At 30.2% G+C, this 236,412-nt stretch overlaps 5 protein-coding genes and 2 long non-coding RNA genes across 20 annotated transcripts; 3 read left to right on the top strand and 4 right to left on the bottom strand.

Annotated features, from left to right (window-relative positions):
• Window positions 1-3,435: 3,435 nt before the first annotated feature.
• On the bottom strand, window positions 3,436-43,204 carry LOC107436818 (dietary and metabolic glutamate transporter). 6 transcript variants are annotated; one of them, XM_087150254.1, is made up of 12 exons: window positions 42,921-43,204; window positions 39,366-39,403; window positions 30,793-30,903; window positions 22,326-22,525; window positions 17,806-18,051; window positions 12,868-13,051; window positions 9,798-9,928; window positions 7,245-7,394; window positions 7,020-7,152; window positions 5,595-5,750; window positions 4,903-4,988; window positions 3,436-3,716 (listed from the first exon to the last, which is right to left on the bottom strand). In XM_087150254.1, exons 3-12 carry the CDS (start codon window positions 30,857-30,859, stop codon window positions 3,507-3,509), a joined length of 1,563 nt encoding a protein of 520 aa, XP_087006380.1. In that variant the 5' UTR covers window positions 30,860-30,903; window positions 39,366-39,403; window positions 42,921-43,204; the 3' UTR covers window positions 3,436-3,506. The 6 variants fall into 6 exon arrangements, with proteins under 6 accessions (XP_087006380.1, XP_015904117.1, XP_071037526.1 ...); XM_016048631.4 differs by lacking the exon at window positions 42,921-43,204 and adding an exon at window positions 37,554-37,603 and having other exon boundaries at window positions 39,366-39,465; XM_071181425.1 differs by lacking the exon at window positions 42,921-43,204 and having other exon boundaries at window positions 39,366-39,618.
• LOC107436817 (Na(+)/citrate cotransporter) lies at window positions 35,770-61,214 on the top strand. Of its 3 annotated transcripts, none has more exons than XM_087150251.1 (13): window positions 35,770-35,891; window positions 39,070-39,219; window positions 41,467-41,582; window positions 44,317-44,474; window positions 47,391-47,460; window positions 48,849-48,980; window positions 50,430-50,549; window positions 52,112-52,192; window positions 54,900-55,007; window positions 56,717-56,894; window positions 57,422-57,583; window positions 59,782-59,919; window positions 60,989-61,214. In XM_087150251.1, the coding sequence occupies exons 1-13, from the start codon at window positions 35,883-35,885 to the stop codon at window positions 61,151-61,153; spliced, it is 1,587 nt and encodes a 528-aa protein (XP_087006377.1). In that variant the 5' UTR covers window positions 35,770-35,882; the 3' UTR covers window positions 61,154-61,214. The 3 variants fall into 3 exon arrangements, with proteins under 3 accessions (XP_087006377.1, XP_087006376.1, XP_087006379.1); XM_087150250.1 differs by lacking the exon at window positions 35,770-35,891 and adding an exon at window positions 37,359-37,591; XM_087150253.1 differs by lacking the exons at window positions 35,770-35,891; window positions 41,467-41,582 and adding an exon at window positions 37,373-37,591.
• A 1,377-nt stretch (window positions 61,215-62,591) lies between these two features.
• LOC107436814 (phospholipid scramblase 2) lies at window positions 62,592-164,817 on the bottom strand. Of its 3 annotated transcripts, none has more exons than XM_087150247.1 (9): window positions 164,492-164,803; window positions 161,947-162,075; window positions 159,295-159,399; window positions 158,219-158,296; window positions 154,513-154,652; window positions 151,236-151,400; window positions 67,256-67,417; window positions 65,282-65,345; window positions 62,592-62,785 (listed from the first exon to the last, which is right to left on the bottom strand). In XM_087150247.1, exons 2-8 carry the CDS (start codon window positions 161,999-162,001, stop codon window positions 65,289-65,291), a joined length of 762 nt encoding a protein of 253 aa, XP_087006373.1. In that variant the 5' UTR covers window positions 162,002-162,075; window positions 164,492-164,803; the 3' UTR covers window positions 62,592-62,785; window positions 65,282-65,288. The 3 variants fall into 3 exon arrangements, with proteins under 3 accessions (XP_087006373.1, XP_087006374.1, XP_087006375.1); XM_087150248.1 differs by having other exon boundaries at window positions 164,657-164,709; XM_087150249.1 differs by lacking the exon at window positions 158,219-158,296 and having other exon boundaries at window positions 164,492-164,817.
• Window positions 116,485-123,936, top strand: LOC139425709 (uncharacterized). The gene is made up of 3 exons (XR_011636861.2): window positions 116,485-116,610; window positions 117,544-117,564; window positions 123,908-123,936. It is a non-coding gene; the product is annotated as an uncharacterized LOC139425709 (long non-coding RNA).
• Window positions 131,364-140,441, top strand: LOC147806127 (uncharacterized). The gene is made up of 3 exons (XR_015428729.1): window positions 131,364-131,739; window positions 137,242-137,259; window positions 140,240-140,441. It is a non-coding gene; the product is annotated as an uncharacterized LOC147806127 (long non-coding RNA).
• A 3,027-nt stretch (window positions 164,818-167,844) lies between the features above and the next one.
• LOC107436821 (phospholipid scramblase 1) lies at window positions 167,845-195,294 on the bottom strand. Of its 5 annotated transcripts, XM_043046820.3 has the most exons (9): window positions 195,157-195,294; window positions 191,259-191,311; window positions 184,080-184,257; window positions 180,547-180,663; window positions 178,332-178,409; window positions 176,942-177,081; window positions 174,507-174,671; window positions 171,507-171,668; window positions 168,150-168,835 (listed from the first exon to the last, which is right to left on the bottom strand). In XM_043046820.3, exons 3-9 carry the CDS (start codon window positions 184,213-184,215, stop codon window positions 168,806-168,808), a joined length of 828 nt encoding a protein of 275 aa, XP_042902754.2. In that variant the 5' UTR covers window positions 184,216-184,257; window positions 191,259-191,311; window positions 195,157-195,294; the 3' UTR covers window positions 168,150-168,805. The 5 variants fall into 5 exon arrangements, with proteins under 5 accessions (XP_042902756.2, XP_042902755.2, XP_042902754.2 ...); XM_043046822.3 differs by lacking the exon at window positions 191,259-191,311 and having other exon boundaries at window positions 167,845-168,835; XM_043046821.3 differs by lacking the exons at window positions 191,259-191,311; window positions 195,157-195,294 and adding an exon at window positions 186,373-186,580 and having other exon boundaries at window positions 167,845-168,835.
• A 2,657-nt stretch (window positions 195,295-197,951) lies between these two features.
• LOC107436815 (arylsulfatase B) lies at window positions 197,952-224,679 on the bottom strand. The gene is made up of 10 exons (XM_087150244.1): window positions 224,545-224,679; window positions 217,959-218,091; window positions 213,860-214,019; window positions 211,830-211,942; window positions 209,269-209,403; window positions 207,350-207,472; window positions 206,045-206,171; window positions 204,879-205,175; window positions 201,781-202,235; window positions 197,952-199,904 (listed from the first exon to the last, which is right to left on the bottom strand). Exons 2-10 carry the CDS (start codon window positions 218,064-218,066, stop codon window positions 199,659-199,661), a joined length of 1,764 nt encoding a protein of 587 aa, XP_087006370.1. The 5' UTR covers window positions 218,067-218,091; window positions 224,545-224,679; the 3' UTR covers window positions 197,952-199,658.
• Window positions 224,680-236,412: the final 11,733 nt, after the last annotated feature.

Raw genomic sequence — 236,412 nt, 5'->3', positions numbered from 1 at the left:
GTGAGTAGCAGTAAAAACTGCTTGATAAATATAAAATGGTAAATATGTTTGGAACCAAGTTTTTGGCCTTTAATTTATAATAATAATCAAAATCAAATGGAAAAGATGAAATGAAGTTTCTTTAAATTAGGGATCAAAAAACTCTTTCATCGATAAATAATACTCGTATTTCTGCAGTATCCTTTAAAAAAAATCAAACCGAAAGTCTTGCAATTCTGTTCTGGATGGTGGTTAATGTAAATCAATGCATTGCTTTCATTCAGAAGAAGTTATAAATGCATAGCATTGTACTACAATCTGTTAATAACATAGAGAATCACCTTCATGAATAAAATGAATAAGCATTATTAATTTTAAGCAAATGGCAATCGAATAAACTGATCCTAAGTGAAAAAATTCAATGTTCTTTTCCATTAAATCTTCATTGATGGTAAATCACGAGCAAAGATGTCTTCTCATAGGCTATGCGATTTTTATAGCATAGTAAAACGTTTTTTTTTTCTTTTTTTTTTTGCAGATAGTTGATGAGATGATGAAGAGGATTTACGAATATCAATAAAAAACAAACGTTGAGCCCCAAAGTAAGCCAAGTGATCCTCGTGCAACTCCAGAATGCCATAATTTTCATTTTCAAAGATGGTTAGATCTTGAACATTACACTAGCTGTACTGAATATTCTTCCCAACAAGGGATTACTAAAATGGACAATTGTGCAAATTAAGTTGTTGTTAAGCTTAAAAAAAGTTTTGTTTTCTGTAATGTTTCGTAAATATTCAATTTATTTACTCTAAATTAAAAATTTTGTCAACTGATGGTCAGTGGCGTAGCGAGGGGGGAGCAAGGGGGGCATCATGCCCCGGGCGCTACTCACAAAGGGGCGCCAAATGGTCAACAAAACAAAATTGTTGGATAATTTTTATTTTTATTATAATTTATTTCTGGAAAATATATTTTAAATTTAGTGCCAGTGAAATATAATAAATATTAATTCGTAAATAAAAAGGAACACTAATCAAACTGTAATAATATATTAATAATAGAAATGACACGTCTTTTCTAATGGCAGGGCTGACTCGACCTGTGTCTGTCAGCACTTCCTTATGGCATCTACGCTGTGTGGTTACATATATTATCTCCAAATATTTGCAGGGTGCTCCAATTCTGTTGCGAAATATACTAACTTTTAGTTTCATAACTTCAGTTCATTTCTGATATGAAATCTTAAGGAGGAATGATCGTGTGCAGCTCAGATTACAAGATCTTAGAACGAATTTTAGAGAAGCGTTCCATGATCTTGAATCATTAGCGACTGAACTAGCCGAAATTCGAGACAAGCTCTGTGAAGAGGCAATAGAAAAAGTGAAGTCTCTTTGTGAAAAATGGGATATTGATGCAAAAATAGGTGTAAGAAGACGCCGCAAAATGCCCGGAGAATTGGCTAGAGATGTTAGTCTTTTCGCAGAAAGTGAAATTTCTCGCGTTATGAAAAGCGTTCTTGATCATCTCCAACAAGAAATATATACAGGATTTACACGATTAAGTGACCTTAATTTCAAATTTGGATTTCTACTAGACGTTGAAAATTTATTAAACAAGGATAATGTTGATAACGACCTTGAAAATTTTTTTTAAAAATTTGGGGGAATTTTATAATACAGATTTCAATGGAATAGAACTCTTTATCGAAGTATGTGACTGCAAAATGTTACTCCGCAGTAGAAAAGAAATTGAACTTAAAACTCCATTAGAATCTCTTACTTTTATAATCCCGTATGGAGAAGATGTTTTTCCAAACCTGAGAGTGGCACTTCAAATACTCCTGACTATCTCAGTATCAATTGCTAGCTGCGAATGGCCATTCAGCAAATTAAAATTAATTTTGACATATCTATGATCAACGATGGGACAAGATCGCCTAAGTGACTTAGCATTTTTAAGTGTGGAAAGAGAAAAATTTGAAATGATCAACTTTGATGATATTATTGATAAATTTGCTTCATCAAAAGCGGAAAATTTATACATAGTAATTAGTTTTATTAATGTATTATAATCATATTATTAAATATATGTATCTCCTTAGAGATAATAAATATTTACTTTTTTATTGTTTTAAAACTGCGTGTTTTTAAAATATTTCTTCATAAATATGTAAAATAAATAATGGGTATCTTTTGAACTAATTCTAGATGATCATATACATTTCAAAATCTAATTTTGTTTTCTCAACTACATTTTTTGTCTCAAATTTAATGCCTAGCTTGAGCCTATGACTTTATTTATTTTACTTAATTTATTTATTACTTTGCGAGTATATTTTACTTATAATATTAGATGGTTTTCGAGTGAGGGGGGGGGGGCGCTAAAAAGGTATTGTGCCCCGGGCGCGAGTTAAGCTCGCTACGGCACTGCTGATGGTAGTAAAGATTGTATAACTACGTTCTATTCTTCATACAGTATTTCAACTGAATATTTTTGCAATAAGGGTATATTAACGTTGTTTTCAGCTGGTTTTTTTGAAAACATAGCTTAATAGTTTTTTTTTAGTTTGTTGTGCTACTTTTGAATTTTCTATATCCAGTTTGGAATATTTAATGACAATAAGGTCTGTTTTTAAGACAACGCAGCAAACCGTACATTTTTATCATCTTGCATTTTTTTCATAAATTTTTATATACTTTCCGTCATTTCTGTAAGACCAGGAATTAAAGTAAAATTATTTCCTTACTAGCGACCATATATATCCAATATCCATCTACAAGATATCCAAAACCATGAAAATGATCAAACACCTCCAGCAATACACATGGGATAAAAAAAATCTAAAAATACACATGAGAAATATTTTCAAGAGTTGCAATGGGACTAAACAACTCTCTAACCGCTAGAATCTCTTTATCATCGGGCCGTAAGAGAAGGTTCAAATTTAATGTCATTAAATAGTTTTTCGAAATGACTATTTTTATTTTTGTGATTTGTCATGTATTTCCCATGATATCTCTATTTGGAACTATTTTCAGACATTTTCATTTTGCAATCACAACATTACCTATGACTGAAAAGGCAATAACCTACACGTTGAACTTTAATACTTTTTTTCTGGAAAACTCAAACCTTCAATAAAAAAATAGAGAATCCTATTTAAAATTTTTAAGTTGCACCTCAACTCCACCTCAGGGGGTGAGATTTAGGGTCCCGTTTGGTGTCATTAAATGCATCGTTTGAAAATATTCCATGTACTTTTAGATTTTCGATCACATGTGTACTTCCCGAGATATTTAAATGTTTCTCTGTTTGGATACTCTGCAATTGAATCATAAGAAACCTTAAATTGGTGGTTAATAAACATAAATTTATACACTTTCTTTCGTTGATTGCAATATATTTTCCAAACAATTCCCTTATGTGAATCGGTATTGAAAATAAGGCAAAAAATACTTAATGTAAAAAAGTAATATTTTATTAAAAAACATTTAATTTACAAACACATAATTTAATACCTATTATAGTTAAAGTTTTTCTTTATGATTAGCTTCTGATTTCTTTTCATTTTTTGAATCTTGCTCTTTTTGCTTCTCCTTCTCTTTGTTTTCTACTTCCTCCTCACATGTTCCCCATGTTTGAGGTTCTGATGTTCCAAATAGAACAAATATTAAAGTAGAAATGGCCACTACTCCTATAATTATGTAATAAACAAACCTCCACTGCGCTCTGGATCGCTACAAAAAATAATTTAAGTTCGAATAAATATTTCGGAACAAAATAAAAATGTAATAAAAAACATATTGAAACAAGCAAAATGAATATTTCAGATTCACCCTTGTGCTAAAAAATATTCTTAAATTTAATTTTTTAGAGTCAAAAATAGCATTATCCTTATAATTATTTTAATTATCCATTGTTTTCCCTTTAATTTTCTTCTCCATTTTTTTCATTCCATTCCATTTTCTTTTCATAAATGAGCTTCATTTTGAGTTAATGTGATTTCTTACACTATCTGAATTATGAATTTTAAAAAAAAATTCCAAACCATAATGTTAAAGAATTGAAAGAAAAAGTTTACTTTCCCTTACAAAAGTTTACTTTCCCTTAAAGTTTAGTTTACTTTCCTACAGCAATCAACTCATAGTAAGTTTCTCAAAAATCATTATTTATTAGCAAAAATTTTTCGAAAAAAAAAGTATGAAAAAATATGATATATATATATATATATATATATATATATATATATATATATATATATATATATATATATATATATATATATATATATATATATATATATATATATATATATACAGTCAAACCCCTCTATAGTGAACCTTTAAGGGACCAAAATTTCGGTTCACTATAACCGGGAGTTCACTATATCCGTTCTGCAAACAATTTTAACTAATGGTTCCGAAGTCCTTCTTTTTATTATACATTATTTAAATAAATGACCAATAAAATTAATTACAAAAATGACTGAAAAATAATGCGTAGTAGCAAAAAATGTGTTAACTTGCTTTAATTTATATTACTCTTCGTCTTGTGTACAAAAAAAATTAGTAATATTTAGCTGATGCAGGGAAAAATTTGTCCATACATTGTAGGTCTTTCCAATAGGCCTTTGTTTAGAGATGGAAAAGTGTGATAAAAGAAGCAAACAAGAAAAAATGCTTATCGCTACATTCCACTCTATAAATGGTTTTAAAAATCAGTATAAGTATTTATTTTGAAGTAGACATTTCAAAATTATTTTAAGAAAATGAAGAAAAAAACGACGGCAGAAAAAAGTTCATAATATACAACTTCCTCACTTTTTTAGTTCCGGGAGTTCACTGTAGCGGGGTTTGACTATATATATATTCAAAAAATTCAACTTAGTATTTAATACATATAGTATAACTTAAATTTTCTCACCTCGTGTGTGGTGAAAAATCCAACCAAAGCAGGTATAACAAAAAACGGTACAACTCCAATTATGTTTAAAACTGCAGACAAAGTACCTGTAAATAGAATCGATTAAGGTATAGCCTTTCTGAAGCATTAATATAATATTAAAATGCGTTTTTTGTGGACAATATTTTTGAAGACTTTATATCTTGGCTCTCGTAAATCAACCCGCACGAGTTAATTGATTTCCTAGATAAATGCAGTTATAAAGCACAATTTTGTATGCTAATTACTGCTAATTAGCATTATTTTACAGCAAATCTTGCGATTGAAAGAGATATTCAATAAATAAAATATCAGAGAACATCTATGCAAAGCATTCCAAGTTACTGGCATAGAAAAGAAAGCAATTTTGAAATCCGTATAATTTTTTTTAAAAATTTTGAATAGAATATGTCACTGTGGTGGGGTTTTGAAAAATCATGTAACTATTTTTTTAAAAATTTTCTGGGTATATTATTATCTGTTTAGGTGAAAAGAAGTACACTTAAGTGATTCTTACGATTCAATTACTTAACAATAAGCAAATGTGAGATTTTTTTTAGGATACAGATTTGTATATAAATGGCCCAAATGGCGGATAAATTAGCATCACATTGCGCAAACCCAATAAAATATTTATTATTACGAATGTTATAAGCATGAATGCATTAACGTACCTGATAAGTTTGGGGCAATGTCAACTCCAGCCATGCAAACTCCAAATGTTACAAAATCACCTAATAAACCACCCAAGGTGAAGAATACTGTATTCAGAATAGGATCACACCCTGCTACAATAATGGCTACAAATCCAAGGCAAGCAAACACGGAATCTTAAAAAAGGAAAACAATAACTCAGTTAATGAATACCAACTTCAAGAAGCAAAAAGTATCAGCGTTTAGAGTGTTAATATTTCGGTCAAAACGACAAAGTTAGAATTTTCTTACAAACTATTAAGAAAACATGAAATAATTTTGATAATAGTATACAATAATAGCCTGTTAATAAGTTTCTGTTAGATGTTTTGAAATGAAAGCTATTTTTATAGATTTGCGATACTTGTTAAAATATAAAATAACGAAAAATTCTGCACTTTAGATGCAGCCGATCAAGCTTCACTCATTTGAAAACCGATTATTTGAATTGTTTAATTAATCGAATCAATGAATTTTTTTTCTTGAGTCGCGAGGCTCAAGGGATAAAACGTTCGGCTCACATTGAGGTACAACAGGTTCGAATCCAAGAGGTAGATGGTTGATACGAATTCTTCTCATGGCTTGCACCAATTAGAGTGCTGACCTAAAATATTCTCAGTGATAGAAGGATCAGAAGTTAGAATCTCCCTGGTTAGAATCCATCAGGCTAACCGTGAAATTGTTTGGTGGTTTTCCTATCCCTGCAACGCAAAGTTACGGAGTTGAACATTTATAGTCATAAACTCAGAATTGTGATGGCTGTTCAATTCCGGTTAAAAAAAATTGATAATTTTTTTTTGGTTGTCTAGAAATTGAAATTACAATAATTGCCATGATATTGTTACTCAAAAATGAGATAGTTAAAAGACAGGAGAAATAAAACGAAACAGCAAGCTCTTGCATAAATTAATATTTAAGTGAGGAAGGACAAAAGCATATTTAATCTTGACCAATCACCAGCGAAATTAGTAAGAGCAAATAATGGAATAAATCCTTCCAAAACCAATTTATTTGAGAATAAAACTTTAAAGAGGATCCTAACAAAGAACAAATGAAATCCAGTCCTATTCACTCTCTATAGAAGCTAATTGTCTTGCTGATTAGGAATAATCTGAACGGTTCGCTAAACTTGGTTCTTCTCAAAAAGGTTAGGCTTAGCTAATACTTTTAACATTGATATCTCTATGCGTGATTTTAAAGCCGCCAAATCGTTTTAATTATAAAAACAACCGGTTATGATGAATTATTCTATCAAGTTTCAGAATGTTCATCACAGTTCAGAATGTTCAGTTTTACACCACAACGAATACTACTGAAATTCGAAATTATGCTGAATCACGCTGCATATTAATGGTGATAATTTCAGAACACAATGGATATATCAAAAGTAAAATTTTGTTATTTACTTATAGCAGTAGCTCCTTTTCTGAGAAATTCCTTGCTGACATAACGTCTTTTCAAAGCCCAATCTGCAGGATATCCACATAAGCAGGCAAATAAACCTCGTACCAAATGAGGCCAGCTAGACAATTCACCAGTCTAATTAAGTACATTTCTCGTAAACATTAATCATTGTTATGTTATACAATTACAAATATTACAAATAATTACACAAATGTGTTTATACATACCATTTTGCTATCTATATTTAGAATAGTTCCCATGTACAAAGCCTGGACCGAGCAGAAAAACCCTAAAATCCAAAATTGCCCAAAATACCCTATAGCCAAAGACCAGAAAGCTTTAGATTTTAAAATAGATTTCCATGGAATCTTTTTGATCTGAAAAAATTTGATTAAAAATGCTTTAAATAGTTTTTTTGGTGGCACTTTAATAAATGCATATTTAAATTATCTGTGCATTTTTGAAGAAAACTTTTCTGACACCACAGGATTAAATAAACTGCTATTGTATGTTTTCATTTATTAAAAAATATTAGATATGATACAAATGATAATAATAATATGATGCTAATGACAAAATATAAAATATGCACCATATGAAGGATGTAATTGTATGTGCAATGCGGGGAAAAAAACGAATAACCCCCAATAATTTTTATTCTAATGATCGGATCTTCACGTTCTAGGACTCAATCTTAATGGCTCGAGGGTGTGACTTCAAATATGCTAATTAATTATTGCTCATGATATTTTAATCCCAATTTGAACACAAAAACACACTTTCTCTGAATAAACATACCTTTTTTTTTGGACTGATTCAGTTACCTTACCTTTAAAATATAGGGGTTAGCCGCAATCTGGTATATATGGTCCCCATAGTTTGTATCCCTCGTAACCCACGATAGGTGTGCTCTCAGTATAATGTGTAGTTCTAGGTATTATCAAGACAACGACGACCTGTTACATCATTTAGTTATGGATTTGCCAAAAAAATTGACTTCATCATTAAATTTGGAGACTTTTTTTAAATAAAAAATAAGTCATGTTGCTTTTATTTAATAAGAATGTAACATTTTTAGTAAATAATTGTCAAATCTAAATTAAATTCAGAACTTAGATTTATTCAAATCCCTTAACGTATTTTTTTGAAGCTTTTAGGTAAGGAAAGTAAAAAAACTGTTCTACACTTAAATCAAAGCCATAGTTTTAAACTGTATATCTTGTGCGAAGAATTGTCTGAACTTTAAAACGGATAAATAACTTAAATATTTTAAAAGTTGCTAAACTTTTTTTAAAAATCTCCAGTTTGGTGACATTTTCTACCTAGGTGAAAATTCTCAAAATTAATGCCATATTCAATTTTTTTTTTTGCAAATTTTTTATTAGCCCGGATAATGCTGCAATTAGTAAGTTTTTAAATATTAAAAAGTTAGACCACAAACGCTTTTCATTTTCTCAAAACTGTGAATTTTCTCCATATTGATGTTTTACTCCGTTTTCAGAATAAACAGAGAGGTTGCGTGCTAACGATAGGTTAAACTTGACCTAAAAGTTATGAATAAATTTTGCAAACTTACAGTACTTATAAAAATTGTATATTGTTCGCAAAAAAGCTTAATTTCATACAACGATAGCCTTCTAAAAATAGCTTTAAAGTTGCACTTTCCAATTAAATGAGAAGTACATTTTTAAGAAACTTACACAATTCTAAAGCAAAAACTATAATTACTCTTCATAGCAGAATCATCATCATAAAAACATTGCAATGTATTTAAGTAATTCTAAAATGTACTTAAACTGAAGTAAGCAAAAAATAGATTATGTTCAAATTATCTTCAAGAATTCTCTCGCTCTCTTTGTCTTAACACATTCACGCCGGGGTACCCACCGGTGGGTCACGCTAGATTGTCTCATCTTGGCAGCGCACCGAAGTAAAAACTGGTAACAATAAATTTCATTTTTTAGTTTTTTTTCCGGGAATGATTAAAATCCATAACTACCAATTGTTTTTAACGGATGCAATTTTTATATTGAATTGCTTCTTTGCCGTGATAAATTTCCTTACAGTGAATTGTTATTGTTGAGAATAGATTAACTCCTCCCGAATATTATCTAATATTGAAATAGTTCTTCTACCAGTATTTTCTCTTCTCCCGTACCAGTATTTTCACTTTTCCCGGCGTGAACGTGTTAATGTACAAAATATTTACCAACATTTTAATCAAATTCAATACCTCAGTCACTCAAATACCATGCCAAGATATACGTAGCCAGATATGCGAACTTGCTCCGGACAGCAAATATATATTTTAAAGTGGTAGTTTATCAATTGTGATTCTTGGTTTCATAAATCCAATTTAGTAGATTTTCATCCACCACTATTTCTAAATCATTCGTAGGCTTATATAATTCACCGTTTTATAGTACTTATGTCATGCTATATCTTTTAAAAAGCAAGCAAAAATAGTCAAATATTTGCAAAATTTACTTTGTAGCTATTTACCGTTTTTTTAATCATTTTGACGTGCCCGGAGCAGTTGGCATCTCTGCGCAGCATAAAGCAGTAATGTTACTTGAAATAAAATTTTGTATTCCAAGTACCATTTATTATTTCTATAGATATTACTTTGAAAAATGCAATTCCTCTCGACATAATAAAGGTATTTTTAGTTTTATATTAAGAAAAAAATAGCTTCTTGGATGGTGTTTTTACGTATTTGAACGTATTGTTAATAAGTATATTATGAGATAATCAAATATTTTCGGCTTTAAATAGCTTACCTGTTTTTGTTCTGTTGGTCCTAAATTTCCTGCAATGTATTTTAGTTCTTTTTCAGTAATGTTAGGGTGATCTGTTGGCTCGCCATAAATTAAGAGGTAGCTCAGACTACACCATAAAAATCCACAAATACCTTTAATAATTTAAAACAAAATCACATCAAAAGATGAAGCACAGCATGTTTATAAATTCAATGGACAAAAATAAAAATTTCTTTCGTAAAAAACTATTTTTTGATATACATTCCAAGAAAAAATATTTATAACAATATACTTTTAAAATATTTAAACAAAGTCAGAACTCATGACTTTTTTTCTACAATTACATATTAAATATTTGGCACTATTAATTTGGAATCATAATCGTGCAACAACTCATCTAGACATTTTTAAGGACATTTTTAAGAACTTATGCCATTTTTATCTACTACTTGCTGTTTGTTTCAACTTAATAACCCTCGGTCCTTACAAGTCCCCATGAACTTGATTTTGTCATCTAGCATTTTAATTAATTTTTTACATTTTATTTTATAACCTTCATTGAACAGACGACCCAGTTTTTGGATTTACAACTAATAATGTTCAACTATGTAGCCTTATAATTTTGAACCCAATCCAGAAGACAAGGGAACTTCTGGATCAAGTAGTGGGAAAAATTTGCCTTCGTGAAGGAGTTTTTGATGGCACTAACCAGCATTTGCGTTATCTGGAGAGAAAGACCACTAGAACCTCCCACGGCTAGACTAGCCGCAAGGGGACTCTAACGCATGATCCGTCTTGCTTATCTTCATTCTGTCTGCTTGGTACAACCTTTGGATTATCTTTCTTTTTATCTGTTTCTATAACTGTTTTGTTTTTATAAATGAAAATCTTCCCGTTTGGCCCTATTCTTCATCTGCATTTCTCAGATCACATCTTAGCTCCATTCACCAAATACATCCATTAAAATCTTTCCCTCTCATACTCTCAACAGTTTATCATCACATTTTCTCACAGTCCGTGTCTCAAAACTATTAACAATTAACCTCTGTAACTACTTTATATTTTCGGAATTATATTATTAATTTATCAAATACTCATTTACTTATGTTCATGTCATTTTTTAATTACTCTGCTTCTAATTAGGGATGTTTCTCTTACCTGGATACTCTAATATTTACTCCAAAGTTTTAGGGTGTATTTAAAATATTTTAGTGTTATTTGTAAAATTATGGTAGTTTTGTCAAATGTGACCAGCTTTAAAAAAACAAAAAATCATTCAGACACTATTCATTACGATAACTTAGACATTAATAACTTTGTGATTCTCTTCTAAAAACTCTCACCCAGTGAGATTTTAAACTTTAAACTCTAGGTTAGCCGACTCTCAAGTGTGAAAAGTACTATTTTATCCCCAATCTTACGCATGCCTGCACATATTCCAAACACTTTTGATAGATTTTCTACTCGCATCGTGCCTTCAGTGACATGCAGTGAGAGGATGAGGCTATCAACGATTCTAGACATACAAAGTGGACATTAATTTGACCACTAAGGACATAAGATTTTAAGATTTTGTACTATTATGTTATCACGGAATATAATTTTTTAACAGATATTTAACTAATATTTTATGAAGAACAAACTATGATTTTGAAGCGAATTTAAAAATGAAATATTAGATCATTAAAAAAAACATTCACAGCGTTTAAGAAAACCTTAAGAATACTCTGGAAATAATAAATTTTCTACTATATAAGAATTTCCTCAAATATTTAAATCGAAATAATTTCAAATATGTATTTTCATTTTTGATCGTTCTAAATATTTCGCATTGCTTTTCTTTTTTATTCAAAAAAGCATCGACCATTACTCTTTTCAAAGGTATTTAATTAAAGAGTTGACCCCGGATATCCACATATACCTGCACGTCACTGCTTGCCTTGGATATATTTTCCTTATTTTTGTCAACAATGAAACTATTAAGAACTGCGCATTGCAGAAATGTCCAAAAACTATTTAAATTAAGTAAAAAGAAGCAATTAGATAAAATAAAGAAGGGAAGAATGATTGAAGGAACAGAAAGAAAGATGGCCGTTATCAAATTGGGTTGAATCATCCTTTACGTAACCTTATTGTGAAGACAAAGATCTAATTATCTTCATCAAAGTTACATTATCTATTCAATGAAATGATACTTAGTTCCCATTACTAGATTCGTTTTAATAATATAATTTTTATTTAATTAAATTAACGAGGCAAAAGCTTCTATCTGTTCTATCTGTCCTTCTATTGTTATTGGGGAGACAGTGATCCACTTGCATGGTGCCCACGATGAAGTGATCAACAATAGATGATTACACCAGTTAGGCACTATTAGGTGTGAAAAAATAGTAGATTAAAGAAATATTCTCTTTTTTTACTTTTGACGAAATTCATTTCCTTGAAGTCGTCACTTTGACGAAATGTTCGCTCTGAGCATATACCAGGAAACTTGAATTTTGAGTATCCATCCTTTTCAGAGCAGAAGGAGAAAGAAAAGTCTATGTCAAATTCCGATATTTATCGTCAATAATTTGGCTGTTTATCTGGAGAACTGTCTAGGACAAAGGGGGAAAATTTTTTGTAAGAAGTAGACATTAGTATAAGTTCTGCTAAGATTAGGAAAACAACTGCTGCTATGTAGAATGTATCCCTTGCTGCTGCAGACGAAATGATTCTATGTATTCGAAGAATTATGGCCTGTGACTTGCATGCAGCACTCTATACGAATAGTAAAGAAAACAATGCAATCATTTTCTTTAACTAAGAATCCTACTAATAAGCACTGTTTTATTCCGATTGCGTCTATTTCAATACAATGCCTCTATTTCACTCTATTTCACCACCAAATACACGCTGGTGAATAATTAATCAGTTATATGCAATATTGGTGCAATTTTCCTATCCCCCATCATAATCCAGAATGATGGCGCGCCTATGGCTGTTGCCCTTGTAACTGCACCGTGCGTGTAAGCTTTTAATTTAAGCAACCTTTACATAATACTTTAAAATGATAACCCACATAAATCTTCCAAAATATATTAACAATTACCTCCAAAGTAGAACACCGAAGGCCATCCACCTAGTATATCGGATGTGCATAGGAATCCAGCTGTTATAAATGAAACAAAGGTACCGACACCATATCCGGCGAGTAAGATTGATGCGCTTAAACTTCTCTCTGTTTCTGGAATCCATCGAGATAGGAGATAAAAAAGCACAGGAATTACAGGAGCCTAGATTATATCATTTCATATGATTAGTAATTTAATTTCAATATAACATGATTTTTAAATTCAATAATTTCTAGAAGAAATTTAGATATATTTCTTTTTTCTCTTATAACCAAAAAAATATGTATATGTAGTTTGAAATAATCCATGTTATATCTTTATATCTTTAATCAAATGATTTCATGAGATATCTAAATTTCTGTAATCATGATAAATTTTAAATTTTTTCTGTTCTGCTCTTTTTTTTCTTTTAAAAGTCTCAAATAAAGTCATTTAACGTGTATGCAATGTTTGCCAATTCTATTATTTTATAAAACTTTGGTAAGCTAGTTGAAACTGATGGCATAAAAAAGTTTTTGGTAAATATTTCGATCAAATACATTAATTATTATGTAAGTGCTTAACCATAGATAATTAAATTTTAATCCTTCTCTATGGCTTATAAACTACAAATAGGGTACATGGACTATATCATAGACTGCAAATCAAAAAATGCATATATTTTTTCAAATTTCCTTTGTTTATGCCAAACAAATTAGCATGCATAGTTTAAGATAAATGCTATCAAATTTTAATTAAGAAAAGTATAAGATAAATAAGGAAATTTAACGCTTGCAACCTAAGAAAATCTTAAATTCGCTTCACGAAACTGACAAATATATGAAAAATATTTGAGGAATGTTTAGTAAATTAGGATTCCCAATTTAAACTGTAGTAAAACTTTTTAACTGTCATATTTTTAATATAATAATATCATTTGGTTTAAAATACATTGAATTAGTGTTAGCATTGGTTAGTGTTGGCATTATTGTTAACTTTGGCTCTAAAAGCGCATACGGTAAAATAAGCGTTGCACGGTCCGTTTACTAACGTTGTGGCTTGCATCTGGGTACCAATTTGAACAAATGTTGCACTTTACTTGCTGCTTACTTTTTCCTTAGCAGTTTTCTCGATCTCCCCCCCCCCCCTATTCGTGAATGTTCATTATCTAGACGTACATATTGGTGTCCATATATTAGCACGTCAAACTCAGTATACTCTAGATTAAGGTAAATAGATTTATAAACCATAATTTAAGGACAAATCAGAGGAGTGCCTTCGGAATTTTGTGATTTGAGGATACCCATATATTTATGAAAAATATTAATTTGTACGTGCAACAAAGACTTTTTGAAAAAAAATTTGATAACAGATATTGGATGCAGAATTATAAGACAAGTGTGGCGTTTTCATCTGTTAGTTTAAGCATGGTGCTTTTGCACTTTTTGCTTGCGTTCTTTTCTAGAGAAAACTATCTTGTTTAATAAAAAATGAGCATTTTCCATTTTTTTTCTCTATTTGATTGCATATAAAAAATAATATGTTCCCATAAAATTTGGAAAGCATTTGAGGACATAAGTTGAAATTTGGAGATATTTTCTGTCCTCAAAGATGATTTTCAACACAATCAGGAAAATTTGAGGACAGACCACAAGACTTGAGGACGTCTAATCACCTTACTCACTAAAAGATGACGTTGATCAGTAAAATCCGAGTTTTCTGATGATTTCGGAAATTGAATGCTAGTCATAAACAGGTCGTCAGTCAGTACTCTCCACGCAACGCTCATTTTGTCGAATGGGAGTCGTTAACCTAGCACATTATTAACTGGCTATCATTAATTAAATGGAACTTTAGTGTAGTTGATGAAAGGGTAAAATTAAAGGCTTATCTTTAAAATTCTTTGCATTACACATTTTTCTTCTAGAGAGTTTTTTAAACTTCTTTTTACTCAAAACTGACTACTCGAAAAGTTCAAAGGTAAGTTTCAGCATTGAGTGACTCTATATTGCAGACCTTGAGTGGGCATAAAAAAGTGATGAGACATAAAATTTATTAGTATAGTAATTCTTCTCGTATTTTTCCTTCTCAAATGACTTACACGCTTGTTAAATGTGTTGCATAAACAAACGTTCCAACTAAAGATCACTGATAATTGTACTAAATATAATTTTTATTATCTATAATTTGCTGATATAATGTTTGATGAAATATTTTATTTTGTAACTTTTATATTCATTTCTTAGTAATTACTTATTGAAAGGATATTAGAAGTCATAATCACAAATAACTAACCGCGATACTCATTTCGTTGAAAGGATTTTACAAAACATTTTTATCTTCATTTTATCTCACTCTTTTTTATAATTTTTTTTTCATTTTGTTAATCCTTTTCATCACTTTGTCATTCTTGGTTGATTTTAATTATCGATTAGTTGTTTGCCTATAATGAACTTTCCAAACACTTTATAAAAATTGTTTAAAAATGTCTTAATTCAGCGATAATATCATAATTTTATATAATATGATTGATCAGTGACAAATTAGGTTTTAAACCTTATTTCCTCCGCTTATTTAACCGGATTATTTATTTTATTTATTCGATCATCGGAATCAGACTTCCTTTGATCTTCGGACTCCAATTTACAGAATCCATATAAAATGTATTCTCTCCTGAAACTGAATTTACTGTTTGATAGAACAATTGTATAAGTCAAGATAGAGCAATTAGATAGAACAATTTGTTAGAACAATTAGATGAACAATTACTTAAAACATCTTCAGGGAAGAAGTTTTGTGAAAATAGAGAAAATCTTTCTTCAAGGCACTGAAAATTCATTAAATATCATGAGAGGTAAGTTAAAATAAATATCATGAGTGGAAAAACATAAAAATTTCTTGCAAATAAGCGGCTTAAAACTCACGAGCTAATTTTTAACAGTTAAGTATGCTACAAAAAAATAAAGGATATATTTGTGTCGCATTACAATCTAGCAGCAGATGAAGGCATGCGTTTAAAATATCTATATTGAATCCATTTACGTTTGGTTATTTCTTTAATATTTGTCCAGACTTAGTGATAACTATGGAGCTAACCTAGAAAGTACTTTAGCAGATTAAACTTTAAATGCAAGAACTAATCTTATTTTATTTTATAACCGCGCATCTAATAGCTGACCTATTTTTTAATTTACGACCATCGTCGTTCAACTCCGTAGCCTAATGATTGAACTCAACCCAGAAAATGAGAGAGCTACCGAATAAAGCATTTTGACAAACAATAGGGAACCAAACTAGATTTCGTGAATGACTTTTTGGTGGAAGCCACATTAGCGTTGCGTCTAGAGGAAATCCACAAAAAACCTTACACGGTTAGCTTGATATTGGCGGCAATGGGATTTTAACTCATCCATCTACCACTGAGGATATTTTACGTCAGCACTGTGGTCGATGCGAGCCGGAAGCAGAATGATATCGACCAGTCACCACTGGAATTCGAGCCTGCGTCATCTCATCTGAATGCAAGCGCTTAATCTCCTAGGCCCCCCGTGGCTAATTGTAGATTAATTTTGTATTTTATTGAGAAGCTTATCTTATTTTAAGTGTGCGACTACCATTGTTTAACTATATAGCCATGTAATTTTGAACCCAATCCAGAACACAAGAAACCCCTGAATCAAGGACTAGGAGAAAATTGTCTACGTGGAAGAATTTTGATGGAACTGACCAGCATTTGCGTTACACGGAGAAAAAAGTCACGAAAACCTCATGCGGTTAGCCTGAAAAGTTTTTAGTACTTTTTAATTTCTTCCAAATATTTTTAAGCTTATTACAATAAGCCTAAATGACTTTAGGCTAATTAGAAAATGTGCGAGGAATAATTACACAAAATCCACTTTGGCTTGTTGCAAAAAAAAACCCTTTAATGAGACTATGCACAATAATAATTCATTAATCTGAGTGTATTTTTCTTTAAATTTTATTTATAACAGTCGTTGAACTGCTTTTTTATAATTGCCACTGATCAAGCACGTTCCCGGGGTTGAGGTTGGCTGGAATAATGGCCAGACGCGGATTATACAGGTAAGGGTTTTACTAACCTAGGTACGTATCCGCGTCTGGAAGGAAAGAAAGTAGTTGAACAGCCGACCCAATTTTTGGGTTTACGACTACGAATGTTCAACTCCATAACCTTGCAATTTTGAACCTAATCCAGAACACAAGGAAACTCCTGGATCAAGTATTGGGAGAAATTTACCTTCGTGAATTACTTTTTCATGGAACTAACCCGCATTTGCGTTACATGGAGAGGAAAACCACGAGAACCTCCCACGGTCAGCTGGACGGCAAGGGGACTCTAACCTATTAACCGTCTACCACTGAGGATATTTCACGTCAGTACTGTGGTCGGTTCAAGCCGGATGCGGAATTCGTATCGACCAGCCATTGCTAGAATCGATCCCGGTTCAGCTCACTCTAAAGCGAATGCTCTTTCCCTTGAGCCATCGCGGCTCAATTTGAGGGTATTGTAAAATGCTTGAAAAAAAAGTCAGTTGAGCAATAAATTATATATTTTCGAATTTTTATAAAGCTTAGTTGCCTTACTTCAATAAGCCTAAAATGTGCTACGCCGATTGAAATATACAAGTGAATTATGTAACTTGCATTACGCATTACAAAATGATGATTATTGTTTGTAAAGAGCCGGTTATTCTATTAGACATCGGAATTGTTCCTTTAAAATGCATTTAAACACTATTTTATTCCTTTTTTTATTTTATAGGTTAAAATTACGAGATTGTATTATTATTAATTCTACTTAAAACCATATTATTAATTCTAATTTTTCGGCTGTTTTATAGGGAAAAAAAAGTAGAACTCAATATATTTATTAAAAAATTACAATAAGTACTAAAACTTCAAATATTTTAACTCACCGTTCCAACACCAACTAGGAACCTGCATACCCCAAACAATATAATAGAAACACGTGCTGCAAAAGGGGCTACAAAAGTACACAAAGATGCTAGCAGTATGAATCCCATAATTGTTCTTTTGCCACCGTATAGTTCTGCCATCCGGCCGCCAGGAAGAACGCCAACTAATTGGCCATAATACAGACAGCCAATCAGCATACCTTCTGTTTCTGGACTCCATTTAAACTCACCCTGTTTACTAGAAGACTGAATAAAGGACAAATAATTATTCTTTCAGCAAAATTTTATGAGTCAGCTTTTAAGACATTTTAAATAAGTTGAAATTGTCAAATTTGAAATCGTGTTTTCTCAGCTACCAGAATTTTTGAAAATATTCTTCAGGTTCTTCAGTTACATTTGTCAAATAAGAAAAAAAGTGTAGTTCTCAAAAAAGTTTATAGTTTTAAATTTGAAAAACCTTTCGCTGAAAAGCACAACAATTATATTAATTGCGCTGAAATCGTAGTTTGAAGTTTTATAGATATCAAAGAAGAAAAAGGAAACGTATTTATATACAGGGTGTCCCAAAACGACCGCATAAACTCTGCACAGCTAGATTCCTCGTTGGGAGTACATAAAAACTGCCCAAAGAAGCGTTCCTGTACTATCCATAGTTTACGAGAAAAATACGAAAAACAAAGTATGACGTCACTGCCGGTGCACGAAAAAAACTTTATTGGACTTATCAACAACGGTAATTGCATATCTTTCCAGACGATAATGTTTAAAATGTTAAAATCTTACATCTGCTTTAAATTGTGCATAGTATACTGCTGTTGATATGTACAATAATGTGTTTCTTCTTGGAACCGGCAGTGACGTCATACTTTGTTTTTCGTATTTTTCTCGTAAACTATGGATCGTACAGGAACGCTTCTTTGGGCAGTTTTTATGTACTCCCAATGAGGAATCTGGCTATGCAGATTTCATGCAGTCGTTTGTATAATTTAAAAATATATCTTCTCAACTATCTAAAAATTATTGCGCAATCATTTAGACACTCCAAAATATAATAATATCGTAATTAGGTTACGACACTCGTTACTAGCAAATTAAAAATGTTGGTGCTTTTTTAATTGTATGTTTCAACACATGCAATTCAAAAATCCTATTTTTATTAAAGGAATATTTTTATTATTTTAAAAAAGACTAATTACTGTGTGTTTTCAAAATGCATTTATATTACATCATCCTCGGTATTTAACATTTTGATAATGTAGGAGACATTATTGAATAATATATATATATATATATATAAAAAAAAAAAAAAAAAAAAAAAATATATATATATATATATATATATATATATATATATATATATATATATATATATATATATATATATATATATATATATATATATATATATAAAATAATAATATAGTGAAACCTCCGTTAAGCGGACATTCATGGGACCAAAAAATTTGTCCGTTTATGAGAGTTGTCCGTTTACGGGAAGGGTACCCTAATAACGAAATTTAACACCGTAAATTGTTTTTAGAATATTCTCAAAGATGTAGAAATAATTAAATAATATCTACTAGGATACCGTAAATATCTACAAGAATATTTATTTAAACAACAAGAAAGATAAAAAAAGAATATATAAAGAAGTTTGATATTAATACATAATTCTGGATGTAGCTACAGATAAATAAATATAATTTTCCTATTAGCATGGATACTCAAGTTAGACATATGATACCAAATAGGAGCGTACTGTCCTCGTTCCGTTTCAATTATTAGGTTCACATCCCCTTACACCTACTTATCATTTGATAGTGAACATGGTTAATACCTTCTTGCAAAATAAACCTCCCATGACTCACAGAAAAAAAAGTAATGCATACCTGTAAGTCATGAGGACCTATGGAGATGATTATTCACAACTGATCAGCTATCAAGTGTCTGAATAAATGTTTCATTTATATGAACACCTCAAAGATTATACTTTTGCTCTCTTTTTTTACCCCAGTTGTGTTAAATACAGTCTTCAAATTGATAAGAAAATTAAAGAAATTTTCAATGGGGAAGAAGCATTGAGAGAAGTCATTTCAACTTGAGGGGTCTCATAACCTGTGTGGTCTAGATGAAAAGATCAAAAGATGCCGATGTCAGAATTATTTCAGGAGTGCAGTACCATTTTCTCTCCTTTCTTTACAAAGATAAGGCAAGGTGACAGGAGACAGATTGATTTTTCGGTGGTGAAATAGCTTAACAATATTTTTAGTTATGGATAAGGCAAAAATTTTTATTTACATGCTTTAAAAATGGTGTAAAGTTGCATTTTTTTAGCTAGCAATTTATTAAGAAAAAGTAGTGTCCGCGTCCGGTTACGGGAGTGTCCGCTTTGCGGAGAATGTACGTAATGGTTTATTCATAGAAGATTCCCGGGGAATTAAAAATATGTCCGTATTGAGAGGCGTCCGTTTTGCAGGAGTGTCCATAACAGGAGGTTTCACTATATATATATATATATATATATATATATATATATATATATATATATATATATATATATATATTTTTTTTTTTTCTTTTCTTTTGTATAATGATGTATTTGAAGCTTGATAACTAATGACGCAAATGTGAACGAAAATTTTTTTAAACAATTTTGATATCTTTATTATTGTGATTTAGAGAGGCTCGCTTTTAAAGATCCGAGCCAGAAGAGTTTTTATCCTATGTTACTTGAGCCCGAGGTACACAGAATTACTTTAGAGCCTATGTCCACTAAGAGGCTCTAATTAATACAAGATATGCTTCGGGTTAAGGCCAAATTTTACAGCCTCGCCACTTGGCTTTAGATGTCTATACAAGGAAATTAGTCATTAAAACCTTTGTTTTAATCAATAACCTGAAAAAAATGCGAAGAGAAAAATGCAAAAGGGAATGTGACACATTAACATTAATCCGAACCCGAAACCTTTTCTCAGTAAACGAGCCAGAGCCCACGTCGGGACAGTGCTTCTAGGCTTGGTCTAAAAGCGTCTCATTCCTATTATTTTCAATGTGATATATTGGTTTGAAAAACAAAATAGTACAGACCAGAAATTCCAAATTTTATAACTGACACTTAACTGTGAGATTTACATTAATTTTGTTTAGTGTTTGTTCCATCGCGAATTAATTCGTTGTTTTATAAATATACGTCAGCCCTATATCTTCTATAACTGACATTTGAAACTATTTAACATTATTAAATGCCGATAAATAAAATGTACTGAAAACTGATCAGGTTAAATTTTGATTAAGAATTAAGTATAATAGTGATTAGATTTTAATCGTACTTAATCATTTGCTCGATGTAAAATGATTATTTATACGTTGTTTAAAATAAATGAAAATTGTCCATGTTATGGTTTTGAATGAAATCATTTTTGGCTGTAGAAAAATTTTCATTCCTCGTGTGTGAAATAGAGATGAGATAGGTTCTTTCCAAACTCTGACTCGTTTACTGAAAAAAGGTATCCGGCTCTAACTCATGATACAATTTTTATAAACCTTTAAACAAACGTTTGGTTCAATAATAAAACTGTAAAATTTATAAGAAATAAAAAATTACAGTGTTCTCTTACGTCTTTTCGATGTTCTGCTTTGGGCAACTTAACTAACTGTCAAATAACTTTTATTTAGCATTAGTTTCTTCTTCTTCTTTTTGGGTGGCAAGGCCGCAAAATATGGCCTTTATCCGACACATATTTAGGCTTGGGTGGATATGGGCTCTAAGTAATTCCATATATCTCGTGCTTGGATGGGCTTGGATTCAAATTCATTGGGCTTCTAAAAGCCAGCCTGAACTAAGTTTAATGGTTCCCACTCTTATATCGTTCATGTGAAAATAAAAAGTGTTATGCACGTGAATTCGCAGTTACAATTAGCCAAGTGATTGCTTTTTACAATCGTCCAGTTAAATTTTTTTTTTGCCTCGTGATGACGGTGTTTCTAATTCCAAGTAACAGTCATAATTCAGCATTTCAGTAGCAAAGTGTCATGTTTTATGCTAACTGTTTTGACTTAAAATGTCATTTACTGAATTCGTAACAGTTCAGGAAATGTAGTAATATACTTTACATTATAATAATAAACACTTGTTTTGCACATTTCTTATTCTCTATTTATTTTTTAGCCATTTTTTTGGTTTAATATAGGGAGCTGGTGGTGATTCTGCTGTAGAGTGCCCATCACATGGAATCTATTCATAATAAACCAATCATGCTCTATAACTTTGTAATTGACTTTTTCGAATATCTCATACCGTTTTTTATATAGAAAGGCTAGTTCTTGCAGTTTTCAACCAGAACGCACCATAATATTGTAGCCCATAGCCAATTTACCCCACATATATACCCGTTTCATAACTATGCTCATTTTGTTCGAACTTAAGATGGAGATAACGAATTTTAAGGGATACCTTGTTGGACATAAGAGTTGATCTTAGACTTAATATTATATCTATTATATTAAAACTCTGGTCTCACTTTTGAGTTTAGAGAAATATTGGAAAAAGAGATTTCTTTAGGAAGGCACTCATTTGACGTCTGAATTTGAACACTGGATTCATTCGATCGATCCACCATTGCTACAATGGCTAGACTTAGATTTGTGTTTAATGATATTGATAAGGTAGTTGCCAAGAAACCAAGGAATACAAAAATGAAACGTTTAGGAATGTAGTATCCTAAAAGAAAAAAGAAAAACACAATTAATTACTCATGAGAAGCAAAAGTAAATAGTATACAAAAATAGCAAAATATTTGTTGGAAATACAATATTGTAAGTCCTTTTATTCACCCTTCTTTGGACATAGAAAAAAACGAAAAGTATAAAATGCAATTATGACACGGAGAAAAAAAATTCGGGTAAAATTATTGTACTGTATAATAATGATGTTTCTGATCTAAGAAACTATAATTTTGGGTTAAAAAAATATGCGGTATTTAAACCATTCTTTGGTAATGTTTCGTTCTCATGGAAACGGTTTACCAGAGTACTGGACTGTTCTAATGACATGACAGGAAAGTAAATTTAACCGAATAAATGTTTTTAATGCCAGCTCCAATGTATCATGATAAAACTATCGAGAAAGTGTTTGCCTATTTGATTTACGGTATGTGGTTGTTTCGAATTTCCTTTATTTTCCTTTTTACATCGTTATAAAAAATTTATAACTCTAAATAAAATTTTAAAACCATCTAAAGAAATAAAATATGTCTAAAAATTCTAGAATTGCAAGTAGACCGGTAGATTGTAAGTTGGTTTAAATCACAAATTAGATTGTGTGCAATAGTGTGTATTAGAAAAAAACGTATATTAGAAAGAAAATATGCCTCTTTCAATGGTAAATAGATTCTTTTTTTTTAATTATTTACTACAAAAACAGGAAAGAAATTCACGGTCCTAAATTTTTTTGAAGGTCTCAGATAAAACTCCGTTTATTTCTCATCAAATGTGGGCCAAAGTATTCAATAAAAAAATTAGACGAACTTGAACCGTTGAACCGAACGAGATAATATAACACTTTACAAACCTTGGTACTTGTTTTCATTTCTTCCTTTTTTACATAATTTTTTTTTCTGTTGGTAGAAAAAGTAAACAACTCTTGATAAATAAAAACAACGCTGACGTTATTACTTCAGTATTTATTTCCGGCTAATATTTCACACTCGAAGGAGAACTCAGTCTAAATAAATATCCAGCTAGACTACACATTTGGAGAATTCCTTGATTGTTTTATAGAATGTCTAACTGAATTAAATATATCAAGGATTTATATCAGTGTTCCTAACCTTCGTATATTCGTACTCTGGCAGATACCATTTGTCATCATTAAAATATTTTTTTTTTAAAAGTAATCAAAACGATACGAACCATTTTTTTTTGTAGTGCTAAGATTTTGTTTTTAGATAATGCGAACTCAAAGTAAAAAATAATAAAAATTGATATCTTTTGATTTTCTGTTCATTATGGTTAGTTTCTTACAGATAGATATATTAATATGCAGAAATTCATATCATTTGCTCACAATATAACTGTTGTTACGATAATTATTGAAGTTAAGCAGTTTATATTGTAGCAGTAAATATTGTCTTCAAAACTAAATATCACACAAACATTGCTTAATTTTTAGGTGTATTTTTTCCTACATTGTTCGTAGTGTTTTAATGATAATTGGTGATCAAGGTTCACTTTTGACCAGTGAACCGGTCAAAAGTGTTAGATGAATTTACGGACACACTGTACTAATGATCAAATTTATTGGTAGTTAATTAAAATCAATAATCATATCTCATATGATAACCAGAAACTTAAACAGTTTTTTGTGTCAAAGGATATTTTATACTCGCGTTTAAAGAAAAATTAAAATGAATCTTGTTTTCATAAAATAACAATAATTATGCTTGATAAATTTTTATTAATAAATGAAAGTGTAGATTTAATAGAATTTGTTTAATATAAATCTATAGCGGAAAAATTAATGATAAATTCTGCTAAGTGCAACGAAATGAAATTAAAAAAGCTAACATCAAATTTCAGTGAGGTTTTTTTCTCTTTTTTTTAATTAACGCGATGACAAAAAAGAAAAAAAAAACAGTTCGAAACTCGGTTGCGATTATAAACATGTAGCTTTCAAAAAACTATCCATAAACAGTTTATAATATTAACAATATTCCTTTTTATGCTTTTAGAGAAATATTATTCATGTTTCTTAGAGAAATAACAATCAATTTTACCAGAGATCAAGTGATTGCGTGAACTACTATATTGAGGTAAATTATAAATAGAAAGTATTTCTCCGCATGACAGATGCGATTTACGGAGAGATAAAAAGTTATATTTAAAACACGTAATTTAATTAGTTGCATTATAAATGCGATTTTAAAAAAATTACTCGCATAAATATAAGTTTTTACTGTCATGGAAGTAAACTGTGCAATAAATATTAGCTTGTTGGTCATTTTCTCTTTTTAATAAAATAGAGGCTTTTAAAATAAAAAAGTATACTAAATAAAGCCACGTTAAAAGAAGGGAAGCAAGTTATTAATATTTAATTATAACGTAGTATGATTTATTTAATGCAATGAGAAATTTTACAGACAATCGATTGTTGTCAATGAAAAATATAACAAAACGAGTCACAGTTCAATTACTGAAAAGCAAAACGTGAAATTACATAAAATAGAAAATAGAACCTTATATATAATCTTATTTCAGATCCGATTTTCAATTTCGAACCTTCTAAAAGAAAATTTAGATATTTATCATTTCAATAACATTAAAATTTTTGCAATACGTTATAATTAAATAGCAATATTCGTTTTATATTAAGTCAATTTCTCATACCCTTCCGTAATATTTTCACCCTTCCATATAATTTCTCATACCCTTCCGTATATGTAATGTATTTATCTTTCATTTATGTAAACAATTCAAACATTTTTATTTTTATTTTCAATGAACTGCACAATCGGTCTTGCCGATGAGCAGACCTAGTGCGTTCTCCAGAGGAGGTATCCACTTTTTCAGAACCACCACAATGGGTGAGATACCGTTGGCGATGTTAATTTGGACGTCTAGTTTCTGCCACACTAGATGGCAGCACCGAGACTCTATTTGGATGCTAAAGTGCACTAGGAATTTAGTTTTGCCGGAAATGCCAAGAGCCAATAAGGCACTCCGGGGATCTTTTACATGCCGCATAATCATACGACATGGCCGCTGAGGATTTTTTGCATCTCGAAAATCCGGTGTCTGGACCGGGGATCGAACCCGCAGACTTGGGCTCAGAAGGCCGACGACAAACTAACTGCTCTATCCAGCCACACAATTGAAACATAAATACAAAAAAAAAAAAAAAAAATTGGTGTCTCATGTGAGTCATTTAAGAGATTTTAAATTATTGCAAAAATAAAATAAAGAAGAACTTAAAGCACATTGTTTCTAAAATTATTTGAGGATCAACTTAAGAACCATTGAAAGAAATAAGACTATGATCATGCAGTCTTAAACTTAGTAGTTGTAGAAAGAATTCATTGGATTACAAAAATTTGCTAAAATTAAAATGCCTCAATTAAGGATCTTTGCGGGAAACCTAACTTAGCATTATATTAGTATTATTATTCTTTTAAACTTTTGTCAAAGCAAATTGCTCTTAAGAAAATTTTCAATTTTTAAATATAAAGTATTTTGTTTAAAAGATTAACGCAAAATTTATCTTTAAAAAAACTCATAAACTTTAGTCAATTTTTCTATTAGAACTAATATATATTTTTAAAACATGTTAAGTTTGCTGAATCTTGGATAGCAAATCTATAAAGATAGCTTAAATTTTTGAATTTTCAAGGAAAAGTTTTTTTACAATCTACTCTACTAAACTATTTTTTTTAAATGCTATTTTGGCAGTTATATTTTTGATGATTTTTTTTAAAAAAAAGTTAATGTGACAGTGATAACTAACAACCGATATATTGAAGAACGTTATATTTGTAGGCGCTATTATAAATTCTTGATACCTTTGATTGTATCTGTCACTCATCATGACTTTCGAAAATTTTTCATTACAGGGACATTTATTTAGATCTGAATTCTATTTAAAGATAAATCGTAGGAAAGATGTATGTAAAGATAAATCGTTGTTTTTATTTATCGGATGTTGTTTACAAATTTGTTTCGCAATAAAAAAAGATAAATAAATAAATATAAAAACAATATCAAGGTTTAGAGAATATGTCAGAAATCCGATTTTGCTCAAATTTTTAATGAATATTTCAGCCCAAATTGTAGAAGCAATAAATGGAGATCAAGACCTGTTATGGAAATTTGTATATCGTGGTAAATAATTTTACAAAACTTATACGTTAAGCATTGAAAGATTTGATACACAAGATATTTTGCTTTACAACATATAAAATAGCATAAATTTTAACTATGAAAAATGACCATAGTTCATAATTTTATGAAAATTAGTCTGCATTGAATACGAACATAGTTAAACACGTTGTTTTACGATTCTTTGAAGGATTCAAAAGACCATAGGGTTTAAAAGGTAGCGAAGTCTTTCAATAATTTTCATAATTTTCAGACTGAGAAAAAATATAATCAAAACTACCAGAATATGGAAAAATTTATCATGTTTTCTTAATTAATGGGAACGCCAAAAAGTACGGAAACGTTTGGTATATTTGACAAAAATATATACTTTTTTATCATGCTTTTTGGCAGTATATGCTGTAAAATTTGATATACAAATTCAGGCTTGTGTGATGATTTCCAAGTTTGGCTTATTTACTTTCAATAAATCTTAGGGGTCTATCTCGCCGTGTGGTATCGCCGTTCCGCTAACTACACTAAAGAGTGGATGTAGTGGGGTTGAATCCCGCTATTACACAATCTGTATATTCACGTAGTATTTTCTCAAGCTTGTGCTATCCGTTTTTTTCAAATTGAAAGGACTTTTTAAGACATTCAAAAAATTTGCAAAGAAACCCTCATATGTATATGAATAAACAAATAAATCCATTCCATGAAAGATGCATAAAGCAGACGCGATAGCATCATCTACATGAGTTTAGTATTTTCAAAAAATCTTAGGAACATTATTTAGGCTTATTTTCCTTATGTTATAATTAAGAAATAGATTAAGAAAATACATAATTGACCACAACCTAACTTCTATCAACCACCATTAAATAAGTAAACCACCATTTCAAATAAAGTATAAACAGATAATAATTTTTTATTTGGTAAAAGACATACACTTCAAACTATTAAAATTGCCAAATAAATGGTAAAATGAGCGATAGATCTGAAGAACATTTTTTTCCCTTCTTTTTTTGTAATCTTATAGTGATACTTTAGTTTAAAGCATGGCGCTAAACATGTGTAAACGAAATGAAAACCATTTATTCGGTTAAATTTACTTTTCAATTTTGTATATTTACAAAAAAATTGCCAAATAAATGGTAAAATGAGCGATAGATCTGAAGAACATTTTTTTCCTTCTTTTTTTTTGTAATCTTATAGTGACACTTTAGTTTAAAGCATGGCGCTAAACATGTGTAAACGAAATGAAAACCATTTATTCGGTTAAATTTACTTTTCAATTTTGTATATTTACTAAATACTTGGCATTAAGAACTATAATTTAGAAAACCAGAATTTTCGGTAAAAGGTTACCATAAAGAACAGAAAAAACTGCCTAACGAATGGTTTAAACACCATAAATTTTGGTTTAATTATCAAAATTATTATGGTTTTTTTCTTTTTATTACCAGAATTGTGTTTACTATATAAATATAGCAATTTTGATAGATGCTTTTTTCTCACTTGCAAGAGGGACTTATATTCCCTAAAGCATTTCTATAATATTTCAAAAGTATTATCTATAAATAGTGTTAAAAGTAACGTCTGTAATCGATAAGAACTATTCTAAGATAATTGACTGCAACTTAATTATAGATGAAAGCTGATTATAAATAATGATTAAACTGAAAAATAAATTACTTGCTACTGCAGCTGTTGATATTTGGTCTAAAATTACATTTGTTGAGAATAATTTGCGATAAATTATTAACTTTTCATTATTTGATAGTTATTTTTGTATTTTGCATTACGAAGAAGGGTCCCGTTAACGTTTTGTTTACTTGCCGTTTCGGGGTATTCTTTTTTCCCAGCTTTTGTGTTTAATCGATATTTTTGTCTGTCCTAGTATTGAAACGCTGATCAGAATTTCTTATAATTCCAGAATCTTATGAGCTAGGGTACTGAAATTCGGATATTGACTGCAAGCGATTTTTAAAATCGGGGGCAATTTTAGCCCCCGATTCTAAAAATCACTTACAAATTTCAATTTGTTGATTCAAGAGAGATATTTGAAAAATGAATTTTTGGTATTGGTTTAGCATCAGCCATTGTTGTAACTTCAACTGTAAGCGATTCTGTATGGGAGTTTATTGCACCTTTTTGAATGACTAAATATTCTTTACAAGCTCAATAATAATCAATGCAAATAGCGTGACTACGTCGCCGAATTAGTATTCCTAAAGTTATCTGAAATCACGTGTTTATTATGCTTATAGTTGTGATTTCCAAATGTGTTTTTATAAAATTAAATACATTAAAATTAACGGTAATTGAAGTAAAGAGAAAGTTATTCATACTGAAGTATAAAAGAGTGAAGTTAATGAAGAAAAAGTACTGATTACTTGAGCGCAACTGTAAAAAGAACTGCCAAAATATTATTGTCGCTAATGATGTATGATTAATTTTTCTAATTAGTACGACTGGTATTACGGTAATGGGTACTTTCTTTAATGGGTACCAAATATACTTTATATGTACTACTGCAGGCACTGTGGTAATAAAGGCTTTTTTAATGTGTACCAAAAGGAATAAGTACCGGAGAAATTTGGTCGATTGTGGACAGTTTTGCTCTCAAGTGCATCATGCTAAATGATTCTAATGTCCAAGTCCCATGTCCAAGAGTTCGTGGGTTCGATCCCCGCCGGCCAAAGACTCCCCATGAAGTAACTGGTGACTGATGCACGCTAAATTTGTCGAGTCACCAAGTCCTCCATGTTCCCATAACAAATCAATACTTCTGGGGGTACTGATCCAGGAGTTTCCTTGTCTTCTGGATTAGCTCAAAAATTACAAGGCTGCGGAGTTGAACATTAGTAGTCGTAAACCCGAAATTGGGTCGGCTGTTCAACGACGGTTATAAAAAAAAAATTAAATTTAAAAAAAAAAAAACGAATTGGAATAATAATTAAACGATAAGGGACAGGAACGGCAACGAGAACGAAATAGTTGGACCGAAGACTACCCAATTTCAAATATAATTATGCTAAATGGCATTAAAAGGCATTATTGAGGAAATAAAATATCGTATAGAATAAGATTAAAAAAAAGTAAACTAACCTAAGTTTTTATTAAAGCCAATTTTAAATCATTCAAGACACTTTTATTGATTACAATCATAATAATGAATACGAGACAATTATCAATACTCATAAATATTAAAAGAAAATTGCTAGTTAAATTTATATTTATTCCAAAATCGATTCTACTTGTAATGAATAATGTAAATCTTATTATTCGATAGTGTTTCAGATTTTGAAATGCGCCTTAAACTTTTAAAAACATTTTAATTCTTTCGAAAAAATTTTTTATATCAGCAAGATTTTTTTAGTTGATGTCACTTTAAGTAATATCAACTTACAAAATATAATCGAGGAATTGTACTATACTGTACGGTACCATACGGTAAAAATCCATACTGTAAATATCTGATATACCGTACTTTTTACAGTAATAATTACTTTAAAATAACTGAGTCACTCGAATTAAATGAATATTACTATAAAAAGTAGAGTAAAATATTTTACGGAAAATATGGATTTTGCAGTAAAATGGAATTTACGGATGATGCACTCAAAGTTATATCATAATTTGATCTAGCATTTTTAAGAAGTATGAGCTTTAAAAACATTTCTGAAATTGAATACTGATTACATAATAAATCTTAATAAGTGCTAATGATCATAAGCAATCAAAGAGAAAAATCATTTGCGAATTAATTCCTTTTTACATTTGATTTGGAATCGATTCCATAAGAATGTATTTCGTGATGAATCATTAAAATTTCATTTTTTAATTATTTTACATTCCAAAAATTTAGTAATGTTTAAACTTTTTCCCGACGAAGACAGAGAAAGAAATAATCTAGCTTTTCAGTTATTTTGAAGTGAATTTCATGATTTTTCTATTAATATATAAAATATTTTTTAAAGATTACGACATAAGGAGTGAGTTTGCGATTTTTTTTATCACCTAATCTATCGACTTTAAATTAACTCGCACTATCTTTAAAGATACATTTATTATTGAGAATTGATTTGATCATAATTATTGATGAAAATTAATCATCATTAGTGAAAAAATACTTACCAAAACATTCTTTGAAACATTTAGAATCATTTCTATGGGTAGCATCCTTTTTCTGCACAGCTTCCATAACAACTCAAATAAATTCCAATATTTTTCTTAATACCAATAATCCTTCGGTGAAAAAATCGAATGTTAAATATTTGATATTGATAATAAACAATTCATTTATATACATAAATTATTCAAAAAATTTCTAACAAAAAAATTTGGTTTTAGTTGTTTTTGTTTTATGTTTATCTGAGTGCATTAAGATGCGATTGAAAAAGAAAGGCTATCCGTCCAAGAATTTCTGTAGAAAAGGACTGCCCTTGAGAATTATCAAAACAAGGATCAATATGTAGCTTTATTTAATTTTTTATTTATTTTTTTATCAAAGCTGACAAGTATGAAGTAAAAATTGGATTCGGAAATAATAAAATAAGTAACGCCTGATATTATTTTTTTTTGTTGCTATTTTTTCAACATGTAGAGTGTTTTTCAAATGTTTTAAATCAGCTTTTTCCTACGTTCCGTCTGAAAAAGTTGAGTGTTTCGAAAGGATAAATGATTCTTTATAAAGTTCATAAGTTATTTTTATCAATTATTATCAGAAATTACAAAATGTTTTTTAATATAAGTGAAGAATTTATCTCGGAACTATAAATTATAAAGCAAATGATTAAAAACAATTAATGAGAATTTCTATAAGGATGAATGATTCGTTGTTAAGAGGATAAATCACTTATTTAAGAGTTTTTTTATTATTATTATCACAAATTACAAGATGTTATGATAAATGAAACATTTATTGAAGGTAAAATGATTACAAGAAAATGATTGCAACTGATCTCTTCAAAGGGATAAATTTCTTTATAAAGACGATTAATAAACTACACAAGAGGTTCATTATTTTTTTTTATCAGAAATTTAAGAGTGTTAGTGGACATTAATGAAATATTTATCGCTGATAAAAGTTAAGTGAGGGAAATGAAAAGGAAAATATCAGTACAGAAAGAAAAAAACACTACAAGAAAATATGTTTAATAGTTGAATTGATTTTAAATGAGGAAGTTCTGAATTATATAGATATTTTGCATTTTTATTAAATTTATTTTTATTAAATGATGAGTAAAAAATTTTATTTTACAACTTTTCTTCAATTTCTTTTAATCTTTTAAGTGTTTATGTCGCGCTTGATTTATGTTTTTTAAATTTTTTCAAGCGATAAAGTGAGAGTATCATTGATATCTATTATCAGCTAGCAATCTATTCAATTATAATGTAATTTTTACTTAATATTCTATTTTAAATAAGTGTGTTTTAAAAAATAAAAAAAGCGATTGAAAATTTTCAATTGAACTACTGAAATTTTTCTGTTTTGATTGAAAACTTAATTTTTGTTCCCATAAAAAATTAGTAAAATTTTAATTTCAATGCCAAAATTTCTATTCGTTTATTACCATTTTAAGCAGATTTTTATCATTAGACTCGAATATATATCGCCCATTGCTTTTATTTTTGAACAATTTAAAACATTTTGTCTTAATTTACCACTTTTACAAAAATTTCTATAAAAAAATAATGTTAAATTTAAAATCTTGCAATTAAGATTAATCTAATATGAAAAAATATATTTAATATTACAATTAAGGTTAATTCATTATTTGAAATTTTTAAAAATTATAACAATTATTATTTTTTATTGTATAAAGGTTAAATATATTTACTACTTACTTATTCAATTTTCCTTATAATTATTTGCACAATTTTCCTTATAATTACTTACACAATTTTCCTAATAATTATTTATAATTACTTATACAATACCTCAGAAATCACTCAGAAGAATAAATTTGATGAAGCATGCCAATAAATGTAATTTAATCAAGATTCTTTGAGTGTTGGAATCTTACAACATCAATCAATAAAAGGAAAGTCGTGTAAGTAAATGGCTTTTAGTCTGGCTTTTAATGTTTACAACAGGTGACCATTTAAATGTTGAAATTCTTAAATACGAATGTAATAGTTATTTTAAAATATACACGTGTATCTCTTTATATACTCGTATTTTGAAATATTTTACGTTTATGTTACTCAGCGTTTCTAACTGATATAGACCACTTTTAAAATCGTTTTCGTTTACTAAAATTGTTATTTTATTGCATTCTTTTTATTTTTTTAGTGCTTTGCATATTGCGTATAATGCTTCATATAATTTATTCAGAATCCTTATTAAAATTGAAGTAAGCAAAGTATAGACATTAATGAGTCGAAAATTAATATTTGAGGGAAGAAAAAACTCAAAATATATTAAATTCTCATGAATTACTACTGAAGAAGATTGAATTGTAAGCATCAAAGCTTGTTTAAATGCTTGGTGAAAGTCGGAGTAGGTTTTAATTATCGTCTTTCAAATCTGTTTCCCCGGAAATCAAACAATCGTTATTTTTACAACTTAATTTTCCTAAGCAGAAACTATATAGATTTCGATTGTGCTTTTTCTCCCTTTAATGATAATGTGAAACTCCTAACGTAGAAGTTTTTTTGGCTTCATTTTTGACAAGGATTCGCGAAAGATGTATAGTAAGAATGGTTATTGCGGAACATTTTGAATAAAGTCAAATTTCCTAACATTAAAAGCTTGGAAGGAATTTCATTTTTGACAAAGTTTTTAAAAATGTGTATATTAAAAGTGGTCATTGCAGAAAACTCTGTATACTCTCTAATTCCCTAACTTAGGATGTTTTGAATTTCATTAAACTTGGGAAGATCCATTTTCCTCAAAATTCTAAGAATGTGTATATTTAAGAGGTCATTACCGAACATTCTGAATGAAGTATAATTCCCTAACTTAAGACATTCTGAAAATGTGTATATTAAAAGTGGTCATTACGGAACACTCTATATACAGTTTAACTTCCTAACTTAAGATATTTTAAATTCCATTTCAACTAGAAACGAGCTTCTTTTTAGACCAGAATTCTAAAAGAATGTACATTAAAAGCGGCCCTTACGAAACAATCTGTGTACAATCTAATTCCCTATTTGAGGGCATTTTGAATTTCATTTAACTTGAGAGGACATTTTTTGACAAAAATTCTGAAAATATGTATATTAAAAGCGGTCCTTACGAAACAATCTGTATACAGTCTAATTCCCTAATTGAGGACATTTTTAATTTCATTTGACTTGAAAGGACATTTTTTGACAAAAATTCTGAAAAAATGCTTATTAAAAGAGGTCCTTATGAAACAATCTGTATAAAGTCGAATTCCCTAATTGAGGACATTTTGAATTTCATTTAACTTGAAAGGACATTTTTTGACAAAAATTCTGAAAATATGTATATTAAAAGCGGTCATTACGAAACAATCTGTATGCAGTCTAATTCTCTAATTGAGGACATTTTGAATTTCTTTTAACTTGAGAGAACATTTTTTGACAAAAATTCTGAAAATATGTATATTAAAAGCGGTCATTACGAAACATTCTGTAAAAAGTCTAATTCGCTAACGGGAAACATTTTGAATATTAACTTAAAAGTAACTTCTTTTTTGACAAAAATTCTGAAAATATGTATTTTAAAAGTGGTCATTACGGGACACGCTGTACACAGTCTAATTCCCTAACTGAAGGCATTTTGAATTTCTTTTAACTTAGAGAGATCGTCTTTTTAACAAGAAATCTGAAAATAGGTGTATTAAAAGTGGTCATTACGCTTAAGTTTAATTCCTTAACATTAGACATTTTGAATATACTTTCAACCCAAGCACTTTAATCAGTTATAAACATTAAGAGCATTTTAAAAAAATTAGGCTTTATAATGATAAGATCCAATCACTCTTAATAGATTCCAGCGTAATATCATTAAAAAATTTAAAGAATTCCACAAAACAATTTTTGATTCTATTGACAATGGAAATTACATCTTCTTAACGTTAAGACACTGACTTACTTTTTATGCAATAACTTTAAAAGCATAATTGCACTTAATGCTATTGCATGGAATTCATCTTTTTTGCCCTATTACTTTTATGAATATAAGCGAGGGTTCAGTTCGATCTTTTTCCTTAATAATCTTCTTTACAACTAATGGTATCCTGAAATATGGCTACTGGGAACAAGAATGAATAAGAGAGATCAATATTTCACTCAGATCGGTTCATTAGTTTATGAGAAATCGCTTTTTCTGATCTTTAAAGCAACCTTATATTTCGTATCCGACTGTTGTAACCTTCTAATGAAATAAGTTCTTAAAGGCTTTCTAAAAAGTTTTACTTGAATTAACACTACAAAGACTGAAACTTTGTGTATATCTGTATTGCCCAAAAGCAGTCAAAATGACTGCATTGCGAAAGAATAACTAATGTGTAAAAAAATTTTTAAATTAATTTTCAATATTTTTTTATATCATTTGCAGTTATATAACAAGTTATTAGTAAATATTAACAAAGAAAAAATTTACTTCACTTGAAAATACAATATTAATTTATGCATTATTATTTGTCAATTTTTTGCAAATGAAAAAAGCAGTTAAAAAGCAGTCAAAATGACTTCCTTTAAGCTACCTAGTGTTAACTGAGACTTTGGAGAAATATTCAGAAGCTATGAAAAAAATTTTTTTAATGAGTTTTTAAAATTTTTTCGACACATTTTACCACTTAAGAATTTAAACCCTTATCAACTATTGGAAAATGTAATGGCATTTATAACATTAGTAACCTTTTGGATTTTGACATCAAATCAATCTGCTGTTGTCTGTATAAATGCGCTTGACAGTCATATATTTACAATAATTCTTCTTTCAACTTCAAGAAAAATGTGAGCAATTATTTGATATGTGAGTAAAAAAAGAAGAAAGAAATTGACAATCTACTGACCTGCATCAATTGTAAATAAGAGCACACGGAGAACTTCGCGAGGTGTTAATAGATTGCTGAGAGACTTCCGCTCAAGGAATTTCCATACTGCCTGCCTTAAGAGTCATACGTTTTGTGTGAAAAAGACAAGCAGCTGGCTAAAGACCAAGAAGTTATTAATAGCGTGAGACTAATTAAGACTGATGTCTAAAAGGCGGTTACTTATTCTCAGCCAGTTACAGAACCATAATTATGCAACAAGTAATTGTTTTCTTTTTCTATCTAGAAGCTTAAATTCCTTCTTCATTTTTTTCTTTTGTAATTGTCAACTTTCTTTCTTTTTTTTTAATTTGGCTTTTTAACCATTAACCACGATGCGACGTCAGGGTTTCCCCGCGGCAGAAGCCCGTTCAAGAATATATAATAAGTTATTCAATTTTATTTATTATTTTTTTTAATGACATGCACTGTTAGAAATTTCGGAACACGTTCAACCATAATATCGTTGCAAATTGTTATAGTGCCAAATTCAACCATTACATCGTGCAAATCAATCCTTCGAAATCGTGATTAAATGATGTTATAGCCCAGTTTTAATAGATTTGTGGTTAATGTATAGTTTCTACTTACTGTCCATTGTATTATGATTCTATGCTTAACAGATTTTTATGATTGTCTTTACAGCATTTAATTCCTTCTGCTTACAATCCACTGTATTATGGTTCCATTTTGAGCCGATTTTTATTATTGTTTTTGCATCATTTAACTCCTTCTGCTTGCGGTACACTGTATTATGCCACTGTAAAGTTACTGTTCACTGTCAACTGTATTAGGGTTTCATGTTGAGCCGATTTTTATGATTGTTTTTGCATCATTTAATTTTTATTTTCAGGTAAATTATTTTTTAAAGATAATCCTTTATGTTGTTTCTACTGGAGTTCTTTCTGGAAAATTTTTAGGCTAAAAAGAAAAATATCTTGTAACAGGCTCCTGAAAAATTACGACAAAAAGTACCGGCACTCAGAGTGTCAGTACTTACTGCAAAATTTTATTGAATAAAAAAACTTATAAACCGTAAATTTTACAGCAATATTTCCTGAATCACTGTAATTCAGCAGATACTACTGTAATATATACGGTATAAAATCTCACGGCAAAAATGAATTTTTCGGAAAATAATTTTATATTTTACAAAAACATTTTACAAAATTACAGAAAAATTGTATATTTTACAAAAACATTTTACAAAATTACAAAAAAATTGTATATTTTACAAAAACATGTTACAAAATTACAAAAATGTTTTATATTTTACTAAAACATTTTACAAAATTACAAAAAAATTGTATATTTTACGAAAACATTTACATGCAACTTAATCTTTTCATATCTCTAATACTAGGACGTTGAACGGAGATAAGTTTCAATTTAGGTATTAAAGTTATCGCGAATTTCCTCTTTATTATAGTTCCATATTGAGCCAATTTCTCTATAGATTATTATTCTCTATTATTGCCTAATTTTCTCTATTATTTCCGATTTCTCTGTTATTTCTTAATACTTGTAATTGAAACATTTTAAGTTACAAAACAAAAGTTTTGTAGTTAAACATCCTTTTTATCCGTACTGCGTCCCGTTCATTTTCATCACTCTGATTTAAAAATCTTGGTTATCTGATTCAAAATAAAGAGTTATCTGATTTAAAATAAACAGGAAGATGGATTGCTTAAAAATATTTATTTATTTCTGTTTCAATCAACTAATTAGTGTTTTGTAAATGTACTTACTACATGGTCTAAAGATGTTTTAAGCACCATAAACATTAATTTGTAATGTTTTTATAGTTTAAAATGCCCAGCTGGATATCATTACGTAGGCATTTTAATTTAAAATTGTTTATTTACATTATTTGCCTTTGTTTACCTGTAATTTTATCTCCATTGGCTACTTCTTCTCAGAAGGTTAGTATTATTCTGAAATTAATAATTATACAAATAACAATTATTACAATTAATTATAATAATTACAAAAACATGGTCAAAACTACCAGAATATAATAAATTTTACCGTGTTTCTCGCTCTGTGGGAAAACGCAAAAATGCTAAGTAATTTTTAACGAAGCACTTTGGTAACAATTTTAGTGAGAGTAATAATAAAATATAATTTTATAATAAGTTATAAAATTTGATAAATGTTGTAAAATTTGTGAATTTTACCATGAAACCATTAAATGTTTAATGAAACCATTCAATCAGCTAAATTTACTTTTCAGTATTGTAATTTCTACTAAATGTGTAGTATTACGAACTGTAATTTTGAAAACGAAAATTTTTTTCAAACCGTCGCCATATGAACTGAAAAATTACCAAATAAGTGGTTTAAATACAGCATATCTCGTACAGTTTAAGAAATAATTTCATAAACCTTTTACTTGTATAATCGATTTTTACTTTTTTTTAAGAATTATTCTGTTCTTGTCGGAGAAAATTTATTTTTGAAAAAAGGGCGAAATGTGAGTTTAAGAAATTGACATAGTTACAAAATGTTCCTAAATTGAAAAGCTAGGCATTGGTCAAAGCTCAAAATATGTGTCAATTAAAATACCAAAATGCACATTGCTTAAACAGATTATTTAAAAATAAATAAAATAAAATGAGTTTAAAAAATGATTCCGTTTTTTTCTGTTAGACCCAGGGCATTTTAAAATAATTAATTACTTTGTATTTATATTTTTATCCTAAGTTTTATATTCAACTGACTTGCAAGATCTCCAATTTCTTAATTTTTTTATTGGTAAAGTTTCTACAAAGACAACATTATGCAATGATTATTTTTCCATTTAAAAAAGTCAAACTTTCGAAATGGTTTGTGTTGTTTGTTTTAGGTGTTGAAAAATGTTGGTTTAGTGTTAATAAATTTGAGTTCATAGTTTATTATTGAAAAAATTATTTGATGATTTGGGTATAGATTGATTTATATTATCACTTTTCCCACCATGTCCATCCAAAAAAGTGTTGTTAACAGGTATTTAATTAAAAATGAATCGATTTCAACTCAGTATTTAAAACTGTATTTTTTGAGTTACAAGGTATTCCGTAAATCTTGAATACATGTTTTTAGAATCTTTGCCAAAAATGAATTAAAAAAGAATGCACAAGGTTACATTTAAGCTCCGGGAAAAACAGTATTGTTATCAATATCTGATTGATATCTGACTAAGAATGTGGTTTTTAAATCATTAAAAACCCGTTTGACTCCCAGATAAAACTTAAAGGTATTTCAAACAATCACTGTTTACCATCTTTCAATTTTCTCCGTCAATTGAACAGGTTTTAGTTTTTTTCAATCTCGCCTTCCCAAATAGTGATTGTTAGATTTTGAAAACACATTCTATGATAGTTTTACGAAAATAACAATAATAACTTTATTTAAATTTCAGGAAGCAAGATGTTCCTACGTCATCCTGTTGGTAGCCACTTATTGGCTTTTAGAACCAGTACCAATATCCGCAACAGCCCTCCTACCTGTTGTATTGTTTCCAATTCTAGATGTTGTTGGCTCAGCTGATATCTGTTTGAATTATTTAAAGGTAACGTAATGAAATGTTAAAGTATTTTAACGATACAACAATTTTTTATAATGCCACAAATGTAATTTCACGCTACAAGAAAAATTTTAAACAAAACAAATCAAATAAATATTTAAGAACAAAAATATATCTTAAGTATAACTTACAATTGGCTGTATGAATCAATGCAACTTAGGTGCGAGGACTGAAATTAGAATCAAATTTTATTAATTATTAATTTCTACTATTGATCAAGAGATTAACATTAACATTTCAGTTAATAATTAGAATATAAATTTCAAAATCCTGTAATGGAAGCCATCATAATTTATGAGGAAGGGTTGTGAAATCAGTCAAGTATTGGCAAATTAAAGAATAATTTAAAGCACATGTTGTGATAAACGCAAATATGAAAAGGACAAATAATGTGAACTACAGTGCTTTTATACAAGTGAATGTTTTATTTATTTATTTATTTTTTGTTGCTGATGTCATTTAGAGTAATAACGAAAAATGTTTCCAGATTAATGTTAAAACTTTTCTATTTTTAAATCATCTTTTGTTTTTCGGATAAGTTTTATCTATTTTTGATTTTGTAATATGATATGCTCGAATAGCTGTTGCATATATAAAAAAAATTATAAAAATGACTAAGATTTTTGCATCCTTTACATGAATGACTGAAGTTTATCCTCTTAAACAAATACTTATGTAAGTAAAAATTTACACCCATTTTATATAATTACAGTCATGTTCTTGTCTAAACGTTTTTCAGATAATAAAGTGTTTGGATTATTCGCTTGACCTTCTAGCTCTTGATATGTATGCAGTGCACAAAAAAAACTCTAAATAACTTTTGATCCTAGTGATTGGATCTTCACGTACTAGTACTCACTATTAGTGGTTTAATAGGGGGTGATGAAGGTGAAAGCCGTACAATTTCGAGACAGGTTTTATGCACTCGTACTGGATGCTCATCGTTAGAATGACACCACACGTGAATGATGGAAATAAAAAAAGGTAGTTATTAATATGAAAAAGAGACAGTTGCAACTGAAAAAAAAAAACGAAAAGGAAATTAAGGGGAGAAAAAAAGGAATTGATGTGGTCGAGAGAGCGGTAGTCACTGGTAGAAGTTCTGCCCAATCAGTTCTGCCCAATCTAAATTGACTTGACTAAGGAAATAGTTGTAGCACTTTAATTACATCGCACTAGAGCTGCAAAATGGGCTCTTAGCGATGGTATGGGAAACATGCTTGAAGATAATGTGAATTCATGCCATTGCAAATTTGATCCTCTGCAGAAGGGATGGCTCCCCCACTTTCGTGGCCCGACGACCGGCATTTTACGATTGAACAGTTTTAAGTGGACCAATACAGCATATTCTCGGTCTGTTTGCTGGTTGATTAAAAAGGTCACCTACCCCCTCAGTGACAGCTGCCTATGATCTTTGGCTTCGATGATCTACTGAACACCGTGATCTATTACGATATGGGAGACAGAAATAACACCTTTTGCAATAAAATCTGCATATTTCCAGCTATGAGTCAGATGTCTTATTCATTTAATCACGAATACTCATGGAAATGTATATGATTGATGATTTACTTTTCTGTGGTTTCTTTCATTTCTACCCTATTAATTTTGATTTAAATTTTTTTGCAACTGTCTTTCTTCTTGTTCCTGGCCTAATTTGTCTTCATCATGTCCTAACGATGAACACCATGTTTGAGCACTTGATATTTGCCTTTTTTTTTAACTTTTCAAATATAAAGTAAAATGTTTTTTTTTATTTCGTTCTGTAAGTATGATTTTTACTTTGGTTTTGAAATCTAGTAGCTGAGGGATAGCGCTTTACACTCCCGTGCCACAGGTCCTGGTTTATATACTCGAACCAGGCACGGTTGGCTCAGCATTTCATCCAGTCAGTGGGTCGATAAAATGAGTACCAAGGTGCTTGAGGACTAAACTTGGGAACCAAACGTTCGGCTGACTGCCTAATCAGAACATATGCTCCTGCAACCCAGAGCCCAAAGACAAGAAAGCTGAAAGGGGTGCAGTAGGCCTTGCTCCTCCTTGGGCTGTCGTGCCACTGAGTTTCACTTAATTTTCACTTCGTTTTTCCTGTTCTCAATTCAGAACTTAAATATTTATACAATAGATGCTCCTGTAATTCAGTTTATGTGTACATAGTCTTAATTCTTTCACGAATTACTTTTGTTATAAGATTTATAAATTTAAAGTAGATTTTTCTTGTCTCTTGTAAAGGAGTCATTCATGATGTTTATTGGTGGACTACTTATGGCTATTTCTGTAGAAGAATGCAGGTTGCACGAAAGAATTTCTTTGAAGATATTGATGTTCATGGGGTCTGATATAAAATGGTATAAACATTAAGTCAATTAGAAATATTTATTAATGTAATACACTTAATATTGAATAGTTTTGGCAACGGTTGAATGCAAAATGATTGATAAAAAGCACTTAGATATTAATATTAACCTGACGGATGCCGTCCTTTTACCGAGCGAAGTAAAATAATTTATGATTTAATATGATTTTCATTTCATAAATATCACTACGATTGAATGATGCAAAAGCTTCATGAAGTTAAATACATATTTATTAGGCATAATTAGGTTAGTGGACTCCTTATGTATTGCCACACAGAAATAATTTTTGATATGATTGCTTTCCATTTAGCCTTTGTGATTACAATCGGCGATAAAAAGTTTAATGCAAGATGCAAAGTTATTAACCAGGACCTGAAAGGTGTCACCGTTGTGCTATGCCGTGTAAAGATACTTTTTTGATGTTATGTATTTTGTTCATTTCGTCACTATGATTTAGATCGAATACAAAAAGTCTAATACAAGATACAAAGTTATTCACCATGAACCTGAAGTGTTATGCCGCGTAAAGATACAAAGATACTGTCATTAAACAGGACCTGAAAGGCGTCGTCGTTACGCTGTGCAGCCAGAAAATAATTTTTGACATTTTATATTGTTTAGTCATTATAACTGCAATCGAAAGTAAATAATTATTGAAAATACAGCGGTTTTAATCATGACCTGGTAGATGATACAGAGATATCAAGAATTAATTAAGCGTGTTATATGCATAAAGGAAAAAATGTTTTTGATTTATACAAGAACATACAAACAAAAATTTTGTAATTAACTATATGGATATTAATGAAGTTATACAGAAAAAAATATTTATTCATCATTTAAATTTTTAATATTCTTTGAAGAAAAACAAATTTTAAAAAAAGAAAGAAAATAGAATACTTACTATTAGGAGGAAAAATTTAAAAAATAAATAACTGAACGCACTAACAAAAATCGATTGCACAAACAGTTTTTTTTAAAATATTTGCTAGAGAAATTCAAAATTGAATCTAATAACATAAATTACAATTATAATAAATTAAATCTAAATCTCTATTAAAATTTATTTTTAAAAATAAATTATTTCTTCAAAATATGAGAAAAACAAAACAAAAATAAAGAAGTCTGCCAGTTTCTTTATACTACATAAAAGACAATGTGTTTCTAATATTAAAAAATTTAACTACATTTCATGATTGTGTTGGATACGAGTATTTCGATAACGAAAGGCACAGTATTTGAGTCTAATTTATTTTTGAAACGAGTTTTAATGGGATCATAAAAATATGGAACAAATATATATTTTGAATGTAGAAACTTATTACTAACCTTAAATACATTTCCGGTTTCGGCTTCCTCTTTCTGTTGAATTTAAAATATGCATCACACAACCATTAAAGATCGTATGTCTCATACCAGATATGATTGAGCTGGCAATTTCTCGTTATTTAACTCTCGCTAACCTATGAATCGGATCCTTGATGACATCCAAGAATCAATTTCTCAAACTTTTAATGATGGATGTATATGTGCTTCAAACGACCACTCTATCAGCTGCTTCTTAGAATCAGTTAGCTGAGTCAAGAACTATTTTAATAAATTCGACCATTTATAGAAATTAAATCTGAAAAATCAAACTTCATAATGATGTTGGATACTAGGGATTCCATAATTAAAAGTGTTGTATTTAAATCTAACTAATTTATTTCTTCCAGGGGCAAATCTAGAAATTTTTCCTGGGGGGGGGGGTCATAGACTCAGACACAATAATTATTTTTCATAAAAAAAAATTTTTCTAAAAATTCCCCCCACAATAATTATTTTTCATAAAAAAAAATTTTCTACAATTTTTTTTGAAAAAAAAAAAGAAAAAAACTGGGGTTTTTAATGCTAGTCTTCTCATTTATTTTTTTTCATAATGAACAATAGAACAACAAATAAATAATTCAAGTATTCAACATCTTTAAATAATAAATGTAATGCGTTTTTTAGAAACTTTGGCGAATCTTGGCTTTGGTTTTGGAAAAAAAAATTGATTTTCCCGACCTACCTAGGTGCATATGACCCCTTAAATAATTTTTAAAATATTTTATTTCTTTTGTAAACTATTAAAAAAATTATTATTATTTTTTCTTTTTCAATTTTTGTGTGTGGGGGGGGGAGTCATGACTGCTATGACCCCCCCCCCGCTGGATCCGTCACTGATTTCCTCAATGATCTTCTTTCTTTCGAAAAATAATTTAGAGTTTAATGTAATCATATAAAACCTACCAATACGAAGCAGGGATGACTGAGCATTTGTTGAAAGTGTAACATCACTGACGATATTATAATGGAAAGGCATGCAATCCTTATTGCATGCCTTGCATTATATCATATCTCACACCGATTCATGCGTCCATATCCCACCACCGCAACACCATACGAGATATGATGAATCGTTGAACACTAATATCATTCAAATTTGCTGTAATCTAAATATGGTGTTAAGTTAAACCACAATATTTTATTTTTTAAACTTGGTTATGCAATACATATGGGTTAAATTAGTCACATGAAAAATCATTGCAGCATTCCTTAGGGGAAGATATTAATTACATTTAGCGTTGAACTGATTTTTCCGATTACAATGAGAAAAGTATAAAATCGGATTTTAATTATTGTTAACATGTTTTGTTTCAAAATTGTTTATATATATTTTTTCAATTTATTTATCATATTTTAGGCTCATGTTGGGCTTTATGATGACAACTGCGTTTTTATCCATGTGGATCAGCAACACGGCGACAACTGCAATGATGATCCCGATTGTTGAAGCAGTACACAAAAAGATCTCCATACCCATCAGCAATGACATTGCTTTAGAGGAAAATACAGAAGCATGTAAGTACATGCAACAATAAAGGTAATTCATATGCGCATCCGTCTTTAACAACAACCGATTGACTGACTGAGCTTTCACCTTGATATTTTTCGATGCATTTTACTTAAAACCATCTTCAAGATTTTAAACTGTTGGTTTTTAATATAAAAGAAAAAAATCTGTTTGACAAAATTTTCAATGGGTTTCAGAGCATTATCATTGGACAAGAAAATCAAGTAACTTTCCATTAATGTTTAGATATCATATAAACTATGGAATTATTGAATTTGTATAACCTTAAATAATCTTTACATTCCTTTTTATAACCATTGGTATAGAACAGGCGTCTCCAAACTTTTAGTTTTTTAAGGGCCAGATTGATTTCACCCTTAAGTTTCAAGGGCCATGACCAAGGCAAAAAATCTGTCTTTTGGGAGAGAACAATTGCTATTCCCTCCAAATTAAGAAAACAAATTAAGAAAAGACTTCTCATTTTTCTTCCTTTTTTCGTATGGACATTTTGAGCGTTTTCTCAAGTAGTCAGGTCTTCTTTTATCCCCTAAGCGTTAGTCTGATTTCCAAGTTTACGCCTAAGCCAATTCCCTATCAAAACCTTTTGACTATTTTGATTCATATGCCTTGAAGACTGAGTCCTCACACAATTCTTTATAGTTTTAAATTGCACACAAACTTTTGTTTCTGAATTGGCCAGCGAGTGGCGTAGCGAGTGACAGTTCATTGTTGAATGTAAGTTTATAATGAAATATTTCATGGTATTGTTTACAATTAAATTGTTCAATTCTAGGGTGTAAAAATATTATATATTTTAATTATTATTTTGTAAGACACATTAATATATATTATTTTGTAATATTGTTAATTTTAAAACGTTTTCAAAAACATACCGCATGGGATTCGGGGTGCTGGTTTTAGCTCAAGAGTTGCAAGTTTGAAGACACCTTGTATAGAAAATGGGGAAAAATATACTTGAGGGTGCTCCTTAGCGAAATTGGCGACTTATATTTGGCGCCTTTCCTGTTTCCGAACAAGAATGGCGGCCAAAACATAATGATATTTTAGTAAAACATTAGAAAATTTCAGCGATACATCGGCCAAAACTTGCAATGAACCCAATCTAAGCAAATTAATAAACCCAATAAAAATCATTTTGAATCGAAGCAAAAATTAATGATGATCCCGATTGTTGAAGCAGTACACAAAAAGATCTCCATACCCATCAGCAATGACATTGTTTTAGAGGAAAATACAGAAGCATGTAAGTACATGCAACAAAGGGATAAACAACAAAGGGAATAAACATACAAAGGGCATACAAAGGGAATAAACAACTCACTTCTAAGTTTGACTATTCTCAGATTTAGGTGCTCCGAATTCTCTAATAACAGTTAGATAATGTCTAAATTTATCATGAATAGAATCTGTGTACCTTCATCACCACATAAATTCGGCGAAATACTAATCGAAAATGGCGTCTGTGGTACCGGACTGGCGATGACATTTTTTTCCCTTTTTATGACTGCCCACATACCTTCGATCTTATTGACCAGAAGTAAAAGTAACCTTATCAGCCGATATCCAACGTCGAACTAACGGACCTCTAAAATTACATATACCGTTGAACATTTAAAAACAACGCTAAAATCTAAACCAATCAGAATCACGATTGGGTTTCAACATAGCTCAGCTTGGCGATCAACCGCGATCACAACTTTTCCAGAATCAAGGGGCACCCTCAAATATTGTCTACCCAGAAAATGAATGAAAATAGATATAATACTTCTATTTCTTTAATTTTCAAATTTATCAAGCAGGAAATTCGACTTCCTTTTAAGGAAATTGAGGATTAAAAATTATATCATAAAGCTAATTATGCAAGTTTAGCATAATAAATTCTTTTTTTAGCGCTTTTTGAAACAACAGAACTATATGTCTTGTAATGTAAAAAAATATAGAGGTATAACTTTCAAAATAAATTTGACTATATACCTTTCAGTTACAATAAGCTTGCTCTTTTTATTATCGTTATTATTATCATTATTATTTTGGTGGTGCATTACTATTTTGGTGGTATGGTTTTCCACACATAAAAATCTAAGTGTTTTTTACCTTATCCAATTTTTTAAATTCCTCTGTATCAAATAGGCTAAATCGTTGTAATCGCATAGGCATCCAATACTGTATGCACCTCTCTATTTAGTTACTGAATAATATTGAAAGTTAAACAAAAAATAAGTATCTTTATGAAATTCCAATCACTACGTGCTTTGATTTAAAATAATGAATGGAGCTTTAGTTCCAAGTTTAGTTCAGTTTCCTAAGTAGTAAGTTGAGTTTAGTAACTAAGTAGTTAATGAGAAAATTATATTCAGTAGAAATTTTAATACGCGAATTTTGAAGGTGAATCCAGCACTTTTCGCTTACGCACAGAATGAAAATACATAAGTATTCAATACTAATTAGATTTTAAATTAAAAAACTTAAATTTATTTGCTTTTTAAATCTATTTTTCTATTCAAATTTTAAAAATGAATGAGAACAGGATTTATTTTTCTTTGACTAAAATTAGTTACTTTTTCAAATAAAAAAATAATGAAAACCAATATTTTACTTTTGATCAAAATTGCTTTATAGCTTCTACACTTTGAAACACATAAATTGGGTACTTGCAACTCGAGAAGAGGTGAAGTGATTGCGCCTAACCATGTGATTTTAAATAAATCAAATTTAATTGAATACCTGTAAGCGACGTTACGCGCGTGTGTCTAACCTGATTGGCTTCTGAATCGATAAATGCCATGATTTACTTACGATGAATAATGAGTTAAGTTATTAGCACTTGCAAGTATCTAATTAAAAAGTAACCTTTGCAACAATATTAGTTTACAAATGTAAATATTTTTTTATTTCTATTTCAGATGTTTCAGAGGTATCAACTGAAAACAAAGAAGTGGAAAACGCGTCAAATGAGGAGATTCCAAATAATGAGTTAAGTATTAAATTTATTTTATAAACAGTTTAGCTGTTATACCTTGCATTGATTTTCATAGAAGAGGAAAGATATGATCTCATCTGCATCACCTGCTAAATAATTCTGAAGAAGAAGTGCACTACTTTCTTATTTTATCAATTAATCTATGACCTAAAAAGACATTTTAAAACGCGACAAAATTATTATTATTTCAATTCTTTTTGGACTTTTTTAAAAATATTTTTGTTTCATTAGTCACCCATTATGCTGGTTTAAGTTTCAAGTATTATGAAAAATCATTATTATCACTAATTTAAATTTGTTTAAATGAGTAATATGAACAAATAATAGTTTCAACGTAAAATTTTGTCATGAAAGTCATGAAGGATTTATAAACAAAATAATTGTCGAGTTCACATATAGACTTTCATTTATGAACTTTGAAAAATATTATCATCAATTATTTAATAGAAAAAGAAAGATTTGATAGTTAATCAAGCTTCCGTAGAAATGTCGTTATTGTCGTAAAAGGGAATTAATTCATGCCTTATATACAACAATCTTTTCAATATTTATTTCTTCTATAATAAACTCAATTTTTCTTTTAGAGTTTTCTCTATTTCCTTTTACCAAACAGCTCTTCAAATGTTTTTCTGGAATACCAAAAATCCAAAATCGCTAAAATACGTGGAATCGCTAAATTCATAGATTCAGAATCGTTAAATTACAGTGTTTGCAACCTGATCTTCTAGAAAAGTCATATTTCTGCTGATGCGAGTGGTGTCAGTTATCCAAATATGTAAACAGAATAAGTAACAAAGAGCTCTAGACATTAAACTCATAAATCAATAACAAACATGTTCATAATATGTCTAGCATCTAATGTGACACTTTTCCAGACAACATTTTCCTTAAGCAGACATTGCAAAACTTTATAGATTTTCCAGAAATGATGCAGATTTGTAATAAATGATAGATTTATAAAAGGATTCAACCAAATGAAAAATCTAGTGATAGTAATATGTAGTTCTGAAAAATAATAAAATTTTAAAGAATTTTTTAGTATTAGTCGATTTAATACTGTCTTCGACAGAAGTCGATGTCCTTAAATTTGTTTTTAAACATAATCGGAACTAGCGTTTGAACTTTATAATTACAGTAAAATGCAGTATTGTGTTGCTTTCGAAAAATTCAATTTGTTATGCATACATTATAGCTATAATCATACTACGAGCATTGATTAACAGTCATTCAGAGTTCTCTAAAATTAAATATCAAAATTAATACAAAAAATATTAAGTATTATTTATTTGTTGAAATTGAACATAATTATTTAAATAATGTCTATATTTCCTTTAAATAATAAAATATTTGTAATGCAAAAATAGATTTATTATGATTATAGGAATCTTCAACAAAGAAATTCTTCAATTAAAACTGTATTGCTGTTGTGCGTTTGTTACTCTGCAAATATTGGTGGAACAGGAAGTCTAACAGGAACGGGAACCAATTTAGTTATCAAAGTGTTAGTCGATGAGTAAGTGAATGTAATCTATACTGAAAGAAAACACAAATAATTAAGATCAAAAGGAAAAAACTTCTTTGAAAAAAACGCGCTAAAAAGCAGCAGAAATTTCAGAAAAAAGTATCAATACAAAACAAATGAAATAAAACAAAAATACGACCACCGAAGCCGACGTCTTCAGGGGGTACCGGCCCCGGTAGCCATTAAAAACAAAACCATCTTCAAATAGAAATGGTTTTGTTTTTAATGGCTACCGGGGCCGGTACCCCCTGAAGACGTCGGCTTCGGTGGTCGTATTTTTGTTTTATTTCATTTGTTTTGTATTGAATGTAATCTACTCACCTAAAAATTATAAATTTCTAAAAAGGGAGTTCTAAAAAGGGAGGTGGTTGCAAGGATATTCTTATTTTAATGAAACGTCATTCAATCGATAAAATTCAGAGATTTTGATTTGCTAAAAGGATAGCGCCGCTCTGACGCTGAGAAGTTTTTGGGACTATCTTAATGTGCACTTCCTCTACGAATTACTGCCCATTAACTTCAGAGAATAATCTTCTATCTGCCCGTATCTGGTTTATGTTGACTTTTTATGACTCTTTGTTAGAGACCGATTTCTATATCTTAAACTAGATAAGAAACATCTGTTTTAAGTTCATCACTTAATATAGAAAGAAACATGGGAGGAATTCTATATACATATATATATATATATATATATATATATATATATATATATATATATATATATATATATATATATATATATATATATATATATACAGTTTTCGGACTCGGCACTATAAGCTCGAAAATTTCTCTATTGAAGCTGAACACTGATGGTCGTAAACTTAGAATTGGGTTTACTCTACAACGCGATTATCGAGCAAAAATATGCTTATCATTGTTTATATAAGCAAATAAAAGCATTTGTTGTCGCTAAAATGAATGTCGAGGCTGACTCGAAGAATTAATGACTTGGTTTAATTTCACATAAGGAACTTATTTACAATTTCGTATCTTGTTATATAATTTGATCATTTTTGAGAAGTTAGAGTATGCGAAAAAGGGATAATTAATTATTATTTACTAATTTACTTTTAGTCATTAATTAATTAAGTAACAAGTAAGTTAAGTAACAAACTAAGTATTAATTAAGTAACTATGAATTATCATTTGCTAATTAATTACTATTAATTAACCACGTAACTATTAATCATTAATTAATTTATTATTATTTAGTTAATGATTTTTAATAATTAAAAATTTTTTAAGACTAAAAATATGTACCATGCATACTAAAAAAAAAGAGCGAAAATGAAATTGAAATACATTAAAAAAATAAGATATCTTATAGTGTGTCTTTGCTTTACATGTTATATTTCAAAAACTATGCTTTGTTATAATATTGTTTTGAAAATGTTTAAATGATGCAACTTTTTAATCCTTTTTCCTTTTACTTAGCTTGTATCCGGAAAGTGATGAAATAACATTCGGTTCTTGGATAGTTTATAGTTTACCTGGAGTAATCATTTGTGTTTCAATAGGTTGGTTTTATCTGTGGCTGATTTATTTTAAATGTTCGTAAGTTCTTTATTTTTATAAAATAATTTTCTAAATTTTCGCCGTCAACTACTGTAATAAAATTATAGCTTAATAAACATTTCATTTATTTTTCCACTGATTCTCTCATTCACTAATTTTATAATTTACTAATTACCCACTTGCTGATTTTCCAATTGGCTGCTTCATTTCATTTGCTTATGAATAGATTTCCTTATTTGCCCATTAGCTGTTTCATTAACTCACTTATTATTAACTTTTTGTTAAATTTCTTCCATTTTTTCTTCGTTTACTTATTCGTATGTTATCTTAAGAAACATAGAAAATAAAGATAGCTATAGCAATTTATTTATTTCAAAAATAAATAAATTGTATTATGTATAAGCTTAAAACAAATTAATCAGATGAATGTAATTAATATGAACAAAATTGATATAAAGGAGCAAATTACGAACTAGCATTTAAGAAAGGTATTACAGCAGCACTTTTCGCGCAATTTGTTTTTGCTCTAATCACTGTACATTTCTCTAATTAAGTTAAAATAAGAAACGTTTAGAGAATTTAAAAAATGTTTGAAGACTTAGAGAAAATATTATAGGGAGTAAACACTTTAAAATTTATTAGCTTTGTTATATTTTTATTTAATTTATTTTGTCATTTAATTTTCTCTGTCATGATTAAATCCTCTATGAGTAGAAAAAGTGAGATCTATATTTATTATTTAATTAAAAGCATTTAGAAAGAAACTGCAAATAATAAAATAAATCGTTATTCTTCTGTTAATTCAAATGAATTCATAGTGCATGTCAAGCATATAAGTATGTATGATATTCAACATTGAAATAAATTCAAGAACGAGAAAGATAAAAAGAGGCGTTAAAATACATCAATCAAATCATGATTTACGGTGAGTTTATCAACAAGCAAAAATACATTTTGCCTTCAATCTATATATTAAAAAATATCTGACCAGTTTATAAAATAAAATTTAAAAAAAGTGACCAAATGATTCGAATAAATTGAATAAATTTATTAAAAAATAATTAAGGAAAATTATACATTTGTTGAACAACTAGTTAAACTAAATATCTTAGTGGGGTACTGTGTTTATTAGGGAAAAAAGATTTGCCCTTTCCCACGTTTTTTTCTTAATTTGCTATTTTTTTACATGTTGCAGCATTAACGTAAACCTCTCTGTGGCTTAAGTATTAAAAAAAACCTACGATAACAATTTAAGGAGAAAAAAGCAAATACCGAAATATACTTAAATAATAGTTGCCGAAAATGTCAAGATTATCTTTCCCCAAAAATGACTGGATTTCAAAATTATAAAAAAAAAACGTACATATAATATGTGTAGAATGATTTAAGCGTTTGAACTAGGCTAGTTTTATAACCATTGAACACATTAAGAACATAGAAAACAGTCAAAACTCAGAATTCAATTAATTGTAAATAAAGAGATTTAGCTACAGAATAACTTCGAAGCGCTTTGTTTACTTCATTGATTGAAATTTTATCTTTGTCCAAAGATTTTTTTTAATTTAAAATTCATTTTTTCCCTCATTTGATAATTCTTTTAGGAAATCTTATCACAGAATAGCTTCCAAGCAAACAATACAAGATGTCATATCCAAAAAATATAAGGAGCTTGGATCTATTCGGTAAGTAGAACGAGAATGTTATTTTAAAAATAAAACAAAAAATTAATATTGAAATATTAAACAAATAATGAACCGAAACACGGATATAGATCTATTAAAGCAATGGTTATTAAACAAATATATACAGAATTAATAAATGAATAATAACAAAATGCATGAAGACTGAATCAATTACTAATGTTGAATAAAGATAGAAAATATAAATCAATAAATAAAGACAAAAGAATATTGAACAATAAATTAGTAATAAATCAAGCAATAAATAATAAATTAGTAATTACTAAATAATTAAGTGTAAGTTGAAAAAATAGATGACTACTTATTCAATAAATTAATAATTCGCATAATACATTATAAAATATTATTTACTCATATCTCAATAAAAAAAATTAAATCAATTAAAAAATAATTAATAAATAAATGAATACTGAACCAACAAAATAATAATGTATCAATAATCAATTACTGAAAAATGATACAACAAATGAACTTTGATTCAATAAATCAATAAATAAAGAATGAATCAATAAATGAGTAGAGAATTAAAAATACAATGGACAATGAATTAATAAATATATAAGGAATCTGCAAATTAATGTTAAAGAAAGAAAGAATAATGAATTAATAAACGAACGAGTCAGAAAATCAACGAAAACTAACGAATTTTGAATGAATAAATAAATAGTGGATAAATAAATAATAAAACATTAAATTTATTTTGTGTTACATAAATTTTTTAATCTGAAATATTTCTGATGTAGAAAAACTGTTATTTTTTAATCTTCTAATTTATTTTTAATTGAAACTAAATAATTTAAATTTTAATCTCCATTCCATATAGGCCATAAGAAGTTAGCCTGCATGTTAACTTGCAGGATTGTATCTGTCATGCAAGTTCCGTTTTCATTTGTAAAGATAGAAATTCTTTTTTTTTCTTCTTAAATTAGAAAAATAAAACATATTTAAGCGATATCATACTGAGTTTATTGTATAAAATGTCGCGATTTTTCATGGGTAAATGTTTATATTGTAACCAAGAAAAAGTAATTTACAGGGTGCTTTATTTAAATCTACAAAAGTTTATCAATTGCCTGCTAATGAATAACAAAACAAAGAAAATTCAAAATTTATGAATTGAACATGGAATTAAATTAATTAATGGTGGTAACAGTAAGGTTGTCTTAAGGTCTGGTTTCTTAGGACAAGCGCCTTATCTGGCCTAAGGCTCCTATACTATCAGAGCTGACCTATAAAGCAATATTGGAGCAAAAAAGTTTGCAAGTTAACGTTATGTTAGTATTGTGCTTATGTTAGTTCTTTGGAGCAAAAATAGATGATGAGTCGGCCTGTCTAATTCAGGGTCTCTACGGCACTAATGGCGTCAGCGGGACGTTCTTAGAGCTAGAGCCTTATCTGGGCGTCAGCGGAAAGTTGACGTAGAGCGGACGCCAAAAAAATACTTTTTTGTTAGCTCAGCGTGAGCAGTCGGTCCAACGCAGACATTATCTCTCATTGCGCATGCGTTAATAACGTAAACAAATATTTATTTTGAATTTGTATTGATTTTGTTATTGTCGACCAGTGTTTTAGAGAACAAATAATGACTTAGTCCAAGAAAAAATACATTATAGCTGAGCTAAATGAAGAGAGCTGTGTTTAATGAAGAAGCTATGTTTAATGTCAGAATCAAAATCTTGGCTGATTTCAATGTGCTGTTGGATGTAGTCCGCCATTGCTTCTGTGGTTAACGTCACGCTGTAATCCAACTGCAGTTGAGTTGGACGGCAGTTGTAGTTCAAGATGAGCGTTCGATGACGTATACTATCAAACTCAAAAATGGACCAATCAGAGGTTAGCGCTGATTTCCAGCTGACGGCGTCCCGTCCTAAGAAACCAGGCCTTTAGCTAGCACAATTTTGAAATGTTTGGTCTGATTTTTGAAAACAAAAGATCGGTGCAAGGTTCAGCATTTATACAGCTGCTGCAATTAGTATTGGTGGCAACACACATTTTTAAAAGATTCATGACAGTATTCCCTTACAATAAGTATCCAAAAAGAGCATAGTTTTCCTAAAAAGGGTAAGAAGTGCTAGTGTCAAAACAAAATCGACAAGTCCGTAATTGTAAATCATCTATTGCCGTACGTCGTTGGAGTCTTGGATACAAATTTAAGTTTGATAATACCGACATTTTTCCCACTCTAAAATTTGCCATCCCTGAGGCTCTGGAGTCCAAAAATAAGTTGCAAAAATAAAAATAAATGAGAAAAACATTAAAAACAATCATCTCAAAATAAAAAAACCCAACTTCACATCGGTTTCCTTGAAATCAATGATTTTCATTCAAAACCACAAAAACGAAAGTACTGTATAAACGATGAATAAAAGTTTTATTTTCATAAAATTACATTTTATTAGCTCCAGTTGATAAGTTTATTCAAAAATGAAACTCTTTTGAGAAAAATTAATTTTAAATTATATTTTTGCATTTTGTTTTCAAAAAACTCTTCCCCTTCTGCTTTAAATCTTAATTCTTCTAAAAAAAAGAAGTAATTAACCATTTAAGGAAAGTTAAGCAATCTAATATTTTGTTCCATACTGAAAAGCATCTTATTAAAGATCAGTTCAAAGCTGAGAATATGTTAAATATTAAATTATTTTGCTTGATTAAGGTCTATTTTGAAGCATGTTTTGTTAATTATTTCTAGGTTCCATGAGGCCGAAGTTATAGTGTTGTTCTTGTTGTTGGTACTGCTGTGGGTGTTTAGAGACCCTAAATTTGTATCAGGTTGGCAAAATCTGATTAGTTTTGATAAGTATGCTCCTTTAATTATTATTTGTTACTTAAGGACCTAATATTTGTTTCTCTCGGTGAATGTTTATGACTTTGAACCGTATGCATCAATTAAAAAAACGGATACTTATATTTTGATATACAAAATACAAATTACATTATTTAATGATTCGGTTAAGTAATAGCAACCTGGTGTTCTTTTCCCCACACTTTTGTGAAAAAAAGTATTGCTGTGTATTGGTTCTAATGACGTAAGGAGACCTATAAAAACAATGTTGTCGCCAAACCACAAATACACAGTATTGGAGATGCAGAATTGGAAATGGTAACAATCAGTATATTCAGCTGCCGGTTGCTCGCAAATATAATCTATTTGTTAAACCATCTTGAGACACTCTACGAATTTATCTTATAGTTAACATTTGCAATGAAATTTTCTTGATTAGCATACAACACCGTTAAACGAAATATCATAAGAAATGGGGAGCTTGTCGGATTCGTTCGCAATTTTATTTTTGGTGTTCTTTATGTAGCACCAGGGTAACTATTAAAAATGAGAGCGATATCTTGACAGTGATGTTTATACAAATAATGTACACGATTGTCAGCTATTTCACCAAAAGAGGCAAGTTGTTGTCAGACAACTATGTGTAGCAAATGTACCATCAACCACGACGTAGTGAGGCCCTCCAGATTCAGCATGTCCCAAATAAAAAGAAATCCAGCAAAAGAATGTGGACAAATAGAAAAGGAATGCTCATTTGAACACAAATTAAGAGAAATATTGAAAATGACTCCCATTAATGATTATCAAAGATTTTAATCAACATTTGCGAGGAAACGTTTATTGGTCTATTTTACCATTTTTCATCGTTTTAATCGACGATGAGTGTCAGGAATCTACGTATACAACTTTTTTCAAAATATCTCCATGCTAAATAATCTGATGGTGACAAGACGGAACTTCGGGAAGCCCTTTGGTGGTCCCGAAAAAACTCTTTAGGAAAAATATGGTTGACGCATATGTATGGCCAGTTGTTCCAAACTGTTCTAACGATGCCGTTTGAAAGCAAACTCAGAAGTTTAAGCGGCATTAATCCAATAAAAGATTATTGAAGATATTCTTTCCTTTTCTTTTTGTTATAAATAAACGATTTCGTATAGAATACAAATGTTTTGAAGATAAACTTTCTGATTTAATGCAAAATATTTTACAATGCTACCCGGACAATATTTTCGTCACTTTTTCATCAAAGTAAAAACTCATATAAATTATGCATTTAGATATTGAGAATTTGACTAGTACATTTTAAGGAAAACTATAAAACCGCATTCAGTAGGAATGTTCCCAAAATTCATAAAAATCATGAATTTTTCTTTAAGATTTTAACTTCTTATGGTAGTTTAAATTTATGAAAGAAATATCTAAAATATTGTTTAAGGAATTATTATTAAGTCGGGAATAGCAACCGTTAACTGTTAACGATAAGCCTCAAAAGTTCAAGGTATTTGATTTTGGCTTCAAAAACTCCGGGTCGCGGAATCTAAATATCTCTAAGTATTTTCTTCTACTAAAGTAATCTAATAACCCTTTAATCTTACTTTTAAAAGCCGATAGTTTCTAGTGTAATGCCGAATAAAATGTGAGTAAAAATTATCATTGGGATTGTTTCACCAAATCGCCATCAAATGGACGTTATTTAAACTAAAAGTAGGTTTTTTTTTCTTCAGGAAAATTGGAGATTCGGTACCTGCTATAGCTATTGCTTTTCTCCTGTTCTTTTTACCTTCCGATATCAGAAATTTAGATAGTCCTCGCATACTGGATTGGAGAAGAGCGCAATCAAAATTACCTTGGGGTGTTATAATACTATGTGGAGGAGGATTTGCTTTAGCTGATGCTGCTCAGGTAATAGATTATCATGAATAAACAATCTCGATTGTACAAAATACACTTTTCCATATTAATTTTATAATTTTTATATGCTCTTAATAATGTTATTACGATGTTATCTTGAAAATCGGATGCTTTTCTTGTAGTGCTTGAGACATTTTTCGAGAGTTCTCTTTGATACATTTCAAGTTAATGACAAATGATATCTGTCTGAGATTTGAGCATGGCAATTTTAGTGATTTTATAATTTCTGTATGATTTTATCGCTGTCATTAAGACTTTATCACGAAAATTGGATGATATTCTAGTAGTGCTTGAGACACATTTGGAGAGGTTTCTTCGATGTATTTCAAATTAATGGCTAATGATATCTTTTCCAGATTTATTTGAGAACGACTAACAATGTTAGTGATGTTATTATTATTATATGATTTCACTGTTATTTTGATGTAATATTGAAAATCGAACACCATTCTTGTTGTTCAAGAGACACATTGTTTTAATTTGTTTCTTATTTTATGCACATTTTAATACTTCCTTAGAGATCAGGATTATCAAAACTTGTCAGCACTCAACTATCTCCCCTTCAAGTACTACCTCCAATCGCCATTGTCACAGTAGTTTGTCTCATGTCTACAATGCTTACAGAAATTTTAATGAACACTACAACAGCCACAATCCTAATGCCTGTTTTCAACCAAATGGTAAGAAAGTTTTTTTTAAAAAAAAAACTTATTCTTGATAAGGGGAATCAGAGTTTTCTTTTTAGATTTCCATTTTAACTCAACTAAAAGTTTTCCTCCTTACAGTTTTTACCGTTTGATAAAGTGCTAGACGTAACACTTTTGTAGAAAGTTGGATAATACTATTACTTTTTGATAGATTGTTAGATGTTATGGTAATTTATTCACTAAATTCTAGCAGCTACGCTTATGTAAAAGAAAAATAAATATTACCGTTACTATTTCAAAGAAAGTTAAACATTATAGTATAGTTTAGTGAAAAGTTAGATACTGTTATAAATGCTTGGTATAAAGTTAGATACTATGGTAGGGCTCTTATTTGATGAAAAGTTAGATACTATGGCTTGGTTAATATTTGATGAAATGTTAGGTACTATTGTAAATCCTTGGTTGAAAGTTAGATACTATTTTCTAGTTAATATTTGATGAAAAATTAAATACTATTTGTAAATACTGGGATGAAAGTTAGATACCATGGTTAAGTTAATATTTCATGGAAAGTTAGATACTAATGTTAACTTGGGAGGTTAAACCCATTGTTTGCTACCACCCACCAACCCATATGATAGCTCCGCAATAATTGTTCTTGGCATAAAAATGTCTTTTCTAATAATTAACAAAATTACTCGTTTTAAATATATTTGCTAAATAATTTTAGCAAAATTACTCATTTAAAACATATGTACTAAAAAATTTTGTTTGCTTTGACTTGTGCCTCCACTTAACATTTGTCCAAGCATTTCCCTTATGATCTTATTAAGATAAATTAGTGAACTTAAATACTTTCGCTGAGTAATCATTTTTTAAATTAATATTTAAATGCAAAGGTATATCAATATAAAAATATTTAGTGATATCACAATCATAATTTTGCTTACCAAAAAGGCTGAAATAATGAATACAATTTTTTCATGAAGCCGACAATGTTCTTAATCATTTAACGAATAGTATATTAATGCAATTTGAACCAAGAATTAATAATCGTGAAACGCCCAATGAGTTTAGACAACGATATAAATAGGGTTTATTATAAAATGTAATGTAATAAAGTATCATGGAATTATGTCATAACAAAGAAACAACTCAATCAATTTAAAAAACAATCAAAATCAAAAACGTAATAATAGCAAAGTAAAAAGAAGAAAATGTTACAGGTTAAAATAGGGGCGCAAAAAAATTATAAGAGAACCATACGTTTATGATTATAATTAATTTATGCAGATGACAGCCAAAAATATGTGGAAACTAATTTGGAAAAATTGGATCCAATTAAAATATACCGCCAACAATTGGCAACTTGAAACTCAAGATAAAGTGAAGTGAATGTGTCTAAGCATGCAATTTAAACGGTTACCTGCAAATGACGCCACACGTGTGTGTCGAAACTGATTGGCTTCTAAATCAGCAAAATGCCACACGTCGCTTGCAGGTAACCAACTGGAAACTATGTAATAACAATATGTTTTTATGTTATATGGAGATACTATGGAAAGTTAGATACAGGGTGAGCCAGTCAAACCTGCATTTTTGAAAAGGGCGGGAGAGCCGTGAAAGTGGGCTTGAGCGAGTTACACAGGTTACCATTGTGTCCCCCACAACTAAGCATTTCAGTCGTCATGGAGCAGTGGTCTAAACAACAACGTTCGTTCGCTGTGAAAGCGTTTTACCAAAGTGATAAATGTGCAACCGCTCAGCGTTGTTTCCGGACTAATTTTCAGATTAATCGAAATAGGCCAGTGCCGTCAGTTAATTCAATCAATTGTGGGGGGAAAACTTTGAAGCAATTGGTGATCGAGAAAACTCTCTCAGCGTATGCTCCGTGATGTGATGGGCAGTTTCAGAAATCGCCTACAAGAATGTCTCGATTGGGAAGAACACCATCTTACTAGCTTTATTTTTAAACAGTGAATGTTGCTTCTTAAATACTTTTTAATGCAGATTAAGATAGTAACAATAAAATTTTGAAATATCCATTCGTTTATTTTTTACAGTCATTTCAAAAATGCAGGTTTGACTGGCTCACCCTGTACTATGGTAGAGTTAATGCCTAATTAAAAGTTCGATGCTATTATTAATACTTGATCGATACAATTGGTACTTTTTGCAAAGTCGTAGATAGCATCTTTGTTTTATATTGTAATTTTGTTTCAATCTTACAGGCTTTATCCATTCGAGTGAATCCCCTACTCATAATGTTACCCATGACATTTGCATGCTCCTATTCTTTTATGCTTCCTGTTGCAAGCCCGCCAAATGCAATCGTATTTGAAAGCGGTAATATGAAAACAATGGAAATGGTATGTTAAACTTAAAATTTATTGCGTCAATCCTGTTATCTTAAAGAAAGGAGTAGTGCACTTTTGCCATTTTCAGTTCAAATATTATCTATAACTCAGGTTCTTAATACTTACAAGGCACACAATTGAACAAATTTAGAAACCATAAATATCTTTATGGCGGCTCGCTCTCTTTACTAAAACCTACCAAATCTCTAAATTAACATCTGTGATGGTGCTGCCTTCTTTCTAAGGATGGCAGAATTAAGGATAGGATGAGATGTACATAACGTGCAGTGTTTAATGACTGTAGAACAGATTTTGAACAATTACAAAAATTTAAAACGTAAAAAACTTTGATAATACCGTGGACATGCTTTGAAAACAATTGAAATTGAAATCAACGTACTTCAGCGCGGGTAACAGTTAGATGGTAAAAATGTTTGATTTTTAGTACTAATTATGATTTTTCAACTGTTTAATACTAATTAAGGTGTTAGGAGGGATAAAATAATTAGAATATTTAAATACAGTTGCTTTGTGCATTCGCGTTGGTTACCATTCAAGTTTAAATATTGTACAAGATGATTTTGAAAGGAGATCAAGAAGGTTTATTAGGCTGCTAATATGCATTTAAAACTGGACAGTTGACGAATTGCCAATTTCTTCAAAACCGTTCAAGATTGAAGTTGCACATCAGGAATTGAACATCAGAAAAAGTCAAAAGAATTTACTATTTCAGAATAATCAAAGAAAATGAAAAAAATAATGACTTGAGACTACGACCGAACTCGAAAGTCTCTTCAGGTCTGCGAATAAACTGTTAAAAAGATTTAAGAAAAGCAGGAAACAAACTTACCGATATGGAGTAAAATAAAATAAAAGTGCTTTAACATTAGACATACTAATCTAACAGTTAACAAAAATCGCTAAGAAGAAAACATATTTAAATTTGCTTTCAGCTTATATCGTAAAGATTAATTGGTAAAAAATATACAGCAACTTATATTTTAATGATGTATTCTCTACGAAATACTAACATTTGGAAGCTTAACATTAAACGGAAACTAATAATTTTACTTTTTTTTAGGCTAAACCAGGTTTTGTTATGAACGTTGTGTGCTGTGCTGTCCAAATTTTTATGGTGCATACACTTGGAGTTGTTTTGTTTAATCTGAACACGTTTCCCAAGTGGGCAAATTCAACTGAACTGCTCGATTTTCAGAAAAATTTTAATTTAAATGTAACTTTTTAAACACTCTATTTTGACTAAAACTCATACTCTCAAAAATAAAACTCTTTTTTATGACAATTCATTAATCGATTGTTTCCTTATTTTTGACAGTCATTTCTGCTTAAAAGACGTAATTTAAAACGACACGTTTCATAAGTTTAATGAAACTGTTTCCTTTCTCGTGTGTAACTCTCGTAAGTTTAATTGCATAAATTTTTTCATTGCATTCTGGAATTCCATCAATATTTTTTTTATCGAAGTTTAGAACCATGTGCAATATATGACAGGATGATACAGGGGTTGGTGCACTCGTATATCACGTAGATTTTCTAGGTCAAATTTCAGGCAATGACAGAGTGCTTATTAGTTACTATGTATTTCTTATTCGAACTAAAACAGTGCTGCATTAATACTAATGCCTTCAAAATATCGCATTCTTAAACAAATGGGGATAATAATTTAATATAATTGACAAAATGTTAGCAGGTAGCATTTTCCAGCAAATAGTTTCGTCAATAACAAAAAAATATTAAATTTTGAAGTTCCTTTTTTATTGTGCAATATGTGGTTGTGAGTCTTAGAACATAATTCACTTAAATATTCTAGTGTCTTTATTGATACTATGAAGTTTTGAATACGAAAATTTAAAAATTAAAATAAATAGAATTACCAAATTCCAGGATTAATTAATTATATATTTAAAAAAAATAATATTTTTAAACTGTTATAAGACTTCTTGGATATTCTAATACTAATATTTTCTAAATTTCGAGTTTATAAAAAGATATAAAAATATTTTCTCCTTTAAAATTGATTCCTTTTTTTTGCAGTTATGAAAATAATAATTAATTGTGAGTTTTTAAACTAAACTTTTTGTATATAAATCAGATAATTTTAACAAAAGTTATTGAAATTTAGTGAACTTGGATGTTTTTGTTTGATTCGTTTGGCAGGGATAAAAAAAAGTTAGATGGAATTGTGCTAGTTATATTTGCAAGACATTCTGGAGATTTGGAATTCCGACGTTTTCGTTTGAGTTGTTTGGCCGAGATGATTCAAATGACTAAGAAAGTTAGCTGGAATTGCCTTAAGCTTAATGTTTGGGATGATTACGTATAATTCTTAAAGTTTTTGGTGTAACAGATGTTGAACATGAAATTTTAAAGGATAAATTTAATTTCCAAATTTTAAAAAATGATGTAAAATTTCAAAATATGAAATTATGAAATAATATTGTGGAAATTCGCTTATTATTTGTAAGTTGGAAATTGTTTTTTGAATATATTCCTAGTTTTACAAATGTATATGTAAAAGCTTTTTAAACACAATTCCTCAATTGTGCACTGTCAATTCTTTGTGGCTTTTTATTGTTCCACAAATAAGGAATTTACGATTTGATAGAAATTAATTATTTTGATTTCTTTCTTTTATGGCTTAAATATATCATTAAAACTTTAGGGTTAAAAATGTTTTATTTTGTTGTTAAGGAAATATTTACACATATCAAGTTATTTATTAAGTGAAGACATGCCAAGTCTTATGAAGGAACATGGAGCAGGAAAAATTGGACGTCATGAAAAATCAATACTGCAAATGACAAATAGTCACATCACAACAGAATTCAGAAAAATATCCTTCATAGTACATCAATTCCTAGAAGAGAAAAAAGAAACATGACATATTAAGAGAATAAGCAAAACATTATAAAATTATTGTATACAAAATTCATACAGAACGACAAGAAATAACTTGAACAGACAAAGATTAAAATTTAATTTTTTTTCCGCAACATATTGCTTTACTTCTTTGGAAACCAAAATTTAGCCTTTCGTTATGATTCTGATCGAGCACATTGACTACAAACACTCAAAAATGGTGAAGTGCACTGATTGTCTTACAGCCCAAGAATGACCACCCTATTCACCAGACTTTAATCCAATAAATAGAGTTGCCAAAGACTTGTATAAGGGGATGTGCTAAACCGTATCTCTCTGACGCAAATGGGACACCGGTGTCCTTTGTATATATGTTTGTTTCTGATGCTCTAATTACAAGTAAAATATATTGTGATATTTTTTAATTATAAAAACAATCTAAATGCAAGTAAAAAAATATGTTATCAGAATTATATTTGTACTAAAATATAAAATCATAAAATTGAATTTTTTTAATTCCTATTCAAAAATTTATCAATAATTGATTTCGCAAATTAAAAAAATTCAATGATGAATAATTGTTTCTCTGGGATCTAAATAATGGCGGAAAGGTGCAAATTTGAAAAAAAAATTTTTTTGATAGTGAGCCATGTTTGGAAGTGTATAAATAAGTGTGTAAACTTTAACGTATAAATGAACCGGTGTTTCTTGCTGTATTTCATGACCATATATTTTTAATATCCGCAAAATACAATCCTCAAACTGGAAAATATGGTCCTAATTGTTTGGTAAGAAACGCGGTTTAAATTTTGGGCCCCCTAATGTTAATATCACTCTTTGCATACTTTAAAATATCCTACTATCTTTTTAAGAAAACTGGAAAAGTTTTTGTCTACAATTATAAAATTTGTTTTTCCAAAGATAACTCCATACAAAAAATTACTTCTACTAAATATTGATTATTTTTTAATATTCATTTAATAATAGTAGAAAAAGTTTTGATTTATTAAGTAAATACATTTTTATAACATTTTTAAAGAATAAAATTTTTAATGACAAAATACAAAATTTGGGAAAAATCAGTGAATAAATCCTGCAATATCGAGTTTTAAAAATAATTTTTCGAAATTTGATTTCTCAGGAACTATTCTACCGATTTCGTCAATTTTTGTATTTTGTCGTTGTTTGGAAGTGAGCAAGGTTTGGAAATGTTTAACTTTAAGCCGTGCTTAACTTTAACTGGTTTAACTTCTATCTCATCTAATTATGTTAATGACCCTCGCCAAAATTTAAGTTTCTTGGGAAGAATCTCTTGTTGATCGATTGGGGCATTTTCATCAGACCAAAGAGAATTTTTAATATTTTTCTGTCCCTCCCCTAATGCAATTCACCATGGAATTTTCAAAGATGAATTTTATTTTCAACTTTCGAATATATTTTGGTAAATTTAATATTATGAAACACTAAAATTAACTTATCATCAAAGTAGGGAAATTTCACCTAGTTCAGCAATCACTTAAATGTTATAAATTTTTACACATCGTACAACTCTTTATATCTATTTGAATTGTCAAATCAATGAAGTGACCAGAAAGCTTCATTACTTTTTTTTAAAATACAAAATGTGTTTTATGGCAAAAGTTTATCTTCCACTATAATAGTTTTCAGTGAGCACTAGACGCCTTGTGATTATTGGGAAAACCTCCAAGTTTATTAAGGAAATTTTAATCGTTTCGAAATTTTTCATACCTTTTTATATTCTCGAGACAAGCATTATTGTATAAATGTCTTAATTTTCTATCTCCTTTAACTATGTTAATGATCCAAGCAAAAATTATAGTTTCTTGGGGAGAATCTCTGGTTGATCGATTGGGTCATTTTCACCAGACAACAAGACGAAAATGTGATAAATGTACAGTTTTGGTAAGCAAGAGAGACGTTTTAATACTTTTCTGCCCCTCTCCTAACGCAATTCACCAAAGAATTTTCAAAGATGAATTTTATTTTCAAGTTTTGAATATACTTTGTTAAATTTCATATTATGAAACAATAGCCATGGAATTTTCGAAGATTAAATTTTATTCTCCAGTTTCGAAAATTTCATGTCCAATTTTAAAATATGAAACAATGAAATTACATTATTAATTTTAACACTTGAAGATTTCAAAACGTCTCAATTTTAGAGTATGTTCCTAAGTTTTCGAATTTATATGTAAGTACTTGAAACGAAATTCCAATCAATTTTGATGTGGCTTGTAATTGTTGCACAAATAAGCAATCTAAAGGAAATCCTTTTACATTCATGATATTATGGAAAATAGTTCTTTTTACTTCATTTTTATGTTCTAAATTTTTAAACACTAAAAACATTCGGGTGAAACACATTTTTTTTTTGTAAAATAAAAATACACGCATATTAAGTTTTAATGTTGAACCATAACCAGTTAAATGACTATATGCACCGTTTAGAAGCATAACATATGAAAAGTAGTACCTCTATCTCAACAGATCACATCATTACAGGCTCTAGAAAAATAACTTTCATAGTACATAAAATCCTAGAGGAAAATAGAAGTATGATACATTAAGAGGGAAAAAAAACATTCCATATCACTTTATAGAGATACAGGCAACAAAAAATAGTTTGGTCAAAGATTTTAATCAAATGATTTTATTACGACATATCACGAACTCTTTTGGTAGATGCTTTACTTCTTTGTAAACAAAAATTTAGTTTACCAACAGGAATCTGCCCCAGACTACTGAGTTAAATCTACTCAAGAATGGTGAAAGTTATATTTTTTATTGCCTTAGAGCACAGGGATGGCCATCTTATTCTCCAGATTTGTATTCAACAGATTTTCCGCTTGGGCCATATTGAATACAAGGGATTGTGCTAACCCTGGTAAGAATTTGGCATCTCTGATAAATTCTTAAGCAAGGAAATGGATAAAAGTATCAGTGGGTGAGTTGAGTTGAAATTCCTCGCATAAAATTTTGAAACATGTTTGCAGCTTTCAGTAAAGGTTTACTTCATATCACTTTGCTGATTCAATTAGCATTCAAATTTGCATTGTAAATGCACAATTTATTTCTTGTCCTGTTGTATAATATAGTAGCTGCTATACACCGTATATTTCTAACCATGAAAAACAATTACAGATTTCCAACCCTAAAGAACATCATCGTGTTGTATAATATAGTAGCTGATACGCCATATATTTCCAAGCTTAAAAAACACTTACAGATTTAAACTTTTCTAGAATTTTTGAACCTACGCATTTTGAGTAAAAATATTACATAAAAGTCTCACGGTAACGGGATATGATCAAGCACTCGATAAGCCCTAAAAATAGCTGAGAAAAGTTTATAAAGTCTAATAAAATTCAGAAAGAAAATCGACTAAAATTTTTACTAACATTTTTGCTTTCACCCCTTATTAGAAATTCGATTGACACAAAGATAGTTTTGAGATTCATAAAGTTTCGAAATTCCGACGCATTTTTTAGAAAATAATGAAGGGGTTATGGCGCAGTTATGTTCCGAATTGCTTTTTTTTTCGGAATTGTTCATTTTTACTTGTTTCCTTTCTGATCATGGTATGTTCGCATTTCGGTAAGTATTTGACACCAGTGATGCTTAGTTAATTGTATAAAAAAAGTCCGAAATGACTCCAATCTATCAAACCGACGAAATGCTTTCTCTTTTAGTGAATTTTATTATCTCAATAATAAATAGAAGACAAAAAAATACATAAACTTTAAGAAAATATACCAAAAAATACATAAAAACTACGTTTCTCAAGTGGACTAAAAAGAAGAAAATATTTTTTTTTTCAGGCCTAAAACATAAAAGGCTAAATAACTTTTAAAAAAAGTAGGGAATTTTTTCGATAGTATTATTACGAAAGTATGAAGTTTATTACCAAGTATAGTGAAGTATAGTTATTACGAAAGTGGTGCGCCATTATTTTATGTTTGACAAAAAATGCTTTATTGAATTTTATTATCTCAACAATAAATGGAAAACAAACTAAAAGTAAAGGAAAAGAAAATACACTTAAAAACTACGTTTTTTAAGTCGGCTAAAAAGAAAATAATTTTTGTTTTCAGACCTAAAATATAAAAGGCTGTATGGCTACTAAAAAAACGCTAGGGGAATTTTTCGTTGATGATAGAAGAAGTTTATTACAAAGATGATGCGCCTTTATTTTATGTTTGATAAAAATGAAATTACTTTCTTTTTTTAGGCTGCTAAAATTGTGAACATATACATGTGAAACACAACTTACAATAAGAAAAAGTGATAAGAAAATTGTGAACATATGTATGAGAAACACTATACTTACAATAAGAAAAAGTGACATGAGAAAAATATGAACATATGCATGAGAAACACTATATACTATATCAATAAGAAAAAGTGACATAAAAAATGTGAACATATGCATGAAAAACAATATACTTACAATAAGAAAAAGTGCTCCCAAGAGCATCGCTTTCTGATTTACATCTAACTCTGTGAGAAAAGTTAAACCAAATTGACTGTCGTCAGAGAGGGCTTCATCCAACACCCCTGAACACTTTTTCGTTATTTTGCCAACATCGACACCGCTCTTAGCATCGAGCACCTAAATCGTCAAAATGTCATTAGCACAAGAGAAATAATAAGACATCTATACAAAAAAAGTACACAAATGGAAATCAGAGGAGTTACTTTAACCCTTTGGCACATGTGGGACACTGGTGTCCCATTTATATATTTTTTTCTAGCCATCTAATTATACATAAGTATATATTTTAATATTTTTAAAGTTTATGAAAAACAGTTTAATAATCACTAAAAAATAAACAAAAACAAAAGAGTAGTTTGAATACATTTTCCCATCCATAATCAAAATTTCAGCAACAATTGATCTTGTGAGTTAAAGCAATTTCAATGATGAATTACTGCTTCTCTTAAACCTGAATAACATCAGATTTAAGGGAATAATAAATACAGATATGAAAAATTATTGTTTGGAAGTGAGCCACTCAAACGCAACAGCGGAGTTAAAATTGGACGTGCTGAAAGAGCCATTTTTGTTCTGGAACTCAACGCAAACTTCGTTTTGAAATATCGAATTTTTTCTGAAGTTATTAAGAATTTGAATGTTATTTCGTCATTTTTTCCAGCTCTTTTTGCTTGACATTGTAACTATTTATCAATTGTTGTAAATAAGAAATTATTTTTTTGGGACGCGCTCGCGTTTGAGTAGATGTCAATCAAAATTAGCGAAAAAAAAGACGGAGAGAGAGAGAAACATTTCATGTTGCCAGACATAAATCTTTACATTTTTGTTGACATTTTCAAAAATAAAAAAAAACTCATGAAATAGCTACTAAAACTGTTTCCCATTTGAATTGTTTCCCATAACAAATCAATACCTCTGGGGGTACTGGATTGGAGATCGATCGTTCTCTGATTCAGGTCAAAATTACGATCTTTGGATGAATGAATGGGTTCACCCTAAAAACGGGTGTGGCGTATGGGTGTGGTAGAAGTCTAATTCTTAACCATAGATGGTGCCACTTGAAAACAAGAACAATTGCACCCGTCGGCCTAAACAGGCATACGTTAACAACATCTGAATTATTACAATTCTCGTCAACAAGTAAATTATTCTTAATTCATTTCATCTTATTAAGTCTCACGGTCTGTATTCCTTGATGGTTATTTCTCAAATATAGGTAATTATCTATTTCATTACGAATAACACGTAACAAAATGTTCTTGTATAAAGCTATAATAATCGTATATTTGAAAAGAAAGTGATCTGTGTTTTGCGAAAAATATCTACCTTATGAACAAAAAGAAGAAAAATAAGTAATATTAAAAAAAAAAGTCAATTCCTACTTTAGTCAACAAAGTAAATTTTTTTTGTTACTTTTTATTCACGTACACACTTTCCGTCTCCCTCATTAATTTATTCACATGTTTCATTTTCTATTTTGTTCCCTCCTTTACTCTGACTAGACTACAAAATGAAAAAAAAAATCTGAAAAAGAAATTTTTTTCCTGCCATGTATACGCTTCGCCACTGACGGTATTTATTCCTAAATTTATATCCTGTTAAATATCTAATATAAGATAAATTTTTTCTCCCATATGAAACTAAAATTAATTAATTCAATTTAATTAATGAATCAATATTAGAAAAACTGGATTAACATCAAATGTCACTACAAGTTTAAAAAAATGTGTTTGAACTTGAGTGGATAAACAAAAATCAATTATTAACGATTGGAAATTGGAATAAGATATATAAATAAGTATAGGGACAGTGTGTGAACTGATAGTAGGAATTGAAAAACAATGATGAATGAGAGGCAATTAAGATGGTTGGCGAGCTTAATAAGTAGGGGGCGGAAACTCCTCATGCATGTATTACCGACAAAATACGTACCGACATATTACCGACAAAATACGTATATACATAATATACCTAGGCATTCTATAGAATAACAAATGCTGTTCAGTATGAAAAATGATCCTGATCAGGTCATTATATAAATTATGCGTGTTCCCCAAAAATCGAAATATTATTTTGAAAAAATAATGATAGAGTCATTAAAATAAGTAAGAGTTGTGAGAAACGAAATGTATACCTTTTTTCTAAGAGAAACAATTTTAATTTAAAAAATAAGAAATTAAAATTAATCTACTTGTTCTAACATGGTTGGCTCGAATGACACTTCACTGCAATCGAAACGAATCGGAAACGTATTTCATACTTTTTCGATTTCTCATTTGGCATTCTACACAATACCGAGGAAATGCATGAAATATGAGTCGTTTCGTAGTTCACCGGCTAGTTTTAAGCATTCTGTAGAATGCCTAAGTATTCTATAGAATTTCTAACCATTCTACAGAATGCAACTTTCCAGATTTCAAACCTTGCCGGATAAACTTATATAATAAAAAAACTTGATATTGTTTATTTTAAACAAACGTTTCAGTCGTTGTTGGCATACACAAAAGAATTGTTTTTATTAAAGGAAATAAACCAGAATGAAATTACTATCTAAATCATTTTTTAAAATTTATTCTACAGTGCTCAGCCCCCTGCTTATATTATCAATCACCACCTAAAGATAAGGGCTTCTACTTTTGATTTAGTTTATTAGCTTTATCTTTTTTAGTATAATGCTATTTTAAATCAAGGACTAAATCTTATATTATAAGTATATTACTAAAACGATAGCTATAAAACACCTATTTGAAAGAAAAAAAACAATATTTTTTTGCCGTTTTTCTAAGAGTTATCTAGTTCTAACAACTACAAGAGTCACTTGTGCTTTGTCGAAGAGCTATCAAGTTATAACATTTCAAGGATATAACTAGGTAACTTAATACCAAAAAATGCATAATTCGAGATTTTAAAAAAATATTGAGTCGTTTAATTTTACAACCTTACCCATAATGTAACCGATACACAAATTTTGATTTACAGGACGCGAGAATTTTCTTTTGTAGATATTTCTATACTCCTTGTAAATAAAATAGGCGGCTCAAGGTTTCGCGATTTTCCCCAAAAAGTGGAAAGTGAAAAAATCACTTAGCCTTGAGACGCCTATCTATTTGCAAAGAACTTAATGGTATGAGATGATTCAACTAAAAAACCGAGATAGGTAATAATTGAGAGTTGCTCGAAACTTTTTAATTTTTTAAGATATTCAACACCGACTTTTTTCATTAGTTTCCAAATATAATTCACTACAAAATTAAGAAGAAAAATTTTTTTCCACGCATGTGCAGTATTACCTTAACTACTTTAATTACTCATATCTTAAATGAATTTTTCTAAAATTTTAAAGAAAAATTTTATAGTTAATAACTGTAACAAAAATGTTGTCTAATTTTATTGAGCATTTATAAAATTATAGCAAAAAAAAGTAAAACAACAAAAAATTAGTTTTTTTCCATAAAAATTTCCATATTTTCATAAATATTTAAGCCTACCTTTCAAAAGTTTGTTTAATTATTGCATATAATAACCATCATAACTGTCACAAGTTACAAATCCAGTGCTATAATTTTTGGCATAGGCTGTTCAAAAACATTCTTTTTGGTTTGTTATTTTATTGTTGGTCCCTCAAACCTGTAAAACTTTAAACTTCATTGATATGTATGATAAATCGCATAATCTAAATACTTTAGAACTTATAAAATAAAATAACTCGCTAAATATTTTTGGAGAAATATGAAAAAAATGTATTAGTATAGAAAAGAAATACAAATATATATATATATATATATATATATATATATATATATATATATATATATATATATATATATATATATATATATATATATATATATATATATATATATATATATATATATATATATATATATATATATATATATATGTAACCGTAAAAGTATATAATGCAGTTATTTCATGGAATTCCTAGTTATTCCATGAAATAACTAGGTATTCTATAAATTAACTAATGAGAGACAGTTAAAGTGTAAAATAAACAATTTATCTAAAATGAAATAAATAGGTATTCGATAAATAAACTAATGATAGACAATTAAAATGAAAAATAAGCAATTTATCTAATTTATGCAGCGTATAAATGGTATTTATGGAAGCGTACCATGAAATCATTTGTTACAACAAGGATTACTAAAATGACACTTGGAATTACAAAGAACATTATTTCTAAGACAAAAACATTTTTCATTGACACACTGGGTTTTACACGAACATTTTTTAAATCCCTGTGATATGTAATCATTTTACCCTGGCGATTTTACACTTTAACGGGCTGCAGATCGTTATTCTATGAAATAACTAGTTAAACCATGAAATACAAGAGAGTTTTACACTTTAACGGACACGATCAGTTATTTCATGGAATATCTAGGTATTCTATAAAATAACGGATTTCATACTTTAACGGTAGCATATGTAAATATTAGAGGGCTCCGCCCCCTGCTCGCTACCGCTCACCATCCCTCGATAACTGCTACGCAATTACATTTTTGATTAAATTAAAATCGTTTTCCTGGAGATTAGCTGGCAATTTTTCTGCACCAACATCACATAGAGAGAATATGATAGGATTGTAAAATCTCAGAGATGCTTATTATCAGCATTATATACTTATATAAAGCAAATTTTAATACAAACAGTAATATAAACTTATATAAAGCGAGGAGGCAATATTATTTAACAAACTACAATAGAGCATTAGCGGGAGATTATTCTCCGTATTCGAAGCACACGTGGCAGAGCCTAACTCGGGTTGACTATATTTGAGGGAGCCCCTTGATTCTCGCCAAGTTGTAATCGTGGTTGATCACCAAGCAGGTTGATGTTGAAAACAAATCGTGATTCTTATTGGTTTAGATTTTAGTGTTATTTTTAAATGCTCAACGGTATATGTGATTTCAGGCTTGGTGGCTGGGTGGCGCAGTTGGTTTGTCGTCGGCCTTCTGAGCCCAATTCTGCGGGTTCGATCCCCGGCCCAGACACCGGATTTTCGGGATGCAGAAAATCCTCAGCGGCCATGTAGTGTGATTATGCGGCATGTAAAAGATCCCTTGAGTGCCTCATTTGCTCTTGGCATTTCCGGCAAAATTAAATTCCTAGTGCACTTTAGCATCCAAATAGAGTCTCGGTGTTGCCATCTAGTGTGGCAGAAACTAGACGTCCAAATTAACATGACCAACGGTATCTCACCCATTGTGGTGGTCCTGAAAGAGTGGATACCACCTCTGGAGAACGCACTAGGTGTGCTCATCGGCAAGACCGATTGTGCAGCTCATTGGAAATAAAAATATGTGATTTTAGAGGTCCGTTAGTTCTAAGTTGGATACCGGCTGGGAAGGTTACTTTTTCTTCTGGTCAATAAGATCGAAGGTATGTGGGCAGTCATAGAATGGGACTTCAGAATAAAATGTCATCGCCAGTCCGGTACCACAGACGCCATCTTCGATTCGTATTTCGCCGAATTTATGTGGCGATGGAGGTACACAGATTCTATTCATGATAAATTTAGGCAGTATCTAACTAATAATAGAGAATTCGGTGCCCTTAAATCTGAGGATATTCAAGCTTAACGAAGAAGTGAGTTGTTATTTTCCTTTTCTTTCTGTACTTACTCCATTAATTTTTTGTTTCGATTCAAAATGCATTTTCTTGGGTTTATTAATTTTGCTCATATCGGGTTCATTGCAATTTTATAAAGTTTTGCCCAATGTTTTGTTGCAATTTTCCAATGTTTTATTGAAATATCATTATAGTTTGACAGCCATTCCTGTTACCACGGTGTTCCGCGCAAACAGAAATGGTGCCAAACATAAATCGCCAATTTCGCCAAGGAGCACCCTCAAGTACATTTTCACCCCTACAAACTCAAATCATTGTTGATCTTATAGGATGCCGGACGTTCCCTATATGATACTTCATCTCCCCCTCCCCAATAATTTAAATTTCAAACTGAAAACAATTAAAACTTAATAAAAAACCTTTAAAATATGGCAAACAAATTAAAACATGTAATATTAATAAATTGATGCTGAGTAATATTCCAAAAACAAAACCCATTGCAAGTAATTGCCCAATTAACTACAATACTGTCAACTGACAAAATATTTTAGTTTCAACCAGACAAAAAGCAAATTATATGATAGAAACATATGTAACTAAAATTCGACAAATTAAATTAAGCAATTGAATTTTTTTGTCACATTGAATACTAATAAAAAAACGCCCAGCTTGGTGATCATTCGCGACCACAACTTGGCGAGAATCAAGGGGCACCCTCAACTATAGTCTACCTAAAAAAACAAATGTAAAATGAAATAATTCTGTTATCAATGATCAATAAACAATTTTGTCGGCATTGTTATAAAAAAATAAGGTGAAAACAATAAAATTAAAAATTATTTACAATAGATCTCTGAATATTCTCAAAACCTAGCTATGTACATTTTTCATTGATTTTTCTTTACACATCAGTTTGTGTACCAATGATCTGCACTTTTATGCATTATTTCCGAAATATCTCAAACAAATATGAACTGTTAATTAATATTTCTAGCTGCACGATTTTTTGAAAGTATGTAAAAAACAATTAAAAGTAAGAAAAAACAATGATAAAATTAAAAATTATTTACAAAACCTCCTTATATACAACATTTTTTAATCAATTTCTTTTCCATATTATTCGTTTTCATTTAAACGTCTTGACTCTTCAACGTTTCTTCGCCCCGCATTTCGCTGTTGCGTATTGATAGTACTGCGATTATTTTCCCTGTAATTTTGTACTGCTAAATTTCAGCCTTATGTCGCTGTTGATATCTCCTAAGATATTCACGGCGATCCATTTTTTTATAAAAGACTAGCTGACCCGGCAAACGTTGTTTTGTCATATGAATTATTTCTAGAGTATGAAAATATAGAGAACTCTCATTTATGTACCTGTGTAAGGGGCCAACAGAAAAAAGCGCATAAGTGAAAGAGACGCATAAGTGAAAAACTTCAAAATTCTAAAGCGCTACGTAAATTACAGTGATAATATGACTAAATTTGTTTCTAAAGATAAAATGTTAATATTTATACTGTTTTGGTATTTACTATAATTGGGTATACTATAGCCTACGTCACAGGTTGTGTTATTCCTACTAAATTTAACCCATGAACGGCATTTTCTGCGAGCCTAACTTCAAGCCACAAATAAACAAACGGAGTGTTTGATCGTTTAAATAGCTGCTAGCCAGATTTTATTGCATTATAAAGAAAAGTAATTGATACTCGATTTTTGATTAATAATTGATTTATGTGGATAGTGGCATAGAATTTAGCATTGCGTCATGGTAAATGTTATTCCTACTAAGTGGAAGTAGTTGTGTTTTTTTTATATTATACCCAATTATGCAAAGAAGAAATTTAACATATCTAAAGACAATTTATTTTCTTACAAAATAATCTTAATACATGTTTGTATTTGTTTTTGCCGACGTATTTCAAAAACAGTTTTTTCCAGTTCATATAAATGGGATAAGGGAGTTTTAGAAGCAAAATTAAATTGTAAATAGTCAATAATAGCGTCTAAAGCTCCTAATACTTCTGTGTGATTAGGAGGAACTTTATCACCCTCATCAGTTTCATCCATCACGTTCTCATCGTCCACAAGTTAGATATAAATGAACAGTTCTTCACAAAAAAATTGAGTTTTTTGAGAGGGGGTGAAACATCACATGATAAATTTCAAAAAAAAGTACTTGACGTCATAATATGCTGCTCAATAAGTTGTTCGATTACTACCGTCATCAAAAAGGACTACCTCCTTTTATTTACTCATGATGCCCATCTGATTGCAAGTAAGTGATAGCGGTCTTTTTCATATTCCAGGTGTCCTTTTTTCCCCCCTAGAAAACAGCATGAGAGTAAAACTAACCTCTGGACAAGAGGAATGGTCATTTTCTTAGAGATGAATGGGCTTTAATTGTTGTTGGTGTAACAGATAAGACACCCTATTCAAAATTCTAGAAAGAATGTCTTTCCAGAAACAGCAAAATGGTCATAGGGGGAAGAAAATTCAAAAGGATCTAACTACATATTTCTTTTTATCTGTACCAAGGATTGTTTATTTGCTTCATTTTTTATTTAAAACCTTTTTTTAAAAGAAAAAATATTTGAAGGATAAAAAAATTAAAATGTTAGCCTTAAATTTCGGAGCATAATTGAAAAATGTATATTTAGAGCGACGCATAAACGAAGGATGTTAATCATTATTTTCCTACCTAATGTTCTGGGACCTATAAAAATCGTCGTATAAATGAAAAAGGTGCATAAAAGAGGTGGTGCGTAAGTGAGAGTTCACTGTATCTTATTTATTGTAAGTGCTGCAACCGTATGTGGTATATGAGTGGAAAAGGCATGGAGCGCTATGAACGATGACGGAAAGTGAAATTAACAACTCACCAAATAATATTTTTTTCAATTTATTGTATTTTTTTTAATAAATTATATATACAACGAATTCTGAAAATATTAGTCAACAATATTAATCTCTTAGTGCAAAAGAATGTACAGTCAGCAAAAAAAAAAAGATATCACCCTGAATAACTTTCGTTCTAATGATCGGATTTTCACGAACTAAGTGTTAATCTTAATGGTTCCTGGGGGTGACCTCAAATATACTAATTAATTAGTGCTAACTATTAATTAAGTTACGAAATCAGACACAAAAACGTACTTTCTCTGAATAAACATATATTTTTCTTACATATTTGGATTCTTAACCTTCAAAATATAGGGGGTAGCCGCAATCTGGGAAATATGGTCCCCATAGTTTGGTCAGGAGAGCGATCCAAAGTTCGTACCTCTTAATGTTAATTTCACTTTTTACGTTTTTAGTCATATTTTAAAAACTAATAAAGCAATTCGAAGAAAATTTCACCCAGTCATAAAACTCATTTACCCAAAGATAATTTCACGAAAAAAATAATTTTTAATAATTGTTAATTATTTTTCATTATTTAATTAAATTAAGGATGAAAAATTTTTGAATTATAAGGTATGAATTTTTTTATACCATATTAATCTACATATTTTTCAATTGAAAAATCTAAAGTTTCAACTGTTTTTATTTATTAGAAGCTGAGAAAAATTAAAATTAATTATTTTTAAAAAAATAATTTGGCGACAATGAAGAAATGATTAAATGGGGCGATTAATATTAAAATGTGTTAAACTTGCGAGAAACTTGACTTCGCGCGCTTAGCATAAAATTTCATTCATATTTTTTTCGCTAATAATCGTTTGCTTATCTTTTCATTTTTATTTTTTTAAGCTATAAAATACGATGTTTCTTTTTTAGTCGTCTAAAATTCTATTTGCAATTTAGTAAAGAAATTTGAATAAAACATTTTATTGAATAAAATACATTTTATTCAGTGAATGTTTTTCAATAAACGAGCAAATTGTAAATTTTGTGGCAGAGTACAAGACATTGACCACCTCATAAAATTTTGTCCCAAATTCCAGAGGATCCGTGGCAGAAAATGGGATCAATACACTCAACATCAACTTTATGCTGATATTGACTGCAGGGAGAAAATCATCGAAATTCTTAAATATACCCTCGATGATCTGCTTGCCCCTACGAGCACACCTGACTAATTTTATCTGGTTTTTTTTTTTTTAAACTTTCGGCTTTTAGGTTTTCTGGTTTTAAATTTCTGCTTTTAGGATTTTACTCCGGCACTTGCCGTTTCCATGACTTTATTCTCCCCTTAAACTGGCATCTTCCTTATACATAGGACATTCAAAATGAAATCTTGCTCTTGGTCAAGTTCAGCACCCTCTGTCTTACCTGGGGTCATCTTTGAGTGTTATCACCTCAGTGAAACTTTGGTTTACCTTAGAACATTTTAATCTTAGAGGCACTTAGCCTTGAAAGGGAGACACTTGAACTTTAAGTCGACTATTTTATTTATTCTATTGGGCTTATTTTAGTCCTTTTATTTTAATGTGATTTTTCATATTTTACCATTTGATGTTTTACTTGACCTTACTTTTATATGTTTTTACCTGTATTTTTGACACTTTTATTGTCGGTTGATTTTATCCACTTTGATGTTTTAAGCACTTTTAATCTTTATTCTGTTTTATTTTTATTTTACTTTTTCGATTTTGGGATTTATCCTATGTGTTTTAATCTTTTTAATTTAGTACTTTTACTTTTCTGTATTTTGGTAGTGTTTAGTCACGTGCAAACGGGTGAAACCCTTATCCGCAAACTCCTTCGGGGGTAGGTCGGTTACTATTGGTCTTATTCAGTGAATGTGGAGTTTTATAAAAGCATACTTCTGATAGAATATGATTATACAACAGATTGTGCTTCTTTAATGTGATTATTTTTTATTTTTTAGTTTTTTTTTCTCAATAACTGATAAAATTTCAATAATATACATACGAATGAATAAATTTGGAATAAAATATTCATCAATTTCTTGAATATATATTTTATGAATATTAATAAAAATACGTAGTCAACATTTTTAAGCATCTCTCACAACATCTCAAATTTCTCAAAATCTTATAGGGTAAACTAACCAGTGAAGGAATACTTAAGCTTAGCTTGTCTTTAAAAAAAAAAATCATAAAAATTTCAAAATTTGTAATTTTAGCTAAATGACGTATTTGTTATTAAATGCATGTCGACATATTCGTTATTAAATGCAAATTATGTAAAAAAAATTAGATAACTTACATAATATTGTTTTAAGCTTTTGATGGTTTAAATAATAACTGGTAAGATAACCAAGTGAAGGAACAGTTCTTAAATTGAATAAACACTAAATTTTCCAGTGAATGAACACTTAATTTTGAGAATGTTTGATGCTCGTTAGGAATCCTTAGGCCACACAGATATCTGTCGGCCTGTAGATGCCTGAATTGACGGCTGTTAACACAGGCGGGTATTAGGAAAAAAAAATCTTTTAAGTTTCCGTGCCCCCATTTCAGTATCTTAAGGGCCTTACGAGCTCTGTTTAAAAAGAGAGTATCATATCATATCATATATATATATATATATATATATATATATATATATATATATATATATATATATATATATATATATATATATATATATATATATATATATATATATATATATATATATATATATATATATATATATATATAAGAAAACAAAAATAATCATAGTAGCAGTATTTGGTGGTAAATGTAGCTTATCGTAATTGAAGAATATGCTGTGCGACATTTTATGGCTATGTATATAGCTATTATAAGTTACGTTAATTTGATTTTAGTATGAAATCCTCGAATAAACATAGCAAAAATAGCATAATCTAAATAATATCAGATAAAAAGTTCATGTATTTAAATTCTAAAAACTTATAAATCGATTCAAATTTTCTTTTCAAAGGAGATTAAAATAATTTTTTTTTTTTTTTTGCTTTTTGGACATAAATAAACTTAAAAATTGTCTATTGCCTGGAAACTTCGAGATGTCTTCTATTAACTATTAATTAAACCTCTCAGAGCAATCACAAAACATTATTTCAATTTTTTTACAGTCAGAAATTGGTTGCCTAGCAACCTAGTAAAATTAAGCGTTTCTCTTTTGAATCAGTCAATGGGTTATCTTAAAATATTTATTTGCGCAGGCGACTTTTTTTGGCGGTTTTCTGGACTATCGCCAAATACATAAACCTTTATTGCAACCCAATTTACGACCCAATTGTTTTAAAATTTAGTCTACCCCCCCTATTTCAAGTGTCTAGATTCCAAATATGTAAAAAAAAATATATGTTTATTCAGAGAAAGTACGTTTTTGTGTCTGATTTCGTAACTTAATTAATAGTTAGCACTAATTAATTAGCATATTTGAGGTCACCCCCAGGAACCATTAAGATTGACACTTAGTTCGGGAAAATCGGATCATTAGAACGAAAGTTACTCAGGGTGATATCTTTTTTTTTTTTGCGGTCTGTACAACATTTTTTGTCATTCCATCTTTAGCTAACACAAATAAACTGGCACATCTGTGGGTATAATAGGGATTCGTGGAAGTAATATACTTTCACTCCGGAATTTTTTTTTTAAATAATAACTTCGATAACGTTGCTCATAAATTTTTAACGACTAATTGCGTGCCGTTGCACAGCCATGGTGGGTTCAAATTACGAAGCAAAATATCCGGAGATCCAACTTTGAGTACTAAATTATGCGGTGGTATGCCTGGTAAATCCAATGAGTTTAAAAACTCTGTTGGAAAATTTGTAGCTTCAATGGGATCGCAAACTGCATCAACGGATTTATATGTCACCAAGTTACCTGGCAATAACTGCTGTATCAATTCGTTGACGTCCACATTTTTTGTTGCTAAGATCGCCCTTTCGGCCAGCCACTCATGATGAACGCATTACCTGTGTACAGTCCGCAAAAAAAAAAACGAATCACCCTGAATAACTTTCGTTCTAATGATCGGATTTTCACGAACTAAGTGTCAATCTTAATGGTTCCTGGGGGTGACTTCAAATATGTTAATTAATTAGTGCTAACTATTAATTAAGTTACGAAATCAGACACAAAAACGTACTTTCTCTGAATAAACATATAATTTTTTTTACGTATTTGGAATCTAGACACTTGAATTAGGGGGGGTAGACAAAATTTTAAAAAAATTGGGTGGTAAATTGGGCCGCAATAAAGGTTTATATATTTGGCGATAGTCCAGAAAACCGCCAAAAAAAGTCGCCTGCGCAAATAAATATTTTAAGATAACCCACTGACTAATTCAAAAGAGGAGTGCTTAATTTTACTAGGTTGCTACGCAACCAAATTCTGATAGTAAAAATATTGAAATAATGTTCAGTGATTGATCGGAGAGGTTTAATTTATTGTTAATAGAAAATATCTCGAAGTTTCTAGGCAATAAAAAATTTTTTAGGGGATTTCTGTCCAAAAAGCAAAAAAAAAATTATTTTAATCTCCTTTGAAAAGTAAATTTGAATCAATTTAAAAATTATTTATGATAGTTTTTAGAATTTAAATACATGAACTTTTTATCTGATATTATTTAGATTACACTGTTTTTACTATATTTATTCGAGGATTTTATACTAAAATCAAATGAACATAACTTATTATAGCTATATACAAAATTTTAGGGATAATCATTTTTACAGCTTTAATCGAGTTTTCTAGGCAAGAAAGTTTGAAGAAAAAACAAGTGCTTGAAAAATAAAATGTAGATTGTATAATAATTCTAATGCACATTCACAAGGTTTTCTATAATTCACGATATTTCTTTTTTCTATAACTCAAGGAATTGCTGAATGTTTAGTGGCATTTTAAAAAGATTGAAATATGTTATGTTTAAGAATAAGATATTGAAATAATATGTTGCATATTGTAGGATTCATTGCTTAAAAAATCGCTTCATTCTACTAGATATTTAGGTTACATCGTTTTCTTTGGATAAAGATGATTAGCAAATAGCATCCTCATGTTTCGATACATTCTGAAACTTATACGTTCGCAAATTCACCATAAAATGTCGCACAGCATATTCTTCAATTACGATAAACTACATTTACCACCAAATACTGCTACTATGGTTATTTTTGTTTTCTTATATATATCTGATGCTCTCTTTTTAAACAGAGCTCATAAGATCCTTAAGATACTGAAATGGGGGCACAAAAACTTAAAAGATAAAATATTTAATTTCATTAACTCAAAATATCTGGTTGCAAAATGTTAATTTTTAAGTTAAATATAACTTTTACAATATTGATGTTGTTTTTACAGACCACATGAATCCTGATAAAATATTAAAATGCATATGTTTACTTTAACGAGTGTAAAATCCTTATCAAAATAATGATCAAGACCCAAATGTAAAACAGTATAATTGACGATAAAAACTCAACTGGCTTCAAAACATATGAAGAGGGAAGTAAAAGTCGACATGTTTCGAGATTTCAAATATAATCGCCCATTCTCAAGACTTGTCAGGCTTGGATAACTTGTGACTTTTATTATTGGACGCTCAAAACATGTCTATTTTTATTATCATCTATTATTTTTTTAAATCAATGAAGTTTTTATATTTTCGATTCAGTTTCTTGGGCTTATCCATTTAGTTACACAACATATTAAATTATTTCACTCGATATTAAAATAAGTTTTACATATGTTATAGACACAGGTTCTTAGATTGAAAAAATAATAATTCACTACTTTGTAAAAAAATCAATGCAGTAAAAAAAAAATTTTTTTTTGCTGCAAGCCTTAACATTTTAATTTGAGGTCATAAAAAAATTCCATTTGCAATTGAAATTTCAAAAGTCGAATGTGAAAATGGAATGTCCCCTAGTACCAGGAATCGAAGGACAACTTTTTTAAACAAGTTAGCGTTTCAGTCCTACTCGAAGTTGTTTGAAAAGGTATTTTTTATATATCGATTCCAAAGTTTATTCTACATATATTTCAGGGTATACTTTCGGAGTATTTCGATCGAGTTTATTTTTACACCCTTATTTGCTTAAAATTATTAAATAATTTATTTAAAATAAATTATTCAAGCTACATGATTTAATGCAATTATAATATAATAATAAACGGAGCTTCCAACGCATATCCTTAACCTTAATACCGCTATCATTAAATAAATGGAATAAGCTTAGATAAATAATAAAAGTTAATTTTTCCCTTGTTTTAATTTTCAAGGAATAATATGCTTCGATCAAACTGATTTCATTCTGGAAATAGCGAAATTATTGAGTAGGTCCTTTGGAGCAATATCATTCTTATCCTCTTTTGACGAAATATAGGAAAAATTAGTTTTCACAGATTCTGTAAAAAGTATGTTAGCCTACTTGCCACGTTTTTTTTTAAAAATTTTTTTATTAAAATAAGTTCGGATATAGTGTATTTTTTATACCTTTTTTTCAAAAAATCAGATGACTCTAAAATTGGCACAGCTTCGGAATCAATTTTCAATTTTTCAATTTTTGGTATTTCCTGCTTAACAAAATAAGGCATTTTCCTGATAACAAATTATACTACAATAATATCTTGGAAATCATGCTAAAGTAAAAAATTAAACAAAATAGTTTAGTATATTATCAGAAAAAAAATCTACTTGGTATCATAAAGAGTAAAAGTTATAATGAAATAATTAGTAAATCACACGTGGTCAGATAATTAAAAATTTAATTTCACAACTAAGATAGTAGGACGACATTTAAGATACTGAGATATTTTAAGACACTAAAAAAATTGGCTACGTATTCCACAGCTTTTTATGTTCGGTATCTTTATACTCTTAGTAGTGACTTATACAACATCAACACTATTTTAGATAATCTAAGTTGAAGTCACAAGAAACAAAAAAAAAAGGACAATCAATAATTTATATTCTTTTTTCAAAAAAAAATAATATGCTAAGTAAATAATCAGCTGTTTTGCATTAAATAATTTTAAACAGCTGAATGTTTTTAATTTCTTAACAAGGTTTTATTCTTAGCTAGCAGACAATAATTCTTTAAAAAAAAACTTGACTATAATTTAAAAAGGAAACCTAAATTAAAGAAAATCTAAATTAAAGTTCTAAAAAAATTTATTAGTATATTAATGAAGAAATAATAAACGTAAAATGGTAAAGAATAAGATTTTTAAAATGTTAAAATTTAATTAAATAGTTGGTAAAATAGTTCTGCGATACACTTCCGGAAATTTCTTTTAAGATTAGGATGATATAGGGTAAACCAACAAATGAAGGAGCATTTCATAGATATTTCTTAGAAATAAGATTTTAAACGTTTTAATTTAGATTGATTGGTAACAGTAGCTTACTACCTAGCAATAGGAAGTCATCTAACAATGCATTTAGTTACCTGGTCTTTGAGTCTTCTCTGGAAAAAGTTTTGAATTTGTTAGTATCTGTTCAACGCCTTGTTTCTTTGACAAAATTATAAGGTCAGTGTTTGTTGTTATCCGTTTAAACTACAATTAATTGCATATAATAATGCTTTTTTTCTCATTGTGAAAAAAAGAATTCAAAATATGGTCATTGAAGTTACGTTTTATTTATTTTAAGCATCATAACATAAGCAAGTACTGAGATTGGGGGGTGTTTATTAACTGGATTACCGAACGATGAAAAACCAATGAATAAACAAGTGTTCCTTTACTGGGATTTTTTCAAGTTAATGAAAATAAAAGAAAATTTTTAATTTTCTTGTACCTTTTGTCATATTATAAATCAAAATTATGTTTAAAAAAAACAACAACAACTTCTAACCAGTGAAGGAACAGGCATGTTCCTTCACTGAGAATAGATTTCCCAGTGAATGAATAGTATGTGTGAAATATGATTTTACATGGATAATTAGTAGTTCAGAGACAGAGAGGACTCCTAAAATTCAGTTAAATGTTGTATGAATAGTTCCTATAACAATTTCATTCAAATATGCAAATTTAATTGCTAAATTTATTTAAAGAATTATAATAATAATTAATTTATTATTTATCTTTATAAATGTAGTGATTAGTTATTACATCATACCTTAGAAACCTTAATAAACTATGTTTATTAACTAAATATAACAACTAAATATAATAATAAAAGCTGGAATGGAACATTTCTTTGCAGGATTTTGTGCCAATAATTAGCTAAATTATTATCTTATTGCCGTCTTTAATGTCCTAACTGGAACTGGTAGGAAAAATCCATTTAAAGACAATTATCTAGGTGAAAAATGGGTGAAGTTTTTTTAAGGCGACATCCACCGATAACTCAGTGCAATGCGAAGATAATTTCAAAAGGCAAAACTTCCTTTAGAGAATAATATTCGAAATACTGGTTTTAAGAACTTCAGAAGAATCTTTAGGAGGGAAGTAGCCCTGGCATCGTTTTATAAAGTGATTGCATTTACAAGGCGAATGAAACAAGAGTTAAATACTGCCCTTAAACGGGAAAAATCTTCGGCCTTAAAAATTATAAGGATTTATATTCTAAAGTACCTAGGAAAGAAAAAGTACCTCCATTGGTAGTTTTTCCTTACAGAAGAATTCGTTGAGATATTACAGAATCAGTCCCTGCTACATATTTCATTGGAAAAAGCTATTCATAAAATGAAACGATGACCGCAGCAATATTTTACAAATATATTGCAAATGTTTCTACCCATGGCTAATTAAAATGCAATCAAATTCCATATTTTGCTTCTTCTGGATAGGTATGAATCTCATATCAATTTGTCACTGAGCAGGTTTTGTTCCTCAAAACAAATTTTCTGGTTTAGTTTTCTTACCTAATTCTTGGAAATCTCTAGTTAGATCTTGAAAACAAAAGAATTGTAAAACAATATGTCTAGAAAATTTTACATCCATTTTTAAATAAGTTTTGAGGCATCAACTGATGAAGTTAAAATGCTTTTATGAAATGCGATATTTTTCCATTCGATGTAGAAAACGTTGACTGTAACAAATGCATGCAAAACAGACACCAAGAGTTAATGAGCAAGACAACTTATCAACAAAACACATGCTTCGACAGTAACGATGCACTATTTCTTCAGAAGCTTGAGAAGGAAATCTCACAAGTTATGTTGCAATTTTTAAAGGAACATTGACAGAAAAGTTTAATCTCCCAAATATCCAATAATCTGCGCTTTTCTCAATATTGAAGAATTTATTTCAAAAAGAACAATTGTATAATCAAATTTTGGCTCTGAAGCTGAGACAACTAACATTAATAATGAAAGTATCTTGAAAACTGATTTTGAGATACGTCCTCTTAAGGCATTGTTAGTTGCAAAAACGATTGGTTTCATAAGTAACTACTAGATATAAGTCAATGAGAGATGGATTTTGCTCAAACTTCGAAACTCCTTTTTCTCATTTAGTATCCAGTGAGGAATTCTGGAAATGGAACAATAAAATCAAAAGAAATTTCGAAGATACATTTACATTGGCCAAAAATTTGGAAAAAAGAGGAAGGTTAAATCAAAAGAAAAAGAAATAAATTACTCATGACGAAGAGAAAAAAAATACTTAAAAAGATTTTTAAAAAAAAGCTTAATAAAATATGAGGAAAAGAGTAAACAAAAAAATGATCTAATTATAATAATAATAAAAACATCATCAGATTACACAATGATAAACATTCATAATTTAGAACGGACTATTAAACTGTGAGAAAAAAATGAAAAACATTTTTTTTAAAATTATGTATTCAAACATATTTTACTTTCCATTCCATGACTGAAAAAAAAGTAACATTTTCCACATTAACTATGGTTATATGTCGTAATTCCAAGAAAAATCTTGTTTTTAGACATTTGTGTGGCCTATGAATTCCTTACGAGCATCAAACGTTCTCAAAATTAAGTGTTCATTCTCTGGAAAATTTAGTGTTTATTCACTGGTAAGAACTGTTCCTTCACTTGGTCATCTTACTACTTATTATTTAAACCACCAAAAGCTTAAAACAATATTATGTAAGTTATCTAATTTTTTTTACATAATTTGCATTTAATAACAAATATGTCGACACCATCATTTAGCTAAAATTACAAATGTTGAAATTTTTATGAATTTTTTTTAAAGGCAAGCTAAGCTTAAGTGTTCCTTCATTGTTTAGGTTACCCTATAAGATGTTGAGAAATTTGCGATGTTGTGAGAGATGTTTAAAAATGTTGACTACGTATTTTTATTAATATTTATAAAATATATATTCAAGAAATTGATAAATATATTATTCCAAATCTATGCATACGTATGTATATTATTGAAATTGTATCAGTTATTGAAAAAAAAAATTAAAAAAAATAATCACATTAAATAAGCACAATCTGGTGCATTCTATCAGAAGCACGCTTTTTTAAAACTAGACATTTGTTGAATAAAGTGTTTTTTATTCAAAATTCTTTACTAAATTGGAAATAAATTATTAAATGACTAAAAAAGAAACATCGTATTTTATAGAGTGAAAGAAATAAAAAGAAAAAGATTAGCAAACGATTATTAGCGAAAAAAATATGAATGAAATTTTACGCTACGCGCGCGAAGTCAAGTTTCTCCCAAGTTTATCACATTTTAATATTAATCGCCCAAATTATTTATTTCTTTATTGTCGCCAAATTATTTTTTTAAAAATAATTAATTTTAATTTTTCTCAGCTTCTAATAAATAAAAACAGTTGAAACTTTAGATTATTCAATTGAAAAATATGTAGATTAATATGGTATAAAAAAATTCATACCTTATAATTCAATATTTTTTCATCCTCACTTTAATTAAATCATAAAAAATAATAAATAATAATTCAAAATTATTTTTTGCATGAAATTATCTTTGGGTAAATGAGTTTTATGAGTGGGTGCAATTTTTTTTTAATTGCTTTATTAGTTTTTAAAATATGACTAAAAACGTAAAAAGTGAAATTAACATTAAGGGGTACGAACTTTGAATCGCTCTCCTGACCAAACTATGGGGACCATATTTCTCAGATTGCGGCTACCCCCTATATTTTGAAGGTTAAGAATCCAAATATGTAAAAAAAAATGCATGTTTATTCAGAGAAAGTACGTTTTTGTGTCTGATTTCGTAACTTAATTAATAGTTAGCACTAATTAATTAGCATATTTGAGGTCACCCCCAGGAACCATTAAGATTGACACTTAGTTCGTGAAAATCCGATCATTAGAACGAAAGTTATTCAGGGTGATTCGTTTTTTTTTTTGCGGACTGTACATCGGGAAATATTAGGTTAAGAAGAGCATCTTGTGAATCAATGATTGTGCAGAAATCGTCCTGTAATTTTATGCATCCAGTTTCATCCTTAGTAACTTTTTCATCACCGATATCTAAAATTGTTTTGAGAATGTTTCAGCAGATGGACCTTGAAGCATTTGGACGCGCATATTTACTTTTAGTTGAACTTTTTCAACACTACGCCACAGTGGAGATGAGTTCAAGCAAGCATTGATCTCATCAGCGTACGTTGAACGCGAAATGACGCGAAGTGCTTGTCTGAAATCACCTGAAAGGAGTGACAGAGTGCCGCCAAATAATTTGTCATTGTTTTTTATATCTTTCAATGTCCTGTTCAACACCTCAAGCGAATGTTTGTGTGCCATAGTGCATTCATCCCAGATGATGATTTTACAGTGTTTCAACACTGTGGCCATAGGCGATTGTTTTTTTATGTTGCACCCTGAATCTGGGTTGTTTTGAATATTTAGTGGAAAATTAAATACTGAATGAGCTGTTCTGCCTCCATCCAATAAAGTTGCCACAATGCCAGATGATGCAGCGGCCAACGCGATGCCATCATTTGATCTTATTTCAGCGAGAATTAGCGAAATAATAAATGTTTTGCCAGTTCTACCTGGTGCATCTAAAAAAAATCCACCTTGTCCTGCCGAAACTGTGAGCACAATGCGGTCATAAATGTTCCTTTGTTCCTCATTCATTAGTAGAACATTGCGAGTAACAATCGCTGCCATTTTTATCGTATAGTATTGAAGTTCATGATTCATGTCGGTGTTTAATAAATCAGAGGCACTTCGATTTGGCGAAGGCATACCGAAATGACTGAGTGGCAAGTTGGCAATAATAATGCAAAGATCCTCAATAGCAATCAGTGTTTCATTGTACATAGCATCGCTGAATGCTATCGTTAGATCGTTGCAACGTGTGCGATGTTGATACCGTTTATCATCAGTCATCGAATCTTTGTGATCATCCCATAACGTCTCTATACGGGCCGGGAAACATGTAGTTAATACTATAGCGAATAGGAGACGAATTCGCTTTGCAGTACAGTTCAATGCTGCTTCAGCAAGCATACATTCCCACTGGTTGTCGTCTTCCAGCAAGCCGAGTGCAAGGCATACATCTTTATACGTTAGATGCTGATGTCCATCGACTTTACGCATATTTTGAAATAACAATGAGCGGTGACATTAACCAACAACAGTAGAAAATAAAAGCACTCAGTCTGCCTTGGATTGACTGTAAATACTCTCCCCAAGGCGTTTGATTTGAATAAACCGGGACATGCATCAACCGGTGTTCCTTGCTTGTGGGGTGTCCATTTTATTTGTTTGAGCCCATGTGAAATAGTGTGGTACTTCTGAGTAGAGTAATGGCAGTGCAAAGGCACAAAAAGCATCCGCACGATTACGCAATTCAAAAAAATTCGGTGAGTGTAGTTTTTGGTGCATTTATAGCTCGGTCAGTCACTGTCTCGTTCGTGAAATATACGCTCTGACCGTTTTCAAGATGGACGGCTAAATGAATAACGGTTGGATCATGAATTGGGAATCCAAAGTTACGCCAAACAGCTTCATTGGAGCTGATGTACCGGGCAATTTGCAACAGCGTTATTTCGTTGTTGTTATTCACTGGAAGAGCAGTCGCATTGGTATTTTCAACTCGAAATACTGCCATATTATATACTGCCTTTATTCACATACTTGCAAATATATTTGATGCTCTTCTTTTAAGGGCGAGCATAAGTATTAAAGTTTAATATGACTTGTTGCAACGTGCGTGAATATTGCTTTTGACTAATTGGGTTTACTATAGCCTACGTCACAGGTTGTGTTACCTACTAAATTTAACCCATGAACGGCATTTTCTGCGAGCCTAACTTCAAGCCACAAATAAACAAACGAAGTGTTTGATCGTTTAAGTAGCTGCTCGCCAGATTTTATTGCATTATAAAGAAAAGTAATTGATATTCGATCTTTGATTAATAATTGATTTATGTGGATAGTGGCATTTATGTGGATAGTGGCATAGAATTTAGCATTGCGTCATGGTAAATGTTATTCCTACTAAGTGGAAGTAGTTGTGTTTTTTTTTATATTATACCCAATTATGTTTGACTAATTATGTAATTGTCTAGTTTGGATCCGAATGCGATTAAATAAGGATATATTTAAAATATGCGTTAAATCTGTCCAAAAAACGAGAAAAAAAATTAGTTACAAACCTATTCTCAGACCTACTGAATATACATATTAAATTTCATCAAAATCTGTCGAGCCACTTAGGAGGTGTTTAACCACTAAAACTGTGACAAGAGATTTTTATATATATATTTATATAAGTATTTTAAGGTAAACTCTGTTCAATCGCAACAAGATTTAGCTGGTAAGTTTAGTTGTAACATTTCTGCAGACAGCATTATTAAAAATTATTACCTTAACACTCACAAGCGTTCTCAATTTTGATTGGCTGTTTTGTGCGTTACCAACCAGAAGTCTTCTGTGATTGGCTATGTGTTATCATTCGACTCTCTTCGTATAAAGATATATATATATGAAAGGGTAGCAGTCATGGTGAGTGTTGTTGAGCCACCACGCAGATAGCAGTTGGAAGGCAAAAAGTATTTTAATAGCTTCACATAGTATATTCAAAACATTTTCTTATCAATGGCGGAGCTCAAATTCACACTCCAAAACTGTGTGCTTAAGTTTTTATCCTAAGGAAAGTAGCAAATGAATTTCCCTCCATTTTGTCATATTTTAAGGAAAAAGGGAAATCTTAGTAATTAGAAATGGTGGAAGATCATAAAGTAGAGAAACAGGAGACGGAAATGGAGGATCACACAAAAGAGTATGAAGTTTTGAAAAATAGGAGACGGAAATGGGGGAGGATCAGGAAGTTGAGGAACAGGAAGTTGAGGAACAGGAAATAGAAATAGTGGATTAGGATCAGGAAGTGGAGAAACAGGAGTGATGGATCAGCAGGATTAGGAAGAAAAGGACGGGGCTAAGGAAGAATACGAGTGAGGAATGGCAAAAGTAGATCGTTAAATGAGATATTAGAAACTTAGGACATAATTGGAGTACGCTAGCTAGTTTCTTGATTCATAGTTTATTTTTATCATACATATTAGTAATAAGAAGGTAACAAAGAATTTGCGAAGAGGGAGTTTAGGAATCCATGATTAGGTTAGCAACATTTATAATTTATTCCCAAAGTTATAGTTCTCTTTTTATCTAACTAAAATGAGTAGTCGCTGGAAAAATAATGACTAAGGCCCGGATTTTGATGGCATTTGCATTTTTTTGCATTTTTGGACATTTTTTGTCTTTTAGAGCATTTTTTTAGATTTATAGGGCATTTTTCTTTAAATTTTGGGGCGTATTTTGCATTTTAATGCATTTTTTAAAGTTTTCGATTAATTTTTTCCAATTTTTATTATTTTTTTTATCAATTTTCATTATTACACTGGCTTCCAAACAATGAAGAAAATCTATAGAATATTAACAGGTGAAGCAAAATCTTTTCAAATTGAAGAAGAATTGTCAGTAAGTGAGACCGTCTTTTTCAAGTACGTACACACCTATAACATCAGTAGACGTTGATAGAAGCTTCTGCAGGAATGAAAATTTACTTTCAGACAAGGGACGCTCGTTTACATTTCAAATTATCAACAACAAAAAATTAATAATCCAATGTAATTCTGATATTTAGTAATATTATGAGATGGGAGTTGTTATATCCCTCAAAGTTTCTCTACAAAAGAAAAATATTTTGGTGTCAATATATTTTCCTTTATTTGTTATTTTAGGATATAAAACATATTTTTCAAACTTTATTGAACGTAGAACAAGTATTGCATTTCTTTATATTTTTTAAATGACTCATAATAATTTTAAAGAGCAAAACATTTTTTTAATTCAATATTTTTACTTTATTTTAGGCATTTTTTGCGCAATTTTTGAATTTTTAAGGGCATTAGTTGAGATTTTTTAGGTCATCAAAATCCGGGCTTTAATAATGACTATTTTATAAAAATTGTAGAAAATTTATTATGGTTATTGACCGCTGATTGATTTTATTACCCGCTTATTGATTTTTATTTGTATTCAACGTTTAATTGCATTGATTGTAACATACACATATTTTGAAATCTTTGTTAAAAATAAAATATAAAAAGTATGCATATAAAGGGTAGCAAATTAATATTTATGTAACGTAAAATTAAAAATGTTTTTGAAATTAGACGATTTACAACTAGGGAAGATGGGACTAAAAGCATTAAAACATCTCAGATTTCTAGATAAATCATAAATGTGATTATTAGTAACACTTTAAATTTTTCATGAAATTCAAAATGCCTTTGGTGTTTTAAGTTTTGCCTTTCACTGTAATTCAAATTGCTGAATTTCGATCGATTTTTTTTATCATTTGAATCTGAATTTGTGATCATAACTATTTCGATCATTTTAAAACTAATGTTTTGTCAAGAGCCAAAAAAAAACATAAGTGTTTTATTAAGAATTTCCTGTATATTTTTTATTTAAATTCCAAACCTTATCCAGATTTTTTATAACAATTAATGGTGTAGCAGAAAACTAAAATTAAAATAAACATCTCCATCTATCCAATGTTCCTTTGTTTTACTAAAAAAAATTCAGTTTTGATTAATTAGTTTCATAAAATAAATAAATATTTTTTTAAAAATTTTTGTTAAGAATATTCAGAAAATAAGATATAGGATAGATAAGATGATTATCCATTAACTGTGATTTGTTTAGTTATATGTTGTCCTTGTAACAAGTACGAAGTTGTTATCAATGTTCGTTTAAACATTTTTAATATGTTTCATCTCCAAAATTATATTTCGCAATCACCCTATTTAAAAGCTCTTCAAAACATTACCTCTATCATTATTTTTTATTTTTGGTTACATAAATTATAGATTATATTTCAAAAAAATAAATTTTGTACATCACGATTTAAATCAGTAAATTCAATAACTTAATACAAATAGCCATACAAAGTAGTAACGAATTTAATGAAATTTCAGTCAAATTAATCAATCTATCAAAAATCAATATTTGTGACAGACGTCTTTTTAGATACGCAAATAAAGTATAAAATTAATTTAGCCTCTGAAGTTATTACGTTAAAAATACCAGAAACTACAATTATTTTTTTTAATGCGTTGTTGCCAAAATAGGCATCCCGCAGACGAGGAGCCCTTGCAATAAGACCAATTCCAAAACTTCAATGTTTGTATTTTAAAAGACTAAAACTAAAAGATTTCCTTTAAAAATTCCATCGCTTTAGGTTACCAGTTTCAGAAATTTGAGAGTATTTTTCAAAGTAACAATTTGTTGCAGAATAAGAATTAAATTCTTCGACGCGCAGAATTTTTATTAAACATATTTTTCGATTTTTTTTTATTAATTAGGTCAAAAATTAATGAAAAATAATATATTTAGCATTTTAATTTATGGTTATGAATTATAATTATAACATGAAACACTGGTGTATTTCTCTGCTTTAAATGCTAAATAATTCATACACGGCTTACTTCCGAACAATATTTTTTAAATTTGTGTTTTTTTAGGTCTATGAAAAACAATTATTTAATTATTGAAATTTCTTTAATTTGCAATTATTAATTGATTTTTGACTATCACAAACTACGTTTTTGTGGATTTTATATTTTAGTGCAAATAAAATTCCGATAATCTAAGATATTTTTTTACTATTTATTAGACAGTTTTTGTATTTAAAAAATATCAAAATATATTTTTTCTGGTAAATAGAGCACTAGGAAAAATATATTAAACAGAAACCGGTGTCCCATTTGTGTCAAAGGGTTATAGGACAAATTTCTTAAATTTTATTTTAGCATCTTTTAAATGTTATTCTTTTAAAATGTAATTAGTATAACGTTTCTGTTGAAATATTCCCAATTCTTTCCGATTAATTTTGGCAACTTAAATGTTTGCATCGATTTTAGTAACTATTAAATTATTTTTTAACATTAAAAAATGCTTTTTGCTTGTAATTAGAGATTCAGAAAAACTATATAAAGGGGACGCCAGTTACTCATCTGTGTCAAAGGGGTATCAGAGAAATCAATTTTTATAACGTTTTCGATTATATGTTCTCAATTCCTTGCAAATAATTTTCAACTTAAAAGTTTGCAAATGTCTTATCAACCAAAAGCCAAATCGTTCATTATTTAATGTGTACTATTTCAAAATAAAATAAAATAAATGTATAGAGTACTTGGTTTGTTCTTAAAACTTATAACACGCTTTAATTCTCTGTTTTACATTAATTTATGATGTCTCCAATCATAAAAATCATTTTAAATTAGAGTTTTATAGTGAATTCAAGCATAAAATTAGCCCTCAAAGTTACACCAAGTCTCTTAAATGATATCTCCTTGAGAAACTAGTACAAAATTTAACAAACTGGTATAGGTTAGTAAAAGTAATAATTGATTAAAAGTTTACTAATTCTAAAAAGATAAGGAATTTTATCTTTAAATTAATTGCTAATGAAACGTAACAACACTGTTATATTAGTTAAAACGTAGTATTATCTTTTAAAATCCTTTTTAGCAGATACTCCTGAGCAATTGGTCTGAAAAAAATAATAATGTTCTGTAATATATTGAATTAAAATGAAGTCTGAAACTAAGCTCATTTTTTTATTTTAAAAATGATACCTTTTCAGCGAGAAATAGTTGGAATAGTTTATATTTAATAAATATCTGAAATCATTTTTTTTTATCTTAAAACATTTAGATACGTTCATATTTTAAGAAAGAAATTAGACTTCTTCTTCCTTTTTAAAAGCAAGATATTTTTGAGGATTTATGTTACCAAAAACACATCTGAATAAACTTTCGCTCCTACAGATAAGTTTCTTAAAGATCTGAAAAATAAAATTCCCTTGACACGTATTCAAAAGAATCGTTTTTTAAATATCTTTCACAATCAACATGAGTATTAAGACGAAAAATATGTCTAAAAAGATAAGGTATTCTAATACCTTATGTCATACTGTGTCATAGGATTTACATTATATTTTCACATGTGTAGATATATTGAAAGGCGTTATATCTGGTCATGATAATAAAAAAAATCTTTAAAATAATATAAATAGAAGTAACTCTTTCATTGCAGCTCATTTTATCATAGATTGTAGCATAATTCCACATTGTAAAAATGCCATCTATCAAAATTCAAACAGGGTTTCTGATTGGTATTGTCGTATGCTTACTTTCTGGTATGTGATCATTTAAATTTATATTTGAAAAAGCATATGACTTGCAACATGTATAATAAATTATGTTTCATATTTTCTATTATATTTTCTATTTCCTGTTTTATATTGCATGAAATATTTCTGTGTATTGAAAATTATGTCGGGTTGAGTTTACAGATTTATTTTAGATTCAATAAATTTTAATAATATGTAGAGTAAGGGTGGACACAGGAATATAAAGGTTCCTTGCCCTGAAAGACTTGATGATTTAAAATTTATTTTTTGGTTAAAATATTTTACCTTCACATGCTAACCCGGGTGAGCAAAAATTGAACCAGAAATACCTTTTCATTATTTTGCCGATATTACGTAACATTTGAGATAGATTTTTTTGTCGAGAGCAATTAAGAGCACTCTTCATTTACTCCATCTTGAAAAATAACCACTGAGCAATGCAAAAAGAAAAACTCGTTTAATACATATTTGATAATATTAGATAAGATTTATCTTTAAAATAAAAGTGGTGAAATAGAAATGATTCTGGAATCAAAGTATATTTGTGACAAACTAACAATAGATTCATTTATTAGTTTTCATTAATATGTAATATTTCGCCTCTATACATACAAACCCGGGGAAGCAAAAATTGAACCAGAAATATTTTTTTTAGGATTTTGACGATAAAATGTAATTTTTCTGATAGATATTTCGTCAATAGTAATTTAGCAGGCTTCATTACATACTTACATTCATTATTACTTCACTATTTCTTCTATAAAAATAACTAATGAGCAATGCGAGCTACTGAAAACTAATAACTGCCTATAAACAAAAAAAAATAATTAAAAAGTGTTATGAGTAAAATTAGAAATCTAAATAAATCAATAAGTGATTTGCTTTTGCAGGTAAATTCAATCATCAATTAATTTTTTTTTCAGAATAAAAAACAAAATAGGTCTTCCAAAAATAATTATAAAATCAAATAAATAAATGAAAGTTATTGGATTTGTTTGAGTATGGGTAACAGAAAAGTAACAATATATGAAAAAAATTATGTGCACCATAAAAACTATGTATTCTTAGCTTATATTGGCACATTTATTTTTTAGAGGCATAAAAATAGCAAAATATTACAAACATTGCCTTATTTACTCTACTGGACAGTAATTTCCTAGGCATTTTATAGATTAAATTGCATTCGTAATTGTTAAAAGATTACGCGAGTTTAAAGCAAAGTTTTTTTTTTCATAGTTATATTCGATTCACCACATCTACAATAACCTTAGTTTCGGAAATTGTATAAAAATTATTCTATTTTAAACAATATGAATATTTAATATAAGGTGTTTTGCAATTACTGTCCTTAATACAAAAATATATAATTTCATAATTATGTCATAACAGGGACATATGCCTTTGAGGGAATTTTTTTATATTTAGGTGCAAAAAAAACGAGTTACAAAACAAAAACGAAATAACTGATACCATTGTATACTCTTTACAGCTCCTTCTGACAAAAAACTACTATTCTCGATTTTAATTCCAATGTTTTCGGAAATGATCGTTGGAATTTAAAGGAACCTTTTTATCACATGAATAAAAATTCATTTCCTTCATTTATATAGATTATGCTAAGCAGAGCCGGATTATACCTTTCGTAGGCCCTAGGCACAGAGCCGGATTATACCTTTCGTAGGCCCTAGGCATAGCCGTTTTTGGGCCCTCCCCTTTTTTCCCCACTCCTCCCCTCTTTTCAAAATATAAGCTAAAATTTTCTTGCATATTTTTTTTTTTATTTTTTTAATATGGATTTTAATTTACGAATTTGTTTATTGAACTTTATCTGCAATACCGACATACTGCCGATATTGCAGTTGATATAGATAATACCATTATGATTAGTTCGATCGATAACTATGTAAACACTTCACGTCAACAATACAACAACAAACCAGCAAAGAAAACAGTGAAATTGATAGTGAGATTAATTACAAGAAATATTTATACAGTAGAGAACCAATTATCTGGGATGCTCGGGACCATCGTTACCCCGGATGTCTGAATTTCCCAGTTTTCTGGATCGACCAAAAAGTGTCGTTAATCGATGTTTTATCGAACCCGAATTACAAGGAAATTACATAAAAATTTGTCAGAATCTGAGATTAAACTAAAAGTGCAAAATTTGGTGAAAATTTACTCATCCGATTTAGAGAAAAACTTTGTAGATGAATTTTTACTATTTTCAAATTTATATGAACATAAATCTGCACAAGAAATGTTGAAGGCTCAAATTAAAGATAAACTTGTGAATACTTTTCCTAACGTTCACATTGCATTAAGAATATATTTGTCGATTCTTGGATCAAATGCAGAAGGAGAAAGATCTTTCTCCAGATTAAAATTGATAAAAAATTATTTGCGTTCAACAATGAATCAAGATCGTTTGGCATCGCTCGCACTAATACGACATTTTGCGTAGTTTGGAATTCGACAGCATAATACAAGATTTTGTTGAATCCAAAAATCACATGAAAGTAATATATTTGATCATAAGATTCTGCAAAATAATTTATTACCGAAAAATATTATATTTTTATTTGTATCTTCATAATTTTGTGCAAAATACACTTGTTGTTTTTAAAGCTAAATTATTTTTGTCAACAAATATTTTTCTCCCAAGTTTTTCACAGGCCCCTGAATTTCGTAGGCCCTAGGCAAGTGCCTAGTGTGCCTATAGGTTAATCCGGCCCTGATGCTAAGTATTATATATTTCATTACTTATGTACCCTTATTTATATTCTTCATATTTAAACAAATGTATATACTAATTTAGAATCGTAAATTCTGAGCAGTTACAATTACAGTCAATGTTACAGTTACGATATCAGGAGAATGTCGACTTTCACCGGTGAATCTTAAGAATCACATAGCTGCTTTGGAGAATGTCCAAAACTTTTGTTATATCCGATTTGCTGTTAATTTATTCGTTGATATTAATTATATTTATACGATATTTTAATACCTGCTGAGGATGGATTAGGAGAAACATCAGTGTTCGGAGTACCGGGCAAATGCATACTGGGCAGTGGCACTTGACCTTACAATAAACAGTGATGTAGGTCATGCCGGGCAAATGGATTCAGGGCAATGGCACATAACTAGACCTAGTACATATTTCGAACATTTAATCAAATTGACTATGTGTTACCAATATCCATCGGTAGAAGGCAACAATCACCAATTTCGGAGTCGCGATGGCTCAGGGGATAGAGCGTTCGCTTTCCAATGAGGTGAATCGCGGGTTCGAATCCCGGCGTTGGCTGGTCGATATGAATACCGTATCCTGTTTGCACCGACCACAGTGCTGACGTGAAATATCCTCAGAGGTAGACGGATCATGAGTTAGGCACTTTGAAGTCAGGCTAACCGTGAGAGGTTCTCACGGTCGTCCTCTTCATGTAACGCAAATAAGGGTTAGCTCCATCAAAAAGTCCTCCCCGATGGCAAATTTCTCCCAATACTTGATCCCTTGTCTTACTGATTGGGTTCGAAATTACAAGGCTACGGAGTTGAACATTGGAAGTCGTAAGCCCAAAAGTTGGATCTGCTACTCAAAAAATCACAAATTTTAGTCATTCATTGTGACATAATAATAAATCGTGATTTTTTTTTCTAATATACTTTAGCATAGCTACCAACCGTTGCTGCGAAGAGTTTTTTTCTAGTAATAGTAAAATGTGTATAGTATTATTTATGCTTTGATTAATAAATACGAGTATCAACTCTTAGTTACCCAAATATTAAAACCCTTCCAAAACTTTTGGTCCTCAGAAAAGATGATGGAAAAGTATCTGAAAAGGGGCTCATAGAATATTTATTACAAGATCAACTATCCTGGTTTTTGTTTCACAGCATGGGATTTGGCACCGACTGGTTAGAAAAGATGTTAACGAATGGAATAATGATCCCCGATGGCCAAGAATCTAAGATATATGTTCCCTCATGTCAAACTAGTGAATGATTTCTCAAAAAGAGCTGTGAAGCTAATTCACAAGACTTCTTAAAATGCAAAAACAGTTTTTAGTGCAAGTGGTCGATTGTTATCATAAAATAATCTCCATTTTTTAAAAAATTAAATTTTCAATAATTGTGATTATTAATTAGATGTATAATGTACTGTCTAAACTGAGTCAAATGTTTGAGTTACTGCTTATTGTTACCTTGTTAAGAAAAACTAGATTCTATTAGAAAATATTTTTGACCTTCTTTTAGTACGCATGAAAACTATATGGCTTAAAGATTATATCAGTAAATCGTGTTGAGCAAGGATCGAAAAATCGATAACTGACAAGGAAATTTGTAAACATTCATATTTTTCTTGTCAGAATGTCATAGGGTAGGTGCTCCTTCGATTTTTTTAAAGTATTATTTTCTCTTACATGGTAGACAGATAATGTGTTAGAGTCCCCTTTCCTTCTAGCTAACCATGGGAGGTTTTTGTGGTTTACCTCTCCATGTTACGCAAATGCAGGTTAGCTCCATAAAAAAGTCCGCCACGAAAGCAAGTTTCTTTCAATACTTGATCCAGTAGTTCCCTTGTCTTTTGAGCAGGGTTCAAAATTACAAGGCTATGGAGTTGAACATTAGTAGCAGTAAACCCTCCAAAAAATTGGGTCCGCTGCTTAATGACGCTTATAAAATAAAATAAGATTCAACTAAATTTTGCTAAACAAGTGATCAACTTGCCTTGCACCACTAAATCTCTCAGACCTCATTCATAAAGCTGAAACTCCTATTCATACAGCTGAAACTTCAATTTGTAAGACTGAAGCTCCTATTTATAAAGCTGAATATTTTCTTCCACGGAGAATAATAAGGTAAAACAAATAATACTGACAATTTCTACAAAGTCCGAGATTTCTCAGGCTAACCATTAATAGCAGTATGTATGAACCCGGAATAACTGTACATACTTCGATATCAGGTTAAAATTTATCCTTATTTTTGGTCTCGAAATCTAAAAAATCTAATAGAGATTCGTTCGATTCATCTCCACATCCTCCAAAAAATTTCCCAAGCATACAATGTTTACGAATGCCAAAGCCTTTATAATTTAAATTCAGAATTAAAGAGTATTTCGAACGATGACTTTAATATCTGTATCTGAAACTTTCATAGGAGAGTACGCAATAGTGTTACATCAGGTAGAGACTACACGGAAACACGTTAAATGGATACCTAAATCCGTTAGAAACTAAAAAGTCAGGAAGAGATTCATTCGAAGACTATGGTGAATAATTTATTCCAATAACCACTGAAGAAAAGTTAAGAGAGCAAGGTTTCAGAAAGTCGAAGTCATTGAAATAACAGCGTAAGATTTATGCAAATTCGGAACAAAGATTTAAATTTTTTGTTTTGTTTTTGAAACTTATATAATTAGCTGGGTGAGAAGCGTATTCCGTCCGGAAGAGGTTAAATAGAACATATTAATTGGATATGTAACTCACATTACATTTTGAGTTCGTTGCTCAGCCCTACACACTCATCAGCCCTAGCTAAAAACCACACTCTGTAGTTTTCACAATTTCCTGAAGAAAACGAATGAAGTGTATTGATTTATATTTGTTTTCCATAATGATTACGTGAATCAATTATATTTTGAATTTTTTGACATTTAACACTAAATTGCAAAGCTTTGTTTTTAATTCTTAAATAAAGTATTAAACAAAAAAATTTCCCTGGCGGAAAAAAAATAATTTCATAGTTCTTTTTGGTATTCGAACATTTAATAACCAAAAAGAAATTCTAATTGAAAAAAAACATGAAGTTTTGTTGATTAATGAATTAGAAATTAAAATTACGCAGCACTTGCAGAACTTTGAAATGTTTAAATTTAAGCATTTCTTTCGGATCTGTGAATTTTTCCAATGGTGTTTAATTCAGACCATTAAAACAGTGCACAGATCCAGAAAAAAAAATTCACCATCCATTATTCCATTCCTTCTTTATTTAAAAAGTCTTGCACATTGTATATATAAAAATAAAAATATAAACTTAATGTATTGTACATTTTATAGCTAATCTGTCGTCGGCTGGTAAGTTAATCTCTTTCTTTTATATAAAAATCATTCAATGAGCATTTTTATAATTATTCACTCCACCTTAAATACATTTCAAGTAGGTGGAATCATAAAAAAACTTCCTTTGCAGTTAAGTAGATCGCCACTAGTAAAATTATACTACTAAATAATTCAGGGTTTATAAGCTATACTCGGTTGCAAATTACGAAATTACTACTGCTGTATAGGATATAAGTAATCATCCGCGATAGCATATAGTTCCATTATCAAATTATACAAATATGCTTTCAGGGCAAGATAAAAAGCTTTTAAAAGTTAAACATGTCAGTCAGAAACTTAATTCGTGCTATCGTGTACGATATACATCATAAAATTATTAAAAATATGTTATAGTTTTGTAGTCTTACTGGATTTCTGGACTTGGCGATATATTTTAGTAACGAAGGAGAACATTCGTTCTCTTCAAAAAGAAACAACTATATGACGTAGCAAGAGCATTGAATTTGATTGGCTCACTGAAAAGGGCGAGTCTTTTGCCGACATGCTTATTAAATGCGGGATAAAGAATTTTTACTTTTATTACGCTGTAGAGGAAAATCGACTGCCAGAAATAATATTTATTATTCTTTCTTCGGTTTCTTTAAATGCGAATAGAAAGATATATATTTGTTACGAATTTCAGATTATTAACTCTGCTTACTTGCTAATTGATTACTGTTGTTAATAAAGAGGCAAACAAAATGAAGCTGTGCAATGTCGTTTCAAGAATTGACGATATTGATATACCTTTGCTCTGGAAGCTTGGCATCCATTGAACGTGCACATGCAAACATGCTCTCTTACAAATCAACAAACGTGACTTAAGAGCGTGTGAGCCTTCGGATCTTAAAACTAATTTGGTATTGATTTGTAGCGTATCTACCACTACAAAATTACAACTACAATTCACTAGTATATAAGACATGTTAACTCGACTCTATGTCGGGGTACCTTTTCATAGATGAAGGTTGACATGGTCTGTAACTACTCTCCCCACAGATTTAAAGAGGGAAAGTAGGAATGTAAGTTAAAGTAGTTAGCATAGAACCCAGAAATCTCTCAAAAATGTCCAAACGAAATCATAGTCATCAGTATCAATAATCAGTTTAAAAGTATTCACAAGTAGTAACTAATTTGAGCTAACGCAAGTATAATAATTATTTCATACACTACTTTTAAGGCCAACTTCAACTCTTTTTTAATATAAACCTTTTTATCAAGAAGCATATCAACTGCATCAATTTAAAAATAAAAGCTAATATTTTACAACCGGAAAAACATCTAGAAAAATCGCTTTACCTGACATTGACAGGTAAAAAGTTAAAAAAAGGACTTAGTTAGGTACTTTTTGTAACAGTGAAGAGGCTGTAACTAAAGCAAAACACAGAAACCACCAGTTTGAAATTAAATTTGAAGTTAGCTCACCTATACTAAAACCGTACCAGAAAAAGTCAATTCTGATAAAGTGACTTATTCCTAATTTATGAAGGAAAGGAATGCATACATTTAAATTAAATTTCTAGAACACATACTAGGACGAGCATTAAATAAAATTAAAAAAATAATAATTAATGAATGAATAAAAAACAAGTCTTTGGTCAAAAGGTTATTCATAAGTACGCTAAACTTGCATAACATCATATTAAGTTTAATCATTAAGTTTGAGTTTAATCATTTTTTCGTATTTGTTCTTGAAGGGTTTCTTTATTCAGGTCATAAGAGCCAATCCACAAACAGAAGCAAATGATTTCCCATTACCCCATTTATTTTAAACCAATATTACTTGCACATTGAAAATTTAAAAAAAATAATAAAATTAATGCATTGTCTATTTTATTATAAGTATGCTTAAGTTAATATTTATTTTATGCACAAAACTTTCATTGAATATTTAATATTGTAATAATGTTTTATTTTAATACATTTACACTAATATTGTATAATGCATTACATTATTATATAATATTAATTGTAATACATTTCATTTTCATGCATTACATACATTAATTGATAAAAAAAAAACTATTTCTTTGCAATTGTATTTATTTTAACAGTTTTGTTAGTGAAATATATCTGCGGTATCGATTAAGTAAAAATATATATTATATATTATATTTGATAGATATTATATATTATACAAAAATATATAACCGGACATGAATTGAAACTAAAGAGTTTTAATTCTTCTAACACTAGGTTGCCTCAAGGAAGTCATTTTGACTGCTTTTTAACTGATTTTTTCTTTTGCAAAAAATGGATAAATAATAATGCATAAATTAATATTGTCTTTTCAAGTGAAGTAAATGTTTTCATTGTTAATATTTACTAACAGCTTGTTACATAACTGTAAATAATATATAAAATGAAAATTAATTAAACAAATTTTTCTACACGTTAGTTATTCTTTCACAATGCAGTCATTTAGACTGCTTTTGCGCAATATAGGTATATACAAAGTTTCAGTCTTTCTAGTGTTAACAGTAAAAGGAAATATAAAACTGATTCTAAGAAATTTTCAAGCTAATGACACATGTGAATACCAAGCCTTAAGATTAATTGCACTGATCAATGTTTTTTTAATTGTAATTATAAAAGTAGAGTGCATAACATAAATACACGCATATTTAAGCAAAGTTCCCAAAGCAAATACTTTAACCAGTGTTAAATAGCACTAAAACATAATAAAACATAAACATAAAAACATAATAAACATAAAACATAATAAGACAAAAAAAAATCTTCCAGACCAAAAGGTTTTTTATAATTTACACTTGCAGAAGATAGCAGGTTTTGAATTTAATTCTTTTTTTCTGATTTGTGAATTGTTCCAAGGGCTATTCAGACCATTAGAACAATTCGCAGATCTAAAAAAAAAAAAAAAAAAAAAAAAAAAAAAAAAAAAAAAAAAAATAGGGAAGAGAACAATAATTTTCCATTACTCCATTTCTTCATTTTGAAACAAAATTGTTCGTATATTGTATATTTCAAAATAAATCTTTAAAATTAATATTTTGTTCTTATTATAGTTGATATGAGAAAGTTAATGTTTCTTTAACGTACAAAACCTTCAATGTAGAGCATTATTATTATTATAATGAAGCTTTATTTAAATTACCAAAACTTTAAGACTTTTAGGTAGTTGAAATTTATTTCTCAACAACTATATTTTTCAAACATTTATAAATATTTATTTAGAGAAATATTCGGTTTTTCGGAAATATATACAGGTTTATGAATGGAATTTATAAAAGTAGAGTGCTATAGACAAACATATATTTGAGAAAAGTTTCTAAAACTAGTGCGCGAAACACCTTAAAAATTTAAAAAAAAAGATAACGAAACAGCTTCAGATACAAAAGGTTATTCATAATTGTGCAGAAAATTGTAACATATGTATTAAGCCTTTTTTGGATCTGTAAATTGTTAAAATGGTTTCTCTATTCACCCCATGGAAACAATCTACACATCAAAAATTCAATAATATTCTCCTAGTAGTTTCGTTGATTCACTAACTGCTATATTTTATTGTTTTAATATTATTTTATCTTATTAATAGCAATTTCATTTTCAGGTTTATCTTTGAGCGTAGATAGTGAGTAATATGCATTATTTGTAAATGGTGTAATGAACTGCTCTAAAATGGGGATATTTTGTGACAAGTGACTTGTGTGACAGGCTACTATATGATATTCACGTTTTCAAGAGTTATTGATCCCCAGTGATAGAAAATGTTTTCAGAACTTCTTGCGAGGGTCTTAGAAACAGTATTAGATTTTGAATCAGGTGTTATTTCTGTGATAGCTGATACTTGTTGATCTACGAAAAATCCTTTCATAGAGTTTATTTTTTCTACCTGCGATGTGAATTAAATCTCCTCTGAGATACATATTGGTGGTTTTGTTGTCAATAAGCTAAATTAATATTCAGATTTCTTGTTCAACGAACGCATTCGATTTTTAATTAGGAAACTTTATGGTTTTAAGTTTCGGCTTTTAGTGCATGGCTTTTTTATATATGTTTAGTATGCGTATGTGCATGTAAATTCTTTTATAGTATCTGCATAAGTATTAGTATATGTTATAGTATGTGTGTCTTAATTGGCATGTATATGCAAACCCTTTAAAGTTTATTTATCTACCTGCGATTTGCCTTAAATCCCCTCTAAAATACATATTTTTGTTCTTTTTTGTCAATAAGCTAAATTGATATTCAGATTTCTTGTTCGCTGAACGAATTCTATTTTTCATTAGGAAAATTTATGGCTGTTAGTTTAGGCTTTGAGAGTGTGGCTTTTTTACATATGTTTAGTATGTGAATATTAAATCCTATTATAGAATGTGTATTAGTACTAGAATGTGTATTAGTTTGTGTGTATTAATTCGTATACGTATATAAATACTTTTATAAAGTTTATTTTTCTACCTGCGATTCTATTTTTTAATTTGAAAACTTTACGACTTTTAGTGTATGACTTTTTCTTACATGTTTAGCATGTGTACGTGTTTAGTACTGCTGTTAGATTTTTTAGTGGAAACTTAGTGGCAATTTTTAGATATGAGTAGATCAATAATAAATGCACTAATTGCAACAGTGAAAAGAAACTGATCTCGACAATTCTTGATGTGACATGGCAATACAAGTGGAAGGTGTGCAGATAAAGAATTATCATAAGCCCATGACAAAACACATTCATAAAAAATATTCATTATGTTTCACTAAGTAGTTTATCTTTGCTAAAACTTTAACCTTAAAGAAGGCTTGCATTAGACTTTGCAAAAGTAGACAAAATAAGGTTTATTTGTACATCCTGATCTTGTTTGATAACACTAGAAACTAAATGAAGAAAGTTCTCATATCCAAACGAGACTGCTAATAATTTGCCTCATGTTGAATTGAAAATTTAGTTTAAATTATAAGTTCGTAATTAATAATAATTAGAATAATAAATAAAATAATAATACTAAAAGAGTTTTTAACTACAGTAAAATTAATAACATTAATGGAAATAATTACAGCAGTATTCATAACTATAAAAAAAAACTTTTATTTCAATTTTTTTGTTTTCACTGAAATATTAAAAAGTATATAAAGTTTTTTAGACGTATTGGGAGTACAGATAAGTTTCCTAGCAGTTTATTGGGAAATAAACGGTACATTATATTTTATTCAAAGTATTCTTCTTTATTAGACACTATTTTTTCCCATCTTCCTGGGAGCATTCGGATGCCACGTCAGAACAACTCTTCATCTTTCGAGGATATTCACGAAACGACTCATTTCGTAGATTCTTCAAATGATGTAAATTTCTGCTCCGACAGACCATGTGCCATCGACCGGAATAGGTGATAATCTAAAGGGGCAAGGTCTGGCGAATACGGTGGGTGGGCTAAAACTTCCCGTTTAAGTGTTTCCAAATAGAATAATCAATTTTCATGCAAATTCGACTCTCAATGTCTCTCGGTTCAGTTCGAATGGAACCCAGTTTCCTTTTTTTGGGATCATTCCCAATGATTTTAAACGATGTGAAATTGCTTAATGAGTCACTTGTAAAGTAAGAACAAGTTCTTTTATCTACTGGGAATAATCTTGCTCCAACAATTCTTCCAATTCCTTGTCTTCGTGCACTTTTGGTATTCCACTGAGTTCTTTGCTTACCGAGTCAAACTCAACGTTTTAAAACTTCTGAAACCACTCACGACAACTTCTCTCACTTAGAGAAAACTCACCATATGCTTCTTCAAGAAATTGATGTGCCTCAGCAGCAGATTTCTTTAAATTAAGGAAGTAAATCAAAAGTTCTCGCAATTGACGCTTATTTGGCACAAAGCTTGATACTTTTGCACGAAAACAATTACGTATGACTAATACGGAATCACTAATACTTTAAGGCTATGTTGTTACTAGATGAACAAACTTAAAATAATTACACCAGGCAATTTCTACATAACCTTCTGGTTGTGCCATCTTGTGACGAACGGCGAAAATTTATTTGTACTCCCAATATTCTTAAACCTTTGTGACTGTTTTTATTATCAAGTTTTACTATTTGATAGAATTGCATTTTTGTCCATTTTGAGGCGATAAATTACGTATTACCCACTGGTGAGACTTTGTGACATAGAATATTTTATTTACATTAAGATTACTTATTACAAAGATTTTCAAATATACTTTGTAAACAGAGCTCTATATTGCAATTTAAACTATGTATCCAAGAAAAAAATTCGAAAAGAGTCCAAAAGTTACCCCACTTTTCCTTACATGAAATTCTTGAAATACACAAAATTTGCTGTGCGATTCCGTTGTATCACTGGTTTATTTAAAATTCTGTTGTAATTTAGATTCATTTTATGATCAAATATTTTATTTTCAAGTGGTTAGGAAGCATGTTAGGGGTAGAGGACAATGAATAAATTTTAATGCTAGTAAATTATGCTTTGAACCATGTAAAAGTAGCTCTTTAATTCAAAAAGGTTTTCCACATTCCTAAAACTTAATATCAAGTATTACGATTTGATAGAATTATATTTCAGACAATTTGGAATCGATGAATTACGTACGATTTAAGTATGATGTACGATAAATTACGTACGATTTAAGTATGATGTACGATAAATTACGTATGACATCTTTCCTTATATGAAATTCTTGAAATACACAAGATTCGCTATGCAATTCCGTTGTATCACTGATTTATTTAAAATACTAATGTCATTTCGGTTTTAGTTTTTTAATTCAAAAATGTATTCCAATTTCTAAAAGCAATTTTTATGCTCTAATTGATACTATGAAAAAGTAGGAAAATTTTTTGAAATATAAATATTTTGGAGAACATTTTAGTAATTTTGGAGTACATTTTGAAAATTTTCGTACCGGTATAGAATGCTGGAATGAGAAGTTTTTTAGTTAATCAATGAAGAATATTTTTTCTAATTCCTTATGCAGTTTTATTTTATCCCTGATTTGAATAAATTACTGTTGTTATTTCGATTTAATTTATCTTGAAATATTTTATTTTTATGTGGTGTAGGAGACATATTAGATCTTGGTGGGTAAATTTTAAATTTTGTAAGTGGTATGATGAACCATGTGAAACCAAATATAAATTCTAATTCTTAAGTCAAAATTATTAAACAGGAGGTAGGAAAAAATAACCATTACTACACTAATTCATGAAACTCAAAAATATATTCCAAATTTTTAAAACGATTTTTATGCTCTAATTTATGAAATTAAATAGAATATAAATATTTTCAGAACTTTTTAGAAATGAAAGTTCTTTTACGACAGATATTGAATGTTGAAAAATGAAGACGATAAATATTTAAAACTTCGTATGCAGTTTTATTGTATAAACTACTGTTGTTATTTAGAATTAATTATTTTTTAATTATTTTATTTTTAGATGTTTCACATGATTTAGGACTAACATCAGGTGGTGGTGAGTAAATTTTAAATTTTGTAAGTGATGTGATGAACCATGTGAAAGTAATTCTTGAAACTCAAAAATATATTCTAAACTTTTAAAATGATTTTTATGCTGTAATTTATAAAATTAAATGGAACATAAATGTTTTAAGAATATGTTAGAAATGAAACTTCCTTCACGACAGATATTGAAATGACGAAGATAAATATTTGAAATTTCGTATTCAGTTTCATTGTATCCTTGATTTACATAAATTACTATTGAATGTTGGAAAATGAAGTTCTTAAAAATTCAATTATTAGCGTTCAATTATCTATTTAAGTGGTGGTGGTGGTGCAAGAGGTCTCTTCAGAAAGAGTAAGAAAATTTGAAACTTTTAAAAATTGCACACAGAATTTTCCGTATGACCGCCATTAATCGATATTTAACGACACCTTGTCAAAAATAGAGTGATCAAAACATTCATATAGGAAATTAAAAATTAATAATTATGTTTTAAAAAAATTAAAAATGGTATCGAATTCTTACGGATAAGGCATCAAAACCAGTTTGATAACCTGATGAGTATTGGAATTGTTTCTTATATTTTCATTTTCAATACATTTAAAAAAATTTCAAACAGGTTTGGATTTTTTTCATATCCGCATTCAACTGTAAATAAATTCCAAATCCTGCAATGAAATTTTAACTAAAATGAGCGGGAAAACATTGCATGAAACTTTGATATTAATTCTTAAAGAGTAACCACTTCATTTATTATTTTGTCTCATACAGGTAGGAAATCTTAAATTTGAGCAACATGGGAAAATTTTACATTCATTACATTCGAAGTAATAAACGTTTGATAACTCTGAAGAATTGTGATTAAACCTCAACTTTAGCATCAGATGTTTAATTATATGCATTATAGGGACAAAATAATGATGGAATATACAATAATATGCAATTACTCGTAATTTTTCGTGTTATTCCGTTTTTCATCAATATCAAATTAATATGCAATAGTATAATGTATTGTTATCTTTACTTTAAATGTCACAAGTTAAAAAAATATTCTGCTTGCATTTATTTCTAATTCGTGTCTCTGAGAACTGTCTACATTAAACTCACGGGAACGTAAAGTAAAAATTCTCAAATTTGGCGGTTTAAAAAAGAACGCGCCATAAGTGGTTGTCGAACAGCATTTTCACCTAATGACTCTTCGCACAATGGTGGAATACTAACTCCAATAAATCTTAAACATTAAATTATCATATTTGAAGAAAATAAAAAGAAAACTTCTTAATTCGTTAGTTTCTATACCATCAATAAAGTACAAACCTTGAAAAGAAATTAGCTAAAACGGATACTAAGCAGGGCGTAATACACAAAAATTAATTTTTACAGAATAAACATTTCATTCAACATTTTCTTTAGATATATCTTTGGTTTGGGTTAATAGAGACTAAGTTCAGAAATCCTGAACTCTAAATTTAAAATTATAATGTAGTTAAAAAAATGTAAGAAAATGCGATCGTTGAAATACTTGATTTAATGTAAGCTTTTCGATTTATTTCATTGTTAATTTTTTTTTCTTTTAGTGGGTGAAATGTTAAATAGCGCTGGGTATTTCTTTTAATATTTAAAAGATTCCAACATATTTTGATTTGCTTTTGTTTTTTTAGTTCAACACAACACAGAATTTTAGCAATGACGTCATTCAACTTAAAGATATTTTAAAAAGTTGAAATGCAAGATACAAAATAAATATTTAAATGTAACTTAAATATCAAATGTCAACTTAATCAAATATTTTTGTTAAACGAATCGAAAAAAATACTATAGAATTTTAAAGATCGAGTATCTAATACGTTTTTATTAAATTAATTACGATTATATTTTAGGTGCCTATTTGATCTACACACTAAAACTCTGAAATTTGCCAGACTGGTTCTTGGTTAATAGCATTTAATCAAGTGTTAACATCCAAACCAAAAGACTGAAAAGCTTATTAATGTAACACTAATGCAACGTTAACAACCAAATCAACGCAGTCAAAAATCTGTAAATGTGATCAAAATCACCCCACCAAAACACAATAGTACTATTCGGTATAGAGCAATTCCACAAGAAATAAAGCAAAATGTTGAAGTTTCAAACTTTAGCAAACTTGACATGTTTTAGATCAGCTGAGAGTGTTATTTTTATTGTAGTGCAACTTGGCATTGATAAGTATTTAATTACCATTTCATTTCAAACTGAAAACTTTAGTTTCAACTTTCTTTTATAAAATATCTGAATTAAGTGATTAAAAAAAAACACTATTTTAATATTTCAAAAAGCATGTTCAGCTCTTATTGCAATTAGCATATTTTTAACCACATAATACTACAGTTTTGTGAAGAAGGACTACTTTTTTTGAAAAAGAAGGTTTTGGCCTTTGAAGAATTTCAAATTACCAATTTCTTACGTCCGTAACAGAAAGTAAGTTAAAGTTCACGTACGTAGTATATCTTACGTCAGAAACAGATCGAGAATTCGAATTTAAAATAAATTGAATGATATTAATGCATATAAATGCATTTCAAAGATAACAAATAATATTTTTCATGTCGCTTCAATAATCCCAGAATTCAATTTTATATTATTTAGAATTTCAATTTTAAATTCAAATATTTTCAGATGACCTTAACAAGATGGATTTCTTAGAAAAAAAGCAATTTATGTGGTGACAACTGAAAAGCTTTCAAATGACAAGAAAATGCGGATGAACTTATAGTAAAATTTAAGATTAATTTCAATGAATAATTTATTTATTCCAAACTTTTTAATTCATACGTACATACATATTTCCTTTCACACCAAATTGGAGCATAGGACTTCTATCATAGCTTTTCATTCCACTCTATTTGTAGCCAGATATTTTGCCTCTCTCTACGTCTTTCCTATTGTTTTCAATTCCCTTACAATCGTCCTGTGACAAGTATTTTTAGGTCTTCCTCTTTTTATATTACCATAAGGGTTCCAATCAAAAACTTGCTACTCTGAATTTTTCATGTTAGCGCACAACATGACCAATCCATTTCCCTTTATGCTTATGTTTTTCTTTTCTAAGGATTCCTGCATTGCAAATTTTATGGAACCACTTGATACGTATGATTCTATTTAAACAGTTGTTAATGAATACTTGAAGTTTTTTCATGTCATTTTTATTCCAGTGCCATATTTCTAATCCGTTTAGTTGGACAGATTTACCATTAGTGCTAAAAATTCAAAATTTTTGCTGAATTTGATATGTTTTTGTTTTTCCAAAATTTACTGAGAATAGCGTAACTGCTTCGGGATTTGTTTAATCTATTGAGTATATTTTAATCAGTTTCTCCTTTGTTTAATCTATTTAGTATATCTTAATTAATTCCTCCTCTGTTTAATCTATTCAGTACATCCTCATCAGTTCCACCTTTGTTTAATCTATTTAGTACATCTTCATCAGTTCATCCTTTGTTGTTAATTATACTTCCAAAATACGTAGCACTGCTTACTTCCTCTAGTTTATTATTTTCTAAGAATATGTCATTTTATAACAAGCCACATTTTCATTGTCTCCAAGCTTAAAATTTTACTGTTTGTTTGCATGTGTTCAAAGGTGTTGGTCATTCAAGTCGTCTGCATAATAAAGATCAGAATGGTCTTCAGAAAAAAATCCATCTTACACCTTAATAATCCAGTCAATAGCAATAAAAAAAGATTGTTAGAGAAAGTATACAACCCTACCTATCACCGGAATCAACTTTGAAAGATTCTGATTGTCAACCGGCATAGATAACTAGTAAATTGTAATTCTTATATATATATTTCCGATAATGCTTACGAAACATTCAAGAATTCCACAGTACTTCAACAGCTTCCAGAGTGCTCCTCTGTTAACCTTTTCAAAATCTATGAAATTTAAATGAATTGTTGATTACCATGCAATTGATAGTTCCACTATAATCTTTAAGGTCGCAATGTGGTAGACGCATGATCTATTAAACTTGTTTCCTTTGATCGCAGGTTTTTGTCAATTGCAATTGCATTTTTTCATTTTTTCCAGCACTATTTTAGTGAAAATTTTGCTGCATACATTTAAAAAAGTGACATCCTCACCAAAACATCTTTCCTCGTGAAATTTGAACTCATGAAATTCAGATTTAATTTGAACAGTGATGACTTTTGTATACGATTGGGGAGATTCCTTGTTGAACGCCTCAATCTTGTCTATACTGTATAAAAGCACACCGTTTCTGCGCCTGATTTGATGGTATAAGGTGCCATAGTAAACGACACATGGCCATCCTTAACATTGATCCACGACATCGTGACAGCACAGTTCATGATAAATTTCAGCTACACGTGTTTCTCCAGAGATCCCAGTAGCAATTCTTTAAGAAGACAATGCTCAGCCACGCGCAGGAAAAGGATGCCACAAGAATGCCACCACCACATAAGCACATTCCGCTGCCTTGCTCTATCCCCAGAATATTGCATTTGAGCTTGAGGTGGCCCAAGAGGGAGCTAAAACTTCAACTCAAATACATTTTTTCCAGTAATAAATTATCACTTTGCTTTGATTTTTTAATCACATAATTATATCAGCGTTGTTCTTTCGTACATAAAATTTCGTTTCGTTTTGACAAATCTGTTTTGGTGAGTTAATTTTTACGGCAATTAGCGTATATAGGGACAGATGACGTAACTTTTGACATGGAAACCCATGGGTCAAACAATCTTGGAGAGGTAGAAGGACAACTTCTTGTACATGCTCAGTGTAAATTAAACTCGGTAGATGTATGTGAGGGTATGAAGTTCTTTTTCTGACGAAATCAGTTTTTTTTGCCTATTTTAAAAGGGACTGGCACTAATATAGAGCATTGGTGTTCTGTCAGACTTTGCTTCAGATCTGGCCAACTACAACTTTTTCAAAATTCCAGAAGGCCTACGAAAATACTGTTTTCTCAATGGTTTTTTCGTATCTTAAGCATTTTTAACAAGAGTTTCAACAAGAAGAAAGTTCATCGAAGATGAATCAAACTGAGAAAATCCTTCATCTATAAGAATCAATGGAAATGCTGACAGAATTCTGGATATCGAGCTATCAGATTTGGTTTACGTTCAAAATAATCAGGAAAGAGTTGAACTTCTATCACAACATCGATTTTGAATAATAGATTGATTTTGAACTAAGATTCCCAATACTTGATTCAGTATTTCCTTTGTCTTCTGGATTGGGTTCAAGTTTACAAGGCTACGGATTCGAACATTAGTAGTCGTAAACCCAAAAAATTGGGTCGACTGTTCAACGACGGCTATAAAATAAAATACTTTGTCTGACTTCACAATACAAGAGGAAATGGTACAGATAAATGAATTATACTGAGCCAATGATGATACACCCATACAAAAAATGTACCTAATGTTTTACTATGTTATTGTTCAGTGTTTCAGAAAACTTCACCATTACATTAGACTTTGTATATGCCAAACACTTGTGCAATATGTGCACCCTGATTTTGTCTAGTACAAGAAAAATGGTATTAAAAAAGATCTCACATCCAAACGAAGTTTATTACATCTTGTTTAATGCTGATTTGAAAGTATAGTTCTTAATTATAATAGCGTAGTAAATATACTAATCAAAATCTTAATATTATCCAAATTATCAATTACAATAAAATTGATAATTCTATGGAAATAATAAAAATTATGGAATTATTCATAGCAATAAAAGAATTAAAGACTTTGAATTAGATTTGCTCCATTATAAATTTTAAAAAAATATATAAGATAAATTATATGTATCCTCAAATTTTTTCTTCGATGTTATAAATTACTATTTTCTAGAATAATATTTCAGCCGATTTGAAGATTATGAGCTAAGCGTCCCAAATAAACATCGTCTAAGTTGATGACCTAGTGAAAAGAAACAATTTTTTTTAAATTTCTCATGCTATTTCAAGCAGCGTTTCACACTTACAATATTAGAAAAGGTTTTTAAAACAAAAATCGCCAAATATTCAAATTTCTACTTAGTAATTTAAACTGAAGATCCATAGGGAAAAAATTTTTAGAAGTGTCTCAAACTAACCCCACTTTGTGGTACATTATATTTAAAATTAAGTGGTGATTATATTTAAAATTAAGTATGCAATTTTTTTTACCACTGATTTACAAAAGTTATTGTCACTATTTTGATTTGATTTATGCTTAAATATTTTATTTTTAGGTGGTTCAGGAGGTGGTGAGTAAATTTTAAATTTTGTAAGTGATGTGATGAACCAACCCTAGCAACAATTATATCTTGGCCCCCGTTGGGCTCGGAATTGGCTCAACATGGCTCCTATTGAAATATGCTCTGATGGACCAATATTGGGATGTCTAGAATTTTTAATATTGGTCCTATGTAATGTCAATATTGGTCTATATAATGTTATATTGGTCCTATGCAATGTTATATTGGCTGAATAATGATTCTAAAATATCAAGTGAATCCGACAATTCTATATAGGGTTGATGTTGGTTATAAAACGGCAGTAAAATATCGAGTGAATCGGTCAATTCTATATAGGACCCATATCAGAAAAATAGAACCTTTGAACCTTTATTGAGCCAAGATTAGTCAATATTGGTTCAATGTGGTGCAAAGTGATTTTGCTGTTAGGAAGTGAGAATATTTCTTGAACTCAAAAATATATTCCAAATTCTTATATGATTTTTATGGTCTAATTTATAAAATTAAATGGTAGGATAGTATTTTCTTAAAAATAAGTGTTTAAGAACATTTCATAAGTAAAAATGTTTTAGGACAGATATACAATGTTGGAAAATGAAATTAATGACTGGAATGGCATTTCTTTGCAACATCTTATGGCAATAAATATATACATGGATTTGCTGGACAGAATGCTCAGACCACTTGTTCACAGAAAACAAATTACCAACTTATCGCTCTTTGCCGTGGCAGGTGCTGGGAGTATAGCACATTTCTCGTTGCCTGATGAGTAACTTGTGACCAATGTCACAGAGGCGAGCAACGCAACTCTCGCCACACTGACGCAGATAACCGTTCTTAGTATGGGCCAGATTCACGCATGTCACACAAGAGAGTACTGAAAACAGAGAGAAACATCCATGCCCTGAGTGGGACTCGAATCCACAGCCATTGATTTCGCAATCAGGAACGCTACCGCTCTGCCACCTAGCCGGCAAATGACCGAACTACCATATACACAGCAATACAAGGAATATATTCATATGCAAAGATCTCAGATAAATAAAATTAGATGACTCCGGTAACAAAATTGCTGCATATATCGTTGCTTTGAAACTAAAACGTGGAAACTCAAAAAAGCAAGTTTCTCAGGAGAGCGATTTCTAACTTTTCAGGAACTTCCACCGCACGTTGACTCGAAGTTATGGCGATTATTGCAAAATAGTTTAAATTAAAAAAACCTGTTTCTTTGCATTTTTCAATGAACCAGGCCTGATTCTTGTAGCATTTCTAATCTTGTGGTAATTTCGAAATAAGTTAAGGTACTTTGAGTTGCAACACTTTTCTCTAAAACATTTATTTAAAGTGAAGAGTTATTTCAAAATACAGCGATGTTCTTCAAAATATCCTCCCGAATATTACATATTTCATTTCAAATTTTGACATACAACAGTGTAGGAAAAAAATCGCTCTCCTGAAAAACTTGCTTTTTTGAGTTACCACGGTTTAGTTTCAAAGCGTCGTTATCTCTTCCAAGGTTTTGTTGCAACTGGCACACTGCTACATTATTCCCTAAAACCAAGATAGCGAATCGCGCCAATGAGATAACGATTTATCTGCTCTCTAAATTAATTTTATGGAACTATGAAGATAACACGTTGCTTCTCTATCAGGGTAATTTTTTTTACACAAAATGACCCAAATATCTCATTTTTCAATTTTTTTGAGTTACTACGATTTAGTTTCAAAGCGACGATATATTAAATGACAATTATTTTAATGCTTCTTGAATATTTGAATACTTCTTGAGTCTCCTTACGGTAGAGATTTTGCATGTTGGTGCAGCAAATCATTTAAAAAGTACACATTGTTTTTCGGCATTACAAGACAAATAAAAATATGAAAACTTGTATCGAAATTGGAATTTCTTTGCAACATCTCATGACCATAATACTTTACATGAAATTGCTAGACAGAATGCTCGAACCACATATTCACGAAAAAATCCACACTTGAGGAGTTTTTACTAAGGATTTTTCAAAGATACTCTAGGAATTTCTAGTCATCCAAATATAATTTTTATGAAAGTTCTGGACTTTGGTATTAGGTAAACTAATTACTCATGATGTGCATTGGACCAGAATTGGAGATATAAATGTTATCGACTTTAAAAAATTAGCTCTTTCTATATTCTAATTAAAGATTTAAAAAAATTAAGATAACAGACAATAGATATAAAACCAATCCCCGACGAGGAAAAAATACTTTCAAATAATAGAACTGTCACTTTTGTGATAACTTATTATCTATGTCCTTCCTTATAGTGAAATTCCTTATAGTGAACTAAAGAATTTAGGATTTGCTATGTAATTTCGCTGAATCACTGATTAATATCTCTTGATATTAATTTACTTTATAAACAAAAATTGTATTTTTTTAGATGTTGTAACACAAATACTTGATGGGGGTGAGTAATATTTATTATTAATTAAATAATGCAAGGAGCTAATCTAAAAGGGAATAATTTTGTGACAGATAAAGCTACTTTTGGGTCACTAATGGCAAAATGTTGTCAATAGTGACAGGCACAATACGAGTGGAAAATATGCAAATATGAGCCGATAATGAAACATGCGCAAAATGTTTTACTATGATGTTGTTTAGTGTTTCCGCAAATTTTAACCTTGAATTAAACTTGCATTAAACTTTTTAAGGGCCAAACAAATGGTAATATGCACATTTTGATTTAGTCTGGTACAAGGTAAATAAAAATAGAAACATATCACACCTAGACGAAAGTGCTAATAATTTGCTTACATAGTATTATTACATAGCCTTATTTTTTGTGGATATAGTGAATCTAAAGACGAGAGGAAATAGGATATTATAAACTTTTTTTCTGTCTTTGACTTTTTTTTTCTTCCTTTTTTTGGTAATTTCAAAATTTCTACATCAAATACATGTACCGTTTTTTAAAACCATCTTAAGTGTGGAATGTAGCTATAAGCATTTTTTCTTGTTTACTTCTTCTATCTCAGTTTCTCATCTCGAAATAAAAGCCATTTTTGTACGCCAGACGAAGTGCAATAAAAAATAAAAGTTAGAGCAATTTTTGTTACTACATATCGTTTTTCAATCATTTTTGTATTTCTTTTTATTGGTTTTTTTACTTAAATAATGTGTAATAAAACGGAGCAGTTGGGAAAAACTAGTTAAAATTGTTTGCAGTATGGATATAGTGAACTCCCGATTATAGTGAACCGAAATTTCGGTCCCTTGAAGGCTCACTATAGCGGGATTTGACTGTATTTAAAAAAATGTAAGAAAAACCGATTTGTGATATGCTTGATTTAATGTTAATAATTTGAATTACTTAATTATTAAATATTTCTCCATTTAGTGATGGGCATGGTAAATGAAGGTGAGTAGTTTTTAATATTTAAAAGATTTCGACACATTGATTCGCCGTCTACGTTTATCTTACGACACAACTCGGAATTACAGACAATGGCGTCATTCAACTTAATTAAACTTCAAAATCATTTTTACGTCCGCAATAAATCAAGAGTTTGAATTTAAAAGAAAGACAATACTGCAAATAGCACTAATAGATATGAATATATTTTAGAGATATCATATAATAATATTCTTGTTATTAAGTTCTCGTAAACTATCCCAGAATACAATTTCATATCATTTAGAAATATGGAGTTGAATTTTAAGCAAAATTAAAGGGTAATTAGATTAAAAAAGTTATATATTCTAAAATTTTTACCCAATTTCTAGAGTACAAGAAATGTAAGAAAAAAACTATATTAATCGCATGTATAATTGTTTTAATTAGTTCTAAATTTAATTTAAAATTTTAACATGCACTCAATTTAAACATTCATTCGATAAAAGATGTAACGTCACCATTATGCAACAAGATGAGATATGAAGGGTAGACTGGGTAAATAACCAATGTGTGTTATTTATGATTTAGTGGAATGATTCACAAACGATTCAACTTGGTTAAATAAATAATATATTAAGCAAAGAAATTTCACATTACATACTGCGATACATTTCACCGTTCTATAAAAAACAAACGACAACAAAAGAACTGTTGCCACACGGAAATGTAATCATACAAATAATAAATAATTATAACACCCCCCCTTGATTAGATTTTCCTTAGTCCTATACCAAGTTTTTGGTTGTGGAAAGACTTTCTTTGCACACTTTTGGTGAACATGTCTGCAACATTTGACCCAGAATGTACATAAATAAACGCCAATAGTTTTTCCTCAACCTTTTCACGAAGAAAAAAATGTCTAAGCTCTATGTGCTTATTTCGCTCAGAAGTTACATGGTTCTTGGCTAAAGAAATAGCGCCCTGATTGTCAACATGTACATTCTGTGGAAAGCTTAGGAACTGTTCATTTACTATTTCTTGCAAGAATTTTTGGAACCACAATACCTCCTTTGCAGCATGGCACATTGAGAAATATTCGGCTTCAACAGTTGACAGAGCAGTTGTCCTCTGTTTCTTGATGCTCCATGAAACAGCTCCACCTGCGAGCAATACCACATAGCCACTGAATGAACGTCTGTCAATCTTATCATTAGCCCAGTCTGAATCACAAAATACCTCTAAGTTCTTTCCAGTCTTTTGGAAAGTCAGTTTCAAATCTTTCGTCTGCTTCAGGTAACGCAATATATGCTGCACACCAGCCCAATGTTCTTTACTTGGGCAGCTATTGAATTGGCTCATATATGTTGTGGCAAAAGCTAAATCAGGTCTTGTTCCCCCTGCCAAGTACAAGAGGCCTCCAATAACCTGCCTATATTTTAAAGCTCCTTCTGCATTCACCATATTGTCTTCGGTTGCCTGTCTATATTTCGTGCCTGGGTCTAATGGTGTAGAAGCTCCCTTGGCATTTAACATGCCAGTTGTCTCTAGTAGTATTTTGGTCTAGAGTCATGGAACCATATTCATTTCTGGTTATTCTGATAGATAGTAGATGGTGTATTTCACCCAAGTCCTTAACTTCAAAAACAGATTTTATGTCTTCTTTAAACTTTTGAATTGTAGAATTTCTACTAGATACAATAATTAAATCGTCCACATAAACCCCAACTATCAATTCTATTTCCTTATTGAAGTAAACACATGGATCTGCTCTTGATCTTGTTAAGTTGACTGATTTCAAGAAACCATCTAGACATAGGTTCCACTCTCTACCAGACTGGTGGAGACCATACAAACTTTTCTTCAGCAAACAAACTTCTTCGTATGATCTTTCATTTAGATTTAGCTGCGGCTGCTCCATGAAAATTGTCTCATCCAATTTTCCATTTAAGTAGGCAGCTGTAACGTCTAGTTGGTGGACTTGCCAATCTTGCTCAACTGAAAATGCCAATAATGTCCTAATAGACTTTGATTTTATTACTGGACAAAAGGTATAGTCTATTCCTTCTACTTGGGTATATCCACGAGCAACTAGTCTTGCTTTGTATCTTTCCACTTGTCCATCCTTATCAAATTTTCTTTTGAAGACCCATTTGCATTTTACTATTTTTCTTCCCTTTGGCTTAGGTACTATGTCCCATGTTTCATTTCTTTTTAAGTTTTCTAGCTCTTCTTTCATAGCTTGCTTCCATTCTTCTGCATCTGAACTAGTTAAAGCTTCTTCCAAGGTTTCTGGATCACTTTGAAGAGCTTTCTTGGACACATTCTTTAATTGTCAACTGGATTCTTCTTTACTTGTCACTCTGTTTATTTCTGGAGAAGTTTCTTCAAACATCTCAGAACCTTCCATAACATAATCTTTAGTCCATTTAGGAGCTGTAATTTGTCTTCTAGATCTATTTCCTGTCTGCTCTGTCTTTTCTACCTTATCTTGTGGATTTTCATCTACGAATTTCTTCTCTTCATGTTCAGGTATATCTTCAACTTGTTCAGGAGGCAATGTTATTATATGTTCTGTCATGGAGGGTTTTTCTTCAAATACAACATCTCTAGAACAAATAACTATCTTCTTTTCTTTGATATAGATGCGGTACCTCTCGTTTCCATCATATCCAACAAGGTAGCCCTTTGTTGCCTTCCTGTCCATTTTTCTTCTCTTTTGAGCTGGGATGTGAGCATAGCAGACGGATCCTATGATGCGCATATGTTTTATTCTTGGTTTCTTGTTCATCCACAATTCATAAGGACTTGTATTAGGTACTGATGATTTTCCTGTTCTGTTCAATATGTAAATTGAAGCCTTTATGAACTCTGCCCATAAAGATGCTGGAAATTTTACATCTTCATTTGAATATTTTAAAGTTCTAGCCATCTCAACAATGGTCCGGTTCTCTCGTTCGGCACTGCCATTTTGTTGAGGTGTATATGGAGCAGATAATCTTTGAGTTATCCCATATTTCTTCAAAATTTTCCTGACTGCTTCACTATCGAATTCCCCTCCATTATCACTGATTATTTCTTTAATGTCATGGCCTAGATTTTTAGCATGTACTATAAAATCTTCAAGAATATCTTTTATTTCTGACTTTTGCTTCAAGAAGAAACCGTACCTAAATTTAGTAAAGTCATCCTTGAAGACAGCAAAGTATCTAAATTTTTGGAATGATTCATCAAATGGACCACATATGTCTGTTGAGATCAAATCTCCTGCTTTTGTAGGTTTCTTCCTCCTGCCGAATTTTAAACGATGAGCTTTGCCATAGACACAAGCTTCACATAGTTTTGTATCAGCCTTGACTTTGACATTTAATTCTCTTTCAATGATTGATTTTATATGTTGTTTATCTTGATGGCCATATCTTTCATGATAAAGTTGAAGAATTGAATCATTACTTACAGTCATGTTCACATCAACTTGGGTTTCTGGAACTAAACTTTTCATGACTGCCTTGAAGAGACCACCTCCAACATTTCGTATACCATGTAGTACTATTTCACCATTAATCTTTAAATAACAATTTTTGAATGTAGATTCAAATACACTGTTCTGATTTCTATCTTGAGTTGCAAGAACAGAAAATAAGTTTTTGCTAATTTCTGGTACGTACCAAACATTTTCTAAGTTTCTGACTTGATTCTTCCCATTCACAGTTGTCATTATTTTAATGGTTCCTTCACCAATGGCTGGTAAACTTTTTCCATTTGCTACTGTAATACTATGAGGAATTTCAAAGTTTTGAAAATCAATAAAACAGCACTTGTTATTTGTTACATGTCTTGAAGCTCCATTATCAATGAACCAGTCTTCAGTACTTATTTCAGCAGAAAATACTTCATCATCTACAGCCAAAAGTGTCATGTTTACAGCATTGTTATTATTACCTTTACTGATATTTGGATGGCTTGGTTTGGGAGGTCTTCCATCTGCTATCCATTTCTTGCATGATTTTACCCAATGCCCTCTTTGATGACAATAATTGCACTTACTGCTGCTTTTCTTGCCCGAAAATGACTTGTACTTTAGATCTGAGCTGGCTGCTAGAGCTTCTTGATCCTTAATTTCTGTAACTCTTGGATCTTTCTTTAATTCTCTTTCATGTGTGCATAGTTGCGTTGTTAATTCATCTAATGTTCGTTTTTTATCACTTAATAGTAACCAACTTGACTTGAAATGGCGATAATTCAGAGGAAGAGTGTCCAAAGTTTTGCAAATTAGCAACATTTCTGGTAGCCGGTTTTCATTTTTACTCTGAAGACCACTATTCAAATCATTCCATAAATTTTTGAGCTTTGATAAATGAGCTGACATATCATCATCCGACCAACTAAATTTAAAGAATTTAAGACAAATGTTATAAAGCTGGTTGTCAGAAGAATCTTCAAAAATTTTCTGAAGTTCCAGCCAAACTTCTCTTGCGCTATTAAATCTCATTACCTTTTAATGTGTCTTCTGTCATTGAGTTGGTTAACACCACCATTGCACAGTTATTTGCCTTATTAAAATCTCTGAGATCATCCTTATATTTATTTTTGATAGTTTCAGAAGCTGTTGGCTCAGGCAGTTCTGGCTTGTACATCTTTCCTTCAACAACTTCCAGAGCATCTGCATGATAATTCAAAACATACTTAATTCTGTATTTCCAGATTGCCCAATCACTTTTACCACTTAATGGTTTCACTTGGATTTTTCCTTGATCCATTACTTAAACTAACTGCAATTGCTGACTTTCGGAATATGAATTAACTTAGCACTAACACTTCCGCTTAACTATCGCCAAACTCAATTATTTCATAATTTTAACTTCGCATAAATAGCTTGCTGGAGCCCATAACCTGTTATTTATGATTTAGTGGAATGATTCACAAACGATTCAACTTGGTTAAATAAATAATATATTAAGCAAAGAAATTTCACATTACATACTGCGATACATTTCGCCGTTCTATAAAAAACAAACGACAACAAAAGAACTGTTGCCACACGGAAATGTAATCATACAAATAATAAATAATTATAACAATGTGCCTTTCAGTGACCGATCTTAGAGGGGAGCAACATTACCCTCGCCACGCTGACACATATACTCGTTCTTAGTATGGGCCACATTCACACATCACACACAACAGAGTACAAAAAACAGAGAGAAACATCCATGTCCTGAGTGAGATTCGAATCTACATCCTGATTTCGCAATCAAGAACGCTACCGCTCTGCCACCTAGCCGGCAAAATGACTGAACTATCATATACACAGCAGTACAAGGAATATATTCATATGCAAAGATCTCAGATAAATGAAATCAGATGACTCCGGTAACAAAATTGCTGCATATATATTTAATGACAATTATTTTAATACTTCTTGAGATACTTCTTACTTAATACTTCTTAATATTTGAATACTTCGTGAGTCTCCTTATGGTAGAGACTCTGCATGGTGTGCAGCAAATCATTTAAAAAAATACAAATTTTTTTCGGCATAACAAAAGAAATAAAAATATGAAAACTTGTATCTAATGTAATTTAGTGTTTCAGCGAATTTTAACCTTGAATTAGAGTTGTATTAAGCTTTTTACGGGCCAAACAAATGGTAATATGCACACCTTGATTTAGTCTGGTACAAGATAAATCAAATTTTAAAAAAATGTATCACACCTAGACAAAACAGCTAATAATTTGCCTCATTGAAATAATCTAAATCAAAATACTATCAGAATTATTAATTTCAACAAAATTACTGGCATGAAGGAAAATAATAATGATTCTATAATTATTGATATCTATAAAAAAAGAGAGAACTTTTATTTCGATTTCAATTGTTAACCCTTAAAAAATCAAAAAAATTATACTATAAATTTTTAGATGTATTTTTAAATATTGTGTCTATATTCGATATCAAGTTTTATTACTTTCTAGAAATTTTTTTTTGTCGAATGAAAGGTTTCGCTTCGAATTCAATAGATTTGAATGAATTTAGATATCTTAAAGTTAAGCTTTTCCAATTGATGTCTTTGGGTGGAGAATACATTTTTTAAAAATTTCCTATTAACTTTTGGAATAACGTTTTATTTCCCACTTTAAAATAGTTTGGAAAATATTAATTGTAAAATATTCAAAACTTTACATTGAATTGAACATCTATGCCTTGAGTTTTAAATTGCGTATACGAAGGGAAATAACTTCAAAAGACACTCAAAGTAACAGAAGGAAAATGTAAGAAAACAATTTTCAAAAATACGATTTTTGAATTACTTGATTTATTTATTTTTTGAACGTGAATTATTTAATCATTAGATTTTTCTTCATTTAGTGAATGAAGCGATTAAAAATAGTAAGTATATCTTATAATAGTAAGTATAATAGTTTTGTATATCTATAAACTTTGGAGACTTTTATTTGCGTTCTGTATCTGAGTTACAGCAAAACTTGAAATTTTAGACAATGACGTCAACATAAATATCTATAATTATGATCGAAGAAAAACAAATGTACAAAAGACAAAAGAGCCCATAATTGTAGTTCTAATCCAATGTAAACAAAGTCAATGCAGTAAAAAAATTGTAAACGTGTTCTCTCCTCTAAGGGTCAGTGCAAGCCGGGTGGGGAATTCGAATCGATCAGTCGTTGGTGGGATTCGACCCCTGTTCACCTATTTGGAAGGCAAACGCTCTCGTCTGATACATCGCATTTTTATTTAGAATGGAAACATAAAGCTACAATTATAAGAAGAATTTTTTTTTTCCTTTTAAATCAAAATTTTTGCATTTGTAGAATTCTAAATTTTCAAGTTTTTGTTACTTCCTCAAGGAAAGAACAGAAAAAGTTAATACTTTTCCAGAACAAAGCAATATTTTTTAAAAAAAACTTTTCTGGTTCTTTTACCATTGTAGTAATAAATCTACTGTGCAAATTAATTGGGACAAACAAATTTTTTCAGAAAATTGTTTTTTTTCTCGGAGATTTCCAGCCCAAACCGATTTGAACTGCATTTTCTTAAAGCACGGAGTTGCTTTTGGCTGGTTTAAGCCGGTTTAACAAAGTGATCATCTTGTGTCGAAAATTTACTCCTTCATCCGCGCTTCAGTTGCTGTCAGGAGCGGTGGATTGTGTGAATTGTTTGTTTCTGACGTGCATTAAAAAAATGGATATCAGTCCAGGAAAAGAATTTGAATTGTTACGCTTAGTCAGCATACATCTATGACTGTAAGGGATATTGCTGCAACAGTTGGAGTTGAAAAATCGAGTGTTTCGAGGATTATTCATATGCAAAAGAATTTGGGTACAGTGTCTCCGAAACGAAACAGTAAATGTGGACGCAAACGCAAGACGTCACCTCGAACAGACCAATTTCTATTACGAAATAGTAAAATGCATCCTCGCAAAACAAGTACAGACCTTCAGAGAGCATCAGCTACTGGTTTGAGCATCGATACATCGACAGTCCGACGAAGGCTTAATGAAACTGGGAGAATTGCAAGAAAACCAATAAAAAAAAGAGCTATTAACACCTGTAATGAAGAGAAAATGTTTGATTTGGGCCTGGAAATATAAATCCTGGACTGCACAAGACTGGAAAAAAGTTTTATTCAGCGACGAAACGCAATATTTGGTGCAAGGGTTTCGACCAAGATTTGTCAGACGAAGAGCTGGAGAATCCATAAGGGAACAACATATTATTCAGACAGTTAAGCACCCCCAAAAGCAGAGGTTTTGGGGTTGTTTTACCCCTGGAGGACCTGGCAGCTTAGTACTGTCTGAACTCTTAAAAGTATACATTCCAATAATAGAAAAAAAAGTTGTGCCTTTGATGCAAACGTTCGCTGGGGGTGTCAGCGTCGTTCAACAAGATCTCGATCCTTGCCACGATTCTAAGATGACAAAGAAATTTTTTCAAGAACAGAAATTAACGGTTTTGGATTGGCCAGGTCATTCTCCTGATCTCAATCGCATCGAAAATTTGTGGAGTATAGTGAAGAGACGTGTGAGTCAAATGGACTGCTCAATTAAGAAATCAATGATTGAGAATGTTATAAAAGTTTGGTTTCACGATGACGAGATCAAAAATTTATGTTCGAATTTAGTAGAAAGCATGCCAAACCGAGTACAGGATCTATATCGAGCTAAAGGGGACATATTTCATATTAGATGGCTATACCATGCATGTAAGTTAACTTATAGTGATTAAACAACATTTGTGAAAAATGTTGAGCTTGTCCCAACTAATTTGCACACACACACACACACACACATATATATATATATATATATATATATATATATATATATATATATATATATATATATATATATATATATATATATATATATATATATATATATATATATATATATATATAATTTTTTTTTATATATATATATAGGGTAAACTAACCAGTGAAGGAACACTTAAGCTTCGCTTGCCTTTTAAAAAGTCATATTAATTTCAAAATTCGTAATTTCAGTTAAATGACAGTGTCAACATATTTGTTACTAATTGCAAACTATGCAAAAAAATTGTAGAGAACTTACATAATATTGTTTTAAAGTTTTGGAGGTTCAAATAACAAGTAGCAAGAAGACCCAGTGAAGGAACAGCTCTTACCAGTGAAGGAACACAAAATTGCCCAGTGAAGGAACACTTAATTTTGGTTATTTTTTAATGCTCTTTATGAATTTTTCAGCCATACAAATATATAAAAACAAGAATATTTGTGAAATTATAACAGACAAGTACTTGTAAAATGCTAACTTTTTTCTGTAATCATGAACTAGAAATTAAAGTGATGTTAAATAAAAAAATAAATAAATAAAATCATTCTTTCTTATAATTTGACAGTCAAATCTAAATCATTGTGTCATCCGATGCTGTTTATTATCATTATTATTTTATCACCTTTTTGTTTACTCTTTTTCCGCTTATTTCTTAAAGCTTTCTTTCTTTTTTAAGTATTTTTTCTTTCTTTTCCACTTTCTCTTGTTTTAACTTCTTTTAGATCTTTCAGCCTCTTGAAATTTTTGCCATTTCTCTGAAGTTAGTGCAAAAGGTAATTTATTCGTTTTTCTTCTTATTTGACCTTTCCTTTTATCATCAATTATTTGGCCAATGTAAATTGTTCTTCCAAACTTCTTCTGATTTTTCAGCAACATTTCTAGAATACCTTTCTCGAAAATAGACGGGGGAAAGGTGTCTTGAAGTTTGAGGCAAATCCATCTCTTGTTGACTTATATCTAGAGGATCTTTAGAAGTACTGATTTTACTTATAGAATCATTTCTTTTTTCTACTAAGAGAGGATCAGCATGCGGACTCATTTCAAATTCGATATCTAAGATGAATTCATTATCAATACTAGCTTCAGTTCCTAAGTTGACTTAACCAAGTGGTCTTCTTTTAATACGTACTTCTTTCATATTGAAAAAAGTACAGGCTCTTGGATATTTTCGATATTAGACTCTTCAGTCAATGCTGCGTTAAAAATTTGCAACATGCCTTGAGGGATTTTCTTCTCAAGCTTCAGAAGAAATTGAGTATCGTTTCTGTTTAACCCTGTTCTTTGTTGAGGAGCTTGCTTTTAAATTCTAACATTGTAAAGTAGTTCTTATAAATTATATAATCACGTTGTTATCCTATAATGTCTATAATCCTAAAAGCCAGCGAAAAAATTTTCTATTCAAATTTTTATGATTATATTTAATTAGTTTTCGATTTGTAAACATAGTTTATTTAGTTACCTAACATTTGATGTAACTACACACCCCATTAATAAATATAAATTATAATTTTTTCATAAATTAAGCTATTAAATTAACATTTTGAACTAACATTATTTCAGGAATTATTCATACAATTTTTAACAAAATTTCGGTTATCCTCTATATAGCAGAATTACTTATCCTAGAGTGATGTAAAATCATATTTCACACATTACTGTTCATTCACTGGAAGTATTTTTAGTGAAGGAACATGCCTGTTTCTTTACTGGTTAGAAGTTTGTTTTTTGTCTTTTAAACAGAATTTTGATGTATAATATGACTAAAAGTACAAGAAAATTAAAAAATTTCTTTTATTTTCATTAACTGGGAAATGAACCCAGTAAAGAAACACTTGTTCCTTCACTGGTTTTTCATCGTTTGGTGATCCAGTGAAGGAATATGCCTGTTCCTTCACTGGTTAGAAGTTGTTTTTTGTCTTTTAAACAGAATTTTGATGTATAATATGACTAAAAGTACAAGAAAATTAAAAAATTTCTTTTATTTTCATTAACTGGGAGAAAAACCCAGTAAAGGAACACTTGTTCCTTCACTGGTTTTTCATCGTTTGGTGATCCAGTGAATAAACACCCCCTTATCTCAGTACTTGATTATGCTATGGTGCTTTAAAAAAATAAAACGTAACTTAACTATATTTTGAATTCTCTTTTTCACAGTGAGAAAAATAAGACTACTACATGCAATTAATTCCACTTCTTACATATAAATACAAACACTCACCTTATAATTTTTTCAACGAAACAAGGTGCTGCAGAGATAATAACAGATTCAAAAATTTTTCCTGAGAAGTCTATTTGACCAGGTAATCCAAAATACTGCTAGATGACTTCCTATTGTTTGACAGTAAGCTATTGTTACCAATCAATCTAAAAAAAAACTTTCAAATTCTTATTTTTAATCAATATATATGAAATGTTCCTTCACTGGGTAGTGTTCCTTCACTGGTTGGTTTACCCTATATATATGTTGTTAGCCACTCATTCGGGAGCACCATATTAGGTGGGGTCCCTGAAAGTACTCCCACACTAAGGACAGACGGTACAGAGAATGAAAGAACATCCATGCCTCGTCCGGGATTCGAATCAAGGACCTTTCTGGTGTGAAGTCAGCTCTCTGATTACTACACATTCAGTTGGCGCATTAAGAATATAGTTAATTATATGTAAATAATATTAAGTCAAATGACTCGGACAATTTTTTTCCAAATGAAAATTGTTTTTTCTTTCTTTTTTTTTAATTTACAGACGTATTTATGTTATGGATGTAGCAGAAGCTTCATTTTTAAGTCCGTAATAAGTGGAGAACTCTAAAGGAAGTCAATGCTGCAAAATACACTAATAGATATGAATATGTTTTAGAGATACCAAATAGTAATATTCCTATTATTACGTTCCTTTTAATTGTCCACGAAAAAAAGTGGAACTTGCTGCGTCCGGATAGCTGAGAACAATACTAGTAAGAATTACAATAGACAATTGGATTAGTAAGACAATTACACTAATAGATATGAATGTGTTTTAGCGATACCAAATAATAATATTCCTATTATTACTTTATCTTTAATTATCAAAAAATCTGGTTGAATCCTCTATTGCCCGAATCCTATTACGAATTCGTAAACGTGAACAACTATGCAGAATAAAGTTACGATCAATACGATATAATATAATATAATATAATATAATATAATATAATATAATATAATATAATATAATATAATATAATATAATATAATATAATATAATATAATATAATATAATATAATATAATAAAATATAATATAATATAATATAATATAATTATATCCGTAAATAAATTTCAAATATTAGTTAGGGTGCACTATGCTTACAAAAACTTGAATATCTTACATATGCTTACATATGTAAAATGCTGATCCAAATTTATTTAGACAATGAATTCATTAAAATTCTTGACATTCAGCGTCTCATAGATAGGATAATAAATGGGACAATTTTATCACTTAATTATTATATTTTTTGAAATTTATTCATTTACGAAGCTATATAGTCTGGGTAAACATATTGATGGATTTTTTCCTTTGTTTGTCGATGTTTTCAGTTATAAGGAAAATTATATGATGTTTCTAGTTATAATGATAAGAAAAAAGATTTAAATAATCTTTAAAGCAAGCTTGTTGCATATAAATATTGTTTTATTAGAGTCTATCGGATTTTTTGAATGAAAAAATTCGAAAAAATTAATTATAGACGTATCCAACATTATGCCCAAAAATCCTAATACAGTAAATTTATCATTATAATGTGTAATAAATAAAAACAACTAGAAATGGTAAAAATTTAATAAATTGAATTTGAATTTTTAAATTATTTTATCGCTCTTGTGAATATTATGTATATATATATATATATATATCAAAATGTAGATAAAACAAGGGTAAAATTACAGAACAATGTAAAAAGGGGAAAAAAAGGAAAATAATAATAAAAATAACAAAAATCCGGGGGGTAAAAACCGAAGAAAAAAGACCATTTTTTTTAAAAAAAATCCGAAAAATAAAAGATATAATCTTTTTATCAGCCCACAATATTATATCTGCTAAAAAGAGTGCTTTCTAATATTGTATCAATATAGCCAAAGCAAAATATATCAATACAATAGCGTGAGGAGTACTCAAAAAATTTCAAAAAAATTGCAACAAATAAAATAGAACACAATAAGTAAAAATAACATGTAAAAACAGAAAATAAAATAGAAAGAAAAAAACAGAATAAAACATAAAACATATTCTATAAAGCGAGTAGCGAATTCAAATGAGCTTACATGAACGAGAAATTTTTCAAAAAAGATTTAAAATATTTTCGTAACAAGCCAGATTGCAAAAATTGAAAACAAAAGCGCAAATTGAGCTAAAAGCGTAAGTAGAGGAGTTTAGTATTAAAGTGCGTTCTTACTCCATTACTGAAGGGCGTTTGATTTGTTGGTTACCAAGGATTTTCTCCCCGGTTTTTTGTTACTTTTATTTTTATTATTATTTTCTTTTTTTTCCCTTTTTTCATTGTTCTGTGATTTTTCCCTTGTTTTATCTACATTTCGAACTTATTTTATGAGTTATGCTATATATATATATATATATATATATATATATATATATATATATATATGTAGCATAATATATAAATGCAAAAAACACGAAGAAAGTTAAGAAAAACGATAAGTTTCATTTATTGCGCATAAGCTGCAAGTAAACAGAACTCATTAGATAAGTTCAAAATGAAGATAATAAAAAGGAAAATTATAGACATATTAAAAAAAAGGGGGGGAATAATAATGAAAAAAAATAACAAACAACTGATTTAAAAAAAAAATATGATGATATTTTTTTTAAAAAAAAAACCAGAAAATAAAAGATATAATCTTTTCATCAGCCCACACGATTATATCCGCCAGAAATAGTGCTTTCTGATAATGTATCAATATAGCCAAAGCAAAATATATTAATACAATAGTCCTCATTTTGAACTTATCTAATGAGTTCTGTTTACTTGCAGCTTATGCGCAATAAACGAAACTTATTGTTTTTCTTAACTTTCTTCTTGTTTTCTTATATTTATTTATTTTGTTGTATATATATATATATATATATATATATATATATATATATATATATATATATATATATATATATATATATATATTCTTGGAATTGAATGGATCTTTTATTTCCTGTGAACAATGTCTGAATGCCCAAGTGTATTTAAGTGTTATCGCAGATAAGTACATCAAGTTATGTTAATGGTGTACCCTGCCGGGGATATATACTTTCAGCAAGACTACGCTCCTTGTCATACAGCTCGAATTGTCAGATGGATCGAAGAATATGATGGTGACTTTACCTTGCTTCGTTGGCCCGCACAATCACCAGATCAGATTGTTACTTAATTGATTTAAGTGTAGTTTTTAGTTGAAATATCATTTTTAAAGTGTCAGTTTTTGATAAAAGTTAAACAATCATAAGTATATTTTGCTTTTCTTTAAATTTTTTTCGGATTATCTAATTTAGATTATTCTTGGGGACGCAAATGTAGCGATTTAAAAAAAAATTTGCCAAATGTGGTAGGGGCTAAATGTGACGCTAAATGTGGTTTTCCATCATCATTTTCACACAATATTCCTTCACACTGGAATGAAATACTCTTTGCTTTCATAAAGGCTAACTTTTAAATTTAAAATTTTATTTATATTTTACAAAACATTGTAAAATATTACTAATTAATACAAAATATAAAGAAAACAATTTTGATTCATTTTTAAAAAATACAATTCATGACTAAATGTTAAAACTCAATTTATTTAATTTTTTTTTCTTTATTTAGACAATTATGCATCACTTGGTGAGTATTTTTGAATATTTAACAGATTTCAGTACTTTTATTTGCTTTCGTTCTGTGTTTGAGTTACAGCAAAACACAGAATTTTAAGCAATGACGTCATTCAGCTAAAATATTTGTAATTATAATAGTAGAAATACAAAAGAATAAATAACCCATTAGGACAGCTTTAATTCAACGTTATCAACCAAATCAGAGAGTCAGAAAATACTTTCGTTATCACCTCTAAATTGTTATGAAGAAAACACAATTGTGTGATATACTTTAACTTAATTAATACCTCTTTTAAATTGGAAACTTGTCTTTCAGATTCTTCAAGGAATCTCTTTAATTAACTCCTTAATTAAACATTCTTTTTTTAATAAAATATCTTCATAATTTAAATTTTTTCAATTATTCCTAGAAATATAATATTATAGTTACATAAAAATATTTTTCTTAATCTTTCCTGGTCCGGTTTATTACTATTACCATATGTCCTCCTATCTTAATTTTGGTACTGTAGTGTACGCATTCGCTACTAGTGTTCTTCGGATCATCATCAAGAGTTATTAAGGTAATCGACAACCTTTGGGACAAAAATTTTTAAAAATCAATATTTTCCACAATATTATTGCCATTTAAATTGTATATTAATTTAAAGAAAGGCGAGATAGAGGGGTAATTCTCCCTACAGGAAGTGCAATAACAGCGTTGACTGTCGAGGAAGAATTCTGTACTCGCTAATGTTTTGTAGTTTGCAGTATAGTGAGCTACCTTCGTTTTTTTCTTAAAAAGTAGTTTAGTGAGATAAAAAAAATCTGTAGTTTGTAACTTTTTTTCTTTTTTGGTACCACTTTTTTCGTTAGTTTAGTAAAGAAACAGGGCTCTAACATAAGTAATTTCTCGAATTTGATGGGTACAAATCTTCTCGGATCTTTCAATGAACGCAATTTAAAATGCAGCACCTGTGACAGTAAGTTAACAATATTTGTGCACTTAGAGTCACGTGTAACTAATATTTAAGCTAGCTATTACAAATAAAAGATATTTTATCTACAGGGCACGAAAAACCGCCCGTCCTCGGCGAACAATAATTCCTCGCGGACAACAAATTTCTCGAATCCGACGTCTGCGCGGACGGCCATTTTCTCGTTAATGTTCGTGATACATTTTCAATTTTTGTTATCGTACAAGAGTAAAACGCCTCACTTCTAAAATGACCCTCTAATCTAGAAATACAGCAACATACTGCGCATGGTGAAATTGATGTTTTCTCAATATGGGAGTATCGGTTGAAAGGGGCTTTTCAGCAATGAACTTACAAAAAAACTCATTGCTTACTGGTCTTAAACAAGAAGCGTTAAACGCAATTATGAACATCCACCTAAATGGAAAACCCCTTTCCGATTTCTGTGCAGAAACCTCTGTAAATCATTGACTTGATTGTGTAACTGACAAACGTCATACTTGATTCATTTAAAAAACACAGTACCCTTGGATAAATTGACATTCCAGATAACTTGACCTTTGTCATTTAAATTATTTCACAAAGGAAATAAATTATTTCATAAAAGAAATACTAGGTTTTACTATTAGTAACCTAGTATTTCTTTTATTACTGTATAATGTAATCCTAGTAACTACTTATTCATTGTGCAATTTATATAAATGTTAGTAATAAATAAGAGAAAATTATATTTTTATTCATATAGAAGCTACGGGTTAGTTTCAAAGGAGGACGGGTACATTAAAGGACAAGCCGTCCTCGGGGACGGGTAATATTTCTGAGTTTTTTCGAGCCCTGTTTTATCACTATTGTGATATTTTCACATGAGAATGTACATTCGTGAAACATTGATGTTACTTCAAGGGAAAGAAACATATTTTCGATGTACTTAATTTCTTAGAGGAAATAAAGAGGCATTAATAATCACTTAACGAAATTGAGCTGATGCACGTTAAAATTCTGTCGAGTCGCAAAGTCCTCCACGTTCCCATAACAAATCGGGTACTGGATTGGAGATCCATTGTTCTCTGATTCAGATCAAAATTACGATTTATGGATGAATGAATGGGTGTATGAATGGGTCCGCCTTAGAAACAGGTGTGACGTATGATGTGGCAGAAGTCGAATTCTTGACCATAGATGGCGCCATTGAAAAACAAGAATTCTGCCGTAAATTTGCTCGGTTTCACCAAGCAGGCTGGCCCGTGTGGCAAGTGGCATTAGAACCAACCATCCAACGGAATTGAGAGTATTTGATAATTTCCGAGCACTTCTTAAAATGAATGTTCGCTGTCGAGAAGGACTTAAAAAGTAGAAGATTAAATCAACAAATTCGAAATGTTTTAGAATTTAATCAAATGCTTTAGTTAGAATTTAATCAAATGCTGCAAACTGACTCATTTAAGCATGAATAAATATTTCTAAGTAATTCTGCAAGTTTAATATAGGCCAATTTTTTCTCAATTCCATTTTGAACATAATGTGTAAATTAAATTCTCCAGCAGTGTAAATTATACAAGTGTAAATTAATTTCTCCAGCAAAATTCGGTTCCGTTAAGTATTGAAGTAGTCACTACGTTTCGAAAGTAGTTTGTAGTTGCTACATTTAAAAAAAAGTATTTATAATTGTAGTTAACTACATTTGTAACTAGACATTTGTAGTTAAAGTAAAGTACAAAAATAATGTAGTTTTCAGAGAGCTATTTGAAACTGCATATTTCTTAACGACTCAGCCTGTATTTGTTCGTTTTAACCTTAATGCAATGTCACTTTAGTTTAAGCATTATCTTTAACGGTATAATTGTAGTTATAACTGATAACAATCTCTCCTCCGATGCGCACAATCTCATAAACACTGTAATCGTAGAGTGCACAAAAGAGTTGTCTTAGTTTTATTAGAATCGTTGCTTTAAATTAAAACTTCATAAAAAATATCGATGAAAACACATAAAAAACAAGTGTTATAAATGGGAAAATGGAGTATCGAAAAATTTATGCTAAGGATCTTTTTATTAATTTGTTGAATTTTGCAAAACTCTTTTGGAATTAAATTCTTCTTTAAATAATTTTGCAATTCTTGTGATCATTAATATTTATTAGAAGTACCCTAAGCTCTATTTGAGGTACATATCGCAAGAGCAAAAATTTTCCTCAACAAATCACAGTGTCCCTCAGGGGAAGTAAGGTCAATGTTACGATAAATGTAAGACAGTAAGTCGAACTTTATCCAAAATCATTTTATTTTTAGGTAGAATAGGCTAAGCGTTAAATCCTATCAAGTAGTTCTTATTATTTTACCATGATCTTGATGAAAATACTTTTAAATTCTAATAATTTCAAACTCAAGCAATGAATTTATACTAAATTCCACGCCGTAGACTTACCACCAAATTTATTAAAATGAAACTGCGATGCGAATTCTGCACGTTTTCGTAGTTTTCTTCTCCATGTATCGCAAATGCGCATAAGTTCCATCAAAAAATCCTCCACGAAGTCAAATATCTCCCAATACTTAATCCAGATGTACCCTTGTCATCTGGTTTGGGTTACAAATTACAAGGCTACAGAGTTGAATATTGGTAGTCGTAAACTCAGAATTGGGTCAGTTGCTAAACACCGGTTATAAAATAAAATAAAATAATAGAGTTCTCATAAACATAAACTTCAAATGCAAATTTTTAAATTCTATTTACTCAAAAAAAATTACTTTTGTGCTTCAAAAAAGGCCTTGACATTATGAAACTGTTGTTTTGTTGAAGAATACAAAAGCAATGCCGGTAAATAAAAAGTTTATAAAAATACAACCTGAGGAAATAACATGACGCACACACAGTGCTATGCAAAAGAAAATACAGCTTAAGCAGTCATCATAGCTAATGATGCGACCGAACGAACGAACCACACACTCAGGTAGAATGGTAGAAATAACGAGAACCTGGGTACAAAGTCGCGAAGCGGCTTTAACCCATTCATCGGAATTGCAGTAGCAACTTGGTACGTTCACTGCATCCAGTGAAGCAGGCAGGATGGGGGCCCTTACAGTTTACGCATGATGGAGGCTCACTTGGTTGTTTAGTGCAGGTGTAAGTGAAATGCGCTTTCGCATGCAGGCTCAGGGGCTGGGCAGTTTCGTTGGGTGTGCCCGAATTTCTGGCACCGGAAGCACTGTACTTGGAATCGGCCGCCGCGAAAGCGCTCGGTCCGTACCGGGAGATTGAGGATAGAACTGATGTTGAAAATTTCTCTATTAGGCTTGGAATCTGATTGGATCACAAGAAAGAGAGGGAGGAACCTAAGCTCCTGACCACACCTCCTCTTGAGTTGGATGATTTTTTCAAGCTTAAGTCCAAAGTTTTTAAGATATTTTTCTAATTCTGGAATACTGGAGTCTATTTTTAGTCCGCGGAACAGGGTTTTAATTTTTCTGGAATAAGTTGGAGGAGAGTCTATTGTAGGTTCTTTGGGAGCTGGCGTTCCCAGTATCGCCGGGGCTTTAGCTTCGACTTCCTGCTCCATAGGAATAGGGTTTTCTGTTAAGGTCTCTCTATCTGAATTGGAATCTGATATTTTACGTTTCTTATTCTTTTTCTTCTTCTTCTTTTTAGCTGGGAGGTTGATATTAGGAGTGTTGTCTGGTTTAGGATCGGTGGGTGGAGGCTGTGGCTTAACACAGGGAGCTGTAGTTTCTGGCCCTAAAAAGGGCCTGGTTCAGTCAGATGTTGGAGTATCAGGAACTTCTACTGCTTCGGGAGTCACGGTCTGCTGGGGAATGTCTGGCTCGGTTGAAATTTCAGTCTTTTCAGTAAACTCAGGCTTTGTAGTATCCGCAGTAGTTCATTGGTTCCTGATTTCCAAGTAGCGTTCGAGCATGAATTCAAGTCGATGTTGATTTTCGTACTCTAGTTCGTTGAGTCTCCTTCCTCTGTCGAGTTTGTCAGTAATATCCTACAGGCCGTCTTGGTGAATCGAGATCATTCTGTCGATGTTATCAGGAGTTGCTCTTTCACTGGCGTAGTCGCAGCTAGATCGAGAGTAGGGTAAGGCTTTGGGGTAGACATACGTTTGCCGCCTCGGCCGAGTCTGTGATAGGATGCCATGATAGCTGTGGAGATCGGTCACAACACAACCGTTCACCACGAAGATCTCATCTATCCACACACTCAGGCAGCTGCTTCAACTACTATATACGGATTTCCCCTATCGGGAAGTCGTTACACTAACTCGCGCAACTTACCTGAGAGAGGGAGGAAAAATGAGGTTTTGTTCGCATATTAACAGCAGAAACAAATATATTGCAATTCCAATTTGAAAGATTACAATATATTTTAGCTAAAAATCACAAATCTAAATATTTCTCTCTAAAATTTCAATATTTCTCTCTTCCAAATAGCGCATTTTCAAATAATTTAAACTTTTGCTATGAAGATTTCATTTTATCTCTGATTAATGTGTATTACTGTTGTGATTTCAATACATGCAAATAATATTTTATTTTAAGTAATAATTTTTTTTTTTAGTTGGACAATCATTAACCAGTGAGTAATTCGCTTTTGCATGAAATTATTGGATTAACTATGTAGAAGTATTCTTTAAACTCAAAACTAAATTCAAAACTCTAATCTAATTTTTATGCTAAAAACCATACTACGAAAGAAAATATACATTTTGAGAAATAAATATTTTGATTAACATTTTAGAAACGATACTTTTTATATTAGGGATAACTTTCGAGATTTATTTTACTTATCAAGGCTGCAATTAAATAAAGTACAGTGCATACTAATAACCATCTTCACTCGTTCAAGGGTCTAATCTTAAGCACAGTGAACCACCCTGATTAACTTTTGATCTAATGATTGGATCCTCACATTCTAGGACTCGATCTTAATGGCTGGGGGGTGGTAACGACAAATAAATAATATGCTAATTAATTAGTGCATACAATATTTTAAGTTGCTCAATGAGACACAAAAATTTGTTTTCTCTAAATAAACATAACTTTTTTTCAATGAATTCGGATTTTTGACCATCAAATCATAGGGGTTGGCCGCAATCTCGGAAATATGGACCCAATAGTTTGGTCAGGAGAAAGCTCCAAATTTTGGACCCAAGAATGTTTATTTTACTATTAGGGTATTTCGATATGTTTTGAGGATTTTTTAAGGGAATTAAAAAAAAAATTGCACACAGTTAAAAACTTTGCTAGTCCAAAGATAAATCCATGCAAAAAACAATTTTAATAAATATTTATTATTTTTTATTATTTTATTTAATAATGGTTGAAAAAAATTGAATTGTAAATTATGCAAATGTTTACATCATTTTAAAGAACATATTTTTTTTTGTTTTTTTGGTTAATGGCGGGCACTTGAGTCTATTCCCTATTGGCCTCAGAAATGCCAGATTTGCTACTCTCTTATCGTTACCCTGTGAGCACCTATTGGCTAAGCCATGGCATTGGAGTAGCATCGCCCACGTTATACAACCACAAACCCGTTTATAGAGCGGGTTGCATTCACACAGGAGAAAGGACGTAGAACACCGAAAGAGAGAGAGAGAGAGAAACATCCATGCCCTGAGCGGGATTCGAACCCGCAACCATCGGCTCAGCAGTCAGGCACGCTAACGACTTGGCCACCTGGTCGGCGTTAAAGAATATAATTGTACTTGGTAATATTCAAAATTTGATGGAAATCGGACAAATAGATCCTGAAAAATCAAATTTTAAATATCTGACTTTTTCCGGATTACAGTTAGTAGATTTTAACATAAAATATAGTTATTTTTTGCATGGGATAATCTTTGGATAAAAAAACTTTAATAATTGTGTTCAAACATTTTCCATTACTTAAAAAAATCTCGAGCTATGGTGAAATGCTCAAAAAGTAAAATTAGCATTAAACGGTCCAAACTTTGGTCTGCTCTCTTGACTAAACTATTAGGACCCTATTTCTCAAATTGCGACTACCCCCTTTATTTTGTGAGTTAAAAATGCGAATCCGTACATTTTAAGGAGTGTTTTTGTTATCCTCTGCGCTAATTAATTAGCATAATTGAGGTCACCCCTTTGAGCCAATAAGATTGACTCCTAGAACGTGAGGGTCAAAAGATCAAAAGTTATTAAGGGTAGTCAATTATTTTGGAGCACTATGCATCATTTATTTACAATAGACAATATTTTAACTTCAAAACTTAGACACAAAGACAATGAAACAATTTTAATTTAATTATTTTTATTTCAATAGCTTATTACATGCGAAAATTTTTAAATTTTAAAGTGGAACTTGTATTAAAGTTTACAATAATTTATTCAAATTCTTGAGATTTTACTCTAGAAACATCGTCGCTTTAAAACTATACCGTGGTAACTCAAAAAAGCAAGTTTCTCAGGAGAGCGATTTCTAACTTTTCAGGAACTTCCACCGCAGGTTGACTCGAAGCTATGGCGACTATTGCAAAATTGTTTACATTAAAAAAAAAACTGTTTCTTTTCATTTTTCAATGAACCAGGCCTGAATCCTGCAGCATTTCTAATTTTGCGGTAATTTCAAAATAAGTTAAGGTACTTTGAGTTGCAACACTTTTCTTTTATTAAAAACTTTTATTAAAAACATTTATTAAAAGTGGAGAGTTATTTCAAAATACAACAATGTTCTTCAAAATATCTTCCCGAATATTACATATTTCATTTCAAATTTTGATATACAACAGTGAAGGAAAAAAATCGCTCTCCTGAAAAACTTGCTTTTTTGAGTTACCACGGTATAGTTTCAAAGCGACGTTTTCTCCGCCAAGGTTTTGTTGCAACTGGCATACTGCTACACTATTCCCTAAAACCAAGATGGCGAATCGCGCCATTGCGATAACGATTTTTTCTGCTTTCTAAATTAATTTTATGGAACTATGAAGATAACACGTTGTTTCTATAAATGGGTAATTTTTTTACACAAAATGACCCAAATATCTCATTTTTCGATTTTTTTTTTTTTTTAGTTACTACGGTTTTAGTTTCAAAGTGACGACATATCTAAAGGGTTTAACATAGTAGCGAGTGAAACGAGAATGGTTTATTCAAAGCAAATCATATAAAAAAGCATAATTTTCTTCGGAGATCAGGGAGAGTCAGCAAACAGTGGATTCAGCTCATTAGTTCATATTTTTTTGACAATGTAACTATAAAAACAAAATTCCTAATTTCAGAAAACTGGGTGAAATAGTCACCGAAAAAGAACAATCTTACATATAAGAATTTCGAATTTAATTTATTCAGAAGACCTTGTTTTAGAAATGCTTAAAAATAATTAAAAAAAATATTGTCTTAGAATTCAGATTTTAAAAGAATACAATATTTCAAAACCTAAATTAATAAAATAAAATAAAAATACTTTTATCTTGCAGATGTGAATTTTTCAGTAATTCGAAATTCGCTACGCAATTTAGATGTATTACTGATGATAGTGTATTATTGTTGTAGTTTTAACTTTTTTTCTCATTAATAATATTTTAATTTTTTAGGAGTATTTTCGCGTAGATAGAAACAGAATCCTGATGACTAATGATACTGATTTATTGAACGCTCCTGACATATATGGAACAGAGGAAATGCGTTTCTTTTGAAACACAAGAACTTATATACAACTAAATAAGGAAGAGGAAATGATGTAATAGAAACTTCTAGACATTTCTAGAGGACATTCAAATAATTAATAAAATCTTAAACAACATATATATATATATATATATATATATATATATATATTTAAATTTTCTTCCATCTGGGAGGATAAAACTCCGAACCTGTGATTCGCCAGGGTAATGACTTTCACCGTTCGGCTACTCGGACACCAGGTCACAACATCCTCCTTAGAAAAAAAAACTTTGATCTCAATGCTTCACTTTATTTGATCTCTGGAACGGGACGTGGTGGTAGGACCTTGATATGCTATCTTACTCAGGTTTTATTTGGTGTTAAAGGCAAAATTTTGTTTTCAAATTATTCTAATTGTCAGGATGGATTTTAGTATAGTTTCATTCGCACAACGTTCACGGTGTCCATAGTTTAACCTTAGAAAAGGCTCGTTTTATACAATAAGATCCAAAATATTTTTCAATAATTTTTCAGACAATCCGACCTTTTGAACAGGTATAAAAATCCAAACAAGTTCTCTTGGTGTATAAGAGTCCAGTCGGTGATTTGCATTGTGTATAGAGTGTACGCAGACGAGCAAGTTACTTAGCTTCTTCGACTTTACAAGGAAATTGTTAGGATTCATTAGTTTTAAGCCCAAGCTGATGAAAAAAACATAGTGTTTAAAGTAGTTTCGGCCTCATAACCATGGAGAAGATAAAATGGCAAAAAACCAGTAGTTTCTTGTTTGGCGGTGATATAGGGGAAGGTGACGAAAGGTAAAATAATATCCCAGTCTTTTTGATCAACATATAACACAACACCACCAATAACATATCAGGCTACCTATTGTTAACTTATTCGCCTTGCATTGAGGAGAGCCGGGTTCGAATCCCAGTGATGGGTGATCGATGCAAATTCCACACCCGGCTTGCACCATCCACAGTGCTGATTTAAAATATCCTCAGTGGTAGACGGATCATGCGTTAGAGTCAATTTGCCATCAGGCTGACCGTAGGAGGTTGTCGTGGTCTTCCTCTCCATGGAACGCAAATGCTGGTTAGTTCCATTAAAAAAGTACTCCGCAGCTACGAAGTTCAACATTAGTAGTCGTAAACCCAAAAATTCGGTCTTGCTGTTCAACGACGGTTAAAAAATAACGAAAATCGTATTGTTAAATATTTCTGTTAGACCGTTTGTCTGAGGATGGTAGGCTGTGGTAGTAAGATATTTAACATTAGAATTTCAGTAATTCTTCTACCACTTTCGAAAGAAATACAGCTCCACAGTTTGAGATTAGGATTCCTGGAGAAGCATGCTTTTACAGAACATCTTCAAGAAGAAATTTCGCTATCTCTAAAGCTTCAGCATTGAGGAGAAAATTGTTGATTACGGTATTTTTTTTTAACTATCAGGAGTTGGTTTCGAGTAATAGAACTATTCTCAATGATCGGATATGTTTTTAATTTTGTGCATGATTTTGCTATGCTAATCATTACCGATTTATTGATTCTAACCCATCGGAAAGATGGGTCTTGGTTTGGATTTGATGACTTCCACACACTTTTCAACAGCGTTCAAGAGCAATAGTAAACAGTGCGTATGAGTGGTCATTGTTTTTTATTTTCATCAGCAGGCATTTTTCATGCATTTACATAATAATAATTTAAAGCATTTTCATATTCTTTTTTATTATTAACGTATAATTACTTGCTTGGTGGTGATTTCAATATTGTTGTTGTTCTCATCCCCATGACCAGCAGAGCTAGATCAGGTCCATAAGCTCGTTCGCTCTAAGAAAATCCAGCACCAACAGGGGGACTTGAAACAAGTCCTGCCTGGTAAGTCCCAGACAAGATAAAATGTGGTCAGGGGAGGCCTGGGCAGCAGAATACTTAGTGCAGAATTCGAAATGTTTGTTACCATCGATATAAGTCATATTTGACAGCTGTCCACTGAGGAAACTAGTAATGGCAGTTTGTTCTCGTCTACTGCTGCCCCGAGCCAAGGAGCCGCCTGGGCACCTACTCTGATACCATGAGTGTTTCGGCGGGACATTCCAAATGGCCGTATTCTTTGCCTTACAATTAGAAAAATGCTCCAAGTAAGTAAGAGGAGCGAGAGTCGTAATGGCCTCTTCAGCACCTGCTTTGGCCAAACAGTCAGCAATCTCATTTCCAGCTATATCGACATGTTGACCCAACTATTTTTGACCTAAAGTTTAGAAACGGTGAATTCCTGGTGTCTCACTATATCTGACACCAAGGAATTATCTTGTGTTGTTTCACTTAACTAATTTTGGTGCAAAGTAGTTAGCTACATTTTCAGAATCAAAATACTCTAAAATATTTAACAAAATCGGAAAATAAAATGACGCTAGATTGTGAGAAATGTGGAATTTCGAGTTTTAATTAGAAAAATGTTATTTGAATATTTTTTGTAACACCTATAATTCTACACATACTTTTTGAAACACCCAAACTTTGCTTTGCAAAATTTGTAAAATAATGACCCTTGGGTATTCTAAGAGTGTAACAACGTCACTAAAAGCACTATTGATGTAATAGTAATTGGTGCTGTTTAAATAAGGTACCACAAATATTACTATTCGTACCATGGTACCTACTATAAACGCTGTGATAATAAGTATTTTACATCTCTTAAAAAGGTACAAGAGCTGGGAAATTTATATATATATATATATATATATATATATATATATATATATATATATATATATATATATATATATATATATATATATATATATATATATATATATATATATATATATATATATATATATATATATATATATAAAAAATCCTGTTTGTGAAATTCAACACCATGAAGGAATCGTCATAATTGAATGAAATTCACTACACAGTTGAGTGGTAGTGGTACAAATAAATGATTAAACTTTCAAAGCAAACAAACAATAACAAGATATCGAAATCAGTATGTTGTGTAGCCACCACGCACCGCAAAAAGCTCTGCTACACGACGTGGCATGGAGTCAAGCAAATTTTGAATGCCTGTCTGAGTAAGAGCATTCCATATAGCTTGCATGTGTACCCAAAGTTCGTTCGTAGAAGCAACAGGACGAGGATCACGAGTAAGGCACCGACCAACGAAATGACACACATGTTCAATCGGTGACATATCAGGGGAATACGCAGGCCAAGGAAGAAGCTGTACCTGTCGCAATGCAAGGAAGGATTGAACAATCCTAGTAATATGAGGACGGGTATTGTCTTGTTGAAATACAGCGCCTGGCAAGGCTTGAAGGAAGGGAACAGCTTGGGGCTGTAAAACTTCCCTGATGTACCGGTTGTTTTTCAGATTACCCACAATTCGTAGCAATTAAGATCGTCCATGATATGCTATGGCACCCCAGACCATAACTCCGCGTGTTCGTCCACTGTGGCTTTCGATAATGCACTCCAGAAGGTGGCGTTCACCGGCATAGCGTCGGACACGAATGCGGCCATCATGGTACCACAAATTAAAGCGGGATTCGTCAGAAAACACGACACGCTGCCAATCAGCACGCCAGTTCCTTTGCTGATTGGCCCATTGTAGCCGCAGGCGGCTATGGTTTACCGTGATGGTGATCCTGTATAAAGGAGTCCTTGCGCGCAGTCCACGCTGCTGTTGACGTCTACGAATTGATGAAGCACACAATGAAACACCTGTAGCTATTGACCACTGTTCTGCCAGTTGTCTAGAGGGAGCCGTACGGTCTGTTAGCACCATGCGGACCAGGTGTCTATCATCGCGAGCTGACGTGACATTTCGGGGTCCACTCCCGGATTTCCGAGTTGTCTGACACTCGTCCGTCCACTGCTTCCAAACATGCATCACTGTGCTTCTGTTACGCTGCACACGAGCGGCTACTGCACGATAAGACAATCCAGCTTCACGAAGGCCGATGATTCTCTCTCTTTCAAACTCCGTAAGTTGTTAAAATCTCGCTCTCTTTCGTCGAAGAGGCATAAGTAAAGTCTGAACTAACGTTTGCCACTAGCTGATAACCATCGATAACCATAAATGCCTCGCTTCAGCCGTCTATTTATTCGGATCCACCCGCCGTTCAGAGGGCGCTGCTCAACATACGCATGCGCTACGGGTCTGAAATTCTAATCATTTGCATATTATGGTCTACTTTGCATTTCTTGAAAATTTCAGCTGACTCGCGTGAGTCCTTCATGGTGTTGCAATTTTCAAAAACATGAGTTTATATATACACTGAAGAGCCAGAAAAACTGGCATACCTTCCTAATATCGTGTAGGGAAGCCCGTATGGAAAGCCCATAATCATGATGTTTCATTGTATGGTTCGCACGCTGACACTCGTTGATGGCCCAGCATTGAAATCTGCTGCAATTTGTGGAAGGGTTGCACGTCTGTCACGTTTAATGATTCTCGTCAATCGTCGTTGATCTCGTTCTTGCATGATCCTTTTTACGACCGCAGAGATGTCGTAGATCTGATGTTTTACCGGATTTCCGATACTCACGGTATACTCGTGAAACGGTCGTAAGTGAAAATCCATATTTCATTGCTATCTCGGAGATGCTATGTCCCATCTGCCGTGCGCCGACTATAACACCACGTTTAAACTCACTTAAATCTGTATAACCTGGCATTGTAGCAGCAGTAACCGATCTAAGAACTGTGCTAGACACTCGTTGTCTTATATACGCGTTACCGATTGCAGCGCTGTACTTTGATTGGCTCCATACCCCTTTATTTGCATGCTCATCCCTGTACCAGTTTCTTTGGCTCTTCAGTGTATATATATCTTTATAAGAAGAGAGTGGTATGATAACACATAGCCAATCACAGAAGACTTCTGGTTAGTAACGCACAAAACAGCCAATCAAAATTGAGTACGCATGTGCGTGAAAAAATAATAATTTTTAATAATGCCGTCTGCAGAAGTGTTACAACTAAACTTACCAGCTAAATCTTGTTGCGAATTTTTATTTTGTATTGGATGTGTGAAATATATTGAACAGAGTCTACTTTAAAATACTTATATGTTTTATAAAAAAAATGGATGACCGTGAATATCTTAGGCGATATCACCAACGACATAAAGCTGAACATAATTCAGCAGCACAAAATAACCTGGAAAGTAATCGTAGTGCTATCAATACGCGGCGGCGGAATGCGCGGCGACGAAACGTTGAAGAGTCAAGACGTTTAAATGAAAACGAATAATATGGAAAAGAAATTGATAAAAAATCTTGTATATAAGGAGGTTTGGTAAATAATTATTAATTTTATCATTGTTTTTCCTTACTTTTAATTGCTTTTTACTTACTTTCAAAAAATCGTTCAGCCAGAAATATTAATTAACAGTTCATATTTTTTTGAGATATTTCTTAAATAATGCATAAAAGTGCAAATCATTGGTACACAAAATGATGAAAAATGTACATAGCTAGATTTTGTGAGTATTCAGAGATCTATTGCAAATAACTTTTAATTTTATTGTTTTTACCTTATTTTTTTATAACAATTCAGACAAAAATGTTTATTGATCATTGATAACATAATTATTTAATTTTACATTTGTTTTTTTATTAATATTCAATATGACAAAAAAAAATTAAAATTGCTTAATTTAATTTGTCGAATATTAGTTACATATAATTTTATTACATAATTTGCTTTTTGTCTGATTGAAACTAAAACATTTTGTCAGTTGACAGTACTGAAGTTAATTGGGCAATTACATGCAATGGTTTTTGCTTAAGAAATATTACTCAGCATCAACTTATTAATATTACATGTTTTAATTTGTTTGCCAGATTTTAAAGTTTTTTTTCATTAGGTTTTAATTGTTTTCAGTTAAAAGTTTAAATTACTGGAGGGGGATGAAACACCATATAGGGAGCGTACGACGTCCTATAAGATCAACAATGATTTGAGTTAGGGGTAAAAATATACTTGAGGGTGCTACTCGGTGAAGTTGGCGACTTATGTTTGGCACCATTCTTGTTTGCGCGGAACACCGTGGTAACAAAAATGGCTGCCAAAATATAATGATATTTCAATACAACATTGGAAAATTGCAACAAAACATCGGCCGAAACTTTATAAAATTGCAATGAACCCGATATGAGCAAAATTAATAAACCCAATAAAATGAATTTTGAATCGAAACAAAAATTAATGGAGTAAGCCTAGAAAGAAAAGGAAAAAAACAACTCACTTCTTCGTTAAGTTTGAATATCCTCAGATTTAGGTGCACCGAATTCTCTAATAGCAGTTAGATACTGTCTAAATTTATCATGAATAGAATCTGTGTACTACCTCCATCGCCACATAAATTCGGCGAAATACGAATCGAAAATGGCGTCTGTGGTACCGGACTGGTGATGATATTTTTTTCTAAAGTCCCTTTTTATGGCTGCCCACATATCTTCGATCTTATTGACCAGAAGCAAAAGTAACCTTGCCAGGCGGTATCCAACGTAGAACTAAAGGACCTCTGAAATTTCATATACCATTGAACATTTAAAAATAACGCTAAAATCTTAACCAATCAGAATCACGATTGGGTTTTAACATCGCCCAGCTTGGCGATCAACCGCGATCACAACTTCGCGAGAATCAAGGGGCACCCTCAAATATAGTCTACCCGAGTTAGGCTCTGCCACCTGTGCTTCGGATCACCGGCTAATGCCCTGTAGTAATGTGTTAAATAATATTGCTTCCTCGCTTTATATAAGTTTATAATATTGTTTGTTTTAAAATTGCTTTATATAAGTTTATAATGCTGATAATAAGGACCTCTGACATTTTACAATCCTATCATGTTTTCTCTATGTGATGCTAGTGCAGAAAAATTGCCAGCTAATCTCCTGGAAAACGGCTTTAATTTCATTCGAACAAAAATGTAATTGTTCAGTAATTATCGGGGGTTGGCGAGCGGATATATATATATATATATATATATATATATATATATATATATATATATATATATATATATATATATATATATATATATATATATGGCCAAAATTATACATAAGGAGACATTTTCGTCAATGTGTTATTTTAATATTTATGATGTACCTTACCCTCCACTTTAAATTTTTCAACTGCTGTACTGAAACACCCTGTTGGAATTTTTTTTTATCTCAGTTAATAGAATAAAAGAAGAATTAGGATTTAGTGTTCGAGGTTCGCTATCCACAGCAGACGGGAGTGGAGGAACTGCAGACGGAGTTAAGTTTCTTACTGGATTATTCAGAGGATCAAGGGTGAAAGCTAATCAGGAAATGGAGGAACAGGAGATGAAAATGGAGGAAGATCATGAATTTGAGGAACAGGAGATGGAAATGGAGGATCACACAGAAGAGTATTAAGAAGTTTTGAAGAATAGGAGACGGAAATGGGGGAGGATCAGGAAGTTGAGGAACAGGAAATAGAAATTGTGGATCAGGATGTGGAGAAACAGGAGTGATGGATCAGCAGGATTAGGAAGAAAAGGACGGGGCTAAGGAAGAATACGAGTGAGGAATAGCGAAAGAAGAGCTTTAAATGAGATATTAGAAACTTAGGACTCAATTTTAGTACGTTAGCTAGTTTCTTGATTCATAGTTTTTTTTTTATAATAAGTATTGGCATTGAGAAAATAGCAAAGAATTTGCCAAGAATGAGTTAGAAATCCATAGTTAGGTTAGCAACAGTTATAATTTATTACCAAAGTTATAATTCTCTTTCTATTTAACTAAATTGAGTAGTCTATTTTATAAACATTGTAGAAAATTTATAGTGGTTATTGAATATTATGTAAATGTGCATGTTAAAGAAAGAATAGATACGAAATTTGATTTCCGCTACAAATGGCTTCCGAGAAAAGGATTAAATTCAAGTTTAGTTATTAAATGTAAAAGAATATGTCCAGGTAACCGTATTTGTAAAGTATAGGAAACTTCGTAACTGCAACTTTGCTGGGAGAAAAATACTGAGTAGAATAGAGTTAAAAGCTTTATTCCTTATAAAAAAAAACAGATGTGTATGTAGAAAAACGAATGCAAAAAAATTACCTGCTATACTTTTAGTCATTATTGCTTTTATTAAGAGAATTGTTTTAAATAAAGACTGTTTCTTGTTGTGAAAGTTTATTTAGTTTATATGTATAACAATGGGATTTTATTTCAGTTGAAAAAAAATTTGATATTTTCATTAATTTGATTAATTCTCTATAAATTTCATTCCTTTTAACTTCAAAGAACTGCTGTTACATCTTTGTTATCCTGTATTTTGTGATAATATTTTGTGTAAGAAAATATTAATTATGCATTAAATGAGATGACTGTAGTTTACTCTCTGAGGTTGATTTTGTTTTTGCAACATTTAAAATTAAGATAGTTTAAATAATAATCAATTTATCCAGCTTTACTGCCTGGAAAAATATCATGTATATTCGTATATTCAGAACAAGCTGTATTTCTAAACTATTACAAATAAATATTTTACACAATAAAATGTTTTTAAAAGCATCTTATCTTCATGATTTCTTAAACATTTATAGCGAACAGAAAATAAACTTTTATGAATACTTCACAAAATAAAGAGCTGGCTGCTTTGTCCGACGAGGCATCTATTTTTTAGCGCATGGTCATTGTGGGCTTGGGTCCCCGCAATTTAACTCTTTATCAACAATAACTACGCATTATTATTTCCACTATTAGAATGCTGAGTTTTTACAGTTCCTCTAGTCAACTAAGAAACTTTATTCCATTAATTTTGCTTTTATACATAGTTTACTTTTTTATTTAAATATGTAACTATTACCTTAATTTAATAAGCGCCACTTGTGTGAATAATAGTACGGCGATTTTTTTTTCAAGACGAATTATTTCCACCTTTCCGTTAAAATTACTATTTAATACAAACACATTTTTTTATTCATTTCAATTACAGCAAATTTTAAATTGTTTAATTTTATAGAGGTGTCTAAGTTGATTTCCCTTCACTTATTTGTTCACTGAAAATCCATCAATAATCAATTCGCTAGATAGCAACCAATAGGAATGCATTTCCATTGGGATGGAAATAGGTATCATTCAATAATAATTGTGCAAACGGCTAGTCATTATTCACAATAGCAAAATTAAGACAATGGATTGGTTAATTCCACTCCATGATGTAGTTCAGCCTCTGACTTGGACATCTCTCTTAGAAACATATTTTGAAAGATTTATCTAACTCAAAATTAAAATAAGGTTTTAGATAACTTTTAAAACACTGAGCCCAAGCTTCTACTTTAAATGTGATCATTGAAATTATCTGACGAAACAAATAAAAATAAAGAAGTACATGAGGTAAAATCCTTCGTTTTTGATCAAATAGAGCTATAAGCCTAACAAACAACACTAATGTGATCTTTAAAATATTTAAAAAATAGAATCGTCTACAGTTTAATCTTAAACAATGGCTAACGCTTAACCGATGAGAAAATTTCATTTTTTTAATAGCTCTCTCAAATGATCTAATTGAAAATTTCAAAAGAATTTCAGGATCGAGAATCAACGTTAAAACCCCCAGACTCTGTCTTAGCTTCAGAAAGATAGAATAAACGGTTGTGGAGTTAAATAATAGAGGAACAGAAAATCTCAAGAACTCTTCAATTTATTTTTATGGATTACTATTTCATGTAAGCACGTTTAGTTAATATGTTAATCGTAAAATGAACGATTAAATATTTTCGAAAAAGCTGCAGGAAAAAATATTTGAAATGTAAAAACAAAAATTTTCGCAAGTGTTCTCTGTAAAACTCTCTCCATAATGACGAGCTCAGTTAGCCATCCAATTTAATAAAAGAAAAGTGAAGTTAAAACTAGGAAAACAATAAATTTCATAAAGTAAATTATGATAATTTCATGGAAAATAAGTAAAAAGTATCTAATAAACAAAATCTAATGTTTCGATTTAATCCTTCCTTTAATAAAAAACCTTTAATAAAGTAATAAACTTTTATAACTCGGAAGGTTTGTGATTAAACCCCACCTTTGTATCAGATGTTTAATTATATGTATTATAAAGGTTAATTAGGTCCCCAGAAATCCTGAAGTTTAAATTTTAAATTATAACATAGTTAAAAATTTGTAAGAAAATGCGATATTTGAAATACTTGATTTCATGTAAGCATCTCGATTTATTTCATTACTAACTTTTTCTTCTTTTAGTGGGTGACCTGTTACTTAAATAGCAGTGAGTAGTTTTTTTAATATTTAAAAGATTCCACATTTTGATTTGCTTTCGCTCTTTGAGTTCAACGCAACAGAGAATTATAGCAATGACGTCAATCAACTTAAAACATCAATATTTATAAAAGTTGAAATACAAAGTATTAAATAGCCCATAAGTGCAGCTATAATTCCATACTCTAGTCTTATAAGTTCTAAGATTCCCACGTTCTAAGATTACATTTCATGCTTTTGATGCATTTTATCATACCTCTGAAATTATCGTACCTCAGGAAATTATAAATCTATGTAATAAGCAAAACTATTTCCTTACTGTTATTAAAATTTCATATTTCAAATTATGAAAATATTATAATCACGTAATTAGAAATTTCAATGAAAAGTTGAATAAATTCGTAACTAATTCTGGGTTCTCTGTGATGCATTTCATCACAGCATTTTTTATCATCCTGATTTCAAAAGCAATCAAAATTTCCAAAGTTGCCAGTGAATGAATTTTTAATTTTAAACTTTGTATTTTGTTTAATATACAGTTTTGTTGAATTGAATTTAAACCAGTAAATAATAAGATTTTCATTCAACAAAGTTTAAATCATATTATCAAAAACTATTTTTTTGAATGATAAACGGATAAATTTAAGAGACTTACAGGGAAATCCGAGTTGTTACAACAAGACCAAGTGCAAACAGGACCTCCTATTTTATACAGAGTTTCACCTTCATCAGTCTGTACACTCAAATCAGGAAAGAATAGACTCCATTCTTGTTGAACTATTCCCAACAAGTTGTTTGGAGGAGAATATATTTCCAAACGCTGCAAACAGTTCCAAAATTTTAAAATCTCACTAGGTTACACTTCGCGATGTTTAAGGAAAGTTTTATTAAATATTCCTCAGTTCAGAATTTTTTTAAATCAAATTATGATTCATTGCTAAACAATTGAGAATTTTTCGAAATTTTTTTTAGAATACCGACCAACACAAATAGATTTTCCCTATACTTGCTAAGCAACAGACTAGTTTGTGGGGAAATGTCTGCTAAATGTGGTAGAATCTTCCTTTGGTATCAATTATTTTCAAAATGGTTTTAATTCCCATAAGTGAATTTTACTCTCTTTTTATTATTATTCCATTACACCAATTAGAAAATACTGTTAATAAAGTAATTGCAAGCAACCGTAAAATATATGATACAAATTCTAACATGGGAAACATTTTTACAAGAAAAGTTGAATAATATTTAATAAGATACTTTTTCAGAAACAATAGCTCAACTGTGTAAACAGATCAAAATTTTAAAATCTTACACTCCGCGATATCTAGGAAAACTTTTATCAAAGATTCCACTCTTTAGAATTTGTTTTCATCAAACTACGATTTGATAAAATTTTTAACATTTCCAACTGACACTAACAGGTTTTTCCTGTACTTGCTTAGCAGGAGACTTTCCCCTAAATATTGTAGAATCTTCCTTTGTTATCGATTGTTTTCAAAATAGTTTTAATTTCCATAGGTAAATTATTTGCTCTTTGTTTCATTATTATTCCATTATATCAATAAGAAAATACTAATAATAAAATAATTGCAAGCAACCGCGAAATACATGGTAAAAAATTCTAACATGGGTGTCATTGTTAAAAGAAAAGTTAGATGATGTTTAAAAAGTTATTTTTTCAGAAAAATTAATTCCAACTTGTATGGTACATTAATGATTAAAGTAACATTTGAGAAATAGCTTTTGCAACTTACTCTTAAACATCTCAATGAATACTTAAATATTTTAAAGCATGTTTACAAAATATCTCAACACATACTTATTTGTCCTACAGTGGACTGATCATTTCACGGTTACCAGTAGAGCACCGAAGTCAAGCATCACTGGCTGCGGTCAATGCAAAGAGACCAAGAGAGTACGGTATCAGTCCTTGTTAAACTGTTCAACCGTTAAGTGTTAGACTTCGTGCGCAAGTCATTGGGCTACCGAAGCGAGAGAGCAAGCTTTCCACAGAGGATTAAAAATTTAATGGTATGCCTTCGGATCATCCTCAGGGATGTTTACCAGGCCATCGCCATTGGCCCATTGTGCAGATCTAATGCGACACAAATACACAACCACAGCATACTTCTATTTTAAAAATAATTTATGACAGGTTGCCATTAGTTAAGAATATCATCATTTTTTTAAACAAAAATATACATGAAAACAACATTGAGCACATAGGGAGACATGAAAGCTACATTTAAAAACATACTAACTAAAACTATCTCGAATATGGCCAATAATTATTGTGGCTGTTTGGTATTAAAAAATAATCTATAAAACAATTTTATTTGATACTGAGGCATGAAAATGGTTTCTTGAGAAAAAGAAATGCATCTCATTGTAGTCAAATAAACTGTTTTTTGACCATCTGTTTTTATTTACTGTATTTTATTCCATCTTCAGCTCTTCTATATCTCAAAATTTCTTGGTGAGATTTCGGAAACTTTCTGATTTCAGTTCAAAAGATCCTAGTACGACTAAAGTTTTGGTTCACCGCTATGTTACATATATGAATAATATATGAACAATTTTTAAATTATTATCTCGACGCAGAATTTTTATTAAACATTTTTTCATATTTTTCTCAGTATTTTGAATTAATTTAGGTCAAAATAAGTGAAAAATATTATATTTAACATTTTAATAACTTATAGTTAAGAAATATATCATGAAATATCAGTGTCTTTTTCTGCGTTAAGGAGCAAAATCATCAAAACAATAAGATTTCAAATTTGCACTTATTTACACTTATTTAGATCTAAGAGATACAGTTTCTTCATCACTGAATTTTTTTTTCAATTTACAAAATCAATTAATAAATTTTTAAAAAATATGAATGGAAAAAAATTTTTTAACCTACTTTTTTATTTTTTATTTTAATTCAAATATAATTCCGATAATCTAATAGATTTTATAGTTAAAAAAATACCATAATATATTTCTGTTTGTAATCAGAGCGTCAAAAAATATATATAAAAGGGACATCAGTATAACATCTTTTAGTGACCGTAACCATAAAAGAAAGTAGAAACTTAAAAATCAAAATATATTTATTGTAATAATAATTTTTACCCAAATAAAATTGTATCAAGTAAAACTAGGTCTCTAGGCATTTTTGTTTTAGAAAAAAATATCGTTGCTTTATTTCAAATTACTTCTACGCGCCATTTCTTTAAAGCAGGATGATCAAAGTCGTATAAGGATGAACAAAGAATGATGATCTAAGTCGTATATAGTTTAATTTAAAACTCATTCTTTTAAAAGATGAAACTTACTCGCCAGTTTTAAACATTTGATCGTCGGTGGCGAGCTGGCGTATGAAACTTTTCACACATTTCATTTTAGTTCAAATATAATTCCGATAATCTAATAGATTTTATAGTTAAAAAAATACCATAATATGTTTCCGTTTGTAATCAGAGCGTCAAAAATATATATAAAAGGCACATCAGTGTCCCATCTTTTAGCGACCGTAACCATAAAAGAGAGTAGAAACTGAAAAATCGAAATATATTTATTGTAATAATAATTTTTACCAAAATAAAATTGTATCAAGTAAAACTAGATCTCTAAGCATTTTTTGTTTCAGAAAAAAATACCGTCGCTTGATTTCAAATTACTTCCACGCGCCATTTCTTTAAAACAGGATGATCAAAGAATGATGATCTTAGTCGTATATAGTTTAATTCACAACTCATTCTTTTAAAAGATGAAACTTACTCGCCAGTTTTAAAATTTGATCGTCGGTGGCGAGCTGGCGTGTGAAATTCTTCACATATTAATCACATTCCTTTAATATGCATAGTTTTTTCGAAGAAAGCCAATTATATTTTCAACGGTGGTCACTTTGTATGACTAGTCAAAAATTAATCAGAAAAAAGTACCTGTAAACAGCATGGAAAACAGCAACCCTGGCAGCGCAGTCCACGATACAGATGAATGACCTCTGTTTGGTATTCATCCACAATTTTTAGGTCAAGAGGCCTCTTTTGGTGACATAGGTTACGAATGCAGCAATTTGAACCTGAAATTAGTATGCGTGAAACTTAAGCTTGCACTTTTTGTCTTAATTATTGATCTAGTAGTGATCGCATAATAACGCACTAAGATCCACTAATAATGAACTCTAGGGCTAACCGTGAGTATGCAATTTTTCTAGTGCAGATGATATATTAAGTTACTATAGCAGACACGAAAACGTACTTTTCTTTTCTTTTAAATTGATTTAGATTCTTGACTCTAATGTAGAAAATATGATCTAATTATTGAAACTCTGAATTTGAATTTCTTTATGTTCAATGCAGTTTTAATGTGCTTCGTCCTACATGTGTAACTACACTCTTGTCAATGTATTAGGGATAATGTGAGCTCTGGCATATAAAGGTTCAGAAACAAAACAAACCTGACTTATTCATTAAGCCTATTTATTAATCAAAAGATAAGGAATAAAAAAAGGTGCTTGTATGATATCATTCATGAAAAATATGATTTTGCTCGATGGGGCAATTAAAAGTAATATTTCCTTTACGAAAACTTAATATTACAAAGTTAATATGATAGTAAATACATTCTATTTCACCATTACGATGAAATACAGTCCGTACAACGCATAGGCAGGCTGAGTATCAAATTATCAAGTTGATCTTAGGGAAGAATACCCTACTCAGCAAGCAATGCTCTTAGAAGTTCCGGTGTACATGTCGAAGGTAGTTGACGAGCTACACTCATTGGCCAAGCATGTCCTATTCATGCTCTAACGGGTTCAAGTCAGGTAAATATACTGGCCATTCCTAATATTTTCAGATTGAAGGCATTCGTTTACGTTGTTTGCTAGAAGAGAACTGGCGTCCACAAACACAAATTCTGCACCCATGACAAACACAAATGGCACCCCTGAGGAATACCGGTACTGGTAATCAAACGTACATGTTGTTTTAGAATAATGCCCGGATATATTTGGACTGTTATGGTTCCGATTTAAACATTCCGCTTCTTTTGGCAACTACTGGTAAATACCAGTCTTCATTTGGCGCTTATAACTAGGGGGGCGACCAGTAACGTAACATCTACTGAGATTTCCATCATCTTAGAATCGCTGTCAAGTCCTAAATAAAACTTTTTGGGCAATTCCAAGTTCCTCAGCTATTTCCACCAGAAAAGGCCAACATTTCAGGGTGCTAATAGTTTTATGACGCAAAAAAAAATCATCAACATGCTTCAATTTGACTTTTTTTCTACCATTCTTCATTTGCCCTCTCTTACAGTCTCGTCATCGTGACATACTATCGGCGTCATCTGGTGGTTTCCTATAACTTGCATATTCTTCTTCAGGATGGGCGTGGTAGTTATACTGGTAAAATTTAAACTTCCCACGTCAAAATGCTTGATGGTTTTCCATTGATGAAACAACATAATCTTGATGGTAATCATCAATAATTCCATCATAAACCATTATATTTTTGATGGTAACCAACATAAGTAACCATCACCCCCAAAGTAGGAATTTCGACTGATTTATGATGGTCCAACATAAGAATAGCAACTTGTTTTGATGATTTGTTCATGTTAATCCGGAAGAAATTTCCTCATCCTTTCCTAGAAATCAAATGGGATGATCATGAACAACCATCATCCCAATATAGGAGTTCGAACTGATTTATGACTGTCCAACATTAAAAAAAATTGTTTTGATGGTATATTCCTGAGAACCAACAAGAATTCCCACTAAGCCATCATGGAAATGTATAGTTGGAACCATCATGGATTGTTGGTTCATGAGAATCAAACTTCTATTGTTAGTTAACCATTATAGCATTAAAGTATCATTTTCAATCATCGAATTATGGAAGTTTGTTGCCATATCAAAATCCATGAACGCATAATGGAAAATGTTGGATGATGGTGACCATCAAATGATGTTGGGCAATCGTGAATCGCACTAAAACCAATATAAAACCATCAAAATGTTTTGAACGGACAATCAAGAATTTTGACTTCGATAGCGAGTTCAATTTTCGTGCGATTCTGATTTATTCTTTATTTATGAACATGTGTGCATTTAAGCGAATCAAAAAAAAAAATTAGCACGCAATATTGTAAAATTCATTTATTTAAAAATAATTTAAAGGACAATATAGTTTTATAATATTATTTATTTTATTATTTAACGACGATTAAAAAAAATTTAGAATTGTAAATATACACAAAATGCAACCTCAACCATTGGGGATACCTCTATCCATATTTTGAAGATCGAAAATCTCATCTGAATCTGTTAAAAGCAAGGTACATTTTACGCAAGGAAAGTACGTTCCTATGTGTGACTTCGTAACTAGAATCATCCTCTACTTCAGAAAAAATAAATCTAGAAGATTAGATAAATCTAGAATAAGATTTATGCTTATCTTCTAATACTATAAAGATTGGGTCTTGTTTGATACTGCGATATCTAGATCAAACTTCATTTCGGTGTTCTGTATTTTATTTCGCATTATTACTCTGTTTCTTCTATTCATATTTTTCAATTTGCCTTTGCAGAGTTGGAACTTATTTTGTACTCATGTAACAAACATGCTTAGCCGTATTTATTTGCTTTTAGGATTAAAAAAACTGAACGGAAATGTATGAAATAAAGTTCATGAATAAACATACAGGGTGATCAGAAAAGAATTTGTGCCAGAAGTAAAATACAACGAAAAATGGGTCAATAAATAATGTGTTTATCTTATTTAGGGAAAAAAAGACATATATTCTAAGTTTACGGAAACGCAAATTCAATTTGTCTGTCATTAAAAAACAATATATATATATATATATATATATATATATATATATATATATATATATATATATATATATATATATATATATAGCCATTACATTATGACCACCCTGCATCTGTAACAGCCCAGGTTTTCATGGTTTCTCGCCAGGAACAATGTTTTCATGGGGCACATTAGAACCCATAATCCTCATGGAACTTGAACATAGTTGCAGACCAGGTTCACCCATTCATGGCAACAGTTTTTCCTGCGGGGGATGGTGTTTACCAACAGGATAATGCACCATGTCATAAGGGTCGAATCGTCGAGGAACATTCCATTGACTCTTAAGTCATGTCTTGGCCCCCAAATTCACCTCACCTTAATCCAATAGAGCATTTGTGGTCCTACTTGGAAAACCAAATTCGTGCTGCCACGCTACCCCCTCGCAATGTAAGGGAATTGCAGGATCAGTTGGTGAGCGCTTGGTAGCAGATACCTCAGACTACCTATCAACACCTTGAGGAATCAATGCCACGGCGGGAGCTGGCAGTTTTTAGGGCAAAAGGTGGTCCTACATGTTATTAGCAGAATGGTCATATATATATATATATATATATATATATATATATATATATATATATATATATATATATATATATATATATATATATATATATATATATATATATATATATATATATATATATTACCGAAAATTGTTTATCTAAAAGAATGGGCTGAAGAGTTTTTGACGCATTTCGATTTTCTAATTACGTTTAATTGCTTCATAAGAAATAAAAAATAACAAATCCATAAGTTAACAAACTTTCAATAGCCTTGTAAACATCTCGTCCTATACTGTCTTTAATAGTATATGAATTTTTGTACCCGCAATTCGTCCATCCTGAAATAATAAGTACACATTTGTAAGATTCTACTTGACAAAATACAATAAAAATGAAGTTAACGTTATGATTTCATATTTATGTGACGATTGAAATACACTGGTTTTTAAAATTAAATTAAAACTCGTATATTTCGTGAATCCACACTCATACATGACGGTCATCACTACTCAAATTAAATCTGGATTCATCACTGAAGACGACCTGATTCCATTCGGTTGTAGTCAAATTCTGTCAAGAGCAACGCCTCTCCAAACGGTGGCAACTGTAGGTGTTGTTGTTGTAGTTAATTTACGTCGCACTACAGCTGCACAATGGGCTATTGGCGACGGTCTGGGAAACATTCCTGAGGATGATCCGAAGACAAGCCATCACAATTTTGATCCTCTGCAGAGGGAATGGCACCCCGTTTCGTTAGCCCAACGACCTGCACGAGAAGTCGAGCACTTTACGGTAGAACAGTTTAACGAGGACCCATACCGCACACCCTCGGTCTCTACGCAGACTGATCCAAGTGGTCTCCCACCCGGTGATCTTCTGTGAACCGTGTCTTAATGATCAGTCCACAGCGGAACTGCAACGGTAGGTGAGTGTCACTCCTGCCTCCACTGTACTGCAACACAGAGCTTATACAGCTGGTGTAATGGTATGGCGTGCCATCCATTACACCAGCTGTAAGATGTCACTAACTTATCGCTTGGCTGTCTTGGCTCTCTGGATCAATATTATTCCCAATATTGATCCAGAGAGCGAAGACAGCCTAGCGATAAGTTAGTGACATCTTGCAGTCATATGCGTCGCCACTCAAGGTAGAGCTCTCAGAAACGAGATATCGCTGGACATCATGCGTTACTTAAATGCGTCAATTTCCGACCGTATTGCATTCGCGCAGAAGGTTGTCCAAAAAATGAAGATCTTCGAGCAATAAATGATAATATTACATTGTGAATAATTTTTATTGGCTAAAGTAAATACTGAAAGATAATGTATATATTACCTTCGTGGGTTAGAACCTTTTGACACACAATAAGTTTATCAACCGCCGAAAGATATCTGAGCAAGCGATTGTTCTCCGACGATTCAATTCTGCTGTCATTTACACCTGAAGCAGAAAATATGACTTTAAGTATAAATTAAATATATTTCAATATTTGATTATCACATCAAAATGCATTTTCTACATATCATCAAAAACTTTGTTTGGTCACACATACAAAAATTTTCAAAATGTTCTCATGTGCAAGGATGCTCTTGAACAGACTTCAAGTCTAAAAAACGCGTTTATGCACCTTTAAAGACTTGAAGTAAATAAGTCAAGCCAATAAAACACTTATAATAAAACGTTGTCGAATGACAATTGTCAATATTTCACTATTAATTGTCAAATTGACAATATTGAAATCAAATTATCAAAACGGAACACAAAAAGAAAATATTAAATGTGTGGTGTTTTTGTTGCCAATGTTAATTTACAGAATGTTTTAAGAGTAACATCGTATTTTGAGGTTTCCCAATTTTTTTAGTTGTGCACCTTTTTTCTACATTTTTTAAATGCTTATTCGTTGGAATTGCAACTTTTAAAATCACAGCTTCTCGTAGGTATGAAAATGCAAAGAGAAAGAAACAAGTGTTTCATCGTGGTTATAACGACAGTTTTGTCAACCATAATAATAATAATAACATATTTTTCAGCTTGAAGTCATATTGCAAAGTTCTTTTTTAAAGCTTAGAGGTAGATAATAGAAAGATATTCATTTGATATAAACTACAACATTTGTATATTCATGTTTTTTTTTTTTGGCCATTTTCCAAGACTAGGTATTAGTGAGTTAATAAGCACAGTAGACAGGCATTGCGCAAATTTTGTTATTATTAAGATTAGTTTTAATAAACAATCCGAAATAAAGCATTAAAAATATCTAAAAAAATCAAAAATTTGAATAAGAAAAACATGATAACTGATAATTATATCGCATATATTCATATAAATAAATAAAAATTGTCACATTATGGATAAATTGAGGGGAACACTATGATACTTTTATTTATTGATTAATTAATTCTCGATGACTTACACTGTGGGTTACTTTTTTCTATGATGCATAAGATTTTTTCAATAAATCTTAGATATTCTCGCATCGCTGATTTCAAAGAAGAACTCACTCATAAGATGATCTTGGATAAACGTTATTACTGATTAGTTTTTAGAAGCAAATACAGATTTCTTTTTAAAAAAATCTGCATACTTTACGAGAAAAACACAATTGATATAGTAAAATAAAAAAAAAAATTGATTTTAAACATTAGTTGTATTTATTTGTAAGCAAATGAATCCAATAATAATAATGAAATTAAAACGAACTGGTACAATTTTTCTAAAAGAATTTCGTGTTTTAATATTTAAAGTAAACATAAATGAAACTCAATGTATGAAACAATTCGTATTTACCAATCATTCGTCATTGTGCAAAAAATAAATTTGTCATACGAGATATTTCTCTCCTAATGTCCTCTTAAAAAAGTCAACTGCTAGGAAACTTCTAATATGTCAGTGTTTCCCAAAGTGTGGTACGCGTACCCCAGGGGTACGGGAACAGTTTAGCGGGGGTACGCGTTCTTATGCGAAATATTTCGCAACAAAAGAACATTTCAAAAAATTTTATTTAAAAACAAAGCTAGCCATGAAAATTTACGACCTTGATTTTTCTATTGGCCATTTTTTGCAGAGTTAACAGTTAATAATTAGTGGCATCAACAGCTAGTTGTGATTTTTAACTTTTGTGCAATTTCTTATTGTTAAAAATGGATTAATTTTTTTGGTAGTGCTACACAGCGCTACGAAAAATTTAGAAAGGGTACACAAAAGTCATAAGTTTGGGAAACACTGTAGTATGTGATAATGCTAAATTTTGAAATGTGTTGATGATCCATATTGTTTTCAAATTGTCATTTTGATATCCACTAAGATAAAATAAAAACAGCTGCTTTTGATTAATCATCATCCGCTTTTCCGATGACTATTGCATTTGCGCGAAGCGAATATCTCTACCAAATAATCGGTAGCCAAAATTCGCTGCATAAAAGCTTTCAAGTGCGTCCTAATTGTACAATCTGTAGTTCAGTGTCCCGACCGGAGGGCATTCTAAATAATCAAATTTCCCTTCCTTAACAATCAATTTCTTAGACAATGGATGGTATGTCCAGAATCTCGGGCTCGCTCTATACATAAAAATATCAACCGGAGACACGCCACTTACACGCTTTCCAATACAAACAAAATCAGCTATTATGGAAAAGATAATTGTAAGACACAAAACCCTGCTGTAGTGCTTTCTCTGAGAAGGGAATTTTCTGCCATGTCAGCTCTTTTATAGTAAATCCTATTTTCTTTGAATTTATTTAACTTTTTATGTCGCGTTCAATAAACAACAGTTTAGTGCATATTTTTTCTTTAATTTCTTGTTTTGATGTTCCTTATTCGGTTTTAGAAGCAGGCAATGCCACGCAATATATTTTTCATTCTAATTCAAACATTTAATATGCAAACATTTAATATACCGACTATAATGCAAATAATCCTTGAGTGAAAAAGATAATTATTTTGGAATTTTTGGTAAAAGAAACAAATAAATATCTAGATCATACGCACCTGGCTGATTTGTTATCACAGCTTCCCTGGGTATTGAATTAAAATCATCAGACATACTTTGAATTTTGCGTTAAGGTTTGACCATAGAATCACTTTGAGAAAAGCTCAATTCGTTAGTACTTCATTGACCTTTAAAAAAATTACATAAAAAAGGTCTTATTATAGAAAATAGCATTTGAACATTGTGCAACTAAAAATGGAACGCTTTGAATAACTTCCGATCTATTGATCGGATTTCATGCACTTACACTCAATTTTCAATCTTAATTAATCGAGGGCCTAACCTTAAATATGCTAATTAATTAATACAAATGATATTTTAAATTACTAAATATATCACAAGAATGTAAACATATCTTTTTTCGACGAATTTGAATACTTGATACCCATAAAAAATATATGGGACAAGTTACAATCTGGGAAATATGGTACCAATAGTTTTAACAGGAGAACGATTAAAAATTTTGACCCTATTTCTCTTATTTTTTTTTAATTTCGCCATATCTTGAGAATTTTCCAGGCGAATCAAAATACATTTTTGTACAAAATTATGAAATTCGTATGTCCGAGTATCATTTTATGTGAAAAAAACAAATAGTAATTGATTATTATTATTTTAAGCAATAGTTGTGGAAAATGAGAAGTTGAATTGTAAGGTATGCAAATTTATACATTGCATTAACGAATTTAAATGGCAAAACCCAAAATTTGAACAAAAATGGTAGAATAGATTATGAGTTATCAAATTTTTAAAAAAAAGTCCTACAGTTAAATTTCAATTTCTCCCGTCCTTCTTTATTCAAAAACTTCCTTTTATTTGTCCGATTTCCATAGTTTTTTGCTAACAGAGATGTTTCATTTAAGCACTTTTTATTCTATCGTAACTCATTTAAGATTGAGAAATATATAAATGACACAGTAAAGAGAATAAAAGGATAAAAGAAAAGAAAAAAAACATGGAAAATTAAGAAAAATTATAAGTTTTATTCACTGTTCATAAGCTGCATGTATATAGAACTCATAAAATAAGTTAAAAATGTGGAGAAAACATAGAAAAAATATAATAAAGATTTCTAAAAAAAGTAGAAAAAAAAATAATAAAAAATAAAATTTCGTAAAAAAAAAAAAAAGTTTATTATTTAAATAAAATTAAAATAATTGTATTAAAACTGTTAAATAAATTTATTTAAATATTTTTTTGAAATGCTTTTTTTTTCGTTCTTTTTTAAAAAATTACATTTTGAAATTTTTTTAAAAAGTTTACTTGTAATTTTATTCAAATCTTTCGTGAAAATAAGAAGTAATTTGTAAAAATATAGGTTAGTTGCTTTTATAATTATATTTGTACAAATAATAACGTATTAATAAAAGTGCCAGAAGCGAGGAAATGAAGAAATAAAATCTCATCATCAGCTCACACCATTATAGCCGCAAAAAAGAGTGCTTTCTAACATTGTATTCATATACCTAAAGCAAAATATATCAATACAATAGAAATATTGATATATTTTGATATTCATGCTAACTTTAAATTAAAATAAAAATTTATGTTAATTTTTCAAAGAAATAAAAATTAAGATTTATAAAAAAACTCAATGCATTTTAAAGAAAGTTTTTCTTTAAAGATTTTTGTAAAATCCACTTAAATAGGTTTGAATGTCTAAAAAAATGCATAACTGAGTATATGATGGTTAAGGCACACGTTACCCAACCTCGCCAAGCTCCTTAATGATCAGGTTCGATCAGTTTCGTTCATTAGTTACATTTCCTAGCTGCTGGCACTTTTATAAATACGTTATTATTCATACAAATATAATTATAAAAGCAACTAACCTATATTTTTACAAATTTGTTCTTATTTTCACGAAAAAATTAAATAGAATTACAAGTGAGAACAAAATGCATAGTTTTAAAAAAGAACAAAAAAAATTTAAAAAAACACTTTAAAAAAATATTTAAATAAATTTATTAAACAGTTTCAATACAATTCTTTAATAAATACAACCCCAGAGCAGTTTAAATATGGTTTTGCAGCACTAATAAAAAGGTGGGAAGATGAAAAAACTGCATCGAGTTCAATGAGTTTGAAAGGTGTGGCTTTGTATTATATTTTAAGAAAATGCATTGAAAAGAACGCACCAAATCTTTTCCTCCTTCCGTTTTGAATGGACTTTTCAAGTTCATTCCACTCCCTTTCAAATTGCTCAACTTTTTTTTCTTCCCTCTACCTTCTTACGAACGCTTACGAGTTCAAACGTTTCAGTGTAGAATGTTCACCCTACTGGTTTCCATTATAATTTCCATACGTCAAAATTAATGTTAACGCAGGAAGATAATTAAATTATGATAATATATGGTTGTCTTAATTAGGAAAATTTAAAGTGACACAATGAAAGAAACAAATTAAATATTATAATAATTCCAATAATAATAAAAAAAAAAACATATTTTTTTCTATATATTTTATTCAAAGCTGAATTTTCATCAGTTTTAATTCTAACACGCATTTAATACACAGATATAGGCTGAAATAAGTTTTACTTACAGCTACATTAAAGAATTCATCAATAAATCTGCCTTTTAATATTTAGAAATAAAGTTTTTTAGACAACCGAAATTTGAAACGCAAATGATGAAATCTATGTGTTATATTAATCTACCATAACCTGAATGAAACTTAGCTAGTGAGGAAATGAATATAAAAGGTTACCAAGCGCGTGCGACATTTGTTTTGGGTTTCCCTTGACAAGGGAGTGGCGCTAGTTTCGATTTATTTTTCTTTGGGCGAATACGCACACATGACGTCACAACTCAAACAAGATAATAAAAAACGACTGCTTTCTGGGGAAGAGCCATGGAGTCTAGCGGGCATGACGAGGGGATAGGAAGGGGACTATGGCACCAGTGATCCAAGCGATGACTAAATATATTTAATTTCTAAATCTGCTACTGGATGAATATTATGAATTATATTTAAAAAAATTTCTTTTTCATTAACTAAATACTTGGTTAAAGGGAAATAGAACTCCAACAAATTCTGTTATAAGTCATTAAAATGCATAATTTTTTTTTTTTCAAATTAGGAACATTTTTTTGGGATTTTCATATGCAATTTTAGAATAAATTTAAAATATGGATTTTCTTTCAAATTTAATAAATTCCCCCGAGCAGAGACTACATTGTTACACCCTTTTTCTCAGGGGCGACTAGTCGAGAAGTTTGACCACGCTGCTCACCAGCACACGTGTATTAAAATTTTAATATATATATATATATATATATATATATATATATATATATATATATATATATATATATATATATATATATATATATATATATTCTCTCTCTTGACTCTCTTATACAACTTAAAATTTTGATACAAACATTTAGATATTTAAATTTTTTATAATAAGATAATTAACCGGCAATATTTTATCATTCTCTTTTTCTCGTTTTTTTTCTTTCTTTTATTTTATTTATTGATTTTCTTTTTCTTTTGACATCAAGTAAAGCACGAGCTAATAAAATGAAAATCTAAAGAGGTATGCAATTTTTCTACAACAATGGATTGATATTAATTTTTTAAAACGAGGAAAAAGTTTAAAAAAATTGTTGAACAAAGCGATTAAAATTGCAATAAATTTTGAGCAACTTAAAATTTCAAATTCCATAAACATGCAATTTATTGATTAAAAATCATTAAAAACAAATTAAGAAATAGTAAAATAAAATTAAAATTTTAAGAACAAAATATACTCTAAAAAGGTAAAATTTACATTTTTGTCAGAAAAGGTGATAATAAATAACTTCCATCATCACTATAGAAAATTTCCCGTAAGAAAATGATGCGCACTATCTAGGCTTACGCTTTGAGTGTTTGATCACACAAAAATAGAAGTTCTTCTCTTTTTTTTATTCCAGTTGAAAAAAGTAGATTGTGGTACATTTATTTCATTATTAAATTTATTGTGCATGTACATATTGTTGTGCATATGCATGTTGTTCATATACATATTTTTAACCTTAAGATCCAGATGGGTGACCGTTTATATTTTTTTCTAACATTCTAAGTTACATGCAGAAATATATTTTGTTATTTTTTAATTATAAAAAAAAACAATCTAATGGTTACTTAAAGAAATCCGTTAAAAGATAATCGAATTTTTATCTGTACTAAAATATAAAATCCAACATTAGTAGTCTGAAATAGTTTTTTCATTCTTATTTAAAAATGTATCAATAGTTGAGTCTGTAAATTAAAAAAAAATTCGATGATACATAATTCTTTTTCTTAGATCTGCAACGAAGTGCATATTTGAAATATTGTTTAGAACTGTTCCATTTTTGAAAGATTCTACTTTTATCGCAGGAAATAATACTGGTGTTCCCTGATGTGCAAAATATATTCTATATTATAAATTATAAATTATCTTATAAATATATTTTATATCATATATAATAAACTATTATTCATTTTATTGTGCAAAATATATATCATAACCATAAATTTTTAAACTGAAAGGTATAATATTTTTTACTTTATTCAATTTTAATTAATACAAAATAATGTTAAAAATTTCAAAATATGTTTGAAAAAATTCTACGTCAAGGGATTAAGGGGCAAAGTTGCATTCTTTAACATTTGTATATGACACATTAGTTGCCAATTTCCATATAGAAATAAACGTGATTTTAGTGCAATATAGATAGCTATGTACCATGTTTGTGATTCATTCCACACAAAATGCATAAACTTGCATGAAACACATAAAAAAATTGTTTTTTCAAAACGAATTTATTTTTTAGAATAATTTATAAAATACATACAAACAAAGATTAAAGAAACAATATTGTTTGCAGGATTTAAATAGTTTAATACAATATTGTTTACAGGAAATTACGATATTGTTTACAGAATCAATATTGTTCACAGGATTTCTCAAAATTAGACATGTTTTTGGTTTCTAAACTCCGTCAACACTTTATTCAAAAAACGTAGATTTATTTTTTATTGTTTTAAGAAAACTTTGTATGTACCTAAATACATGATAAAAATTGTTATCAAACTGAGATTTTATTTAGAAATTTGAGTAATTTTGAATAAAAATAATTTAGTAAAAGAAAAAAAAACATTCTGGGTTGATCTTTGAAACACAATTCGTGGACTACACTACTAATGGACTCACTTCTAAAGGTATACATTGTTTTATTAAATTGAAAATATGTATATACATTGTTTTATTAAAATGATATTTATAAAGTTAAATTTTTTTTTAAGATTTTTTTTTCTCTTAAAAATTATTAGTTCCTTCTTTATAATATCTCCAATTTTCATTGTTTGAATTTGACTACTTTTGAATTTGAGCCCTTCTGTACCATGTCTAAAGCACAAACCTCCCAATCACCAAAATTGCAGTTTCGTGCTTTCTACCAGGTCCCAACCAATTCTTCGTTTAATCGTATTGAATCAAACTTAATTTACAGTAGAATTAGTGCATATCAAATCTCATACTTAAACAATGACAAATCACAAATTTTTAATATCAGTTTAGTTTGATCTCAGATTTTTTAATAGTATTAAAAATCTACTTATTTTATTAATTTTTTTAATAATTAAATTTTTTAACGTAAAAATCAATAAACAGAACGTAAAAAAAAACAATTCTCACATTTTAGGGATCGGTAGAACTAAAAACAAACAACTTTTACCATACAAAAGTGTATGCTGAGCCACTGGAGATCGCTTTGTTCTGAGAAACTACCTGGACATTGTCTTTCCGAAAACAGATGACTTGACACAGATTAGATCGTTCCTTGACTTTTCAGATATTCTAATTTGTCCTACTGCATGTCTTTTGCTTCTTTTGAAACAGGGAAGAGCATGTTTAGTTAGTCTTATATTTCTCGCGCCGAATCCAGTCAAAACTTATTCCAAATGTCCTAAATTTGTCTATAGAAAAAACTCCTCTCGCCACTAAGTCTAAGGTCATCTGCTACTAAAAAAACAAGAAATAAAATATTTCAAAGATGGGGGCTCCCCTTACCCCTGATGCCATTTCTTTCGCCTACTCAAGCTAAAAACTGTATTAAATATTGAACCAACACCGTTACTTGAAATAGCTAAACTTCGTACACATAGTCACCGTCACTGCTTCAGTGGAATTGGCGAGGGTTGTTCTTTCCATAAACATATATCTACATTTCTTTTTTTTTCTGTCGACATAAAAAAAAAGCGTTGTGTAAGAGACACTCATTTCCCAAATCATTAAAGTCGAATCTGCAATCTTTAGTAAAATACCAAGAAATTTTCTGTCTGATTCATTTCGTCGTCAAAGTGTAGCTTGCACAACAGCTGGTCGTTGCTCATTGAAGCACTTTAGTTGTAAAATTTTTTATAATATCGATTCTATTTTTTTCTTATTTGTGTTCATTGTAGACATGTATTTCCAATACTTAGGTATGTATTTTCATCATGCGATTTTTACTTTTTGACCTCATGTTGTTAGGGGAAAGTTGTTTTTTTAGGTGAGTTCAATCACTCTTTACAGTTATGATGATTAATTTTGTGGTATCATATACATACTACTTCTACCAAAAGTATCAACAAATATTCTGAGACATTAAAAACACTAATATTTTTTATATATTGTATAGATTGTACCCTTTTTTTCGAGTCACATCAATATCCATCCAATCATTGAAAATTTTAAATATTTAAAAAAACATGGATGCAATATATTAAAATTCATTACATATAAATATAAACATTCACAATTAGATTTTATAAATTGACATAGAGTTTGAATTGAGAACATCGAGTAATAAATATATATGTTTTCCGATCGAGTTGAAGTATTCAATTCTGTCTTTCAAAGTACATCAAATCCTAGATTAGAAAAAAATATTGTACATAAAAAAAGAGTTAAATTTCAAATTTTTTTATTAATTTTAAACAGCAATATACGAGCTATATAGTACTATATAAAAGGTGTTCTAGGTCAGTGATTCTCAACCTTTCATGCAGACCACTTCCTACTATAACATATTAGTGGTGAGCCACATATACTAAAATAATGAAAACAAGCATAGACTATGATAATTAAATGGAGTGGGTATTATAATTGCGTTGATCTACTTATATATCTATGAAGTAAGAAAAATTATAATAAAAAGCCAAATGGAATATAGATTATAAAATATTGTTGTCACACTTTCTTCAATTTATAGGAAGAGGGAAAATAAGTCTTAATTTAGTTTCTAGAAAGAAGCTCATTAGGAGGCATTAATTAACACGAAGTGTTATTTATTCTTTTGAATAATTTACAAATCATACTTTTAGATTTTTAAAAGACACATTGAAAGTTCCGAACTTATTTAAATAAGGCCAATCCGAGTGTTATGATTATTGTTTTATGCAAAAGTTCAATATTTTGCGGACCACCTTACAAGATCTTTCGGTTGGGAACCATTGTTTCAAACACATAATTTGAGAATCACTGCTTGAGATACCAAAGTTTTTATTCAATGTCGGTAAAATGTTGATTCTTGTCTTTTGCAGTGATTACAACAAGATTCGAGGAGAGTTAGTCGAAAGGAGATACCGAATTCAGATAGGCATTACAATTTATTCAATGTCGGTAAAATGTTGATTTTTGTCTTTTGCAGTGATTACAACAAGATTCGAGGAGAGTTAGTCGAAAAGAGATATCGAATTCAGCTAGGCATTGCACTACAGTTTTTACGGTATGCACATATTAAATATTAACAGTAAACGCATTTTAAATGTTAAAAGAGGAAAAACCTTTATAAGAACCGACATCCATTGTCAACGTCAACTATTATAAAAGTGGTTTTAAAAGCATCAAAGCCAATCATTTTATTAGATTAAAAAAGGATTCAATTTTTAAAAAAAATTCTGGATTGCGCTATTAAATATCGGTTTCATAATCCATGATGTGGATTGTTATTTAATGAATTCTCAATGTATGGATTCTAAAAACGTTTTGAAAAAGTGGTGATTAAAAAACAGTATGTTCTTCCATTCGCTAAGACTTTTTCGTCTTAAATAAATGATACGCAAAAAAATTAATTAATAAACAAAAATTTAAAAATAATTTTGCTTTAAAATTGCTTTTAATTGTTAGTTACTTAATTGATGACACTATTCAAGAAACTTGAACGTTTTTTTTTCTGTCCTTCAGTAGAAATTATGTGATTGTGTATAAGCAAAATGTGTTAAAATTCATTTATCAACACCAAAATGTTCCATCAGGTAGGGGAGAGTGGGGTCAATTGTAACATTTTTTACTTAACTATTTTTAGCTAACAAAAAATCCAATATATTATTAGTATTAATTGACAGACGAGTAAAGTAGACTGTCCTCGACTAGAAAAAAAAATAAATGCCTTATTTTAAATGTTATTATATTAGTTATTAACAATTTTTGACAGTCGTGCACTTGTTACAATTGTCCCCACTTACAGTACAATTGTAACAGTTCATAAATTCAACTAAAACATAGTTAATTATACATATTATCATAGTTGTGATATATTTTTTTACTGATCAAAATAGTAGTGATATTTTAGAAGTAAAAATAATAATGAGCAGAGACCTAAAGGGTTAAACTTTTAACTTTAAGGGGTTAAAAAGTTTAATTTATGCTGTGAAAGGTGACAAATAAAATAATGCACATGCAACATAATATAAATGATGTAGGAAACTATTGGTGGTTCTTAAGGAGTTAAGTAATGGTTTGCAAACATAAGATTATTTATTTTCAGCTGTTACAATCGTCCCTTTACTTATTGTTACAATCGTCTCCAAAACGCCATTTCAGCTTCATTTCTTAAAAACATTGCTAGTTAATTAACAAAACTAATTCTTTTTTATTGAAATGTTAATTAAGGTGTCCATTTACAAATTCGGTTAATGATTTTTATTTGTTTAAACAAAATTACTTTGTTACAATATAATATTCTAATACTAAAAAAAGTACTTACGTAGCGTGAAAATATCTTTTGTGATGTAACTCTTTCAAAAGTACATAAAAATGGTTGCCAGCAGGTGTGTACATGTAGATTTAGTAAATACACCTTGTGCGCCACCTAGGAACCAAATCTAGAACCAGACACTCGAAATTTTTGCTCTGTTACAATCGTACCCTGTTACAATTGACCCCACTCTCCCCTACCGTTTTCGCAGAAAAAAAAGACGCCTAGCTTCTGCGGAAATCCCGGATATCTCGTTTCTTCATGCTACTTTAGCTTCGAAACATCGGAAAGGTAGACATTGATTTTGTCGTCAAAATCATGGAAATGTTCGTCAAGTTGGCAGTAAATGAAAGCAAGTTAACATAGCTTGTTTATTATTGCGTACGTAAAGTCACCGAACTAAAGTATGATTTTTGTGAAAATGGTGCTTGGTAAAGAAATTTTTTTAGAGATTCATTATTTTCAGCTAAATATATGCAAGAAACATTATTTTCATTTGACGGGTATTTTTAGTGTTGTGCAGCGTAATTTCTAGAGAGTATTGAAAAGACAGTTGAACTTACGAGAAGAAAAAGAGCTCCCAGTAGCATCGCTTTCTGATTGACGTCTAACTCCAGGGGAAAAGATACTCCAAAATGGTCTGCGTCAGTAAACGCTTCTCTTCCCAGTCCGGACCATTGCTTTGTTATTTTGCCAATATTTTTGCCATTTTTAGCATTATACACCTAAAAAGCAAAACATTTATGAACCAAGTAATTTTATACGCAAGGAAAAAAATTACTGTAAAAGAGTCGTTAAATACATATTTTTTTTATTTATTTTATATTTTATTACTGGTGTTATACAGCAGACCCAAATCTGAATTTACGATAACCAATGTTCAATTCCATAGCCTTGTAATTTTGAGCCCAACCTTGAAGACAATTGAACTCTTGGATCAAGCATTGGGACAAAATAGCCCTCGTGAAGGACTTTTTTGATGGAACTACCCCGCATTTGAGTTACATGGAGAGGGAAACCACGGAAATCTCCCACGGTTGGTCTGTTGGCAAGGGATTCTGACCCATGATTCATCTACCGCTGCGGATATTTTAGGTTAGCACTGGTGTCGGTGCAAGCCGGGAGCATAACTCATATCAACAAGCCATCGCTGAGATTCGAACCTGGGTCGCCTTATTCGTAGGCGAACGCTTAATACCCGAGACCCTGCTATTTTAAACAGCTATTTTAAGGAATTAAGGAAAAACAAATTTAAATATTTTCCCCTCGAAACTAATTTTTTGATCTCAACGAAAATGAAAACTGTTATAGGTATATCGTCAGAATTAATCAAAATAACGTATACATATTTATTAGCTAACGATAACGATAAACATATAGCTATTTAACGATAAATGTAAGTAATGACTTAACTCTATATACTATACCAAATGCAAAATAAAAGCAATGTATTTCTAGACTACTTAGAATTGACATTCACATTTTGTTGGGAGGGGGGCATTCTCTGTAATTGACCAAGAGACAAACTAAAAAAAATTGTATTAAAGTGAAAACTACCAAATTTGCAGTTTTGTGGTTTTGGCAATAGGCCAACAGTATGTAGTTTTTTTAAGCGTTTTATTTTATAACCGACGTTGAACAGCCGATTCAATTCTGAGTCTACGACTATCAATGTTCAATTCTGTATCAACTTTTTTAACTTATAATTTTGAACACAACCCAGAAGACAAGGGAACTCCTGGGTCAAGCATTGATACAAACTAGACTTCGTAGAAGACTTTTTGTTGGAACTAGCCCAGATTTATGTTATACGGAGAGAAGAACCACGAAAACCATCCATGGTTAGCCCAAAGACAAGTGGATTTTAAATCATGTTTCGTCAACTACTGAGTATATTTTGCATCAACGCTGTTGTCAGTGCCAACCGGGAATGAAAATATAAGAGTTTCTTACTCCGCTGACAAATAAAATACAGATTTGATTTCTGAAAAATATTCGCAATAAACCCCACACAACATGTGCTGTAGTTTTGCTAATCGTATAAATTTCAGCTCATCATGATTCCTTATTATAATGATTGTGTAAAGACACGAAATATGTAGAGATGATTTACAGATTCTTCCAACTTCTAAATCATGAGCACAAAGTTACTTAAGTGAGGAAAAGAACTTAAATAGCATGTTGAAATAACAGTACTGTAAAGAATTTTTATATTTTAAAAGCTTTTACAGTGTTATACAGTTATTTAAATTGAAAAAAAAAGACAAGTTAAAAGTGTCATTTTTATTTCGAGAGATCGTCAAATTCTTCCTCCTCTTTAAATAGATATAAAAATTTGATGAGTGAGCATCTCTTGGTTATGAATAGTTTAATAGTTATTTCTGCATAATAGTTATGACAACAACTGCATTGTTTCAACATGATGTATAGAAGTTTAACATTTTACCAAATTAATAAATCACGTTGAAGTTATAAGTCTTCTAGTGGAAAACGTGTATATGACGGGAATAATTATCTTTAATTACTGATATCTCCATGAAAAATTAATGAACGAAGTAGCTTCGAATGGATTATGTCACGCTTTTTAATTTGATGTGAACTGATTTATATCTTGTATATTTTTAACTCATAAAAATATATTTCTGAAATATGTAAACATAATGCAATATATTATGGTTTAATATTAATTACAAAAAAATCTTTATAAGACACATCTCAACAGAATTTTAACGTTTTTTTAATAGTTTAGCGAGAAATAAATAAAACGAGAATTTAATCAGCTGAATTAAATTTTTAAAAAATTACACCATAAATCGTCTCCCCACTTTTCGAATTTTGAACCAGAAATTAGCATTTTCCCCTAATAGTTAACATTATACCATAAAAATGAAATAAACAGTATGCAGTCATTTGATTAAGAACAAAAAATTTAAAGATGGGAAATTACATTACGTGTGACCATTATGGTAATAACCAGAGTAACATCTACATCAATTTTAAAAAACTTTAAAAAAAAAGAAAAAATTTCTGTATGTACAGTGACCACGTGTTACAATTATATACAGAACAGAGTAAAGCCCCAAAATAGGCCATTTTAAAGAAAATTTAAATTTTTTTTTATTCTCTTAAATATTTTCAAATGTTAAAGAGATTTTCGATTTAGTCGTCATAGTTGTCAATGTATTTTTGGAGACGATGTGTCAGATTTCGTTATTCCGCGTCATACTAGCTACCAACGCCATTTCTTTGAAAAATAATTGAACCTCATATTTCACTTCATCGAACGTAATAGAACGTTCAAACGTTTCAGTTGATTGTCGTCACACACCCATATAGTCCAAGTTTGGTCCCCGGGAACTATCACTTGTTGCCTATTAAGGATATTGCAGTAGGCGATTCAGTGTGATGATGAAGTAAAAGATGAAATTTAATCAATGGACGGGGCGGAGAGCTGGTATGATATAGGTAAATAGAAGCCTTTTTTTAAAAAATGTATCAGTCGAAACGAAGATTATGAAGCATTCTTTTTTTTCTTTCCATTTGTTCATATGAGATATACTTACAGGAAAATCTACGTCACTACAACAGGAAAAGGTACAGATGGGACCTTCAATTGTAAATAGAGTTTCACCTTCCGGTGTCTGCACACTAAGATTAGGAGCAAGTAGACTCCATTCTTGTATAACTACCCCTAATAGGTGGCTTGGAGGAGAATAAATTTCCAAACGCTGCAAATAATACGTATATATACAAATCTTAGCACTTAATTTTAATTATTTTTCTTTAAAATTAAAAAAATAATAAAAAAATATAAAAAAATGAGCTTGATTTAAGACAAACTTATTATAAACTAAAATATTTAGAATATATATTACAATAACCATATTTCGTGTACGATCACGATCAGCTGGAAAAAAATACAGAAAAACTTTTGATCTAATATTCACTTTTTAGGACATTAAAATTCATTCGAAATGTTTCCTTCTAAACAAGGATAGAATTTAGAGATATTAATTACAGAGTACTATAAAAATAAATTATGAAATCTGACCCAATTCTTTGAATGAAGACACCTAGATTACGATGCGTTAGAATTCTTGACACCCAAAATGCTTGCAATAAACGTGGTAATCCTGAAACTTTCTTCGAATAAACAATAAAAAACTATGTGCAGAAAACTTTCATTCCAGCTAAATAGTTTTACAGATGTGACAAAATACCCAAAAATAAAATTAGGTTCAGGAGGTGCTGTGTAACTGCCTAAACTTGGTGCAATCTGGAAACTGCTTTCAAATAATTCCTACCTTGACTCAAAGAAAATGTAAAGGCTAAAGACTGTAGGGGAGAGTGGGGTCAATTGTAACATTTTTTACTTTACTATTTTTAACTAACAAAAAATCCAATATATTATTAGCATTAATTGACAGACGAGTAAAGTAGACTATCCTCGACTAGAAAAAAAATACCTTATTTTAAATATTATTATATTAGTTATTAACAATTTTTGACAGTCATGCACTTGTTACAATTGTCCCCACTTATGGGGTCAATTGTAACAGTTCATAAATTCAACTAAAACATAGTTAATTATACATATTATCATAGTTGTGATATATTTTTTATTGATCAAAATAGTAGTGATATTTTAGGAGTAAAAATAATAATGAGCAGAAACCTAAAGGGTTAAACTTTTAACTTTAAGGGGTTAAAAATTTTAATTTATGCAGTGAAAGGTGACAAATAAAATAATGCACATGCAGCATAATATAAATGATATAGGAAACTATTGGTGGTTCTTAAAGAGTTAAGTAATGGTTTGTAAACATAAGATTATTTATTTTCAGCTGTTACAATCGTCCCTTTACTTATTGTTACAATCGTCCCCAAGACGCCATTTCAGTTTCACTTGTTAAAAACAATGCTAGTTAATTAACAAAACTAATCCTTTTTTTAAATGTTAATTATGGTGTCCACTTACATATTCGGCTAATAATTTTTATTTGTTTGAACAAAATTACTCTGTTACAATCTAATATTCTAATACTAAAAAAAGTACTTACGTAGCGTGAAAATATCTTTTGTGATGTAACTCTTTCAAAAGTACATAAAAATGGTTGCCAGCAGGTGTGTGCATGTAAATTTATTAAATACACCTTGTGCGCCATCTAGGAACCAAATCTAGAACCCGACACTCGAAATTTTTGCTCTGTTACAATCGTGCCCTGTTACAATTGACCCCACTCTCCCCTACAGGTTTGAAACGTTAACGTGATCGAAATTGCGAGGCCGAAACGGCAACGAAACCGAAACGTCCTGTTTTGGATTATTTATACCAAACATTATTTTATTACAAGCATTAATACGACTAGCATTAATACGACAAGCATTACAGTCAAGAGTTAAGACTAGAGCTAAGGCCTGTTTATACGATCTAAGTTCTTGATCGAAAATTGATTGAAATTGATGGAAACTTGTTTGCTTTGAGCTTTGATAGTGTATGTAAACGATCATCTAAGAGTTCTTGGTCTAAATCATTGGATGATAGTATAACATGTTTTGCTTTCCATCCAAGTTTTTCCTACCTTAACCAATCAGCTTCTTAAGCTTTGTGACGTCAACAAGCAGGCATCAGATTATGTCATTTTGTTGTCCTCATTCATATATTTCAGTTCAAATAAATTGATCTGTTATGGTCTATTTGTGTTATGATTTTATTTGAAATTATTTAGTAATTTTAAATTCATGTAAGTAAGATTTTATAATGTTAAATACGTACAACACGCATGCGCAGGTTTTTCATCCGATCAATCAGCAACATTCAAGAACTTGGATAGAATCGACGAATCATCCAATTTCTTGGATTCAAGAACTTAGACCGTGTAAACAGTCCTTTACCATAACAAGTCTTTTTGTAATATAACTTTTCCTTGATATTTGGAGTTGAATTCATTTACAAATATTACAAATCAAAAACTACAAATGGAATTAGAAAAAGTACCTGCAAGCAGCATGGGCAACAGCAGGATTGGCAGCGCAATTCACGATACAAATGAATGACTTCTCTTTCTCTGTTATCCAATATTTGCAAATCTAGCGGTCTTATTTGCCCACATATATTACGAGCGCAACAGTCTGTATCTGAAATCAATGAAGTCGAAAATTATTCCTCATGCTTGATAAAATTATTCATTATTTATTTTAGAAGTAAGTTTGCAAAATATAATTATTCTTGTGAGTTTTTTCTAAGCACTGTTGTTTTTTAAAATAATGTTTTATAATACTGCACCATATAATAGGAAATAAGGAATATTTTTTATGGCAATACAGTACGATACACTCTTAACGAATTCGGTTCAATTCTGAATTTTAAGTGGCAGAATCTTGAACCCAAGTATCGTCCACATTTGCGGCAACTTTAATTATGTTTAATATTGATTTTTTTTCTTTTAAATTGAATCATGGTTTACGTGTAGTCAAATTTAAAAAAACATTTAATTGTTCGATAATACGGTTCATTTTGTCACCTTATTGACATTGCAGGAAATTTCAACAATATTATGGTTCAACGCGATTCGCTATATAACTTAAACGGAGAGGATTAATGCATCGATTATCAATGATAATAACATCATATAATGATAACAAGGAATTCGATTGGGTTTTTGTTTCTTCCTAGCTTAGACATGTATTAGTTTGCACACTGAGAAAAAAAGTATAATCACAACTACTATAGATTTTTATTTATTTTTCAGTCATTTTATTCTTAAGAACATAAAATACTCAAATCCAGGTCACTCAAAAAGGGCAAATGATTTATAAAATTAAAGAAAGAAAAACGGTTAGAGAAAGAAATGTACAGCCTACTGTGTTCTACTTAGAATACAAGATTTTATTCTCGCCAAATTTTAGAATTTCTTTCTTGAAATTCGTCTCTACAAACTCAGAACAATGTATTCTACTGCATCCCAGAACAGTCCAACTAACCAACAAATACATGGAGATCTGTTAATTTTACTATCAGACTACACCACATTGTTGCTGCAAATAATGTTTATTTTTAAAATATTGTCCCCCAGTTTTTCGAAGTTAACAGCTCTATCTATTGACAAACTTTGCAACTTGCTTTGAAACTTAGAGAAAATAAATACCCCATTCCCTACGCAGAACAGACCAAACGGTATATTTCTATTATCCTTTGTTTTCCTTAAATTAATTTTTCAAATCGTACGCCATTATTGAAAATCTGGTAACCATAATCTGAAGCAATAATCTAGAACAAAGTTTTTAAATTCATAAAAGCATGTAAGGAAAAAATTTATTAAAAATCATTTAACTAACTCAACAAAACAGAAAATGTTGTAAAATATCTAAGTAACAAATTATCAAACCTTCGACAGCTGAATAGATAGGTTGTCCCATACTGTTTTTAATAGTATATTTATTTCTAGTTTCACAGCCCAAGCATGCTGAAATTTCAAATAAATACTAATTAGAATTATTATTAATTAAATATATCTTAATTAGAGTTTTCTGTACTATATTAAGAAACAAATATGTAAAAGATTAAAATATCTATTCAACATATTATATCGGGTTGTTCGGAAAGTTTTTATATTTCTTATATAAAAATGAAAGAAAATTTTCGTACTGAGAATAAATATTTTATACTCTGTAAATCGCGTATTGTCCATTCTGATCCAACAACTTTTTCCCAACTTTCAGACAGTAGGATGATTTGCACATTCTTAAAAGTTTTGTTCTTTGCTGGCAAAAAAACTGATCCATGAGATTTTTGAGCTTGTTAAAAGCAAAGGTCTTACTGGCAATCAATAATGCTAAAAATGACCTTTTTTGATGTACCTTTTCTATCAGGAACTAGTTCTGATATCGCTTTGAAAAATTTTGAGGATATTTAAGATTATACCCGTTATATGCTGTAATAATGTATTAGTGCTAACAAATATACTTTTTGAGTAATTAAAGATTTCTGATGAAACTTAAATTAAAAGTTCTCAGCTCAGATTTCTTTAAAAAAAAACGTTCTGATAAAGATATGTATTAACAGTTACGACAGTATAAACATGAATATGTAAATACTCTGCGAAAAAAACTAAAGCAATATCTTGTTTAGATGCTGAGAAAAGTACACCGAAAAAGATCAGTTTTAGCATTATTGGTATATGCCCTACTGACCACCTTTAACATTGTTCCCAGACAATCCATTTCTCATCCCAGTGATGATGCGTTTAAAAAAGTGGTATAATTTTCTTGACTAAAGCAACAAACAACGTGAATAACGTGCAATGAAAATACATATAAATTGATACATAATTCATTTGTGCTTTATTCAAGTTACTTGTTGCTTTAGTCTAAAAAGCACGAAGTATTACCCTTTCCTTTGTTGAATTTTCTTGACGTTTGAAGAGCGAATCAAAGACGTCAAAGCGGCAGCGCAAAAAATTCTTTTCTTAATAACTTGAGGAATCCATATGTCGAGCGTTGATATCATTCGCTGGTTTGCATCAATTAATAGCTTTATTGCGACTTAGATTAAACTGGCGTGGTGCATCCTCGTGTATCTTAATAGAAACTTTGCGAACTAGTTTTGGCAATGGCGTGTTGCCAATATAGCATCTGCATACATATCAAATTTATTCCTAGCTTGAACAGCATGTGGCCAATGTGGCGGAATCATCGTACTTGATTCGAGAAGTTCATGCTTTGGCGAACCTAAAAAGTTCAACATACGCTCAAAGTATTTTTTGTAATCTCTTTGAACTGAACTGAAGTTCAAGAAATAAAATGTGATCATCTTAAAACTTCGTGACCATCGAAACCATCATAAAATACTTTGCTCTTTTCTTTACTTTACTTTACTTATCTCTTTTCGTAATCTGCTTTACGTTTTTCTTCAGTTATTATATGCTCGATTATTCTTGTATGTTTTTAATTTTGTTGTTAAGTTTTCATTAAAGTTATGTTTAAATTTAGCATTTCTCCTTTTTGTTATCTTTGGCGACAGACTTAACTTAACATACAGACTTATAATAAATGCAACCGATTTCTCGCCAAAATCATTTTCAACTTTCCGATAGCAAAAAAGTAATTCTGCTTTTCACTTTCCAAATTTGAAGGGCACCAACCCAACCAAAAACTGCTGCGGAGAATCAGTCGAACTACATCACAAGCGAGCCTTGCTATATCAGCTGTTGAAATATATAATGATTATGTGGCTTAAGTATGAACTTGGCTGTGAAAAAATATAATTAGATTAGTTTATATATATATATATATATATATATATATATATATATATATATATATATATATATATATATATATATATATATATATATATATATATATATATATATATATATATATATATATATATATATATATATATATATATATATATATATATATATATATATATATATATATATATATACAGCTCCAAACTATTAAAAGCTCCATTTTAAACTTTATAAATATTTCTTTCGTGAAAGAAAAATTAGTTTGGTGTATATTATTTTAATTTTTTTAAATAAAATATTTAATTTAAAAATTTTTCTATTTGAAAAATTGATGTACTAATTATACTTTCTAACACTTCAACTTTTTGGTGCACAATGAGTTGATCAACCATCTTAAGATATTCCAGCGCAGGATTGTCCGCTGACATTCCACTAGGAATTTCAATCCTGTTGCCATTCAATCCTGAAGCATAAAATAATACTTTAAAATAATAACTATCAAAGTAAAAACCTCCTCCCTTAATAGATATTTTTTTAAAATCTGTGTCATCAAGTTACAATATTACATATTATGTGATGGTAAATTATTATTTAATTGAGAGAAAACAAACAAAATTTATATCGAAATTTTAAAAAAAAAACTCATTCTGAGGAAGGTAAGAGCAAAGGAGTGTTTAAAATCATCAAGAAACAGTATATTCGACGAAAGGAAATAAAAATGCTATTTATTCTTAACTTGATCAAATAAAACTAATTTTTTATGAGTTTTAATTTTTATTTTTCACCGATTCAATCTAATCTCGATAACATTTTTATTTTGTTTGTTTTTCTCCGTTTAAATTATAATTTGGATGACTAAATTACACATTATTACTTTATTCTTGACAAAAATCTTAAAATATATATAAAGAACGGTGTTTATTAAATATTTATGATACATAATACTAAAGTGAGAATCACATAGCAGCGTTAGGACATTAGTGTAAGTTATGTTTCGTGAGTAAGAAGTGCTCGGTCTTAAGCAAATTCAACCTCAGATATTAAATATCTGAAGGTTAAGTCCATCTATTGATCATTCTACTAATTGCTTACTGTTGTAGACAATTATAATGTTTAATTCAATTAATTCCTCATCTTTATGAATTAAAACTAATTTTTGATGAATATTGATCTATATTTAAATACTAATAATACTAAAGCATGTGCTACATAGAACATTAGTGTAAATTATCAAGTTCGTGAATAAGATGTACGTGGCTTTATACAAATGTCATTTTAAGTTTCTGAAGGCTAAACCTATTTATTTATCAACCTACTAATTGCTTACTGTTGTAGATAATTTTTTATGATTCTTGATCAAGATTTAATCAGGGGTGATTGTGATCCAAACTCAAAAACCCTGAAAATTTCTTGAATAAAATTATTAATGACGCATTTCAAAAAATTAATGTCTTTAAAAATTTAAATCACTGATAGTTTCACAAAGTGAAGTTCTAAATAAATTATATGCAGCATAATTTAAATTAATAATTTAGTATAAGTTTACTTTTATCTCTAATCACATTTATTATTCTACCAGAAAAAAATATTTACAAAAGAAAGAGATGCCAAGTATAAATTCTAGTTTTAATATTTTAGAATAAAATATACAAGAATTTTTATACATAAATGTGACCAATAACGTCTTGAAACTTCTGAACCTTGAATTTCCGGAAACTTCCGGATCTCGGTTAGCAAAAAATCCGGAAATCCGGACTTTTTGCGGAGCACAATCTTCTCCGTATTTTACACCGATTCAATCAAATGTCGATATCGCTTTGATTTTTGTTTGCTTTTTTACCAGCTTAAATTTTAATTTGAACCTCTAAATAACAATTATGTTTACTTCATTCTTGACAAGGAGTTTAAAATGCGTATTAAGTACGGTGTTTACGAAGTACTTATAATGCATATGAGGCACACAGTGGCCTTATAACATTAGTGTAACTTATTAAGTTCGTATACGTACCCTTCAACATACGTCATTTCAGTTCCTGAAGGATAAACTCATCTATCAATCAAGTTATTGCTCAAGATCAATCTAGTTATTGCTTATAGTTGTAAATAAATAAAAAGCGCATTGGAATAGCAGATGGAATTTTCCAGATCGGATAGCTTTCGCATCGATTCAAAATCATAGTAATGAATCACATGCCCACATAATAGCTTGTTTGTGAGTAATATATTCAGGAAAACTGTCCTTTTTAAAAATAAATACACAATAAAAGAAACTCTTACACGTAATTCAATGCTGCTAAACTTTTTTGCAAACATCTTGGATGATAATTGAAGAGGTTATCAAGCATTCAGCTTAAATGGTATTTTTATTTTGTATTGGCATTGGCTAAAGCTGAAATCTAACCATCATCTAACTGACTATTAATTACTAATTGAAGCAGGTAAATATATAAACATACGAGATCGAATGACACTGTTTCCTTTGATTTAACCTCCAATGAAAGGTATGAAATTCACGAAAAAGACATAATAATGCTATTCATTAATCTGCCCTTTCATTAAAATACCACCAATCGGTGACATTTTAATGATAATGCATATTAATGAATAGCATATTAATGAGAAATGACGACTAAGAAAATAAAAAATAAAAATATTTCACGTGTTACACATGCTGCTAAATTTCGAAGAAATTGGATAATAGTTGAACGAGTTGAATTTCAGAACGAGAAATACGCAGTCTTGATATAACGTTTTTCATTTGCAATAGTTTACTTCCATCGTTGTATAATTTTTTTTATATTTCTGCATACAATTTATTTCGACAAAATAAAGAAAACGTAGCTTTTTGGAAATTTTAAAATTTTTTTCACTCATAAAACTTTAATAAGATCTTAACTAAATACTCTTCCCAATTATTTTATGCGTTTAAAATACACTCTATAACAAAAAAAAATCGACGCACCAAGAAGCAATCATCCGATTGCTTCTTGGTGCCAGATTACAGTGGTGCATGGTTCGATCAGGTTGGAATGATGCCGACTGGGGACGTATAGTCTTCAGCGACGAATCCCACTTCCAACTGTGCCCTGACGATCATCGAAGACGTGTTTGGAGACGCACAGGGCAGAGGGGGATCCTGCCTTCACTATTGCACGCCAGACCGGCCCTCAACAAGGCATTATGGTCTGGGGTGCCATTTCCTTTGACAGCCGGACCCCTTTGGTCGTCATCAGAGGTACACTTACTGCACAGCGGTACGTCGACGACATCATAAGACTTGTTTTGCTACCGTTCCTTTTTCAGCGCCCTGGGCTGGTTTTTAGCAGGGCTATGCCAGACCACATACGGCACGTGTTGCTATGAACTGTCTGCAAGCTTGTCGAACTCTTCCATAGCCTGCCAGATCACCAGATCTCTCTCCCATCGAGCATGTCTGGGATATGATGGGAAGGAGATTACATCTGGCACGGAATGTTGATGACCTCGTTCGACAATTGGATCGAATTTGGCAGGAAATACCACAAGAGACCATCCAGGAGCTTTATCGGTCTATGCCACGCCGTGTGGCAGCTTGTATCCAGGCTAGAGGCGGGTCAACACCTTATTGAACTTGTTACTGTAACTCTACAATAAATTAATCAAATGTTCTGAAATTTTAATCATTTACTATTCTGTGCATTATCTTCCTATCCACCTATTTTCGTTTCAATCAGACGACTCCTCCTTGGTGAGTCGATTTTTTTTGTTATAGAGTGTATATTGATTCACACATTGAATAATATAACAATGTATGAGTTCATAATGATCTCATCTTCATTACTCAGTTAAAATAAATAAATAAAAATAATAAATCATTAGAATTTTGATTAGAACAATTACCTGGAATTTTAGCACCGGGTTGATTTGTTATAGTTACCGCTTCATCTAATGCTGGATACAATGCAGTAGACATATTTTGATCTTGAAGTTCGACACTGAAAGGATGGCTGTAGTTTGTATTTGGAAAAGAGCTCATTACTTTCAAACTTCACAAACCTTTAGGAAATGGCTTTTGAATCTAAAAACAAACGCGAAGAGAAAGAACTGTACATTAAACAAATACATTAAATCAAATAATTAATTTTTTTTGGAAAGCGATGTAAAAAAATAAAAAAAACACTTTAAATATAACTTTAGAAAACATGGCTATTAAGTTTTGTGGTAAATAAAGTAGAACAACGTAAAAAAGCATAAAGAGATTTTGCTTAGGGTTATGGCACCCCCTAACAGCAATGTTAACGTTATTTGAGCTTCAAAGCACATTCTCTAGATTTCCCTACCAATCAGCGTATTTCCAGAGGTTCCAAAATATCGTTTCTCGAAGAACTAGCCTTCCGTGAAATGTTAAAAGTGGTTAAAAGTTAGGACTTAATTTTACTTCACAGTAATAATTTTTGAACCCTAATTTATATCTAGATCGAATTAATAATCTATTAATTATTTAATATTTCGCTTGTCTTTATGAAATTATTTCCAATGCTAATACTGTAAAATGCCAATAAAATTTTTTGTTTTAAAAAATATCTTGAATATATTATGAAAAGAACCAGCATTTATGAAAAATTATATTGATTTTTCTCGCCGCGAGTTTGAAATCAAAATGTTCAAATATTTACGGTTTCATAGCTGAAAAACAATTAAGAAACTTCTACCCTAAACTGTAGAAATTAAAGTTAGCTTTACTGTTAACGCAAGTTAATGATATGCAAAAGCCCTCTAATGTCATATAAAACAATTCGATGATCATTTCGATGGTATAAAGAAGCATTATTTTTTGAGTAAAAACAAAGCAAATACTGGAACTGAGAAAGTACCGAGTGAGTACTGTTATGAATGTTTACTATTTGCAACATGTTAACATTGCAAGTTAATAAGCACAATTTATTACTTGGAGAAATAAAGCATAAGATATAAAAAATTACTTTGTATTCCAAAGTCTTTTTATAACTTAACTCGTTTAAAGAAGATTAAGAATAGGTAAATGATATGAAAATAATACAAAAGAATTAAAAATTCAAGAGCTTGCGTTTTTTTTTTTTTTTTTTTTTTTAGTTTTCGCTTTTTATTTCATATCACAAAATCTAAATGAGATAAATAATTACTCTAATACATTTATTGAAATCACATACTGCAATATGACTTCACCCAAAAAGTTATTTTTAAAAATATTTCTTATTTTTTATTACTCAATATATAAAATGTGAAAGCATTTTGTGTAAGAAATAAAACTTTTTATATCATTTTAAAGTACTATTAAATGGCAAAATCCCAAAATCGGACGAAATGCGTCAAATAATGACTGAAAATTAAAAAAAGATGCATTTTTGTACCTTTTTGGTGCACGTTAAATTATTCAACTAATTTTAAAAATTACATCTCAGTACCAAAAAATCCGATTACTAAAACAAAAATATTAAAATTTAATGTTTTATTAAAACTAAAATTTAATGTTGTTATAATATTATTATTTATTATTTGAATCAGAACATCGAGCAAAAATATTTGAATTAAACTTAACTGGAAAAATATTTTAAAACAAGTAAAAAGTATGTTTTTCAAATATTTACAAGATTTGAAAAGTTTTCCAATATTTTTTATGCCACTCAAAATTCTATTTTATTCAGTTTTCACTATTAAAACTTATTTAAAATGCTGAAATAGAGATAAAATATTGAAAAGTTGTTATATTATTTCAAAATACTATTAAATAGCATAATCCCAAAATTGGACGAAATGTGTCAAATGATGACTGAAAATATAAAAAAAATATGTATTTTTGTACCTTTTTGGTACACGTAAATTATTGCATCTCAGTACCTGAAAATCCGATTACTAAACAAAAATATTAAAATTTAATGCTGTAATAATACTAAAATTTAATGTTGTAATAATACTAAAATTTAATGTTGTAATAATATTATTATTCATTATTTGAATCAGACCATCGAACAGAAATATTCGAATTAAACTTAACTAGAAAAATATTTTAAAACAAATAAAAAGTATTTTTTTTAATATTTACAAGATTTGAAAAGGTTTCCAATATTTTTTATGTCACTCAAAATTCGATTTTATCCCGTTTTCACTGTTAAAACTTACTTTAAATATTGAAATTATCTTTAATTTTACTCACTTTGCTGCGTCGGAAAACATGATCAAGCAGTAAACAAATGTATTCTTTAATCCTTTACAGTAAACACATATAAAAATAAATTCTCTTTTAAATTTTTAAAGCTGAATTCATAAGCTTTTCAGCTTCTTCCTAAACTATTTGATACTAGCGCACCAGAAAAAATTTCTTTTTAGTTTGGGTGTTCTTAGCAATGGTGTGTCTCTCTCGCAGTTTCGATTTATTTTCAAGGACAAAACAGTGTTTACACGCAAATGACGTCACATGCATTGAAGAGTTGGCTAATAATTTCCTTCTTTTCATAAAAGATATTAATCACACACAACCTTTTCTATTTTTTTCTTAGAATTAGATGGTCCAAAATTGTACGAGAATTATAGTTATATTTATCAGTAACTTTTTATTATATTAAAAATAATGCCTATTATTAGGTATTTAAATACGTAATTAATTTTTTTTAAAGATTAGGATTAAATTATTCAAATTTTTAAGGTGCCATTATTCACTCATTTTTATTATTTCGCAAGAAACATAATTTTAAAAGATTTGTTCAAGCATTTTGCTCTAGCTTATATGATCGAATGTAAAAACGATGGCTGTTTTTCTTTTAAAAAAATAAATAAGTAGATAAACAGATCATTGATACGTATACTTTTTCAATCCATTTTTAGCAAAAGATTCTAAAACTATATAATAAGGATGTGTCCACTAATCTGGGGTAATTGTAATCCGGATGTACCCCGGAATTCCAGATTTTCGCCTAGGTCTAAAAACTAGAAGTAGGACATGTGATTTTCCCGGGAATATCGCAGAATTCAGCGTATCTCAGGACCATCGGTTCCTGAGCTTCCGCGTATCAAAAACTTGTAAACCGAAGAAATTTTGCTGAATCCCGTTAACAAGATAATTACATTCACGTGACTGTTCCACCATTTCGATTCTTTTAGTTCGCCATTTTGTACACTTGGAACTGTGCCAGAATCTGCTAATATCGTGATTTTTACTCACGCGATTTTTATCTCAAACATATATATTCGTATTTATCCGATCTAAAAAACACGCTTTGCAATTCGTATTCACGCATTATAAAAATCGTACATCATGATTAATATTCATGCCAATTAAAAATCCAATATCTAGATTTGTACTTACACGTTGACCCAAAAACCAGGATTCGTATTCAAACGAATTTAAAATCCTACGTCGCGATTTGTATTCACTTATTTTTAAAATCCAATATTGCGATACGTATTTACTCGCTGTTGTAATATTAGAATTTGATTTTCGTATTTATACATGATTTAAAAACAACGAATTACGATTCATATTCACTCGATCTAAAAATTATGCATCGTGATTCGCATTTAAGTGATTTAAAATTCAATATCGCAATTTGTATTTCGGGATTTTAAAATCCAATATCGCGATTGATATTCACGTGATTTTAAAATCCAATATAGCAGATTCTTGTTCCTTTAATTAGTTTCGATAAAAGTGTGACACTCTTCATTAGCAGGTAATTTTATTATAAATGCTAGTTCAAAAAATTATGTTAAATATGAAACATGTTTATGGTACGTAACATGTTAGGCAGCTTTATCAATTTTTTGTACACAAATTTTTCAGGATTTTTCATTTTGTGTCACAATTATCCCTGATTAATACTTTTTCGGAATGTTCAAAAGGCAGGATTTCTATTCCATTTTGCGTATATTATGATAGTATAAATAAATCTATACACATTATATGTAGGTACGTATAGGTGCTGTTACGTAATATGTATTGTAGGTAAATCGGAAAATATGTCTTATTGCTAACCGTTATTCTGATATGCACCAGGTAAATTGAAAATGTTTCAGTATTTTCTAGTCAGTATGCAGACTTATTTCTATAAGCTCTGATACTTTTTGCTAATAAAGAATGTATAATTTATTTTTCAATTGGCTTGATTTATTTACGATTGTTGCAATGAACCCATAAAGAGGGCCAGGATAGCCTGATTAGTAGGGCACTGGGCCCATGTCCAAGAGTCGGTGGATTCGATCCCCGCCGGTAAATGGTAACTGATGCACGTTAAATTTGTCGAGTCGCAAAATCCTTCATGTTCTAATAACAAATCAATACCTCTGGGGGTACTGATCCAGGAGTTTCCTTGTTTTCTGGTTTGGTTCAAAATTACAAGGCTACGGAGTTGAACATTAGTAGTCGTAAACCCAAAAATTGGGTCGGCTGTTCAGCGACGCATATAATATTAAAAAATGAGCCCATTAAAATTCTTTTATGTTAATCAAAACATATATAACTTATTACTCAATTAATCTGATTCGTTATACTTCAAGACTGCGACATAATATAAAGCCCTTTAAAATAAAGCTAAATAAATTTAAGTTAATTGAGACTGATAAGCCTAAAAGGTCTATGGGATAAATTTAATAAGCCTGGTAATTATCACACCGTATAGAAAATACTAAAGACTTTTCCAATAAATCTGGAGCATTGCAATATAATGGCAGTGTTTGCAGAGATAGATATGTTTCATCATGTTTAATACCCATCATGTTTAATACTCATCATGTTTAATACTCCTCCATTCAAAGCGACTGCTTAATACACTGCCTTTACAAGAAACCCATTCAAATTTTCGTTTTTTTTTTTTTTTTTTTTTTTTTTTTTTTTTGTAGAAAATCATCTTACATATATTAAATTGCCTAAAGAGATTGGGATTGATTGTAGTGAGTCTGAAATCATCAGGCTGAGTTAAAAGTACTGAAGATTTTTCCATAAACTTAGAATATTACAAAATAACGTCGATATTTGCAAAAAGCCGTGTCTATAATTAGACTACGACATACCTGTAGTTATCAGATAATGATTTTAATATCTCTGTACCAAAACATAATATGATTGTGGTTTTTAAATTTTCCATCAACAAAATGCAAGAAAATAAAGAAAAAATCATTACAAAAATTATAATATCGATGCCTAAACCTCAAATGGCTTGTAAATTTTGCGTGTTTCATTTAATATTTATATAATTGCATACCAATCCTGTAGTAAATGTTTTATTCTATGATGATCGCTATTTTAAAGCAGTTTCATTATCATTTGTTTATCTATTTTGTTCCTATACAATATAAAACAAAATTGCTTTTTTCAGTATTTTAAAGCACAGCAGTGATAATTCAAAAGACGAAAATTTCGCATAAAACAATGAATAAGATTTACTTTTTATTCGTATATTTTTGGAAGAAGTTATTTATATTTATGATTGTTAGAGATATTTGTTGATAAGCGAATATCTATGGTAACTGAACTCATGGTTAAGTGTTCCATTTTATCGGAAATATTTCTGATAATAAAGTCTTGAAAGCAAGGACAAACCAATTGATCGACACGCAGAAAGTATAAATTAGAACAATCTATCTAATTTATTTTCTAATTTGAATTTTAAAGTAGAAGTAAAAGTTTAACATTTTCCGAATAGATTTTTTGGACAAAACTATGACGAAACACATTTTATCGCAGCTCAATAGTATGAACATTGATATTATCTAATAATTTATAATAAATTTCTAAGTAATAATTTAAAAAGAAAATTGGAAACAAGCAAAAGGTTTTGGTCATAAAAACATCGATAACAAACACAATAATTAACAAATTCTTTGTTGCATACGTACTAATACTTCATCTCGACTATCTCTGGTATGGAGATTTTAAATTTAAAACTAGTTGTGCTCCTATAGCTAAACATTTCTTAAATTGACCTTTTTACTCTATTTTTCGTCGTACATGTTTAAAAACGTTATAAATAACAGGTGGTCACATAAATGTTGTGACAAATTTCTTAGATAATTCTGGCACGTCATCAGGATTAAAATTGCATAGGAAATCCATGTCCGGAAATGTCGTCGAAAGCGGCAAGGGGCGCTTCTCTAATTATGACCTGTTCAGAGGAGCATGATAAATTAGTTCACAATATGGTAGCACCCCTAAAGGGATAAGATAACATTTCCTGGCATGGGTTCCTATGCAATTTTAATCTTAAAGATGTGCCCTAAGTCCACTAGAAGTTTGTCGCAAAATTTACGGGATCCACCCATATATACATCGTCCTTAAACTTGCACTTTTCGACAAAACATAAACTCTAAACTTCATTTAAGAAAAATCTGTAGCTTGAAGAGAGAAACCGATTACTTCGTTTTTAATACTTAAAAGATAACATCAATGATGTTTGTTTGCTTACGCAGTTCTGGTTAATCAAAATCACCTTTTAAAGAGACTTTAAAAGATCCTTAATAATAATTATTATTTATTTTTGTTACGTAAAATAAGATCAGACGAAATGAACGTGTGATAACAAACTAGTATTTCGAAAATTACCTTTAACCACATGTTTATTTTGACCATAGTTACACGCTTGAAACATGTTTTTATAAATCTAATTAATAAGAAATGAACGATAATTTAAACAAAGAAAATGCGTTATGGTAATTTTAAGTTCAGCGGGGGCAAGCAAATTCAAATTTTTAATATTATTTTTGTTATTCATATTTTTAATTTTATTTTTGTTTTGTATTTATTTAGTTTTTTTAGGGGGGTGACAGTAAAATGATACTTTTAAGTGAGACGAGCACAATTCATACCATACAGATCTGAACAGAAATAAAATTTTAAAAAAAATATGCAACTATAAAATTGACATTTAACTTTAAATTTCAACTTAACATTTTATGTTCAATTTGACCCTTAGCATTTTCAATTACTTTTTTTCACATTGATATAAATATAATTAGATCTTTCATGGTTTAAAATTTGCGTTTTAATTTACTCTTCTAAATATAATTTTTAAACAAATCTGTACATTTTAAAACAGTTTTTGAATACTTACAATTATACAGGACTTTCGGTCAATTTTCAACTATTCAACTTTCGAAACAATTTCTAAAATAGTAAAAAGTAGAACAAAAAGCATGTTTTAGAACTGAAAGTATATTTTAGAACTAAAAGTATATCTTAGAACAGAAATTATACGGATATTTATATGTAAAGAACTATTGACTATACTAATCATAACATCTATACATTCTTGAAGAATTCACTTAAAACTTATACATTTATTCTGGCTTTTATTTAAATAGATTTTATTGAATTCAATTAACTAAAAAGATTTACGTTGTTTAATCATATATATATATATATATATATATATATATATATATATATTTCATAGAATTTTTGAATTTAGTTTGCGAATATGACTTTCACTGTCGGTGTGGTCCTTGAGGTAATTATTAAGTTAACTAAACCCGGAGAATAAAACTTCTGGTAAAATTTCCATATTGTATGGTAATGGTACTTCTGGTAAAAAAAATTAACAAATAAAACATAATTCTGGGCTATGAAAATTAATATATATAACTTTCAAATATTTTTATTTCTTGTTTTGGATCGATTTTAGTTTTTTAGTTTTTTATTGCATTTTCGTCGCATTTTTCTTTTTAACATAATTTTCATAGTTCTCCATGTTAATTATAATCTGAACTTACCTTTTATTGTACATACAATCCTAATAATTTTCATAGTTCAATAGCAATAATTTTCATAGTTCTCTATGTTAATTATAATCTGAACTTATCTTTTATTGCACAATCCTAATAATTTTCATAGTTCAATAGCAATAATTTTCATAGTTCTCTATGTTAATTATAATCTGAACTTACCTTTTATTGCGCAATCCTTTGAAACATACTACATATAACAACTAACTTTATTAAACGGTGATAATGAAAATGACTCATTTAAAACGTATTAATCTTTACAGTCTATATTTAAATCGATTTTATTGAAACGAATTTACTGAAAGATCTTTATTGATATCGATTCTTGGTTTTACTTTTCAACAATAATTCTCTTAAATCCAGTATAAGATTACTTTCCTATAATAAAGATATTGATTAACCATGGAAACGAGTTCAGCTGTAAATTACTGACATTGAAAAACTTTAATTCTACTTTTCAATCTTAAGAGGTAATTTTACGTAGTTGTAAAAAAACAATTAGAATTTTTTTTTACTTTTAAAATGTAGTTCTCACTAATTATCACTAAGACTAGAAGTTTTCAAAGAAAAAGTAAATTAAAATATTTTATTTCCTGGAAGAAGTTTAAGACTATGGTTTTTGCAAGTTTTTAGAATTATTTTATATGGTTCTTATGCAGGCTTTAAACCACTTTTGACATTTTTCATAATTTTAAATATTTTTTTTTAGTCTTTGAAACTAAAATGCTTTATTTAATTAAAAAAAAATTAATTCAATATATAATTTTATATATATGCAAGGTGTTTTGTAACCACACTTAATGCACATTTTTAGAATTTTTGTCTAAAATGTCGAAAACAATATAATGTTTAAGTGAGGAAAAGCAAAAAAATTCCTTCTAAGAAAGGTGGGACAGAAAATTGTTAGTAGCCCTTAAGTAGCAGCGTCTAATCTGTATGTTTTTTTTTCTGTTGATGTTTTACGAAGAATTTTAAAGGTTATGTTCAATAAAACTTCAAAGGAGAGCATAACTTATATCTGGAAAAGTGAAACATTGTTTTCGATTAATTTTTTTTTATTCTGAATCAAATGAAACCAAATCTAAATGGATAGAACTTATCAAATTAAATATTTATCAAATTAAAGAACTTATTAAATTTGTAAGTTTTTTTCTTTGCTTATACCTATAAATAGCGCAGTTTTTTACTTACGCTTCCGGCATGTAAGCGAGGCGACGTATTGTTTTCTAGTTGTTTTTTTCTTTTTTGCCCTAAATTTAATAAGACCAGAATTTAGTCAATAGAAATATTGTGAGCCATGATGGCTCAAGGGATAGAGTGTTCGTCTTCCAAAAAGATGAGCCGGATTCGAATCCCAGCGAGGGCTGGTCGATGGGATTTCTTTATTTATTAACAGCACAGTTTTTTACTTACGCCCACTTGCGCACCTGGCATGTAAGCTACGCGATGTATCTAGTTTTTTTGCCCTAAATTTAATGAGACCAGAATTTAGTCAATAGAAATATTGTATGTCATGGTGGCTCAAGGGATAGAGCGTTCGTCTTCCAATAAGGAGAACCGGGTTCGAATCCCAGCAATGGCTAGGTGATAAGATTTCCGCACCCGGCTCGCACCAACCACAGTATTGTCATAAAATATTCGCAGTGGTTGATGGATTATGGGTTAGAGTCCCCTTGCCGTCAGACTGACCGTGGGAGGTTTTCGTGGTTTCCATCTCCATTTAATGCAAATGTGGGTTATTTCCATCAAACAAACTCCTCCATGAAGGCGATTTTCTTTCAATACTTGATCCAGGATTCTCCTTGTCTTCAGGATTAGGTTCAAAATTACAAGGTTACGGAGGTGAATATCGATGGTTGTAAACCAAAAAATTGACAACGACGGTAATAAAATGAAAATATTGTTTAAAAGTTGTAAAAAGTTTTATGTTACTAAAGTGTAATTTTGTATTGATACTTGTTTTCACGTCTAACATTTTAGCATAGACAAACGAGGCATTGTTTCTTACGGTTTTTTAATGTTAAATGCTTCAAAATCACAAATTTTAAAAAAAAAATTTAATACGAATAGTGATAATCTTTTATCCTTGCTCATCATTTTTAAAAATAATGCTCCCGAATTGTTTCGTTTTAGGTGTATTAAACTAAATGATTTTCTTCTTTTAAGTAAGTTCATTTGAAAAAATTTAGTTGCTATTTTTTTTTGTTTCAATATGAATAAAAAATATATTATCTTTTTTAAACTTAACAGAATAAAAAAACTTTAAACAAATAAGCTCCATAGTTTTCAGCGCAAAAAGTTGAGACACGGTTGTTTCTTGTTTTAAAATGCGTGAACATAGAAACAAGAAAATTCGGATGAAATGTGCGCTAAATAGCTTTTGAACTCAAAACACAGTTTATAAAACACAACATGAAAGTTTATGTAAACCCTAACACAGAAGCAATTTACAACAAAAGCAGATTCGGTAAAAATGTCTCTTTTTAAAGAAAAAAAACTATTGCAGTTTCATGAGGAAAATTGTTGTGAAAAAAATTACAAAAATATGTTCTAGTGTACACCTAGCTGATGTTTTTGTCGACACCTAACAAGAATCAAACTTCAGAAATAATTCCAAAAAGTTAGTTTCGGAATCGAATTTAAAAAAAACTAAACTGTTCCTTTATTTCAAAATAATGACATTAAGACAGAAAAATATTTTTAATTTTATATTTTGACTTAAATTTGTTCTCGATATTTTCTGCTAGCGATTTCTTATTCATTTGTTGTTCCTTTTTTATAAGGAATAATCCACACTTGTGTGTATATATATATATATATATATATATATATATATATATATATATATATATATATATATATATATATATATATATATATATATATATATATATATATATATATATATATATATATATATATATATATATATATATATATATATATATATATATATATATATATATATATATATATATATATATATATATATATATATATATATATATATATATATATATATATATATATATATATATATATATATACATATATATATATATATCCCTCCTAGGAATATGGTGTCCCCCTTTGCATGTCTAACTTGTTGTTTTGTTTTTTATTTATAAACTTATTTATTGCTAAGTTTGTTATTTAACCTAAACTACTTTATCTTCCTGTCAACATTACTATCATTTAACAATTATAAAAGTAATAATGAAACCTTACTTAGTTCCAGTCATTTCCATCCTGATAGTGGTGAGATCAACTTGTTCTTTTCAGGCTCCCTTCAAAAGGGTGTTTTTGAAGTACTCTGGTAATGTGAAATGCTTTCATAAGATATTCCAAGTTTCTTTCCAAACTTACTTGCAGTTAAATAATAAACATTGAACGCGCTCAACCTTTTTTAACTTGCAATTGATTTGACTGACAGACCGATTATGACATTAATTTAATCTTTCTGAATGTCCAGATGAACAGCATCAATATGCTTTGAAGGTCACGTTTTGTCTAGTTCTTTTCCTGCAGCTCCTTTTTCTTTGGTCTTTGGCTTAAAGACAAAATAAATGTTGGCATTTTACACGATTTTCGATCAAAGTACAATTAAAAATTAAATCTTTGTCAGTATTTTATGTGGTTTTTAGCAGAGCAATTAAAAACTAATCCTCTGCGAAGTAGCGCTACCTTGCTGTGGTGGATGGACTTTAAACAAAGGGTGCCTCTAAATCTTAAATTATTTGAAAATAATACTTTAATCATTGTATGATGAATGCAAAATATTAGTAAATATCGAAATTTCAAATACATCCTAGAGTTAATTATTACACCCACCACTGACGAGACACGTGAAAATATTCGATGTGCTTAAGGAGTAGCACATCAAAAAATTTTCTTATCACAATAGAACGGTATGAAAAAAAGTCGTTCAATTATTATTCGATTTCTCAGGAACTATTCGACTGATTTCACTCAATTTTTTTTTTCAGGTAGAATTCTTTAAAACGATGTAAAAACTTGAATTCCTCGCAACTCAAAAATTTTTCGACTTACATCAATGAAATATTGAAAAATGATAAATATTTACTAAAAGATAATTTTTGCATGGAATTATCCTTAGATAAACGAATTTAACAATTGTGTGTAAAAAATTTTCAATTCACTTAAAAATGTCTCAATAAATGGCGAAATGCGCAAAAAAGTAAAATTAACATTAGGGGGTGCAAACTTTGGGCCGCTCTCCTGACTAAACTATGGGGAGCGCATTTCCTAGATTGCGACTACTCCCTTCTGATTTGGGGATCAGAAAATTGAATCCGTTGGGGAAAAAAAAGGTATTCAGAAAAAGTACGTCTTGTCTGATTTCTTAACTTAAAATATTTTCTGAACCAATTAGAATATTTGAGGTCACCATAAGTCCTAGAACGTGAAGATCCGATCATTAGATTAAAAGTTATTAAGGGTGATCCGTCTTTTATTTTGCGCACTGTACACCAAAACCATTCTTGATCTAGTGAAACACATACAAAGTTGTTTTGCAATACTTGGTGTAAAGTAACCGTCATCATGTTTGTTATTCAATTATTCAATTCTCAATCATTTAATTATTATTTGTTATTAAAATTTACAATTATAGATACATATGACTCTTTCTTAAAATAAAATTAGTTTATTAAACGTGCACACAACACAGAATATTAATGGGAATTCAAGTAAAACTGAAGTGAATAGATACTAAATATTATAAAATTATTTTATACAATTGCCAGATTAATGTACATCTTATACAACATAAATATCTTTATTACGCATCTAAAAACATGCATACATTTTATAACAACTTATATGAGTAGTTTATCAGATCAATTTGGCAAGAAGATTGAAATTACTTGGCAAATAATCGACCATTATCAAACTTTTCTATAACAAAATTGAAACTTTTATCTTTTTTCTAACATGAGGCACTGATATTACCTTCTTCACCTGGAAAAATGCCGGAAGTCTTGCTCATTTAACGCTACCCAGCGGGCACCTGTGAACCTAAGTCACGGAGGCGAGCAACATTATCCACGTCACACTGCCACAGATACCCGTTCATGGGGTGGGCCAAATTCACACATCACCAAACACAACAGAGGACAACACACATGAGACGACACACAACAGAGGACGAGACACACACACAGAAACATCCATACCCTGAGATGGGACTCGAAACCGCAACCATTGTCTTCGTAGTCAGGAACGCTAACCGCTCGGTCACCAGGCCGGCAATTCAATTGAAACTTACTTGGTATTGAATGAGCTATAACCAGTTTGTCAATTAAATCCGGCAAGAAGCTCTCATATTTCCCCAGTACACTTCATATAAACAAACCGCCATCTTAGCCGCTATGTTTTGACAATCTCAAAACTGTGCACTTATTTGATTTTAAACTTCTAATAATAGCATTTGATATACGTTTAAAACATTCTCTACCATCATTTCCCCAAAATATTTGGTTAAATAGTTTGAAATACACTGTTTAATCGCGAAATTTACGGAGATCCGCAAAAAACAACTTCTTCCCCAGTGAGTTTCAGATTAGTGTAAACTTTATTAATTATTGGTGTTATGATTTAACTACACCTTCTATTCAGTATTAACTTTAAATCAAGTAATCATTCACACAATTTATCGAGTTTTTCAACACCAAATTCGGATAGATATTACACGATAACTTTTACAGTGTTTTGGACGATTGCATTAATGAATATTAGCCTTTAGAAAATTATTTAAAATTTTATTCCTCAAAATGCGTTGTGTTTTTTAAAATATGTTGTGTTTTTTAGAAGACAAATACACAACTCTTTAGTTGAAGACGAAACTTAGTGAACAGCAACATATTTTACCATTGATAAATTTAAAAATATTTCTCATTTAGTTCAAATATTCCTCTGAAATGAATATGAATTCTGAAAATTTTAGGAACAAGAAGTTGTAAGAGTAATTTTTTTTTAAAAAAAAAAGAAGAAGAAACATACGCTTTAAAAAATAATTTTTTATTATGTTTGTTTCACATGAACGTATTGAACTACAAGACGCATCTAAAAATTAGATACATAAAGGAAATAAAGTCAAAACTAAAAAAAAAAAGATATTTTTGCGCACTTTCAAAGTAACACTTATTGGTCACTATACACATTTGACATTAATGATACATTTGTTGAAATGAGTTGAACAAGATGTCTTTCAGAATCGATTAAGACCCAAATGTCTGTTTTAAAACGACTGCAAAACATGCGCACTTAAAGTCCTTAAGGCCAGGAAACATGAGAAAGTCTACGAACTCCTGATCAGATGAGTACCGCGGTTGTGCAAAAGCAATTGTACGTTTTGTCAATAAATTGCGTAAACGGATCGTATTGTGTTGAGGAACTCTGTCGGGATGCAGGCTTTATTTTCCACTACTATAAAACTGAAAGCGGACACATAAGATGCATTTGCAGCATGCGCTTTAAAGAATTCAGCTGTTATGGTTTGAGCATAGACGACTCTTTGTAGCTGGACTTTATACTAATTTGAGTCGCTTTCTTACATCTACTTGCCGTTCCTTCACAGGAACATCCTTAAGAATGCGCCTAATCGCATTTACTCACCAAAAATTTTTCCTATTTCATTGAATTCAACACCATACACAGATCTGTTTAATCAGGGCCACCATTAAAGCTTAATTTAACAAAATTGGTTTTAGTAAATTTTTTCTTTAAAAATCGCTATGAATCGTTTAACATGACCCTATCAATCAATTCTCAATCCTCATTTTACCGCATTCTCAAAAAGTGCTGCGATATTTTTAAAACACTTTGTTGGCGTGATGCTTCAGTCTGAAATCTGACATTTACTCGTTCTTTATTTTAATACATCTGTTTTGTTTCTGAAGATGGAAGTCTGACTGCATCTGTCTGTCTGACAACATCTGTCTTGTTTCCAAAGTATTCTGAAGATTCAAATCTGACATTTGTTCTTTCAACTTATTTTTTTAAGTAACATCTGTCTTGTTTCGGAAGTTTTCTGAAGATTCAAGACTGACATTTGTTTTTATAACTTATTTTTTTTAATAACATCTGCCTTGTTTCGGAAGTATTCTGAAGATTCAAGACTGACATTTGTTCTTTCAACTTTTTTTTAATAACATCTGCCTTGTTTCGGAAGTATTCTGAAGATTCAAGTCTGACATTTGTTTTTTCAACTTATTTTTTTTAAATAACATCTGTCTTGTTTCGGAAGTATTCTGAAGATTCAAGTCTGACATTTGTTTTTTCAACTTATTTTTTTTAAATAACATCTGCCTTGTTTCTGAAGTATTCTGAAGATTCAAGACTGACATTTGTTCTTTTAACTTATTTTTTTAATAACATCTGTCTTGTTTCTGAAGTATTCTGAAGATTCAAGTCTGACATTTGTTCCTTCAACTCATTCTCTTTTAATAACATCTGCCTTGTTTCTGAAGTACTCTAAAGATTCAAGTCTGACATTTGTTCTTTTTTTTTAATGCATCTAACTAACTTCAGTAGTATTCTGAGGAAGGAAATCTGACACTTGCTCTTTCAACTAATTATACCACTTTGTTTTAATACATCTGTCTAGTTTATGAAGTATTGAAACAATGTGAACTAAAAGGGATAAAATTAGTAACAGTATCTATTTGCAAACAGTTCATTATGAATTCTACACATCTAAAACTGTCTGGCTAAGAGATCATATTCCGTTTCTTTAGAGTGCATGTATCGCTATTAACATTATTATTATTTAATGAATCTTGTATTTGGTCAGAAAAATCACATTGCTCATATTGAGCAGAGAACTCCGGTTCCATCCAAGTCACATGGGCAAAACCATAACACATTGGATTTGCATTTCTATCTCCCGGCTTGCTTTGAGGTTCAACTGAGACTTTTTGATACAGTTTTATTTCTTCCATCATGGCATCAACTATCTGAAAAAGAGTGACTACTTATAACACAGGTAAATTAAATTAAAAAGCATTAAAGGATTGCACATTTTTTGCGTACTATAGAAGTACAGCTTTTTTCGCAATCCCTGCCTTAATTTGTATTATGTTCAAAAATGAAGAAAAAATAAAAGCTGCGTTGTTTCTAACAAGTTTATATATTTTAATAAATGAAATAAAAATTTTATATTTATAATTAATACATTTTGAAACATCGAAACCTAAAAAATCAACACGGGGTTACTTTTAGGTAGGACAGGGTTAAAAAGCATCAAAACCAGTTTGATTATCGAATAAAACTTCTTAAAAAAATCATTTAATCTCCTTTAACCTTGATGGAATTTTAAAAAGTTGCAGTTGTGCAACTTCTCAAACATTCAATTTTTCATGAATTATTCGATCGATTTCGTTCAAATTTTGCTTTTTTGCCATACAAAATTGCATTCTAAAACCCTTCACTAAATGTAAACTTGGATGAGTTGGTGCATCGATTTGAATATAATATTGTTTGCGGACATCATACCTAACTAAAATTTTAAACCTAAAATGCCTTCAATTCGAATAATTTACGAAAATTAAATTTTAGAAAAATATGTAGTGGATTTAATTAACAAATATTAGTATAATGTGTTACTTAACCTGATAACCCAAAATTCTCATTTCAGAAATCAATTAGAAATTGATATTTTTCATATAAGTCTATCGTTTGCGTATTGGAGCCTCCCACGAAAACATGATGATCTCAATATTGAATCATCAGATTATAGTAAATTTAAAGACAGATAACGTTTTTACTTCTCTTTTAACTTCAATACTAATTTTCTAATTGGTAGTTCTTATTCTTCAAGATTTAAATTTTGAACATAGAAACATACATTACAAACATTATGAACATTACAAACATAAATTGATCGAGAGATGGTTAAGAAACTAACAGCAGTTGCGGCATTTCCTTATTTGACTGGATGTCAAAAAATGACAAGCAATTTTAAAAAATGCAATTTAAGTAATTGAAGAATTTAGAATTGCACACTTTGCTGCATTCTGTTTTAGGAACCAATTTTATTTCCCGAAATTTATAAAATGAGTCAAATATTTCTTCAGATGGCATTTTTAATAAGGAAACATTTATCTCACTATTCGTTCCCTCAAAATAGCCATCTTCTTCTGCAACAACGCAGCACACTGAAACTTGCTGCTGTTGTTGTTAATTTACGTCGCACTGGAGCTGCACAATGGGCTATTGGTGACGGTCTGGGAAACATCCCGGAGGATGATCCGAAGACATGCCATCACAATTTTGATCCTCTGCGGAGGGGATGGCACTCCCGCTTCGGTAGCCGACGACCTGCGCGCGAAGTCGAGCACTTTACCGTAGCACAGTTTAACGAGGACCAATACCGCACACCCTCGGTCCCTACGCAGACTGATCCAAGTGGTCGCCCACCCGCACACTGACCGTAGCCAGTGATGCTTTACTTCGGTGATCTGCTGGGAACCGTGTCTTAACGATCAGTCTACTGCGGGGCCACTGAAACTCGCAGACGGAAGTGCAAAGATATAAAAATTTGGCATGGTATGAAATACTGCAGAAAACATTATTTCGTAGTTTAACTGGCAGCAATAACATCTGTTAACACACTTGTAACTATAACTTTATCTTGAACTACACTTTATTTATCTTTAACTTTATCTACACTTGTAACTATAACTTTTACTATAACTTTAAAACGCTTTCGTAAGTAAAGTGCAAACCACGCATATTTTTTCTATTTTTTTTCTTTTAATTACTCTTTTAAGCCACCTGTCATTTTTTTAATACCTGGTTCTTTTGAATCTTATATATAATATGGCATCTTACCTCAGGATAAAATGAAGCTAAATTAAGATATTCACATGGATCATCTTTAATGTTAAATAAGCTGGGTTTGTTATGTGGAAAAGAGTCAAAAGCATTTTCTTTCTCGTACTTGTTGCATTGAACCAGAGACTCGCTGTACCACTTATCAACGTCTTTCACTAACCAATGTTCTGTTTGTTTCAAAATGTCTCCGACAACACTTCCTTTGCTGAATACCCATTTATCCATTGATTCTGTGACATTGATATTTTCTGTACCTGTTGGACCATACCAACCATCATAACCTTCCCCATTGGTTCCATTGACTAATTTCCAGTCTCCTTTTCTAAACGCTGAAAAACCGACAATGGGATCTAATCCATGAAGTAGATCTGTTCTTGGAGATGGCTTGGCAGCTACAAGTGAAGGCCACATGTTGTGGCCATCCAAAATTCCCAAGTTGTCTGGATTCCCTCCTGTAAAATGATACTATATTCAGTAATAGTCAACATATTTTGGATTTTGTGACGTAACAAAGTTAATTGTTAACTGAAATAGTCCTCTAACTGTTTGAAAATCCTAACCAATAGTTCACTCAATCGTGACGAGGTTAAAGTTTTCCACTGCAAATCTACAAAAAGAAGTTTGCTAAAGACGCTCACCATGCATTGTCTGCAATACTAGAAATTTAATCGACAAAACAGAATGCAAAAGCTTGTGCTTAGCTTGAATTGCCTCAGAAAAATAATGGATTACCAGCTGTCACGCGTAGCGGTGAGACTGCAGAAAAAAAATATGTGACAAAAAACTATTGTAAAGAAGTACTGTGAGAAACTGACTTAACTTTTAACTGGCATTTTTCCCATATGTTGCTTATAGATTCTGTAAAATGTTAAAACGATTAATGTAGAAAAAAAAATTTCTTGTCAGTTCAAATTTTAAAATATTCTTTTCTCAGTAACATAAGTTTAAAGACAAAAAAAAGTTTTTCCAAAACAAATAAAAACCATCGTTTCGGCCTTCTTTGACTAAAATCAAATCAATTTCCATGCTATAAAGAATTCGAATGTATTCAGAGCTTTTATGCGCAATGGCGGGAAGTACTTAATTGATGAATATTTTTTTCCATCAAAATGTGTTGTATTTTACTAGATTTTACTTAAAGTATGAAGTTTACAACCACATTTTAATTATTTATTCAAAAATTGTTATTGTATGAAAGTATAAGTTTACATCTGATCCGATCAATAATAGTTATAATAAAGGAATCGATGTAGAAGATATTTAAAAAATAAAGTACATTTTATATCAGCCATTTTCGAGACAATCAAGATAATATAAATGTTTTCTAAGTGATTATTTGTTTCAATTAAATAAAACAAATTAAACGTATTTTGATACCCCTATGCATAGTTTTACTTAATATGAAGATAATAGACAACATTTAAGGCAAGGTACAAGAACCGTTCTCTCAAAGAGAAATGGACAAAACAAATTTGAGACGAAAGTAGTTCTTCTCTATTTTTCCACATTTTTCTCCTATGCTTACGATGTATTCATAACATAATAAAACTTGTGCAGAACTTATTTTGTACTTAGCTAAAAATTACGTTATCTTGAGTGGTGTAAATGCTGTTTTGGGTTTACAATGCCTTCCCTTTCAACGAGTAATGCGAACAAGAGGTATATTTAATTAATTAAAAACTTCATTCGCCTCAAAAATATTAAAATCAAAAAGAACAGTCGACATGTTTAAACGCTCGAAAAAAAGATGCCCATTTTCAAGATTTGCCAGACATAAATGCGAAGAAACAAAAGTGATTTGAAATATAAAACGTAAAGTTACTAACGACAAATGGAAAATAAAAATGAAAAACTAAAACACGAAAAACCGCATTAGCCGAGAGAGAAAAGAAAGATTAAAAACAGAACAAGAAAAGCCACAAGAGCTGAGTAGTGAATTAATTTCCAAGTCTAAGGACGCAGAAATCAGTTTTACTTTAGACGCGGACATTGATTTTACTTTATCTTTTTTATGTGTTCTTGTAACTAAATACTCTGATCTTTTTTCACCTCTGTTTACCGTAAAGATTTTGCCGTCTCTTTACTCCCTCATAATAATTCTAATCACCCTAAATATTAAAAAAAAAAATTTGCATTTCATACTTTCGTTTTCCGCGCACTAAACCTTCCTTAAACTCCGAACTTTCTTCTCACTTGTTATGAGTTTAACCTTTCTACAGTTGATTTAGCTCTTCCTGAACTCCCTCTAGACCTAAACGCCTCTAGTCTTCCAACCTAACTGGAAACTTGTCAATTTACCATTTCATTCTCCCGTTTGTTTAAGAATAGATGATATCCTTTCCCGTTTTGGTTTTAAAGTCCTTTTTGGGCCTTTTATCAAAATTAAATATCAAAATTTTAACAAAATTAAATAAATCCTTTTAATTTGATAATCGCTGGGGCATTTACCACATTCTGTGTCAGTGAGACATTGGCTACATCGGATAAACTGGATGCGCTTGAAATTTAGACTTGAAGAACACTATAGATGTCACTCAGGAATACGAGAAATCATCAACAGCTGCACATTGTTGGAATCTTGGACCCAAAGTTCAATTTCGAAAATACCAAAATTATTTCCACCCCAGTCGCATCACCTCATCTTAATGCCAAGGAATCTTGTTTTCTTGAATGCTGATTCCCTTGTTAACGACATTAGTTCCTCGCCACCTGTCCATAGCGCGTGCATATTCTAATTTGTCTCTCTCGACCACTATGGTTTTTCTTGTTCTGTTTTTCATCTCCTGTGTCTTTCCTTGTCTTGGTTGCTCACCCATATTTTTCACTTTTTCGTTGGAAGCCTTTCGCTTTTTATTTTAAATCACTTTTGTTTCTTCTCATTCAAATCAGGCATGTCTTGAAAATGAGCACTTGGTTTTTTGAGCGCTTGAAACATGTTGACTATTATTTCCAACCTGCATATTTTTGAAGGGAATGAAGTTTTTAATCAAGCAATACCTTACCGCTTCAGTTTCTTGGGATTAATTGTTTAATAGTTATACTTTTTTATGGTTGAGTGGAGTACAAGTGGAGTAAAAGATTTCAAATAAATTTACCTGCTGCAAAATAAAGAGTTGGTAGCCAATCAGAGACATGCATTAACTGTTTTGATACTCGAGATTCCTTCAATTTCAATAATGGACTCCATATAAGAGCAGGTAACCGAACCCCTCCTTCCCATAGAGTTCTTTTTCTACTCCGCAACGGATAATTAGAAGAATATCCACCATGAAAACCATTTACCTGTCCTCCATTGTCAGAAGCAAAAACAATTATGCTGTTGTCCAACATATTTCTCTGACGTAAAGCTTTAATCATTTCGCCAACAGAATCATCCAATACTGATGTCATGGCTGAAATAATAAAATTATAAATTATTTTCTGCATTTTTTTTAAAAATGCAGTGTTAAAAACACCCATAGTTATGTCTCCAATATAGTCAATGATTAACAAGGCAGAAGCAGTTAAGCCAAAACTATGTCCTTTAAGAAATTATTGACAAATGTTCATGGTTTGACGAATGCGTTTTTTGTTCGTTTAATGTTCGTTTTGTTTGTTTAATGCGTTTTTTGTTCGCTAGATGGCAATATTTGTCATTAAAAATATTATACGCTGATGATTGCCGAGCAGTTGTTTATCCGTGTATATCAGTCCATTTATTTTGCGTAACAAAGATGCCGATCTCAAAGATCCACTCCGTGTCTCTGTCCTGAAATAATGGAGCTGGAATGAATGATCATGAGAATGAATGAATGATCATGATGAATGTTTTGAAATCATTAATGAAGCTCATAAAATCAATTAAGTCAAATAACGATTTAAACATTCTAGTGGAATTTATCATCCAATCCATCTTTTTTTGGCTAATAAATGTAAGTTTTAGAGCTTCTACTTTTCAAAGAAGTACATGATTCTTAAATAAGTACATATTTTGTAGCATAGTTTTGACTCTCATTGCAATTTGCCCAACAATAACATAAAAAGAAAACTTTGTATTAAACACTGAAAGGAGAATAAAGTTTCAAAGTGCGGTTTTTACCACGGTTTTGCCAACAGTTAAACGATAATTCAAATCTCAAAAATAATAATTAAGTATTGAAAATAGTATAATAAAATTATTAGTGCAATCACTGGCAATTGAAAAAAATATATGTCTTTCAAGCAGGAATTTTATTTTTAAAAAAAATATTGTATGCAAAAAACAGGAAGGAAAAACACTTACCTGCTTGTATTCTGCGATTTAAATTTTTGATATACTTGAATTTTCTTATTATCTCCGCAGGGGCTTGCACGGGATTATATCTGCTGCCCGAATGAACTGCTAAGTGTGCAAGGTACAAGAACAAGGGCTGAAAAAAGCTATTATTACAAAATGATAGAAATGTATTTATAAAAATCACGCTTTCTTAACACTAGATTGCCTAAGGAAGTCATTTTGACTGCTTTTAATTTCAATTAGAAAAACAATGATGTATATAATGACACAATTTCTTTGAATTTTGTGACTTTTTGTGCAACATATAATTTTTTTTATTGTTAAATATTTACTAATAACTTGTTAAATAACTGTAAATAATATAAAAAAAGTTAAAAATTAATTTTAAGCAAATTTATTTACGCATTCACAATCCTGTCACTTTGACTGCTTTTAGGCAATATAGGTATATACTAATTTTCCGTCTTTCTAGTGTTAAGGAAACGAATAGGATTATAATCAATCTATTTGAATGCCATATTTAGAAAAATTCCATTTTATACTTTTTATGAGCTGTAAAATATTGCGGTGTAAGAAAGTTGAACAGTTCTTAAGAAATTATTTTAGAATCCTTTTATGAAAGGAGGTGAAAAAACTTACATTAATAGTTAATAAAAGCATTTTTGAACTCGAATCAATCATTGCTGAAGCCGGGAAGAGCTAGCATAGGCGGAATTAAAATCATCAACAGTTCACGTGTCTGATGAAATTAGAATACATTCAGTCTTCTCTGAAAACAGTCTTAAAGCTTCCCTTCAAATAAACTTGATTGTAAATAGTTTTGAGCACTCCTTTGCTCAAATTGATCTAAATTGATTAAACTTGTATCCTCAATTGTGCAAAATGTTTTGACTTTTTTAAGTAAATTTTTACAAGAAATTTGGAATTTTACTGGGTAATTCAACGTGGCAGTTTCAAAATTTTAACTTTAATGACTTGGTTATTAACTTGATAAGATAGCTAAATTGTTCACCAAGTCATTAATTTTTTAAAAATGATTGGGCCTACATCATCTCCTAGTTAGAAAAACCGCTGTTTTGAATCACTTTGTATGTTAATGACGATCATTGCGGAACACCCTATTTATTGTTTTCCTTACAAAATAAATTTAATAAAATTTTCTTCTTATAGTTTAGCATTTGCAAGTTAGTTTTTATATGAATATTAGTAAATAAATAAATAAATATGATTTATAACCTGGTTTGTATTGCATTCAAATACCAAAGAAAATTTAAAAAATTGTTGAATCGAAGGAACTTGTTGATTCCTTACTTTTTTCTGATCATGATTCAAAATAATGTTTCTAGCTTCTTCGGTGAAAACATGAGTTGCATATTGACCACGAAAATCTCTTAACAATCTTGATCCATTGTAAAGATCTATACCATAATAGTACTGAAAATAAACACCAAACGAAATCTGAATATTGAAATATAATATGGTTCTTAACTACATGTTTTTTATGCTCTGATATATTTTTCCAAAGAAGATTTCTTTTCTTGATTTTTAAAGAAGTTACATTGTTAAAAATTGTCACAATATGTAGTGTAATGCACAAGTTTTAGTTGAACAAAAAGTAAATTGATTTTGTAAGGGAAAGTTGGTAAAACTAGAGCATTAAATTTTCTCTTTTTTTCTTCATTGTTTGAATAAAACAGCTACATTATTATATGAATGATAAAATTGACCTTTTTCAAAAATAAACATTTGATGTAAAAGGAGCTTTTTTACGGTATATTATTCGAAATCTATTTGGTGATTTTTTTACGGTTGATTAATTATTCTTGAAAAGTATGCTACAACCTGATTTTGCACCAGTATCCGATAGTGCACCTCACTAATACAGTGATTTCGAAATATAACATCCTCCCAACTTCACGTAAATTAAGTAATTTTAGCAGGCCTAAGTACCAAAATCACAAATAAAAATTTGCGCCCATCTCTTATTGTTGCGGGACTGGAATCTGTCTTCTTGGAATTTTGACTTGGTTTAGTCTATAGCTTAATGTCTTTTGTACTACCTGACAGGGCTGAAAGCCCATATATATCGAGACGGAAAAGAGTAAAAACTGGTAACTAATAAATTTCCTTTTTTAGTTTTTTTTTTCGAGAATAATAAAAATCTATAACTACCAGTTGTTTTTAACGGATAAAATTTTTATATGGAATTGCTTCATCAAGGTGAAAGATTTCGTTACAGAGAATTGTTATTGTTGAGAATAGATTAACTCCTCCCGAATATTATCCAATATTGAAATAGTTCTTCTGCCAGTATTTTCTTTTTTCCGTCCCGCTTTCAGGCCTGCTACCTGATGTTGCCCGATAGACTAAGTCACAGTTTTATCCTACAAACCTCATTTAAGGCAAAAGAAGACATAATATTTTAAGAGTGATGAAAATTATATTTTCATTTTAAATAATAACTAATTGAGAAGTTATCAAATGAGTAACTTATTGAAAAGAAATCTTTAAAAAATTAAAAACTTCTAATTGAAATCACGGGTGTAAAAATTAAAACTTTTTTAAGTTTTTATTTATTTTTTAAGTTTTTATAGTAGTTAAGTCAAAAGTGTCGGATGCCGCCTATATCCCCTACCCAATTTGTGAAATTTTTGCTTAAAATTAAAACTTTATTCAATATTTTCACAATAACAATGAAGACAATTTTTCGTAAAGTTTTAAACTTAGTATATTATTTAAACTTTAAACTAACTGGCATATCTCAATAACGACTGACCATTTGAAAAGTCAATTTAAAGAAAAACTGAAAAAGAAAAAAAACTTGAAATTCCGTTGGGAAACGAGTTTTTTTTACTTCAATTAGTTCTACAGATGGCGCTGTGGAAGCTGGAAGACAATATTTTCATCTGCAGTAGTGCTCTCTTATGATGAACTTATAAATTAATTTTGAAACTTAGAGTGGGGAATATTCTCTGTTTTTCTAAGCAGAGCACAACGAACTGTACATTTCCTCCTCTTCCGGATTTTCCTTCATTGAATATTCAAATCATTAGCCATTTTTGGGACAACTAGGCATCTACGTATTTAATCAATTGTACTAATTATATGACCGTGTAACATTGTTTAAAACATGCAACTCAAATTTAAAGACCTCGTAATTCAATTCAATGCCTAAAATATATATCTTAACTGACATAACTTCTTTTTATGGTAAAGTTATGAATACTTACAGGTATATCAGGAAGTCCAGTAATAGTATCTGAAGTATAATCGTAGTAATCTAATATACCATTGTAGTATCCAAAAAAGGAATCAAATCCTCTATATGTTGGAGTATATTCTTTTGTCATGTATCCAAGATGCCACTAAAATAACGAATACATTTTTAACGCACTGTACATAATAAACGTTGTAAGCAAATAAATGTTGATGTACAGAGCACAAGTAAAAAAAAAAAAAGGCAACCCTGAATAGCCTTTGATCTAATGATCGGATCTTCTCGTACTAGCACTCAATCTCAATAGTTTGAAAAAGATCGAATTTTAAAAATACGACTTTTTCAAAATTCGATTTCTCTCAAATTTTGTATTTTGCCATTAAAAATTGTCTTCTTTAATATAGTGTAAAAATGGTTTATCCTGCAATTTTAAAATTTTTCGGTTATTTTTGAGTAAAATGATAAATATTTACTCAGAGTTATATTTCTCTGTATATTCTTTGTACAGAGGAATTATCTTTGTATAAGCGAATTTTATAATCATGCGCAAAAATTTTTCAATTCACTTAAAAAAATCTCGAGATATGGTGAAATACGCAAAAAGTAAAATTAAGATCAAGGGGTTCAAACTTTGGGCTGCTCTCCTGATTAAACTAATGGGGCCATATTTCCCTGACTCCCAGTGTAGTAAATGGTGACTGATGCACGTTAAAATCTGTTGAGTTGTAGTCCTCCATGTTCCCATAACAAATCAATACCTCTGAGGGTACTGATCCAGGAGTTTCCTTGTCTTCTGGATTGGTTCAAAATTACAAGGAGTTGAACATTAGTAGTCGTAAACCCAAAATTGGGTCGGCTATTCAACAATGGATAAAATAAAATAAAAAAAGGGCATGTTATTCAGAGTAAGTATCTTTTTGTGCTTGATTTCGTAACTTTATCGTCTGCACTAATTAATGAGCATATTTGAGGTCAATCCCTTGAACTTTTAAGATTAAGTCATGAAACATAATAAGGTCTGAACAATAAATCAAAACTTATTTGGGGTGGTCAGTTTATTCATTTGTGTACTGTACATAAATAATATGTATCCGAGTACACACATTTAAGATTTAGATCAGTTAAGTCTTAATTCTTGGGTCTCAATACTAAGAAAAGTACTGAGAAAGGAAAATACTAAGCAAAAAGCTAAAACTACTTCTCAATCATAAGAAAGCAAAAGACTTTCGTATAAAGCTTAAAAAGTAAGTAAAACTTGTTGGCAAGTCAGTCCATTTTGATTATCAATTAAATAAATAATGTAATTTAATTATTAATTTGAAGAAATGCAAAGACTGATTTTAACTTTTTAAGGGTCTTAGTTACTTTGTTACGGTTCTTTTAGTTCTTGAACAGCGGGATTAAGCTTATTCTATTGTTTCAAAATAAATAATTTTCTGCTTTAGATCACTATATTCTTTTAACTTTAAGAAATTTATAACAGTTGAGATCACCTTCTCAAACCACTAAGATTTAGTCCTAGATCGTGGAGATCTGGTCATTAGATCAAAGGTTTATTCAAAGTGGTCTTTTGATTTTTTACGCACTATACCGGATTATAGCTTGCGTCATTTGAATAAGCAATAATTTTTAGGTCTATAAAGTTTTTTTTCCTATTTAAATCCAGTTTAGATTAAACATCTTAACAGGGGGAAACCTCATTATTAGCTGTTAACCCTGAAGCATTTTAACTATTTTTTTTCCCGATAACTCAATTATATTTTCGTTTTAAAAGTCTTGAAACAAGAGTTTTGTTCTCCACAAATGATTTTGTTATGAATCTTTCTTTTATGGTTATTTCCTCATCACTTTTTTGGAAAGTATTTAAAATTGCTAAAAAGAATTCATGAAGTCCTCCGGGATTTTTCTTCCAAGGATTTCGTAACAAGATTACAGTTATAACAGCATAACAGTTATAGTAATACTGCTTTTTAGTAACAGTTATAGTAATACAGTTATAGACCCACTGGAAAAAGAAAGTGGGGAAATCCGCGGTTGAGATGGGCTGACTCAGTGGAGTCTGATTTTCTCTGATGAAAAGAATTGGAGATCAAAGATAAATCCGAAGTCATCATGGAGAAATCTTCAGAGGAAGGCATTAGCTCACATTGAGCTGTCTGGCCAACTATGGTGATGATGAAAAAGAATTCATATTAATTTCCTTTGGTTATAAGCGTATGAAGTAATTTTATTAATCAATTAAACTAATCCAAATTACGATTTTTTTTCAAAGATATATTTTAATAAAGTTGACAGCTACAAATAAATTTGAATCTTTTCATAGTCAAAAATTAAATAACAAAACTAACAGTTAACAGTAATCAAAATAAATCGATGATTTTTTTTAATTAATTAAATTTTTAGAGCATGTAAAAATTCAGGGATTCTAGACTAATTAATTTTAAGCAATAATGTTCACTTTTTAAAAATATAACAAAATTATGTATTGGAAAGGTTATAGTATATTTCTTTGCACCTAGTTAGTCTATAATTTCGGTGATTATAAATTAATTGCTTTAAAAAAATAATACGTACCTTTCCAATCATGTGAGTGGAATAGCCCAATGATTTCAAATGTTGCGGTAGAGTGATTTCTTTTAGTGGTAAACCACTTGCCTCTCCTCCTTTTAAGACACCGTGTTGGAGACCTGAAAATTTATTTTTTGTCCCCAAAAAGCTTTATTAAAATATAGTGTTTGTTTTTAACATTATAAATTCATCATCATACTTAGTCCTGGTCAAAATATATGGCCCATTATTTTGGATTCTATCTTTTACCCCTTCCTTCTAGCTCCCGTGAAAATGGCAAGGTGAGGTTTCGCCCTCTATTTCTCGCTCCCGTGATATTGACGAGCTGAAGTGTTCAGTAATAACGCGCCAATAAGAATAAAGCTAATTCCTTTCTTTTGCCCGGAAAACATTTTATTTCTCATTTTACTCACCAAATAGCAGTACCAGGATATTTTTAAGGTAATTGTAGATAGTTAGTTTATTTTAAACTAGATGCCAGCAAAAATCAAATACGTAATACAAATACAAAAGCCAATAAAATAGACACTTTTATAACCGTTTTCCTAAAAATTAACCGATCGTTAAGGGGTTAAGGATCATGATAAAACCGTCTCGGAATTTTGAACAGCGGTCGACGCCTAAGCTAAAAGTTACTTTAAGGAAATATTATTTTGGATATAAGAAAATTTTTGTATTAAAAATTTTGATGAAGTTTTATAATTTAAAAGTATTTCTAAGTGGTTTAAAGGGGTAATCACAAATATGCTAATTAATAACTATTTTAATTTACAGAATCAAAGACTAAACGTACTTTCTCTGAATGATCATACGTTTTTTTTCTCGAAGCATTCGTATTTCTGACCCCAAAAATATAGAAAATAACCACAATTTGAGAAATATGAACTCAAATGCTAGTTTAGAAGAGAGGTTCAAAGTTTACACCTCTTAATATTAATTTTACTTTTTGCGTATTTTACCATATCTCGAAAACAAAATTATGCGAATTTAAACTTTTTTGCTCACAATTATAAAATTTGTTTATCCAAAGATAATTCTAGACAAAACAGAACTTTGAACAAATATTTATCATTTTTTTATTATTTTATTTTATAATAGTTTATACAATTTTGAACTGTAATTATGCAAATTTTCACATGATCTTAAAGAATACAATTTTAAATGGCAAAATACAAAATTTGAGCGATATTGGTTGCTCAGAAATCGAAATAAGATTTTTTTTGGTAGCTAACTCATCCTAAGTTATTCAGGGTGGTTTTATTTTGCACTCAGTACATGATAAAGTAATTTAAGTAGTTGGTTTTTACGCGAACTCTTAATGTAAAAATCGCCCGATGTTAAAAGATTGGATGCTTATTTGGGTGTTCCACTTAGCGTTACATTTTCGTTTGCTAAGCTTCGTACAAGATTTGAAATGAAATTAAAAATGTATAGGAAGTCAAATGGAATAAGACATTTGATAATTAATAACTTGTGAGGGGGTCGATCTTAAACTTGTAAGTAAAAATGTCATACGGCGTTAGAAGCTTGGTATGTTTAAAGAGCCAAAAGTGCTTATGAACTTAACACAGAGGCTTTAAAAATTCTAATTTGTTCGGAAGTTATTGTAATTTTAAATGGTTTTGGCTAATTTTTATACATTCCTTTTTTCTTTGCTGAACAAAATCTATAGGACTTAGAAATTTGAGAATTCGAAGGTATAAAGAAAACAGTACAGGAAGTGTGACCGAATAAAAAAATTTAAGATCAACTATTAGTTTGAGAAATATTAACTATTAAACTTGAAGGGGAAAATACTATGTTTGGCAGATCAATAGCCTGCTTTAATGCAGCTACGGAATTGAAATTCGACGTACTTTAAGGAGCCATTTTTATTTATGAGCTTAAGACGAATTTTTTTCGAAAGTTGCTGCAAATAAGTCCTTTAAGATGATTTTTTTTTTTCAGTTTTTTTTTTTTGCTTCAAATATTGAATAATTATCCATTGTTATAGAAAATATATTTTTCCCAGGTTAGCCCGACAGAAGGAGATTTACCTAATCTAATAGGATATTTTCCAGTGAGAAGAGCTGCTCTAGAGGGTGTACACAAATTTTCTCCATAGTAGTTGTTCAAAAGAATACCATTCATCGCCAAGGAGTCTATGTTAGGAGTCGGAATTTCTGGAGATCCATGGAAACTCACATCATTCCATCCCTGGTAATTTTGGAAGAAAATATATATTTTAACGAAGTTAACGTTATAGTTATACGAGGCTCATCCAGAAAGTAAGTTTCCCTATTTAAAAAAAAAGAACTCACACTTTCAAAAAACATATTTATTGACAACAAGTACAGCAATATTTCAGCTATTTTCCAACATAGCCACCACCAGAACTGGGACACTTGTCGTATCGTGGGATCAACTTCTGTATCCCTCTGTCGTAGAACTCTCTGCCACCTTTGAATGGAACGAGCGTATAACAGACGTCTTCAGCTCTTCGTCGTTGCCAAAACGCTCACCGGAGGAGAGGAATTTCTTGAGGTGCAAGAAAACGTGAAAATCGCTGGGAGCAACATCAGGGCTGCAGGGTGGATGATCAAACAACTCCCAGCCAAATTCCGTCAAAACAGCTGCTGTGCTTGGAGTCGCATGTGGACGAGCATTTTGATGGAGAAGCACAACACCTGCAGTAAGCGTTCCACGCCTCTTGTTTTGAATGGTACGTCGCAATTTGCGCAGTGTTTCACAGTAACGGTCAGCGTTTACTGTTTCACAACGTGGTTCTATTCACAGGCGGCAGAGTTCTACGACAGAGGGATACAAAAGTTCATCCCACCATACGACAAGTGTCTCAATTCTGGTGGTGGCTATGTTTCAAAATAGCTGAAATATTGCTGTACTTGTAGCCAATAAATATATTCCTGAAAGTGTGAGTTCTTTTTTTAAAAAAAAAAATAGGGAAACTTACTTTCTGGATGTGCCTCGTATTTTAGAAGCTAAAACAAAATGAAATATTTAAAGAAAAGTTTTATTATCAAGCTAAGGTTTATTCGAGGAAGCTATAAAATAACTCTCCCAAAATGTGGGCTTCACATCCGTTCGAGAAAAAGAAGTAAAAATATGTGTAAAGGTATTATGACGTATATGCCTAAGAATAGTGTTAAGAAAATCCACCTTTCACAGTTTACGGTTACAATAACAAAATTTTACATTGTAAAATTTTAAAAAAAATTCTAATAATTTTTTTCTTTAATCGAAGCGTACGTTAAACCTAACTTTAAACAACTGGGACGAAATGGAACGACATCTTTAACACGGTCAGAGGCGGGCACTGGAAATGATTTAAGAAAGCCAGTTTCAGCATACAAATCACTTTATTTCCTTTCTTCTTTCTCCTTGTCGTCAGGGCACATTCAGTACATAAAGTTGAAATACTGTGATTCAGTACAGCTGAATCGCTGACGCATCGAAGATTTATAAAATACACTTTTCCTCATCCCTGCATGACGCACGCGTTTTATTTTTGTTCGTTTTTTTAATGCTAAAAGTATCATTCCAACTCCATTTTAAATTTTTTCTTATCACGTTGATTACCATGTTTCGATATTTAAAAAAAAAGTAGGTATAAATATTTAAAAGTTTCGAGATTCTGTCACTGTAACTGTGATCGTGAGAGTTAGATAATCGTTTTAACACTATTCTTCAGCGTATATTTTTTCTTACCATTGTCTCTACCATATTGGCAAAATTAAATTACAATTACTGCATATTTAATTATTGTTTGAAAATTGCTCATTCAATACGCTTTCTGAAAAGTTCTATTAACTAATTCAGTTCTGAAAAGTTCTATTAACTAATCGTGACTGCATAAGTCGATGTTATAGATGTTTAAATACTTAATACTTAGGAAGTAAGTAAAATTAGTCTTCGTAAACTCCCCTTTTTTGACTCGACTTATTACTCTAACTTGATAGGATACTTATATCTACCGAAACTTGATTACATGAAATTAATTAATACATTTATAGCATTTTCTTTTGACATTTGTTCGCCAGTGACCGCGTCAAATAGATATTGATTACATTTACGAAAAATGAAAGGACCATTGACTCTATAGGTTTTTTTTTTACACTGTACAGAAATATACGATTTAAAGTCTGTATAATCTTATAATAACTTTACCATAGCTGCCTTATTTCCATTCCAAAAACAATTGCTAATTTGCCAACCTTCATTTAGGTACATTTTGATTATTGGATTTCTGCTTGCATAGTACAGCTAGGTAATTCTTACCTCACGCTTGTTGTTTTAGTTTATTTCTTGATTTATAATAAAGTGCGCATTGTTAAATTTGGAATAATATTTATTTATGGCAAGGTAATTGCTCCATAACTTATGTTTTTCTTATATTCACTAAAATTTTTATTTGTGCAATTGTATTAATATTACGGTACGTGCACCTTGATATACTTGAGAATTTCAGTACTCAAAAGAAAAAAAACACAATTGCAACTTGAATGAAATGCTAGCTCGAACGATAAACAAGTCAATAAGAAATCAACAAATAGTGCTGTGTTTCCTAAAGTGTGGTACATGTACCCCCAGGGGTACGAGAACAATTTAACAGGGGTACGCGTTCTTATGCGAAATATCTTGCAACAAACGAAAATTTGAAAAATTTTTATTTAAAAACAAAGTTAGCCATGAAATTTTACGATTACGCCTTTTTCTATTGGCTAATTTTGCAGATTTTTCAGTTATTAGTGGTGTCAGCAGCCAGTTGTGATTTTTAACTTTTGTTGAAATTTTTATAGTAAAAAATACATTCATTTTTTATTAGTAGTACACAGATCTATGAAAAATTTAAAAGAGTACACAAAAGTTATAAGTTTGGGAAACACTATAAAAGTGGATAAAAGTAATATAGCCAAGTAGCGAGAGATTTGATTCCGGAAGTTTCACTGAATGGTAGATTACACCACCTTCTATTGTAGAAATTACCATTCAATCACCATTTATGCTTTGGTAGCGTCAGTCCAATTTCTTGCCTTCCCTCTGTTATAAAATCACATTGACTGTATATTATTACTTCTGAATTTATTAAATAAATTTTAATTATTTATTGCCATCATTTGTCTTTTCTTCCTCATCCTCGGTCGACTTGTCAAATGTTAAATTAAAAATATAATTTAAAATATACATTTGAAATTTCACATCTCGAATAGCTTTTTAATATGTACGATCTCCGAAATATGTCAAATTTGTGCTAGAAAGAAACATTTAAAAATCTACTCGAAAAAATTGGTGAACTGTTTAGAATACGATAAAGCGATATTGGTCAACTAGAGTAAATATTTTCTCATTAAGTTCCGCGAGGATCAAAAGATTAGCGACCACTGCCCTAAGCCTCCCTAATTCTTTTGTTGATCTTTCTCATTTTTAAATTCATGAAGCTACTGAATATGGCCAAAAATTACTCAAGGTGCAAAATTCAAAGATCTTTCCAATTGAAACGAAAATAACTTACATTCTCCGTATAGTAATTTTTTTAATGATCATTAAAAAGTTGATTGTATAGGAATAACCTAACGGGTAATATGCTTTGCCATCGTCTTTTGTTGTTGGTTATTGAAAAACGGTATAGAAATAGCGTAACATATTTTAAATTCTTACAAGCAGCACAGAAAGCATCTCACGCTATTCACTGAAAATTTTCAATATCCATTGAAAAAAACTGCCACTACAGATTGGTAACTAACAAATATTGATTGCCATTTCTTTACAAAAAATAAGAGAGCTAAATAATACAAAAGTAATTTTGAGGTCGACATGTGTAAATGTTTACATCTGAGGTAGAAAATAAGGTTATATTTCGCACCAAAATTAACATCATCAATCAACCTCATTTACACCTCATAAAATAAACTTCAGCTATGATTTTAGATGAAATAGAGGGAAATTATCCACAACTCAAATAAACTGATATTGCTTGAATTGTAGAAAAAGTTTTCTAATTACTCAGTCAATGCTAAGAAAAAAACTGAGTGAAAAAAAATTTCCAAGTCATCATCATATAATATTGAAAAATTAATAAAAAAAATTAACAGTTCACCAATACAGATTATAAGAAAAAAAATTAGCAAAACATTTTACCAAATCATCAGCATATATTATGATAATGTGTGGTGGTTTATTCAGATTAGTTCCTCCTCCAGGAATTGAAAAAAGTACGCAGAAGGAAAGAATTAAAAGATTCTTCATAGTTCCAATCTTTCAGATTTATCTGCTATAAGAAAATTTTTGTTAACGCTAGAAATGATATAAACTACACTAACTTGCATAACACGTTCATTTGAATGTATAAGCCTAAAAATATAATAAACAAAATCGAAGATGAGTTAAGATAATCCAGCATTGAAATGTGAAGCCATTTCTCACCATATTATTGAAATAATAGGAAAATGGAAAATTATATTGATTCCTAATGATCCTATCATCGTCCTACATATATATATATATATATATATATATATATATATATATATATATATATATATATATATATATATATATATATATATATATATATATATATATATATATATATATATATATATATATATATATATATATATATATATATATATATATATATAAACAGAGTGTTTTTACTTATGTATGTAACTTATTTAAATCCGTAGGTTCAAGAAACATCGGATCAAAATGTATTCTTTAAAATTCCCTCCAACCACTGGTTTTCGCACTTCATGCCAGTGAAGGAGTTTTTCATAGGATTTAATAAATATTTTAGCATGAGTCGCGATGGCTCCGGGGGTAGAGCGTTCGCCTTCCTATGAGGGGATCCGGGTTCGAATCCCAGTCGATACGAATTCCGCATCCGGCTTGCACCGATCGCAGCGCCGACATGAAATATCCTCAGTGGTAGATGGATCATGTGTCAGAGTCCCCTTGCCGTGATTCCTGGTCTTCCTCTCTATGTAACGCAAATACGGGTTAGCTCCATCAAAAAGTCCTCCACGAAGGCAAATTTCTCCTAATACTCGATCCAGGAGTTCCCTTGTCTCCTGGATTGTGTTCAAAATTACAAGGCTGCGGATTTGAGCATTAGTAGCCGTAAACCCATAAAATTGGGTCGGCTGTTCAACGACGGTTATGAAATATAAAATATTTTAGCATAATATGAGTGATTTGCAAGTTTGCAGTTCTAATCAATAGAAAAAATCGCAAGATTTTATGAATTACTTATCCTTAATTTCCTATATTAGATTATCAGAAATAAAATCAGCATAAATAATTTCGCGCAGTATAATGATGACGGTCCGAATTTTATTTTTGGAAAGTAAGCAAAGTCTCGTGTTTCTTATGTTGATATTTACGCTTTTAAAGCTTGTTTCTATAAACTTAATTGGGCATAATATGAAAAAAGCACAACTACTTCCACTTACTAGGAATAACATTTACCTTTTAGTTTAATTAATAAACTGAGTTTTAAATATGTTTACTAAATTCATAAACTTCGGTAAAACAACAATATAAATTATTTCTAAAGGAACTAGACTAATACAATTCCAACCTGGCGAGTAGCGACTTATAAACAAGACACTTCGTTTGATGCTTTTACTTGTTGCTAGAAATCAGGTTCGCAGAAAATGCTGTTTACTAGTTAAATTTAGTAGGAATAACACGATCTGTGACGTAGGCTATAGTATACTCAACTAGTGGAAAACCAATGGGAATCAATGAGATAAAATTGAAGTTATCTACACGGAGAAAAAAATTCTGGCAAAACTAATATATGATAAGGACATTTCTGGTAAAAGAAACCATAATTCTGCTAATTAGAGAAAAATATATGGTATTTAAACCATTCATTAGGTAATTTAACCGTGCACTTTGGTAACTGTTTTCTGGAAATTCTGATATTCAAAATTATAGAATTTATTACCTTACATTTAGTAACAAATACGGAACTCAGTAGTACATTTAACCGAATAAGTAGTTTTGATGCTATGCTCTAAAGTATCACAATGAAATTACCAAAATCTTAACCTTTAGATGTCTATGCCATTTACCAAATAGAATGTAATAATCTGTTAGCACTTTTATGGTTCATTTAAAAAGCGGTTTATTTAAATGGCTTGTAGGAGTTATAAGACTGTTAATTATTTCTTATCCTAATATAATTTCTCAATTATAACAAGGGGTAAAGGGACATGAATGATGGTTTCAAATATTTTGATTAAAGTGGTTTGAAATTACCAAAATTTATCACATTTTAACCAAACAGCACAGTAATAAATACCATATTCTATTGTTATTTTACCAAAAAGTCATCACCAAAGTGCTCCTGTTGAAGCTACGGGGATTTTTAAAACCAGAAACACGGTAAATTTTACCATTTTTTTTTGGTAGTTTTAGCCATCTTTTTTCCTCAGTATAGTAAGCTATAGAAAATATTTAATCTTTTTTTAGTGAGTTGAACTTAAACTCAGATTCTGGTACATCTAATACGATAAAACCGTACCGGAATAGCCAACAAATAATTAAAAAAAAATTAGGATGCATATTAAATGCCATGAATGTGTTGGATGATGATATTAGATTACCTATCTGTATTGGAAAGACGGTAAACAATTTTTGTTTCACAATTCCTATATAATGCACCTTGGTCTAATAATTTCATATTACCGTGCTACTTATAATAGTCATACAAGAAGTATTTAAAGCTCCTTTTAATATTAAGCATTGTCCTGTATCAATAATAGTTTCAAGATTTTTTACAGTCTTCGAAATAAGTACCGATATCAGTTCGTTAGCAAAAAATGATAATAAAAATATTAGTGACGTTACTAATTTATTTCGAGAATTACAATTTACTAATTTTGGCAATTGGTAGAAATCGAATTAAAATAAATATCTAGTATTAAGAGGATTAGTTATAATGTATAAATGTATTTATTTGTGTATATAAACCGTAAAACATTTTCATATTGTTATTGAAGCCAATGATAATACAAATAATAGCTGTAATAGGTTTGGTAATAGATACAAATTGTAATGAAAAAAACAATTTTTATACTAAATGGTTTAATTATTAACGAAAAATACTTATTCATCTAAGAAAACCATAAAAATTACCTTATTATTATCGACGCCAATGATGCTTGATAATTTTAATTGTAAGTACTACTGTTCTTACGTAAACTACTTCTTTTCAAAAAGTACTAAACATACACTGGTTATCATAAATTAAGGAAAAATCACAAAAATAGCGATAACTCTTTCAAAAGTAAGCCAAACCGTGCAAAATTTGCATATGTTGTCCACTAAGAGTAGCTGAGTAAAATTGCAATATGCAAATTAGTGGCGCTGCACTCGGCTTACGTCATCTGCCTGGAGCATAAAAGTCCAAGTTTGAGAGAAAGCACACAAATTTTACTGTGATTGCGACATTGAAAATCTGAGATAGCCAATTCGTAATAATGACCTCTAGGCATCATTTGCCTGAAGAACTACGATGGAGAGCCATCGGGAGACTAGAGGCAGGGCAGAGTCAATCAGAAGTGGCCAGATGGCTAAATGTGAGTCCATCTGTGGTTCATAGACTTTGGAGGCAATTTCAAACCACAGATTCGGCATCTAGGAGGTTCAGTCAAGGACGGCCAACTGTTACGACCAGTGCCGATGACCGATATTTGACATTAAGTGCACGCAGGAATAGAACCGCTACTCCGACACATCTTAGATCCTCTCTTGCTGCAGCCACCGGAAGGTTGGTGTCAACGTCAACTGTGCGCAGAAGGCTCCACGAAGGTGGTCTGTATGCGAGACGACCAGCCATTTGCGTGCCGCTCACATCACGCCATAGGAGAGACCGTTTGCAGTGGGCCCGACAACATGTCCACTGGACGTCAGATCAATGGAGGCCTGTTCTCTTTACGGATGAGTCCAGGTTTAGTCTAGAAAGTGACGGTAGACGTTATTTGATATGGAGAGAACCTGGGACCCGTTATCATCCATCAAACATCCGTGAAAGAGATGCATACGGAAGAGGCAGTGTCTGTGTTTGGGGAGGCATATCCTTAGGAGGGCGCACATACCTCCATGTCTTTCCAAGGGGAACCGTGAATGCTCAGGTTTATCGAGACAACATCCTTGATGCTTATGTGCGCCCATATGCCGGGGCAATTGGTGATTGCTTCCTGTTACAGGACGATAATGCAAGACCACACAGAGCTCGCATTGTTGATGATTATCTTCAACAGGAAACAATTACTCGCATGGAGTGGCCAGCTCGATCCCCGGACTTGAATCCTATCGAGCACGTTTGGGATGCTCTAGGGAGGTGTGTATCTGCCATCAATCCGCCCCCTCAGACCCTTGCCACGCTTGCAACTGCTTTACAAGAGCAATGGCTCTCACTTCCTATTGAACTGATAGACCGCATAATTGAAAGCATCACACATCGCTGTTTGTGCTGTATTGCTTCTAGAGGCAATCATATTCCATATTAAAGGTACTTTTTCTATTGCAAACCGATACTTCCAATTTGTTTATTTTATACATGTGCTAATTTCTATACTACTATTAATGTCTGATAATTTCTTTTTATGTTGTTTAATACCTTACTATGTGTTGTATATTGTGGGTAAGTTTCATAAAATTCCATGTGTAATTTCTTGAGTTATCGCGATTTTTGTGAATTTTCCTTAATTTATGATAACCAGTGTATTAATATTGATGATACCTCGGATAGAAATAAGTTTTACTGCCGACCGAAAGGAATACGTACAGGAAAAAAAAAATTTATGGTTATTTTTGACTGCCAGGAGTTAATCTTGAGCAATAGTATTATACCAAAAAATGCTGACTGAATAAAATTAATCTTTATTTTGATGGCATGATATTCCAAAAACATGATTTGTTAAATTTTATAGCATAAATTCATGGGCAGCAAATGATAAAATTAAATGAAATGGATTTGTTTTAACTTAATGCATTGTATCGGTATATATGACTATCAGTTTTATGCAGGATTTCGTAATATTGATTAATACTGATTTACTGATCATTTAAATTTATTTCACCCCGAGTAAGGAACGGGTATTCATCTAGTTTAAAATAAATCTTGATGCCAGTTTAATAAAGCAGATTTTTCAAATTGAATATAGAAGAGAAATTAATTAGCTAATATACAAGCAGTGGGGAAATATCCGATTACAAAGTATGCAATTTCCATCTGTAATAGTGGTATAATCTGTCTTTATTCAATTATTCACAAATCGTCCAGGAAATTGTTCTTTGGTGATAGAAATTTATTTTTTCCAGGTAATCCTGATGTTCCACCGAACAATTTGCACTGTCAGATACATTATTAATGTTTGTATGCGATTTTTCATGCAAATTTTGTCTTTTTATTTTAAGTTTAATACATTGTCAAGCAAAAGATAACTATTGATATTTATTTTTAAAATATTTGAATTTTTCTATTTATATTGAGCAATTTAGGCCTTATATGTTTATTGTCCATGCGTTAAAAGCTTATTATGTTGAAATTCCAGCGAAGTTTGGTTTTTGCACGAGCATATTGCTTTTGTAGAATACTAAATTATGTTGTTTTTGTATCTGAAAAGCGATCTAGAGTCGCGAAACAATCTGAAAGGAGAACAATAACACTCTCAGAAATAAAACTCTCACTTTTGAAGATTCAGCTTCAAACCTTGAGCTGTATTTAGTTAATTTTGAGAGACATTTCGTCATAAAATCATGTGATTTGTGACAAAATTCAAACTCTCAAACGTATGACAAAAATAAATCCTCAAATCGGAACCTCATTGCAGTGCATTTTGGGAAATTGTTAACTACAACGAACCTGGAATGAAGACTGGACGATCGAAAATAAAATGACGAAGCAAGTCGGCCGGTCTGTATGGTACTCAAGAGTTGTCTTCGTACCAGGAGGATTCCGAGTTCGAATCAAGCTTCGGGGATGTATATAAATTATCTCTCTGTTCTATTTGTTCTTCTTATGTTGTTTGAATGACAATGATTTACCTATAACAGTGTTTCCCAAAGTGTGGTACGTGTACCCAAAGGGGTACGGGAGCAGTTTAGTGGGGGTACACGTTCTTAGGCGAAATGTCTTGAAACAAACAAAAATGTAAAAAAATTTTATTTAAAAACAAAGCTATTCATGAAGATTTACGATTACGTATTTTTCCATCGGCTATTTTTTGCAAAGTTAACAGTTAATAATTAGTGGTGTCATCAGCCAATTGTGATTTTAAATTTATGTGCATATTTTTTAGAGTAAAAAATACATTCATTTTTTATTAGTGGTACACAGCGAAACGAAAAATTTAAAAAGGGTACACCAAAATCATAAGTTTGGGAAACACTGGCCTATAACATGCCTACGATAAAGTGGTTATTAAGAAAGTTAGATACATAGGGTGCTACGAAGTTTTTTTTTTTTCCTTTTCTTATTTTAAAGTGGAATGACGAAATAATTATTTAAATTTGATGAAATTTTATTATTTGAAGAAATGACGACAATTATTTCATTTTTTTGACAAAAGGTTCGCATAGAGCATATACCAGGAAACGGTTTTGTCAAAAACAAAGAAATTTCGCGAAATTAGTGCTTCCAATTTTTATAGTAAATGAGCATCAGAAGGCACCACCTATTCATTAAAATTTATTTTTAAAAATAACTTACCAAACAAATATCAATCTTTTATATCAAGTATCACTTTTCAGAAAATAAAATTATTTATGTTTACTAAAAACGAAGAAATCTTTATGAGGTAAGACTTTATTACAGGCTCTCATATGATAGAATAAAATACATCTCAAATTAACGTATGTTATCGACAAATCCCAATAGCTTATCAGATAAGAAATTCACTCTATGAAAAAAAACTAAAATACCTATATTTAATTAAGTTCAGTAAGTATTTCTTGCTATTGCAAACTGCAGATAGAAAAAAAAAACAATTCAAAGAGTTAAAACAAAATTCAGCCTTCAAACACAAAGGAGACAATTGTTTTACAACTCTAGCTTATTTTATTTGCTGTTAAATGATGATAAAATACTATTTACTAAGGATTTCAAAATCGTGATAACAAATAAAAGTAATGTCAAGATTAATAAAAACATATGCCATTCATGAAAATTGTTTTATGGCAGTCAAGTAAAGTACAATTTTTCTCCTATCACTAAAAATGCATCGCTATTTATAAATATACTATATGGCTAGGAGTAAGTTTGTTTGGCACTACTTTTCTGAATGGATTATTTTAGATTAATATGGCACCCCAAATTAATTTTAGTAGCGCCATATTTTGGTCTTATTTATGGGCATAAATTATTTTGTACACTAGTTCTGATAAAGAAAATTTTTTTTAGAAATTTCAATAGTGCGTTACTCCTGCAAAAAATTTTATTCAAAATTTGACCGTGACTTACTTAATTACTTAATTAATTTACTTAATTAATTCAGGTAATATATGCATATTGAAATAAAAGAAACAAACTATGTACTAAAATCCAAAATTAATAGATTAAAAATACTTATACGTTTAGATGAATCGTACAAAATAGCCATACTATTATTGATATAAAAAATCTTTAGTTAACAATATATATTAATAATGTATGTTAATAATATATATCAATAGTGTATGTTAATAATATATTAACTAATTAATAATACATTAACTAATTAATAATATATTATGTAATTAATAATATATGTTAATTGAAATTTAAAAAAAACACTATTTGCTAAAAAAACAACGTTAATGGAGATACTCATTCGTTTCAGTATATTATTGAGAACTAGTTAATGGGAAGCGAAGAAAATCACTATGACGCTTAATTTATAATAGCAATATGTACTGCTGGTATTATGATAATTGGTGCAATGTTAATAATAATTCAACGGGATTTTCTGTTATTTGTAAAAATATATCCCAGTAATATATTCGTTAATGGGGAGCATAGAAAATCACTATGACGCTTTATTTATATTAGCAATATATGTACTGCTGGTATTATGATAATTGGTGCAATTTTAGTAATAATTCAACGGGGTTTTCTGCTATTTGAAAAAATATATCCCAGTAATATATTCCTTAATGGGGAGCATAGAAAATCACTATGACGCTTTATTTATATTAGCAATATGTACTGCTGGGATTATGATAATTGGTGCAATTTTAGTAATAATTCAGCGGGATTTTCTGTTATTTGAAAAAATATATCTCAGTAATATATTCGTTAATGGGGAGCGTAGAAAATCACTATGACACTTAATTTATATTAGCAATATGTACTGCTGGAATTATGATAATTGATGCAGTTTTAAAAAAAATTCAACGGGGTTGTCTGCTATTTGAAAAAATATATCCCAGTAATATATTCCTTAATGGGGAGCATAGAAAATCACTATGACGCTTTATTTATATTAGCAATATGTACTGCTGGGATTATGATAATTGGTGCAATTTTAGTAATAATTCAACGGGATTTTCTGTTATTTGAAAAAATATATCCCAGTAATATATTCGTTAATGGGGAGCGTAGAAAATCACTATGACACTTAATTTATATTAGCAATATGTACTGCTGGAATTATGATAATTGGTGCAGTTTTAAAGAAAATTCAACGGGGTTGTCTGCTATTTGAAAAAATATATCCCAGTAATATATTCCTTAATGGGGAGCATAGAAAATCACTATGACGCTTTATTTATATTAGCAATATGTGCTGCTGGTATTAATGATAATTGGTGCAATTTTAGTAATAATTCAACGGGATTTTCTGTTATTTGAAAAAATATATCCCAGTAATATATTCGTTAATGGGGAGCGTAGAAAATCACTATGACACTTAATTTATATTAGCAATATGCACTGCTGGAATTATGATAATTGGTGCAGTTTTAAAGAAAATTCAACGGGGTTTTCTGCTATTTGAAAAAATATATCCCAGTAATATATTCCTTAATGGGGAGCATAGAAAATCACTATGAAGCTTTATTTATATTAGCAATATGTACTGTTGGGATTATGATAATTGGTGCAATTTTAGTAATAATTCAACGGGATTTTCTGTTATTTGAAAAAATATATCCCAGTAATATATTCGTTAATGGGGAGCGTAGAAAATCACTATGACACTTAATTTATATTAGCAATATGTACTGCTGGAATTATGATAATTGGTGCAGTTTTAAAGAAAATTCAACGGGGTTTTCTGCTATTTGAAAAAATATATCCCAGTAATATATTCCTTAATGGGGAGCATAGAAAATCACTATGAAGCTTTATTTATATTAGCAATATGTACTGCTGGGATTATGATAATTGGTGCAATTTTAGTAATAATTCAATGGGATTTTCTGTTATTTGAAAAAATATATCCCAGTAATATATTCGTTAATGGGGAGCGTAGAAAATCACTATGACACTTAATTTATATTAGCAATATGCACTGCTGGAATTATGATAATTGGTGCAGTTTTAAAAAAAATTCAACGGGGTTTTCTGCTATTTGAAAAAATATATCCCAGTAATATATTCCTTAATGGGGAGCATAGAAAATCACTATGAAGCTTTATTTATATTAGCAATATGTACTGCTGGGATTATGATAATTGGTGCAATTTTAGTAATAATTCAACGGGATTTTCTGTTATTTGAAAAAATATATCCCAGTAATATATTCGTTAATGGGGAGCGTAGAAAATCACTATGACACTTAATTTATATTAGCAATATGTACTGCTGGAATTATGATAATTGGTGCAATTTTAGTAATAATTCAACGGGATTTTCTGTTATTTGAAAAAATATATCCCAGTAATATATTCGTTAATGGGGAGCGTAGAAAATCACTATGACACTTAATTTATATTAGCAATATGTACTGCCTGTATTATGATAATTGGTGCAGTTTTAAAGAAAATTCAACGGGGTTGTCTGCTATTTGAAAAAATATATCCCAGTAATATATTCCTTAATGGGGAGCATAGAAAATCACTATGAAGCTTTATTTATATTAGCAATATGTACTGCTGGGATTATGATAATTGGTGCAATTTTAGTAATAATTCAACGGGATTTTCTGTTATTTGAAAAAATATATCCCAGTAATATATTCGTTAATGGGGAGCGTAGAAAATCACTATGACACTTAATTTATATTAGCAATATGTACTGCTGGAATTATGATAATTGGTGCAGTTTTAAAGAAAATTCAACGGGGTTTTCTGCTATTTGAAAAAATATATCCCAGTAATATATTCCTTAATGGGGAGCATAGAAAATCACTATGAAGCTTTATTTATATTAGCAATATGTACTGCTGGGATTATGATAATTGGTGCAATTTTAGTAATAATTCAACGGGATTTTCTGTTATTTGAAAAAATATATCCCAGTAATATATTCGTTAATGGGGAGCGTAGAAAATCACTATGACACTTAATTTATATTAGCAATATGTACTGCCTGTATTATGATAATTGGTGCAGTTTTAAAGAAAATTCAACGGGGTTGTCTGCTATTTGAAAAAATATATCCCAGTAATATATTCCTTAATGGGGAGCATAGAAAATCACTATGAAGCTTTATTTATATTAGCAATATGTACTGCTGGGATTATGATAATTGGTGCAATTTTAGTAATAATTCAACGGGATTTTCTGTTATTTGAAAAAATATATCCCAGTAATATATTCGTTAATGGGGAGCGTAGAAAATCACTATGACACTTAATTTATATTAGCAATATGTACTGCCTGTATTATGATAATTGGTGCAGTTTTAAAGAAAATTCAACGGGGTTGTCTGCTATTTGAAAAAATATATCCCAGTAATATATTCCTTAATGGGGAGCATAGAAAATCACTATGAAGCTTTATTTATATTAGCAATATGTACTGCTGGGATTATGATAATTGGTGCAATTTTAGTAATAATTCAACGGGATTTTCTGTTATTTGAAAAAATATATCCCAGTAATATATTCGTTAATGGGGAGCGTAGAAAATCACTATGACACTTAATTTATATTAGCAATATGTACTGCTGGAATTATGATAATTGGTGCAGTTTTAAAGAAAATTCAACGGGGTTTTCTGCTATTTGAAAAAATATATCCCAGTAATATATTCCTTAATGGGGAGCATAGAAAATCACTATGAAGCTTTATTTATATTAGCAATATGTACTGCTGGGATTATGATAATTGGTGCAATTTTAGTAATAATTCAACGGGATTTTCTGTTATTTGAAAAAATATATCCCAGTAATATATTCGTTAATGGGGAGCGTAGAAAATCACTATGACACTTAATTTATATTAGCAATATGTACTGCCTGTATTATGATAATTGGTGCAGTTTTAAAGAAAATTCAACGGGGTTGTCTGCTATTTGAAAAAATATATCCCAGTAATATATTCCTTAATGGGGAGCATAGAAAATCACTATGAAGCTTTATCTATATTAGCAATATGTACTGCTGGGATTATGATAATTGGTGCAATTTTAGTAATAATTCAACGGGATTTTCTGTTATTTGAAAAAATATATCCCAGTAATATATTCGTTAATGGGGAGCGTAGAAAATCACTATGACACTTAATTTATATTAGCAATATGTACTGCTGGAATTATGATAATTGGTGCAGTTTTAAAGAAAATTCAACGGGGTTTTCTGCTATTTGAAAAAATATATCCCAGTAATATATTCCTTAATGGGGAGCATAGAAAATCACTATGAAGCTTTATTTATATTAGCAATATGTACTGCTGGGATTATGATAATTGGTGCAATTTTAGTAATAATTCAACGGGATTTTCTGTTATTTGAAAAAATATATCCCAGTAATATATTCGTTAATGGGGAGCGTAGAAAATCACTATGACACTTAATTTATATTAGCAATATGTACTGCCTGTATTATGATAATTGGTGCAGTTTTAAAGAAAATTCAACGGGGTTGTCTGCTATTTGAAAAAATATATCCCAGTAATATATTCCTTAATGGGGAGCATAGAAAATCACTATGACGCTTTATTTATATTAGCAATATGTGCTGCTGGTATTAATGATAATTGGTGCAATTTTAGTAATAATTCAACAGGATTTTCTGTTATTTGAAAAAATATATCCCAGTAATATATTCGTTAATGGGGAGCGTAGAAAATCACTATGACACTTAATTTATATTAGCAATATGTACTGCTAGAATTATGATAATTGGTGCAATTTTAAAAAAAATTCAAAGGGGTTTTCTGCTATTTGAAAAAATATATCCCAGTAATATATTCCTTAGGAGCATAGAAAATCACTATGACGCTTTATTTATATTAGCAATATGTACTGGTATTATGATAATTGGTGCAATTTTAAAAAAAATTCAACTGGGTTTTCGGCTATTTGAAAAAATATATCCCAGTAATATATTCCTTAGGAGCATAGAAAATCACTATGACGATTTATTTATATTAGCAATATGTACTGCTGGTATTATGATAATTGGTGCAATTTTAATAATAATTCAACTGGATTTTATGTTATTTGAAAAAATATATTCCAGTGGTAGTGAAGGTAATGTATTAGTATTTTATTGAACTAGAAATAAAAGAAACTTTTTGCACCACTACTTATAAATATTTTGAACAGTAAATCAAGGATCAGATAGAGAAATTTCCGTGCTTCAAAACTCTTATAAGAATTCTATTTGTTTTTAAAATTTCAGCTTTAGTTTGATGCCACTGTTAAATGCATTACGCACAAAGCTCAATTGTTAAAGGGTTATGCAATAAATACCAAACTTATTAAGATATGCATAAAGTATTATATTGATATGCTTGTTAATTATTAAAACTTCACCAATTTTAAGGAGTTTTAATAGCGATACTGTGGAAGTAAGTGTCTTACGGCACTTGGAAAGAAATAAGTACGGAGAAAATTACTCGATAGTGGTAAATTTTGACTATCATGAGTTGACCGAAAGCAATATCGTTACAAAGTGATGCTTACTGCAGTTAATCTGTATTCAGATGGAATGAACTAAAAAAACCGTGCTTTGATTTATATAATAGCGTAGATAGTGGCTGGTGCACGATAAATCTGTCGGTTTACAAAGACCTCCCTGTTCCCAAAACAAATCATACCTCTGGGGGTACTAATCCAGGAGTTTCCTCGTCTTCTGGATTGGGTCAAAATTACAAGACTACGGAATTGAACATTGGTAGCCTTAAACTCAAAATTGGATCAACTGTTCAACGACGTTCATAAAAATATAATAACGTAGAGTCGCGATAGCTCAGGTGATAGAGCTTTCGCCTTCCAATCAGGTGAACCGGGTTCGATCCCAGCGATGGCTGATTGATACGAATTCCGCATCCGGCTCGTACTGACCACAATGCTGACGCAAAATATCCTCAGTGGTCGACGGATCAGACTTACCGTTGTCGTCAGGCTTACCATGGGAGGTTCTCGTGGTATTCGTCTCCATTTAATGCAAAGTGTGTTAGTTCCAACAAAAAAAGTCTTCCATGAAGGAAAATTTCTCTCAATGCTTGAACCAGGATTCCCCTTGTCTTCAGGATTGGGTTGAAAATTACAAGGCTACGGAGTTGAATATCAATAGTTGTAAACCCAAAAATTGAGTTGGCTCTTCACCGATGGTTATAAAATAAAAATATATAATAGCATAAAGGCAAACGAGGACAACAAATAACAATAAATTAAAACAAATTATTTTAGCTTTCAATAAGCAAGTCAGATAGAACATCAGCAGCAAGTCAGATAGATGTTCTCGAACAGAGATATAAATTACACCTATGACAGAAGCGAGAATCGAACCCCGGGATCTTCCCGGCCAACTCCTTGACCATCAACAAGATGGTTTACTTATATCATAATTTTATTTTCGATCGTCTAGTCAAGGGGTGGCGAACCTTTGTACACCAACGTGGAAATTTTTATAAAAAATTGTTTAATGAGGTCATAGACGTGCCTTCAAATAATTTTGACTTCGTAATTATTTAGAAAATAATAATACTAAATACTTATTAATTATAATAATCAACTCAAAGCTCCTTATTTACATTGAAAGAAAAATACATTTTGCCATGTCTTAAAACAACTTAAAGTAACATCAGTGTGAATTCTGTTGTTGCAGATTAAATGACAAATAACTTATATTAAGTTGTAGGATGTTAGTTTAAGCAGGACAGTTATTATTATTTTTTTTTGCTAGTTATTTATTGTTAGCTTGTTTTTTATGGTTATTAATTGTTCTTTTAGCATTAATTGTTAATTTTTTTATTAATGATTGTTTATTATTTTGTTCGTTTTTGTGAATTTTATTTTAATTGTTACATATGCTTCATAGTGTAATAACATTTGTGTAATAACAATTCATAGTGTAATAACAATTGTGATCGATGGCGTGGCCAAAATATTGCGTCTCGTGCCATAAATGGCACGCGTGCCATTGGTTCGCCATTGGTTCCCTGGTATAGTCTTTGTTCTAGTTAACAATCTTTTACTATATACTGCAATGAGGTTCTGAATTGAGGAAACATTTTCATCATATAATTGAGAGTTCGCATTTCGCCTCAAATCAATTGATTTCGTAACGAAATGATTCTCAAAATTAACGAAATAAATCCCAAGGACTGTTGAGTCGTCAAAAACTGAGTTTTATTTCTGAGAATGCAAGACATCTCAAATGTGTTGTAAGCAAAAGGGTCTAGAAACACAAGATAATATCAATACTTATCACTTTATACTCATACTTCTTATTAAATTTCTTTGAAAATATATTTAATTCAAAAAGCTCTGTATCGTTCCAAAAATATTTTTGTTTATAATTAAGATAATATTCTGGATATGACTATTTTGGTGTGACTAAAAAAATCCGGAATAGATGTGTTGTGTCATATTTATGTTATCGAAAAATTAGTTCTTATTATAACTTAATTTTTATAAACTAAACATTTTGTATTTTTAAAAATATTTTGGTTTCGGCTATTATTGAATGACACCATGATACTAAAATTAATGCATTGCATTTTTACAGAGAAAAATTAATACTTACAATGAATTATATTCAATGAAGAGATGAAAAAATTTAAGAGTATAATATTCGTGAAGATAATAATTTAGACATTCCCAATAAGACGATCGTCATATTTTTATTGCACGCTTTCTTATCACTTGTTGCAAGTTCATAATCAAAATAATCGCTGTGAAATACATATAAACAAAATTTATTATCTCTTCACCGCGTTTCACTTTCGTTTGATAAATTAAGAGTAAAAAGTCGTTTTAAAATTCCAGCGCACTATCTTTATTCATCTATTTTCATTTTTTTATTAAGTTGTAAATTTTTTCGAAGCTCCATCTTTTAACGAAATTACTCTTTTTGGTATATAATATGCAATTCTTATAATTGTGAGTTTATAACATTTACTCATGACTGTTTGGTTAAGTTTTGTCTATATTTAGTCCGAACCCTCTATACAAATTTTAAAAATGATGCTAAATGTCCCCCACCGAAATCCGATTGACTACTTTGATTTTAAATAAAGTGTTTCATTTAATGATTTGTCGCAAAAATTTTAGGTGTAGATTATCGGCACTTAAAAACCGCCAAATATGTAGCTGCGGCGGCGTTAATACTAAGTACCGAATTTTTACTCCGTACTTTTCTGAATCACATTACTTCAAACATTAGAATATGCAAGAAGTATACATAAACACATAATGTTACACTGTTTAATTTTTCAAAAAAAATATTTTGACAATTTTTATCTAAAAATCATAAACTTAAAAACGTAAAACAAAGAATTCTTAAGATAAAAAAACGATTTTAAAAATTCCTCATATTGAAATAAAAAAACTGTCATGTTGTTTCTTTCTTTCATTCTTATAGTTCAGACGTAAAAAACGAATTCAGTAGAGAACTATCATCAAATAAGAAAAAAAATTATTTACAAGCAATTTTTTTATTATAAAAAATCATAACACTCATCTGCTTTATAAATCCACAGAATTCCAAACGAAATGTTCTTCGTTTGGAAACTTTTTCTTAAATAATATATACATAGATTATCCCTTCATTACTTTTAGATAACATACTAACTAACTAACTAACTCAGTGGCGCGACAGCCCATTAAGAGGGCCAAGGCCGACTGTGCCCATCTCAGTTTTCTTGACCTTGGGCTCTGGGGTGCAAGAGCATATGTTCCGGTCAGGTGGTCAGCCGAACGCGGAACCCCCAGTGTTAGTTCCCAAGCATGCTTGGTACTCATTTTATCGACCCACTGAAGGGATGAAAGGCTGAGTCGGCCTTGCCCGGCCCAAGGATCGAACCAAGGACCTGTGGCACGGCAGCGCGAAGCGCTACCACTCAGCCACCGGGCGTCAGATAACATAATATACAACAAAATTTTATAACTGTATGATCTCGATATGAATTTCAATATGTAACTTGAAAGCAGAATAGCTGAATTCTAGTTGAAATTGTTCTTTCAAAACTAAAAAATACTTACCAAGAAAACGATAAAAATTTATTAATAATCAGCACAAATAACACTATTTCAAGTAATTTGCATGATTTTATATTATTGTTTTCCGAATTATATAGATACAGAAATATATACTATTCTATAAAAAAGTTACAGTTCTGAATTCACATGTATTCATTAGAATGAGGAAAACAATGTTGACTTCACTTTGATTTGTAATGAATTGAAGACAGAAAAAATGTATTTTACCGTAATACACACATTTGTAACAGTATGCGATTCCGAAATCGGAAGTCATCAGTTGCAAGTTTGTTGATAATAGAAGTTAAAAATTATTGATGAATTGTTCTTCAAATGATTGGCGTGTTCTGATTCTGAAAGATTTACCAATATTCTGGAGTGTTTTTTCAAGTTCTTCGGCCTTTTCCTTAGGAAAGTTTTGCCTCTTATTTGCTGCTAAAAAATGGCGTCTGATTCAGTTAATGATTTTGGTGGAACTAAAGGAAACGTTAATAAATTAATGCTTAACGTTTTCAGGATCCCGCTGTAGTGCGTACTCGAGCGTTGCGATCGTGAATTGGAAAAATAAACTATAAATGTTTTCAAACTCTTGGAACTTGGAACACATCATGAAATTCTAACTTAATAAAATTTTAACTTAACTTTTGACCTAGTTTATAACTTAAACACTTTGAAAAAAATTAGGTTTCTAGTTTTTAATATAATTAAAAATAATGAACTTTCATACAGTTAATCTGGGAAAAATAAAATTTTATCTGCATTATGTTCATGTAAAGAAAGATACACATTTTTCGAAACATATCTTTCAAAAAAAGTATTCAACTGTTCATAACTTGGACCCAAATTCAAATTAGGAAAGGGAATTTTTTCTAGGAATGTTTCGAGTAGTTATTTGATATCAGGTATTTTATCATATTGAACTACGAAATTAAGCATAAATTTTTAATCTTGAAAAAAGCAAAACAGCATGAATAACTCAGAAAGCAAGTATGTGATTTCTGCATGTTCCAATGACGTGTTCTACCTCATTAAATTTCAGTAAAGTGATACTCATTGAAGTTCTACCTCAAGTTCATGAACTACTGAAAACCAGTAAACTTATCATTGTGATATTTTGGTTTAATCTTAATTAAACGGACAGATTTTTCTAGCTAGTAATTTACATATTGACTTTGTATGTCTGTGAGAATTAAATTTGATTATGTTAGTAGGTTTCAAACAGTGTTTTGCGTATTTTTATTAACTCTTTTTTTCCAGTTTTCCGACCAATTATTATTTTGTAAAAATATTTTCAGCAAAAAAATACTACCTGTGCTATGATACAGAATGTCCTGATTGGGACACATTTCTACACTAAATTTTTGAAGTTTGTAATCTGAAACTGGAAAGTATTAACGCAGTATAGGCAATACCTCCTAGAAGGGTGAAGGCCTCAGCACAGGTTACCCTCAGCAAGAAATTTGATCCTTCAGTAGTCCAAACGTAATGATCTTTCGTATTTTTCAGCACTGCTCAGCTTAGTTGCCCGAACGTAGTTACATCTTTTTTATTTCCTCCACTGCGCAATTTATGCTCATAACTTACGATTACTAAATAAAGCCGTGCCGAGGCCTTCTCTCTTCTAGAAGGTGTTGGTACAGGACAGAGTTTCGCAATTTTGATTAAACTTCTTCAATATTTTAACATATTTGCATTTCAGTGCCAAATTACTTTTTATTAAACACTTGAGAAATATGCTTGGTGAAATTAATTCTTCTTTAAACTTTTTGTTAGCCTATTTTTATTCATTTATTGTTATACAGTGTTGCAGGCTTGTGTGTTTATTACAAAGTTTAGCCTGTAGGCCTATGCCAAGTTGAGGAACAGATAGTACACATCGCATACATACAGATTTACAATGGGTTTCGAATCCTCTACAGCCATGCTACAAATAGTTTGGTGGAACGGCGTGACCACTCGGCCGAGGAAGACCTTATTTGAAATTTATTATACCGTATAGGCCTATCA

The sequence above is a fragment of the Parasteatoda tepidariorum genome, chromosome 8 (genome assembly GCF_982258835.1).
Source record: "Parasteatoda tepidariorum strain Cologne lab strain chromosome 8, Ptep-v5.0, whole genome shotgun sequence".
NCBI classification, from domain to species: Eukaryota; Metazoa; Arthropoda; class Arachnida; order Araneae; family Theridiidae; genus Parasteatoda; species Parasteatoda tepidariorum.
The sequence above is the reverse complement of the archived record's forward strand: the minus strand, read 5'-3'. Positions and strand labels throughout refer to the sequence as shown.

What these genes read in the sequence shown, in the direction of transcription:
- LOC107436821 (XM_043046822.3), bottom strand. Translation starts at nt 184,215, where the DNA reads ATGAGCTCTTTTCCAAATACAAACTACAGCCATCCTTTCAGTGTCGAA. An exon ending in TATCTATTCAGCTGTCGAAG is followed by an intron (nt 177,082 to 178,331) that starts GTTTGATAATTT and finishes CATTGATTTCAG; the next exon opens with ATACAGACTGTTGCGCTCGT. An exon ending in GTAGTGACGTAGATTTTCCT is followed by an intron (nt 171,669 to 174,506) that starts GTAAGTATATCT and finishes TTTGCTTTTTAG; the next exon opens with GTGTATAATGCTAAAAATGG.
- LOC107436818 (XM_087150254.1), bottom strand. Translation starts at nt 30,859, where the DNA reads ATGGAAGCTGTGCAGAAAAAGGATGCTACCCATAGAAATGATTCTAAA. An exon ending in GACCAACAGAACAAAAACAG is followed by an intron (nt 7,395 to 9,797) that starts GTAAGCTATTTA and finishes AAATTTTTTCAG; the next exon opens with ATCAAAAAGATTCCATGGAA. An exon ending in CATTGCCCCAAACTTATCAG is followed by an intron (nt 4,989 to 5,594) that starts GTACGTTAATGC and finishes TTCTATTTACAG; the next exon opens with GTACTTTGTCTGCAGTTTTA.
- LOC107436817 (XM_087150250.1), top strand. Translation starts at nt 37,481, where the DNA reads ATGCCCAGCTGGATATCATTACGTAGGCATTTTAATTTAAAATTGTTT. An exon ending in CTGATTTATTTTAAATGTTC is followed by an intron (nt 50,550 to 52,111) that starts GTAAGTTCTTTA and finishes TAATTCTTTTAG; the next exon opens with GAAATCTTATCACAGAATAG. An exon ending in CTTTAGCTGATGCTGCTCAG is followed by an intron (nt 56,895 to 57,421) that starts GTAATAGATTAT and finishes ATACTTCCTTAG; the next exon opens with AGATCAGGATTATCAAAACT.
- LOC107436815 (XM_087150244.1), bottom strand. Translation starts at nt 218,066, where the DNA reads ATGAAGAATCTTTTAATTCTTTCCTTCTGCGTACTTTTTTCAATTCCT. An exon ending in TAATATATGCTGATGATTTG is followed by an intron (nt 214,020 to 217,958) that starts GTAAAATGTTTT and finishes CAAAATTACCAG; the next exon opens with GGATGGAATGATGTGAGTTT. An exon ending in AAATCGCAGAATACAAGCAG is followed by an intron (nt 205,176 to 206,044) that starts GTAAGTGTTTTT and finishes TTATTATTTCAG; the next exon opens with CCATGACATCAGTATTGGAT.
- LOC107436814 (XM_087150247.1), bottom strand. Translation starts at nt 162,001, where the DNA reads ATGTCTGATGATTTTAATTCAATACCCAGGGAAGCTGTGATAACAAAT. An exon ending in TGTGATAACAAATCAGCCAG is followed by an intron (nt 159,400 to 161,946) that starts GTGCGTATGATC and finishes TTTCTGCTTCAG; the next exon opens with GTGTAAATGACAGCAGAATT. An exon ending in TGTTTACAAGGCTATTGAAA is followed by an intron (nt 154,653 to 158,218) that starts GTTTGTTAACTT and finishes TACTAATTTCAG; the next exon opens with GTTCAAATTGCTGCATTCGT.